The 288,358-nt window shown below is 45.3% G+C and overlaps 1 protein-coding gene across 1 annotated transcript; it reads left to right on the forward strand.

Moving 5' to 3' along the window:
* The first annotated feature begins 29,841 nt into the window (after positions 1-29,841).
* On the forward strand, positions 29,842-231,265 carry PJVK (pejvakin). The gene is made up of 6 exons (XM_086958701.1): positions 29,842-30,052; positions 150,207-150,402; positions 206,871-207,012; positions 210,365-210,482; positions 215,578-215,688; positions 230,964-231,265. Exons 1-6 carry the CDS (start codon positions 29,842-29,844, stop codon positions 231,263-231,265), a joined length of 1,080 nt encoding a protein of 359 aa, XP_086814827.1.
* Positions 231,266-288,358: the final 57,093 nt, after the last annotated feature.

The following is a 288,358-nucleotide window of genomic DNA, read 5'->3' on the forward strand; positions in this document are numbered from 1 at the left end:
CACCCTTCTAGAGGGAGAACACATGTTATTCCTAGTAAACCCGGTTAAAGTTAACCAGAGCCTCAGCACCACAAAAAGGATGCTGCTGCCACAGACACAAGTCTTACCTCCTGCTGCTGGGAGTCCTTCCAGCTAGGGAGGCTTGGACAATAGGTTTCCTGTCTTGGGAGGTGCTAGCACCACCCCAGACAGGCCATAGTGTATTGGGGCAGGGAGGGCTGAATGAAATGAGACACTGCCTGGGGCACACAAGGTGTCCCATGCATAGTCCGGTTGAAACCAGTTGCAGGGGCACTCCAGCCCCTGCTCTGGCACAAAACTGGACATTGGGTAAGGGGTGTAACCACCCCTTCTCCGGTCCCACCCATAGGAGGGACCCAGCAGGTAATCCAGCCCCTTAGATTAGTATATAGGTAGGAGCTGAGTCAAGAGACTTTAGATTTATCCTGACTGAAACTTGAAATGAAACTGTGGACCTTCGACGTTCGACTAGAAGATAGAAGACTGAAGAATCTCCCTTGTGGTCCAGGAGTGACCACCCTGTGCAAGCAGGCACCATCAAGCGATCAACAGTTTGCTTTGTTGATGCTCCCGCCGGAGCCTGAGCACAGAGCCTGACAAGACCCGGACTTCCAGACTTCCTTCAGCCTGATCCACAGCCACAGCAAAGCTGAGACCCGTGGAGGTGACGAGAGACGTGGGACTGGCCATCTTGGAAAGCATGCAAATTGCATCCTGTGCAATTTCTGAGTCCCCCTCGAAGTTGTGCATTGGGGTTTGAGAAGCCCTAGCCCCGAGCATCATCTGCACCGAAGATCAGGCCTCCATACTCCACGAGTGCCGCTGGGGCCCTTCTGCATTTTCCTGCTTGACTCGTCTGTCCGGTCACTTGCCCGTTGGCTAGTGGCCTCTGTGACGACGAACCTACAAATTTCCACTGCTATCCTGGTTACTCCAGGCTGACCCTTGCTTCCCTGAAAAGGAGAAGCCCATCAGACCTGGCTGGTCTGATCCAGAAGCCATCTTTGATTCCTGCGTGGGTTGCCTTTGCCAAGGCTTGTAGACTCCAATCCGGAAGCCAACACCGCCGACAGAGAGACTTTGTGGGACAGTCCGTGCCCAACTCCTGGTTGTCGTCAACACCTCCTGGTCCACGTGGCTGCAGAGACAAGCTTCACAACATCACCTGATTGCTTTGCGACATCGCCTGGTTCCTTCCTGGTTCCTTCCTGGTCACTGGCTAGTGACCCAGACTCCCCTCTGCTTTCAGGTACTCTTCCTCCTCGATTCGCTCTTGGATCCAACCGGACACGTCCCGCCTGGTCGCCTGCAGCATCTTTCTTCAAGGCTCCATAGGATTCAGCGACGAGACCCGACACACTTTGACACCTATGCACCCGCTTCCTGTGGGTGAGGTAACGCGAGTACTCCGGTGCTCCTGTGGTATTAACTATCCTAGTGTCCTAGTTTTCAGTGGCTGTCTCCTAGTCCATCCGGAAGGGACCTAAAATAACTAGTTTCTATTTCTTTAATTCAAATTATAACTCTATGGTGACTCGGCGTGTGTGTAAAGACACTGCACACGCCTCCCGTGGGCCTCCTACTTCCTATCCTTTGGTATTACAGTGTAGCCCCAGTGATTCCCTAGGCCGTAGGCCTCTCCTTTGTTCGTGACGTGGTTCTTATACCACTATTTTAGAATATGGTGTGAAGTACCCCTAGGGCTCTACTGTATATTGTGCAACTTATTGTATGACAATTGAGTGTCTTGTTATGTGCTTGTGCCTTTGACCTCATAAAGAGTTCAGAGGGGTTGTGTTAGAAATAAATACATATATATTTTATATATAACCTGTGTGGTGTCCTTTCATTTGATATTAAAGGGGTTACATATGGCAAAACAGCTGGCTTCACATGCCCTCTTGAGTTTAGCCTAAGACTGCTTTGTCCATGCTACCACTAGGATAGCTGGTCTATAAGGTTGACTTTACAACCATCACCATAAGGGTTGTTTGGACTGATACAGGGTGCCCACTAGAATAGTGGACATCACATATCAGGCCAACTTCTCACACTGGCTGCGGGTCCAGGAGTGGCTGGGGCGTGCATGAGCGGGGGGGGGCTGCTCGGGGGGAGGGGGGAAGGGAAGGAGTCTATCAGGTATCAGTGTTATCGATTATGCTACTATTGTTTTCTTCTGCTTTTCTTTTATTGTTTGTTTACAGTTGCTATATAAAAGTCATATTTGTGCGCAAACCTGGTGTAGGGAAGATCCACCCTCAACTATGCTAATGTGCACCAGCTTCGCGTGTGGACAGTCATGGACCTACCTTGGGGCGGCTGCCCCGACAGCCTATGTTTTGCTAGTATTGGGCGGATATACTTTCTTTTCAATTTACTCATGGTCTAAAGCCCCCTACTCATATGATGTAATGTCTCTCAACGCATACTGTGCAAATACTGTTGAAATGTCTAATGCACTGTGATATCTTTTTTCAAAAAATGCCAATAAACAGATTTGACAAAAAAAAAGGATTCTATATGATTCCATGTAGCGCACTTTTCTACCATATTACTCTTTTCGGCAAATGTGTCATGAAGTGGTGATAATCATGGTTATGCAAAATGCATACATAACAGTTAAATATCTGTGTGATTGCTTAGGTAAGAAATGTTTAACAAGTAGCTTCAGGAACACTCTGATGCACTATATTTATTGTTTGGGAGTTATTCTGGGAATGTTGTTAAAACACTATGACTGTTCCCTTTCAGATTCTACTGTTTCCATTGGTGGTCTCTCCAGACCAGGGGTCTCTAACCTTTTCAATAATGAGAGCTACTGCTGATCAATTAAACCAATGCTGAGTTACTATCTAGTAATTATGTAAAGGTACATAAAGGCCTAATAACTTAAACGCTGCTCCTTGCATTCCCTGTCCTGTAGCAGTGAGCACAAATATTAAAGGTATACCTTTGCTGTCTGACTCCTTTAGGGTCCTCCATGAGCTCTTTAATACTTTTAATTTGTTGTATGAATCACATCTGAGAAGCCAGTATCATTTTTTGTCATGAAATAGATGTGGTGATACTATGCTCATTATGCGAGCTAATACCTGAAAGTGTTCTATTATGAAGCTTATTGCCCTAAAGCCTCTTGATTGCTGTCCAGAGATCCAGAAACTGGCACTGCCTTAAAGATTCAAGATAAAGAATGGAATGTTACAAATATTATTGCAAGCTGGACTTTGAGGTTTTCCCTGCTCTAGGTCAATATGCTCTGAGGCATGCACAGATACAAACTAAATCAGTACTTTTTTTTTAACATGTATACATTTCACCCTTACTATGACCATTAGCAATATGTACATGCAGACTTCATAGGGCTCTACCAGTACACATATTTCTGCTGCCATACCCATATTCATGGGTACACATTTGAGACAAAAGCAAAACACAAATTGATGAAAAATGAGATTGTTTGAAGACTTCAAGCACTCCTAAAGAAAGGAATGAGAGTAAGAAAGAACAGAGATAAAGAAAGAAAGAATAACGAGAACGGTGGGAGAAAGAAAGAAATGGTGGAAAAAAAGAAAATGAGAATATGAGAAAGGAAAAGGAAAAGGAAAGAAGGAACAAAGGAGAGAAAGGCAGAAAGGTTCCCCTCCCCGAACCTATTGTGGCAGTTGGGACCCCATCCTCCAGGGACACTGTTAAAATTAAAGGTGAGACTTGTAAAGCCCTGAGAACACCATCCCCTATGTGCGATCCCTTCTCCCCAAGCTGTTCTAGGCCCAGGGGAACCCATGTCATAGGGCCACTAATTAAAACTAAGTGGAAGGATGAATGCGGGCCCCATCCCGGGTCACTTTTGGCCTCAGGGAGGTGCACATAGCCCTCCGGCCCAGGCCACTTTAGGCCACAGGGACCCCATCCACCAGGGCCTGGTGCATTCTTTTAGGAGAGGAGAGCACATAGCCCGCCTCACTGGGCCAATTTTCCCACCGTCGACCCCTTTCCCTGGGGCCTAACATTATATTTATGTGGGAGGGGGACATGCACCACACTTCCCAGGGCACATTCAACCCAGAGGACCCATCCCCCAGGTCCCGGTGCGTTTAGTAGGGGGTGGATGGCACGTGGCCCTACTCCCTGGGCTGAGTTTGGTCCCAGGGCCCTCATCCTCAGGAGCCCAGAAGTATATTTATGGGGGAGGGAGGTAAGCGGCCCCCCTTCCTGGACTAATTTCTGCCCTATGCCCAGGGCCTGTCCAACAAAGGGTGGGTGCCCCAGCCGTTTCCTCACATCCAGCAGAAGCCGGCATGGCCTCAACCCACAAGGAGCAGCTAAAACATGCTGCTCACTGCAGGTGGGAGCCATATTTAGATCTTTTTCCACTCTGGGCTCTGAAGTCTGCTCCCAGCGGGCGGGAGCATTTCTCATGCTCCTGCCCCCTGGGAGCTGACTTCGTGTTTGCTCACGCTTGACGGGTGATTTAAATTGCTCCCACTCAGAGAAAGCAGACACAGGTTTCCCAGACCGTGACAGTGTGGGCAGGGATATAGCTATTCCCTAAGAGTGGGCACCTAGCATATGAGCTGGTTGTATGAGATGGGGTCCCCAGGGCCATTTATGGCTCTGGAGGGCAGCCACCCTCTCCATTGTATATATACAGCCAGGCCCCGTGGGATGGAATCCTGGCCCACCGGGGGGGCATTCTCTTTACGGCTGGGGCCCAGGGGATGGGGTCCTCTTGGCTGAAATTGACACTGGGAGGGTGTTATATTCTATACTCCAAGTTATTATATGTATTTCTGAGTTACAATGCAGCTTACATGGATGCTTGCCCACAGCTGTGATTGGGTTTGTGATGTCCCTGCATCTGGTCAACTGTGGAATGTTATGTTTCAATGCTGGGAATTAACTGACCTGGAGATGGATGTGACCAGCAGATGATATGCTGTGTAGTTCTTTCAACAAATAAACTTCATCTAAAAACTTCATCCTGTTTCTTGAGCTTACTACAAAATTTGGCGACGAGGCTCCTACACAGCTGAACCCACGCATCAAGCATCAACATCTTCTTCTACAAGATTTGTCTCCTGCTTTGTCATCTGCTCCAAGCGTCACATTCTCAACTATCGATTTCATCTAAAATCTATTAGTCGTCTGGATTACTGAAGATTGCTGCATCTTGGATGTGATTCACAACATCATCATCACCTTATGAAGATCTTAAGTCACTTCATTCTATTTTTTTTCTACTATTACTAAGTACTCTTCAATTAATTTTGCTGCCTCGTTAATGAAGCCTCTCTTTCTTTAAAAAAAAATGGCATCAGTGAAGAGTATTTATTTTGTGGACTGAGAAGTCTATCAAGTATCTTCCATTTCAGTGCTAAGCAATCTGTGTCTCAAATATCCTCTATCACAGCGCTTTCATGTCATTGCGGCTGTAGAGGTTTATTCAGCACAGCACTAAGCAATCTGATGATCAAATATACTCTATCACAGTGCTTTCATATCATCACGGCTGTAGAGGGTTATTGAATTCCACGCTAAAGAAATTATGGCTGATTTTTGTTCTTTTGACTTTTGTATACCGAACATTTATTAGCCCACAGCACGTGCACTATTCAAAAATAATCATACCTGACTGTTGTTTTCTTCACACGCGCTCTGTCTTCGCCTGCGCACCAATATTCTAAGTGCAACCTGCAGCGAGGTATACTCGTGCACCGATTTTCTTCGTGCGAGCTGATGCGAGACTTGGACACAACGAGCTGCTGCGAGGTTTGGACACAGCGGTTTTCGCGCATGCTCTCTGTCCTGCCAACAATTCCTACGTTGCCAACCATGTACTCTGTCTAGCGTCATACCCCACTGCCAACCATTCAGAACAAAGAGGGAAGTTCTTTTCTTGCCAACCACTACGTTTTCCTTGATTTTGACGCCACAATACTTCTCTGGCAGGGAAAGCTTTTGCTCTTTACGTTCTTTCTTTTCAACAAAGACTCTATTAGCTCACAGACCATTATTCAAGGGAAAATAACTTTATTGTCTTATTCTATTATTTTATTCAATGTTTCTAGTGTCTTTCTTCAAAGAGCAATTATTCTACGAATAGTTTTCAAAGAATTAGCACGTATTACTGTGATCCGCACACTTATCTTTCTTCAATAACACGGATTGCAGTGATTCACATGTTACAGAGTTCAACACCTGCTTTTGCTCCAGAATACTGACTACTGTGATTCGCACACTTACCTTTCTTCAACAACGCGGATTTCAGTGATTCGCACACTACAGAGTTCAAGACCTGTTTTTGCTCAAAAACATTGTCTATCTACTGTGATTTGCACACTTATATTCAAACATTTGCGAATCATGAGTTATTGACCAATCTACAACTTTTACATATTCCAAGTATTTAAAGTTGTCTAGTCAGGAGTGTTGTTTTTTTGCGTTCACTGAATTTCAAGCTATTCAATCTTGGGTTCACTAAGTAATATACATTTTGTATAATGTCTTCTATCCAATCCATTAGTGCTCCTCCTTCATTTCTGGAGACTCCAGGAGATCCTCCAGTGAAGTGGGACATTTGGTTTGATGCCTTTGAGACATATCTAGGTGCCATGGGAGCTTTGAGGTATCGCCCAGAAAGGAAGAAATGTCTTTTGTTACACTCTTTGGGATTCGAAGGAAGATCGATTGTCAAACACTTATCTGATCTGCCTGACAACGGTGAACCATTAGATGAATATCAAAGTACTGTTGCCAAACTTAAAAAGCGTTTTGACAAAAAACCCAATTTAATAGTTCTCAGACATAAGTTTTTCAAAAGAAAGCAGTCTGAGAATGAGGATGTAGATGCCTATATATCTGTTCTCAGAAAGTTAGCTTCTGTCTGTTCGAGAACTTTACTGAACAGTTGATTCATGATCAATTTGTTGGTCACTGTAAAGATAAGGAGATCAGACAGAAACTACTTTCTATGGACAATCCTTTGCTTGATAAAACCATTAAAGTAGCAAAAAGCATCGAGACTTCTCATATTTCTTTAAAAGAATTCGAGGACAAACCAGTTGAAAATGTCAACTTTGTAGGTCCCTCAAAGAAGTAAAAAAACAAAAGTGTGATGAAAAGTAGCAATTATTCCTCTAAAATCAAAAATTATAATTCTATACCCAGTAATGTGTGCTTACGATGTGGGAGTTCTACTCAAGGTAAGGGGTCGAAATGTCCGGCTTTAAATTCTATATGTAATTATTGCAAAAAAATTGGACACTTTGCTACAATCTGTTTAAAAAATGTTTTCAAAAGAAAGCAGTAGCTTGCGTTTTGGAGTCAGATGATGATGATTTGGAGGGAGAAATTGTCTCTGTGGTGCATGATCACACTTTTTCTAACAAATCCTCCATACCTCTTACTGGAGATCCGTCATCTTGTGTTGACCCCATTGTTGAGATACTTGTTGGTGATAAGAAACTTAATTTGTTAGTAGATTTAGGTGCAAGAATCACCATGATAACACAGAATCTTTTCTATGATACATGGGGAGAGAGAGTGTTATTTCCTCCTGATCGATCACCGGTTTCTTATGAAGGACGGAAAATTGAACTACTTGGGTTCTTTGAAGATTTTCTAGTATTCAAGGGAAGAAGAATTTGAGGAAAGGTTTACGCAGCAGTTAAAGGCCTAAATATACTTGGGTGGTTTCATCAAGGCGTATTTGGGATGCAGTTAAAACCTGGAACCAAAGAACAAGTCATGCTTGTCTCTTGCGAGGAGGAAAGTACAAAATGGATTAGTCAATTTCCATCTGTCTTTAGTAATGATATGGGAAAAATTTCTGGGTTCAAGCATAAAATTATTGTGAAGGACGGTGCAACTCCCATCAAGCATAAACTCAGAAGCGTTCCTTTCAGCATAAGGGAGGATCTAAATAAAGAACTTTCTTCCTTATGTGAGAAGGGAATTATAGAATCCACTGATTCTTCTCTCTGGTTGTCACCCCTTTTTGTTGCCCGCAAACGAGATGGCAAGCTGAGGGTGTGTGTGGACCTCAGATCTCTAAATAAAGAGATCTGGGTTGACTCCTGCCCCTTACCAAAGATAACAGATTTATTTACCAGTATCAAAGATGCTAGAGTTTTTTCCAAGTTAGATCTGGCTAGCGCCTACCATCAAATAGAACTTCATCCTGATTCACGGTCTTTGATGGCCTTTGTATCTCCGCTTGGAACCTTTCGCTACAGGAGGATGCTGTTCGGTTTAGCCTCTGCGGCGTCAGTGTTCCAGAGGGTTATGCAAAATATGTTGAGAAATGGAGAGGGGGGCCTTGTGTTTCAGGATGATGTCCTTATGAATGCCAAAGATGATAAGACACATGACAACATTATCAGAAATGTTTTGGGAATTTTTTTAAAAAAATGAAGTTGTACTGAAAACTGAGAAATGTAAATTTTCATGCAGTGAAATAGAATACCTTGGTCATCTTTTATCTCAAGAAGGGATCAGGCCCAGGCAAGGTCTTATAGATGCCATCATGAATGCTCCTGTACCCAAAGACAAAACTCGTGTCAAAACATTATTGGCGTTGTTGGAATACTATTCAAGGTTTGTCTCCAACTATGCATCTATGGTTAGACCCATCAGTAACCTTCTAAAGACATCCTCTAAATGTGTATGGTCCTCAGACTGTGATCGTGCTTTTGTTGAAGTCAAAGATGCACTAAACAAAAGTGATGCCTTGACTCCTTTTGACCCTGATTTACCATGCTTCATAACAGTGGATGCCAGTAAAGTTGGTTTAGGAGCAATTCTTACGCAAAAGTATGATTGTCAAGAAAACACAGTTGTGTTTGCGTCTAGGGTCCTTAGGAATGCTGAGATTTAATACTCTGTTATAGAGAAAGAATTGTTGGCGGGCTTGTGGGCTATTGATAAATATTGTCCTTATGTTTGGGGAAGATGTTTTAATCTTGCCACAGATCACAAACCACTGGTTTCGATACTGTCTTCGGGTCCCAGCAAGTGTTGTAAACCAAGAATTACCAGAATGGTCAGCAAGCTACTCCAATATCAATTTGAGATCACACATATTGCTGGTGGTAAGAATACAAGGGCTGGTTTTTTGTCACGTTTTCCTCAGAGTGGTGATCTTAGTGAAGGGACTAGTTTTCAAGATTTGAATGATGAGGATGATGAAGACTGTTTGGTGGCGTATGTAGACATTCCTATCTTAGCTGTTGGTTCGGAGGAAGATTGGAGGGTGGCTTTTTCAGAGGACAGAATTTTGCAAGAAGTTTGCACGTTTGTCAAAAATGGGTGGCCGAAGGAGAAATCTTTGTCTTTTGAACTTCAACCATACTAGAAAATCGAATCTGAGATATCGATAGAGGATGGTTTACTAATGAGATGCAATCAGTTAATTCCACCACATTATCTTAGATCTACTATTATTAAAGAATTTCATTAAGGACATTTGGGGATTTCTCTTACCATACGGAGAGTCCATCAAGATTTTTGATGGCTCAGTATAGATAATGAGGTCAAGACCACAATAGAAAATTGTCCGGTATGTTGTTCATCGGTAAAAGACAGGTAAAGTTGTAACCCTGCCCTTATCTCCCATTGAGTGTCCATCTGGACCATGGGTCAAAGTAGGTGTTGACGTCATGGGTCCATATGAGGTTTTACCTTCGGGGATGAGGTTTATTTTGGTTTTGATGGATTACACATCAAAGTGGCCGGAAGTTAAGGTCGTCAGAGATGCCAGTTCCTCTAGTGTTATCAAATTTCCCAAGGAGGTGTTTTTGAGGGAAGGGTTTCCCCAGTTTCTTGTATCGGACAATGGGACCCAATTTTTAAGTGATGAATTTCAAGTTTTTCTTAAAACCAGTGGTATTAAGCACCTTAAAAGCTCTTTATATTATCCACAGACCAATGGTCTTGTGGAGAGAATGAACAGAGGTGTAGGTGAGTGTATCAAGTGGGCTGTTAACGGACGGCATGATGTTTTAGCATCACTTGAGAGTATGTTATGGTTCTACAGAACAACACCTCACTCTTCCACTAAAGTTTTTCCTTTCGAAGTTTTAAGGGCAAGAAAGGCTAATACTAGTTTTCGACCTGGATGGATGTGCAAATGGTTTGAGTCTCTGGTTGATGTTGAATCACTTATGGAAACAGTTAAGAGTAATTTTGATATTGCGCAAGAGAAAGAAAAAAAATGGTTTGACAGGAAAAGAGGTGTCAAATTTGTTTCTTTGTTTGTTGGTGATTTTGTTCATATCAGGAGTTCTGTACATACAAAGAAAGGAAGGTGTAAATTTGGTGAACCTATCAAAGTTATCAGAATTGGGAATAATGCCATGGAAGTAGAGGGTGGCTGTTGGTGGAATCTATCTAAAGTAGTTAAAACTAGATCTGGTTCTTCCTCTGATAGTCATAGTTCAAATGGTCATGATAGCCATAAGTTTTCCTCTCTTGGACAGAGGAGGAAGAGTTCTAGAGTTTCTATTACTCCTCGCAGGTTTCATGATTAATTTTACTTTGTGAATTTTCAGGTGTATTCATTCTACTCTGTTTTTGATATTGGAAAAGATATGTTTTGTATAGTGTTATAATATTGATATGAAAAATTGGTTTTGAAAAAATGTTTATTTACTTGTCTATGAGTTCGATTTTTATTTTTTTATTTTTAGAAAGGGAGGTATGTTATATTCTATACTCCATGTTATGATATGTATTTCTAAGTTACAATGCAGCTTACATGGATGCTTACCCACAGCTGTGATTGGGTTTGTGATGTCACTGCATCTGGTCAACTGTGGAATGTTATGTTTCAATGCTGGGAATTAACTGACCTGTAGATGGATGTGACCAGCAGATGATATGCTGTGTAGTTCTTTCAACAAATAAACTTCATCTACAACTTCATCCTGTTTCCTGAGCTTACTACAGAGGGGTACCACGTGCCCACTTCCCCTATACAATTTGACCAGACCAGGGGGATGTGGTCCCTGGGGCTGAAAACAGCCCAGGGAAGGGGACCATGCATGCTCCTTCCCCAAAATATATACATTTGTTCCCCCCAGAACCTGGCCCACCGGTAGGCTTAAAATAAAACAAGTACAGGAGATCGCACTTGTTTTTTTCTATTTTCTTTTTGCCAGGGATTTACTGATCCTCCACGAATTTTTAGCAACAGTTTTAAAAAAAAAGATGTTGGGCCCTGGCAAGGTCTCTCTGCAACCCCACCACCGGGCCTAGGGACTCAGGGTACTCTTTTAAATAAAACATTTTTACAACTTGGAACTGAGTCCTAAGGTGGCTGCCACCACTTTCCGGTTGAGGTTGTGGCAGCCAATCAGATCTCAGATCTGAAGGGATCCGCAGAGCCTCCGTGTCCCTAGATAGACGATGTACAATTTCTTTTCATTAATTGCTCAAGAACTACTGAACAAACTTACACCAAAATGCACTTTTGCTGGACCTAGGCCTAGCTTTCTGCCAAGTTTGGTGCAAATTGTAACTGTGTTCCCTTTTGACTTGTGATTCCACTTTAGCTCAAAGAACCTCTGCCAAATGTTGCGCTGCAAGTACTAGGCTATAGGCCATAAACCATCGACCACGCTGGCCTAGAACTTTGTTAGGCTCTGGCTACTCTAGTGGCCCAAGTACCAGAACAACTGCATCTATCATGTTCTCCGCCTGATCCAGCTTTCCCAGCACCAGAAGTAAACAGCACTTCCGATGAGCCACTAAAAGAACTACTGGGAAAAAGGACAGGGCATGTGGACCTTCTGTATTGGTCTCTGGCATGATCCCGTACAATTAACATAGTAGGGGATTGAAACTGTGCCTTCCATATACTCCTCTTGTCCCTCACAAAGCCATACAATCTGGGACTCCTACTGCTCACTCAAAGTACCAAGACACAGGAGAGTCACTTCGGTTTAATTTGGCATTTATATTATTTCTTCGAAAAGACCTAGATTACTAAATGCAATAAAGCACTTAACTATGACCACCAATGTCTATATTGCTCCCTAAGAGACTGATAGTGGTTGTCTCCTTCTCCTCTTTTCACCTGTGATTAATGCTATTCTTACAGTTTGCTCTCCCTTCACCGACTTTACATTCTCATCACTTCATCATGCCAGTCCTTGTATCATGATGTATGTTCCCACACTGCAGGCAGGCATACTGCTACCTCCTTAGATGAAAATATAAATCAAACTCCTCTTCCTCAAAGTCTAAAACTGCCACCTAGAAACCTCCTATCATCTTTGGGATGCAATCACACTGTATTTCCTGTTCTTTAATGGGAGTATCTTCTTAGTTGAAGGCCTGTTTTGGGCTTTTATTGCCTACTGTTTGTTTCTGCCATGGATGGAGTTTGTGCTAGAATTACTTTCTGGCTTCCTGCTTGACTGGTGGCCTGGTTTGCACTGGCAATCTGTGAGCCCATGCCTTCCTGTTGGGCTTGTTTGGGGCTGTGTAGTGCTGGTTCCAGTGCTTGACCTGCCCCTCCCTAGAGGGCATACAACTGGGGTTCCTAGGAGTGGACTCGGCGGTTGTGAGCATCCATTAATGAATGCAGATTTCCCTAACCCCAAACCTCCGCAGGACTGGGTGTGGGCCTCCCCCTGTGCACTCCCTGCTTGATTGGAACTGGGTGAACATATTAACTGGAGAACAGATTAGTATTCACTCCTTACTTACTGGGGTGTGGGGTAAGTTTGGCTCTCCACTGCACTCCTCGCTGGGTTTGAGGCTTGGAGGATGTTTCCTGGCTCATTGGCTCTAGTTGACAGTTGTGCGCCTTTGCGTCTGTGCTCTGCTTGTTGTGGTGTTCTTATGATGTTTAGCCTTCTCTTCACTGGTTCTTTGCAGACTTGGAGTCACTGTTTTGTTTGCTGTGCCTGAAAATGCAGTGGACCTCTCCAAATGAGATGGACTCCCAGGGTTGGGGAGTTAGGTATTCGTTTTCCCTTCAGAGTAACTAACTGCAAGTGAGGGACCATTTTATCCTCCTCAGCAGCCCGGATCAATGCAGGGGGCTATACGAATTATCACCCGACAACCTCATGAAACCCTTGATGGATCTTGTCTGAACCTCCCTAATCCTGCCGTAGACAACATGTAACATCCTGGGCCAACCTGCAGTGCTAGTTTAGCATGTCCAACACATTTTAAGGGATGGCCATGCCACAGGCTGGCACCATCACTCAAAGTTTAAGATTGAGCAAGAGGGTTAGACCAGATGGTCTGTCGATAGTTTGCAGATAGTTCATTGTTCTTTCTCTTTCTGCCTTAGTTATGAAGGCTGATGTGTATAGCTCAACCACCTTGTTTTAGTTGCTGTGTTAGTTCAATTGAATTTTTATTATCCTAGATTCTCATGGATCAGATTTAGGCACATTAGGAAATCCATTCTTTGCCACAGTGCAATATTTTATCAATCCTGAATAACAGGGTGGCTGCACATCTATAACACTGCTTTATTTTAGAGAGCTGCCACAGGGTCTGAACTCAATGCATTTAAGGAACGTTTGATAGGGACAAGGATGAAAGTTCTCCTAATCACATGCTTTATTTCGATATAGAACATAACAATAAAAATACAATTCATGTTATTAGTTAAAATACTTAATAAATAATAAAAAACGAGATAAAACAGCATTAAACCATTTACAGCTTTGAGTTCATTAAGAAAAAAAAGGGGGATTGCCTAAGAAAAATTCATCACATGGCTTTAAATCTGATCACCCATGCCCAGCTAAGAAATTTGGCTACCCCACATGCCAGTACTGTATTAGGGTTAGATTGTAAAATTCTTAACGCTGGCGCATAGCCTCTGGTCTCAAGTAGGCGACAGACAGGTTTTAGCCATTTGGATCCGGGCTTATTGTAGGCACTGCAAACGAAAAAGACATGTGGGATGGTTTCCAGTTCAGTGCTGCAGTGCGGGCAGGTGGCAAGCGACTGGTAGGGGGGTTTCCATTTAGAGGTGCGTTCACGGACTGGTAGGGTTCCCATTCTAAACTGAACATATAAGGCCCTATCTTTAGGTTTTCTAATGAAGTCTATATATAGGGTTCAAGCAAGGGTATGGTCTTGTACAGTCGAACCTCGTCAGTGAGTCTACCCAAGTTATCCGCTCTAGATTCTTGGGCATCGACCCACAGCCAGTAAGCCCGCTTAACCTCCAGTCTAGATATTGAAGCACCGGCCTCCCATACGACCCATAGGCCAATGGCAGTAAGAAGCTCCTTCATTTTAGAGAGCCAGACAATTTTATGAGACCCCTGCAAGTTCATAACTTCTCTAAGGCCGTCTGCGTAGCTCTCTAGCTCTGGTGTACGCCACAGGCGGGCCCAATAGAGAAGCGGACGCAAAATTATAAGATCTTTGATAGATCTGCGTCCAAGATCGTATTGAATGGGCTTGCTAGGGGTACTCCTGGGGATAGACAAAAGCTCCTTGTAAAATTTGTTCTCTGCCATTACGAGGGAGTCAACATTATTAAAACCCCAGAGCTCTGCTCCGTACAGTGCACTGCCTACTGCTTTAGCAGAATAGATCTCTAAATCAGGAGCTATGGGTCTTGATACTGAGGATCTATGCTCCCTGCTTATGACGCCCACAACCCGTTTATGGTTTAAAACCATTTTTTCAATGTGAGGGTTCCACTTGAGTTGGTCGGATATCCTAATCCCAAGATAGTCGAACATTTTAACCCGCTCTAATGGCTCTTCATTAAGAGTGAGCGTGCGATTGGCTTTCCTACTGGGATTAAAATAGAGGAGTGTTAATAACCAAGCCCCTTAAATTACGAAAAACACAAAACCGATCCAGCAATTTTTGGAGCCCCATGGGCGTTTTGGAGACTAGTAGCATATCATCTGCAAAGAGCATGGCGGGAACTTTCACACCAGCCAAACTAGGGGTGTCAGCATCAATATCAGATAAAAAGGAAACCACCCCATTAACAAATAAGGAAAACAGGGTCGATGCCAAGACACATCCTTGGCGGACACCTCTGTTCACCGGGATTTTTACAGTTATCTGCTCCTTCGTGCCCCACCGAATGCGTGCATAGGTTCCATCATGCATGCGGGCCAACAGGTGTAGAATGGGCAGAGGGAACCCCATCTCATGAAGAACCGCCCACAGGCGCCCTCGGGGGACCAGGTCGAACGCGGTCTTCAGATCGATAAAGGCCAAGTATAAACCACCCCTGCTAATCGAGACTGTCTTCCAATGAAGTAGTAACAGCCAGAAAGCCTGATCTACAGTGCTTGTACAGGCCCTGAAACTCGCCTGGAAGGGGGAGATAATATTATTCTCCTCTGCCCAAGAGAGGATAATTTCCAGAAGGACTCTGCCAACCACCTTCTGACCAGCATCAATCAAGCTGATCGGACGATAGTTGGCAGGGTCACCCCTTGGCCCCTTCTTGTAAATGGGAATCACTTCAGCCCCCCTCCATGAGTTTGGGACTGGAGACCCAAGGAGGAGGGCATTAGTCAAGAGGGAGAAGAATTTGGCCCATTGCTTAGGAGTGGCACTGAACAGATCGCCAGGGATGCCATCCTGGCCCGGTGCCTTGCCTTGGACAATTTTACTGATCGCAGACTCTACCTCGCTCTGCCCTATAGGATCGATAGATGGTGGTGTATCATATTGGGGTAATATACATTCTGCTGTCACTTCGATGTTCTCAGGAACCCCTACCCCTGCGTACAGTTTCCTAAAGTGATCGAACCATTGCCTGTCAGTGATATGGTTGGGTAATAGATCTGTACCACCATCATTGTTTTTTCTTACTAAAGCCCAGAATCGTTCCCCGTTCCTGTTCTGACTGGCCAGTTTTAACTCTTCCCAGTGGTAATCATCCCAAGCCCTCTTTGCCACTAATAGTGCACACCTGTACACAGCTCGGGCTAAACGAACCTCAGTTGGATCTCGATTTTTGATGGCACAAATCAATTTGGACTTAGCCCCTCTGCATTCGTGGCTATACCACCTGGCTGTGGGCTTCCTACGCTTCAATTGGCTTGCCCCACATCCATCAAGGAAGAGAGCGGCCATCCTGTCGATTGTCTCCACATAGACCATGTTAACCTGGACAGAACCGGGATCATCAGTACAGAGTGCAGAAAGCTTTTCGGTCTGATCTCTTATAATTTCCCCCAGGGCATTTGTCTTTTGCTCATTGATGGCATATTTATGCCATTTAATGAACCTTTTACAATTCGAGGGTACTATTTCTCTAGTTGCCATTGTTAATCTATTGCTGGGCAGGGGGTTCCCCACGGTTATCAGGTTGCACAGGCTAAGGGATAGAGGGTGATGGTCACTATGGATAGATGGAATAACTACCATATCTGACACATATCTCCACAATCTCTTATCAACCAGAATGTAATCAATTCTGCTGGGGCAACTAACCCTATTATAGGTACAAGCACCAGAGAAGTCAGACGGCGTGCGCCCATTCACTGCTACCAGAGCATGCTCCAACTCCAAGGCATTCATTTGGATAATAACAGGTGTCCAATTTTTAATCGGCACAGTCGTCAATTGAGGGATTCCCCATCTCGCATCTTCCTCCAATAAACCTACAGCGCCGTCGGCAGCCAGCGGTTCAAAGGTGCAAAGGAAGTCGCCAGCAATTAACGGCAAAGTATCTGGGGAGCAGTTACGAAGTGAGTCTGCAAGTAGGGCAATGGTTAGAGATTTACCACCCCCTGGTATACCTCTAGCATAGATGTTAAAAACTTCCAGGATCACTGGGGCTTGGGGAACCCGGATCGTTAACCTCATCATGTCGTGGGAGATATTAGGGGAGTAGGAGATCTTACAGTTTAAAGAAATTTTAACCCAGACGAGCAAGCCGCCAGACGGGCGACCCCGTCTAGAGGAAGTAGCTGGGACATGGAAGGTGGAATAGCCAGGCTTGTACACCGGTTCCAAACACCATGTTTCTTGGAAGATACATAGGTCATACCTTCCAATTAGTTCATTCCAATCGGGAAGAGCTGTTTTATTCCCAAGACCTGCGACATTCCAAGAAACAACGCTCAAATCTCTACTCTTGCTATTGGTATATAGTGTAACAGGTTCAATCCCATGGTCATCGGTGGAAGTCGGGATGCTGGGGTTAGCAGAAACTATAAGCTCCTCAAGCCCAGAATTACCAATATCCAGCGGGGCAAAATGGTCCACCTCGATTTGTCGTATTTGATATGGCCGCGTTAGCGATTAGCTGAAACTACACGTTTTCCTGTTTAACTTGGCTATATATGAAAACGCCATTTTGAATGTTACGGCGGCCATCTTAGATCATAAGCGGCCTCGTGGCTAGCGTGCCCTTTAGTCCGTTGTCCGTACCACTGACCACTTCAGTTTGCCCAGCAACAGGCTATTTTTAGTACTGGTCAAGCTCGTACATGCGCAGTCCCCACTGACCAGTCACCCCTTAGGAATGTGCCGCCAAACTGACCAGCGGAGTTGTAAACCCTCCAATGAGCTGGCTGTGTTCCAAAACATGACCATATATGTACATAATGTCTTGTAACTTTGTGCCGCCTATCTTTATTACCTGAAAACTGTATAAAAGACGGGGTCACACCGATGTTCGGTGTGATACCTCTTGCATTACCGAAGGGTGCTGTATGAGTGTACCACCACCCCATGGGGTCTTAATAAACTTGTTCTTTGACTTTTACAGTTTCCGTGCCAACAGTTCTTGAGTGTAAGTGGGTTATCTACGGAGCATGTAGGCCTTGGGAACCCTGATTACTTCAAATTGGCGACCACGAAGGGACTCATCGGCGACTCGGATGCCCGAAGGAGAGGTCGTGACGAAGGCTTGGAAACTCGCCATGGACGCGCGCTGCCACTGAGTGACCCGAGTCTTGGCACCCACGGTGTTTCTTCCTTTCCTTCTGATCTGACCTTCCAGGTGGCGCCGGTCTCCGACTGAGTTTTCGATCGTCTGCGTTGCTAGGAAAGTGCCGTTTGGCTGATTTGATCACAAGACCTTGGCAGTTGGAATCTGGACATTTGAGATTTTGGGTAAGATTTGTGTTCGGTAAGGTAGTCTTCGGACGCTTACTGAAGTTCTATGATTTGTGTTCGGTAAGGTAGTCTTCGGACGCTTACTGAAGTTCTATGATTTGTGATCGGTAAGGTAGTCTTCGGACGCTTGCCGGAGTCCTATGACCTATGATTTTGATTTGAGTTAGCTAACGTTTGTGAATTTGTGAACTTTGAATCTATATGTGTAGTGCACTTCACATAGGCAGGCATGTAGAGATGTTTCTCTAACTTTGTTTTTTTCCCTTTGAGCGGCACATTTGTGTGAAGTACTGTAAGTGCCATTTTATACGGTGTCACGCTTTCGTGATACTTTTTGAACATGCCTGTTTTAAGCACACTCCGAGGGATGTGCTGTCTTAGAAATGGTACCACAATTAGGTTAGCAGAAGCACAGCCGGCTCCCCCAGAAGGAACACCAAACAGGGATATGTATATCAAATTTGGCCTTCCCCCTATAATGTACAGCAAATTATGGCATAAGTACACCAAATCTGATCCTGAATTGCAATGGCCTCTACATGGGTCGTTCGATTTACGTAAAGTACAGTTTGTGGAACAATGTTTGTTTCAACGCAGGTCTAGACAAAATATGTTTGATTGTGTGCGAATGTGGGAGAAAGCGGTGCGTGAACGAATGAAGCGTGAAGTTGCCTTGGCGGACAAAGAGCAGCGCAAGGCTGCTCGAGATAAGGCTTTACAGCTTGAGGAAAAAGAGGCTCAGGAGAAAAGAGAGAGGGAGGAACGGGAACGTAAATTGCAAACGACTGGTCAATTTCCTATTCGCCGACCGCTTTATCCTGTCCTTAATAATGAAATTGATGATTTTTCATTGCTAGATCGGTCACCGCCTCCGTACGTTTCGCCTACGGCTCCAGATGCAGATTCGGAAGATGATGGACAGGATAAGCCGGAAAAGAAGGGTGTATCCGCTCTCAGGTTTACTGCGGAGAGGTCCGCACATTTACGTAGTTGGGCTCGTAAAGTGAATAAGAACTGTGTTTCTCAGTCTGAGGTGATTACGGAAAGGGGTAGTTGGACGGATCAGGAATTACTGTATTTTCTGTCTACTTTGGCGGACGAAGTTGTTACCGCGTATCGTCAACTTTCAGATACGTTAGAATCTAAAGCTGTGTCAGTTCATCGTGAGAATCTGGATAAAGGTTTATTTGCTCTTACAGATGTTGATGACTTTTTCAAGCAACTGGTCCAGCTGCGAGATGAGACCACCAGATTGCGGGAGGAGCGGAAAAAGAAACAAAAGGAGTCCGCGCCGGAGTCTGACGAGCGGTCTAAGGAGTGTTCTCTCCGGGGTTCAGATAAGAGTCCTGCACTGCGTGTTATGCCTATGCGTGAAGCCGCACCTTTGTATGTCCCTCCTAAAGGGCAAGGTACAGATGATGATAAATTGTCTAAGGATGCGAAGGGATATTTTATATATAACTGGGTGTATACTCCTTGGAATAGAGCAGATGTTATGGCATTGAAAAATTCTTTACCTGACCTTCGGAAAAATCCGGCGGCATTTTATGAAGGGGTGGAAGGGGCCATTTCGTCTTGTGTGATGACTCTTGTTGATATAGATCTGTTCTTCGGGTTAATTCTTCCACCTGATATGTGGAGACAAATTCGTAAAAATAATGATGAAACAATACTGGGGGGGACATGGAAAGAAATAAATCAAGCAGATTTAGATAGGGAACCTGCCATGTGACCTGATTCTAGACCTTCCGGCGGCTATCCTGACTAAACTAAAAACGCTTGTTCCTTCTAAAAAGATTGATTGGACCATGTTAGCTTCGTGCAAACAAAAGCCTGATGAAACGGTTTCAGATTTCTTTACACGCTTCGAGGAGGCGTTTCATGATTACAGTGGTCAATCTTTAACAGACGATACGGGTAGGCATCTGTTCGTAGATAAGTATGTGGCTAATCTCCTACCGGAGATTGCAAAGCGATTGAAATCGAGTGAAAGTTCCTGGGCCACGGCGACCCCTGCGTCTTTGTTAACTATGGCTCAGTATTATGAGCGGCAGGAGTTGGAGGCTAAAGAAAGTGTTGATAAGAAGGCGAAAGAATTGAAAACGAAGGTGATGTTGGCACAGGTTCGGGGAACACAGGGTAGAGGGTATGATAGAGGTAGACGTGGCGGAGGAAATGCGTCGTATGGTCGTACGGATATAGCGGAGGATCAATGTGCCTATTGTAAAGAGTTTGGGCATTGGGCTGACGATTGTCCGGTACTTCGTGAGCAGCGTAGCCAGCGTGGTCGAGGAGGCGGTAGGTCGAGAGGCAGCTATACGGGGGCGAGAGGTAGCGGAGGTGATCGTGGAAGGGGTGAGGAAAGGGGCCGTGGCCAGGACGAACGAAACACGTTTGATAGACGAAACCAATATCAGATATCGGAGGGTGAGAATGTGGAACACCAGGATTATGTGCATGCATAGGACTGCGTAGGATGGGGTACGGAATCAATTGAAGTGCCGGTAGATCAGAAGGGTCCATATGTAACAGCGGGTATTCTGGGTTCTACTGATCAATTTCTAGTCGACACAGGGGCTACTCGTAGCGCTTTGTCAAAAAACTTGGTTCCGAGGGCTCCCCTGTCTGGCGAAATGATAACATGTGTAGGGTTCGATGGCACACCCTCCCCTAGCCCATTGTCAAAACCCCTTGCACTTTGTCTTGACAAATTTTTCAGTTTTGGTCAATTTTTGTTATCGCCCCATACACCAGATAATATCCTGGGCATTGACTTGCTTAAATATTTTCGGGCAACGATACGGTGCGCTCCTGAGGGAGTGCGGGTTATCTTGAATGACAATTATCCTGACTCAGATAGGTTTTGCACTATATTAGACATTCCAGCCTTGGCCTCTCTACCGCACACGTTATGGGCGACCTCAGATACGGATGTGGGAGAGATGCGTATTCCACCTATTCACATTACTGTTAAGGAGGGGGCCTCTCTACCACGAGTACCACAGTATAAGATTTCGAGAGAAGGTGAAATTGCCTTGACACACATTGTTCAGGATTTGATCACTGCAGGAGTGGTGGAAGAGGTTCCTTATAATGTTTGTAACAGCCCTATTCTTCCGATCCTTAAGAGAGATACTGACGACAAAGTCTATCGGTTTATTATTGACTTGAGAGAGATTAACAAAATTGTCATTCCCCAGTACCCGGTGGTATCCGATATTACGACCTTGCTTACATTGGTGCCACCAACGGCCACGACCTTTAGTGTAATTGATTTGAAAAACGCGTTCTTTTCCATCCCTGTCCATCCTGATAGCAGATATTTGTTTGGCTTCACGTTAAATAATAAATCGTATAGATTTTGTCGTGTTCCCCAAGGTTACACTGAGAGCCCGAGTATCTACAGCCAGGCTTTGAAAAGACAGCTTGATTCCTTTGAGTTACAGACTGGCGTTGTCCTCATCCAGTACGTGGATGACCTTCTGCTAGCTGCAGACTCTTATGCACAATGTGAAGAAAGTACAATTGCGTTGCTTTCTTTTCTGGCACAGAACAATCATAAGGTTTCGAAGAAAAAGCTCCAATACTGTAGACCCAAGGTGACCTACCTCGGTCATCTTTTGTCTAAGGAGGGGCGTGCATTAACATCTGATCGAATTCAAGCAATTTTAGACACACCAGTCCCCCGCACACAGAGAGATGTACGTGCCTTCATAGGATTAACGTCCTTTTGTAGACAGTGGATCATGGGGTTTTCACACATTATAAAACCTTTGCTAGCGTTACTGTCCAAAGCTACACCAATGCCCCTTGAATGGACAGATGAATGTCAGAATGCTTTTGAACAATTGAGACAGGCTCTTTGTTCTGCACCCGTGTTAGGTACACCAGACTATACAAAACTTTTTACATTATACGTGCACGAGAACGATGGGTGCGCGTTGTCAGTGTTAGTGCAAGCACACGGGGATAAGCAGAGACCATGTGCGTATTTCTCTGCCATTCTTGATCCTGTAGCACGAGGGTTACCTGGGTGTTTTCGAGCAGTGGCAGCAACAGCAGTAGCCATACGGCAGAGTGAGGGAATCGTGTTATCACACAAACTGTTGGTGCTAGTTCCCCATGCAGTAGATGCTCTGTTAAATCAAACAAAGACCCAATATCTTACGAGTGCACGGCTAACAGGATATGAGCTTACACTTTTGGCGCCACATATCACACTGAAAAGATGCGCTACCCTGAATCCTGCCACTTTATTGCCCTATCCGGTCGAGGAGGGTCAGGAAGAAAAACATCATGACTGTGTTTTCCTGACCGAGGAACAGACAAAGGGTCGTGTTGACTTACAGGATATGCCACTTCCAGATGTGGATGGGGAACTGTGGGTTGATGGATCGTGTTTGAGGCTGCCAGATGGTACGACTTCCGCAGCCTATGCGATCACGACACTTAAGACAGTGGTAGAAACAGCACGAATACCACAGAAATCGGCTCAGGCAGCAGAGCTGATAGCTTTAACAAGAGTCTGCGAATTGAGTGCTGGCCTATGTGTGAACATATACACAGACAGCCGGTACGCCTTCGGAGTAGCACATGACTTCGGGCTACTCTGGAGAGAGCGTGGGTTTTTGACTTCTCACGGAGTACATATCATGCATGGAGAACTGGTGCGTGATCTCTTAAACGCGTTGCTTTGCCCAAAGAAAGTAGCGATAATCAAAAGTAGCGCCCATAAAAAGATTACCGATAAAGTGGGCCAAGGAAATGCCTTCGCAGACAGTATAGCGAGACAAACGGCTATGTCTCGGACTGACTCCCCCATGTATGTGACACAATCACAGGCTGAGCGATGGAGCGATGCTAGAGCAGAAATCTTGGATATTCAGAAGTCAGCTACTGAATCAGAACTTGCGGCATGGGCAGCAGATGGGGTACTAGATGATGAAGGTTGTTGGAGAAGCAAGGACATGGAAAAATGGAAATTGCCTGCAGCTTACTTGCAGGCGATGGTCCAGATGACACATGGATTGGCGCATGTCGGAGCCCTTGCAATCACTCGACTGTTAACACGAGTCTGGGAACATCCCGAGATTGCTAATACTGCTAAGAGAGTAGTGCAGACCTGCCTGGTATGTTTACAACACAATCCTGGAAAGGGGACCCATACTCCGAAAGGAGGGTTCGTTCCACCCTCTGCACCATTTGAGGTACTCCAAATGGATTATATCCAACTCGAGCGCTGCAACAACCTGAAGTACGGCCTAGTGGTGGTATGTGCCTTTAGCAAATGGGTTGAGGCCTTCCCCACGAAAGACAATACAGCCCTAACAACGGCTAAGGTGTTGCTTAAGGAATTCTTTCCTCGCTTTGGAGTTTGCAAATTTTTGTGGAGCGATAATGGGCCTCATTTTGTTGGGAAGATTGTGGAGTATGTACTGAAGGGGTTAGGGATTCAGCAGAAGTTCCACGCTGTGTTCCACCCTCAGTCGGCAGGTCTGGTTGAGCGGTACAATGCTACGTTAAAACTCAAATTGGCCAAGATTGTGGCATCCACGTCGTTGAAGTGGCCTGATGCTTTGCCGCTAGCACTGCTCTCTCTTAGATCAGTACCCCATTCACGAACTGGCCTCACACCACATGAGGTGGTGTTTGGTCGCCCTATGAATATCTGGGGGGTGCCCAAGCCGCGATTGATACATGATGTGCCTTGTATAATGATGAACGATTATTTGGCATGATTAACAAATGATTTGCTTTCTATTCATCAACAGGTTCGAGAAGCGCTCCCTGACAACTCTACTGGAGAGGGCCATGATCTTCGCCCCGGCGACCATGTTATGATTCGGTCGTTTGAGAGGGCGAGCAGTTTGGAGCCGAGGTGGAAGGGCCCCGAGCAGGTCCTCCTGGCGACCCGGACCGCTGTACGAGTGACCAACAGGAAGCGGTGGGTGCACTCGACACACTGCCGTCGTGTCTCTCCTAATCTGGTGAATCCTGCTGTGTTGACTGACTACAAAGAGATTCTGGAGAAAGAAAAGAGCCCAGCTGTGACGTCGGCCGAAGTTGAGGGAGCCTTCCCGGACCACGCTGTTGCTGGACGAGAGCGCTACAATTTGCGGCCACAATAAGAAGATTTTTGGTTTTTTCATGACTAGTTGGTTACCGCTCTGGGGTTTGTGAAACGGAGACCGGGAATTCCAAGGGGGGGGGGGATCAGTTCTGCCTAGTGTAGCGACACCCGTCTTGGCCCGGAGAAGAAAACAACGGCTACCTCGGAGCTCAGCACCGTATTTTTCTTTTTTAGGTATACACACATGTGTATTTGAGACTTTGTGAACAATTTGAACTATTTGAGACTTTGTAAGAACTTTTCTGTACTATGGCGTCATCTGCATCACGAGACAAACGAATATTAGGTGCCATTCTCTTTGTCTTGACTATTGTGGTGATAGCTGTAATAGCCTGGGTAGTTGAACTTATGGTACCTGCACGTGAACATTTGCTGCCGACTACCCCGGCTCCATCTGAACATTTTCACTTTACCTTACCCTACCATGAAGAACGGCATCGGCAAACGTATCTGAACAATAGTTTTATCCAGATTCTCCATCACACGCATAATATGACTAATACTTCCAATTGCTGGGTGTGTGGGATGTTGCCGGGGCACCAGAAGAAAGGGGGCACCCCACTCATTCCACTCCCGTTCTCACATAATGGATCTTGCAATGCCTGGTACACCCTCCTCTTTACTCTGAGATGGCCAATGAAAGGGGGGGTGCTTTTTCGTTTGAATAAAATATGTTTCCATGACAAGGATGGGTTTCCACGGGCTGAGGGTACTCGATTTGAATGGGAGGAGTACCGGCCCGATAACATATCTGCCCCGCGTGTGTACAGCAATCAACGAAATATCAATTTATCCAGTTCACATGTCATTAATGTTATTGCTACTAAAGTCGATTTGTGTATAAGAAATAAAGGTTCGATTCCGGTAGGGAAAAGTGAATGCAATACCACACTTACTTTTGATAGTCCGAATGGCATCTCGTTTGTAGCATCTCGAAATACGTATTTCATTTGTGGAACGAAAGGTTATCATCAGCTTCCATTGGGATGGTTAGGCACGTGTTATGTATCGTTTGTACTACCCCCTGTATTCATTGCCCCGCCGATGTATCATAATGACTATGTCCTGTATCACGACTTTGTCCTGAATAGAGTCAAGCGGACTGTTGTTCTGGATGACATCGACCAGACTGATACTGCCTTGCAGCAGTATGTGGACTTCAATTTGGGACTGTTTTCCTTTGTGGGGGCCGCATTGAACAGTCGGAAAATAAGACGATTGACACGTGTTGTTGAGGCTGTAGCAAATGATACTGCCACTGCACTTGGGAATATTACTGAGGAACTTCAGATTTCTAGGATCGTTACGCTCCAAAATAGGATGGTGTTGGATGTAGTTCTAGCTGACCGTGGGGGGGCATGTAGAATTATCGGAAGTAGCTGCTGTGTGTACATACCTGACAATTCACCATCTGTTTATGATGCCATATCAAAGCTGCATAAAATAGCAGCTGAAATACACCCGGACAATGGAACTTGGACACTTTCAGGATGGTTCTGGTCAATACTTACTGCTTGGGGCTGGAAACTGTTAACGATTCTATGTATCATTGTAGGGGTACTGTTCTTTGTGTGCTTATGTATCCAATGTGGCCCAGCTTTATGTTCTATGTGTTTATCAGCTTGTGTACCACCAAGGCGAGCTCTTGCTCATGACAAAATGATGCTTCATAAAGAAGTGACGCAAATAATGTCAATAGACATTGAGGACGAACATCCTGATTATGTTCACTATGAGGTAGCTTCAGCTAAACGCTAAAAGGGTCGTCTGTCGTATTTGATATGGCCGCGTTAGCGATTAGCTGAAACTACACGTTTTCCTGTTTAACTTGGCTATATATGAAAACGCCATTTTGAATGTTACGGCGGCCATCTTAGATCATAAGCGGCCTCGTGGCTAGCGTGCCCTTTAGTCCGTTGTCCGTACCACTGACCACTTCAGTTTGCCCAGCAACAGGCTATTTTTAGTACTGGTCAAGCTCGTACATGCGCAGTCCCCACTGACCAGTCACCCCTTAGGAATGTGCCGCCAAACTGACCAGCGGAGTTGTAAACCCTCCAATGAGCTGGCTGTGTTCCAAAACATGACCATATATGTACATAATGTCTTGTAACTTTGTGCCGCCTATCTTTATTACCTGAAAACTGTATAAAAGACGGGGTCACACCGATGTTCAGTGTGATACCTCTTGCATTACCGAAGGGTGCTGTATGAGTGTACCACCACCCCATGGGGTCTTAATAAACTTGTTCTTTGACTTTTACAGTTTCCGTGCCAACAGTTCTTGAGTGTAAGTGGGTTATCTACGGAGCATGTAGGCCTTGGGAACCCTGATTACTTCAGATTCTTCTCTCACATGAGGTATGGTCGGTACCCTGGGCCTTGTGATTATCATCCCCGCTTGCCACAAAAGAGGGCACTGGGAGTGGGTTACCACAGTCTACATTTAACCTCTGTGGACTACTGGTTTTGTTTTCTGTAGTCTTGGTTGAAACTATAGAAGGCCTGGAGAATCCTGGAGATTCCATGAGTCAATCGACAGCCTCCAGTGCGCTGTACCGATTGTAACAAGGGATGGGGGGTTGAATAAACTGGGGGCCCTACCATTCATCGCTACACTGATTACCGCTGTGGTTAAGCCACCCTCCTCTACGCTGTATCAAATTCCATCCCTCTACTCCCCCCCCACCTGGGGTGAGGCAGTTCAAGTCCCTACGCACCTCATGCCTCCTCCCTCCCCAGGTATGGTTGGTGTCCCTCCACCAACTCCAACCATTATCCAGCTGCTCCCCGGGCATGTAAAAATAGGACAATGGTCTGGCCACAATCGCAGTACCGTAGGTTCCAGGTTTCCCCATGCAAATATGCTCCACAGTTCGAGGATCCTCAAAAGTCACTACAACACAATCCCCCTGCAATACTTTCCTATTGGGGCCCACCCAGGGAGCTCTCTCAACCATCAAGATGTTACTACGGGTGTTGGGTGGTAATGGGTGAATGTTAGCTAGCCAGTGGCATACCTTGTTTTTAAGCGCCCGGAAAGGTTCTAAAGATGACGGGGTCAATTCCGGTACACCTGTCAAAACGATCACATAGCGACAGGCGTCTAGAGGTAAATTGATATTTCGACGCTTTTGGCTCTTAGCAGGATGGGTTGAATTCGATTTTGGAGTGGGGGCAGCGTGTCTATTAATCTTAGTTTGGTTAGTGGGCTCAGCTAGTGCGTGGGGCTGGACACTCCCTTTTTTGGACTCAGGATTGGGGCAGGTCGGCAGTGGGTCTTAGGTGTGTTATTCTTTGATACTGCTGGTTGTTTGTTAACTTGTTGGGGGTTACTAGCCGGCGCAATTGCATGGGTTGCCCTATTAGCACGGTGTGTTGCCTGAGGTCTTAAGTCCTTGTGTAATTCCTGAAGCAGTTTTTCTATTCCATGAAGCCTAGCTTCTAAGGGAGCAAGTAGGGTTTTAATAATATTAGTCAGGGCGTGGGCTAAGGGCTCATCCCCCCCAGCTGTGCCTCCTGATCTATCGACTCCCGACCTGTCAACTATAGGGCTATCTTCAAGGATAACAGCCATGGTGTTATCCAAAATGGTGTCATCAAGTATACTCAATGGTAATCGTAAGGCCTCAGGTCGGGTCTCTTCTATCCCAGTGTTACTCCCAGCGGATTCTCTATTAAGTTCCCTCACCTCTTCTATGCTGTCTCTCCCACTAGTGGAAATGCCAGTGCTTCCGTGTTTTACTACACTGGCATTCTTGGTGTTGGGGATAATGGTCTTGGGCTGCCTACATTTGGGGATAACCCCCTCCCGCTTCCCCCTCTTTCGAATAGTGGAGTTCTCGTTTTTGGGATCAGCCAAAGTGGCTGTTGGGCTAGAGTCAGATTGGGTTTAGGACAGGGACTGGGCGTCAGGAGGTGTAAGGTCTAATGCTGCTGACTGACTACAGGTGACATTATGGAGCTCAGCATGGATCAGTGCAGAATTAGTAATGCTTAAGGAGGTGTTGGGGGTACGCACAGAACCAATATGGCCCAAGGATGACCTTTCTGCTGCTACTAGTTCTTGGGAAACCCTTCTTTCCATCAATACGATTCCTTGGTCTATTAAAGAGTTAGTGCGGACGATAAAATCGTCAAGAGTTCCAGTCAGTTTTTTCCTAGCGCCCGCCGCAGCCATACTTCTAGTTTCCCGGCATTCCATAAGCTATACAAGATACAGAAAAGGGTAAATCTAAAGACCAGCAAAGAAAGATCCAACTTTGAATACCCTACAGCATTAGTAATAAACACCAATAGGGGCCCATGCAGAAGCCACCATAGGGGCATAGATGTAACCAATGGGGGCTTACAGTTCTGATGAATGACAGTCACTTGTCAGCCAAGGGCTATGGCCCAGTCCAGTCTCCTCAGACCTCTGAGGGCCACAGAGGGCCCGCCCTTTGCCCGGGCTTCGCCCGGCGTCCCGCGAGGCGGGGCTGACGCTGTTTTTAAGCGCCTCCTGGCGGGGTTTCCGCTGTTGCAGCCCGCATGGGCTGATGGATATTGTGGTTTCCTGTCCCGCTCTCCGCTCGGCGGCAACACTCAGCGAGTGGGCGGCGGGAGGCAGGCAGGGTTCTCCGGTAACTGATCGGCGCCCGAAAGGTGGGTCCCGAAGTCGATGCCCAGGTCAGTGGATGTGGCGGTAGAGCAGGTTTCTGTGCAACAAAAGTTCATCACAAGGCAGCTCTGTATCATTCTAGCACCTCGTGCTGCATCAGCAAGTCAAAGGGAGGCAACAAAACACGTTTCTTCAATATTTGAAGACACGAGGTCTGTGGATCAGTTACCGCGGCACTAGGGGTGCTGCAGTTCCATAGGACGAGAATGTAACAGTCTTTTTGGAGTATTTTCAATATTTCCCTGCTGCTGCCTTTGAGGGTCTTAAGGGTGAGCTTGTTTGTCACAATGATGCAGCAATCTTCCAAGCAAAGTGTAGATAATATTCCATTACTGTTTGCAACTTTTTACGAGTTAAATAAAAAATATATCTATCTGCATCAGCATAAACTACAACAATCTGCCATATGATAACGTTTATTATATCAGGGTGATATTTGAATCTCCATGTATTATTACTTTTGACGTGTGATTAAAACGTCCTTCCTGTGCTTTTGACCTGTTTTTCTTGCTCACTGTTTCAGATTTCCTGCAATGATTCTTTATTATTTTAGAGAAAATCAATTGTTTCTTTTAAAACATAAATACTTTGGAAATATACAGTGTTTTGTCACTTGAAAAGTTTTACTTACGTTAATTGCCTCGTCAAATGATGCATACATACATAACACAAGGAAACTCTTACAACTAACCGGTTCCTCCCAACAACCTATCACTTTACACCCACTATGTATAATTCATTGCTACGGATCACCCAACGAGCAGAAGGAACGCGGTCAGCATTGTCTAGTACCCTTCAGGACACTGCCAATTACTACTACAGAATTCTTTTTTTATACAGTTTATTGTGGATTTCACGCTGTCTGCCATTTACTGGAAACAGTGGAAGGATTTGGGGTTTTCCATCGTGCGAACTACGAAAGAAAATTGTACGGCTCTGTGAGGGTTCCCAAAGTGAAATGTTTGCTGCTGCCACGAAAAATTTTGTTAAACAGGTTGGCGATGGAGGAAAATTAATCCCCGTGCCGTGCCTCAGTGAAGCCGACAAATATCAACCTCTGAGCCTGGTGATCAAAAAAAAGAGGCGCTTTCTCTCCAAAAAATCGAAATTTATCTCCACGCCTTTTACGCTTAAGGATATCCTGCAAGGGGAAAAGGAAATTTCTGCTGGTAAGGTGGACTTTTTTATTCTATAAATAACGGGTTGAATACGTTTCGGATAAAAGCTGAATCGCGTTGTGTGATGATATTTACTCTGTTGTGATGTTGATTCAGATTGTATTTTCTGATTTTATTCTATTTATTTATTGGTGTGGTTTTGTCGAGCACAAACTAGGCTTCGACTAGCTTTTTAGCTCTGCATTGAGAGGTGGGATATGGACGGTCAAAAGGCACAATTAAAACGTGATAGGTTACACGCAAGGTTACTGGAATTATGCGATTCTCCAGTTGTGGCGCTTTTCCACATAATTATGGATTGTGCCGCATTTGCCACATGGTGCATCTGCTGCATAACCTGCAGGTTTTAATAACAACAATTTGACACCAGCTCAAACGGATCAAAGGTTTCTAAAATTGCGGGAACCTGTTTTACAGATCAGTGAAAGACCGTATGCAAACGTTCACTGATCACCTGTGAGTTTCTTATTACTGTATGTGGTTGTTGAACTGGTTCTAATAAGGTGATACCTTTCCCAAGACAGTATTAACATGTAACAAAAGGACAACATTTGATCCTCCCCTTCTACATAACTCCAGTGGCCCTGGCTCCATGCCTATAGATATGTACAATGCTCATTATTGTTTAATGATCTCAGTACTTTACCATGTTGACTCAGCATCTTCCTTAAGTAGCCTGGATTTTAACCATCTCTTGTCATCAGAAAAATTAAAACGATGTTAACCCTCTGTATTCATACTAAAGCTATTTTGTTTAAAGCTTCAAAATGTGCATGTGGTTACAAAAATGGTAGACTGGCAGGATGCCTTCGATGAATAATCCGGCTGTTCCTCCTCCTACTGAGACAATCAACATGATTACATTTCTACAAAGAAAAACAAGCATTGGCATAGCCAATTGGTCTCACCTGTGCAACCTTATAAGTATTTACAGCACATTCTCCTGGGTGCTACGGCATCTACTTCCCTTTAACATGCAAGCTTGGCACTAATAGGCACATTATAGCACTGCAATGAGAAGTATTTATTTAAAGTGTTATTTTTTCAACTGGTAGTCTGAAGTCACATATGTGGAAGTGGTTTCATAGTCGATAATGAAGAAAAAAAGAGTTTTAGTGAAATAAATAATTTGCCTCATAAACAATTTGAACGAAGAAGACACAATGCAGCCAGGTTTTCTGGTGTCACTGTGTTCAACTCAACCAATAAATGAGTATCAATTGTGTCTTTTCTTATGCTAAGGTTTGTTTTTATCTTAGTGCACTTTTCAAAACATTGCACAAACTCGACCGGAAGTCTATTGGAGCAAGCACTTTACATGAGCACCAGTTTTATTACACAAGGTCACATGAAATTGGTTGTAGGGACCAGGAGATTAAGTGATTTTCCCAGAATCACAGAATGTTGAGCCGATGCCGAGACTCAAACCCAGTTCGCCAGTTAGCAACTCTTACTGTAACACCACATTCTGAGTAGAAAAAAAGCTGGCAGAAGCCAAATGAAAGCTCGGCTCGTTATGGGTTTGAGGATCCAAAAGGACCTCGAGCTGAGCCAGAGCCAGGCTTCAGGCTCAAGCCTGGCTCGAGCTTTCAGAGGGTCACCCTCCTCTAAGGTTGTGGTGAACAAACAATGGCTATGCAGCGAGGGCACTGGCTGTTGTGCGAGCAGGGGCTGTAGGAGCTCCAACGATGGTGTGACCTCTGCTATGGGAGGACTGGCTCTGGTCTGTGCTGTTCCACAACAGTGCTGGCTGTGGTGGAGCAAGCTCTGTGCTGCACTAGTTGTGATGCCAGTGGCGCAGCTAGTGCACATTGAGCTCTATAGTGAGCAATGAAAATGGGACCCTTTGGCCTAGTTTTGAGTAAAAAATAACCCCGGAGTATGGTGTGGCGTGTCTCTCAAACGTGTGAGCGAAGTGCTGCTGCACCCGCTACACTTTGGTGCGTATAATGCTGCAAGGACATCGGCCGTGGGGTTGATGGTCTGACTGTCATGATCTGGAATGTGGTCGGGCACACTGCGAGGCTAGAGGAATGTGGATGTGCACTCACTGTAGACACCAGGATTTGTGTTAGCTTGGAGTCAAAGGCTGCAACATCAATGAGGGGCACGAGAGAACACCTGGAGGGAAGTACCGTCTGGTAGAAGGGCGGTGAAGCTGCTGGGGTGTTCCATGAGACAAACTACACCCCATGATGTATCTGCATGGCCCGCGCTGGACCCACAATTCCACCCACTTGCCGCCCAAACCGGGTGTGACTACATTGTGCAAGAGGTGGGGCCTCTGATGAGAAAATGTACTCACCGTTTTCATGTCTCCGAATTCTAAAGTTCCAGGGAGTAGTGGTCATATACCCAATTAATCGTTACTTTGGATCTGTACAACCTCCAGGGTTCCGCCAGGGCTCTTGTCGTCGCTGAGAACCTGCGCCAATAATTCGTTAATTTAACGAGCATTTGCTCTGTTCGGATGTCCCGGGGAGTCCCACGAGACCCGTGTCTTGGTTTCATTTTGTTTGCAGCACCTGTGCCTAGGGAATGCAAAAGAAGGGCTTCGTGACAGGGTCCCCACCCCCCACCCCCTAAGCCCAAGGGGATGTGCCGGCTCCAGAAGTTTACACAAAACAACGCCCACGTCCGGGACAAATTGTTAAAAATTATATTTTGGCATGACCCCTCGAGATTGAGGAAGAGAGCAGTGGAAATAGAGAGGTAAGGACCCAATGTGGACGAACCAGACAGCCCACACGGGGCAGTGCTTAATTTGTAAAAAATATAAGTTCCAGGACCCTCGTCAAGAGCCCACTGCAGCATGCACCACCCATTGCCCCTGCAAGCACTCCAAATGGTAATACCAACAAAACCACTAAGTAATACTCTGCTATAAGTGTGACAATCCGGACTATTCCAGGCCCCCAAAGCTATCAGAATAGTCACGCGTGAAAGATATTAGTAATTTTCAATGTATATTTAATTAGTAAACAACTGTTGTTGTGCTTATCTCTAAGTGACTAAGTCAGACTAATAGCGCCACTATATGACTGCCACCAATAAATCCAGGTGTTGACAATTAAATGTCGGTGCCCCGCACCGGAAACCACCTGTTCAAATTAAGCACTGAAACGGGGACAGAATAAGAACTGGGAGTCGGTCAGGCAGGCTCAGGAGCCCTGGTGTCATATGTAGATCACAAATTAGAATTTGGACAGGACAGCCCATCACTTCTCTTATTAGCGTACCCCAAAAGGAGCACAATTGGCTTGAATAACAGGAACATACTGGTTATTGAAGCGCCGAGAGGCAATTTATTTTCTTGACCGCGCTACGTAAATGCCCAGGTTGTTAAATACTGATGGCAGGGTAGTATATCATATCAAAACAAACAGCAATCAGGTGCGTCAATTGTATTCTGATATCCATTTCCATCTGTATGCATTTTACAGTTGCACAAGGTGTTTAAACAGCGCCTGAAAGCAGGAATTCGGTGCTACTTAAACACCTAAATAAAGTGCGTATTGCCCTGCTCAGCTTAGCCAAAATCAATACAGGAACTTTAAGCAATGCCTCCAATTCAGGAATTGCAGACTTTTATGCAATGCCCATGGAGCTGCAAGGCTAGCACTACCTCCCAGAAGCAGCCACGTCCTCACATCACTCTTCAATGGGCGATGCCTGCCGGCTCTGCAGTGCCGCTAATCCAGAAATGCCCATCTGCCAATAGTGACACCAAAGTTGGCACTGGGAGCATTGCTATATGGGCTACAACCCCTCTGTAGCACTTGGAGTGAAACCTGAAGGAAATCAAGTGAGCCGGGCCAGAATGTCGGTGGTATTCTACCACACCTCCCAACTGCAGTCTCTCTTCACCTGTGAGTGTTACGTTCAGCAATGTATTCCTACTTAGCGTCCCCATGACGATGCCTACCTATGAGGCTGCTGTGAGGTGCCACCTCTGCCACCTGCATTATAATGCTAATGCATCACCAGTGCTGCGCCCTGGGCAAAGCCTACCTGACCATGCTGCCACCTGCATCCAGCTCCCGAGCAGCAACAACAATCAGCAAAGTTCTGCTGCCAGACAAAATGTTCTTCGTGAAGTGCATGTGGTCAAGCCCGGCACAGAGACGCCTCTGCCACCTTCAGTGAATACAATCACAAAGGTACCTCGCAGGTAGCGCTGCTGTGCCACATCCGGCTGCTGGGAGTGTCCCTACCCCCTCCCCCCAACCCCCATCATCTGGCTTGCATATACTGACGGGCTTGCATGGGTCCCTCTTCGTGGTCTTGGGCTCACAGGACTCAATTGGTGGGCAGAGACCTGTCGGGATGTGGCATTCACAGGCAGCTGACAGTCTACCTACGCCAGACACCTCCCTGCTGGGGAGTTATGAGTATTCAAAACAGACTCTGTCCCCCACGCGGAGCAGAAAACAGCCAAGTAGGGGCCAGCTTCTGCAGTGTTCACAACAGTACCTCGGCCGTGTGACGTCAGGCGTGGCTGTAGTCGTCAGCAAGTGACTAAGCCGGGGGTGGGAATTTTGCAAATTGCAGCAGGCTATATTTGTGGCGCACACGGCCCCTGCCCCTGCCGCCGAACGTCACGTCGAATGAATTGTAGCAAGCGCTAACTAATGCGCTTTTGAGGTCGAAGGTCCCTTGATTCATCGGATTCCCAAACTCCTGTTTTTTTGCCGCCCTCCCCCTTTTGCCGCCCTAGGCGGTGGCCTAGTCCTGCCTAATGGTAGAAACGGCCCTGAATGTGGTGTAAAAGTGCTGTCAGTGAAGCACATGCCCTAGGTGTGGTGCCGGAGTGCTGTGCCACTGGAGCCCTGTATCAGCTGTAGAAGTACTGGCTGTGGTAAATGACTGGGTTGCAGCTTTCTGGATCAGTGTCTGAGCTGTTTGCCATGAACACCACAACGAGGTAAGTGAGTTCAGATGTTCGAAGGTTCAGGGACCAAGGAAACGAACATACAATCACAAAAGAGGGGCTAGGGTCAAATAAGTTTAAACTCTGCCACCCCGAACCCCCGGAGACCTATAGTTATACACACAAAAGGGGTGGGTAGAGTAAATAATAAAACCATATATACTAATACGGTGAGGAATAGAGCAAGCCCCAATAGGGCAAATCACTCTATTTGAAAAAACTTACCTCACTCACATACCGAGGTATGTGACATGCTTCATCATTGGGCAGAAGGAAACGAAGACACCGCGAAGCACTCACAGAGCAGCAGAGCACCCCGGTCGCAGCAGCTCAGACCCAGGCTCAGACCCAGGCCCGGACTGGCCATAGCGGGCCCCGGGCAATCCCCCGGTGCGCCGCATGGGTGGGGGCCGTTTTTTTACGGGGCCGTTTCAGCCCTGTACCAAAATTGGCTGAAACCAGCCCCGGCAAATAGCTCGGTGGCACCTCCACCCCCCCCACCCTCCCTCCTCCCAATGGGGAGGGGGGCCGGCCGAGCACTTTGCCAGGGCTGGTTGTGGTTCCCAGTCCGGCCCTGCTCAGACCCAATCTTAACAGCTGGTCTTTTCCAGCCACGTTGAGGAGGACATTAAAGGCTGCAGAGGTAAAGGCGAAGCGCAGCACGAGGATTGTTAAAGGAGGGGGAGTGAGGATTGCTAAAGGGGCAGTCACAAGCCATTTGGAGGAGTAGACCGGGAGCAAACTGCTGAGATTCAATCCCATTTAAGATCATGCCATGGGCGCACATTTTAAAGATAATTGTTGCTTTGATTGTAATACATCACACTTCACAGCCTTCAATTATAAACTAATGCTCCTAAAAGAAAAAAAATAATAAGCAACATGTATGATTATTTCATATAGTGACTATCTAAATACGATCCTCTGCGATTCGCACTTTGGTAATCGCTATTTGGATGTATGAAACTCCATGAGTGGAGTTTCATTTAACGTTTCCTAATTAGTCGCAAATTGGCCTACCTCATTAATATTAATGAGGCAGATCTCAATTTGTGACCCATTAGGAATCGCTAAAATCACATGGATGGTGGCCGGCTGGGGTCAGCAGACCACCATATCTGTGATTGCTTATAAATAAATCAATATATTTTTTTTAAAATGCAGTTTGTTTTCCTTAAGGTAAAACAGGTTGCATTTTCAAGAGCGGGCAGTGGTCCGGGGATCACTGTCTGCTCTTAAAAAGCATTTTATGAACATTCACAATGGGGAAAGGGTCCCTTGAGGACTCCTTTCCGTTTGTGAATAGGTTACCAGCTACTTGAAGTAGGTGGTGAAATGCAAATGGTTTGCGCCCGCATTTCGGTCGCAAAACATTCCTATATATTGCTGCGATTCCGTATTAGGAATGGACACCCTAAACACGCCCCTTCCTAATACCGAATCGGTATGTATTCGCAATTCCAACTTGCAATTCGGTAACATGTTATGCTCTGATACTGGCAAGTCCTTAGAATATACAACCACTGTCTACTGACCCGACTGCTCATGGATGCATGGTGAGGACAATCGAGTAGGAGAGGCAGAGTAGAGAGCCTGGTCACCTCACTTGTGACCCTAGACTGACCTTCAGAACATAAGTCAAACCATGAGTATGTACCTAGCTGCTCATCACTGCCTTTGTGACCCCTGGGAGAGCCAGGATTACAGGCTCATTGGATGAAAGGCCAATTTCTTAGTTATGTAAATGTTTATAAAGCACAATATATTATCTGCAGTGCTCAGTGCTGTAAATAGAAATGCAGAAGTGCAGGTATTCACTATTCAAAGTACCTGTTTGCTCCTGAAAACTGCTGGTACTCTCCTATTAAATATATTGCAGCAGTGGTAAGAAGTGCAAGTACTCTCCCTTTCAAATTCATTTAAGAAGTTCAGGTACTCAGAACCGGAAGTACCTGCCTACTTAAAGTCCCGGCAGTGCTGTAAATTGAAGCCTCTGGGAGCCCTTTCGATATATAAACTGTTAAGTAAATGTTTCATAAATTATGATTGATTTTTTTTTATCGAATACTGCCGATTAAACATACCACATAGTGTGCACAGGTACCACAATCTGAATAACACACTTTTTCAATAAGAACTTTATTAGAAGAAAGAAAGAAAAGAATACAAATGAGATGGGGGTCACAAAAAGGACAAAGTTGAAAGGGGGGCTACATATGAGAGAGTATTAAAAGAAAAGGAGGGCAAAAAATAGAGCAGAAACAAGGGAAAGGAGTGAGAAAACATTAAGGAGGAGGAAAGGGGAAATATGCACAATAAAGGGGAATGTGATAAAGTGGAAGCAAGTAGTAAAGAAAATGTGCAGAGAGGTAAAACTTCATACAGAACAAACAGATTATTAGAGAAAGGTCAGCAACCTGGGAGAGAAAGGTCAACAACCTGGGAGGGAAAGCAAAAACCTCGGAGGGAAAGCAACAAACACTGTAAGGGAAAGAGAGTTAAAAAGAACATAGGAAAAAGACACGAGAAGACAAACATGGGTGGTGGGTGTAAGTAATAAAACAAAAGTGAGAATGGCACAGAAACCACAGAAGAGTAATGAAAGAGTTAAGAGGAAATCGAAGTGCAAATCAAAGGAGAAAAGAACGTGTTGAAAAACCGCAAGGAAAAAATAGAACTTGAGAGGACAAAAATTAAGAAAATAGAGGAAGAGTAGACTTGGCCTCAATTATCACATAGATGCTGAAAAAAAGGCCAACTCTGTATCTCCACAAAAGAGCCCTAACGCTACATTTCGTAAGTGAAGCATGCAATAGTTTAAGGAGTACTAGTTAGCTCCTGCTTTGACTATGGCCAGCCTCATTTGTGATCTTGCCACATACCAGGTCCGAAAACTGCAGAAGGCTCAAAATGTAGACAGCTGTCTCACTTATCTTTTTTTTTAACAGCCAACAAAATCAACAGATCTTTAAATTACATCAATAAATATGGAAACCAACATAATCACTGGGAGAGAGCAGAAATAAAAGAAAAACAAGAAATATATATGAAGATGAGTTACTGTAGATACTCTACTAACGCGCCCCAGATCTTGGTGCCCAGCCGGCGTTTCTGAGGGCCCTTAACAGAATAGAGACTATATTCCAAATTACATATAGCATACAGTTTGCCCCTCCACATTTCAAAAGATGGTGGCTCTTTATCCCTCCATAATGTTGAAATACACAATCTTGCAATCACCACAGATATAAATATAAAATATCTAAATGTATACATCCCATGTAAATCTATTTCTTCCTTTACTACTCCAAGCAGCATCACAGTTGGGGTGATTACTACCCGCGCCCCGTCACCTCTGTCAAAAAAATCTCAATCTTATTTATAAATTGTCTCAAATCTGGAAATTCATAAAACATGTGGAGGTTATCTGCTTGATCAATATTCACATTGAGTGCATTTACCATCATTTGAGCCCCCCGCTGGGCAATTTTAACTGGCGTGTAGTAGAGATCATATATAGTTTTGTAGTGTTGCGACTTAAGGCTAGAAGAGAGGAGGAGTTTTTCTGCTAATGCTAATGACTGCTGTAGGAGATTCCCTAGCTGATTTAACTTAGTATTCCATTTAGATTTCTGTTTTTCCAGACCATCCCCTTGTAATTCTAGAAGATTCTGATATAACATACCAATCCTCCCTTGTTTCCTACTTGTTTCCAGCAGCTTAGTTTTTATAGTCAATTTTTGTATATCTCCTCTCTTTTGTAGATAATCACGGATTTGCAGATATTTAAAAAAAATCAGTTTTGGGAAGATCATAATTAGTTGTTAATGTAGCATAGATCTTAACTCCATTATAGTCCACTAGATCCCCTAGAGTAATTAATCCTTTCCGCCTCCATCTAGGCACAACATTGTCAGAAAAAATACTAGAGGGTAAGGCCGAAGATAAAGTAGGTGTATAATAGTTAACTTTATCAAGCTGTAACAATTTCCGCACCTGTTTCCATACTTTATACGCAGCTTGCAGCACCTTAAAACAAGTTTTTTTTCATAGTAACTGGGCTCCAAATTTAAAAATAAATTCCTGTATGTTCTAGAGCCCAATAGTAACTGAAAAATGTTTGGAGCTGTTTCCATTTTTTCATCTCTCTCACCAACCAGCAAGATACCCATATGTTGCAACATGCACACCAGATAGTAAAACAAAAAGTTCAGGACTGCCCAGCCCCCTCTGGATCTGGGTAGAATCATATACCTCATTGCTCGCCGAGGCTTACCTTGTGCCCACAAAAACTTTGAACATATAGATTGTAATTTTTGCAATTGTTTCAATGTAAGTTCCAAGGGAACACATCTAAAATAATTCATTACTTTTGGCAGTATATCCATTTTTAAGATGTTGCATCTCCCAACTATCTACAGATGTACATTTTCGATTCTATCTAGATCTTTCTTGATTCTCTGCATTAGTGGCTCCTAGTTTGATAATACCATTTTATCCAGACAAGCATTGATTCGGATCCCCAAATATGTGGCCTCTTCTGTGACCCTAGAATCATAACTGCACACTTGCCCAGTACAGATTACTTGCGTCTTAGTAGTATTTAGCTTAAATCCTGATCCTACCTCAAATTGAGTAGCTAGCTGTTCGATCTCTTTAACAGTATTGATTGGATCAGGTGAAATGACCGCAATGTGATCTGCATATGCAAGTATAGTAACCTCCAGCCCAGGTCTCGCTATATCCTTATGTAGCCTATGTTCTAATACATTCAAAAAAGGATTAATGTACAAGACAAATAATAAAGGGGAACAGGGACACCTTTGTCGGGTGCCTCTTGATATTTTAACAAAATTAGACTCTAGTCCTGTTGCATTTATTTTTGCCTTAGGTGAGCGATACATGGCTTGTAAAGCTTGCATAATACTGGGTCCAAAGCCTTGCCTCTGCATCGTGGTCCATAGAAACTCCCAGGAGACACAGTCAAAAGCTTTTTTCCGCGTTGAGTAGAACCACACCGCACGGAGCTTTTAATACCGTAGCAATATCCAATGTGGTAACGACCCGACTGACATGATTGACTGTGCCTCTTCCTGGTATGAACCCATGCTGCAGAGCAGAAACTATAGAAGTTATAACACAAGACAGCTGAGTTGCTAATATTTTTGCGTATATCTTCTCATCGCAGTTTAATAATGAGATGGGTTGATAGGATCCCGGGAGTAGAGAAGGTTTATCTTTTTTTAGAAAAATAACTATACTTGCTTCATCCCATGATGCTGGAGCAGAGCCTCTCTGAGCCTCCCGATTCAGGGACTATATGATAATCTTAGGCAAGCAGAGTGTACTTTAACACACAATTTAAGAGAGAAAGCAGACAGCTCGCAAGCGCAAACTGAGATAGCGAAATGTAATGCTAAGATAAATGAGAAGTGGGCCATAGATAATGCTAGTAAATATTAAGCATATAGGGAAAGAGTGCTATGAGTATGGGGAGAAGACCGGCAAGTGTTTGGCTAAAAAATAAGAAACAAGAGGTGCTATTACAGCAATTAAAGGCACATCTTCAATTTTTTGTATAGATGAGTATAGGAAGGTATTAAGCGCAGACGATAGTGAATATTTGGAAAAGCCCATAACCCTGGAAGAACTGGAAGTGGCAGTTAGCTCACTAGCCTCTGGGAAAGCTGCTGGGCCTGATAAAATTCCATTGGAGCCTCACTTATCTTTTGGCTAAAAAAAAAACTCAACAATGTGACATCTCAACAAAAGGCCTGCACTGGCCCCAATAAAAAAAATGAACAGTGTTCAATGGAATTTGCTATATCTAAAAATGCCTGGACGAATCGGCCATCATACACCTTAAAATAATGAACACCAACCACTTTACCCCCTGCAGAAACAAGCATTAGCAATAGAGTAAGAGCTATTGGTGTTGTAAATAACAATGTCTATTACCCATGTGTTGTAGATTGGAGTGAAATTATATGGGTTGGATTGGTGTTGTTAGTTGTGGAATTGTGTGGTGTGGAGTGGATGTGTGGAGTGGAATTATGTGACATGGCGTGCAGGGGAATTATGTGGATAGTAATTATGTGGTTTTGAGTGTACTGGATTTATGTGAAATGGGATTGTATGCCTATTTTTATATATAAACAGCAAACTAGGCACAGCGTCCCTTGCCTTAAAGTTGTAGTGTACAAACACCTCTGTAAATTAAAAGATTATATATGTGCAATGCATTGGGCATGTTTCTATAAATCTACCGTATAGTTTTTTTTAAAACCATAAAACTCGTAATGGCTAGGAAGTTCGACATGGAACTATTACCAAGATAACAACCGCTGCTGGCAGCAATAACATTGCAGTGGTGGCTGCTCCGGGGCAGTAGTGGTGAGGTGGGTAGAAAGGGGAGGGTTAAAAAAAAAAAGAAAATACTAAAACGAAATAAAATATGACCTATCTGCCAACTAGCGCACACAGAGGAGTACAAAGTTCCCCGGGGATCGTGATACAGTGTGGAGAAGAGAGTGAATGCAAAGAGTCAAGGAACTAGGAAGGTTCCCTTGTCGGAACTAGAGAGCCTCACACACCCAGAGCGTTAGGTGTGAAACACACCCTGACTGAAGGATGTCCAGTATCATCATCGGCTCACTGCCCCTCGTCAGACCGGCACTGCAATGTCTGATGGAGTGCCCGAGGGCACTCTTTTGGTGGAGTTCTTTTGTTCCTTGCCGATGGTGAGTGTGAGTGAGGATGGAAAAGTGTGTAGTCAGTGCAAAGTGAGTGAATGTTAAAAAGGGTGATCAGTCCACAATAAGTTTTATTGACGTGGCTGATTCCCTAATTAAAAGGGGTGGGAGGGGAGCTAGTGGCTGTGGGCGTGTACAGACATCTAACTCAACCCCCTGGTGTGGTCAACATGTTTCCCGCCAACCGGCGATTCGTCAGGACCTAAAGCAAGGTACTACACAGGAAAAGAAACGATTAAATGCTCATGCACAAAGTAAAAAGCAAATACAACCTCTCAGGGTCGGGTGCAAAGAGGGCCACGAGGTCCTACTCTAATTAGGCGACCCTAAGGGAAAGCAACACAGGCCTCGCAGCATACTCCCGTGAGGCCAGCACTGTCTGGTGGGTAAACCTCAATCCAAGCGCTGGCAAGGCGGGACACCTACCCCTCACGCTCGCGGCACCTGGTCAGGGTGCGGAGCAGCTGGTCCGCACCCTGACCAGGTGCCGCGAGCGTGAGGGGTAGGTGTCCCGCTGGCCTCACGGGAGTATGCTGCGAGGCCTGTGTTACTTTCCCTTAGGGTCGCCTAATTAGAGTAGGACCTCGTGGCCCTCTTTGCACCCGACCCTGAGAGGTTGTATTTGCTTTTTACTTTGTGCATGAGCATTTAATAGTTTCTTTTCCTGTGTAGTACCTTGCTTTAGGTCCTGACGAATCGCCGGTTGGCGAGAAACATGTTGACCACACCAGGGGGTTGAGTTAGATGTCTGTACACGCCCACAGCCACTAGCTCCCCTCCCACCCCTTTTAATTAGGGAATCAGCCACGTCAATAAAACTTATTGTGGACTGATCACCCTTTTTAACATTCACTCACTTTACACTGACTACACACTTTTCCATCCTCACTCACACTCACCATCGGCAAGGAACAAAAGAACTCCGCCAAAAGAGTGCCCTCGGGCTCTCCGTCAGACATTGCAGTGCCGGTCTGACGAGGGGCAGTGAGCCGATGATGATACTGGACATCCTTCAGTCAGGGTGTGTTTCACACCTAACGCTCTGGGTGTGTGAGGCTCTCTAGTTCCGACAAGGGAACCTTCCTAGTTCCTTGACTCTTTGCATTCACTCTCTTCTCCACACTGTATCACGATCCCCGGGGAACTTTGTACTCTTCTGTGTGCTCTTAGACTAGGACATGTACATTGGACCCCATTAAATATCGTCCTCCCTTTGTTCCCCTCGTTGTTAAAAAACTATCTGCCAACTAGCCAGCCGTCCTCCACCTCTCCCCCTCCTCTTCTCTTTCTTTTAGCATGAAAGCGCACAGGCTCCCAGACTCCCATGCCCAATCATGACACGGCTGTCACCAGGATGACAGCAGCATCATGATTGTTCTGAACGGCTTGGTGCGGCGCCCGGACAGGGAGTCGAAGGCTGTGCATGTTCTCCATCCGGACTGTGCAATACAGCCATGTGGAGAACAGGCTAAGTGTGCATGACTGTTTGACCAGCCCAACACTGCCGGCCCAACCATCATGTGTACTAAAGTGCACCAACCACTCCCCTCCCCCTGCTGGTTGTGACATCAGCCAAGCCCCTCCCTGACCCAAAACTGCTTAGGTGTGGAAAATAAAATGACAATATGGTAGTCATTACGATGGTGGAAGACCCGCCGCCGCCAGCAGTGCAGTGGCGGGCCTTCCGCCATCGGAAAGCAATGCTCCCCCCGCCACATTATGATGGCGGGGGAAACACTTTCCGACCACAGTGGAAGCAAAGACCACTTGCCACGCTTCCGCCATGGACAATCGCACCGATTGCCTGGTGGAGCGGTCAGCGTGCCTAGCAGGCACCGTCTGTCATATTGCGATGCTGGCCGCTGTAGGAAAGTAGGATCTGCTTCTTATGGTTACCCCCACTTTTTGCTTGATTTCTCATTGTTTTTGACTAGTCTGGCTGGGATCCTGCTAATCAGGACCCCAGCCTATCTGCTTTCTCCCTTAAATTGACATACATGTACTTTGGAACACTCCATATTGGACACTGGTGTACCCTTATAAGTCCCTAGTATGTGGTACACCATGAACCCAGAGCATAGGTACCCTGGATGCCTCCCATGGGCTAAAGAATGTATTATGCCACCCATGAGAGGTCATGCAAAATAGAACTTTAGGTCTGCTACTGCAGTCTGTGTAAGATGGTGCTTGCACCACTAACTTTAGATACATGTTCACTATATCTAATGGTCACTACACTTAAAACTTATAAGTCACCTCTGTAGCAGGCCTTATCAATCCTGATGGCAGGGTGCTGAGTTGCATGTGAGTGGGCGCCCCTGCATGAGCAGAGCCCCTCTGCAGCCTTCGAAGACCATTCTCCCGGGTTGTCTGTGACTCAGCCGGACATATAGGTAGAGGTGCATCATAACCTTGCGGTAAATGCTTTCTCTAAAACGGCTGCATAGAAACATACCGTGTTTGGTATCAAACACCTTGTAATCATACCTCCCCACCAGTAACTGGTGCGGGAGGTATGATTCTACCCTTCTGAAGCGTGCTTTGTGGGGTCACCGTTCTACCCGGTTCCAACCTTCTCGACGCGGACAGCCCAAAATGGATGCTGCCAGCCAGAGACACATTTCTGCCCTCCTGCTGCTGAGACAGGCTCGAGCAGAGGAAGGCATCACAATAGGCATCCTGTCACAGGATGGTGTGACCACCTCCCAGACAGGGTTTGGTGTATTGGTGCTGGGTGGGTGCACTCTGAGAGTGCCTGAAAGTCTGCACTGGGGGCACATTTGGTGTCCCTGTGCATAGTCCAGGGCATAGAGCTATTGGCTCCTGCTCTGGTGCGAAACTGGACAAAGGACATGGGTGTCGCCACCCCACTGTCCTGACCCTCCCCTTGGAGGGTCCCCTGAATCTGTCCAACCCTATTTTGTGGGTATAAAATGAGTTACCTGGCTACAGGACATTAGATTTTACGTGGACAAGATTCTACAAAGAAGAAACCACTGACCTTTGACCGTCTGGACACCTTGAACTTCGCTGGACCTCGACTGGGCTGACTTCATCCCCCTTTCCATCCAAATCTGAGTTGGTGCGGTGATTCCATACAGACTCTGTGCAGGATCTGCGGAGCACTTAAGACAACAGAAGAATCTCCCTTGGAGTGAGGGAGTCACCTTAAGCGCAACTGACCAGTAACTGCTCCTGAGCTCCTGCGGACTTCGAAGATTTCAGCAACACAGGAGGTGAGTCCCTGAAGGTCTCTGAGGTTGATCTGCTCTGTCACTGAGTTTCAGGCCAATATCCCTCATGGGGGCTGCGTAACCCAAACCCCTATGCACTGCATCCCTTTGCAAGTGCATATGCTTGGTGGCAATTCTTGAGCTTGTGCATTAGACTCTGAATAGTCCTGACCCTGAGCAGTATTTTCACCAATAAACTCCGGCCTCCTCGCACCGATTGCTCCGTGGGCTGGTGCTTCGCAATCTTGCTTGATGTCCCCTTGTGACTCCTGGTCCTTTGGCCTGTGGGTCCCCCTGAAGGTCATATTGATTGTTCTTGGGCTTTTCAGGTTGCTCCCAACGTGCCCTTACTCCCCATTGCTTGGTGAGTACCCTGGACCTCGCAGGTCTACACCGTAACCTGTTTGTCATTCTTTCATGGGTTGCTGTTGCCAAGGCTTGTTGGTGCACCCGCCGGACACTGACACCTCAGCAGTTGACATGGTTCATGCGGCAGCTCACCTCTGGCTCCTGGTCATCCTCAACGCCTCCGGTACCTCATGGCTGCAGAGTCAAGCATCCCTCCTTGGCACCTGAAGCACCTGACATCGGTGGACGTTCGTCTATTGAGCCCCTGGTCACTCTGAAGTGCCCCAGACTCTGTCCCCTCTGCTTTCAGGTTCCTTCCATCTAGAATCCAGGTTTGGATTCCAACTGACCCTTTTCACCTTCGCGGCAGCAGTACTTTTTCACTTCCTTCCATAGAGAACGACAAGAGTTTCCAACTCCACTCCAGACCTATTCAGCTGGCTTCCCTGGGATAGGTAACAGCTTCTACATCCCCACCCGCCAGCTTCGCTCCGCTGACCTCACCCTCGCCACAGTCCCCCGCTTCTGAAGAGCGACCTCCGGTGGCAGATCGTTCTCTCACCTCGCCGCCAAGACCTGGAACAACCTCCCCATTCACCTACGGCAGTCCCAAGGACTTGCTGATCTTCGGAAAACTTCTCAAGACCTGGCTTTTCAAGCAGTAGCAGCATTCCTCACCCCCAGCGCCTTGAGACCATCATGGGTGAGTAGTGCACTTTACAAATAATATGAATGATCGATTGATACCACAGTATCCACGGGTGGGGTGGCTCTTTAAACTCTTAAGTTCCAGCGGGTTTGTTCGAAGTCCTCCTAGAAGGGTCCTTACACTTTAACTTTGCAACTGCGACTTTCCCATAGACTTGTACGGAGCACGCAGTTGTGTTTCCTCACTGCACCCATTCTCCCTGGGTCTCCAGTGTCATCATCTTGGGTGGTTCTTTGGGGTCCTAGCGATTCTACGTGCATTAAACACTATGTCTAGTCAAGTCGTGATTGTTAAGCCATTATTTTAGTACATGGTTCAGTCCCCCCCTGAAGCCCGCTGTGTATTGTGCTACTTACAACTGTTCTATTGATCCAGTATTGTGTGCTTCATGTTCCATCCTTGAGTAGAGAATAGTAGAGAGTGTTATATCAATAAATACATATTTTTATATAAGTACTTTGTGGTTCTCCTTTATTTGCTCATTCAGGAGGTGTTATTCTAGTAAAACAAGCTGCTTTACATTCCTTCAAGATTAAGCCTGAAGGCTGCTCTCCATAGCTACCACTAGTAATAACTTTCAATAAGGTTATCTTTGACCTCATACATCATAAGGGTCATGTGGATTGGTACAGGGTCCCATTTTCATTAGTGGAAAGCATATACCATGCCACCTTCTCACATTGGTGTGCAGCGGTTGGGATTCAAGCTTGCTATTGTTTTACCAAATAAATCTCATTGAGTGATTAACTGAAAACCACTAAAAGTATTAGGCACATACAATACTTCAAGATTTGAATAAGTAAGTTCTACTGAACTTGGAGTTGGATAAGTCAAGGGTCTAACACACCCTTTCTCCAACTCAAGAGAGTTTAGTCTCCACAAGGTTAGGTAGGTGCCTACACCACATAACACTAGTATGTCTTCTAGAGGAGAAGCCAGTGGCTCTCTGCCAACTGGGTAGAATGTCCTCTCATTCCAGGAACTGAAAGCCATGTGTATGTCTAGGAAGTTGAGGACAGGGAGAAATGCAAATACCCAATGTCTCATTGAGGCGTTACTCCTAGATGACCTTAGGAAGACCCCAGGGTCTGATGAGGTAGAAAGAGTGGGTTGTGCAGGGAATGAGGACAGGCCAGGAAGTGAAACCTTTTTTGAAGTGGACTCAAACCCTGACAAGGAGGATTAATATATTTCCAACCTGGACAACATAGATCTTCCATTAGGTGGAAGCGACAACCCCAGTGGCCCTCTCTTTACTCCAAGAGTACAGAGTTTACCTAGGAGATCCTAATCTCCCTCTGTAGAATCTCGAGACTCAGGAACTTCTGTAGGTACTTCCATATGCTATAAGAGAGCTAACTCTTATGATAGACAGTGCCAATTTCTAGAGCTTGAGAAAGTAAAGCTCAGGCTCAAGAACGAGCATTTGGCCCTAGACCAGGAATCCCTAGAACTCTAGAGGGCTACAAAGAGATTGGGACTAGAGTCCCATGGTGGCAGCAACCATTTCCCTAGGGTAAAAGATTATACTTACGACCATAGGAACCTAAGCAAGATAGTCCCTCCCTACCATCGTGGGGATGACATCCACAAATGGATAACTGCCTTGGAGAGGGCCTATAAGGTACAGATGGTCCCCCAAGATCAGCGGGCGGCTATCTTGTGGCTCTCCTTTGCTGACAAAGGTAGAGATAAGCTCCTTACTGTTAGAGAAGAGAATGCTGATAATTATTCAGTTCTGACGAGATCTCTCATTGATGGGTTTGGCTTAACCACTGAGGAATAGAGTATTACGTTCAGAGACAACCAGAAAGCACAGACTCAGGACTGGGTAGACTTTGTAGATTGTGCTAATAAGGCTCTGGAATGCTGGTTACTTGGCAGTAAAGTGAATGATTTCAATGGATTGTATAATTTAATTATGAGGGAAAAGACCGTTAAAATTTGCCAAAATCAGTTGTTGCATCAATACCTGATTGACTCTGATCAGACTTCTCCCCAAGAATTGGGAAATAAGGCAGATAGATGGGTCAGAACCAGGGTGAAGCAGAAAACTCGGAACCAAGGTGGTAACTAAAAGAAGTCTGATTCTAAACCAGCAGATAAAGGGGGGAGAAGGGTAAAGACCAGAAGTCTTCTTCAGGGCCCCAAAAACCTGCATCTGAGGGTGGGTCATATTCTAACCAGGGCAAAGGCAGAAAGAAGCCTTTGTGTTTACCTGTGTAAGAACAAGACACATTGGCCTAGGGATGCCAATTGTGCCAGAGCCAAGGATCCTCCTAACAACACCACTGCCCCTAAGGCAACTGTTCCCCCTTGTGCAGCTACACATGTTGGTACTGTAAACAAGGGTTTAGTAGGGTTGACCCTGGGAACGGATATGGGTTCTGTCTAGTCAGAACCCCAGCTCAGGCTGTTCTAGTCTGTGATGGGGGCAATGATATTCCCTCCTTATTCATCAGTCCCAGTAATCTGGGCAAATACAGGCAACATCCTTTAATTAATGGACAGGAGGCCATGGCATACAGGGACACAGGAGCCAGTGTCACAATGGTGACTAAGGATCTTGTGAGACCTGATTAGATCATACTTGGTAAGATGTACCAAGTGACCAATTCAAGCAATGTCAGGACAGACTATTCCTTGGCAGTTGTGAATTTCAGCTGGGAAGGGGTAACTGGCCCTAAAATGGTTGTGGTTAGCTCAGACCTCCCTGTGGAATGCTTGTTGGGCAATGATTTGGAAGCTTCAGATCTTCAGCTTGGGCTGAAGTGGAACTCAGGACACATGCAGCCATTTTGGGCATCTCTGCAGATGTGTTTTCTGTGACCAGGTCACAGGCAAACATCTATTCCACTGAACGGGCCCTGGATCCTGGAAAAATGGACCAGGTGCCTCCCAAGAGAAGGAGCAGTAGGGGAAAGGCAGTGTCTTCCCCCAGAATCAGAGTGAGGATCTGTCTCCTGAGGAAGATGATTATCCCAGTCCCTATGAATGAACTGTCTCAGAGGAACTTGAGCCTGATCAGGTTGAGTTCTTGGGGACAGGGGGTCCTGCCAGGGCCGATCTGAGCCTGGAGCCACACAGCTGCCCCTCTCTTGAACCCCTCAGACAGCACGCTGCTGCTGAGGCTGCTGAGAGTGCCAGTGGATCCCACAGGATATATTGGGATGATGGACTGCTTTACTCAGAGGGTAGAGACCCCAAGCCTGGTGCCACCGGGAGGTTGGTCCTATCTCTGAAGTTTAGGAGTTTCCTATTATCCCTGGCACATTATATCCCTTTAGATGTCACTTCCTGTGACATCATCAGGGTGGGTATTATAAAGACAAAGGCCTCCTGCTAATAGGGTACAGTTCCTCGAGGCTGGGTAAATAAATCTAGTCTAAATACTTAAGGCAACAAAAGATACCAACATAACATAATTTCAATAATGTATGCACACAATTGTAGACAAAAGGAGAACCATAATATCTGTTAATGTAAAAAATATTTTTATTGATAATCAATTAGATACTGAAAAATTCATTTAATGCTAAAACAATACCTCATTTATACTGATTAATTCATATCTTAATTCATACAGTATACAGACAACGCACAATTAAAAAATCACAATTTTTTCAACAAGGCCAATGATAATAATTAATAACTACTTTTCATAATCATAGTCATTGAGAGACAATGTGGCACAATGATAATAGACTGTTGTGTTTGTTCTACGTGCGTTTCGGCACCAGACACTGCCTTCATCAGGAAATGAACCCACAATGGATCAAAGTTGAATTCTGTGAAAAAAACATATATCAGATACAAGGTTCTCACTGTATGATACATTTCTATGCCGCCAGAAGGGCGTGCATTGCTTATTGTTTGCATTTAGAAAGGCACTTAGGTGGATCCGAATGGCAAACAGTTCGAACTAACACAAATGGATAGATAAACAAATATAATTATAAGTGAGGAGTGTCCCAGTCAATGGAAAGATAAAGCAAAATAAAGAAGGGAAGGAAATTGCCACCACGTAAGGTAGAAAGATTAGATTAAATAAGTTCACCCAGTGGTCAACATTAAAAAATAAATTTGTGAGAGGGTTTCTAGGAATTTCTAAAAATGTAACCTTATTTCTCTCAAAAGGATGATCCGATTTTGTCTTTAACCGCTGTGAGCTGTAAACCTCCAATTGAAAATGGTTATGTTCATGACATCACAGTCCCAGGGTTTTAAATTGCTGGCCCCCAACTCAATATGGATCGTCCTTTTATTTAACTGTAGACAAGAGTAATGAATGGATAGGTTACGTTTAAAATGGTCACTGGAGGGTTAATAAAAATTTAGATTGCTGCTTAATTATCTTTATTTGTATGGTTAGATCATATAGATGACACTATGCTTCAAAAGGAAGACGTAGGGGCCCATTATGATAACGGGAGGATCGCCACCGCCCATAGGGGGGTGGCGATCCCCCCGCGAAAAACCACCACCCGCCTCTAATGCATGGAAGTGCACAACATGCCTTCCTGGCATTGTGGCGGGCGATGCTGACTGCACCGCCCGCCACAATGTCATGAATGCTGAATGCACCCGCCACTGTGGCGGGCGCATCCTAATGACCCCCACTGGACCCCCACCCTTATGGGGACGGTCCCGTTTTGCGTCAGTCCGCCCGCCATCCTAATGTGCCCCCTAGTTTCTGACTGCCAGATTAACAGTGCATCGCAGGTCAGATACTTACATTCTGATATGTTTGACTGTTGACCAGATGATATAATTAGGGGAGGTAAAGAAAATCGAAGTGTATAGTTATAAGGATGAACTACACGAATTGGGTAGAATTTACCTTCTTTATTGTTATGAAGCTAGAAGCGCATTGGAAAAATCAAATAGGTCCTCTAAAAATTGGCCCAAGATGACCTGCATTGGATTTGGTCCCAGGAAAATGAGGGCAAACTGGCCTGTATTGGACAACTAACGGATACAAATATAGCGCTAACTGCCTCGGATCGACAGACGAAGCGTATGTGTAAATTGAATCTGTACAGCTAGTTACTGACTTAGCATGCTCTTGTGATGTACATGCCATGTTAGAAAGATTACACAGTTAATAACGTGGAATTTTGGCACCCCCTACTCGCTTACTGGAGCTACAACTGTAGATTAGAATATTACGGCGGGAACACGAGAACGCGCTCTACAGAGGTTTGCAGCTCGCTACACCAATGCTTAGCCGGCCGGCGGAACTGGAAGATAACAACATTCACAAGCGGTAACTTACTTGTGTGAGGATGTCAAGTTGCCAGATAGGAGATGCCTCCGAACGCCACGATAACCGCAAGGGGAGTAACCAGAAGTCCTTCAGCTTCCGCATGAAGTATCATTGGGCACGTCACATTATGATAAATGGCCTATCGCAAGAGCCTGAGATGAAAACATTTTTAGCTATAAAATAAAGACACTCTGTACAGTGCCTTGGATACCAAGAAAGTTACAGTGTTAATGTGGAAAGACAAACTTACCGATTTTATTCTTTTTTGTGTCACTAAAAGTGAAACTGAAAGACTTATCAATAAGGCAATCCAATAAAATTAAAGAAGGTCATGATACTAGGATCAAGCATAGACCGCCGACCCCCTGTCCGCAAGAGCACCCCTCTTTTAGGGATTTGGACATTCTCCACCGCAAAGACACTGAATTAACCTTGAGCATCCACAAGTCCTTCACGGACCTCAAAAACCTTCTGCACCTCTCCAAACTTAATCTCTCGAAGATCAGGCTCTCACAGAACTCTACCCCCCCCCCCACTTCCTACTCCATGCCCCTTCTCCACCCATTCCCTTTACCCCTGAGACACCTGCGCCCTCACAGGCAGCCCTGCTACCTTGCAGAGGAAGAAGTACAGGCCCTCCTCCTAACCTACAAACCTACCCCTGCTATGACTAGCACAATGGAAGTCTCGGAGGATGAAATTGCTGACCTCCTCGTTAGCTATGAACACTCATGCTCCTCTGACCTGTACGCATGGTTGCAATCAATCCCTATAGATCAGCCACTCTCCACAACAGAAGAATAGTCAACAGTAACCTAGCACAAGTCCCAACCTCCGACCCTAGTCCTGATTCGCATACCGTTCCCCCCTCTATCCGATCTCCTTATTAACTGCCGCTCTGCGGTAAAGCATGCCGCTGATGTCGCCAATCTCATCCTGAACCTAAGCACAGACGTAGCGATCCTGACGGAATCCTAGCTAAATAAATCCTCTTCGCCCTGCCTAGACCTTCTAGTCCCGCCCAACGATCTCATCGTAATGCTGGACATGCAATCACAAAAAAAGGGGGTGGCATTGCCTGCATCTACCGCTCCAAGCTCCTTATCACTGAACATCTGGCCGAGCCTACTGATTCCTGCAAATATCTTGCCCTATCTGTCAGCAACAACACCTCCCTTCAGTGCAGACTGCACATCTTTTACCACCCCCAGGCAAGAATGACACCTTCACAGACTACCTCATGGAAATCATCACAGCCAAGGCCTCCCAGAACTCCAATGACATTTTTCTTGGCGACTTCAACTTGCACTGGAATGACCCCAAGGACCCGCAGGTCAATGCCATCAGAGACTTCCTGGCTGACCAAGCCCTTACCCAAGCCTGCTCCCTCCCTTCTAACTCAAAAGGTGCCATTCTAGACTCTGCGGTCAAACTCATTTCCATAGATCCCTGCGACTGGTCTGACCACCACGCTATCACCTTCCGTCTTCCTGGCACTCACAAGACATTGACACCGCAACCAGTGATCTCCAAAAGACGGAGCACGAGAAATTGGCAACTGACCTCCCCCATCCCCATATCACCACGTTCAAACAACCTCACTGAACATTATTTCACAACAATAGCCAATATAATCGATGACCTTGCCCCGCTAAAACTGAAAAGAACACAGAACAAAGACAGGAACCCCTGGTTCAACGGATCCCTTAACAATGAGAGGAGGTCCCTCTGACAAACAGAACGGAACTGGAAAAAGCACCCTTCCGCAGACCATCTTAAACTTCTCCGTCATGCCAGAAACGCCTATAACAAAAAAATCATCAACTCTAAAAAAGAATTCTTCAGAGCTGAACTGGATAACGCTAAGAATAGACCTCGCAAATTATTCGAGTTGGTCAAATACCAATCAAACAAACTTGCTAAATCATCCAAAGAAACCCCTATTTCTACAATCCCATGCGAGCAATTCTCCTCCTTCTTCTGTGATAAAATCTCTGCCCTAGGAAAGGAACTCAGGTCTGCTACCTATTCCCAAACCCCTCCGGTTCTTCCTCACCACTCAGCGCTGCTCTCTCAGACCTCCCCCAAAAACCAAGCGTTATGGTCCAACTTCAAAGTCTATTATGAACACTCGGTCTCTAAAATTCTTTCCTCCTTAAGCCCCAACAATCACTTCAAAGACCCTCTCCCCTCAAACTGCCTTGCCTCTTCTTCTCAGGCTATCATCTCTTCTTGGAGGACTATAATCAACCCTTCTCTCCTACAGGGATCGATTCCTGACTCTCTCAAAGCCGGCCTGGTGGTCCCCATTCTAAAAAACCCACTTTAAATCCTGCTTCTCCTGACAATTACGAACCTATCTCTAACATCCCTCTCCTAGCTAAAGTGCTGGAAAAATGTGCACAGCAACAGCTGAGCCAACACATCTCCAACTTGCAATCTGGTTTCAGACCTGGGCACAGCACGGAAACCACACTCCTCCACATTGTGAATGATGCCCTTCAAGCCCATAACCAAGGCAAAACCTGTCTCTTGATCCTCCTTGACCTATCCTCGACTTTTGACACAGTTAACCACGAAATTCTCCTGAATTGCCTCAAACTTAGGATGGGCCTGGATGGCACCATTCTGGCTTTGTTCCGATCCTTCCTCCAGAACCGCTCTCAGAGAGTCCTGATCAACGGCAACCTATCCGCTCCCTCTCCGATCACAGTTGGAGTCCCTCAAGGATCAACCTTATCCCCTACCCTCTTCAATCTTTACCTCGAACTGCTCTCAGAGGTGCTGCGCACTGCCAATATCTCCTACCAGGGGCGGCCTTAGGCATGTGCAAGCTGTGCACCTGCACAGGGCCACCAAACCCCAGGGGCCACCACGCCAATATATATCCTTAATATAATTATCCTCTAAGATGGATACATATTTGCGTGGTGGCCCCTGGCAGAGATTTGGCGGACTCCGGCTCTGTTCCACTTCCAAAAACCCTGACCCCCCCTCTTCACTGGCCTCCGCGCACCGCCCCACCCGGACCCCCTCTTCCAGGGCCCCCTACCTACGCTCCCTGCCCAGGGCCGCCATGAGCCTAGAGCCGCCCCTGCTCCTACCACATGTATGCCCACGACACACAGCTCTACATCAATATCTCTTCTCCAGAGGATATCCGTTCCCTTAATGAAGCCTTGAAACTAACTGTTCACTGGCTCACATCTAACCAGCTTAAACTCAATGCCAAAAAAATAGAGTTCCTCTTAATCTCTCCACCCAACGCCAATACAGACATTCAAGTTTGGACCAAGGCTATCACAGTGCTAAACTGCTCCCCTACCATTGTGAACTCTGCTAAATCCCTGGAAATTACCTTAGACGGCAACCTGAACATGCGGTGCCATATCAACTACGGAGCTTGAAACCTTTCCTCGACCCCCCTGATCTAAAATCAGCAATTCAGGCCTTAGTCATCTCTAGGCTAGAATATGGTTGCTCCACTCTCGCAGGCCTACCCAAGATCTCTTTGGCACCCTTGAAAGCCTGCCTCAACGCAGCCGCCAGACTTCTAACTGGCTCTAGGAAGTTCAACCACATCTCGCCCCACCATAAAGCTCTGAACTGGCTTTCTCTTGAGGCCTGAATCCAATTCAAAGTGGCTTGCATCACCCACAAGGCTCTCTATTCCAAGTCCCCTGCTTTTCTCGCACAGAAACTTGTGTTATCCGGAGGAACCAGAAACTCCCGGTCCGCCAGAGCCCTTTTGCTCCAACCTGCATGCTTCAAAAAAAAAAAGAACATACAATTGGGCTTTCTCTGGGGCCGCCCCAAGAATATGGAACTCACTTCCACCCGCCATTAGAAGAATACTGTCTCTTGCTCACTTCAAAAAGGAGAGCAAAACTTTCCTTATGGGCAAATTCCTTTCCTAAAGTTCACGCTACAATCACCCCCTCAACCTGACTTTGCCTATCGTCACTGCACTATTCCTTGGCTGCCTCCCATTATGTTACCCACCCTGAACTTCCGAACAATCCTTCAGGGTGATGAGACTGCTTTTCTAATTTATTGCATCGTTTTTGCTCCTATCCTTTAAAGTAGTCAAATATTATGATTGTTTGTTTTGCCATATACTGTATTTGTTTCCCTATCCCTTGGCTCTCCTCCCCCCTTTGTTCTGTATTCCACCTGATACTACTGTAAAGTGCTCTGATACCCTCAGGGGTCTGGTTCGCGCTCTATAAAATACTAAAGAAATAAATAAATAAGGCTAGCAAGTGTTATATCGTATTGCTTGCTCCCATGGAGTTTCTTGATTTAGGCCTTGTGTTAATGTGTCCAAGGAAAAAAACCCGAATACCTCTCTTCTTTTCCTTATATCTTGTGAATCAGTGCCCTCTTTTCAATAATTGTTTCCAAAATTAACCACTCGATTTGTTCATGGCTATGTCCTGCTTCGAGGTAGTGCTTTACTAAGGGAGCATTGATCATATTGGTGGGGATCGCTGAACGATGTTCAGTCAGCTGAGTCGCCAAAGTTCTGGATGTTTCCCCTACATATCCCTTTTTGCAGGGGCACAATAATAGATAGACAATGTTTTTGGTCTTACAATTGGTAAATAATTGTAGGGTAATGTTATAGGAGTTGTAGGTAAACTTCTTAGTAATTATCGCGGTGTCACAGGCTTTACATTGTGTACATTTGTTATTGCCTAGTAATGGATTTGAATCATCTAAAGTCAATTGAATAGGCAATTCTTTTGTCATACGAGAATGTACAGTTTGATCTTTAAGATTTTTGTTGCATCTATGGGCAAACATGGGACGCGGTAGTATAGCATCTCCCTCTGAGTTGGTTTTCAAAATATGCCAATGGGCACATACTGCTTCTCTGACTTTTTAATTTGCTGTTGAGTGTCTAGTGACACACACTAGCGTAGGTGCTTGTTTAGGTGAATGATTACCAAGTAAGTGATCTCTAGCGTAAAAACTGGCACGTTTGTACGCTTTTCGTATCAATCTTTTTAGATAGCCACGTGTTATGAATTTAGCTTTCATCATCTCTGATCTGATGTAATAATCTGAAATGTTTGTACAGTTTCTCCGCAAGCGGGGAAACTGGCCTAAGGGAGTACTCTCTTTTTGTTTAGTCAGATGAAAACTTGTAAAATGTATTAACGTGTTTTTAGGTCGAGGCTACCGTCCCACTGCGAAGCAGTGGGGGGGCGGAGCCGAGATTTTATGTTAGCACAGTATTGGGGACTTGAGCCCGCCCCTTCTTCCATTGGCTAGCTCCATAAATGGAGGCTAGCCATTGGAAGAGATGGTTGTCAAACACTCTTTCCCCCTCAGGACGCGATCCGTGGGCGTTTCTGTCTCTTTTTTTAAGTCCCGCCCCCACACCCTCCCTCTCGCCGAGGTCCTAGTCTATTCTCGCAGAGCGAGCGCTGCCGCCAAGTATATAAGCACATTAACTTAAGAAATGAATAAAATGCGTAATATTAAAATCCCGAGTAGCTGAGATAGTTAGTGGAAGTGTAGCGATAGGGAAGCTTCAGAACCTACGCGCACGCGCCTTCCCAGCTTTCTGTCCTGTGCATGCCCAGTGCCCTTCCCACACTCGCACGCTCTAACTTCCTGGCCACTGCACGGTAAACAGTGAGGGCACGTGATGCGGCCTTGCTGCGGGCTTTGAGCTGCTGATGGCTATGGAGAGTGAGCCGAACTGTACCGGCTGGCGCGCGCCACTTCCGGGCACCCGACCTCCCTCCATCTGCTGGACCGCTGCTGTCTGCCGGGGCCTCGGCCCGGTCTGTGAAACCACCGGTCAGCCGCCTACGTACTCCTTGGAGGCAGAGTCCTGTACGGGCCACCCGCTGACACCTACACCTCCAGCTCGCCCCAGCCTTCGGAGCTGTGAGTGCGGCCTCGGCTGGGGAGGGGCAGGGATTGATTCCAAGGTACCGGAGCTCATCATCCGCAGGAGCGGTGCGCAGCTCCCCTGCCTCTAGGCGCTGGACCCATACCTTTCCGTCCCAAAGCCTTGTGTTCCCGCTCGCTGCGGGCTCTCGTGACGTCACACTGCGCTGCTGCCAGCAGGGATGTGTGTGTGTGGCACACCTCACCTCCAGAGAGCAGCAGGAACAGTCACCCTCTAGCAGCGTTCTGCCCCACGACAGGGCTGCCTGAGTACGGCATTGCCGTTTATCCCCCTTCCCCTCCGGGTACGCTTGCAGCTTTCCTATACGAGATTAGTGGAGTGCATTACATATTTTATTTTTCTTAATTTTAGTGTGTACTATTGAATGTATATACATACGATACGGTGAGAACGTGTAGATGTGTTTTATAATCAGAGATGGTAAATTATGGCATACGGCTTGTGCGTGCCACACCAGTCATTCACCTTTTCACAAGTGCGTGTTGGCACCTAATTTGTCAGTGTATATGTGGAGTCTTGAAAGCTGCTGCATTGTAAGATTAAGCGAACTAAACTGCTGTCCTAGATTCTAGGAAGCTAAAAATGTAAACACTTGTTTCTGGTCACGTGACTCGGTTGTATTTCCTTGTAACTTGCTGTTGTGTGGACAAAGGGAGTGTGACCTCGGACTCTGATGCTTCCTCATGTTTACTTTCTCAGCCAAATGGGCCCCCAGGGGCACTTGGCAAAGCCAATGTCCACCCTGGGGGATTTCGCGCGAGGGACGACCTCACGCGACCTGATTGGGTGGTGGGAGGGGTTTAGGGTCAAGTGAAGGGTGGGGAGGGAGGGCGACGTCACTCTGAGCGAGTGAGGTGAACGGTGGAGTCGCTTTTTGAGGCGCCCTGTTTACTTTCCTGTCAGAGCTGTCAGTCGCTGTTGCGAGTGATTTTTCGACAGAATTTTCTGTCAGTTTCTGAAGCATGTCGTCGGAAGAGATTGCCCTTGAGGCAGTGCGAGCTTTGGTGGCGGTAGGGAGGAGCGACTTGCTGAGGCCCGGCGCTTTTGACGACACAGCTGTGGTGAAGCGTCCACGTCGCTTGGCAGCAGAAGGTGTGTCTCGAGCGGTGGCGGCTTGCCAGTCAGCTCGCAGCGACCGTCAGGAGGAGGACAGCGTCGTGAGGACGTCAGCGGCGAGGGTCAGGAGAGCGCGCTCGACGAGCCGAGGAGGTCGGGGTAAGAAGCAGCCGCCCCCGCGCTCGTCGTCAGCCCCAAGTGAGTTCAGGGGGGGCCGCAGTGTCAGTGTGGCGCCCCTTCGACGTAGAGCTGGCAGGCGAGGAGGCAGCGCTGGTGGTAGTTTTGACACGCGCGTGTCTCAGGTCCAGCTGTTTGAAGGAGAGGCTGACAGGGAGTTTGAAGCGCAGAGAGCGTCGACATCCCAGGAGCCTTGCGAGGCTGCGCCACGTCCCAGCATGAGGGCTACATCAGGTCTACCTGTGAGGGCAGCAGGGCAGCAGGCGAGTGGAAAGAAAATTGAAATTGCGCCAGATTTAGAGGCTGCCAGGCGGAGTCCAATGTTAGTGGACTATTCCAGCGATAGCGAGGCTGAGGAGTATGAGCTTTCTGGAGTTGAGGAAGGCGAGGAGGTCGAGGGAGGTGCATCTGACGCCGATGAGCAACACCAGCTGGTTGAGTTCGAGGACTGCCAGAACATTCTTGTTCCCCGGCCTAGGGGCCCCCCGAGACAATTGGTGGAGGAGGATTTTAATGTTGATTTAACGCATGATTTTCAGTTTGTGCAGGAGGAACAGGGGTTGGGTGGTGTGCGATGGAAACCACCAGCAAGGCAGTTCAAAGGTGGGAGGTGGGGGGGCAGGGGTGACAAGGGGGAGGGCAGGCAGGTGCAAGAAGCCACTTCAATGTTTCCAAATGCCAGGCCCCCGCCTGGGTGTCCTGAGGTGATTCATGGCATGGGGTCTGCGATTTCACAAGGCCAATGGGTGTGGGTGTACCATACAGAGCTGCCTGGGTCAGACAGGGCGGGTACTTCAGCTTCTCAGGTGGCAGGTAAGTATGGTGTGGGTCCTCGCTCGAGCGGCGAGTACCTTTCTGGAGCTGCTGGTCTGGTACCAGATGAGCAGTTCTGCTATTCACAGGCGGCGCCGCAGAGCGCGGTGTTTCGGGGGGGGGGGGGGGGGGCGAGTTTGAGAGGCGGATCTGGTGCGGATTTAACATCAGCGACTGGGCGCTTTGCACGGAGGCCCGAGTCTGAGTTTCAAGGTGCTTTTACTAACTTGGCGTCTGGCAATAGGCCAGGTAGGAGTTTGGTAAGGTCGGAAGGTGAACAACACCTCGAAAATGAGGTTGGTGATTATGATAAAGAGAATGTTTATGGGACAAGAGGTGGTCTGTCTCATGGTGGTAGAGCTGGGGCTGGGAGGGGGGAGATGAGATTAACTTCTGCCAGTGTGTTACAGAGTTCTGGAGCGGATCTCTCACCGGCACACGGGATGCAAGGCGGACGTCATTGGCGTGACGGTCTGGAGGACTTTCGACAACGGGCTGCGCAGTTACCAGCAGGTAAGACGGACTGGTGGGCTGCTTGGACACGGCCGTTGGCGGGTGTCTCAGGTGGGGCGCCTGCAGAGGGTGGTCCAGTGAGGGTGGAGGTTGGGGACGGCTCGGGTTCACAGCAAAGTAAAAATGTAAAGGCAGTGCCAGGGGATGGGGGGAGGCCGGGATATGAAAGCCCAGGTTCATCGTTTACTAGTTCGGAACAGAGTGAATTGCCGAAAGTGAGTGGTACGAGATTGCCTTACATGGGAGTATCAATGCCATTAGGCATACATTTGTCAACCAGAACTAGGCAGCGTATTTGGGATCATGAATATGTAGATGTGTTTCGGCTCCTTCATAGGGAATTGCAAGCAAAGGAAGGTTCTAAAGAGGAGGAGGCTGAATTGTCCCGCCGTCCCAAAGTTCCTAAAACAATTGAAAACTGGACAGCGGCCTTTTTGATTTATGCCAGCGTATACAGTGAACGGTACCCTGAGAGGGCGGTTTCGCTTTTCAAATATTTAGATGTCATACGAAAAGCACATTTGCAGGCAGGGGGTTACGCTTGGCTGAACTACGATGAGGAGTTTCGGGCGCGAATGAGTTTCTTCCACGATAAGCCATGGGGGGAGGTTGATCAGGAGTTGTGGTTGCAGTGGATGACAGGTCATTCTTCTGCCAACACGATCCACACAGCTAGTGGTTTGCCGATTCCTTACCGGCCCTTTTCTCAGCGTCCCGCCACACAAGGGGCAATTGGCGTCGGACGTGGACAGTTGCCCACAACTGGAGCATGTTGGAGCTTCAACAGAGGTTCCTGCGTGCGCCAGTATTGTAAATTTAAACATGAATGCTCCCAGTGTGGGGGCAGACATGCTGTCTTTCAATGCTTCCCCAACCAACACCCGGGAGATCACAGTAGGGGCCAGAGGGGGGGGAGAGGATCTGTGCCGCCTCTTATGCCAAAAGGCGCCTACTCCAATTAGGTTACAGGCCATGTTGAGCGCATTGGAAGCGTACCCGGATGTGGAAGGAGCGGCCAAGTTGTTTTGGGGGTTTAGGCTCGGCTTTAGGATTGGTTATCAAGGCCCCAGAGTTTCACGTTGGGCTGATAACTTGAAGTCAGCTAAGGAGATGGCGTCGGTGGTGGAGGTGAAGTTACTGAAAGAAGTGGAATTAGGCAGAGTAGTTGGCCCTTTCAAATTTTGTCCCTTGCCAAACCTAATTGTGTCACCACTTGGTGTTATCCCGAAGAAGGCAAAGGGTGAGTTCCGCCTGATACATCATCTGTCTTGGCCGGAGGGGCTTTCAGTTAACGACTTCATTTCCACTTCCGATTCGGCAGTGGCATATGCGTCAGTGGATGACGCTTTGGAATTGGTGCGCAAGGCAGGGGTAGGAGCTGACCTCGCAAAATGTGACATACAGGCCGCTTTTCGCCTTTTGCCTATTCATCCAGCTGATTTTAGTTTGCTGGGTATGTACTTTGCAGGAGAATATTACGTGGACCGGGTGTTACCCATGGGCTGTGCTATCTCTTGCTCACTGTTTGAAACATTTAGTACATTTTTGGAATGGTGTGTAGTCCAGCGCTCAGATCACGAAGCTGTATGCCATTATCTGGATGATTTTTTGTTTGTGGGCAAGGCGGAGACGGAGCAATGTACTAAAGTCTTGGCTTGTTTCCAGGACTTGGCTAAAGAGTTTGGTGTGCCTTTGGCGGAGGACAAAACGGAAGGCCCAACGCCAAGGTTGACCTTCCTGGGCATAGAAATAGACACAATAGAGATGGTGGCCCGTTTGCCCAGAACAAAAGTACAAGAGATCAGATCTTTTTTGCAAGAAATCCTGGGAGCTAAAAAAGTGCAGCTGAGGCAAGTCCAGAGGCTTCTGGGCTATTTGAATTTTGCTTGTCGAGTTGTCAGGGCAGGCAGGACATTTTGCAGGCGGCTGGGCTTTGCGATGGCTGGGGCGTACTTGCCGCATCACCACATACGTTTGACAGCAAAAATCAAGGAGGATTTGAGCATTTGGCTACGATTTTTGGACGATTTCAATGGCGTGTCCATCAATTTTGTGTCTGAGGACACGGTCTGGCCAGTGCAGATATTCTCGGACGCGGCTGGGGCCTTAGGTTTCGGCGTGTTCTGGGACGGAAGGTGGTGTGCAGAGCAGTGGCCGGCACAGTGGTTGCAGCAGGGCCGCAGCATTGCTTTTTTAGAATTCTTTCCCTTGTTGGTGGCGCTGCAGATTTGGGGCGAAGAGTTCAGAGACCGCTGTGTGTTGTTTCACATCGACAACATGGCGGTGGTTTTTCTGGTGAACGGGCAGCGGGCAAAGGATTTAAAGGTGTTGCAATTGTTACGGGCCTTCATGTTGCGTGTTCTGCAGCTGAATATTGTGTTTAAAGCCCAACACATCCCTGGTGTCAACAATTCAATTGCCGACGCTTTGTCTCGTTGCCAGTGGCAGAGGTTTCGGGAGTTGGCGCCTGGAGCGGACCATTGCAGAACACCGATTCCGCCGAACATGTGGGACCTGGGGAATTGAGGATGGCAGAGTTTGCGGAGCAGTCCTTATCAGAATCCACGCGACGCAGCTATCAGCTTGCATGGTCTGTTTTTTTGAGTTGCACTGCACAGCACGGCAGGGATGGCACGGCGGTGCGGGATGAAAAGTTTATGTGGTGTTTTGTTCTGAGTTTAATAGACAAAGGTTTGTCGCCTTCCACCATTTCGGGCAAGTTGGCGGGCATTTCATTTTATAGTCAGCTAGAATTGGGGTGTGAGGTGCAGAAAGGTTTTCGTTTACAGAAAATGCTGAAGGGTTTTGGGAGGTCCTTTGGGCAGGCAAAGAAGTTGAGGGACCCCATTACGTTCAACTTGTTACAAAAATTGTTGGGGGTGTTGCCCTCCTGTTGTTATGATGAGTGGGAATGGTTTCGTTTCAAGTTATGCATGATATGGTTGTTTTTCGGTGCATTTCGGATATCAGAATTATTGGGGTTACGTAATCAGGAAGGGATCCGGTCATCTGATATTGCTCTTTTGGGCAGTGGTGTGTTGCAAATCACATTGAGAAGGTCAAAGACAGACCAGGCAGGAAAAGGGATGTTGGTGCGCCTGGGCAGGAGTGGGGTGAAGGGTTGCTGCCCTGTTGGGGAGTGGGAGGCATTTGTGGTTTCAGGGGTGTTTCGAGAGGGTGGGATATTTTGCCATAAAAACAAAACACAGTTAACTTGTTTTCAATTTCTAGCGGTTTTACGGAAGGCATTGACTTTCGTGGGTGAAAATTCGCACTGTTTTGGGACGCATTCGTTCAGAATAGGTGCGGCTACAGAAGCGGCAAGGTTGGGTTGGGGGGCAGAAGAGTTGCAGCGAATTGGTAGATGGAAATCGAATTGTTGTTTTAAATATGTTCGGTTATAAAAAAAAAAAAAAAAGTTACTCATTGTAGAAGTCAGGTAGTTAATGTTACTTTTTCCATCACAGGTCGAGTGGCGGATTTTCCTCGAAAAAAGAGGACATGGATTGTCGGCCATTCTATAGTAAAGTGGGCTGCGAACTTTGCCGAACAGCAGCTGTGTGGGAGAGGGCTGGGACTATATGGCAATGACCATGAGGTGATTTGGAAGGGCTTAGGGGGGATGAAATGGGGAGAGTTGTTTTCGGTACTGAACAAAATGGCTGAAGTGTGGGGCATTCCAGATCTGTTGATCCTACATTTGGGGGAAAATGACTTGGTGGAGTGTTCAGGTCTTGCTTTAATCAAACAGATGAAGCTGGATTTGGCTGTGATTAAGGACAGATGGCAAGGGGCCAGGCTTGTGTGGACAGAATTTCTGTACAGGAGCCAGTGGAGGGGTGCCAGGGTTCATGCCGCGGTTGAGAGGGCCCGCAAGAAAGTTAACAAAGCATTGAAGACATACTGCGTGGCAATGGGAATTACGGTCATTGCCCATGAGCATTTTAATGGTGAAATGCTGCACTTGTTAAGGGAAGACGGGGTTCATCTATCACAAATGGGGCAGTCATACTACTTGATGGAACTCAGAGATACTTTGGCCAACCTCTGGTGTGTCGATTTGTGGTGCTCCAAACCAAAGAAATGAAGGGAAGAAGTTGGGGAAATAAAGTTTTTCCTTCTCTGACATTAGTTATTGTCTTGAGCGGACTATTTCTGCATTAGGGGAGGGTTTTATGAGGGTGGGGCAGGAAAACTCAAGGGTTTTCCTGGGTGGCGTGTGTGATGGGGATTGGATAATCTAGAGCGGATTCATCCTTTCTCTAAGGGGGAGGGCTTGGGAGGGTAGGTGGGGAAGAGATGGAAAAAGAAGAAGGAAAACTCAAGGATGGTATCAAAACAAGTTATGTTATCGGAAAAGAAAGAATTGGAAAAAGGAAATGGTTATATGAAAGGTTTGGAGAAATAAATAAAGATAAAGTTTGTTGGAAAAGTTATGTTGCGGGTCTGTCTTTGGCTGTCCTGGTAATAAAGGTGACCTTTTATACTATATTCAGAGTTGTGTGAGAGTCCTTATTTGCGCGATGGGCCCCCAGGGGCACTTGGCAAAGCCAATGTCCCCCTGGGGGATTTCGCGCGAGGGACGACCTCACGCGACCTGATTGGGTGGTGGGAGGGGTTTAGGGTCAAGTGAAGGGTGGGGAGGGAGGGCGACGTCACTCTGAGCGAGTGAGGTGAACGGTGGAGTCGCTTTTTGACCCACCCACCCGCCCTGATTTCAACAAATCAAGGGTTGGTGTTTTTGTTGTGTCTGTGGTGTTTTTACGTTGTCAAAAAAAAAAAAATAAATAAATAAAATTAGGCTGCAAAGAAAGGTTTTCGCAGCTTGATCATAAAGTCGTGCATGCATGCCTACCTCTTGAGTCAGGTCAAAGTGTCAGGATGTCACCTCAGGACAACTCAGGCAGACTCTTTTGTTGTCTCGTCGGCGTGTGTGATGGGGATTGGATAATATAGAGCGGATTCATCCTTTCTCTAAGGGGGAGGGCTTGGGAGGGTAGGTGGGGAAGAGATGGAAAAAGAAGAAGGAAAACTCAAGGATGGTATCAAAACAAGTTATGTTATCGGAAAAGAAAGAATTGGAAAAAGGAAATGGTTATATGAAAGGTTTGGAGAAATAAATAAAGATAAAGTTTGTTGGAAAAGTTATGTTGCGGGTCTGTCTTTGGCTGTCCTGGTAATAAAGGTGACCTTTTATACTATATTCAGAGTTGTGTGAGAGTCCTTATTTGCGCGATAAATGCTCTTGCTGCCCGCAACGCACGATTCTTTCCTTTAGTGCCACGCATCACCCCATGACGAGGCTTGAGGAAAGTCTCATAGCCTAGGAAGTTGGCTTTGTGAGTTCTCTGAGGTCACACATGGCAGAGCCCCTCCCCGTGTGCGGCTTGTTATTGGAAGCACAGGCCTGAGGTCTGAATACATACATGGCACACAGCAGGCCCCTGCCTTGCCAGTTGCAAGAAATCTAGGTTCCATACATCACCAGAATACCGACTTCTATTTTAGTAGGTTTTAATTTAAGCCTCAGTTCCTCGCATGTGGAATTAAAAGGATTTTTGCTGTCACTGGATGAGCTGATAGTTGAAGGGTTGATTTATTTCTGTTATCTCGCATTCCTTGAGGGCTGTCACTGTTTCACTACTCAGCTGTAGAAGTCGGATCTTCTGTCGGTCATGTCGCGATGGCCTGCTGATGTGTCTCCGTCCGTCTGTTCCACCTGCTGCCAGTATAGAGGGGGTGGTGAGTTTTTGTGTTACTCGGGCCTTTGGTTGGATTTAAAGTGGTAGCAGCCAGGGATTCCGTGTGGTTGACTAGTCCCTTTGTGTTACTTTGAACTAATTCCCTCTAGCATCTGCCGGCTGCCAAGAGCCGAAGTTGGAAATGTGCGAAAACATGAACGCTGTGTTTTTGTGTGTTTTTTCCCCCCCACTGTAAACTCAAGTTAGAGAACACTAACCATTTGTAAAACCAAATTTCGCGAAGAGGCACAGCTTAGTTACCCTTTGGTTTTTCTTTGTATTCAGGGGTCACCCACTTAAGTTGTATGAGTAAACGTCTTGTACAGCCAGCGGTGTACCCTGAGCTGGCCAGCCCCAGAGTGCAGTAATGCGAGCTGATGTGCTAGAGAGAAGCTCATGGCATGTTTGTATTTTTGTGCCCTGAATTGTAAATCAAACAGTTTCAGCCGACTCACGGGCCATTTCTTTTGTTTTCACTGCTGACTACTCAAGTCAAAGTCAAATTACTTTATTCGTATTTCATTTTTGAAAAACATAAAAGCACAGATAAAATTAAGTTTCCTGGGGAATAAATAAGGCAGTACAGTTTAATTACAAGGGAAAAAAGCTACACTGTTACTTGATTTACATCCTAATTGTCTTTCTTAATCTGATCACACATTTTAAGTAACTTGCTACAAGTCCCACTATCAATTCTGACTACTTAAGTCACTTGAACTCCCCTGGCTGGCGTCACACACCTGGACTCTGGTAGCAAGCTGTTTACCTTAGCGCAAGCAAAGGAACGGGTTCCAAAGCGTCTGCGCGCTGTTCACGCTCTCCTTCGTGGCACACCCAGCTAGTAGACGTGCCTGCCATTGGTTGCCATAACCCCTAATCGATAGTTGATGTGAGGTGACAGCGCTGGCATAAATAGATATCTGATTTGTGGCAGAAAATGTCTCGGTGCTGTTGCTGCTTTTGTTTGTTGCTGTTACCTCATGCCCTGCCACTGTGAGTACCGTCTAATTGGCACGCGGTTAAAACCAGTGTATTTTGTGTTTGGTTTTTGCATTGTTTCTGTCATGTTTCCATGGAGTTTGCATTTACACGGACTCATCTTCTTCCGCATTGCTTCGTTCGCTTCATGCTGGTGATCCTCAGTTTAGAGTTGGAATTTCCTCGGGCTAAGTCTTGCCGAACAGATAGCATGAAGTCTTGCTTTGCTTTCCACGTGCGGTCCGACAACTTTAAATGGGCTTAGACTTGGAGCCAGCCCATTGCTTACCTCTAGTTGGCTTTATTGGCACTCTTGTTTACTTGCTACTGTTTGCGTGTGGGTGGCTCTGTCTGTGTGCGCGTGGGTGGCTCTGTCTGTCTGTGTGCGCATGGGTGGCTCTGTCTGTCTGTGTGCGCATTGGTGGCTCTGTCTGTCTGTGTGCGCGTGGGTGGCTCTGTCTGTCTGTGTGCGCGTGGGTGGCTCTGTCTGTCTGTGTGTGCGTGGGTGGCTCTGTGTGTGTAGGTGGCTCTGTGTGTGTAGGTGGCTCTGTGTGTGTGTGGGTGGCTCTGTGTGAATGACGCTGTGTGAATGACTCTGTGTGGGTGGCTCTGTATGTGTGTGTGTGGGTGGCTCTGTGTGGGTGGCTCTGTGTGGGTGCAAATGCAATAGGTCTCACATTTGTGAGTGATTAAGCTATTGGCATTGTAAATGACAATGTCATTTATTTATGTTTTCAAAACAAAAACATTAATAAAAATGTCATTAGCAATGCCAATGGCTCTAACTTTAACAATGCCGAGACCATTGCATTGTAAATGCTTGTTTGCAGTTGGTTTCACATATAGATCTACTTTGAGAACATGATTACGTTAGTTGATTTCAATGTCCAGGAATTCAATGTGACTATGGCTTGTATGAGCAGTGAATTTTAAATTGTGGTCACACATTAATTCATAGTAAAAATTCAGAGAGTTGGCTTGAGTCATCAATCCAGATGAAAAATATGTCATCCACAAAACTAGACCAATTGTGAAGCTAATTCATTGTATATATGTATGCTTTCAAAGTGGGCCACAAATATATTTGCTACAGTGGGAGCGCATGACTCTCCCACTGTAGCAAATATATTTGTGGCCCACTTTATTTGGTAATAAAACTTGCCATTAAAGTCAAAGGTGTTTTCTTCTAAAACTATTGCAAATATTGCATTGATGAATTCTGGATTACAATCTATGGGGAATCGATCTATAAACCAAGTCACTGCTGTAAGAGCTTCTTCCTGTGGTATGTTACTATACAAGGACTCCACGTCCAAAGTTACCAAAGTTCCTCTTGATCCATCAAATGGTAATCCTTCCACTGTTTGTATCATGGACTTAGTATCTTTGATAAATTATGGTATTTTAGATACATGGGGGCATAGAATGCGATCTATATATTTTGAAATAGGCTCGGTGACTGAGCGTATAGTTGTCACAATTGGACGGTAAGGGTGGTCAAGACTGTTTTTGTGAATCTTTGGCACACCATAAAAGGCTGCCATTTTGGGATGTTTAATATTCAAGAAATCAAATTCTTTTTTGGCAGATGGTACCAGATTCCAATGTTCTTTTTGTTAGATTGAAACATTTTCTTTGGACTCTAGAGGTAGGGTCTATTTTGACAGGTAGATAGACATTTGTATCACTAAGGAGGTCTTGCATAGTCTGAATATATGTCCTGTTGCCCTGCCTTCTATTTGCCTACAGAGAGGTTCCTTAGAAGGGGGTTGTGTACAGCACTTTTAAACTTCTGTATAGACATCCAGTGAGGGATCCATTGTGTCTAGTGAAGGAGGGATGGGAGTTACCTCTCAAACCACTTAACCAGAAAATAGTGGACTATGTACTTGGTCTCTGCTCCAGGATGGCTGAGTACATGAAGAAGGCATCCAAAAACCTTGAGGCTGGCCAAGAATTACAGAAAGCTTGGCATGACCAAAAGGCTGTTTTGACTGTGTACCAGCCAGGACAGAAGATATGGGTGCTGGATTCTGTGGTCCCAGCAGCCCTCCAAGATAATTGGAGTGGACATCATACCATACTTGAGCAGAAGGGAGAGGTTACCTACTTGGTGGACCTTGGATTTCCCAGGAGCCCCCACAGGGTGCTTCATGTGAACATGCTCAAGCCACATGTTGAAGGGGCAGGCATGGGCTTGCTTATGGCTATTGATGAGGAGCAGGAGGAAGAGAGTGAACTACTCCCTCACCTCCTCTCACAGAACCCTGATGATGGTTCAATAGATGGTGTAGCCTTGGCAGGCAGCCTCTCTGAACAGCAACAGACTGATTGCAGGAAAGCCCTCAATCAGCATAGACACATGTTCTCACTGACTCCCAATCAGACCACCTGGTGTAACCATGAAGTGGACACAGGGGAGAGCTTACCTGTAAAGAATAACATTTACAGACAACCTAACCATGTCAGGGACTGCATCAGGTCAGGGGTCCAAAAGATGGTGGAATTGGGAGTGATTCAACCCTCAAATAGCCCTTGGGATAGTCCAGTGGTCCTGGTATCCAAACCTCACACCAAGGGTGGTAAGAGAGAGATAAGGTTTTGTGTAGTCTACAGGGGCCTCAATTCAGTCACTAGGACTGATGCTCATCCTATTCCAAGGGCAGATGAACTGATTGATACTTTGGCCTCAGCCAAGTTTCTAAGTACATTTGACCTCACAGCTGGCTAAGGGCAAATCAGACTAGCTGAGGATGCTAAGCCCAAACCAGCATTCTCAACCCCTAAAGGGCATTTTCAATTTATTGTAATGCCCTTTGGTTTGCAGAATGCACCTGCCACTTTTCAAAGGTTGGTGAATAAAGTTCTCATAGGCCTGGAAGATTATAGTGCAGCTTATCTTGATTATACTGCTGTCTTTAGTTCCACCTGGGAGGATCACCATGTCCACCTGAGAAATGTTTTGGAGGCCCTGCAAAAGGCAGACCTCACTATCAAGGCTACCAGGTGCTAGATAGGGCACTGTAAGGGTGTATACCTGAGCCACCTTGTGGTTGGAGATCAGGACCATAATGGAATGGGTTGCTCCAACTACCCAGACTCAGGTCAGAGCTTTCTTGGGCTTGACTGGGTACTACAGGAGGTGTGTCAAAGGATGTGGATCCATAGTGACCCCTTTGAATGATCCGACCTCTAAAAGAGTGCCTAAGAGAGTTCAGTGGACAGTTAGCTGTCAAAAGGCATTTGATGACCTGAAGCAGGCCATGTGCACTGCTCATATTTTGTAAAGTCCTGCTATTCCAAACAATTCATTGTTCAAACTGATGTATCTGAGTTGGGGGTAGGGTCTGTGTTATCACAACTGAATGAAGAGGGTCAGGATCAGCCAGTAGCTTTTATAAGCTAAAGACTGACCCCCAGAGAGAAACGTTGGTCAGCTATTGAGAGGGAAGTGTTTGCTGTGGTTTGGGCTCTGAAGAAGCTGAGGCCATGCTTGTTTGGCACTCTCTTCATTGTTCGGACAGACCATAAGCCCCTCCTATGGCTTAAACAGATGAAGGGTGAAACCCCCAAACTTTTTTAGGTGGTCCATTTCCCTACAGGGGATCGACTATACATTAGAACATAGACCTGGGAGTAACCATGCCAATGCAGATGGATTCTCCAGATACTTCCACTTAGAACATGAAGACTCAACTGGTCAAGGTTAGTTTAATGTCCTTTAGTTTGGGGGGTTGTGTAGGAAAATAGGATCTGCTTCTTATGGTTACCCACACTTTTTGCTTGATGCCTCACTGTTTTGAACCAGTTTGGCTGGGATCCTGCTAATCAAGACGCCAGCCTATCTGCTTTCTCCCTTAAATTGTCATACATGTACTTTGGTACACTCCAGATTGGACACTGGGGTACCCTTTTAAGTCACTAGTATATGGTTCACCATGTACCTAGGGCATAGGCACACCAGACGCCTCCCATGGGTAGAAGCATGTATTATGCCAACCATGAGGGGTCATGCAAAATGTAATTCTAGGTCTGCTACTGCAGCCTGTGTACGATGGTGCTTGCACCACTTCAGCCTCGGCGCATTTCCTTGCAGCGCTTTGTCATTGTGTAGCTCCTGCTCATTTTAATACTCCCGTTTTGTCGTTTAGGTTATTTTTGGTTAGCACTATTTTTCCCCTGTTTTTAACATTGCCGGCCATGCTTACCTGCATGCTGTCATTCTTACTTGCACGGTAATTCGGAAAAAGCACCGCATTTCACGGGTCCCTCGCCATTGTCTCGTTGGCGGCCATATTAGGTGAGGGGTGAGCCACATCGCGGTCTAGTCCTCATTTAGGAGGCTCGACCAGCATAAATAGCAGGCAAATCTTAGAAGAGCTCTCATTCAGCCTCGGCGCATTTCCTTGCAGCGCTTTGTCATTGTGTAGCTCCTGCTCATTTTAATACTCCCATTTTGTCGTTTAGGTTATTTTTGGTTAGCACTATTTTTCCCCTGTTTTTAACATTGCCGGCCACGCTTACCTGCATGCTGTCATTCTTACTTGCACGGTAATTTTGAAAAAGCACCGCATTTCGCGGGTCCCTCGCCATTGTCTCGTTGGCGGCCATATTAGGTGAGGGGTGAGCCACATCGCGGTCTAGTCCTCATTTAGGAGGCTCGACCAGCATAAATAGCAGGCAAATCTTAGGCGAGCTCTCATTCAGCCTCGGCGCATTTCCTTGCAGCACTTTGTCATTGTGTAGCTCCTCCTCATTTTAATACTCCCGTTTTGTCGTTTAGGTTATTTTTGGTTAGCACTATTTTTCCCCTGTTTTTAACATTGCCGGCCACGCTTACCTGCATGCTGTCATTCTTACTTGCACGGTAATTCGGAAAAAGCACCGCATTTCGCGGGTCCCTCGCCATTGTCTGGTTGGCGGCCATATTAGGTGAGGGGTGAGCCACATCGCGGTCTAGTCCTCATTTAGGAGGCTCGACCAACATAAATAGCAGCCATGCCTACGCGCAGCGGGATCGCCGGACTTCCGCCGGAGTTACACCTGAGTTCAGCCCGTCTGCACCCGTCCGCGCTGAGGACGTGCTGCAGGGCGGGCTGGACTCGGCTGGCACCCCCCCCTCCATTCTATGAGGTGCCTAGGCAATACTCTATGTCAGAACTCATGGCTTTTAGACCATCAGAGCAGCGATGCTCTCACCGCTTTTCACCTGAAGGAATCTTACATTCCCAGCGATGCATGACATGTAAGGTTTCCTTTTGCTGCCCCGCTTCCAGTACTATTAGATCCCATTCGCGCTCGGGATGCCTTTCTGTTTCGCTGCCTAAAACCGGCTTCCTAATCAATGCGCGATCGCTGATCAAGCACAATGTTGCCTTCCACGAATTTGTGGAGGAAAGACAGCCGGACTGGGTCTTTATCACGGAGACCTGGGCTTCGGGTTTCTCCGGTCACGATCTACTCTTGGCCATTCCTGATGGCTATTCTCTCCATAGGCAGGATAGACCACTGCGTAGAGGTGGAGGAATTGCCGTTCTTTTTAAATCTTCTTTTTCTTGCATTGTTAAATCTCTATCAATGCCTGGAGATCCCTTTGAGGCACTTTATTTTTGCATTTTGTGTGCTCCATCTGTCTCTTTCACTGGGTTACTCATATACAGGCCACCCGGCCCTAGGGCTAGTTTTTCTTCAGATCTCCTCAGAATCCTAGAACCTTATTTTGGAAAATCCCATCTTTCCATCTTGGGTGATTTCAATTTCCATCTTGATGAAATCAACTCAAAGGATACCCTGACATTAATTGAGTCACTCGGAGCTTGTGACCTCGTTCAGTTGGTGAGCAGCCCAACACACAAGGCTGGCCATATTCTTGATGGGGTATTTTCTAGTGACTCTAGATTATCTACTGGCCCACCTCTGCCGTTGGTCTGGACAGATCATTTTGCAGTACCGCTTGAACTTGCTCTTCCTGCCCTGCCCTTAGCTAATCATGTTGCTACTTCATTTACTCTTAGGAGAAACTTTAGAAACATTGCCGATGACACTATTACTTCTTATATTCGGATCTCGGAATCTTTCTCCTTGAAGGATGCGGATGAGGCAGCTCAAGAACTTATGGACTCTATTACCAATGCTGTGGAAAAGCTTGCCCCCGCCTCCCTTCGATATGTAGCTCGGCGGAAACCCACTGCACCTGGTTCTCTGAACATCTGAGACTCCTAAGGCAGGGATGTAGGAGCAGCGAGAGAAGCTGGAGGAAATCCTGGGATCCGAAAGATCGAGAGGTTCATAAGTCTGCTTTACGGGACTACAAACAGAGAGTTGTAGTGGAAAAGCAGGAGTACTTTTCCAATCTTACAGGTTCCCTAACCTCATCCAGGGAACTTTTTAAAATTGCTGATTCACTATGCTCTCCCCAACTCCCTGATCCTGTATTTAGCTCTCAGGATCTTTGCAATAACATCTCCGACTTCTTTCACAGCAAAATATTTGACATTCACATCGCTTTAGAAGCCCAATGCCACTCCTTGGATAAGGATATTCCTTCTGCCATAGCCAGTCTGGACACTTTGGGTGAAGGCCCTTCCAAACTATTCATGCAATTTCCCTTATTGTCTTTGGAAGGACTGAACCTCCTACTCGATAGGACTAAATCTTCCTCCCCAATTGATCCTTTACCGCTAAAAATACTGAAGGAGTGCAGAAACAGCATTCTTCCGCCTATGTTGGAAGTCATGAATAGGGCTATTGTCCAGGGTTCCTTTCCACCAGTGTGGAAGAAGGCTATTGTAAAGCCTCTCCTTAAGAAACCGTCTTTGGATCCTGGCCTTCTTAAAAACTTCAGGCCAATCTCTCTGCTCCCAGCCCCTGCAAAAATATTGGAGGCACACCTCAACTCCCACCTCTCCACTTTTCTTGAGACCAGAGAGTATCTTGATAACACACAGCACGGATTCAGAAAGTACCACAGTACCGAATCCGCACTCACTGTTGTAGTAGACAACATCCGACGTAAAGTGGATAGTGGCCAAACTACAGTACTGGTCCTATTAGATCTCACAGCCGCGTTCAATACCCTGTCTCCCGCCATTTTAACATCTCGGCTTAGGGAGGCAGGGGTTACTGGGCCGGCCTTGATTCTTCTTAACTCCTTTCTCCTTGGTAGAGAACAGAGAGTAAAGCTTGGAAATGTCCTCTCCCCTGCCAAGTCATTGCAATGTGGGGTGCCACAGGGGTTGGCCCTTAGTCCGACCCTGTTTAACATCTATGTGGCCCCCCTTGCTAAACTAGTAAGATCGCAGGGGATGGAGGTGGTGTCCTACGCCGACGACACCCAGATCATGGTGTCACTGGCTCATTCCTCTGTCCATATATCCGCCATTAGCTTTAGGTCATGCATGCAGCATGTGGCAGATTGGATGATCATCAATTCCCTAAAGCTAAACGGCGACAAGACAGAGGTCTTGGTCTTTGGGAAAGACCAAGATGTTTGGTCGAGCGAGTGGTGGCCTTCATCTCTTGGCACCTGCCCCACTACCTCCCAATCAGCCAGAAATCTCGGCGTGGTCTTTGGCACCTCACTCTCTATGACGCTCCAAGTAAATAGGACCGTGGCCACATGCTGGGGTGTTTATCAGGATTCTAAATAGGATCCGTAACTATCTTTCTCTCCAGGCTCGTAAGCAGATTGCAGTCGCTCTTGTTGGCTCCAGGCTCGATTATTGCAACTCCCTGTATGTGGAGTCCAACAAGGGCCTTATCCATCGACTGCAAATCGTGCAGAATGCTGCAGCACGTTTTTTTCTGGCCCTTCCCTTGGCATCTTCAGCCATGACTGCTAGGAGAGATCTTCATTGGCTACCTGTTCAGCATAGAGTCTTTTTTAAGATTCTATGTCTTACATACAGAGCTCTTGCGGCTGGCACGGACGATGCACTTGGGTCTCTGCTTACCCGCTATATCCCAACCAGATCTTTTCGATCTGCTGGGTTATTTCAACTGGTAGTGCCCCGCACAAGGCTAGCCAGATGGGGAGCGAGAGCTTTCTCTGTCGCCGCTCCTAAGCTCTGGAACTCTCTTCCAATTGAGGTCAAAACCCTTCCCTCAATTGATCTGTTCAAAAAGGCCCTCAAGACGTGGTACTTTACCAAAGCCTACCAATGAGAGAATGCTGGTTTGATTTGCGATCTGTATTATTTGAATTAGGCGCCTTGACGCCCATTGGGCAAAGTTTGCGCATGACAAAACTCATTTCATTCATTCATTCATTCACTTACTTTAGATATAAGTTCACTATATCTATTGGTCACTACACTTAAAACTTATAAGTCACCCCTGTAGCAGGCCTTATCAATCCTGAAGACAGGGTGCTGAGTTTTATGTGAAAGGGTGCCCCTGCATGAGCAAGCCCCTCTGCAGCCTTCGTAGACCTTTCTCCTGGGTTTTCTGTGACGCAGCCTGACATATAGATAGAGGTGCATTATATCCTTGCGGTAAATGCTATCTCAAAAACGGCTGCATAAAAATATCGTGTTTGATATCAAACACCTTGGAATCATACCTCCACACCAGTAACTGGTGTGAAGGTATGACTGGTGTGGAGGTATGATTCCACCCTTCTGAAGCGAGCTTCGTGGGGTCACCGGTCTACCAGTCTTCTCGACCCGGACAGCACAAAATGGATGCTGCCAGCCAGAGACACATTTCTGGCCTCCTGCTGCTGAACCACGCTCGAGCAGAGGAAGGCAGCACAATACGCATCCTGTCATGGGGATGTGTGACCACCTCCCAGACAGGGTTTAGTGCATTGGGCCCGGGTGGGTGCACTCTGAGAGTGCCTGAAAGTCTGCACTGGGGGCACATTTGGTGTCCCTGTGCATAGTCCACCTCAAACCAGTTCTGGGAGCCATTGGCTCCTGCTCTGGGGTGAAACTGGACAAAGGACATGGGTGTAGCCACCCCTCTGTCCTGCCCCTCCCTTAGGAGGGTCCCCTGAATCTGTCCAACCCTCTCCTGTTGGTAGGAAATGGGTTACCTGGCTACAGGACATCAGATTTTACACGTACACGATTCTACAAAGAAGAAACTACTGACCTTCGACTGTCTGGACATCTTGCACTTCTCTGGAATTCGACTGGGCTGACTAACTGGTTAGACGATTAAAGAAGCCAATCCTGAAATGTGTTAAAAGATATCTATCATATCCCCCAGTACAACATAAAAGGTACGGTTGGGTTTCATAAATAATCAAGGTCATTTGATGTTGGACTACCATACGTTTATTCATCTCGGCGACCATTCTAAGCGACTCAAGATGGGACATGCAAATTGCTTTAAGATCCTTCCTTGGTAAAGAATTCATTGACTCTGGGGATGTGTAATATTCTTGGTGCCCCAAATCAAACATGAAATTCTTAACATAGTTCAACCAAGTAATCTTACTTGCATGATCCAAATTCATTGAGTCCTTCATAATTTTCCTGTTTAGGCCCGTAAAACTGGAGGTCCAAACACGGTGCCACAGAAGCACCGGTTCTACTTTAGTCACATCTGTAATATAGGAAATACCCAACTCGCTATGGCAGGTAAAAACTGGGGAACTGACAGGTACTGTTAAAATATACCTTAAAAAGTGTTTTCCATGCATTGTATAGAAGATACGTCATGAAAATCCCAAACTCCTGCCCCAAATGTCACAATGTTCACACATTTTCCTTGGTAAATCTTTAGGAGGATACCCGAGGTCTTTTTGACATTTTCCTCGAGAAATTTACCACGGCCGCAGTTGACTTCATAAAAAGAAGGCTCCTCGCCTTGACTGCTGGCCCCCATGAACCTGACTGCTCAAACACGACACCAAGGTATGTGAAGATATTGGTGGAGGCAACCCTGCTATTCCCCAATGAGAGACTGCTGCATTTTTTCCTTCCCCGCCCACAGGTCATGATGAAAGTTTTTTTGGCATTTAGGGGGCCGATTATGATCGCGGACGGACTTGCGTCCGTCCGCGATCACTGAGGAGGAGGGGACGTCCGCATGGGCTGCGGAGTCCCCTCCTGTGCGATTAGGATGTGACCGCCACCCTGGCGGTCACATCCTCTATTTTTAACATTGCGGCGGGTGCGGCTTCAAGCTGCACCCGCAGCAATGTTAAAAATGCAGTCATTGCATTTGCATGCAGAAAGAGGCAGGCACCTCGCGATGCCTGCCGCTTTCTGCATACAAATGCAGGGGGGTACCATAGGTACCCCCCATGTGCACCCCCCACCACCCCTTCACCTAGGGGGCCCGCAACAGGCCCCCGCAGTGAAGTTACACATGCTTTTCCATGGCGGAAAAGCCGCCGCGGAAAAGCATGTTTTACATCCCATCCTAATCTGCATGACGGTGTCTGAGAGACACCGTCACCAGATTAGAGCTTTTGCGCCGCAGTTGTAAGCCAACCGCGGCGGAAAAGCTGCGGACGGAAACCAGGACCCACCAGCCATCCTAATGTGGCGGTGGGTCTTTGGTCAGTCCGCTGCGGTTTTTCCGCATCCTCTGGGCCGGCGGTGGCTTCCGCCGGCCCGGAGGATGCGGAAAACCCGCAATCCTAATGAGCCCCTTAATTTGAGCCCAAGGTCATCCATAAAACTGGTATACAAAGCAACGGCCTTTTGCAGACCGAGCTGCATGTGGGCCATGAGTACTGCGTCGTCTGCGTAGAGATGGGGGACAATCGGACATTTGTTCAAGTATGGCGGGTCTCTGGCCTTTCCTGTCAGTTTCTGTTCCAAGGAGTTTGTATATAAAGTGAACAGGAACGGCGCCAAGACGTAGCCTTGTCTCACAACACGCTCCACTTTAAACAACGCAGTACACTCCCCTTTGATTCCATACGGCACCTTAGCGTTGGCACTTGAGTATAGTTGTCTTCAGAACCGGTCCAAAAACTGATTGACCTTTAAGTCCACCAGAATATCCCAAAGTTGCTGTGTATAACACAGTCAAAGGCGGCTGTGAGGTCTACATAGGCCACTAACAACTTTCCTGCCTTTGCTTGGGTATATTTACCTATTAAGATACTTAGATTTAAAACCTGTTCATTTGTTCCGAGGCCCTCTTTAAAACCATATTGGACGTCACTTAAAATAATATTCTCCTCTGCCCAGGTCTGCAATCGCTTTAGTGACTTAATAATTGTGTGGATTACCAGTAATATGAAAATAATAAATAAAAAAGTCAGCTTGTTGTCAGTTAGAGTACTTGCCCCAGGGATCACGTTGTTCCAGGCTAAACAATATCACACTCAAGAGGGGTGGCCCAGCCCAGCCTCATTCGGCCTCTGACGAGTTCGGATGGGCCCGGGAACGCCAGTGAGTGTCCCATGCTGTGGGGGTCCCAGAATGTGCCTCCTGACACTTCCTCGCGTGTTTGGCTGCGTGCGTGCCTCAGGGGCTACTGGGTATGGTAGTTCCTGGTATCCTCTCACTAGGCCAGGGAGACCAGCAGAGCACCCCAGATGACTCCAATGGCTGTGGCGGCAAGGTAGCAAGTGCAGGCAAGGTAATTCGGGCTCCCGCGCTGCGGGGGTCCCAGAGTCCCTTTATGCGCCTTCTGGCGCTTCCTCGCATGTTTGGTGGCGTGCGCGCCGCAGGGGCTGCTGGGGATGGTAGTTCCTGGTGTCCTCTCATTAGACCAGGGAGACCAGCAGAGCACACCAGATGACTCCAATGGAGGTGGCGGCAAGACAGCAAGTGCAGGCAAGGTAATTTGGACTCCCCTGCTTCGCAAGCACCTTAATTGAAACTGACCTGTAGCTGCTCCTGAGCTCCTGCAGACTCCGAAGATTTCAGCAACACAGGAGGTGGGTTCCTGAAAGTCCCTGAGGTTGATCTGCCCTCTCACTGAGTTTGAGGCCAGTATCCCTCGTGGACGCTGCGTAACCTGAACCCCTGTGCACCATGTCCATTTGCAAGTGCATATGCTGGCTGGTCATTCCTGAGCTTGCGCATTGGACTCCACGTAGTCCTGACCTGGAGCAGTATGTGCACCAAAGAACTCTCGCCTATTCTCACCTAGTGCCCTGTGGGCTGGCGCTTTGCTATCTTGCTTTAGGTCCCCTCGCGACTCCAGGTCCTTCGGCCTGTGGATCTCCCTGAGGGTCATATTGATTGTTCTGGGTCTTTCCGGGTTGCTCTTGATGTGTCCTGACTCCCCATTGCTTGGTGAGTCCTGAAGACTTTGCTGGTCCACACCGTAACCTGTTTGTCCTTCCTGCGTGGGTGGCTGTTGCCAAGGCTTGTTGGTGCTCCCGCCGGACACTAACCCCTCAGCATTCGACATCCTTTGAGGGACAGCTAACCTCTGGCTACTGGTTGTCCTCAACGCCTCCGGGACCTTGTGGCTGCAGAGTCAAGCATCCCTTCTTTGCACCTGAAGCACCCGACATCAGTGGGCATTCGTCTACCGAACCCCTGGTCACTCTGAAGTGATCCAGACTCTGTCCCCTCTGCTTTCAGGTTCCTTCGATCTAGAATCCAGGCTTGGATTCCAACTGACCCTTTTCACCTTTACAGCAGCAGTACTTGTTCACTTTCTTCCATTGAGAACAACATAAGTTCCTGGTGCCACTTCAGACCTGCGCACCCGGCTTCCCTGGGATAGGTAACTCTAATACCACAGTATCTACGGGTGGGCTGGATCTTTAAACTCTTAAGATCCAGAGGGTTTGTTCGAAGTCCTGCTAGAAGGGTCCTTAAACTTTAATTTTGCAACTGCGACTTTCCCATAGAGTTGTACGGAGCACGCAATCGTGTTTCCTCACTGCACCCGTCCTCCGTGGGTCTCCTGTGTCTTCATCTTGGGTGGTTCCTTGGGGTCCTAGCGGTTCTACCTGCACTAGGCACTGTGTCTAGTCAAGTCATGATTGTTATACCACTATTTTAGTACATGGTTTGGTCTCCCCCTGGAGCCTGCTGTGCATTGTGCTACTTACAACTGTTCTATTGATCCTGTATTGTGTGCTTTGTGTTCTATCCTGGGGTAGAGGATAGTAGAGAGTGTTTATTAATAAATACATATTTTTATATAACTACTTTGTGGTTCTCTTTCATTTGGTCATTCAGGAGGTGATATTCTTGTAAAACAAGCTGCTTTACATTCCTTCAAGATTAAGCCTGAAGGCTGCTCTCCATAGCTACCACTAGAATAGCTTTCAATAAGGATATCTTTGACCTCATACATCATAAGGGTCATGTGGATTGATACAGGGTGCCCGCATTAAATAGTGGACAGCATATACCAAGCTACCTTCTCACAGTGGCAGCCAGCCTTTCCGTGGCAGGTAAACTACCATAAAAAGATTGACAGAGATTGCATTCAGGGGCCTTCTGCGTGCCCCCTTGTGTTGGGGGGAGATGGAGATGGACTGGTGAGGTACCCATGAAACCCCCTACGATTCCATGCACTAACTGGCAGGTACTGCGTGGTGCTTGCCATGTAGTGCAGGGAAACGCACTACATACATTTTTAACATTGCGGCGGGTACAGCAGCCAGCAGCTCCCGCTGCAATGGTAAAGATGCAAAATGTGACCGCCACGGTGGCGGTCGCATCGTGATTCTATGTGCGGGACCGCCGCCATACAGGCGGGCAGTTCCAAGCACCACCACAAAGACAGGCGGACTCAGGTCTGCCCGCCATCGTAATGACCCCCATTGTGTTGTTATTATTTTCTTTTTCCTTTTTTTACACTGCTGAAAAGCAGTGGGATGACGCTCCTCCACTTTAATGGAGGAGGCGCCGCTCAGTGTGAAGTGTGCTGGTAGGTTTTAAAGTAAATTCAAGCAGCATCCAAAAAATACAGGAGCGCAAGCAGGGAGCTGTAAGCAGCAATATATTTATGCATGAATTCTTTTAAATAACCTTCCGTGGACCTCTATTCGCGGTCAGAATGGCATAAAATGACATGAATGAACCTTGCTTATTGTAAACTTCACAATAGAAGGATGTTTAAAGCACATCAGAGACACTTGCTTATGGAATTGGAGGGTGAACCTGTGGGTGCAGATTTGCAAATGATCTTACGGGTGAACAGACGGAATATCAATGAAGAAATTTAGAGTGTCATGAATATTGAGTCAAGAATATCGAGGATGCAAAATATTGAGGTAAGTTTTATTGTTGTTAAAAATATAAATTTTTGTGTAAGTCAGAAATATCGATTTTGAAAATATCGATGCTAAAATTATAGTTGTAAATATTATCGACTATTTTGTGTTTTCTTTTGCTTAATGTTTAAGTTATTCTATTCTTTTTTATTTTAGTAGTAGTTATTTTTTATGTATAAATAAATGTTTTTTCTCTTATTTCAAGGAGCGGGATGTTGGGTTCATAGGGATAAGGGTGGGAATAATTTTAAATAATTTAAAATATAAGTAATAATATTTTAAGTATTATATTTTTTAAAATTTGTACTTAGTTTAATTAGGAGCGGGGTGTTGGGTTTATAGGGGATACGGGGATAAGGGTGGGGAGTAATTAAAAAATATATTTGTTTAAAGTACTATATTTATTTTAATTTTAATTTATTAATTTTAGGAGTGGAACGTTGGGTTTTTAAAGGATAAGGGTAGTGAGTAACTTATAATATGTTTTGTTTAAAATAATATTTAAATTTGTTTTTGGGGAATTAATTATTGAGATTTTAAAGTAAATTTGCAAAGTATTGAATATTCCTTTCAAAAAGAATTTTTGGTAGGATTTCATATTTTATTTTTATTTGGGGTGTAGATTTTTTATGTAAAAACGTAATAAAATTACACTTTAAAACACATTTTAAATGAATTTTCTTTACATTTTTTCTTTTACTATTATTTTTTTACGTACATTAATTCTTGTTGTATTAGTTAAAAAAAATTATCAAAATAAAAATTTCTTTAAAAAAGTAAATATATATTGGTAATACATTTTTTAAATGGTGAAATTTAAAAAAAACTTTGATTTTTATTTACATTAATACATTCTTAAGTATTTTTAAAAAGTAAAACATTTGAAATAATTGTATTTATAATATATGGATTTTTAGCAAATGTATTGATATTTTATGATTATTATAATAATATATTGTACATTTTTTCTGCTAAGTTTCAACGTTTTGAAAAATAATTGTATATTTTTGCAAAATTAAACTTCTACTGGGTTTAGTTAGTTTGGAGTTGGAATAGCAAATTTAAATGGTTTATTATCTAGCACTTTCCCTGATTTTAGTTAGATTGGAGTTGGAATGGTATATTTCATTGGTTTATTATCCAACACTTTCTCAGATTTTAGTTGGTTTAGAGTTGGAATACTAATTTTTCATGGTTTATTATCCAGCACTTTCCCTAAGTTTAGTTAGTTTGGAGTTGGAATATAATTTTTTTGTGGTTTATTATCCAGCACAGAGTTTAGGTAGTTTGGAGTTGGAGTAGTAATTTGTTTTGTTTTTTTATCCGGCACTTTTCCTTGATTTTAGTTAGTTTAAAGTTGGAATAGTAAATGTAATTTTTTTATTATCCAGCACTTTCCCTGAATTATTTGGTTTGGAGTTGCAATAGTAATTTTTTATGGTTTAATATCTAGTACCTTCCCTGAGTTTAGTTGTTTTGGAGTTGGAATAGTAATTTGTCATGGTTTATTTTCCAGCCCTTTCCCTGAGTTTAGTTAGTTTGGATTTGGAATAATAATTTTATTTGTTTATTATCCCGCACTTTCCCTTAGTTTTATTTTTAATCAGTATACATCATAAAGCATAAAACATTTTAACATATATTTTGAATGTACATTTACAACATTACAAATATATTGTTGAATACATTTATCGTTTTTTAACAATTTAGTAACATTTAACATTTTTATCCAAACACAATTATGCTATACTAAAATAAGTATATTTTTGATATTTTCATCGTAGACTTTTTAAGTTTTGTGATTTTTCATTTATTTTAAAGAAAAACAAACAATTTAGTACATTCATTTTAATATATCTTAATACATTTTATGTAATTTTATTTTTGTAATACATTTATCAGACCCCCCAGGATATAGCGGCATGGATTAGCAAATTTAGCGGCACAAAAATGGAAATTTAGCGGCACAAATATGGAAATTTAGCGGCAATTTTGCGGCATTTTATGTGGCCATTTTTCCTACAACAAACACAGATATCTTAGTTTTTTTAGTTATTTAACAACATGAAGCTATGTATATTTGGTTTCTTTACAATGTAGACACTTTGGGGCAGATTTACAAGCCCCACCGGATGCCCGTTCGACAGACCTAACCACTAGAGAAAGAGCAGTCAAGTTTTGTTGCAAAATGTCAGCCTGCAAATCGTCTCCGATTTAAAAGCGGGGACTGGTTGAAGTTGACACCCATGACATGGGGCCACTTGACGCCCGTGTTAAATTTCTCGCCTCTAGGATTTTTCCCATGGCTCACTCCCAGGGGGAAATGGTCTGCAATAGGTGAGCTCAACCCTCTGACTTCATCCCTTGTCCAGCGCGCCTCTGCAGATACCCCGTCCCGTGTGCGCCTCAGCTCTCTCGGCTGAGTGGTTCTGTCTGTTTATCTTGAGGGACAGACATCTCTGCACGGCGCTCCGTCTCCAAGCCAGCGAATAGGGTGACCAACTGGCATTGGTGCAAATTCAGGACGGTGAGTGTAAAAATTCAGGACAAAGGGTCAAAATTCAGAACACAAATTCAGGACAGGAGCTCAAAATTCAGGACAATAGGTACGTTTTACAGACACATCAGAGGTCGTGCAATAGTATATAAGTAAGCCCAGCCGTTTCCAAACATATTCAACCGTTTGCAAACCTATCCATCATGTATCCTTCCATCTATCATTTCACTCATCCATCCCTTCATCCATCCCCTCATCCATCCTTTCACTCATCTCCATTATCCATCCATCCTTTCACCCTATCGATCTGTACACTTATCCATCCACTCTTCATCCCATCCATCCATTCACTCATCCATTCAGCCATTTACCCTTTCACCAATCCAGCCATCCTTTCACTTACTAATCCTTTCACCCATCCACTATTTTAGTCATCCATCCATCCTCCCTTTCTCTCTCCATCGACCCTTTCACTTAGCCATCCTTCCTTCCATCCATCCTTTCACCCACCCATCATCCATCCATCCATCCATCCATCTGTCCTTCCCCTCATCATCCATCCTTCCCCTCATCACCCATCCATCCTTTTCCCTCATCATCCATCCATCCATCCTTTTCCCTCATCATCCATCCATCTACCCACCCACTCTTCATCCATCCATCCTTCCCCTCATCATCCATCCATCCTTCCCCTCATCAACCATCCATCCATCCATCCATCCCCCCATCATCCATTCATCCTTTCACCCACCCATCCATCCATCCTTCCCCTCATCATCCATCCATCCTTTCACCCGCCCCCTCATCATCCATCCATTCCCTCATCATCCATCCATCCACCCTTCCCCTCATCATCCATCCTTTCACCCACCCCCTCATCAACCATCCATCCATCCCCTCATCATCCATCCTTTCACCCACCCATCCATCCATCCTTCCCCTCTATCCATCCCCTCATCCATCCATCCTTCCTCTCATCCATCCTTCCCCTCATCCATCCTTCCCCTCATCCATCCTTCCCCTCATCCATCCTTCCTTTCATCCATCATCCATCCTTCCCCTCACCCATCCATCCTTCTCCTCATCCATCCATCCTTCCCCTCCATCCATCCATCCTTCCCCTCATCCATCCATCCTTCCCCTCCATCCATCCATCTCCTCATCCATCATCCTTCCCCTCATCCATCTTTCCCCTCATCCATCATCCAGCTACCCTTCCACCCATACATCCAGCTATTTACATTTTCTCTCCATCCTTCCCCTCTCATCAATCCATCCATCCTCTCTCATTATCCATTTATTCAATCTTTCATTCATCCATTCACCCTTTCACTAATTCATCCAGCCATTCACCCATCCCTTCACTTACTTACTCGCCGACCTTTCCATATTAATTTTGAGTTGAGCCCTTTTGAGAAGAGGCCCATCAAGAAATTCACCCTCGCTGCAGGGGCCGTTCCAGGACTGGGACAGAAGCCACCCAGGGTGGAGAAAGGATCCACCACAGGGGGGGACAAGAGCCATCACAGGTGTAGGTGGATTGGAGCCACAACATAAGGGGACAAGAGCCATCACAGGCGGGGGGTGGACTGGAGCCACCACATTGGGGGACAGGAGCCATCACTGAGGGGAGGGCAGGAGCCATCACAGGAGAGGGAACAGGATCCACCAGGGTGGGCACAGGGGTGGGTATGCAGTATTCTAGTATCATCTTGGGCTCCTCGCCCTCTCCTGCACAAGACAACGAGAAGACAGGCTCTCTGTCCAAAATGCCATCCCCCACTGTGGTGTACAGTACTTACAGGAGATACTCTAAGAGAACTGATTGAACTGATTGTCCTCCATACTCTGTTAATCAGTGTGGGTGTGATTGTGCCATTTCTGTATTTTCTTAAATTATAGACTGCATGTTTGAAGAACCGAGGTTTGCTTACAATTTAGTGACAGTAATTACGCTCTGTGAAGAGAACCACGTGCTGCCTCGGTGTAATCAGGGGTGTAATCTGGCCGAGTCTCGGATGTTTGGGGCCCTGGGTAGAAATGGAATGTGTGAGCCCCCCTCTAAATAGCAGAGACATGACACATTCAGGGCTGTTTGCATGTGAATAGATGTCGCAGCTCCTGAACCTGCAGCCCCTCCCTCTCAGTCACCTTCGAAGCACCTCTTAACAGGTCATCAAGGACTGGAGGTGTGAGGTTTGCGATCCCGCTGTGACGCTTCAATGCTGCTGAGTATCTGAGGAGCTTTGGTGCAGCATCGGAGACAGAGGCACAGGCGATAGCCACATAAAGCAGACCCCTCAGCATATAGCGAAAAATGCAGCGATTTCTACAAAAATGCCGATTTCGCGGGCATTTTTGTAAAAATCGCGGCATTTTTTAAAAAGTGCCGATTTAGCGGCAAATCGCGAAATCGCAAAATCGCGATATCCTGGCGGGTCTGATTTATATAATATGTATTTTACAATGTTATAGTTTGTACATTTTTTGGTTATTATTTAGTGTATTAAATATTATTATTTTGTATAAATAATATTTAATAAATTAAATAACTTACAAATATTTTCAAAAATATATCTTTGTATCATATCTTTTTGGGGGGTTAAACATTGTTTTATTGTTTGTACATTCACAATAGACATTTGGTAATTTAATATGTTGAAAATGAAAGACATCATACAACTATACATTCTTAATATATATGAAATATGGTATTTTATGTATTGTGATAATATACTAGGCAATATATATTGTAGATAGTTTGTACATTTTTTTTTATAATTTTCTATTATTTTTTCATAATATAAAAATGTACATTTAATTTTTGGGATTTTTTCTTAGAATTCTCAATTCTTGTCTACGGGGAGGTAGTCTTTTTTTAGTTTTGATTATGCGGCCATTTTTTCTATTTGCTCACTATTTATTTCATTTTTAGGTCATTTTGGAAGATGGAACCTCATGGTTGGGAGCTGTATTTCGTTGGTTAAAATAAGTTTGTTTTAATTTACTTTTAAGGTATTTTGAGGGCAGGGGGAAGCTTGTGGTAGTGTAGTTAGACTTGTTAGAGTGTTAAATATCCATTTTTGTGTGTAGTGTAGTATGGTGTTGTTTTGGTAGTTTGGTGTTTGATGTGTGACATAGTTTTCAAGAGTAGTAGAGTGTTGTATGGGGCTAGTTATGTGATATTTAAATATGTTATGTTGTATTAAATGTTGTAATTAATGTGTGTCGGGTTGCACGTGTTTATGTGGGAGGGTGTGTTTTTTATTTTTGCAGGTGTCCGGTTTCGATACACTATGGTGGTGAAGAAGCATTTTTTTTAAAAGGGAAAATGTATTTAATTTCTTTGAAAATAATTATTTTTTTATATTTATTTTTTGGGTTTGTGGGAGCGTTTCTTTAAAACTAATTTTCAGGATTTCAAGGGTTTCATTATTGAGAGGAATGCGCTGTTGGAGCCTTTTTTCTACAGTTGTATTTTTAAGTGTTTTTGGGGCTTTCCTTTTTTTATTGATTTGTATTTCGTTTGAAATACTATGGATATGGTTGTTTTTTAGGACCATCTACTGCTACAAAACTGTAAGTTAATTTGAATTATTATGAGTAGGAAATGTTTTTGGTTAACATCTTGTTTGCTTCTCTTTTATTTTAATAATTATATTATGTTATATATTTTTATATACGTCTCTATTTTCTTATTTTTATTTTTGAAATATTTTTATTAAAATGTTTTTGAAAAATGCTCACATTACAGTATTACATGTACATTCCAATAACCAGTGAGTGGGCAGTCGAGCAGTGAACATATCGCCTATATCCGGCAGTAGTACACAAAGCATGAGTCCACTTGTCCTTACTGTAGAGCGAGTGTGCAGGGGGGGAACGAGGAGGGATAAACCGGGACTGTAACTTGAGGAGGGGGGAGGGGGGGTGTGGGGCCGGGGGTGGATCCCGTGGAGGGTATGCAAAGCACGTCAGCATAGAACTGTCAGTCTGGTTCAGTCTTGCTGCTATAGAGATATACCTGTAGTGATATACATGTGTGGGCTAGCTGCTTGGGGGCGCAACAGGCCTGACTGGGGGTGATGGCGCAACTCAGCATATACACATTGCTCTGGATGACCTAGGGGGACTCAGGGGGAGCTGCCCTATGTCCGTCCTGTTGTGCGACTTGTGTTGTCTGGGACGTAGGAGCGCTGTGAGGGACGTCTGGGGTCGTACCTGGGTGCATTTGGTGAAACTGGTGGAGTAACATGGCCCATTCCATCGATATAGGATGCTTCCTCTGCCCTCTCGCCTCCTCCTCCCTCAGAGTTTCCTCCTCGGCTCTTGCCCACACCCGTACCGCTCCCTTCCATGCCTCCCATAGGAGGCCCTGTCCCTGCCCGCCAATGCATGGCGATGTTCCTTTCGGCCAAGAGTAGGGAAAGGGCTGTGAAGCGGATCTGCACTTTGTGTGATTTTGGCCTACGAAAAATTCCAAGAGCCACCGCTTCCCAAGAGCGAAGCTCCGTGAGACCAGTAAGTGTTTGGGCCGTGTCGAGGATGGTGGTCCAGTAGTGTCGCAGGGTGTGGCAGCCCCAGAACATATGTTGGAAGTGCGCATCAGGGGAGTGACACCTGGGGCACAGGAATATAGTATCAGGGTAGAACCGCTGGAGGCGCGCTGGAGTTTGGTACGTCCTATGCAAAATGTGTCCAAGAGCCACCGCTTCCCAAGAGCGGAGCTCTGTGAGACCAGTAAGTGTTTGGACCCTGTCGAGGATGGTGGTCCAGTAATGTCGCAGGGTGTGGCAGCCCCAGAACATATGTTGGACGTGCGCATCAGGGGAGTGACACCTGGGGCACAGGAATATAGTATCAGGGTAGAACCGCTGGAGGCGCGCTGGAGTCTGGTACGTCCTATGCAAAATGTAGAATTGTATGTTTTTGAAACGCGCGTTCCAAGACACTTTCTTCGGGAATTCTAGCGCTCTGAGCCATTCCCTGTCATGGAACTGTCGCCTGCAATCGTCTTCCCATGTGGCCCGCAGGTCCTGTAGTGGTTTGTTTACGAGTTCCCTTATGGCTTTATAGATCCAGGTCACCAGGTGACGCCCCGCAGCCATGTGCAGAATAGTGTGGATAACCGGGTGTGTCACCGTTTCACCTACCGTGAGGTCGCGGTGTGGACGAAAGGCGTGTATGAGCCGTCGATGTGTCAAGAATTGTCCCGGGGGAAGGTCATAATCGTCCATCAGCAGGTTGTAGGGATGCAATTGCCCGTCCACGAATAGCCCCTCTGCCTCTGTCAGTCCGCAGTCAGTCCAGGCACGGAGCGTGGCCGGCGCAAAATAGGTCTCTCGCTTGGGCCAGCCGAGCAGGGGCAGCCGAGGAGAGTAGCATGGGGCCGTGGGTGCTATGCGATGGATTCTGTGCATGCAGCGGTGCGCCACCGTTACCTGTAGCGGGTATGTCTGTCGTGGTTTGGTGCCTGCGAGCAGCAAGCGGCAAAGTTCAGGGGTAGGAACCGGCCCCTGCGCAGTGTGAGTTTCTCCGACATGTCTGCTCGCCGTCCAACATGACAGTCATTGAAGCTGTGCCACCAGGAAGTATGACTCAAAGGACGGGGCCCCTAGACCGTCCTGCGTAGTGGGGAGCTGTAGTTTAGTGAGAGCAATTCTGTGACGACCCGTCCCCCATATGAGTGTTCTAAGGAGTGTGTCAAGTTCACGAAAGAACGACCTGGGTGGAATAACCGGCAAGTTCGTAAAGTAGTATAGCAGCCGAGGAACGATTATCATCTTGGCTAATGCTACCCGCCCGATCGGGGCCAGAGTGAGATTCTTCCAGAAGCCTACCGACGCCCTGATTCCTCCTAACACCTTGCGATGATTGCCTTCATACATGTCAGTAGGGGACTGGTAAAGGCGAACCCCGAGATATCGGGGAGCACCCGCATCCCAGGTCAAGGTTTGCGTGCCCATCTGGACCGTCTGTGGCGCAAGGGAGTGGTGCAGTGGATACACCACAGACTTTCCCCAATTCACCCGCAACCCGGATGCCCCTGCGAACTCTGTTAGGGTCCTCCATATGGGTGTTAAGTCCATAGTAATGTCACGGATGTACAGGAGGAGGTCGTCCGCGTAGAGGGACACGCAGTGAATAGTGTCTGCTATGGGTATGCCCCATGCAGTTCCCTCGCCCCGTAAACGGATCGCTAGGGGCTCCACTGCTAGGGCAAAGATTAGGGGGGACAGGGGGCAACCCTTTCTAGTGCCCCTCCCGATTCGGAATGGAGGCGAGTGTAGCGACCGAGTCTGACCCAATATGTGAGATTGGTGTACAGAAGACTCGTATAGCGGAGGAGGGTAGGACCGATCCTCGCACGTTGTATGACGGCAAAGAGGTAGGGCCACGTTAAGGTGTCAAAGGCTTTTTCCAGGTCGAGGATTACACAGGCCGCATGGGGGTACAAATCCTCGACCTGATCCTGGATATGAAATAGCCGTCTAATGTTTTAGGATGTGTTCCTGCCGGGGACAAACCCACATTGGTCCGGGTGGATCAAGGGGCGCAGAATTTGTTTGTAGCGGTTAGCGAGAATTTTCCCTAAGATTTTGCAATCCGTGGAAAGGAGCGTTATGGGGCGGTAAGATGACAGTTGTTGTGGGTCTTGGAGGGGCTTAAGAAACAACACTATGACTGATTCGCGTAGGGAACTTGGGAGTTCAATGCGCTCAAATGCGGCCGCGAACACTTCTGTCAGTCGAGGGGTTAATATGGTAGAGAACGTGCTGTAGTACTCGAGGGGGAAACCGTCCACTCCTGGCGCCTTATGTCGGGCTAACGCGCGGACCGCGCCCGATATGTCAGTTGCTGTTATTTTTGCATCTAACGTGGTCTTGTCTGCGTCGGAGATGCGCAGGATCTGCATTGGGTCTAGGAAGTGGTCTATCGATTCTTGTCGGACACGTGGTGGGGTGGCATAGACCGCAGTGTAGTGGTTTTGAAAAGCCGTTAGAATGTATATTTGGGAGCGCACTAGGTCCCGGGAGGGGGTGAGAATCTCAGTGATGGGTTTGGTGTCTGTGTCTTGCTTTGCCAACCACGCAAGGAGTGTACCCATCTTGTCCCGGTCTTTGTGCATGCGAGTGGCGTAGGCCCTGAAGTTATATTTGCGCAATTCTGCAAGTGCAGTAGAGTATTTTGTTTTGGCCTCCGCTATTTGGGCCGCGGCGGCAGTATCAGCGTCTTCCCGTTTTGTGAGTGCCGCTAGCTTGCGTTCAGTGTCAATGAGCATGCGTTCCAGTGTGCGGCGCACCCCCACTATTTGTTTAATACATTCCCCCCTGGCTACTATCTTAAACGCATCCCATTTGACTAACCTAGTGGTGGCGGACCCTGCATTGTGAGTGAAATATTCCTGGATGCTATTTGTATGGTCATGTCGGAATACCTGGTCTGTCAGACAGTCCCTGGGGAGGCGCCACGTAGGTACCGGGGGGTGGGGGGGTGTCCACTGTATGCGCATTATGTGTCCATCGTGATCAGAAAGGACACGCCCTAAGTAATCTGAGTGCTGAACCTTAGGGAGCAGTGATGAGGTGCAGAGGAATCTATCCAAGCGGACACGCAAGTTGTGAGGAATGGAATGAAATGAGTATAGCCGTGTTTGAGGATGGTGTGCTCTCCATACATCTTCTAGCGCCCAGTGAGTCACCCAGCGATGGAAGCGCTCTGTCTGCTTGATGGCCGGAGAGTGGACGGGGGGTGGGTACGATCTGTCTAGAGCGATGTCAAGCGCACAATTGTAATCACCCCCCAGGATCCACGGGATGGACGTAAATTGGGCCAGAACGTTGGTGAGGGAATCCCAGAACCTGTCCTGTTTGATATTTGGCGCGTATATACTACCCAGCAGGATGGGTTGGCCATCTAGCGTCCCCTCTAGCAAGGCGCACCTGCCCTCTCTATCCACTACTTTGCGCGTTTCCATAAATGGAGTGCCTGGGCGTGTCCAAATTAGTGCACCTCGTGCGAAAGCTGAGTAAGACGTGGCACATATGGTGCCTCGCCATCGAGTCCGCAGTTTGTCTATTTCGGGGGTTGTGAGATGTGTTTCCTGTAGGAGTGCAATGTGTGCTTGTTGGCGCTTAATGTATGAATAGGTGGCGTACCTCTTGCGTGGCGTGTGGAGACCCCTTGCGTTCAGGGTTAAGATGCTAATGTCCGCGCTTGGCATTGGGAAATCTGAGAGTCCTGGCCTGCGCCTCGTGGCCTGACGCTGTATGGGGTGGTCAGGTGTGTCCTGTACAGCCTAGCCCTTTGGTTCACGCAGATTACTGACATCTCCGCCCATCTAGTTGTGCTGGTATCGCTGCATATTGCGGCCCCCTTGTGACGTAAGGTGGAGGGAAATCGGAGAAACAAAACATTTAACTGGGTGGGGAAACCGTCCCAATACCTGGGACGTGTCAGCGGGTCCGATACGTCCAAACGAGCTCTGATGAAACTTGAGAGTAAACAGTCAATGTGTGGGGGTGGTGGTTCGCATCTGCGAGGATGGGTCCGCTGGGGCGTTGGTAGGATCATTGATCGTCTATTGAGATTGTGGTGGGCTGTTCATCTTGTGGCGTTGGATGGGAGCCACCAGTGATCTGGAGGGGCTGTTTCCATCTGTCCGTCCGGGCAGAGGTGTGCCAAAGCTGCAGAGTTAGGTCCCTCAGGAAATGGTGTCATCCGTTCCTGGGAGAGCCGGTGTCAAGGTGAAAGGGTCTGCCGAGGAGCGTTCTTCGTTGCTGTCATCTTCGCTTCCGGAAGCAAACAGGCGGGGGATTCCCACCGCGTCCTCTTTGAGTGGGGGGGTCCCCAATTCAGTCACTGCTTGGAGGGCCTTGCGACGTTCCTGAATGATTTGCTCCGAATCCGGGGAATCAAGCGTGTGGCATCCAGTGGGCTCCCACCAGCTCTGGGGGTTCTGCTTTTGTGGGGATTTCGTGGCGCGGTTTCTGTTAAGCCAACAATTCCCTCGACCCCTCACAGTCCGGCTTTCGAGCCAAACACAGCACCGAAACCGCACTCATCGCAGCAACAGATGACATCCGAACTCTACTGGACAATGGAGAAACAGCTGCCCTCATCCTACTTGACCTCTCCGCTGCCTTCGACACAGTCTGTCATAGCACCCTAATACAATGCCTCAGCAACATCGGAATACAAGGAAAAGCATTGGACTGGATCATCTCGTTCCTCGCCGGAAGAACCCAGAGAGTCCGCCTCCCCCCTTTCAGATCAGAAGCCACCGAAGTCATCTGCGGCGTACCACAAGGATCATCACTCAGTCCCACCCTCTTCAACGTATACATGAGTCCCCTCGCATCCATCGCACGCCAACACAACCTCAACATCATCTCCTACGCAGACGACACCCAGCTGATCCTCTCCCTCACCAAAGACCCAAATACCGCCAAAACCAACTTACACGAAGGAATGAAAGAAGTAGCCAAGTGGATGAAAACAGCCGTCTAAAACTGAACTCGGACAAAACGGAAGTCCTCATCTTAGGATCATCCCCCACCGCCTGGGACGACTCATGGTGGCTACCAGCCCTGGGAACCGCACCCATACCTACGGACCACGCACGTAACCTGGGCTTCATCCTGGACTCCTCCCTCTCGATGACCAAACAAGCCAACGGCGTCTCATCCTCATGCTTCAACATCCTACGCATGCTCAAAAAAATCTTCCGCTGGATCCCCACCAAAACAAGAAAGACAGTCACGCATGCACTGGTCACAAGCCGACTGGATTACGGAAACACCCTTTACGCCGGAACCACAGCCAAACTACAGAAAAAACTCCAACGCATCCAAAACGCCTCAGCTAGACTCATTCTGGACATCCCCCGTCAAGCTCACATTTCCGGTCATCTGAAAGACCTCCACTGGCTCCCCGTCAACAAAAGAATAACGTTCCGTCTCCTCACCCACGCGTACAAAGCCCTCTATGACCTAGGACCTGAATGCCTCAACACGGGACTGTCCTTCTACACCCCCACCCGCCAACTGCGATCATCCAATCAAGCCCTCGCCGCTATTCCACGCATCCATAGATCCACCATGGGGGGAAGAACCTTCTCCTACTTAGCGGCCAAAACCTGGAATCCTCTCCCCACCCACCTCCACCTTGTACAGAACCACCTCTCCTTCGGAAAGCAACTTAAAACTTGGATATTCGATAAGTAAAACCCCCCTCCCTCCCCCAAGCGCCTTGAGACTCTCTGGGTGAGTAGTGCGCTATACACATTTTCTAACTTAACTTGAACTTGAACACGCTGGCCGTTGGGTGCGCCCATGCAGTGCTTCTGTTGTAGGGTCGAGAGTGCAGTGGTGGTCCGCCCAATCGCAGGCCTCCGTGGCGTCTGTGAAGAAGTGCATGGTACCCGCGTGTAGCACCTTGAGGCGGGCAGGAAACAGCAGGGAATACTGAATGTTATTTGCTCGCAATTGGCGCTTCACCTCCAGGAAGGATGATCTTAACTTCTGCACCGCCCTCGCGTAATCCGGGAAGATCATCACATGTTTATTTTCGACTTGGAGCAGACCCGTGCATCTGGCTGCCCGTAGTACTGCATCACGATCCTGGAAATGGAGAAATTTAGCTAGTAGTGGGCGCGGTGCGTTGTCAGGTGGAGGTTTGCCGGTCGGTACCCGGTGAGCCCGCTCTAAGGAGAAGAAAGTGATCGGTCCTTGGGCGGAGTGAAGGATTTGACCCACGCCTCCATGTACTCGGTTGGGTGCATCCCCTCAATGCCCTCCGGCAGGCCTAGGACACGGATGTTACAGCGCCTGGATCGTCCCTCCAAATCGTCAATGCGCTCCCCCACTGTGGTCAGGCGCTCCAGCACTGTGCGAATCGTGTGTTTTTGCTCAGTAAGTGTGGGTTGAAGGTCAGCGATGGATTTTTCCCCGTCCCTCACCCTGTCTGCTAGCTTCCGGTGGTCATCGCGGATAAGGCTGATGTCCGTGGTCAGGGTACCGAGGCGTTCCTCCATGGAGACACGAGACAGTTCAATGGCCACCAGGACCTGGTCTAATTGTTGGGTCAGGCTGGGACGTGGGCGCTTTGGTCAGTGAACTGGTGCGAGGTTGATTTTCCGGCACCGTTTCTGGGACCGATGTCTGCTGCAGGGGTCTGGGTTTCCCCATGCTAGCAGGTAGGTTGATCTGTCTCTCGTCCTGTGAAGGAAGTAGTTGCGAATGAGTCAGGGTAGAGCGCCCCCGGGAGTTTGTCGCCCTGTTCGTGGAGCTCTTGGAGTAGGGGGCGTAATGCGCTCGTAGATCACCCACGCCCCAGCGGGGCCTGTTCTGTCACTCCGCCAGCCGTGTGAGTAGTCGGGTCCTCGTGAGGCATTTGCCCCTTGTGGGTGGCGGTGTCCAGGTATCACTAGGGAAGGGGGGCACACCACGATTGCTGTATCTACAATCCAGGTATCTGGGGGGGCGGTGCTCTGATGCCCCCCTATCAGCGTTGTCTGGGGTAGAAGTAACCAGAGTGCGCCCTCTCAGGTCTGGGGGTGCTGTGATAGTTCAGTGGAGGCCGAGTAGTAGTGTCTGGGCCGTCCCGACTGGAGCCATGTTAGGGTCAGGCGCTGGCTGTCTCCGTACCTGGGTGGTTGTGGCGACCAAGGGAAAAGGAGGTTGCGAGGGACAAGTGCTGGCAGTCATCAACTCGCTCACCTCCTGGAGTAGCGTGCATCTGAGGTCCTGGGGGGGATCCGGCTGGCAGCCACGGAGATTGTCACATTGCCGGCGCCATCTTGGAATCAGGCAGTGAGTGGCGCGAAAGGCAGCTCCGGGGGTGGATGTCGCAGGGGGGGTATCCCCGGTGTTCGCGGCCTCAGAATCCGCCCCCCGGTACTCCCGGTACTCCGCCAGTCAGTCTCCAGTCGGCGGTGTCAGGGCACATCACACCTGAATATCGCCCTGCTGCAAACGTGCCGGTGTCGCCCAGTCCTCTCAATGGTCCCGGTGAGCAGCTCCTGTGTCAGACTGCATTAGGATCGGGTGGCCGCCATGTTAGGTCCGGATCCAGACAAAACGCTGCTATCTTCGGTGGCGTTGTAGTGCGGATGGCTGCAGAAGCCTCTTCAGGTGCAGCCCCGGGTCCGATGCTGGTTTCTGTGATTACCGCCAAGGTTGACGATATTGAGCTGACGTTAGGGCGGCCCGGTAGCGAAGCCGCAGAAAAGCGCGACCACCATCGTGGCTTGCGTAGCCACTCCCCCATACGTCTCTAATTGTAATTATGAATTTAAAAAAGAGTAGAAATATATTGTTTTTCGTTTTGTAATTTTTAAATGCTGAATGGAGTTTGCTATTCTCATATTTTCAAAGTATAGATTTGGCTATTATATCTAGATATTCCAGTCCTTTCGGTATTTGGGTAGAGTCTAGTTTTGTACTGTAGATATTAATACATTGTTTTTGTTTGTTTACTAAGTTTAGGAACTACTTTAGTTAGAGATTGTTCTAGCCTTAATTCTTGGTAATGTTGTTCCTTTTTTTATGGCTTCTATTAGTTTGTGAAAAGTTGGTAGTATTTTTCCTATTGTGGCTTTAAATGCATTATGCCATCCTTCCACTGCATTATTTGTTTTAGCTTTTTGTGCTAGGGTACTTTCATAGACATTCCACCAGGGGATGTGGAATTTGGGTTGTCTTCGGTGCCCTGATCGATGTAGTCTTCCTACCTAGGTGTCTTCAAAGTAGTCAAGAAAGGACGTTAGTTTAGCTTCGTTGGCTTGGTAGAAAGGACTTTTGATAACTATACTATAGTGGTGTGATACTTCTGTTGTTGATACATAGGCCATGGCTATTCGTTTTTTTATTTGGTAAGCAAAGTTGCTGTTTGTTGCATATTCTATGTTTAGGCTTATTTTTTTTAGATGTCTCCATATATTTTAGTTGAAATAATAATAGCAACCTTGTATTGCTGTATGATGATATATTTTAAAAATGTCTTGGATCATTGCTTGTTCGAAATCTATTATTATTTTTTGTGGGACGTAGGTATATGTTTGTTGTTTAATTATTGTAAGGAGTTCTATATAGGTAATATTTTGTTTGTTGGGGAGTAGGCCGTATATGAAAGGGATGTTAGTTTCTTCATATTCTCCATGGATGGCATAAAGTTGATAGAATGGTTTAGGACAAACTTTAAATGTCCCCTCCATCGTCCATGTTTCACATTGTTTTAACTTTTGAATGCTAGTGCTGCTGGCAAAGATGATCATTCTTTTTTCATGACTATTGTTGTCATAAAGAATTATTTTTTAATCTTTGTGTTTTATTGTGTATTCTTGTAGAATTTCTATTTCTGAGAGTTTTCGGGGGTGGTGGTGCTTGAGCAGTAGATCTTTTAGTTCTGGCTATGAGGCATTTTAGGGTTGGGATGGAAGGTAATTGTCCTGTTACATGTTCAGGAGCACGTGTTAGCACATTTTAAAATATTTCTGTGCTACTTTGTTGTGAGCTGGTGCTTGCTTCTCTGATGTTTACCAAAACATCTCTAACTTTAATTTTTTTGGCGTTGGGGTGGTGGTTGTGTTCTCTAACATTAAAAACTATTGTTTCTATTGTTGTTGCTCTTCCATGGCAAGAATTGGAGAATTGGAGTAGTATTTATTCATTTTCTCCTGTGTATAAGTATAGCCCATGTAGCATAGAAGTCGTTTTCCTTTTTGTCAGGAAATGAACTTAGCTCCTTCTACCATATTCTTTGTGTCTGTGAATGTGTAAATATATATATATATATATATATATATATATATATATATATATATATATATATATATATATATATATATATATATTCCAAGTTAAATGGTCCCTGCACCTCCAGCAGCCGGCTTGGCGAACAGAGACCACACAAATCCCAAGTTTCAGGCAAGGATGTTTATTGCAACAAAGTTGACAGAGCTCACGGTCTGACGCGTTTCGGGCAGTTGCCCTTGCTCACAGATAGTCTTGCTCTCTTATGCCATTTTTTATATATGCTAAGGTGAACACCATGTGATAGTAAACAAGAAAGAAATACTTCGTGTGAATCTGCGATTCGATACATAAAACAGAGGCAATCCAATCTTTGTGTCATTAATGAGCATCAGAAATCATGTACTATGAATGAATTCATATTAGGAAATTATATACAGGCATAAATGCTCACAACTATAGCTGCGTGTAAATGCAATATATATACACAGATCTAAATGCATAAATATTAAAACCAGCAATATATATATGTTGTGCTAACAGTCCTAAAACAATGTGGCTACGTATAGTTATTTCTCTAATAGACTTGATGTTGTGTACCGCATTGAGGAACCTCTTTGGTAAGAAATTAATTACCAAACGAGTACTTGTGCAAAAAAGCGCTAATCAATGTAAACATATAATATGTGCAAAATGCAATGTGCAAATTTCCGCAATTCAATGTAAACATATAATATGTGCAAATTCCGCAAACACTGGATAAAATTTATACTTTTCCAATATAAAAATATAAATCTCCTTAAAAGCGGTACAAAGTCACAGATTTAGATGTTTATCCAATTTGAATTATCTATAATCTCTAACAGAGAGACAACTTTAAGATAAAATAAAGCCATGTTGTAATAGAATGTTATTATATGTATGTATTGTATGTATATATATATACCAGGAAACTCTCCCCACACTTTGCTGCCTTTGCAAACGAAATAGCGCAGACCACATGGCTCAATTGCTGCAAGATTTATTGGTGTTCTTTTCGCGATGCAGCGGCAGCCATGACGCTATTGTCCCACGCAGGGGACTTGTTCACAGATATATATTATTAGTTTGTGAAATGTAAACATATAGATATACTTTTTACATTTTAAAATATTCTTTCCTATATCTTGTTGTTTTTTTCTTGTTGGATGATTTTTCAAAGTTTGTAGGTTCCTCACTGGTTTCGTTTTTTTGCTGGTTTGGTTTTATTGAAGGGTTACATTTAGTTTGTTAGTTTCGTTTAGTTAGTCCCTATTTATATTTTGTTATTCTTATGTTTAAAAAAATACATACTATTTTTAGTTGATGTAATTTATTTCTTTGATGTTGTTTTTGTATTATATCCTGTTTAAGGAAGCAAAACAAAAGTATTTGATAGTTATATTTTGCTTCTTCAATATTTCTTTTAGGCCTAATCAGTTAACTCTATATATTAGTTAACGTTTACACTTACTTTGTTTTATGTATATCGGTAATGTTGATTTTGTAGTTCTTATGGGAGAAAATCGTTGTTTCGAATTTTCGAGGTAGAGTTTTGGTCAAGTTTAGTTTATGAAATATAAAGAAATATAAATAATATTTTAGTTTAGTATGTGTATATGCTTAATTTATTTATTTAAAAAGTTTTCTTCTCACATTTAATGAAAGCTTTTCTGTTTAGTTGTATTTGTAGATCTTTTTCATTCTGTTGTTCGTCTTGCAAAGTTTTGTCCTTCTGCAGTGTTTGCCTATTTAATGGTAAATTTGGTGATAATTAATTGATTGCTTTTGTAGTGTTTATTTAATTAGTTAGCTATTTGTTTTTGTTGTTGTAGTTTAAATTCATTGGTTGAGATAGCTTTGTTTGAATATTTTGGCAGTTATAATTTAATTTGTCTACATTGAATTGTGTTTATTTAATGTGTGTTTTTATTTTGTTTTGTAATATAATTAAAATGTACTTGTTAATAAATGTTATATATTATTTTAAATATGTTATATATATGTATGTTTATTTTTGATAGTGGTAATTTTTTTACGTTGTAGTGTTTGTGTATTTATTTGATTTAGTTTATTATTTTATGATTTAGTTTTATTATTATTGTATTTTTTATAGTGCCTGTTTTAATGTTTGCAATATGTTTTTTATAGTATTGAAAATAATTCATTTTTATGTTTAAATGTTATTTATTTGTATAGTTTATATGTACTTTATCGATGTTTGTGCTGTCGATATTATGTATATCAATATTTTTGTTGCATTATATGTTATTTCACTTTTTTCAATATTTTTGTGTTCTATTTTTTGTAATCAATATTTTTGTAGTGGATTGTTTATATAGTTTTAGTTTTGTGCATTGGGATATTTTTATGTGCGATATTAGTGACTGGATAATTGTGTAGGACGATATTATAGGAGCCGATGTTATGTCAGGGATCTGTTCTTATGATCCGGGTAAAACTGCTTTCTGCAGAGTATTTTCTATGTAGAACCATTTTATTAGTATCAAATAAGAGTGTGTGTGTGTGACATATTCCTGCAAACGTTGCAATTTTAATCCGTGAAAAATGTTGCAACCACCATAAAGCTTTCCTTTGCAAAGTCTGCAAGAAAATAAATGCAACTTTGCACACTGCTGTGAAAGATTGATCTGTGTACCGGAAGCCAAGGTAGTGGAATGCTTCCTTGCCCCAACCCTTTTTTCCTTATTTGTGAACGGGTTAATTGACGTCCTTAACCAAGGACTAAATATTGACGCCCCCATGTTGGGAGGGCGTAGAGTACCTGCCCTGATGTTTGCGGACGACACGCTATTGCTCGCGAAGTCCCCCATGGGAAATCAGACGACACTAGACAATATCAGTGCCTTCTGCAAGCATCGGGGCCTGGAGATTAATCTCCAAAAGACTAAATACATGTATTCAATGGAGGTAAAAGCTCACGTCAAAACCCTATTCTGAGGGGCGAACCATTGGAAAGAGATGTTGTTTTCGATTATCTTGGTATTACCTTGACTGAGAAAATGGACTGGGGAGCCCAGACCAGTAAGGCTAACTTGAAACTAGCCCAGATCTCGGGAGGCATACACATTTTTTTTAGTAACGCTTCACGAAAAAACACACTCTACCGCCCATGGAAGTATACAGGGCACAGGCAAGAAGTGCTTCACTTTACGGTGCTGAAATTTGGGGCCAATACGCACTATTAACCCTGGAACACACAGAGAATAAGTTCATTAGACAGCTCTTTAGCCTCCCAATAAGCACACCCCTAATCCCATTGAGATTGGACTTGGGTGTCAGGTCCATCTGCGAGGAAGCAGCATTAAGACCCCTAACTTTCTGGCGACGCCTATGGAGTGCCCCCGAGCTAGCCCCGTATAGAGAGGAACTCACTGAGATACTGGGGCTGAACGGGGTGGGTAAGGTACCTTGGCTGAGACATTTGAAGAACTTATGTGCGGAGTTGGGACGGGAGAACCTTTGGAGGGAACCCTTAATTGCATCACAATGTATTTCTAGGAAAGTCTTGGTTGAGTCTTACAGGGAACATAGGCTGTCCACTTTATTGAGTAATGGCTTGTTGGGTCGTCTGACCAGCGACTTTTTAACATTTTAAAGTTTTTATCAGACCAAGACTATTCTGGATAGTATCCAACCAGTGTTAGCCAAAGAATTGTTTTTACAATTTATTTAGATATGGGGTTCTTCCCTAGCGCTCCTTTGTTAAAAAATGGGGGGGCTGTGATTTGATAGAATGTCCCGCCTGCGGCGAGGTGGAAGAAACTGAAGTGCACGTTCTTTTCAATTGCCACTCCTATAGGACACCCATGCGACACTGGTTAGTCCAAGTATGCAAGAACATGGGTACTAGATGTTTTAGTGAGGCGTTTAGGATACTCAAAACGGAGCTGCATCTCCAAATTGTTTATTCAGTCTCAAGTTTTTTATTTTCTCTGTGGTGTATACGTAGGAAGTTCTTAGAGCCTGATTCTCCCTAGAGTGGACCCAGTAATATCCCATTTGTCTATCTTTAGAAACAAAAGGAGTTTCCCCTATAATTAAATGATTCATGATTGTACACACACACAATTGTAGGGCTAGCAAAAATTGCAGCTTTTTTGTCATATTTTAACAATTTGTTTTAACTATATGTCCCCTGGGTTTTTGTTACAGTCGTCAAAACTATATTTGCATATTGCACTTTATGATCGTTGTTCATGCGGTAGGGCGATCTAACGTTTAAAAATTGTATCAATGTTTTTAACCAATTTTTAATGAGGGTTTTAAAGTATTGCAATTTATTTGTGCTTTTATGGTCGATGTACCGAAATAAAGCTTTTGAATGGAATGGGAATGTGTTTTAACAGTAAGAAAAGAGACAGGGCTCCCATCGGACAGGTAATTTAAGGGGCAGGAGTGATATTGCTGTATCACATGATGAAGGTAAAGCTACCCACATATTGTGTGACCCATAGAGAGTTCGGTATTTGCAAGTCATAGTTTCTGCTCGTTCCTTACTAAAACTTTATAACGCAGAGTTGGATAAAGTTAAATACAGACTAGCACTTGGAGCCTTGCTCTATCATTATTATTATTATTATTATTATTTTGAATTTGTATATCAGCGCACAGCTACCTAAAAGGGTTTCCCGGCGCTGCACAGGAACAACCAGTAGTAGAGCAGTTTTCAAGGATCTGCGGAATGAAAGAAGGTTTGGTTGCATACGGAGAGGCAGAGGAAGAGCATTCCACAGGGTAGGGCCCAAGTAAGAAAAGGAGAGGCCCCCCATGCGGGACAGCCTAATTTTAGGGACTCGAAATTTTTCAAGGGTGGAGGATCTAAGACAACGGGAGGGAACATAGGGACAGGCCAAAGGTAGCAAGTAGCTAAGTGACTGTGAATGCTTAATGTGAAACATGTAGGTCAGGGCTTTGAACTTAACCCATTTCTCTACAGGCAGCCAGTGGAGGTCCGCCAACAGTCCGGAAGTGGGTGAAAATTTGGGAGCGCGGCAAAGAAGTCTAGCAGCTGAGTTTTGAACATGCTGTAATTTTCATGTAGTCTCTTTGTTGACGCCTAAGTAAAGTACATTCCTGTAGTCCAGCCTAGAGGTGACCAAGGCTTGGACGACGGTGTGCTGGGCATGAGATGGGAGCATCCACACAATCTTTCCTAGCCACTTCAGAATAGTGAAACAGGTAGCTGCAACCTTGGTGGCTTGCTGTCGCATGGAGAGAGAGTCATCCACGATGATACAAAGGTTGCACACTTGGGTGGACGGCTGTGGGAGTGGACCCATCTCTGGCAGCCTGTGTTGGGGGCCCCAAAGGTCTCGATCTTTACCCAGGAGCAGGACCTCCGTCTTGTCGCAATTAAGCTTTAAAAAATTGGCGTTCATCCATGTCACGACTTTACAGAGGCCAGATCTAAGAGCCGAGGGCTGGGAGGTGTTACCTGCTGAAAGAGAGAAGAGGATCTGGGTATTGTCGGTATAGGGGAATAGCGACATACCAGACTCCTCTACCATAGCCGCCAGCGGTTTAACATAAATGTTAAACAGTAGAGGGCTGAGTATCGAACCCTGGGGGACTCCATGAGGAGAGAGATGATGCTTTGATTTTGATGTGGTGGAAAAGACCTGGAAGGTGCGACCAGTGAGGAAAGAGCTTAGCCAGTTTAGGACTGCCCCGGTGATACCTAATAATTGAAGGGCCCTAATGAGTACGGTATGAGAAATGTATCAAAGGCCGCACTAAGGTCAAGTAGTATCAAGGCCATGGTTTCACCTGTGTCAATCTTCTGGCGCAGCATTTCTGTCACTCCAAGGAGGGCGGACTTCGTAGAACAGCCGTCCCGAAAGCCGGACTGGGAGAAGTGCAGAAGCCCGTTGGGGTCAATAAACTTGGATAAGTGACCATTAATGTCTCTCCAAGATCTTTGAGAGAGAAGGCAGAAGTGAGGTGGGACGGATGTTAGAAGGAAGAGAGGGGTCCGCGTTGGCCTTTTTTAATAATGGGACAACCATAGCATGTCTCCAGTCGGGAGGAACAGTCGAGTTCGTAAGGGAAGAGTTAAGCAGCTGGAGAATATAGTCAAGAGAAGGCGATTCGATTTGTCGTAGGACTGTCTTAGGCAATAGGGCCCAGATGTAGGTAAATCTGATTTACCGACTCTAGAATACCAAATTGTACTGATTGGGTATTCTAGATTCGGTAAATCAGATGTAGGTAAAAATTTGGTAATTTTTACCGAATCTGTATGATTCGGTAATTACCGAATCAGTATTCACCGATTCGGTAATTGAGATTGATTCCTATGGGCCTGTAGGCCCATAGGAATCAATGTCAATTACCGAATCGATAAATACCGATTCGGTAAAATTACCGATTTTGCAAGGGTGACAGGGTGTCACTTTGACACCCTGTTGCACCCCTAATTTTGCCTTGTGTGCCATGTGACACACATACATGCCCTTAAGGCATGTCTGTGTGCCACATGGCACAGGTGTACATGCACAGATGTGCATGTACACTGGAATTAGTTACTTACCATGTAATAGTATTACATGGTAAATAACGACTCGGTAATGGCCTGTGGCACTGTTTTCAGTGCCACCTACATCTGTATTTACCGATTCGGTAAATTTACCGATTCAGTATTTTACAGACTCGCTAAATTTACTGAATCGGTAAATATACCGATTCTGTAAATTAAGCCTACCTACATGTCAGATCCCAAATACTGGTAATTGGCGACCAACATCGGGCCCTAGATCACAAGGGGATCCAGATTTAATTTTACTGAGATGGTGAGTAAAGGATTTCATATCCATAGGTGGCCAGGAGTCAAGATTAGTCATTGTCTGTGTTTGGATAGAGTGATTGTCGGGTGCTGAGGAAGAGCAGATAGAAGACTCAGCAAGTGGAAGAGTAGGGGGGATGACAGTGCTAGCCAGGGCGGAGTAAATGGATTCTACTTTTTAAAGAAAGAATAGAGCCAGATCTTTGCATTGTGTGCTGTTGAGAGTAGGAGGCGGTGGTAAGGCAGTTGCACCCGATAGGTCCTTAACCAGGTTGAATAAGGTTTTAGCACAGTTGTTCGCCTGTGTAATGGACAGGGAAGCATGGTTTGCTTGTGAAGCCCTACAATGGGAATGGTAGGGTCGCTTAATAGTAAGCTAGGCAATTTTGGCTTCGGGTGAGTACGTTTTTCGCCATTTGGTTTTCTCACCTTTTAATTCAGCATTGATCCAAGGGGCGGGAGAGCGGTGGTTATTTAGCTTCTTGGTTGAAGGAGGTAGGCAAACGTCAAATGAAGTTTGTATCCAACTGTAAAATGCTGACAGATCCAAGGTGACATTGTCAAGAAACTTAGGGACATTATTAGACAACAATGAATTAAACTTAGTGATGTCAAGGTTTTTTCAGTTCCTGAAGGGTGTAGCCGTGGATGGGATATTTGCAGCTGCGAGGTGGGGGGTGACTATGTTGAAGCCCACTAAGAAGTGATCAGTCCAGCTAAGTGGAATGGCCGCTGGGCAATGTAGTGAAAGCAGGTTGGAAAAAATAGGATCAAGAAGATGGTCAGCTTTATGCGTAGGCCCTTGGGTATGAAGTAAGATGTTCAAAGCTGCCAGGCCAGAAACCAAGGTACTTCCGATAGTGCAGTTGGGATCCTCAAGATGGAGGTTGAGACCACCAATGATTGTAAAATTGGCTGACTGTAACGGAAGCGGAGCGACAAAGTCAGGGAAATTTAAGACCCATGAACCAGCGGAACCTGGAGGGCGATACACCAGTAACCCGGACATGGTAAACTGTGATGTCAGACTAAATTTAAAAGTTGCTGCTTCACAATCAGGAATTAATAGTTCTTCAAATTTGCAACGCAGATTTAAAAAAAAAATAATAGCGATTCCTCCCCCCACCCTGTTTCCCCTGTCTTTTCTAGCAATCGCATAATTAGGGGGTACAGCTCTGGCCACATCAGGTCCCGAATGACTGTTAAGCCAAGACTCCGTTAAGAAGATGGCATGGGGTTGTAGATCTACCAAGAGATCAAAGATGTCTGCCTTATGTTTGGGGAGGGAGCGGCAGTCAATGTTGAAAAAACAGAAATTGTTAGGAAGGACTGGCTTGCATTTCTTGGCTAATTGAATAGTGGTGCGGCTAGGTTCAGTGAGGAAGGTTGTAAAAGAAAAATTGCAGCCTGAGCAGGCTGACATGCTAGTGTCAGCATCCCAGCAGACGCACAGTGAACGGGGTACATGCGAAGGTTGAGCAACTGGGTAGAGGAGAGCTTGATTTTGGTATTGTTCTGAGGAGCAGGGGTTTGGGCCTCGGGTCCCGGTCTGGCGCGGACGGGCGCAGACGGGCTTGCCTTTGGCACTCCTTTTGCGCCCAACCGGCGCGCCCGCTGGGCGCATCCGCTGCATGTAAGTTCCATGGGCTGTTTTAAAAGGACCCGCCTTGGTAGGGGACGCAAACACTAGAGCGTCCCTTGACTAAGATGGCAGCAGCAGATGGCACAGCCCGGAAGTGGGTAAAAAATTATCGAGCAAAGTTTCCTCCGCCCCCACGAACACCATCCGCACCAACCGCCTGCTCTACTGGACCAACATCAACGACGATGACACCATCAAAATCATGAACACCATCCACTCCGGATCTCTGTCAGATCCATGCCCGCACCACATCTTCAACAAAGCCAGCACATCCATCGCACCCCATCTCTGGAAAGTCATGAACACCTCCTTCGAGACAGCAACCTTCCCGGAGAGCTGGAAGCACGCCGATATCAACGCCTTACTCAAAAAACCTAAGGCAGACCCCAAGGACCTCAAGAACCTCCGGCCCATCTCCCTGCTCCCGTTCCCAGCAAAGGTCATCGAGAAGACCATAAACGAACAACTGACCCGCTACCTCGAGGAGAACAACATCCTGGACCCTTCCCAGTCCGGGTTCCGCAGCATCAACAGCACCGAGACTGCCCTCATCGCCGCCACCGATGACATCAAGTCCCTGCTGCACAACGGAGAAATGGCAGCCCTCATCCTGCTGGACCTGCCAGCCGCCTTCGACACGGTCTGTCACCACACACTACGGACACGCCTCCACAACGCTGGGATCCAAGAGAAAACCCTGGACTGGACCACTTCCTTCCTCTCCGGCAGAACACAGAGCGTCCGCCTTCCCCCCTTCCGCTCCAAAGCCACCAAGATCATCTGCGGCATACCCCAGCGCTCTTCCCTCAGCCCAACTCTGTTTAACATCTACATGGCACCGCTCGCCCACGTCGCCTATCGGCATGACCTCAACATCCTCTCCTACGCCAATGACACCCAGCTGATACTCTCCCTCACCAAGGACCCCCACACCGCCAAAACCAACCTTCATGAAGGAATGAAGGCTGTTGCTGAATGAATGAGGAACAGCCGACTGAAGCTGTACTCGGACAAGACGGAGGTCCTCATCCTCGGATCCAACCCTTCGGCCTGGGACGACTCCTGGTGGCCGACCGCATTTGGAACCACTCCAACACCCACCGACCACGCACGCAACCTAGGGGTCATCCTCGACTCCACCCTCTCCATGACTAAACAGGTCAACGCCGTCTCCTCCTCCTGCTTCAACACCCTCCGCATGCTCCGTAGGATCTACAAGTGGATCCCCACTGAAACGAGAAGAACAGTCACCCAGGCCCTTCTCAGCAGTAGGTTGGACTATGGAAACGCCCTCTACGCAGGAGCCTCAGCCAAACTCATGAGACGGCTCCAACGCATCCAGAACGCCTCTGCACGCCTGATCCTCGACATCCATCGCCGCAGCCACATCACACCCTACCTGAGAGACCCCACAGGCTCTCGGTCAACAAGAGGATAACCTTCAAGCTTCTAACCCACACACACAAGGCACTCCACAACACCGAACCAACGTACCTCAACAGACGACTCAGCTTCTACACCCCCACCCGACAGCTCTGCTCCGCCGACCTCTCCCTCGCTACAGTCACCCGCTTCCGAAGAGCGATCTCAGGCGGCAGATCATTCTCCCACCTGGCCGCAAAGACCTGGAACACCCTCCCCATCCACCTATGGCAGACCCAAGACCTGCTGACCTTCAGAAAACTCCTCAAGACCTGGCTTTTCGAGCAGTAGCAGCATTCTCCACCCCAGCGCCTTGACAACCCTCACGGGTGAGTAGTGCGCTTTACGAATGATGTGATTGATTGATTGATTGACTTGGCCTCCATCCACTCAAACAGTCCGCATATGACTGCGGTGGACCGGGGGGGGCAGAGGAAAAGTGCACGATCCCACACCAGCGCGGAAGATGTAAATGAAGGTCCTACAGGCAAATACAGGTGAAGTGTTTGAAGACAATTTCCACACAATTTTATATATAAAGATCACGGCTCTATACCACCGTGGTACATTCTTATGTATCCTTCGAGTAACATTCCATCGGAAATTACAGTGACAAATGGGTAGTACTTTATCCAGCAGCTACATATGGGTTCTTGCATCCATAGAACTACGTAGGACAAGCAGAAAAAACTGAAAAGAATTATGGAACCAGTAAACACGATTAGGCGATATAATGTGCTCTAAGAGACACCTCACAATTTATATGTCCATACCCTTTTATGCTAATATATCAGTCCAGCAGATGCCATGTGAAGCAGTTGAGATACTCTCAAAAGCCCCAAAGCTGCATTCAATAAGATGTTCATAACAGCCACTGGCTGTATACTGGAGGTCTCTAAACTGTAAATGTAACCTACCTGTTCAACATAGAGATATCAAGTGCATTCAGCCCTCGTGGATCTATTTTCTACAATACTGTTTAGGCCATCCTTTGCTGTTTGTACAGCATATGTATGCACGCTGTGCTGTAGTTTGTGACTTGTCTGCTGAATTAATCAAAGCATTGTACAATATTGTGGTACAATTGCCTATGCCCTTTATCACACAATTACTGTGTGCTTTGGGATATATATCATTTGTCATTCATTTAAAGTGTGCACTCTTTGCAGTAATTACACCCTGAGGTATCCAAAAGTTGAATTTATTTGGTGAGAAGTAATTTATATATTAAAACCAAAACTCTCAAGTTTCCCAGGTCAATATGTGAATAGTTGATCTAGTCCATGTTTTGGCTGTGCATTCTGGTTCTCGGAGATAAGTGCAGTGCATTATAAAAACGTGACCTGTAGTCTCAGAATGCAAAGCAAAAACCACACCTGGGCAGCTAATCACACATGCCCTTGGCTGGTCTAAGAAGAATAAAACACTAATGAATGCCCTCCAATACACGGTGAAACCGAAACAAAAAATGTTCCAATGGGTTTAATAAGAGCACATTTCATATATATAGTATGTAAGTCGCGAGCGCCTTTGTTGGGACTCCAGAATGTTACAGGCACCTACTGTGACACAGGAGCTTTGAAGCCGCACAGCTCCTGTTTTGTATGATAAAGAGGCTCTTAATTAAGCTCCGCTCCTTCAGTGCCATGAGAGTATTATGCGTTCTAGTGACGCGGCTCAACAGATGCTACTTGGGTTTCGCTAAAGTGGACAGATCCTGACATCATTGACAGGATAATCCTATGGGAAGAAGAACCACCCTAAGCAATGAACAACTTCACATCAAGCTGGACCAAGTGACGAAAAGAAGAGCAGGGAACAGCTGAAACCGAGAAAGTAGCAGTGCACCAGGGGCAAAAAGATGGGCAGATTGCTATTTTCGTGAGGAGGGGGCAGTCAGCAGCCAGCCAGGACCACAAGCCCCCAGCAGCCTTTGCGGCTGTTGCCGCCTTCTTCCTGCACCCGGAGGTGCATAAAATCAGTGGCCGGGCCTGCCGCGCAGGAGCCCATTTTGTGAGGAGGGGGCAGCCAGCAGCCAGCCAGGACCACAAGCCCCAGCAATCTTCGCGGCCGTTGCCGCCTTCTTCCTAAGCCCGGAGGCCCATACAATCAGTGGTTGGCCCCGCTGCACAGGACGTGCATGGGTATCCGCGTGCCGTTCCAGGAAGAGACAGGGCAGGTCCACCCCCTTGGCTATGGGGCCCTGACCACCTTTAGCCTTACTTAAGACTCTCAAGCCTTTTAACAGCTCCATTTACAATAATAATACTAAATGAAAGACTATTGTACTCTTTTTTTCTACAAAGTATCAGGAGTATATTTGAATCCTGACATTTATTCTACAGAGGAGCGGTCCTGATAAAGACACAAAAACTTGTTATTAAGTTATCATGTTTGAGAGGTGAACTGTGTACCGTGGACTACTAGATTTCACCTTTCTCCTTTTCTTGGTGTCCTGTTGCTTATTGTTCCTCTCTCATTTAGAGGAGCTCCATATCAGCTTAGTACCAGCAACAAGGGAAGGGGGAAATTATAAGGCTACCTTGTGTGGCTGTACCTCTGAAAAAGGACACTCCCCCTAGCCCTAAAACACATAACTTTTGATGATAAAATGGGCAAACTAAAGGCCCTTGATGGCGTAGCTAAAGGTAAATCCTCAAAAATAAGAAAGCGTGCAGCTGGAAATTGCTCTATTGAAGAAATAGATAATCTGATTGAAGAGGTGGAATCAATGCTAAATGACAAATGTAAATCAATTAGTAAAAGCAAAGCAAAAATCACAGCCTTCTATACCAAATTTCACCAAGCTCTCAAGTAGAGAGCCTCACAACAAAGGGCTTGACAACAGTAACACTTGAGTCCCCGCGATGTAAACCAGATATCAAGTCAGTCAAGATATCTTTATTCGACTTTTTCCAAGTCATACAAAGAACCATAAACAATAAAACGTAGCATAAAATACATAAATGTTGTTGAATATTAAAAACGACATACTTCATACACATTAAAAAGGGTACTATGTACAATGGTTTAGGAAGGCGAAATTTGACCAGCAGCTTTCACCCTTGCTGCGGCCACTAAAAAATTTGCAATACAAAATGTTGTACGTGGATTTGACGCAAGCTGTAGATAAAGCAGCGCCGGGCGAACCTGAGTGAAACCTGCTTCTCTCAGGATGGGGAGCAAATATTTTTTCCTCGGCTCATGATATTGGCTACAGAACATAACGCAATGCATAGTGTCCTGTACCGAAAAGTCATCACAGCTGCAAGGTGGGGCTAGCTCAGGCTTCTGCCATTGTTTGAAAGAACCTAGGTAAAAATGTATCAGGTTAAACCTGAACTTTGTAAGTAGAAACCTGTGATAGGGATGTGTAACAAAGCTGAGATAAGGGGCAAGTAAGGGAGCGCTAACCAGGAGGTTGTGTGCCCTAACTGAGGGCTTCAGTAATTCAACATCCTCCCGGCGAGCTGCCTTCTTTTCCATAAATGCCTTTTTTATGTGGGCGATGTCTAATGCCTTGATTTTTTCTGGACTTAGAAAAAGTTCTGGTCGGCCTAGATCAGTAAATGATTTGTTTAAATAGGACAGCCATGGAATGCTCTTAACTTTATCTAGAGAGAGTACATCTTTCAAAATAGTGTGGTTCAGTGGGAGATCGTCATTCAACCATATCTTCAGCCATAGGATCAGCGGCGCTAGGCTTAATAGATCCGACAGGTAGGGTAAACCCACCTCCTGGTGTATTGAGTAAGTTGGGGCTGACTGGGGTAAGGAGAGGAGAGATCTAATAAATTTATTTTCCGCTCTCTGGATAGGCTCAAGATTTACATAGCCCCATAGCGGAGATCCGTAAAGTGCTATGGCCACGGATTTGCACCTATAGATCTTTAAAAGGGCTTCCATTGGCCTTGCCCCCAACTTACCCGCAAAGCCAAGGATCGCTAGTGAAGACCTAGAAACTGCCAATCTTTTTGCTGTTACCTGGGGCCCCCATGTTCCCCTATGATCGAACAAAATTCCCAAATAGGGGAACGTGGTGACCTTCGAAACAGGAACCCCACTACAGAAAAATGATTTGTGACGTTTTTTAGTGCACTCACGCCCCATGACCATCGTGTGAGATTTTGGCACATTCACCTTCAGGTCCAAATTGGCCATAAAGGAGCCGAAGGCGTCCAGTAGGTGCTGCAGTCCGACACCAGTACGAGCGATCAGCACCGCGTCGTCCGCATACAGGAGTGCCGGTATTTGAACATCTCCTGCACGCGGAACGTCCGCGTCCTGACCGCACAGGTGTTCCCCTAGGCCGTTAATATACAAAGTGAAAAGCGTAGGGGCCAAAATACACCCTTGCCGCACCCCCTTTAAAGATTTAAACCTGGGGGTACATCTGCCATTGTTTGATACACGAACTGCTGCAAAGAGTTCCCGATGCAGCGCAGCCATAAATGAGACCAGAGCTTTGTCAATACCCAACTCTAATAGGATCGCCCACAGTTTTGATCTGTTCACAAGATCAAACGCCGACGAAAGGTCCATGAAGGCGAGAAATACGGAACCCTCCTTAGCGACCGTGTACTTGGAGATGAGTAGGTGCAGGTTGCAACATTGTTCGATGGTCCCTTTCCTCTCCCTGAAGCCGTATTGCAGTTCGGACAGCCCCCCGCAGGCCTCAATGTTCTCCCTCAATCTTGATAGAAGTACTCTGCCCAAGATCTTTACAGTTGAATCCAGGAGGGATATTGGCCTATAAAATGCTGGGTCGTCCCGCCGACCTTTGTTTTTAAAAATAGGGACGATGATAGATTGAGCCCATGAAGCGGGGGCTGAATTTCCGTTAACTGCGTTGAATACGTTTGTCAGGACCTCGGCCCAGAGTTTGGGTGAAAACAAGAAAAAATCTGCGGGTACTCCGTCTGGTCCAGGTGCCTTGTTTTTAGTGGTTGCCAGCAGGGCTTTTTCCACTTCCTGGGGGTTAAAGGTGATGTGGTGGTCATCAATGTTCATCGATGGGCATTTCTTTGTTCCTTCATCATCTCCCCCATATACTTTTTCAAAGAAGGCCAACCAAGACTCGTCAGTAATCACGCAATCCATGGGATCGTTGCTGTCATCAAGGAATAAAGGCTGTTTAATAATTTCCCAAAATCTCCTGCTGTCCTTCAATACTGCTGCCGAAAGGAGATTATCCCATGTTTCCTGTTTGATATTATCTTTGCGGTTCTTTATGGCAGCTTTGTAGACTTTCCTTAAACTTACAATGTCCTCTTTGACCCTGGGCACAGATTTAAGGGCCCTCAATAGTTCTCTGTGAGCATTGGAGCATGCCTGGTCAAACCAACGCTTATGACCATCGGCACTCTGGATGGGTTTAGCAAGTAAATCCTTCGAGACCTGGTCGCAAATTGCCTCATAAGCTGCAATGATTTTATTCCTTTGGGTGCCTGGATCTCTGCACTGTTCCACCTGTGCTTTGATTTTTGGATAGCATTTTTCGTAGAAATTTTCCGGGATGACTTTGGCCCATTTAATACGTCTGGCTTGATCTGTAGTCCTCAGAGAATGGGCAGGTTTATGCTTTGCTGGTGATGGCCCCAAATGAGCTCCACATGCCACTTCAAGCAGGACTGGGTTGTGGTCACTGTGAATTGTAGGGACTGTGCTGTAGGCCATGATCCGCTGAAAGATGCCTGATGACACAAAAATGTAGTAAACCAGATATCGATTCCCCCAACACACTCTCCACATTCAAAGTGATCGTAATGCCCATCAGGAGATGAAGTGTGGTGCACCAGTAGTGCTAAATAGAGATGAGAGAGGCAGAGAGACCCTGCCACTGATTGTCTGTTCTAACAGGTATTCCCCCTAGCTTTGGAAACAGTGCCAGACATCGACATCACGGAATTACCCACACAGTTACCTAATATAAATATTTATGCACAACAACATGACAATACACAAGGAAAAGTTAGCAAAACATATGCTCTGCCAAAAATGCCAGCAATAGAGGTCAACAGTTTACAAACTAATGAAAGCATGCAATTGATAGTTGAGCTTGTCCAGAAATCAGACACACTGACAAAAGAGGTCGCAAACTTAAAGGTAATAATAGGTAACCTAACCAGTCACAAAGGGACAGTCAGGGAATCTGCTCTAGATGAACGCTGTGCATGCCACAAGAGGAGCCAGATTGAACCCCGAGCTCCTGTAATTAACAACCTAAGACTATAAGACCTAGTGAAAGGAGATAAAAAAAATTGGAGGAACCAAGAACTGATACACAACCCGAGGGCTCAAGACCTGACTCATTATGTAAAAACTTTGAGGAGTGGTACGGTTGGGAAAACAGAGCGAGCTATAGTCAGGGAAGAACAAGACCTGAGATTGGGAATGAGTGGACAATGGGAGCGCAAAGGATTAGCACCTACAAAAATATTCAACCTGATACAAACAAGGGGGTCACACCAACTAGCATAGAATGGGCAGGGAAAGCACAGTATGGGAGCAGGACCAGCATGCTACACAGCACATGAGACACCAATCCATTAGTCATACAGAGGACATGCAGATTTTCACCACTTATAGGAAAATTGGTACCCCCAAACAAATGGGCTGGAAAGGTTATGACACACATCCCCAAACTTAGGGGGCATTGCGATGGTGGGCGGACTTGTGTTCGCCCGCCATCATGGTGGTGCTTGGGACCACCCACCTGTATGGGGTGGTGATCGCATCTTGCATCTTTACCATTGCAATGGGTGCTGCTGGCTGCAGCACCCGGCGCAATGTTAAAAATGCATGTAGTGCATTTCTCTGCACTACGTGGCAGGCAACACGCAGTGCCTGCCACTTAGTGCCACTTAGTGCATGGGCATGGCATGCCACTTTGTGTATGGGTACCCCCCAGTGCACCATCACCTCCCCTTAAGACAAGGGGGCCCACAACGGCACCCCAAATGCATTCTCTGCCAGCCTTTCAATAGCGGTTTACCCACCACGGAAAAGCGGCAAGCATTGTAATCTGGCAGATGGTGCCTGCTAGGCACCACCACCATTTTAGGCATGCTGACCGCTCCACTAGGCAATCGGTACAATTGCCTGTGGGGGAAGCATGGCAGGCGGTCTTTAAGTCTGCCGCGGACGGAAAGTGATTCCCCCGCCATTGTAAGGTGGCAGGGGAAATTGCTGTTTGATGGCGGTGGGCCCGCCACCACACTGCTGGCGGTGGTGGGCCTTCTGCCATTGTAATCACCCCCTCAGTCTCTCTTCATATAGGGAGGCCAAAGAGTCGCTGAAAAATAAAGTAATACACTTGATCCGACACAAGCGCAACTGTCGATCTGTAATACGCTCTGCTCTATTGGAGGTGGGTCATTTAACTACTAAAAAATCAGTCTTTGATACCATACCCCTAACATTAAAAACAAAAAATATATCTGATGAATTAGCAGCTCTTGATTTGAGAACAGGACCACTTTCCAGCAGCCCGATGAGATTTAGAATACATAATACCCGTGGTATAACAGAAGGGAACCATCAAGAATCAGCCACCCGCAGAACACTACCTTATCCTGACCCTTTGAACAATAACTTGGAGGCAGTCGATTGACAGCCGATGTTGCCTTCCATACTCGACCGAAGCCTGGGGCCCCTTATCTCACTCAATGAAGAGCCATTTCCAATTGACCCCACTATTAAACATCATGCTATCCAAGTAGATAGGGGGAAACAGGGATAGATCAGCTCCCAGATAGCCCATGATTTCGGAGTGTACCAACTAAGAAACTAGAAATACATTTGACATCATGGAACATAGCAGGGCTGAAACTAAAACAAATAGATGCGAATGGCAGGAATATATTAACCATAGTGAAATCTGCCTGTTGCAAGAAATGTGGGCATTGGAAACACATTACAAGCTTGGGTATAAAACATTTAACGTTAGTGCCACCCACTTAGTAAGAGGTAGACCGTCGGGTGGTCTTGGTCTATGGGTAACAATCACCCTAAGTGTTGATATAACTCAGCTGGAATTTCCAACAGAAGACATACTGGGGATAAAGATATTAACACATGATAAAGCTGAAATTTCTATAGTAAACATTTACAATAGACCATGTCCAGTAAGGAATCTCCAGTCATAGAGTTGTTAGACAAGTACAATAGACTCTACGGCAATAGCAATTGTGGGGGGAGATTTTAACTGTAAATTTGAACCAGTAGTGGGATTGGAAAATATTTTTGAAGAGAAGGACATGGCAAATAATATCCCTTCTCTGGAAGCTGGCCCTGCAGTGCCCTGCACAGTTGCAGCCTCACAACTTATTCGACTAGTTTCAGCGCAGGGACTTAGGGGCTGTTAATGGTAGACTGCTGTCAGACAGACCGGGTGCCCCTACATTTACCAGGAGAACTACTAAGAGTAGCATTGATTATATAATGGTATCCACTAACTTCTGGCATAACATGCATAATCTAAAAGTTGAAATCAGAGATGAAAGTGATCATTAGTTACCCTTTGTGCTTAATGTACCTATATCATTTGACTGGAGCCTGAAGCACACCTTTCATTTATCCGGAAGTTTCTGTTAATTGTCTTTGTCAAGTTTGGCGTGCATACTCTCTTTAAGCGCTCCGTTCCTTTAACGCCATGTAAACTACCAACAAAATGTGACACGTTGCCTTGTGTGTCACGAAAGAGTTGCACAGCCTCATTCACATCTGTGAGCAAATTTAACCACGTACTCAATACTGTTATCAAAATTCATCCAGTTTATTCTTAATGTTTAATCCATGTATTTATCCGTCACGTCAAAGACATCAAGGTTCATATTTTCACGCATTTTCATTTGCACAGGAATTGCCCTCCGGGCCTATTCTCAGGCACGTGTAAACTTAATTTCTCCGTCTCATACAGTTCACCCAATGCATTTCGGTCGCTTTTAGACCTTCTTCAGGGGTATCTACAATAATTAAATGCATGCGTCAATCCAAAACAATTAACATGCCTACCAAAGCTCATTTATGTTACCTCTTATCCCATGCCGTGATACATATTCCTACCACCTGAAAACAATACATAGTGCAAACACAATACCTCATCTCCCATGTTCCCCACAACACAAACCCATAACTGTGTGAAGCACAATGTTAACAACCTCCCAATAACACAACAGATGAACACACTTGCGCCCCTTATGTCTCAAGCTTCCATAAAACAAACATTTGCCCCCTCCCCTCTGCTCACCATTAAACAAGTTTCCCCATTTCCCTCCAAACTTCGATATGGCAACGTTACCATTCACAATATTCACCTGTAAAAAGCTTGCTATTTCATCGACGATGTAATCTCCCCACTAGCTGACGCGTTGTGCTAAATGCGTTCTCCCACCATACCTAGTTCTATACCCGACGTTTTACAATCCCCGCTTCTATTCCGTACGTATCACATGGTTCACGTGCTCCTCCTTCAAAAGATTTGAAAAAAACGTGACTTGAAAAAAAGAAGAAAGAAAAAATGCTGTGCTGCCCTTGACTAAAAAGTAACTACAACATCCAGAATCCCGTTCTCCCCTAATTGCATCTTAACATCCAAAAAACAAACATCGAAAAAAAGCATCTGTAATTGATATGATTAGACCCATGGTTTTCATTAACATTGAATCGCAGAGTCTTTGGCGTGACCATGTTGCTTTTAGAGTTCATTTTGTTCGTTTCACGGGGTGCTACCAGGGTTGGAACAGCTGTAAATACTTCATTTGACTGGAGCCTGAAGCACACCCTTCATTTATCCGGAAGTTTCTGTTAATTGTCTTTGTCAAGTTTGGCGTGCATACTCTCTTTAAGCGCTCCGTTCCTTTAACGCCATGTAAACTACCAACAAAATGTGACAAGTTGCCTTGCGTGTCACGGAAGAGTTGCACAGCCTCATTCACATTTGTGACCAAATTTAACCACGTACTCAATATTGTTATCAAAATGAAAGTGATCATTACCCATTGTGCTTTGTGAATTGGAGAAATGATGACCCAACCCATAGTTAGTAACAACCGTAAAGCCCTGAAATGGCCATCAATAGTGGGCAAAGAAGAGGTTATGACAAGGATCTATAACACTTTTTCAGATGTCCTCTCTCTTTACATTGAACTACCTATTTCAGAAATTCTTATGTGCAGATCCATTTCAAAATGATAGGAAAGTTGAAAAAGAGCCTGAACCTGAGTAAGATCCCTAGAGAGAATGAGGTGGGGAATGCAGCTACATACTCCTCAGCGAATCAGTGGTATAACAGTGAGTGCAGCAAAGCAAAGAGTGAGCTTATAATCGCAGCGAAATCAAGTGATGCCAAGGCACTAAGAGACTAAAGGTCCAAGTACAAGATATTATTAATGCAAACAAAGAGAGATTGGGATGACAACGTCTGGACGGAACTGATTATCACAGCCAAAATTAAGGATCACGCGGGCTTCTGGAGATTGATAGCCATGGGTAACAAAAAGGGGAGAAGTAGTATGGATCTCTTTTTGGTCTCAGGTACTTGGGTCAACCATTTTTCAACACTAAACTCAGAGATTACCACTGAATCAATAAATAATCAGCAAAGACACACAAAAAATCATGTAGCAATCACCAATATGGAATCAAACTTACACCCCATATTTTAGTATAGAGGACACCGTGGCAGCTATTGATGCAGTTAAGGTCGGGAAAGCCCCAGGACCTGATAAAATACCAGGCCGTCCTGTTGAAGCATGATAAAGCTGTTAGGAGGCCGTATATCAATCTTCTCTGTAATGCTGTGTCAGCAGGCGCCTCATTACCGGAGTCTTGGAAAGGGGCAGAAATCATATAAAAAATTAAAAGGGAGTACGTCAAGACCCTGAAAATTCCCGACCTATAAGTTTAATTGATACCCTACAAAAGATTTATGCTAAGTCGATTTTATCAAAACTAAATGACTGGATAGAGGGAAACAATATCTTATCACAGTACCATGCTGGGTTTAGAGTCAGAACCAGTACAGTTGATCAGGTCTTCGGACTCCTGCTATTTTCATATACTATTTTTCTGTCCAACACATGACATGCCAAGGCTAAAATGGATTAAACCCATTTGTGGGAACTTGGGAATTAGGTCTTGCTCTGATGCAACAGGAATACTAAAAACCGATACTTCATTGAAAATTGTTTTTAGTGTTAGCAGATACCTGTTTACTGTCAATTTATTAAGGGAAAAAAGGCATGACATTTTAATGTTGCAAATCTCTGTATGCTGCTTTAAATATTCATATGCAGTTTTCTGCACTTGCACTTTATATTTATATTTGTTACGTGCTGCTTAATGTACCTATATGCCATTTTAAAATATTTGCACTTTTGTTTGTTGTCTAGAATCTATGAAGAAAGCTCTAAAATATTTACATTTCCCCCTATGTTTTAAATGTACAGAACAGTAAGCTTAGCATTGTTATTGTATTTTATCTGATTTATTGATTAGCTGATAATTTATTGTAAATGTAAAACTTTATTAATTGCAATTGTCCAAAGACATGATACAGAAACAATTGTTATTCAATTTGTGCTTATCAACATGTATGAGCTGTTTTTTATTTTGCATCTTTTCTGGTTTTTCAAACCGAATAAAGATGAATGAATGAATGAGTATTAACAAAATAGCTTCTTGTGCCATACTGTACCAGGAGGTGGAAGTGATTAATGTTTTGCAAATTCAATATTTGTGTCAAGAAGCCCCCTCCGCCCTCCTTAAAATACATTTGCAGATGATGCAGAAGCTCATATGCAGTTTTAACACACCAGAGAACCAGGGGTCTAAAAAGAGATGGATCTATTCATCCACTCAACAGGCGCTACTGTAATTGTATCAGTAGAGGATACAAAGATTCCTATGCAACCTAAATACAAAGCACGCGCTAAAAAGTCAAAGGTCGTAAGCCCAAATGATTGTAAACGAGACTCATATAAGAAAACGAGGATTCCCATCAAATGTCTTGTGATGATCTATATTCTCAATTGGTCATCCATAGCCGTGGGGCGGTGTGTCTCTAGATCATTGAGACCATTTCCACTCCCCCTTCTTTGCGAAAGTGAATGAGTCTTATTGCCAATCAATGTGCTGACCAAGAGATAGATAGAATAACTATGGGAATCTGTGCAGTAGAAAAGAAAATGTGGTGAGTTAAAATAGGGTGTCAAAACAGATAGAAGGAACATTTTATTCTATGAATTGTTTTTACCCTCTAGTTAAAACCAAGAACAGTGCAAAAAACGGTAATCTCAAACAAATATGACTACCATGAGGGGGCCAACAGCTCATATGCATACAAAGGGGCTGCAGCCCTGCCAAGTATTGCGCATCAGGGGTTAGACTAACGCATTTGAGTGCTGGTGTCTGTATCACCCCACTAAAATACATTGGGCACCCTTGTTACAGCACCTGAGGCATACATGTTCACTGAGGCCCTGTATTGCTATAAACAATCATAGCTCTTTGTGTTGCTTTGTGTTGCTAGTGGCATGCAGCAGCTGCAATGTTATCATGAGCAGGGGTGGGAGGGTGAGCATTTTTTGGACAATAGCCTGGCCTCTTTCGGGACACATGGATCCGATGTTGCTGTGAGTAGGTAAACCCAGCATTAAACAACAACGTGCCAGTTCGTTTTGGATTCCTATTGATTGGTCCAGACAGGTATGTGTTTTTATTAAGGTAGGGCAATACAACCCTATTCTTTGTGTGTAATCAGCAGGTGGTCGTGACATTCACAGGCTTGGCAGTGGGAGCAGGCTATTTTCTCTGATGTAGCTAGATGTGATCATTGACTTCCTCTCCGGCCAGCACCTTCCCCCAAGCATGGAAATGAGCACACACTTACAACTGTCAGCACAAGCCGGCCTGCCTTCAATTGCTATGAATTAACTCCTCCGAATGGCGCAAGTGTGACGGTGACAAAACAGCCACAGTGAATGCAAGTAGCATCCATGAAGTGAAAATCACACCCAAATCACACCCAAAGGCGGGTCAAGTAAAGCCAATGCCCCTTTGAAAAGCAAGGATTTCCAAATGGCAGAAAAAGAACCAATGAAAATGATAGGCGTGTTTGAAGCCAATAGATGAGATACAGCATGTCTCGGAAGAGACAGCACATGCGCTGCCTATGCAAGACCTATAAAAAACAACTTGTCCCGTCTAGATTCTAAAGAAAATGAGAGGAGACAGCTGATTTGCAGAGGTGCCCTTGCCACTGGAACAACTGGTGCTCAGTAATCCACAACGCTCCACCTCTTATGTTCTTGGTGTATGATGGCTATTCCTTTGTATCTGAGGATGCACAAGACCAACAAGTTTCTTAACACCACTGATTGTGTGTTTTTAAAGGAAGAACCAGCATTGTAAGTAAGGTAGCCCGAGGTTCAGGGAACCTACCAATGCAGCAACAGATTGTAATTAACAGCAAAACACTCCAAACAATAACATTGTATAAACCTTACATCGGGTAATGTTGCATAGGATACAGTAATTGCATGCTGTAGTAAGAGTTAACTTCATATTGTAATAAATGTAGGTGATGTTTTTAAAAAAAGGGGAAAAAAACGAGTATACACACATGAGCCCTGCTGTATTCCCAATTTAATGTTGGCAAATGAGTGTGGGAAAAACGAAAACAGCAACGTATTTGTAAGCGTAGGTTCACATGTCTTTTCAAATGTGATTGTTGTTAGAGTTTAGTTAATCTTGATTTTTTTATAACGTGCAATCCCTTAGCAGACTTTTGGTATAAATCAAGTGATCTTTTTTTTAGCCATAGAACATATCATACTTAAAAGCACAGACTCTCATCAGAAATCTAGTAATTTAGAAAGTTCAGGTTAACTCTGCGTTTTTTTGGGCACAGTACAATCAAATACATTTTTTGAAATAGCCATTTGGTCAGTGTTTGCTTTTAAGAATGAAAGAAATGCGTTATTTAAAAGAAATATTGCATACAAACATGAGGATAAAGTCACTTCTAAATGAAAATAAAAACTGTTAAGTGTTCATACCTGTTTGTTTTAAAAAATATAGCTGCTACAGGATGCAGACAGGTCTGCTGTGTTAAGCTAGAAGATTTAAAGCCTGTGTCTGGTTTGCATGCTGCTTTGTAAACAAACCAGTAATTAGGCTTGTATCCAATGTTAAGTTGTAAAGTTGCCAGCAAGTAAGATAAGCATCACTGCAGTAAACAAGTTGCGTTTGGGAAGTAAAACATTTGTCTTCCTTTGAAATGCCTGCGAACTACTAGGATGTATGTACACAACCCTGCACCAACAGTGTTTGTATTAAACCTGAGTGCACATGTTTATTTAAAAGAGATATCAGTTACATTACAGTTAATTTTAAATTTAAGATAACAGGATTGCATTCTGTTCAGCAAGAAGCCAGTTATTTGAGTGAAAAAAACCCACAAAAGTATACAAACATAAACACAAATGTTTTCCACAAAATGTTTTTTAAATGCTTTTGAAAAGATGAAAAGAAAGAAACAGTTACATAGTATTATGTGCACATGTGTTTTCCATGGAAATATTAGTTTCAGTTGCATTTCTATGCATTTTAGAAAATGTAAATCCCAGATTACTACTGTAATAAAGGAAGCAGTATGGTTGGGTGAATAGAAACATTTGCTGGTTTAGTGTATATTCTGTAGTTTTTGCAAATAATATTAAAAGAAGCTTACGGCGAGTGTTACCAGGAAGCTAGTGAAAAAAAACCAACACTAACAAAGTGTAAAAACACTTACGTTTGTGTGTGTTTACAAGAAAAAACGGCATTGTAACAAAAAGAGCAGAGGCTCAGGGAACAAATCAATACAGCAACGAAGTTTAAATAGAAATGAAACACAAAATGAAAACATTTTATAAAGCTCACATCTGGTGAGATCCCCTAGGATACAGTAATTACATACTGTTCCACAAGGAGACAGTAGTTTTGGAAAAAATAAATAGCATTGAAATATACGAACGGGAGTGCAGCAATATTTCCCAAAAAGTTTTTTTAAAAGAGAGTGGGAACAAAGCAAACAGCACAATAGTATTATGCGCATGTGTGTTTAAAAAAATATATTTGTTACAGTTTAGATCATTTTAAAGTTTGTAAAATAAAAACTCCCTCTCCCTGTGGAGATTACACACTGTGATGAAGTGCCACAAATGATTGAGTTGAATAAACTAATATCTGATTTCACGCTGAATCTGTAGTTTTATTTGCAAACATTATTCAAACAATTTCACACCGAGTATTACCAGGAGGCTGATGGAAACAGCCAACACCAACGTAGTGTAAAAACACAAATGTTTGTGTGGTTTTAAAACATGCTCCATTTTTAAATAAAGAAACAGTTTTAAATGGAAATCAATACATAAATTACAAAACCACACAGTGAAGTTGGACATTCATTGCCCACAAATTCACAAAATAAAAAACATTGCTTCAACCAAAAGATTTCATGTCAGACATCCACAAATATCTCTTCCTTTTCAGATCCAAGAAAGGAGGAGTTGCAAACAAAACATACACATACATTCAATATCGAGCAGGGAAAAAAGAAAATAGTTCCAAAACAAACACTTCAATACACCAGTGGAAACTTACCAGTAGTTAGGGGCTGTGCTCTGGGTGTTAACAAACAACAAAGGAGGAACTAAGAAGACAGATTAGCCAATAGAAAGGAAGACTTTTTACATGACAATCCAAGTTTCCAATAAAAAGCCAATAGGTGGACTGAAAGCCCACAAAGTGATTACAGCATGTCTTGGAGAGCCAGCGCTTGCCCTGCCTAGGCTCGACCTAAAAAGGTACTCATGACCTGGAAATGATTCATCACACTGTTCATAGATATTCTCTTCCTGTTATATTGTGATCTTCAATTGTGTCAGCATTTTTCAACGACCAATGGGATCACAGAAAATGATAACCCAAATGATAGCCCACTACACAGATATTTATTTGACACATGCTATGCTCATCCTCCATCATCTACCAGAGTTTCCAAGCCTTCATTGACCTTCATTGTATTTTGCAGGTTTCAAAGCTAGGCCTTTGTTCTCTGGCTGATCAGACCACAGATCACCAGGGTGATAAGAAGATACTGTGAAGGGCTGATCTCCTACTGCTGACTTCCACAGGATCTCCTAGAGTCTTAAGCCCTCATGTAGTGAACCCTTTCTATTTAGTTAACACTGCCTGCCCAAGGCCCAGGCCTATCCTTCAGCCCAACCTCTACGGCACCTTCTCCCCTGTGACACACAATATTACCACCTCACAGATGAGTGGTCACCATTAGCCTGCATGCCACACCAATCCAAGAGCCTAACATCTGACATCTCTAGCACTACGTGTGTTCTCAACACTGGGAATTCATGCATAGTCCTGCAGGAACCTATTTTGACTGCCACCTAAAGTTGCCACATGTTCACAATCACCCAGTCAAAGCTGTTGTCCCATGAAGGACCAAGTCACTTTCCTTTCTTCACTACTGCCTTACCTTTACTGGTCTTTGGATCCTCATTGGGTTAGAATTGGAAATGACATATACTACCATAAGGGTCTTCATCTCTGCCTACTTTACCACTTAAATAAAAACAGGGCTGAACCAGATAGCATTTTCTCTTATCTGGTCCTATGTGTTGGTCATTTTGAAGTTGCACATTGCAGCCTGTCTATAGGCATACATTCATGAATTTGAGAGTTTTTGGGTGCACTGCTTAGCCCTCACTATAACTTTATATTCATTGTGGCTACTGTTTTGAAAATATATCTCTCATGAGAACTTAATTTTTACAACTATAGGCTATTGTGTTATTGACAGAGACTTCTGAAGGTCAAAGGTTAATCTACTTCATTAAAACCTATTTGAGGCAGCCTTCTGCAGTGGTAAACAGAGGTGTAGGAATGGTGCACAAACCCTATTTCAAGCATGTCCCCACTTAGGCAGTGCTATACAGCCACAGCTGAAGTGCTGAGGGCACATCAAGCCCAAGGCCTCAGTTGCTATTGCACCTCCTGCAGTATTGATGGCTACGCCCATGGTGGGAAAGAGAAGCTCCTAGTTAAATGCATACAGAAACGTGATAACTATATATATTGATGCTGAAGAAACTCAACTCATGCATAATATATCCACCTGAAGTCTTTGTCAGGATAGCAGACATTATGGTGACCGAAAGGCATCCTGAGCATTATGAATCACACTTACTACTTTAGGATAGGCTCAATTTGAATGCCCAAGACCCTAATTAAATTTTTAAAAAACGAGCACTACCTAATAACACTCTACGCCGAAATCAACTAGTCATTCATGAGGCAAGGAGGTGCAGGGGAGTGTGAAAGTGTTCAGTTCTACTCAGGTGGACATTTTATTATCAGTGTTTTCAATGTTAATTTACTCCTTATTCAGATGTTTTTGTCCAGTAAATGAACACATCATAAAATGAATACAAGCGAAAAGGACAAGCTATACAGATACTATGCATAATTTATAATTGACACTTTGAAAAGGTGGATTTGCCTACTCGTGAACATAGAACAACTTAGTCAGATGTGCCTAGTCTTGTGCATAGAAACACACTGGAACGTTGTTAGTTTGGAAGGCTTATCAATACAGACGTTTCATTTAAGTAGCTCTACGCCTCAAGGCAATAATAAATGCAAGAAAAATGTACTGAGAGAAAAATACTCAGTGCTTACTTTACATGGTGCCAGTTCAGGCTCTCGAACAATGTAATCAGCCACCATCGTCTTGACTTAGATTTGTGTGGTAAAATAATGGGAGAACATACCACTGTGTCTACCTCTCCTTGGTCACAGACACAGCACCCTGAGTGCCTACATTTTACACAGGAACACATGCAAGGTCCCTGTGTGGCATCTTGATGCTACACCTTTTCCATTAGAATGTTTCTACATCAGTGCCAGCAGCCTAATTAGAATGTTATGTTTAGAAAAGCTTGGGAGTTGGAGCTGACTGGCTGATTGGGATTTGTAACCAAATGGATGGGATCCTTTCTAAAGAATAAATCTATTTTAATCAACTTCACAAGGACTACTACTTCTTTACACTTGGCGACGAGGATGGGATGGAGTTGAAGAAAGGATCTCAACACCCTAAAATTTTACTAAAGAAGAAGATTTACTGAAAGATCTCAAGATTTCAAAGGTACTTCCTTAAAACTTCAATTTTTCATTTTTGATTTTCGTTTTTAATACAATTTTTGGGTTTCATCTTTAATTGGCATTTTATTCAAGCTCTTCTATATTTTCTTTTCAAATAGTAACCCTGTGCAATCATCTGTGCCTTCGTACTGGAACTGTCACTGTCATTGTGACTAAAGCCAGTAGCCACTCTAGCGCTTTTAAACTGTTGTGGTGATTAAAATCTGTATCCATACACTAGCGCTTTTCATTCTTGGAGTGACTTTTCTAGTTTGACTGGAACTGTTAAACTGGTTAAAATCGATTTTTTTTAAACAAAGGCACAGAGTTAGTCACAGCTTTGACATTGCGCTACAGCTTGTGATATTTTGCCGCTTTCATTGTTTTTTCACCCAAAAGCTACGAAATTGCTAATCCTTGTGAGCTGCATTCTTTGAAACCTACGAGCGTGCATCAACGGACTTCAACACAACACGCGTCTGCCTCGCATTGCATCACTCACCATTCGCGTGTCAGTCTGCACGCGTTGCTTTATTCACCGTTCTCCATTTCATTACGGGAGCTACCGAGGCCGGCAGGTGATGCAAGTATCTACGCGAGCGTCTACGTCACCACGCTCAACGTGGCAGCCATCTTGATAAAGGTTTGAAGCTCTCAGTGTGCCGTTTCAGTGACACACACACTATTTCGAAATTTCTTCACATCGTTTATTTTTAGCGTGTTATTCTGTGACACGCACACTACCTGAGAAATTCCACACCATTTATTTTTAGCGTGTTATTCTGTGACACGCACACTACCTGAGAAATTCAAGGAATTCCTACATTCTTCGTCTTTTAGACGTTAGTTGGAATCACAGGAGTTTTGGGATTTTGCGTGCATCAGTGACATCCCAGTGACACGCACACTGTCATCAGGTATTTGGTGTATTTATTCACTTTGACATTTAATTGGATTTTTCAATAGTGTATCACTACTCTTGTATTATTGCACAACTCAACATTAGAATGTGTTATTGTTTGGGGAACATGGTAAGAAGAAGGTATTGATATTATTTTCGTTTTCATACATGTTAAAATTGCTGTTGAGTACAAAAACTAATTTGTAGTGAATAGTTTAGGTCACGTTTATTGTTTATTTCCTTCGGTTTCAACATGAAAAACGTCACATCACCGCCATTTTTCCTATCTTCTCCTGGAGATCCTCCGATTAGATGGCAAAAATGGCGCAAAGTATTCGAACGATATGCGAGAGTTTGTGGTTCTAGCCTTAGTGCAGAAAGGAAGACAGCCTTATTATTACACTGTCTGGGTTCCGAAGGACAGGACGTTTTTGATCATCTTCCTGAACTTCAAGACAGCTCTCCCAATGTAAATGTAAATGTAAATGTAAATGTAAGGTGTTTTGTAGCGCGCTCAATTACTAACGGAGTATCCTGGCGCGAATGACCGCTGGGGAACCCGTCCTGGCTTTCCCTGTGAGATGTTCCCATGCTGGGTATCTCCAAGGTGAAGCCAGGCATCCCCGGCGTCTGTGGGGGGCCGTTGTAGCGATGAGGCAAGCTTAATGCCCAGAGTTACCGAGTGTGATCACTGCCCAAAGTGGGCACCGAGGCGAGAATTATCAGTCCGCTGACCCTGGTCCTCGACCCTGCCGCGTCGGGAATCGAACCCTGGTCCCGGGCCGTTCTCAGCCTCCGGGTCTGCCGCCTCTAACCTAGTATGAAATTTGCATGGCTAAGCTAGATAAACATTATTTGCCAAAAGTCAGTACTATCCTCGAAAGGTATCATTTTGGTCGCAGAGCTCAACAAGAGGAAGAGAGTATTGAGAATTATATTACAGCTCTTAGGAAACTTGCCTCGAGTTGCAAGTTTGGAGCATTGGTTGATGAGCGTATAAGAGATCAATTTATGTTAGGTTGTATCAGTGAAAAGATTAGGGATGAGCTGTGGCAAAAGGATGAGCCATGTTTAGATAATGTCATTACGATAGCGAAGAGAATTGAACATTCCATTAAATGTGTAGAAGTAATTAAGAAGAATGGCGAAGCAAAAAGTAAAGATGTAGTTCAGACTGTGAAATTAAATCACAAACTTAATACTTCTCAGAAAGTAAATAGAGAAGAAAATGCGTCCAACAGTATGCTTCCTAGAAAACCTCAGAGCAAATTCAACTTTTCTCAAATTAAATGTTTTAGATGTGGCAAAATAGGACACTTCGCCAACGACAGACAGTGTCCAGGTTGGAAAATGACCTGTGGTAAGTGTAAAAAAAAGGGACATGCATCTCATATGTGTAAAGGGAAGGATTATAAAAGTAAAGTGAATGAAATTTATTATGATTTTGATGAAGTAGCAGAAGATATTGATGAAATTGACTGTGGTCAGATTTTGGTACAAGTTATAAGCAGTCAAGATAGCATAAATAGTCCTTCTGATGACATTTTTGTTGATGGACATCAAACTAATGTTTTGTTTGATTCTGGAGCTAAAATAACTATAGTTGCAAAAGAATTCTATTTGAAGAATTTAAAAAACAAAAGATGTTTGTCTCGACCTGATATCAGACCTTTAGCATATGGCTATAAGCCCATCAAACTACTTGGCTATTTCATGGGACACATTAATTACAAAGGAAGGTTGACCACGACTAAAGTCTATGTGTCTCAAGAGGGTGACAGCCTTATAAGTTGGTTTGCACAAAGGGATCTTGGAGTTATGTTAGACCCGAATTCGTCACCTCCAATCATTTTGAAGGAACCTTTTAATCAAGACCTCAAAACTGTTACGGTTGATGATCTAGAATTTAGTCGTGGTCTGGAGAAGAAATTCCCTAGTGTCTTTTCACAAAAATTAGGATGTCTAAGAAACTATACACACCATATCAGGTTGAGGGATAATGCTGTTCCAGTGTGTTGTAAGGTGCGTAATGTACCCATTGCTGTCAGGGATCAGGTGAAGGCGGAATTAGAGAAACTGGTTAGAGAAGGCATCATAGAATCTGTTGAGGGGACTGAATGGGTCGCCCCCATTGTCGCAGCGAAGAAATCGGATGGTTCTTTACGCCTCTGTAGATTTGAGAGAATTAAATAAGTGTGTAGTTAGTGACCATTATCCTTTGCCCAAGATCTCTGATATGTTGATCCTTTTGGAAGGTGCTAAGGTTTTTAGCACTGTAGATTTAAGATCTGCCTACCACCAGATTAGTCTGAATGAGAAGTCAAAAGACTTAACAGCGTTTATCACACCCTTTGGTACGTTCCGTTTTGTGAGGCTGCCTTTTGGTTTAGTTTCTGCTGCCTCTGTTTTTCAGAGAGCATTGGAAAATGTACTTAAAGGCTTGAATGGTATCAAGATATATCAAGATGATATACTAATTTTTGGCTCAGACAATGAGGAACATGATCTGAGGCTTATGGGAGTTTTGAGAGCTTTATGTACTGCTGGACTTACTGTAAAGATTGAGAAGTGTAAATTTAGGAGAGACTCCATTGAGTATTTGGGTCACACTATCTCAGAGGGAGGTATTCTGCCGAAAGACAGTTTAGTATCCACCATTTCCAAAATGTCTTCACCAACCAGCAAGGAAGAGTTAATGAGTTTCTTAGGAATGGCAGAGTACTATAACAAGTTTATCAAGGGTTTTGCTTCTCTTTGTGTTAATATGAGACTTTTGCTCAAGAAAGGGTGTAATTTTGTGTGGAGTGACAAGTGTGAACAAGAGTTTCTGTTATTGAAAGAGAAATTGAGCTGTGCCCCAAAACTCAATAGTTTTGATCCTGCTCGGAAGTCTGTTTTGATCACTGACGCAAGTTTAAAAGGTCTGGGTGCTGTTCTAGTCCAAAAGAGTGAAAAAGGAGAAGTAGTCATTTTATTTTTGTCAAGGGGTCTAAGAGGTGCTGAATGTAGATACTCTGTTGTGGAGAGGGAGGCATTAGCTGTGTATTGGTCTGTCAAAAAATTTAAGAATTTCTTGTGGGGAACTTCTTTTGAGATAAGGACAGACCATAAACCCTTATGTGAAATTTTGAGGAAGAAAGGTATTGATGCTATATCTAGTAGAATCACTAAGTGGGTTGTGGGGTTACACGACTATGACTTTGAAGTTAAGTATCTTCCTAGAGTAGAAAATAAGGTGGCTGACGCTTTATCTCGCCTTGTTCCATCTGGACAGTCTAGCGAGAAAGATGACTTTGATGACGAAGATGAGTTGGTGTGTTCCATACAAGATAGTATTATTGACAGAGAAAGATGGAACAAAGCCTTAGAAGCTGACACAGTCCTTGTAGAAGTCTTGAAACATATTAATTCAGGCTGGAGGTGTAGAAACAAAGAAGATGAAATGTTGGAAAAATTCTGGCATGTCAAAGATCAGTTAGCCAAACAGGATGGGTTATTAATGAGGGGAACTAGGTTAGTTCCACCACAGTCCATTAGAAATGAACTCATTTCTCTAGCTCACATTGGTCACATGGGCCAAACACCAGCACTAGGGACGCCTTAAAAAACGCCACCCGCATACACCACCAATTAATCAGATCTGCCAAGAAAACCGCATTCAAAGACCGACTAGACAACAACGCCCACAACAGCAAGGAATTATTCAACATCGTCAAAGAATTTACCAACCCCTCAGCCAACTCCAATGACATCACCCCCTCTCAAGCCCTCTGCGACTCCCTAGCCTCATTCTTCCACAACAAAATCGCAGACATCCACAACAGCTTCGACAACCGACCCGGAGACCAACCCACCCAACATTCTACAGGACCCCCACCCCCCTTGAACATCCTCAATGACTGGAACCCAATCTCCACTGAGGACACCATCCACCTGATGAACTCTATCCACTCAGGATCCCCCACAGACCCATGCCCTCACCACATCTTCAACAAAGCAGACTCCATCATAGCACCACACCTCTGAGACGTCATCAACTGCTCCCTCAACTCCGCCTCCTTCCCGGACAGCTGGAAACACGCCGAACTCAGCGCCCTTCTGAAAAAACCCACAGCTGACCCCACCGAACTCAAAAACTACCGCCCCATCTCGCTCCTTCCATTCCCGGCCAAAGTCATCGAGAAAGCCGTCAACAGCCAGCTCGCCGCCTTCCTCGAAACCAACAAATCCCTCGACTCCTCACAGTCCGGCTTCCGAGCCAAACACAGCACCGAAACCGCCCTCATCGCTGTAACAGACGACATTCGAACTCTACTGGACAATGGAGACACAGTCGCCCTCATCCTCCTCGACCTCTCCGCGGCCTTCGACACAGTCTGCCATAGCACCCTTCTACAGCGCCTCAGTAACATCGGAATCCAAGGAAAAGCACTGGAATGGATCACCTCGTTCCTCACCGGAAGAACCCAGAGAGTCCGCCTCCCACCATTCAAGTCAGAGGCCACCGAAGTCATCTGCGGCGTACCCCAAGGATCCTCACTCAGTCCCACCCTCTTCAACGTATACATGAGCCCCCTCGCGGCCATCGCTCGCCAACACAACCTCAACATCATCTCCTACGCGGATGACACTCAACTGATCCTATCACTCACCAAAGACCCTAACACCGCCAAAACCAACCTACATGAAGGAATGAAAGAAGTAGCTGAGTGGATGAAGCACAGCCGTCTGAAACTGAACTCAGACAAAACAGAAGTCCTTATCTTAGGTACCTCCCCCTCCGCATGGGACGACTCTTGGTGGCCAGAGGCCCTTGGAAAAGCACCCATCCCGACGGACCACGCACGGAACCTGGGCGTCATCCTGGACTCCTCACTCTCTATGAACAGACAAGTCAACGCTGTTTCATCATCTTGCTTCAACATTCTTCGCATGCTCAAAAAAACATTTCGCTGGATCCCCACCGACACCAGAAAAACGGTCACTCATGCTCTGGTTACCAGCCGCCTGGACTATGGAAACACCCTATACGCCGGTATCACCGCAAAACTCCAGAAAAAACTCCAACGCATCCAGAACGCATCAGCTAGAATCATACTAGACATACCGCGTAAAGACCACATCTCTAACCACCTGAAAAACCTCCACTGGCTCCCCGTCAATAAGAGGATTACTTTCCGCCTCCTAACCCACGCACACAAAGCACTCTACGAACTTGGACCCGAATGCCTCAACACACGACTTTCCTTCTACACCCCCTCCCGCCAGCTACGATCCTCCAACCAAGCCTTTGCCACCGTACCTCGCATCAATAAAACCACCATGGGAGGTAGATCCTTCTCCTACCTCGCAGCTAAAACCTGGAACTCACTCCCCACTCACCTTCGTCTCACTAAGAACCACCTAGCATTCAGAAAGCAACTTAAAACTTGGATATTCGACAAGTAACTCCCCACCCTTCCTCAAGCGCCTTGAGACCCTCCGGGTAAGTAGCGCGCTATATAAATTCTTTGACTTGACTTGACTTGTTCAATGCGCTTTAAGTGACAGAGTAGCCAAGCCAAAAACACAACCCATGATCATTAGAGATCGTCCAGACTCACCTTGGAAGGAAGTAGGTTTAGATATTCTAGGGCCTATTTCATCATCAGGTTCTGATTGGTATGTTTTGGTCTTAGTTGATTTTTACTCAAGGTGGCCTGAGATAGCTATCACTTAAGGAATTGAAACAAAGCATGTCATCAACTTCCTTGAGAAATTATTTGACAGGGAAGGTATTCCTGACATTATACTTACAGACAATGGTTGTCAATTTGTTTCAAAAGAAATGGAGGCATTTCTTAACAAACTTGGCATAAAACACAAGAAGTCATCTTTATACCACCCAGAAACCAATGGCATAGTTGAGAGGTTCAACCGAGTACTTAAGGAGACTATTAGGATGGCTAAATCTTCAGGTACTGACTGGAGGTGTGATATCTTTAAAAAGGTTAAAGTGTATAGACTGTCTCCACATGCCACGACCAATAAGTCTCCCTTTGAGCTTTTTAGATCTAGAAGAGCCAACACATTGGTAACACCAGCGTGGGTTAATGATTTACGACCCAGGTTGAATTCTACCAATGATCATGTTCACTGGAAATTACGTGAAGCTCAGAGAATACAAAATAGGAAAAGACTTTTTGATGTGAGGAAGAGTGTTAAGAAAACCTGTGTTAAAGTGGGAAATTGGGTTCTTATAAAAAATCCGTCTAATAAGAATAAGATGTTGTCTGCTATGTTCATGAAACCTATTCAAGTCATCAAGGTTTTCCAAAATGCAATCAAGACGGCTGATCATCGTATTTGGAATCTCAACAGAGTGGTGGTCATCAGGAAGGATTTGATCTCTGGTGGTAACCTGTCTGATTTAAATCCTGATCCATCTTTAGATTCATCTCGTCTTGATGGTCCATCTCGGTGTCTTCGCAAGTCGTCAAGGATCACTCGTGAACCAGCACATCTGAAAGACTTTGTTAAGTAGTTGTACTCTGTATATAACTTTATTGTAGGAAGGGAGATGTGTGGCATCTTGATGCTACACCTTTTACATTAGAATGTTTCTACATCAGTGCCAGCAGCCTAATTAGAATGTTATGTTTAGAAAAGCTTGGGAGTTGGAGCTGACTGGCTGATTGGGATTTGTAACCAAATGGATGGGATCCTTTCTAAAGAATACATCTATTTTAATCAACTTCTCAAGGACTACTACTTCTTTACACCCTGGTGAGAAATGATATCCTAAATGTTAGGAAGAGTGTTCCCTCCCTTGCATTAATGCCCTGCCTTGAATATAGCCCAGTGGTGAGAAATACTTGCCTGATTACTCACATGGACAAGCGCTGCACTGTATACTGTCTCGCTCCCCTTCATCAAGAGATTCTTGAGGGTATCTCCTCATGTTCAAGGGAAACCTCATATCTTGGAACCCTACTTCCTGTTCCCTACAATAGACCCATTTATTCATGAGAGAGAACCTCTTAGTTTTCCTCCTTCACACCTAATCATATGTTCTGTATGCAAGGCCCACATTACCATAAAAACTTTTCAGTGAGCCCCCACTGGTTGTGTATTTATTAACTGTTTGGTACTTTTATAATGGGAAACTAGTTTGTTTCACATTTTTACAATTTTATAACATTTCAATAATATTTTCAGCATTCAGCATGCTGTGATTAAGTCCCTCATTTAGGTTCTGACTGATGCGGGAAAGGTCCATGAGGATTTGACTAAATTAGTATTTAAGACTAAAAACTCAAGCTTACATTATTTTGTCCTTTGGAAATTCTAACAGTTTTCCTTCAAATCAACAGAACTTTGCCACCATTTTCCAAAGGAGCAATAACTAAAATAGAACACACAAGTTTTGTATTATCAACTATAAATTACTTTATATTGAGTCAATGATGAGGGGATGTGAGTAATTTAATAGGGATTTATTCATTAGTCAAATATCAATTAGGTTACAGAATTGATAAGAGAAAAATATAATTACTGCAGATCATGTTATAATATACATACAGCGTGTTCCATTAAGGAAGGAATCTCTATTCTATGAAATGGGGCACAAATTATATCAGAACCCATAAAGAATTCAACAATAAAGACAAGAGTGAGATTAGCATCAAGCTAATACATCAATAAGAAATAATTGTAGAGTTTCCCAGAAAGATAAAATAATGCATAGAGCAAATAAACCTTGCTAGAGCCAATTAGTCAAAGCATAAAGCTTGGGATTTTAATAAATGTCAAAAAAACACAGCCTGTCTCTCAGCTGAACTGCCTCCCCCTCTCCTCCATACTAAATCATTCCTGTTATCTGCTCTTCTGCATGCAAATCTCTGTAGATCCTTCTGTTCTGACTGCTCTGAATCAATGTCTGCCCTCTCCTCCTATGCATCTGTTCTTTGCTGTTGCCTCTCTGCTTCCCACCGTCTAGGGCAGTTCTGATCTGCTCTCATCTAAGGCAGTCTTCTCCCCTCTAGTTCTGGTTCCTTATACTCCTAAACTAGGAACACGTTTATAAATGGTAAAATGTTACAAAACATGTGGTCTGTTCTTGTCTTCTCCAACTGAAATCCAGCATTCTCAAGAAGGCACATCTTCCTGTCCACAAGTAATTCATTAGACGCTGGCTATGGCTTGGTCCTCGCAGCACATTTGAAACCTATTTATTTCCTAACAATGTTATTCTGACTAAACACATTACATTAGCTGCAAGAGAAAATTATTATTTCTACAGGAAACATTAGAACATACTGTGGGAATGCATTTTGAAATGAGTGTGTATTATCTTATTATATATAAGTCAGTTTGTGAACAGAGCTCTTGTTTAAAATGACATTCTACCAGCAACTAACACGATACGTTTGAGGTCATTCTGAGCGTCTCTATTTCACAGCACATTTCTACTGGTATCTGCAAAGTCAATTTAAGTTTCGTTTGAGCAAGCTGAAAGCCATTAATTCTATTTAGCTGTCACTACTCTTGTGCAATTTTTTTAATGTAAGTTAATATAAACTATACACTACAACTGCACACATTTTTAATAATTATTATAAGCTAAGAAAATACATTCTATAAATAAAACAAAATCTAAACTAGTTAAATTAACTATGAATTTTACTTGCACATGTTTTAACATTTTTTAAAGAGGATGATTATTACAGGAGAAAGCCTCTGATTAAAGGCCTTCAAAGCATTGTGTTTTCATTGTGTGCACCAAATGTCTGCGTGTCACTTTTTAACAGTCCAAAGCAGATTGTCATTCTAATTCGTTTGGAAGTCGAAATCTTATTTTTGAAAGGCTTTCCTACACTGGCCAGCTGCTTAACAGTTGTGAGGATCTCCTCTGATGGCCTGGTGACCTGCCTGATCAACAAAAGACTACCGAGTGTCATCCATAAAGGTATCAGTCATTGTAATGTTTCTCACAAGTTCTTAGTAAATAAAATGACAAGTAGTGCCATGCTGATCGCCGTTGATCTTTATTTTTAAAAAAGTTTTAAAAAAGTGTAAGTGCTTATGTGTAATTTTGAGTGGAAAAAGTTAGTGATGGCAACGTCTCACAAGCCAATGTATCTCCAACTGCTGCCAGCTGTCACAAAGAAAATATGTAACATGATTATTGGGCTACCTAAGAACGACATGGTCTAATTGTTTGCAGGTGCATTTTTAAAAGCACGAATGGAATGCATTAATCGCTGAAACAACAGGGTGCATGCTGCGAAATGGAATCCTTCTATAACATCTTAGTGCCAAGATGATTATTCAGCATTGACAATATAGAAAGTGCAATCACATCAATAAGTTAACTAAGTATAATAAACCTAGGCTTAGATCATCCCCAAAGTTTAGTGGGAATCTTCACTGAAAGTGCTCCCACAAGAGCATTCTCACTGTAGCTGCGAATGCAAGCACCTGGTCAGCCTTTCTTTTTCAAGGAGTAAACCTCAAAAGGGGGGTGTTGTCTCAAAACATGAAAACGACTTGAAATTCTAAAATGAAGCTAATGCCTCAATCTTATCTCCTAACCCAGTTTACTCTCATAATCTTAACTCATACCCCTACTTTACACACACAATCAACATAAAATTATTTTTTGCAAATCAAAAAACACAATATCTAATATAAAATATATAATGTACAATAATTACACAGAAATGGAATCAAAATAGAAACTTGATGATACAGTACCCAATACACTGTTACCGGATGCAGTGTAAGGAATATGACGAACACCCCAATATACATTGTAAAAAAAACTCCAAACATATTATGAAACACAAAATACTTTATCACAAAATGTAAAATTTCTGTTAGTTACTTTATAATGATTAAATGACGTATGCATTGCAATCAAGTTAAAAAACACAAAACAACAAAAACTCAATAACTATCATACACTTAGGTATGCAGAATATGTTATAACCAACACTAAAACGTTATCACCCTAATAATGCAAAATGCATACCACAATCCACAATAATGTACATTTATCAAAGTACAAAAGGGCCACCAAATAGAAAGATTCTACAAGTCCCAAATATCTTCGGCCTCTCTCCAGAAATTTAATCACATAAAGAAACTTTTGCACACTCATATACATACTCACTTAGACTTCACCAGACCCTGTTCAGGGGCCACAGGGCAGCCAGAGCAAACTGGTCCACTACTATGGTGTTTGAGGTCGTTTACCTCTGGTGTCCTAGTATTTTGTCCAATTTAGGCCCCACAAACTGTGCCTAGACTTTCAGGCTAGTGAGGGCAAGCAGTCAAAGACTTCTCTTAAAAAAAGCACTTTATTAGCACAGCAAAATGAAGAACTACACACAGTAATGGGGATTCAACGACAGACGTCTACAACATCAAATGGGCTATAACTAATTCCTATAGTTCCCATACCAATAAAGTTTTTTAACGCAATTGCTTCAGTACCCTGCCTACTCCAGTGTTATAGCGCGCTGGCTGTAGTTCTAACACTACTATAATGACCTAGTAATAAGGGAAAATTAATGAGCGAGAGTGGAAACAGGTGTAAGTTCCATTACTGTTGTGTGCGAACAATTACGGTGACCCCTATGTCAAGCCTATATTTTGCAAAGATGTTCTACAGTCATTACTCCTTTTAACAGGCAGCTTTATCTCATTAGTGCAAGCATAGTCTTTGAACATGACTTTGTCTTCACCAGTCTATGAGAACCTGACTCAGTGCTGCAGTTGTTGTAGTGCACCCTTTACAGTCATAAGTGCAGCATCAAAGTGAGTGGTTGGTGGGTAAATGTGATGACTCGCCTCTTGGATCTTGTCTCTGAAGGTATAGCACAACAGTGCTTGGCGATGGTCGCTCGTCTTCAGCAGTTGTGGCCTCTAGCCCATTAGGCGACCCTCCAGGATGGCGGTGCTGACATCTTCATCCACTTCATGTTGGAGCAGTAGCAGAATAGGCCCTTAAATCATAGTCAGAATGCCATATGAAACACTGCCACTGTAACTCAGGGGGTTGTTTCTTCAGGCAAGTTGCCTCAGGGCCCTCGTAAGGAGGCCAGCTGGCCTCTTAGCTCGGGCTGGCACTGGCGACACTCCCAATCATAAGTTGGCACTTCTTGCTGCTCCACTCACTGGTAACATAGCTGGGCTTTTCTTCCAGAGCAGTCACTCCTTCCTTCTGGTTAGACACTGTATATCCCTCTCAGAGCAGGCAGGCACAATTCTAGGCACTAAGTGGGTCCTCAGCTCTCCAGCAAGTGCACATGTGATGTCTCCCTCACCTCTGGGAGACAGTCTGTCAGACTGATACCAGACATGAATCACAGCAGCTGTTTGAACCCTCTACAGAGCACCCCCTTACTTGGTCACTAAGCTTTGCAACTGAGAAGGAGGTGATCTGGATCTGACTTGTATACTGGTTTTCCAGATGGGGGTTGTTAATCAACTGTCTAAAGTCCAAGAACCATTTTGTGGTGGTTTCTTTTCAAATTAAATTTTCTAGCTACATTGCAAACACAGCCTTTGTGCAATTTGATGGCTATCACAGCAGGTAATGACAATGCTAGCTCCAAGTGGGAGAATCCACAACATGGGCACAATGAAGTGTCAAGATCTTGCACCTGGCTGACTTTAGCCTCTCTGAATTACTAATCAGGAAAAACAAGAAGGCAGGACCACTTTAGGAATCTCCTCTCCCCTAACAACAGGATCTGCTGACTAAACCCAATGTATCTACCATCCACCAAATGGAAGTGGTTAGGAAGGACTAATCAGCAATGGCATGATAGAAGGTCCTCATACAATTTCTAGGGGTAGCCCCGTCTCCTTCCTCTCACACTTCAGTATCTAAATGACCTTCCTCATACTCTAGGAATGCAGATAATCCACATACCTCCCTCCATCTTGAGGCTTTTCACACCAAGGGCAATTCTTAATGGATCTTGCTGGTTCCAGCAATCATACTGTCAGCATAACATGGATGTATTCCAACATCCATACCTCACACGCACTTTACAACAATAGTGTACAAAAATCATAATTAGTCTATTAAAGTGTTGCAAAGGATAATGTTGACTTTGTTTCAATAAATAATGTAACCCTCCATGCATTTCCCTTAGTGGTAAACTGAGATTGAAGCAAGTGTAACTTAAAAAACAGAATACCAAATCAGAATGAAATATACGTGTGATTAAATATGATTGCTTAGTACTGAAAACCTGATAAATTGTTTTAAAAAATCCAGCACTGAACCCGGTGTAAAATACTTTCCAAAATAATTGTTTTCCCTGTTAGGGTAGTATCCTTTTTCAGGGGCCCTGTGTTTTTCCAGAGTAAGTATCTCGCAGTCTGTCTGTGAGGGGTTGATTTATGTATCCTAGACTCTATATAGTTTTTTTTATGTATAAATCTGATGGTCATTGAGCTTGAACTTGGGTTTCTGCTGTGTTTCATATATCACTGTTTGTATTTAATTGTGTTTTATTTTTATGCACTTTTTTGTTTGGTGATGGGACAGGTAACTAATTAACTGTGGAAATTGTTGACCTAAAGGCCAGTTACATAGCTTTAATCTACAAATATGTCTAACTTACCTACCTTTGGATTTACTGATGAGCAATTTGCCAATATGGTAGGTAGTTCATCAAGTTTTTGCAATCAGGCATTGATTGCCGTAGATAAGAATGTGGACGCCATTACATTGTTGGCATTAAAGAAAAAGATGAAGCACATTAAACTACACGGCAAGTATATGCTTGACTATTTAAAGGCGGGTGTAATTCCCCAAGGCCTACGAGTCAGGAACATTCCTGGGTTATTTATCCAAATAAAGGAATTCTTGGAACGATGGGCCATGATACGGAACCGTTTTTTTCACGTGACTACATGAAGCTAATTGTAGAAATGGCTAAGGGGGTTTTAGAACAATTGGCATCAGAAATCTTAGATCTTGAAAACAAAATTAAAGCATCATGCATAGTCAAGGAATCTAAAAAGAAGTTAGAAGATATTGAAAAAGATCTTCACTCTTACACAGAATACCTCACAAAAAGAAAGATTGATAAATTAAATATGGATATAAGGTTCTTTTGCAAGGAGTCAACTTATCCTTATTTGGCTGACCAATACTATAGCCGTTTAGAAGGAGGTCAACAGGGACAATACGAACAATACCCAAATAGACAATACGGCTATGGCAAGAAACTAACAACATTTTCCGACACTTCGGACTCGGATGGGGAAGGTCAACTTGCCAACTATGGTTTTCAAGCTCAGAGGTTCAACAACAGTAGACAAAGAGGTCCCCAACCTTTTTTAGGGAGGCGTCAAAATCGATGGAGCGATTGGAGGCCCCAATATCAACTGAGGTTCCCTGTCAATCCACATCTGGATTACAATCAATTCCAAGTCAATCCACAGACGAGATTCGACCAATATCTAGAGACACGGAACAAGAAATATTGGAGAGAGTAGATACTATACCGATTTTTAACTTGAGTGGGTCTGTATTACATCCCACAACAGTGTCAGTGCTATCTAAGGGCCTCACAATTGTTCCCCATTCAGGTTTAAGTAAATTTGAATTATTCCGAGATCTACAATCCTTTTTTTGGAAAATTAGACTCCGTATATTCTTTTCGAATCAAAACAATCAAGGTGACAATTCGAACCTATCAGGGCTCTCGCCGAAATCTACTTTTACCCCTACAATTGACCAGCTACCAGAGGTGGCTATCTTTGAAAAAAGTTCTGTACAAAAAATGTGTTAACATAACTAGCCATGTCCAGAAACCTCCCTTTAACCCATGGGTACTCACAAACTTTCTCTCAGGGGCCAAATTTACAGTGTGGTTTGTGTCCGAGGGCCGCACCGGTGGGGGCGGGGTCAGTGAGGGCGGGGCGGGGCTAGAGCAACAAAAAAAACTGTGACCATGAGGTTGAACACACGTCCCTGCAGCAGATGCCTTCGTCCACTGAGCTACAAGACCCAGCATACACACCTCTCTCTCTCTCTCTCTCTCCCTCTCCATCCCTCTATCTCTCTCTCTCTCTGCCTCCCTCCCTCCATCCCTCTATCTCCCTCTCTCCCTCCCCGGTCTCCCTCTGTCTCACTCACTCTGACTGTATTACTCCCTCTCCCTCTCTCCTTTCTCTCCCTCCCTCTTCCTCCCTCCCTCTCCCTCCCTCTTATTCCCTCTCCATTCCCTCCCTCACCCTCACTCCCCTTACCCCTATTCCCTCTCCCTCCCTCACTCCCCTTCCCTCACCCTCACTCCCTCCCCTCACTCCCCTTCCCTCCCTCACTCCCCTTCCCTCCCACTCTCCCTCCCCTTCCCTCCCTTCCCTTCCCTCACTCACTCCCCTTCCCTCACTCACTCCCCTTCCCTCACTCCCCTTCCCTCACTCCCCTTCCCTTACTCCCTTCCCTCACTCCCTTCCCTCACTCCCTTCCCTCACTCCCCTTCCCTCACTCCCCTTCCCTCACTCCCTTCCCTCACTCCCCTTCCCTACCTTCCCTTCCCTTCCTCACTCCCTTTCCTCACCCCCTTCCCTCCCCTTCCCTCACTCCCCTTCCTTCACTCCCCTTCCCTCACTCCCTCCCCTCACTCCCTTCCCTCACTCCCTTCCCTCCTTCACTCCCCTTCCCTCACTCCCCTTCCCTCACTCCCTTCCCTCCCTCACTCCCCTTCCCTCACTCCTTCCCTCACTCCCTCACTCCTTCCCTCACTCCCTCCCTCACTCCCTCCCTCCCCTTCCCTCACTCCCTCCCCTTCCCTCACTCCCCTTCCCTCACTCCCCTTCCGTCACTCCCCTCACTCCCTTCCCTCACTCCCTTCCCTCACTCCCTCACTTCGTTCCCTCCCTCACTCCCCTTCCCTCACTTCTTCCCTCACTCCCTCCCCTTCCCTTACTCCCTTTCCTCACATGTTTTGAGATCTACTACTTATATGTAATCGGAAGCGGGTACAAAATCGCCTCTGTACATTTGAACTATAGTTCCCAGTGGCTGCTGGCATCTACCGGGCAGGGGAGGTGGGCAAATAAAATAATTTATACATGCAGCATGTTAGCAGCGCCATGATTGGAGGGAGTGCCTGACTCGGCGCTCCACAGCTGCCTAGAGGCGTGTACTTCCTCTCAGCCCAGCTGCCTTAATGCAGCTTGGTTGAGAGGTTTAAAGTGCGCATGTCTGGCTGGCTGTAGCAAGATGGCCAGTCTAAAAGACATGTGCACTTTGAACAGTGCATAGGCAGCTTTCTTCCCACCACTCCTCCCTGCTGTCACTCAGCAGGTCCTGTCCCGTTCTAACGCTTTGTTGAGCACTGGACAATGAAAAATAAAATGGTAATGAATTTCCATTTTATTTTTTATCAGGGGGATCTTGGCGGGCATTTAAGTGGGGTGACGCTCCTACACTCCAATGTAGGAGCACCCCCTGAAAGTTCCACGTTCTGAAAATCCAATACTATACCATCAGCTACTCACCGGTCATAAATGATGTCTTTAGTGGTTCAGAGCTAGAACGGAATGAAGAACCAGCAATCAGGGACATATTTTCCACACTTTATGAACCTCTCTCTGGTGTTACCAGGAGATGCGGTGGGAACACCTGAAGCCATCGTGGTATCATGGCACGCTGCCCAGTACTTTTGGGAGATATCGTGCAGCATTTTACGGTCAGGATGCGCCTCTCGAGGAGAGTGCCCTGATTGTTTTTCTCGGCTCCAAAACTCATCTGCCGAGTGGACAAGATTACCTGTGAAATCATGCCTCAAACATTTGTATTTTCTCATATTCAGCAAGAAAGCTGTGTGCTTGGACTCTTAATGATCAAGAGAATAGATTGGCTCTTTAAATCCCCTTCCAGGCCCGGAGCCGGTGGCAGGCAGTGCTGCAGCTATTCACTGAAAGCGCTATTCTGAACTGAGCTCTACGATAAATATTTGGAATTGGGTTGGAATGTAATGGGCTGCCACTCCTGCGCCACTCACCCTGCCTGTGTGCCCCCCCCCCACCCCCACTCCCGGGCTGTGACAGCTTCCAGGCGCGCGCTCACAGCCGCACCCAAGCATTTCACAGGTCTTCAAAAGACCATTAGCATGTTAATGAGGCTATTTTACCCTCTCAGCGCCCCTTCAGCCCTACTCGGACTATGGCGGAAAACGCCCGGCCCCCACAGGCAGCAGAGTCTCTGAGTCGAGCTCTGGTTGCAGACAGCCTTTAAAAATAAAAAAAAAACCTCTGGTACGATGTCTGAAAGGTCCGCGGGCCACCAGGGAAGGCTTGCCGGGCCGCCAGCGGCCCGCGGGCCGTACTATGAGTACCCCTGCTTTAACCTAAATAGAGAGGAATATAGAGCCTTAGAAGATTTTAAATCATGCACGGACAAGCCTGCAATAAAGGAGGCGGCATTGTCGTGTATGATACCTCAACGTATGTGTCGAAAATTGAAGAAATGTTGAGTGATACACGCTTTTATCTTCCAATAACTAGAGAAAGTTTGTACCCCTCTGTATAGACAAATGTGTGAAGTATATAAATCTGTATTTTTAAATCTTTGAATTTAGATAACCAACAAAGACAGTAGTGCAAGTAAAAATCTCTACTGAAAACTTCATAAGGATAATATAACATTGGGTGAGTTTCTGATAAAAATAGAAGTTGATGTTCTGGCCAATCATTTTATTAATTAACTGGTCAACCACATAGTTTTAATAAGATTGAAATAATTGTTTATGAGTTTGTTATGCATGGACACATATCACAATGTGGGTGCAATAGAGATTCTGTGTTGTTGTTATTTTTACACATTGGCTATATAGTGTTATATGTTGTGATTTGCAGTAGGGGTCGGATTCAGTGCTCAAAGACTATGCATCTAAAGGATCAGTTGTAAGGTGTGCATTTGTGCACACATGTTATTGTTGTAAGATGCACGTAAGCTCTAGACCACAATGAAATTTTAATATAAGCTGAAACTTTTATTTTTCCTTGTAGTAACCACTGGTTTGAAAACCCTGAAGAAGGCTTTGCCGAAACGTGTTGATAGCCAACAACTATAACCTATGTTTTCAGAATGGGCAAAAAATATTATTTCTCTCTCTCTTTTTTGTGTGTCTAGTTTAACAGAGAGTAGGTAATCCACTGTAGATTGTGACTACTCTATTTATAACAACTGAAGACATGGATCTTCATAGGTTATTCCACAATATATGACAATCGGTGGTTTTAATATGTATAATCCTGTCTCATGTAATAATCTGTGGTTTAAGGTTGAATAATCATGTTTGAAGTTTCAATTCTATGAAAAGAATGAATTATATGTAACAGGTATATGTATAAATAATTTTCTATCTTGAAATACGTTGAAAAAGAAAAAATAAGAAAGGAAAAATCAAAATCAAATATATTTTTCCATATTAGTTGTATTGTGTGTATATATTAGTTTGGTGGTCTAAAATGTATCTGCTTTAATAATATTATCTAGCACTGAACCCGGCGTAAAATACTTTCCAAAAGAATGGTTTCAGCAATCATACTGTCAGCGTAACATGGATTTATTCCAACATCCATACCTCGCATACACACTTTAAAACAATAAAGTACAAAAATCATAATTAGTCTATTAAAGTGTTGCAAAGGATAATGTTGACTTTGTTTCAATAAATAATGTAACCCTCTATGCATTTCCCTTAGGGGTAAACTGAGATTGAAGCAAATGTAACTTAAAAAACAGAATACCAAATCAGAATGGAATATACGTGTGACTAAATATGATTGCTTAGTACTGATAAATTGGTTTAAAAAATAGGTTTACTTAAACTGCCAATGTAGCTCAGTTATTATTCTAGATCAGAGATCTTCAATCTGGGGGTGCGACACCATCCTAGGGGGGGTGCGCACTCCACTCTAATTTTACCTTTATTCCCTGCGTCGCAAGACTTCTTAGAGAACTCCAGGATTGTTGAGGGGTGTGGAGGGGGGGAGAATCGATGCTTTTGTTATGTTAACCGTCCCAGGGGGGGGTTCATTCATAGAGCTGAAATGCTTCAGCTGCAGTGAGAGGTAGGAAGTCTCTTCTGCTAAAACCAAAGGTAAACAAACAGACAGGCCTGTTCCTACGCATTCAATATCATAGCAGCAGAGACTCCTAGCCTCTCACTGCAGCTGAAATGACTGTCTGTGCCTTTGCTTTCAGTTTCAGCAGTGGATACATCCTGGCTCCCACTGCAGCTGAAGCATTTCAGCTGTATGAATTAACCCCCTCCTGGAAGGGTTAGCTCTTCCCAGAAAGGAGACAAAGTTTCTTTTAAAATTACACAGGCAGGTGCGTAAATTGCCAGCCAGCCATGTGTTATTTAAACAGACTGAAAATTGCTTGACTTGACACTAAATATGGTTATAAATAAAGAAGTTCCCTTTTATTATCAGCCATAGATTATTCAGGCAGCCCTAGAACACAAGTAAAAGTTATTTCTATTTCTATTTGTTGTTCAAAGTATGCACAGGCAAGTACTGCCAATACAGCTATAGTGACTGCTTATTTTTGTACCGCCTGTGACTTCAAAATAATGAGCTTGCAACCCTAATCACAAGACTGGGAGTTTGTTGCAGGATCAGCACATTATTTCTTTCCTCCACCCTGATCCCTGGTTACTGCCATATTAGCAATAGATTAACACATTTGACACCCTATGTTGCAGTCAGTAACATTCTGAGTTACTTCAAGTATCTGGGAATGCACCTTGTATTCAGACAACTCGCTCCTTAATCTTGCCCTTCACTTTCAGGCTCACCACGCACTCACAGCGATCACAATGCACTCACACTGATCCCCATGCACTCACACTATTCACCCACTTACCCTGCACTCACAGTGCACTCACACTGCACTTGCGCTGTTCACCCTGCAGTCACACGAGCACACTACTCAACCAGCGCTCATGTGATACTTCACTCACCTGTCCCCCTCACTGCTCAATCTGCAATCTCACTCAAATAAGCCCACTACTAACCATACATTCATTTGTCTCACTCTGCACTTACATCTGCACCCAAATTCATATGGTCACCTCACTCACCCTGCAGTCACTCCTCTTACCCTACTCACAAACTGTCGCATGGCTCACCTTGCACTCACATGAGCACTCCTGCCACCCACACAGTGCAGAGAGTTAATGTGCCTGCTCCATAGAATGTGTACCATGCAGATCACGGAACTGAGTGTGAGTAAACTATGAGATGCGCTATAAAAAATGAAATGTTTGCCAGAAAGGTACTATGAGAGATGAGGTGAATCGTTGGTGAGTGGTAGTGAGGGAATTCATGGAGAAGGAGGAAATATGGGAGGGGCGCAAAAAAAGACTGTTGCACTGTGTGCAACAAGTGCTAATTCCAGCTCTGGCTGGGAGTGTTAGCCCCCACCCGAAGTTCGGGTCCAGTTGTGCCCCTGTACACGAGTATGGGCATGTTGTGCCCCATCAAGGTTTTCGTCCTAAATAACAAAAAGACACATTTACATGCACTGCAGTCCAGATTTCCAGGGGGGGCCCTTGATAGAGACAGCTCTGGTTTTGCCCTAATGGCCTAGAATAATTCCTAAACAGATTCTTGTAAATACCGTTTTGTTTAATTCATTTTTAATGTGATTGATGTAAGTAGTCTATTACTATTTGCAGAGAAATGTGTTTGTTTCATGCAACAACCATAAAAAAGTTTCTTTTAGATCCAAGCGGACCCTCACATATGAGAATTTGGAGGATATCACAGATATTATTCACTGTAAAGCTAGTGGGCTACTGCTTTGTTACAACAGTGAAAACACATCACTATTTCTGAACATTAGATGTAAACGCTTTTAGAATTTCAACCATAGTGCCTGTGCACCGTTAGTAGCCTGGCTAAATAGGGTATGGCAGAGCTGAAAGTAAATCATTTAGACCCAAAGCTGTACTGAACAGGGGCCCCCAAAGTAGCTTTGGCCCAGGGCACCCAAAATCCTTAACATGTCCCTGCCACCACAAACTCTGTCAGACAACATTGCTCTGAAGCAAAATAGACAACATCATTCATTTATTATTAGGTCTTTTTTTTTACACATAAGCCCAACATGTCCTTAACCCCAACTGCTTCAGGCAAGCAACCTATCGTTCCACAACGGAATTCTCAATTAGGTGTTCATTCAACGCCCTCTCTGTGGACTTTCAACTTTGTCTTCGCGTCCATAACAGGTTGGTAGGCTATTATCCCATTATAATGCTGCCTAAAACGTTTGTTAATGATTTCTAGAGAAGATTTGTTTCTCATGTACCAGCTCGGAGCTAGGGAGTGCTCGAAAAATCTGACAACACTTTCTCCCTTATAGTCGCTGTTTTGGCTGAAAATGTCTGCAGAATATTCAGCTTTGAGAGAAACTGCTAACAAAACTCTCTTGCCTTTCAGCTCATCCTATTTATGTGAGATTGGGTTCTCAGCACTTGCAGTATTAAAGACTAGGGGGCAGATTTACAAGCCCCCTGCACCACCAGTACGTCACTTTTTGTGACGTACTGGTGGCACAGGGGGCTCCTCTATATTTACAAGGACGGGACAAGCCACCCTGCCTGACTTTTCCTCTCCTTGTAAATACAGTCCCTTCACATGCAGCACTTTGCGTTAAAGGGATGTTCCATGGTTATTGCTGTGGGTGTTCCCACGCCCCACCCATGGAACAAGACACATCTCCAGATTTACGAGGAATTGTAAATCTGGAAATGCATCTGAATGCCTACTCCAGCGTATGGCTGCAGTTTGTGCGCCAGCGCAGGGGGAAGCATAAAGATGCGTCATATTCTTGTAAATATGTCGCATCCCTGTGCTTTGGAAGTGCCGCAGAGTGGCGCAACCAAAGGGCTTGCGGTGCCACGCTGCAGCACTTCCTTGTGGATCTGCCCCTGGATGTGGAGCACAACCTGAGGATGGCAGTAGCAAAAATACATATGAAGATTGACCGTCTGTGGCAAAAAACAGGCACACCCGTCACAGTTATGTTGGTGGTGTTATTATCAATCAATGTCATGTGTAAAACAATGCATCCTAGTAAAAAAACATTTTACGCACATTTTATGTAGGAAAATGGTGGTTTGAGCTGTGTAAACAGCCTATGTCATTTCACCACGCCCACTCACAAACCTGCACTTTACTAAACAATCTTATTGTGTTGAACATTATTTGCTGGATATGGCCCGGGATATGCGCGTGATGGTCAATTATGAATTGTACCAGATTCCAGAAATTTCTGTCAGGTGGTGGGGGTGGCCAACATCTAAAAACATTGAGCTGGGGGGCTCAACCTGCAAAAGTTTGAAGACCTCTGTTCTAGATATATGCTGTGTGATAGTCATTATTCAAATATTATTCTGCCATGGGAGAGAAGGCATTTAGGGTGTTAGTTTTCATTGTTGGAATTTACGCTTCAGGTTCCTGGTGCTTGCCTCATGGTTCCTGGGGCACAGGAGAGTAGGTAGTACTTCATCTTATTGTGTTGAACATTATTTGCTGGATATGGCCCGGGATATGCGCGTGATGGTCAATTATGAAGTGTACCAGATTCCAGAAATTTCTGTCAGGTGGTGGGGGTGGCCAACATCTAAAAACATTGAGCTGGGGGGCTCAACCTGCAAAAGTTTGAAGACCTCTGTTCTAGATATATGCTGTGTGATAGTCATTATTCAAATATTATTCTGCCATGGGAGAGAAGGCATTTAGGGTGTTAGTTTTCATTGTTGGAATTTACGCTTCAGGTTCCTGGTGCTTGCCTCATGGTTCCTGGGGCACAGGAGAGTAGGTAGTACTTCAGCTTTTTACATGAAGTGAAAGGCCAGGGCATCAGAAAAGGTTTGGGTTGGGACCGTTTCATTAATGCATGCTGGTGGGTTTTTAATTTCAGCAGTATTTCTGAAAACCTCCTGTACTAGTAGTGTCAGCTGGCATCATGAGTATATTTCTCAGATGTTTATTTTCTAAGGGACTGGGTGAGGGGAAAGGAAGACTTGCAAAGGTTTGAATTGAGGAGAGATTTGTAGAGGAAGTTACTGTTTTGGGTAAAAGCAGAGTGGAGTGGAGAATGGTTAGATGTGAGGTATTAGGTAAGTTTTATGATTCAATCGGGTTACGTTTGAGCCAAGATCTGCTGGTGTTTCTTGGGGCGTATGCAAGGAGGTCGAGGCATGTTGCCTAAGTTGTTTTGCACCAAAAAGAAAGTTTAAGTATGACGCCATGAAGACAGTTGTTCTGGAAGAAAGTTTGGTTAGGTGAAACATTAGTACGTAGTAGGAGAAAGTTTTGGTTGACAGTGTTCGGAGTAGAGTTAGGACTGAAATGGTTAGGAGAGTCAAAAAAGGGTAAGAGTCATGTGGATGCAAGTCTGCTAATTAGGGTGAGGTGACCTAATACCACTGACTTTGGTAGGGCATATTTAACCCCTTATCACTGCAGAGGCAATATGGCTCCTATCTTTCAGTGATTTGTTGTGTTTTAATGATATACTCCTTCCAAATGTAGTCAAATTTCAATGCGGACTGTCTGCCTGCCAACTCCCCACAGTTGCCCAACCACCACTGCACATTATGGCATTCCATGTAACAGAGGTGCAAACAGCTTTTCGCATTCAGATGGTCCCAGATGCCCCCACCCGCAGCTATTGTTCGTGCTAAGATAAACTGTGCCATGTGTGCCTATAATTAGCAATTCATTTCCAGTTTCTTTTAAATAGACATCTTTATGTGTATCCGGTAAAAAAAATCAACTTTTTTCAAAAGTATATAAGAATCACACGTTCTGCCCACGGTGTTTTCTTTTAGCAGAAACCTAGTAGCCAGCCTCTAGTCTACCAGTCTTATCTATGGTTTAAGAATATAATAGTTTTCAGTACATCAGTGTTTTTCTGCTTTATTAACAATGCTGTTTAGATAATGAAACATGCATGAACGGGAGAGGTGACTTCGTCATATTATCCAGGTATCACATTTCTTGACTCATCTACTGTAGGGAAATCATGTGTTCTGATTAGCCTGTATTCAAACAATTGGAGCCTCACCTACATATAACCGCATCCATATAAAAGATCAACAAGATAGGGACTACTTATCATTAATATTCCCAGGAATTTGTCCAATTAAATAAATCCTTAGGTCAAGATGCGTACTTGGTATAAAATCACACAGGACCACATCCAGTTCACCCAAAAAATGAGTGAAAAAATAGAGAGAGTACCTCACGGTAGAACAACCCGAGGGGGTTCCCGGTTAATAATTACCGGTATACCCACTTCTCATCATTGGCCACTCTCTCTATGTGAAAAGACAAACGTGCACTAGAAAAGAATAATAGTGCGGACGTGAGAATAGTGGTGAAAAACACAAATAGTGACAGACGTATCAACACTTACACACACTTGTAGTGTACAGAAACAGATAAATAGACCCCTAACCAAACACAAAAAATTATAATGTGTAGTAGGGTTTTGCTTGCGTTACCGTTTTATTCTGACGCAGCAAACCCCACTTGTTAAAAATGGTTACTTGTATACCATGGTGATTTATGTCCTCAAGCCGGCATGTTTCATCGCTCCACGTTTTAGCGATTTCATCAGGGCATAAGAGGGGTTAACTATTCTCAGTCTTTTCAGACAGATGTGGACCTTGAGGGAGCTACGTCAGCACGTACCAGCACCACTCATTAGGGCACCGTGTCAGGTATTCACGTGTCCCAAAATGTGACCGGAAGTAATCGCAGCCACTGTTGCCGAGTCCCTCCGGCGCTTCCGACGGTCCTCGCCCAAAAAAATCAACTTTTTTCAAAAGTATATAAGAATCACACGTTCTGCCCACGGTGTTTTCTTTTAGCAGAAATCTAGTAGCCAGCCTCTAGTCTACCAGTCCTATCTATGGTTTAAGAATACGATAGTTTTCAGTACATCAGTGTTTTTCTGCTTTATTAACAATGCTGTTTAGATAATGAAACATGCATGAACGGGAGAGGTGACTTCGTCATATTATCCAGGTATCACATTTCTTGACTCATCTACTGTAGGGAAATCATGTGTTCTGATTAGACTGTGACAAGTTAAATTACATGTTCATGTCATTACTCGCAATTATGTTTTTCTCGATTGGATTTTCTGAAAATTATGCATTTGGTACCACATTTTTTTAAAACAGTAGTCCTTGTTCTAGAATGTGCAAAATCATGGAGCTTTTCTTTAAATTAATGGTACTCCATTTTATTTTATGTGCATGCAGGTGTTTCCTCATACCAGTTGCTAAACTATGAAGATAAATCGGACGTTTCATTAAATGGTAGGCGTGGCAACCAAATTATGAATGATGTCGGAGTTAATATTTCTGGATCGGATTCGCTTGCAGTTAAAGCTTCATTTGGTATTGTGACTAAACACGAAGTTGAAGTTCCAACATTGCTAAAAGAAGTTATTTCTAGGTAAGAAGTACGTTTGAATAGGCTGTTCACAGTATTGAGTGTTATACATTTCTTCTTTTTATATTTATTTGTTTAGTATGTATAAGCGCCAGTGTAACATGCAGATTTTGTTTCTGTTTACTATAGAATGGAATTTGTGTGTCTTTTTTGCATGAGGTTAGATATATCTAATGTTAATGCTTGGTGAGGACTAAATGAAGGTCAGATATGTCCTAACATGTAAAACCATAGAATTAATATAGATATAAAACATTAGTGCTCGCCACAGTGCAGTTATGGTTCACATTCACTTTACATTGTAAAGGCAGTATTGATTTACCTATATTTTTGGGCTCCATAAATGAATTTGCACCAAATTTGGCATCTGCTTGGAATATTCAACTAAGGTCAGGCATGCCAATTTTCGTGCAGACCTGTGCAGTAGGTCTTGCCTTTGGGACCTTATAAGTGTTTAGCTGTGCAGCAAATTATCCTGGGAGCTGTGCCTTCAGGGATTGGAAAACTATGAAAGTACTACACACTGGATCATGCAGTATGATTCAGGAATACATGCTTTACTCAGGAAACATTTATGGACACATTCCAATGCTTTTTAAGGCACAGACACAAAGACAAGTGCCTCATTGCAAGTCAACAGAACTATAAAATTCTGTGTGCAACTGTATCGCTGGAGTATTGAACAGCCTATGAAAAAAAGCAGTGTAGTACTTTCCAATATCAGATACGTCACATCCCTCCTTCCCCAGGCCTCAATTCACCGGGCACCCTTGTCCAGAGTTTTCTATTGAAAACACTGCTCTTACCATCTTTGTAAGCCCACAGAGTAAATACAGCATGTCTCGAAAAGACAGCATATCAGCTGCCTAGGCTCAACTTAAAAAGTTAAGTGGGTAAAAATAATGTGTTTCCACATTTTAGCTCCCATAGAAAATTTGCAACTGCCTACAGCTCGTACGGCTGAACGGGTTTACAAATAAATTTGCCATAAATTTAGAACTTTAATCTACTTTGTTTTGCCATTTAAACATTGAGTGTTTTTTTAAGATAAAAGCATTTTAAAAAGTTGCTGAGTGGGCTTTAAAAGGTTAACATGATTGTATATCTCTGCTATTTAAAATCAATCTCCTTTTGGTTAGTATGCAGGCCAGGCCCAGTGGCCAACCCCTGCTTTACAGGGCCAAAGACCCAGTGCAGCAAGGGTTAGCCTCCTGTGTCAAGTAAGCACAAGGACTTGTCGCAGGTCAGTCTCTGAGGCCAAATCTTGGTACACGCACCTGAAGGCTGCGCACAGTGAGGGTTAAAAAAATAAGTACATCATGAAAAATGCCCTACACTGAGAGAAACTACACTTATAAACTGATTTATGATTCCAATGAAATTCATAAAGTATGATTTCCAACACACACAGCAGACACCTTAATTCGTGTTGCCAACCAAGCTCAAAACATTGATTTAAAATGATACATTGAGGAAGAACTGGGATTCATTGAGGAAGAATTGGGATTAAAACCCCTAACTTTCTAGCGGCGAATTTGGAGTACCCCAGAACTCATGAGCTACCGGAAGGAGTTGCAAGAGATTTTATCTCTACCAAACCCAACGAACATCCCCTTGCTGAAATATATAAAAAAGATATGTGAGAGTCTGGGAAGGCCGGAACTGTGGCTGGACCCAGCCAACACTTGCATCAGGGTATCCCATAAATCTTTATCAAAAGACTATTATGAATTCAAAACAACAGCATCATTACAGAATTCACGTATGGGGTCCTTAACACATTCTTTCATCAAATTCAAAGACTCCTATCAACGGGAACTTGTCCTTGATAAAATCAGCCCTGCTCTGACAAGAAAACTATTTTTACAGTGGAGGTATGGCACACTCCCCCTCAAAGCATTTAGTAGCACCTGGTCCCATTCCTCCTCCCCAGAGCTATGTCCAGCATGCTTGTATCAACAGGAAACTGATTTGCATGTCATCTTCTTCTGCAAGGCTTTCCAGAAACCAAGGAAGTATTGGTTTGTTCCCCTACTTAAAAACTTGGGGTTCAGGCACTACTTGCCCGCCTACAGATACTAAAAACGGATGTATCGCCCCCAATTGTGTTTGCGGTAGCCAAATTTTTAACTGAGATGTGGTACATTCGTATTCGTTTGATGCACTGATATAGGTTTGCCACAGTTTTAAAATCCCTTTTTAATATATTTGTATTTTTAACTGAATACAGTGCACAAAATCTCTGTCATTTAAAAAAACTAATGTGTGATGTATGTTGGTAAACTCCTGATTTGTCTGATTTGTTCACCAGGAAACTGTAAAGCTTTTTAAATTATTGTTGACAGATTTGTAATAACTTTTTGTACTGTTTAACTTTTTGAGTGTTACCTTTTATGATCTATTTGATCGAAATAAAGGAAAATGAATGAATGAAATGATACAGAAAAAAAGCGAAGAGTTACCAAGAGAATAGCATGGTGGAGATGTTAGTTAGATGTATAAAAAATGTTTTTATTCCAATTAATTTTAAAACTTAATAATATAACATTTTGGAAAATATGGATTGATGCAGGAGTTTGTTTTTTGCTTACTAAAACATTGATAATTAGTACTTTTAATAGTGTATTGTGCATTTTTTAAATATAATATTCTAGTTAAAAAGTTGTATTTAGAATTGGATAAAAAAACCTTGTGGCTTTTAGTTTTTTATAGCTTCATTAAGTTGGTTTAGATTGGAGTGGGTTTAGTAAGTATCACCCCTTTAGTGTCTCACACCTTCCCCAAGTTGGTTTAGATTGGAGTGGAAATAGTGAATGTCACCCCATTAGCGTCCAACATCTTCTTCAATATGTTTAGACTGGAGTTGGAATAATAAATGTTCATTGACAGACACACGCATGGCAAAATCAAGAGAGCCTCTACAACTCAGCCGGAACAGCGAATGCGTCTGACCAAGGCATTCCTTTACCAGGCATACCTTTATTATGCAATTTCGTGGTAAAGGGATGGGTTATAAAGGTCACACCCCAACCCGTCTGTCCTGAGCCCTAAAACCTTGGCCCCTGCCCTATAAACAACCCAACCCCACGAGCCTTAAAAACTACCCCCACCCTGTGGTTGCAGTTTTAAAATGCCATGTCATCCTCGCAAGTGCACCCACTTGCCACGTCCTAACCTTATTTTTATTATATATAAAGCACCCCTCAGGTTGGTCCAAGGTACCCCTGTGGGCAGGGTGCAGTGTATGTGAAAGGTAGGACTTGTACTGGTGTGTTCTAAATGTCCTAGCAGTGAAATACTGCCAATTTTGTTTTTCACCATTGCAAGGAATAGCTCTCTCATAGGCTATCATTGGAGCTGCCTTGAAACCTTTTACAAGTGTAACTTTCAATTGGGAACAGCTAGAAATTTGGGGTTTGGGCTCTCTGAACTCCAAATATGAAAAAAACATATTTTAGTGGAGGTGGTTTTTTAATTATGTGTTTAAAAATGCCACTTTTAGAAAATTCAGCCAAAGGGCACTTTCCTCGCGCACCCATCTTTCGCACTGCAAAATGGGGAAGACATTTCTCCCAATATGTCACTTATTCCTGATCCATCCTTGTTTGTCATTATTTTTCAATCAATATACCAATCCTTACGTATTTAATCTTCATGCTGATTAGATCACTGTGGGGACAGCATGATTGCATACTAGTTATTTATTTTGATTTTGGAAGAGGAAGTAAAGTTCACGAAGGAAGTTAGGCTGCCGGTTGTGGCGTTTAAAAGTGAACCCCTAACGACGAGCCAGCAGCCTTGAAATGCATTAGGTGTATTGAACAAAATGAGCCTACTTTGAAACATGATTGACCTCACCTGCCACTGTTAAAAACCTGGATTGGCAGCAGGAGGCATTTGAAAATAATGCTAAACAATGTACATATACTGACATAAAACAAGGCAGTAATTGAAAGTAGTCTTACTCTGCAAACCCTACTCAAAGCCAAGAATCCCGCCAAGGGACGATCCAATCTCATTACCTGGTGGGAGAGAATGAAGGTCCCTCACAAGAGGTCAGACGTGGTGAATTTTCAGCATGGAAGGACCTCTGTCAGTTGGAGTACCTCCTCTGCTAATCTATTGGGATGCTCATCTTTTATAATAAAAAGCAGCCTTCGGATGTGAGTATAGATTAGTGATGTTACGGATATGTAAATAGCCCTGTCGCCCAGTGTATGAAGATAGAGATTACATTTGTACATAGTGCGAAAAAAGACCTTGGCTTGTGCATGATGGTCATGGCATTGTGATAATGTTGTGCGAAGTTAGATGTGTAAACAAGTTTAGTTTCAGGGACACAAATTCAACGGTGTCACAAATTGCAAAAGGTTACTGATGAAAAATAGGACAATGTGAGAAATAAGCTGCTTCGCTACATGGGCCTAACTCAGGAATATAACACATTTTACAATTTTTTTAAGAATTCATACCTCCTTATCCTCGTAGTGGCTTTTAAACATTAAATCTTATTCCTTTTGCTTATGTTTTTTTGTACTTTCTTAACTTTAATATTGTTTTGTGAAGGAATGAATGAATGAAAAAACGTAGTGTAGCTCGGCACTGACATCAAAGGGGTAAGCCGGTGCTGATCGTGCTGTACACAGCCACAAATATCACAGTTAGGTGGAAAAAGAGGTAGGAAACCACCAAGTTTTGTGGCTCTGTGAAATGAAAAGTGCGAAAAAATCTTTATAAAGGGAGGAGAGAGAGAGTTTCAAAGCTTAGGGGTCAAGTAGATGAAAGAGCTGCCCCCACAGCAAGCACATGGGATGATCATGAGATTGGCCACCAAGGAACAGGGGGGGATATGTACAAGGAAGTGACGGAGCCTGTCGTTAGCCTCCTTGTCTTAACAAAATGCTCGGCCACTTCTAAAACTTAAGGCTGCACCATATTTACAAGAATGTGGTGCAGCCTTGCATTTCCCCCAGCGATGGTGCTAAGTAAAGCAATTTAGCACCAATGCAGGCACCCTAGAACCAGAGTGTAAGGGTGTCTGCATGCAGGGGAGGATTGTTTATGTGTAGGAAGGTGTCCCTTCCTACACATAAACAATCCTAAAATGCCATTCTGTCATTTGCATATGTGCTGCTTCATGCAGCACACATGAAAGTGACAAAATGGCATTTTTTGGAAAGGTTTGTTCAAGTACAGGAAGAGGCACCTTCCTGTACGTAAACAAACCATGGCATTTTGCTTTTTCCATGTGTGCTGCACAAGGCAGCAGACATGGAAAAAGCAAAAATGAGGCGAAATAATGCATTTCTCCTTGTTTAGACAAGTTAAAACCATGGCTAAAATCCTGGACCTTGCACTATAAACAACCTGACCCCACTGAGTACTAAAAGTGACCCCTATCCCTACAACCTAAGACTACCCTGACCTCCCCTGTCCTGAGTCCTAAACGCCAGCCCCCTGCCCTAAAAACTACCCCAACCCCTAAAACTACCCCCACCTCTCCAAACCTCGCCCCAGCCCCTGTCACCTGTCTACATCGAGCTTTCTGTCCTGACGCTTCCTGTTTCTGTTCTTGCCCATCTGGACATCTAGACCACGCACTGCCGTAACCTTGCATATGCATGGTTAAGGCATATGAGTGGTTAAGCCAAGTGTGGTTGCACATGCAGGGAAACTTCACACGTGGTACGCCTGGGTTGTAATGTCCATTCATCAAGTTGGTTTACATTGGAGTAGGAATAGTAAATGTCCCACCTTTTCTGTCCAACACCTTCTACGAGTTGGTTTAGAATGGAGTGGGAATAGCACATATCAACCCTTTAGTGTCCAACACCTTCACCAATATAGTTAAATTAGAGTGGGAATAGTAAATGCCACCCCTTTAGTGTCCAACACCTTCCCCAATATGATTAGATTGAAGTGGGAATAGTAAATGAGTAAATGCCTCCCCTTTAGTGTCCAACACCATCCCTAATTTGGTTAGACTAGAACGGTAATAGTAAATGTCATCCATTTAGTGCCCAACACCTTCACCAAGTTGGTTTGGATTAGAGTAGGAATAGTAAATGTCACCCTTTTGGTGTCCAACACCTTCTATGAGTTGGTTTAGATTGGAGTGGGGATAGTAAATGTCACCCATTTGGTGTCCAACACTTACCCATGTTGGTTTAGAGTGGAGTAAAAATAGTAAATGTCACCCCATTAGTGTCCAACACCTTCTATGAGTTGCATTGCAGTGCCATTGCAATGTCTGTGGTTGCAGTTTTAAAATGGTACAAAAGGGGGTAGTGATGGACGGAGGATCTGAACCAATCAAACACTCACACCCAGTCAACAGATCTGGGTTTAATCCATCACCGTTCTTTAGCCCACTCTGCCACCCCAGTTCAGACATGGCCATATGCAAATCAGTCTGACCTTGTGCCTCAAGGGAACAGTCCAGCCCGAACTGCCAAGCCATGCCTTCCCTGGACCGGAAACAAGCTTCCAAGGACCGGTTTCTGTCATTTCAGCGTCTTCAGCCCAGCTTGCTTGAATCCAATGGCAAAGTGAGCAAGGGACTCCCACGCGTTTGGAAGTAAAAGTAAGTGCTAGACGGGGGAAAGGTAAGAGTAAAAGGTATAATTCAGAGTAAGATGTGGGGGTCAAAATTTAAAAAGTGACCCTGTTGGTAAAAGGAAAACAAAGGGGAAGAAAGGATCCCCTCCCACAATAAAAATTACCCCTTCCCTCAAAACCTTTTGCAAAGTTATGTCTACCAGCACTGCATCAACGGCCCCTTCCCAATTAAAGCATGGAGATGTAGCTGAAGATAGTATATGCCAGGGGGCACCTATCGATGTTAATATGAACGCTGTGAAAATTATAATCCCAGTTAACGAAGAGGCGAGAGATCAGCAAGTAGCTGAAGCTCCAACAGCGATTCATTCAGCAGTAACCCTGTCTACCGAATATTCAATTTTGGCATGTGGTGACTCAGGGAGTTCCTCTTTGGAGCTTGCTGATGCTGGCAATTCTGACCAACAAGGGGGTATACGTGTTGAAGTTGTGGTAGAAGAAACTGGAAGCAGCATGACTAATGATACGACCTTTAAAGCAGCACCAGAGAGTACTAGAAAACCCGATGTAGCGTCCATCACTCTGGCAGATATCCTCTTGTCAATGAAGGAAGAAATATCCTGTAGATTTACAGTCTCAGAAAACAATCCAGCTGAGATGAACAACAGATTTCTAACCTCAGAGGTGAATCAGGCAGCATATTAACTAAAAGATTGGATGAGGTCACATTAAGAACTGAGTCCATGGAGAAAGAAATCCCGATGATGAAGGACTCTATGCGATTGACAGAAACGGAAGTAGCTAAATTGTCCGCCCAGAACAAAGAACTGAAAGAGGACATAGAACGCTTAGAAAATCACTCACGGCGGAATAACTTAAGGTTTCTGAATGACCCTGAAACGCTGGAGGGGTCTGATCTCAAGGGTTTCGTGATCACATTGCTAAAGGGCACGGTCCTGAAAGGGGTGCAAGACGTGGACTTAGCACATAAAATTCAAAGGGTGCACCGCGATCCTTTTAGAAGAAATCCTGCTAAGAAAAAACCAAGGAAGATTTTGGTTAACTTTTTGACTTATTCTATTAAGGAGCAGATTCTGTCCTCTGCGCTAAAGGCAGGGTCCATCCCTTTCAATAGTTCCAATCCTTTCTCCTTTCGAATTAGATCAGATATTTCACATGCAACTGCTACTAGATAGTGGGAGTTGGGAAGGAGGCTGGAAGAGTTAAACAAAATGAGGGCGAAGGCACAGTTGAAGTTTCCAGCATTGCTCCGAGTGATGTGGAATAATCGCATGTATCAGATAAAATCAGGAGAAGAGGCTGATGCTCTCATTGCAAAGATCAAGGAGGAACAAGGAGCCAAAAAGTAGGGGGGGGCGGCTAAAGAGATATGTAAAAAATTAGCAATGTTTTAGACATGCTTTGCCTTTTGGAAGGGAGGTTTCCTCATGGGCAGTAGGGGTACAGGCACACGGGGTGGTGGGAGTAGGGTAGGGGGGCACCTGGGTGGGGAGCAGTGGGTAAAAAACTAAAAAACTATCTCATCTCAAATTTATTTACGATACTCTATGTCAAGTCAAGGAGTTAGCCATAGGGGCTATTCAGGCAGAACGCAAAAATGGCAGGAAATCAAGGGTTGAGGGATAGAAGGACCATCTTTGTCTCCTGGAATGTAAATGGATTGAGGTGCCCTGGTCGACAAAGGTTAGCTCAAATATTTGGAACTGTCCACTGCCAATGTCTGTTTATTACAAGAGACACATTTGAGTGTTACAGAAAGCCGTTCAATTTTTTCTAAAGTTCTGTGGATAAAATGTTTTAGTGTGTCTCACTAGATGACTCATAGTAGAGGCGTAGCAATATTGGTGAAAGATGGCACTTCGTGTACCATTAAAAGAAATCAGAAAGACTCCTCTGGGAGATGGGTAGTGGCCCAAATTATATTAAATTAAATGGACATAGTGTGCGCCTCGGTTTATGGCCCTAATGTCAATGACTCGACGCATATACTTAAGTTGGAATCAATATTGATGTTGGAATCATCCCCCTACATTATAGGTGGAGATTTTAATGTCTTATTGGACCCCATAAAAGATAGGTCTAATTTAAGTCACTATAAAGGTGCCCCAAAGATACGTTGTGCATTAATAAATCTAATTCAGGATCTATATTTGACTGATGTATGGAGAGCTATGAAGGGTAATCAACAGGGGTTCACATTTTATAGCAAGAAATACGGTCACTCCTCTGGGATCGACTATGTTTTTATAGATAGACATTTTTTGAACGATGCAGAGGAGATCACCGTTATGCCAAGCCACCTTTCGGACCATGCACCCTTACATTTTGCTGTTCAGAGTAAAAGGTTGCAGGTTCAGCCAAGATGGACTTTAAAGAGGGCTATGCTCCTTAACTCTGAAGTAATAGAGACCATGAAGGTCTTCACTTTAGAATTTTTCCCGTTGAATATAGGTTCTTCAACAATTGATTTTATCTGGGACGCATATAAGGCATGTCTAAGGGGGAGACTACATGGTATAATTTGCTCTAAGAACAGGGCAGAGGTCGCGGTACTGGAAAATATCGAGGGAAGAATAAGCCAGTTAGAGAAGGACAGAAATCGCTTAAATAAAGGGGACTCAGAACATCGAGTCTTTCAGGACCTAGATGAGGCCCGACAGGAATACAGGGAGAAGCTGGATGCAAGATGTTGAGCGCAATGGGATACTAGAAATATGCAAAATTTTGTATGTGGAAAAAGCAGGAGCTTTACTGGCTTGGAAAGCTAGCTTGATCGTACTAGAAATGACATTAAAGAGCTGATCATTAATGGTAATGGGGAGACTTCAAGTAAAAATGAGGATATGCAATCTTTCCTCCTTTCGATGTTTTTAGACCTCTATAAAGAGGACCAGTTTCCATCCCCTTGTTCCATTAGCTCGTGGCTGAGTAACAAATTATTGCCTATATTGTCCGAGGAGGGCAGGAAAAGTTTAGATGCTCCTATCACGTTGGAGGAAATCAAAGAGCAGATAAGGAAATCAAAGAATAAAAAAGCCGCTGGCTCGGATTCTCTTCCTAGTGAAGTTTATAAGCATCTGGAAAAAGAGCTGTCTCCCATTTTGGGCACTTTTGTAATTCAGTATATAGCCCAGCTAGTAGAGTACCCAATTCTTGGAAGGAGACAATAATTTTAAAGCCCGGTAAGGACCCCTTGAGGGCTGATTTATATCGGCCAATCTCCCTGCTAAATGCCGATTATAAAATCTTTATGGGGGTTTTGGCAGGGAGATTGGCAAAACTGGTACCAAAGCTGATACATATGGATCAGAAGGGGTTCGTGGCCGGAAGACAAATCCAGGAGCAGACATATCTATTGATAGGCAATATAGACCTAGACGTTCAAAGATCTGATCCCTTTGCCGTTGTCGCATTAGACTCGGCCAAGGCGTTCAACAGAGTCTGCGCGGTATACCTATGGGAGGTTTTGGAGGTAATGGGATTTGGCCCCATTTTCACCAAACCCTACGGAATTGCTATCAGGCAGCCTCAGCGTGGATCCTTCTAAATGGCCTATTAATATCTAGTATCAATATCCACCGAGGAACTAGACAGGGGTGCCCCATCTCTCCCCTATTATTTAACATTTATATTGAACCCTTAGCGCAAGCTATAAGGCTGAACGAACTAATCCCCCCATATAGGTCTGGACTTTATAGCTCCAAATTAGCCCTTTATGCAGCCGACCTGATATTATATACAAGTGACCGAGAGAGGGCGATCCCTCGGGTAGAGGAGTTATTGGTAGAATTTGGGACCCTGTCAGGCTATGCAGCAAATAGTTCAAAAACAGAGGTTATGTGCTGGAATTTGGAGCAGTGGAGGGGACCAGTGAGTACAGAGTTCAGATATCTGGGGATCTACATCGTGATAGATCTGGAAAAAATCCCTCAGATTAATTTAAGCAGAGTGGCCAAAGAAATAGATCAGCTGTTAAGTAGATGGAGGAATCTTCCCGTAACCATTTATGGGAAAACCAATCTGGTAAAGATGGTCATTATTCCTAAACTTTCCTATTTCTTTTCTGCCAAACCTCTTACCTTCCTGAAAGAGAGTATCAGTAAGATACAGAGCAAGATTGGGAGCTTTGTTTGGGGAGACAAGGGGGTCAGATTGACATGGAAAAAATTAAGACGCAGATTAGTTAAAGGAGGGCTGGCTCTTCCTGACATGGGCCTCTATGCATTAGCATTCCAGTTTAAGAGCATTCGGATGTTACTGGTGAAACCCGATGAGTCATCTTGGGGTATACTACTGGGAGAGATGGTGAAAGCTAAAGGAGGAGGAGGAGGAGGAGAGGCCTTTTTGTATAAGTTTGGGTCGCCCAGATTCTTCAAATGGGTATGTTTAAAAGTCCTGAGGGCCGCTCTGGAGCTGTGGCACAGGGCGAGACGCAGCTGGGGGATAGGTTACTATTCGGACCTGTCTCCAGTCTGGGAATCGCCTGGAACTCTGGATTGCCTGAAAGACAGTCTAGCGTTACCAATAAAGAGGGCAGGAATCAACACCTAGGAAGAGCTGGTGGACACAGAGGGGATACATCCTTGGGAATACCTGAGAGTTAAGATTGGTACAGGACTATCGAGATTTAAATATCTACAACTAGTCTCTTGGTATGAAGCGGAAAGGGAGGAGGTAAGGGGTAATGGAGAGATTGAGAGGCTGTGTCAATCCGCTCTACCAATTAAAAAGGAAATCTCAATATGGTATAATCATTTACTAGAAGGTGAAGATCAAGTAATTTCTTCTCCTGAGGCTTTATGGAGTCGAACCCCAATGGAATCCTCAGCAGATTCCCTTTTCAGGCTGTCATTAAAGACGCTATATAAGTTCATAAAACCTGCCTGTCTGAAGAAGCATAATTTTTTTGTTCTTAATAGGCTCTATTACTCCCCAGCTAAGATAGCAAAGTTTGCCCCAGCATCTACACCCAAATGCCCAAGATGTCAAACACCTTAAGCTAATGACCTTCATGTCTTTTTTGAGTGTTTAGAACTGAAACCCCTTTGAAATGAAGTGGGCGACTCACTTCGGGACATCTTTGAAACCAGGGTAGATGTGAACCTTTCCTTAGTCCTATTTGGAGATGATGGTGCCTTTTGTCAAACAGCCTCACAGCGTGATAGAGGTCTCTTATTATATATGATTCTTTTGGCACGGAGAGAGATCTGCAAGAAATGGAAAGATCCCCTCCCACCAAAAAGAGAGGACTGGCTTAAAGCCTCGTTCGCCATGGCCCGGCTAGAATATATAGGTGTGGAGGATAAGTCGATAAACATCTGGCACCCTCTTATGTGTTGGGGACGAGGCATTAGACTAATTTAGCTGGTCCTATGATTACACCAAGTCCCGTACAAAAGGGGACGGGCTGGGAGACCCAAGCGTGTGCGTAAGCCAAGAGGTCCCCAGTTAGCATGAACGGCTTAATAAGATCCGCAGACGCTTAAATGGTGAGATGAGGACAAAAAAAAAAGAAGAGAGAAAGTGATTGAATGGATGGATGGAAAGAGGGAGAGAGTGGAGGAAGGAGATGGCAGTAAGTAAGAAAGGCTGTTTTGAACATTTTATCTAGTGCTGCTTTTGGTTCCCAGTCTAGCCGTGCTTACTTCTTTTCTAAAGTTAAGAAAAATCGTCTGATATGTCCAATGTTACATGCATATAACATTGCGTTAGCTCTTGATTAGTATTCTCTGCTCATGGACCCAACCTATTGATTTTATTTCACTGAAATATTCCCATTTAAAATTAGCTGTTTTCCTTTTTAAATTAAGAAGAGACCTTATAGTCGAAATTTGATGGCTAGGATGCCAGCTTGAAAGTTGTTTTTAAGAGAGGAAATATATGCCATACTGAACAATGGGAGCATATCTTGAATTCACAATCTTGTGAAAGCTGGTTATAGATAAAATGTCTTTGAGAGTTCTCATCTGACTGCTGGAGGTTAAACCAAGTCTGTAGTATTTGACTAAACAATGTTTACACTTTTCAGATTAGCTATAATGTCAGAATATGGCCTCTATGGAAAGGCCTTGTCTCAATGTGGCAACCTTTCCCACAACAAACCTAGCAAGATGTTAATTCTCTCAACAAATCCTGTGTATTCATTTTCCACACAATGAAGAAGAATGGGATAAAGTTTGCAAAGTACATTTTCTTCATAATTTCAGTTCTTGAAGCACCCTTATTGACTGACATCACTTTGACATACTGATTTTTAACAGGGGCTTTCCTTAATAATGTTGAATAAAATGTAGTAGCAGATAAAAATAAAATATTATGTTTTTTGGTACCAGTTGCACTATGATAAGATTTGCAAAAAGTAATTGCAATTTACCCACTCACTTTTTCGTGAATCCTTCTGAGTCCTATAGACCACTGCCTACTCCCAAAAATGTTTTTGACCATTCACAAAGGGGAAAGTTCCCTTGCGGACCCCTTCTCTTTTGTAAACTTTTTACCACAACCTTTTAGTAGTTGGTAAAATATTAATGTTTTGCAACCGTATTTTGGTCGTAAAACACTATCACATATAATAAGGAATCACTATTTGGAAGGGACAACCTAATATTATTATTGTTATCAGTAACTTATAGCGCCCACAGCTACCCCAAGAGGTTTCACTGGGTGAGGAAAGCTCAGATGGAATGTCCCAGGACAGTGATTTAGAATTCGCATGTATTCAGATTTTTGCGGAAGTTTCTGTGAGCGCCCGTTCCAATGAGAGATTCATAATGCTTTTTCTAAGCCCATTTAGTTATTTGGTAATAGCCTGTTATTGGATCGCAAAATTGGAATAGTACATTTTGAAAACATAGGGGCTGATTAGGAAGGTGGACGGATTGCCCCCGCCGGGCTGGCGGTAGCCACCGCCGGCCCGACGGGGGCAATCCGCCCGCCATCCTCACTGAAATGACCCCCGCCACATTAGGATGGCTGGGGGGTCTGCGACGGACGGGAAGACCGTCCGCAGCTTTTCTGCCGGTCGCCTTTGCGACCGGCGGAAAAAGTGCATACATATGGTGGCGGTGTCTGCGAGACACCGCCTACCATATTACGATGCCTGCGGTCCTATGCCTTTCAACGGCGGCAAGGCTGAAGGGGGGTGAGGGGTGCAGGTACCCCCTGCATTTCAAAGTACAACATGGCATGCACCGCGCGGTGCCTGTCATGTTGTGCTTTGAAACGCACAACATTCATTTTTAGCATTGCGGCGAGCGGTGCTTTCAGCACCGCCCGCCGCAATGTAAAAAATGTGAGATGCACCCGCCACTGTGGCGGGTGCATACTAATTCGATGCACGGGACCTCCGCCCTTATGGCGCACGGTCCCTTCCTAATCGGCCCCATCGTTTCTTGCCCCAAACAGTGCGATTTACCAAATCACTGGGTTTGCATCGAGAAAATGAGTTAGTACATGTGATCTCTAGTGCCTAATTTTATATGATTTTTGGGATAAACGTCGTCCGTACATGAGCTCCATAGAATAAACACCACAAACTGCCATGGGGAACGTGAAGCCATTCATCAGTCACAACTTTTGTGACCTTTGGGAAGACCTGTTATTGCTGCATCCCCTAATTACGGTCAAGTCTAGAGAATGCTTGGTAATTTTTCTCACTTCAATTCATTTTTCTTAATCCCAGTCATTACTGAAATTGACTCGTATCCAAATCAATGGGCCGTCAGTGGATCCAAGTTCACCATATTATTGGTGCGGTCAGGCAAAGGTCGGAGGTGAACCTCTTCAAGATGAAATGCTCAGCATGACCCATGGGTATGCCCTGAATTCTCTGCACAATGGTCCGAGTAAAACACCCAGACACGACTGCCCAGTGTAGACTCAGGAACCAAGGGAACACATCCTAAAAAATAGGCAGAAACTAATTATTAGAGACAACAATGGTACTTCAGATTAGAGACAGCTTTCAGCACAGCATCCTGTTCCTAGCAGTCATAGCTGAGTTTGAACCTTTGCAGTGTACATTATACATGCATGTAGGTATATGATTTACAATGTATCCAGCGGCTGCTCCTCTGCTATGGTGGAGGAGCCTCACCCCCCCCCCCCCCCCATCAGCCTCAAAACGTTTCAAATAAAACTATAATAAAAGTGTTTATTATCGTTTTATTTTTCTTACAATAGCCGAGGCTTGGAGGCGGGGCCGTCATGGAGGGGGAGTGTTGGGCAGGGCACTTTTGACAGTGTGCATAATGGTTTGGCCGGCCGTCTCAGGCCTGCCAAACCGTCATGCCACTGAAGCTGTCTCCAACCTGGGCTGCGTTGCCGGGTTGGAGAGAGCAAACAAAGGCTCCCAGTCTCACTGGGAGCGCAAATCATCGGCGCTCAGGCCAATTCTGATGCTGCTTTCAGCAGCATGAAAGTAGCATCATGGTTGGCCTCTGAGGATTCTGGGAGCCTGTGCTGGTGAGGACGGAGCAGAAGAGCAGAGAAGTGGCATGTAAGTTATTTATTTTGTGTGTTAATCTTATTCTTTGTTTGTCGTCATTCCCCCCACCCACACCCTGGAACTCTGCCGGGACACGAGCCACTACTGAATGTATCATTTTCATATACAAACCACACGTTAATCTTCATTCACCTATCACTGGAATGCAATAAATTAGTTAATTCATGAACCCCTCTTAATGACTACTGCATGCAGGGGCCGTTGGTGCATGTGGGCAAAAGGGGCAGTGCCCTGCCACACAGAAGAGGAGGAGAGAAAGAGGAGAAGGATAAAACTCAGAAGCAGCCCAGTGAAAGGACTGGCTGCTCCATCAGGCACAAGATGTGTGTTTTTTTGTTACTGGGAATGCAACTGTGCCTGTGCTAATCGAGATTTCCACTCGCCCGTAAGGCACAAGTGAGAGTGATGGTGTCATTGAAGAGGTGTGGCCTCTTGTTAGTGCCAGTGGTTTGATCAGCACTTGGGTGATATGTTTGTGGCCCTGGGCTTGGCCAACTCGGTGCCATTGGTTTCAATGGTTGGGGGCAGGACAGACCAACATATTCAAGGCAATAGTGGGTGAAGCATGCTTGGAGGAAAGTCATGAGCTCCACCCTCTTTTTTTTTTGCTCACTGTTGGTTGGACTTTGTGAGGGGCTGGGAAGGAGTACCGTAAGGAGACCGAATCACCGGCTCCTCCCAGTCCTCTCTAACATCCAATCAGCAGTAAGTAGAAGCTCGCAAGAAGAAAGAATCAAAAATTTGCTAGCATTCGCGACAAGAATTTTCAATTCTATTAAGGACACGGAGGCGAGGATTATGCTTCTCAAACTTTACTGCATCAACACAGCAGCCAATGAAAATATATTATTTTCTCAAGTAAACAATAAAATTACTACATTTCCCATGAACACCATGGTTATAGGCACGCCCCCACAGTCCATAAGAACCCCTTGCGTGCACATCACTTCCTCTTTCTTTGAGGCGATAAGTCCATAACGTGAACCAAACAAAACAGTCCATAACATGAACCAAACAAATCCTCCAACGTGGAAGAAGAACTTCAGGTTGTCATCTCGACGTCAGTCGTCTGTCAGTCCGACTTTTTCTCAGCTCCTGAAATAAAGGAAATAACACCACCGTAATCACTGAAATATTTGGGTGGGTAAGCGTTTGATATACAATACATTACGCCGGGTGGGATAATCCTCGCCTCCGTGTCCTTAATAGAATTGAAAATTCTTGTCGCGAATGCTAGCAAATTTTTGATTCTATTACAGGACCGGAGGCTTCAGATTATGCTTGGTTTAACGCTGAGTAAACACAACAGAAGTAATGTCACCCACCGGCTTATAATAAAAGGTTTTAAATGTCGATTCAGACGACCAATCTGCTCAATGCATGATATCCTGAATACTGGAACCTAAACCATATGATTTGGACGCCATAGCGCCTCTCACAGAATGAGCACCAAAAAGTTGCGTATCTACACCAGCTTCTTTCATGACATCTCGAAGCCATCTTGCTATAGTGGCTGCTACCACTGGTTTAAAGGTTTTTTTAACACCAATCAATAACTGATTACAACCCTGCGGCCGCAAGGCCTTAGTACATTCCTCGTAACATTTCAAGCATTGAACCACACACAATTTTTCATTTGCAGGAAAAGCATTGTACGAAATATGTCTCGATAAAGTTTTTGTGCGACCTGTAATATGAAAAGAAACCCCTTCCGGGGAAAACACTCTACCTGTAACGTCGAGCGCTCTCACATCAGAAGTTCGCCTGCAAGATGATAAGCACAGCAACATAGCTAGCTTTGCCGACAATTGTTTCCTAGAAAGAAGATTATTGACCGGCCATTTGTTGAATAAATCCAGAACCAAGGACACATCCCATAACCCAGAATACTTGGGTTTGGGAGGGTTGGCTACCCTGACTCCCTTTAGGAGTTTGCATACCAGCGGATGCATACCCACCGGCTTGCCATCAATCTGTCTATGACCCGCTGAAATCGCTGAACGGAAGTTGTTCACCGACCTGTACGCCAGGCCGACTCCCGCCTTTTCGGTTAGAAAATTCAAAACTTGGGACAACTCTGCCCCCACGGGATCCAGGTGTCGTCCCATGCACCAATCCACCCAGCCTTTCCAGGCCGAGGAATAACGCTTCCTTGTGGAAGGCGCCCATGCCTGCTTGATAAGCTCGGCAGCCTGTCCCGAAATGCCTGGCAAGTGCCACTGTTGCCGGAAAGCCTCCATGCCATCAGCGACATTCTGCCCTCTACCAGTAACGGGTGTCGTTCCTGTTGAGGGCCCTGCAATAACCAACTCGAGTCCGGGAGCATCCTCGGACTGTCGCAGCTCCACTGAAGGAGCTTGGGAAACCACGCTTGTGACGACCACCACGGCGTCACCATGACAATTTCCGCCCTCTGTCTGATCACTTGCGTCATCACCCTGGGGATCAATAAGAACGGGGGAAAGGCATATTGGGTCCACCGAGACCAGTCTTGAAGAAAGGCATCCGTCGCCGCTGCCAATGGGTCCGGTCTCCAGCTGAAGAACCGGGGAATCTGAAAGGTCAGTCTGGAGGCAAACAGGTCCGTGTGAAACGGTCCCCATATCTCCTGCATCCAATGGAAGGCACGAGGGAACAGCTTCCAATCGCTGTAATCCCGCAAGTGCCTGGAATTCCAGTCCGCTACCTGGTTCGCCTGGTCCGGAATATACTCCGCTATCACCGATATCTGGTTCTGCAGACAATAGTGCCAAAAATCCTTGGCTATCTGAACAAGCATGGATGACCTCGTGCCGCCCAACTTGTTGATATACCTCACCGCCGACACATTGTCCAGGCGGAGGAGGATGCAACAGGATGTCTGCTTCGGGGATAACGTGCGGATCGCGAACGACCCCGCAAGTAGTTCTAAACAGTTGATGTGCATCTCGAGCTCTTGAGCCGACCATCTGCCGCCTGTAGAAACCTCTCCACAGCGCGCGCCCCAGCCCCACCGGCTGGCGTCGGACTCGATCACTACCTCCGGTTGGGATCCAAAGATCGCCCTGCCGTTCCATGCGTCTACGTGACTGAGCCACCACTGTAGTTCTGTCCGAACCTCCTCCGACAGGGGAACCGAATCGGTATATGAAAGGCCTCTTTGTAGATGTTGGATCTTGAGGCGTTGCAGCGCCCTGTAGTGCAACGGCCCCGGAAATATGGCCTGGATGGACGATGCCAGTATACCCACAACTCTGGCCAGCGTCCTGAGGGTCACCACTTGTCTGTCTAGCAACTTCCTTATTTCCTGTTTCAAGTCCCGCAGCTTGGCCTGGGGCAGGCTTAGTTGCGAGGTCTGGGAATCGATCATGAATCCCAAGAAGTCTATCATTTGTGTCGGAGACATCACAGATTTCTCCAGATTGATCACAAACCCTAAACTTTGCAGCAAGGCTGTAGTCATGTTCAGATGTCGGGAGAGGCTGACCTGATCCTGTGCCATGATCAAGATGTCGTCGAGATATATAATTAGTCTTATGCCTCGTTGCCTGAGGTACGCTACCACCGGCTTCATCACCTTTGTAAAGCACCATGGAGCCGAGGAAAGACCGAAGGGAAGAGCCGAGTACTCGTAACACTGGTCCTCCCACATGAATTGTAGAAACCTGCGATGAGGTGGAAAAATCGGTATAGATAGATATGCATCCTTGAGGTCTAGGCGTACGAACCAATCTCCTTCTTGGAGCAAGTCTGCCAGGAGGTGAATACCCTCCATCTTGAAATGGTTGTACGTCAAGTATTGGTTGAACTCCCTCAGATTTAGCACCAACCTGTTGCCGCCCCCTTTTTTCTGGACATGGAAGACGTTGCTGAGGAAAGTACGGGGACCCTGTCTGCAACGAGAGATCGCCCCTTTCTTCAGTAATTCTTCCACCTGCTCGCCTATAAAATTGCGCTCTTGTAGGGAAAAATGGAGAGGTGGAGGGGGAAACGCCTGCGCTGGGCTGGAGTAGAACTCTAGGCGAAACCCTTGAACCGTCTGTAGCACCCACGCATCCTGCGTCAAAGTCCGCCACTGCGCTATGCAATGCTGCGTGCGCCCCCCCAATGGAAGAAGGGAAACATCTGAGGCACTCACCGGTATTCTGGTGTGATTTGAAGTTGGCTCTATTGTTTCCCGACTGGAAACGTCCGCGGTTGAACTTCCTCTTGGACGGATAGAAGGTGCCGCCACGGGTGGAGTCCCACTCTCCACGTCCGCGGCCAAAGTCACCGCGTTGGGATCCTTGCTGGTATCCACGGCCTGACGAGCGACCCCCGCCTCGTCCGGCCCTGGTGAAAACCCCCTGTGTAAGGGCTCTCTTTATCCCACTTTGGGCCTTGTCCAGGGCGGTAAAAGTACCGACGTACTTTGTGACGTCTTTGACAAACCTGTCACCAAAAAGGAAACCTCCGGCTAGAGGTCCCGGCTCCGCATCTGCCAGTTCCGTCAAATTGCTGTCCATCCGGAGCAAGAGTGATTTGCGCCGCTCCGAGGAGATCGCGCAGTTGGCGTTGCCAATCAGACAAATGGCGCGCTGAGCCCAGCCCGCCAGGATATCCGGGTTCACAGTCCCTTGACCCTCCTTGGCCTTCAAGGCCATCTCCAAGATTTTTGCCAGGGGCCCCACGACGTCCAACATCTTGTCTTGGCAACCCCGCCAAGCCCTGTCTAGTCCCCTTTTGGGGTCTTTGGAGAATTTCCGCAAGAAAGTAAGCATACTTGCGTCGATCTCGGGAGTGTCTGCCACACCGTCCGGAAGCTCAGGGCGTGGGCATTCCGACCGCAAGCGGGTCCGGACTTCTCTACTAAAGCCCTTTCGGAGATTTTCGTGCAAGTACTCACAGACCGCCGGTGGCGGGATCCAATCCGAAGATCGGGGATGGACTATCTCCGTAGGGTCAAAATTGAAGGTCCTGATCCTGTCCTCATCCGGCTTAGGATCCACTTTGGCTTTCTTCGGGGGAGGAGGGAGTTCCTCCGATGTATCAGTATCGGTCCCCGTGTCCGTGTTAGTAGTGGTAGTGTCAGTGTCCACAGGGATAGGACGTTTAGCCTTGGCCTTGCCACCCATATACTGGGAACTATACGACTCCTTCGGCGGCAGAGAGGCCAATGATTGAGCGTGCGGCCATTGAATAGTGTCTGCTGAGACCGCCGCTGAAGAAGTGGCTGCTTGCTTCTTCCTCTTCTTCTTATCCCCATAACCGTGACGTTTCGCAAAACCTTCCAGTTGTTTTCTAATGGGACGCAGCGCCTCGGCTAGTGCCTGCTGCACAGTCTGTGGGACTTTCGTCTCCATTGCTTTATTTACAGAAGCCTGGACCGAAGCATCCAATGCTTCGACAATATTGTCCTCAAGGACAGCCTCTTGCTGCCCATCCACAATTTCCTCCCCATCATTGTATTCCTCATCAGGATACTTCACCCAACCTTCCATGGTGAAGGCACACAACCTGCAGGGCAGTCCAAGAAACACTGAAACACTGGGTGTAGAGGGGGTAATGGGGGGGGTCAGCCCAAGCACACAGAGTATTAAATCAGGCAACGTTTCCCAAACCCCCTCAGCAATGCTGTATGCAAGCGGATCAAAGATCCTGGCCCTACAATCCCTAGAGCGTGTGCGCACTCTGGGCCCAGTATTTTACAACCAACCGCTAAATTCAGGCTGGCGATCACACAGGGGTTCACACCGGACTGTGGAGAGCGCGAAAATGCGCTCTCAGACTGCCGAGGAACCGGAACGAGGCGCGCCGCCCAAACGCTACCAAAAACCTACTAGAAAATAGCCCAATTTGGCAGCGTTTGAGGCGTGCGCGTCGACCGAGAGCCACCCGGCCTGAGCGTCAGGGCCGACTAGGGAAGCCTCTGCGCGCCTTCTAGGCTGCCGGTACCGGGCTCCGTGAGTAACGCGGTGGACCCCTGCCGGTCAAGGACCGTAAGAAGCGGCGCACCGTAGGCGCGATGTCAAGCGGGCTGAGCCCGATCGGCGGCAAACAAATAGTGGTTATTCTAAAAACAAAGAGCGAGCTAAGTGCTGAAGCGTCAAAATGTAAACATTTAAAGAACAGCAATAAAACAGCTTAAAACACAGCAAATGAAGCGTTCCGCTCCACGTACACAAAGCGCCCAAAACGGGACAATCAGCAATAATTTAACCCCACAGGGAAGAACCCAAACACAAGCAGAGTGAGGGGACCCAAGGGGAGGTGCACTTAACTCTGGCTTGAGCAGCAAAGAAAGAGGAAGTGATGTGCACGCAAGGGGTTCTTATGGACTGTGGGGGCGTGCCTATAACCATGGTGTTCATGGGAAATGTAGTAATTTTATTGTTTACTTGAGAAAATAATATATTTTCATTGGCTGCTGTGTTGATGCAGTAAAGTTTGAGAAGCATAATCTGAAGCCTCCGGTCCTGTAATAGAATGAGTACTCGCTTCTTCCGTAAGTGTCTTACTGCACCATGTGAAGTTCACCTAGAGAGTCCCTCTCTCATGTAGTGAGTGCTCCGTTCTTGGCTGCAAGGCCTACCGCTGTATGCTAGCTCTTTGCACAAAGCTAGGAATGACAGCAGTATGTAACGAGAGCGAAAGCAATTTTAATGAGCCTGCCTTCAGTTCTGACGTAGGACCTGGACTCTGTTTCACTTTCACATTTCATTCGAGCCACAGTAAAAAGAGCACAGTTTGAAGACCCGGATGAGATGGAAAGCCCAGTAATGACAGAAGGTACAGTTTTCTTACTTCCCTTTTTTGTTTTACGACATTGCAGCCGGCTAAAAGGGGCACCAAAATTTCTTACTTCATAAGTTGATAAGATTAGTACTTCTGGGTCCCTTAATGGAGCGGCATCTCAGCAGTTTACTAAACCCAGAATGGAAGTTAAGGTGCAACATTGTGCTGTTATACTCATTCAATTACCAAAGTCCCTTCCTTATTCTTTCTGTACACTTTTTATTTGTTTTGTGTACCACTGACACTTTGAAGGGTAGGGTACGAATCGGGGTTGATATGGGTACACAAAGTTCCGCCACTAATTTTAGAAAGGGGACTCAGTCCCTCGAGGATGGACGCTGAAGGAGCCTGAGAGGTGTCCATTTTATTGTGAGTTTGCATAATGGAAGTTAGAATGGTGCCAGTATATTAGATTTCTTTTCTTGCGTCTCTTAAGGCATCATGTTCGTGCTTTAACACATCCTATTGCCAAAAGGGAGGTGCTGTGTCCATTGAACCAAACCTCAAGTAGGCTCTCATTGTTCTCGACAATAAAGGTGTATTTAACCCCTTGCCCACTGCCGGAATTCCGATCCTGTGCTGGACATTCCGATCGCGGGCGGGGTCATGACGGCTCCCGGCCGTCATCATTACACAAGCACTGTGACGCATGACGGATGGGAGCCGTAATCAGCACGCAAGGGGTTAACACGTGAATCTGTTTTCAGAGCAGTGTCAACATATTATAAGTATCTGGACCTCAGCTCCACCCTCCTCTTTCCTGATAAACCATGTCATATTGCCAGAAATGTTACAGCAATTGTATGTTCTCTTTGAGGGTGGTAATGAATTGGTTCTGGTCCTTCATATCACGACATTTTTTTAAAACTTTTATTTATCACCTAATAATGTAAGAAAAAAGGTAGAAAAATTACAAACCATTTTATTTATACCACTGACACGTGGATCAGATTCACTTTAAATTGTATCAGTAAGACGAAGATGGCGGCCGCGTAGCTGTGGCCGTTAGCAGCGGGTCGCAATGAGGATTCGGTTTTAGCCCTAGAGTGGAGCGGAGCAGGGATTACGACAACCTGTGACTAAGTTTTTCCGAGAAGTACTGGAAATGAAAGTATGATTATCCTACTTGTATGCCGTGGCTCCGGGAGATCTTCGCTCCGGGTTCTGACGCTGGTTGCTGCAGCTCTCACTCCCCGCCGCTGGCGTTCTACGAGCATTGGTGGGAGGGGCTTGCGAGTGAGGCAGCGGAGCAGAGCGGAGTTCCGTGCGGAGACGAAGCACGGGAGCGGAGTCAGGAGCCGCGGTCGGGAGTTGAGTGTCGGCAATTCGTGGTGCCTGACGAGCCTGACAAGGAGTCGGATAGGGAGAGGAGTCCGCCCGCTGTGCCCGCTGTGCCCAGGAGCTATGGCCCCCAAAGTAAATAATTCTAAAGCGGCAACATCCAAGAAAAAAAAGGAGGGCCGAGGGGGGAATGGCGGCGCTGGTGGTGCTAGAGGAAGGAGATCCCCGGCTGAAACAGCAATCACCCACTGCAAGGAAACATCAGCAGCTGACAGTTAAGACACGCCAGGCAACTGCCTCAATTGTGGAGATGTTTTCAAAGAGCAGTAAGGAGAAAGGGGCAAAGGAGATCCCAAAGGAGATCCTACGCCAGGCGGTGGATGGGGCAACACAGGACGCTGGGGGCCAAGGTGCGACCCAAACCAGTCTAGCTGGTATAGAAGAAAGCCCAGAAAGGATAACCACCCAGCAAGTATCCAAAGGAGTTCCTCAGAATGGTAGCGTGTAAGTGATTATATCTACCCCGGCAGCCAACATAAGTGGGGACCCCGTGATAGAGCGCGCAGGTCACCCGACCCTTAGATTTACCAGATTTCACGCACTTGGGCCCATGACGTGTTTATGACAACAATTTCGTGAATCGGGCGAGTTTACACGTCACTAACAGTACTGTGTGTGTGTTTACTCTAACACAACTACTTATGTACCTGACTTACCACAGGCACATATTTCCCTGATGAATTCAGGAGCTAGCAGAGGACAAGAGATAAGATAATTCAAAACACTTTATTCATCCTATAATACTTTGAATGACCACAGACTCCTGAAGGGTTTTAAGGATTTTATATAGTATTTGAATTCAAAGTGACAAGAGTATAAGGCAGATACAAATCAGAACCTCAATAATCAGAATTACTACAATAATATAGCTATGGATGAGGGCAAGCACCATTGAGTACAAGTAGAAATCTACTGAATAAGGGTAATAGGGAACATGCTATTCAGTTTCAGGCTTATGCTAAAGTAGGGGAGTCAGAACAACATTAGTCAGTGAAGAGCTTAAAGTCCTACAAGTGATTCAATCCCTAATCTTAGACTATCTATCTGTTAAACTAAACTTAGATCCTAGACATCAATAAAATTTATCACTCTATATAAGCAATACAGTTCAATATGTCCTACAGGGAAGGGGAAAAATGGAACATACTAATAACAGTTTGCATATACGACTTTGGAAAGAACAGAGAGAATATCATGGGCATAGAGGCTTTATTTGAAGAGTAGGAGGAAGGAGGATAGAAAGACGAACACCCACAAAGTATATTTACCTAGGACAGGAATGAGGACTAACCCTGGCCACGGGTCAGCTTTGGCAAAGACGAGGATAAGGACCCTCAAGGATTTAGGACGTCAGTAGGTGAGCAGGTACAGCTCACGGACATTCAAGACAGGATACCCCTCAGGATTTGGGTCAGGACTGGGCTCACCAAAGGGCACGACCAACACCTGCAGCTTCGGATGCAACGCCTGCGCTACCCCCTCTCTACATGGAATCCGCCAGTAACCCCGATTTGGTTCTCGAATCTCCCAGAAAAGTGCTTCGCCAGCACTTAAGACTATTACCACCCCTTGGAGCTTGTAGAAATTTCGGACAGAAAGCTCCGCAGCTCTCTGTATCAAATCACCTTTAGAGTCGTAGGGTCGATGACAGGTCTGCTACTCGGACAAGTCGTACAATTTCTCTGACTAAAACTAGGCTAGTTATACCCTTTTCGGGTCCCTAGACCACCCACAAATGTTGCAAGTGACAGGGTCCCCAACTTATGATTGATCAGGAGAGGTGGTTAGGTCATTGTCACCACCTAAAATTCTGGGTTCCCATGTTTAATATGCAATTTTCAGTACCCACCCCTTACATTCCTGTTCCCAGGCATACGTGTAGAAGAGAACAATAGAGCACACAGTGGAAAGAAACAAATGTAACGTTTTCAGGTGAGATTCAGCTTCTTCTCCCTGGTTTAAGGGGCAGGTTCCTAGGAGCATCTCAGCTTCGGTAGCCAGCTGGCTGAGTTCCACTGATGCAGGGCTCGGTTCTCATATCACGTGATCGGGTCCGCTTAGACTTCTAAGATGGAGAGGCTCCCCTACTCCCAGGCCCCCAGATACGTGGTACATGAAAAGTAAGCAAAAACAAATTAGAAACATAGAAGAAGTGAATACACTGTACACCATGATAATCTACACTGCACCCCTTACTTTATAATATCTATAGCGGTTAGACGTTATGCAGAAATAGATAGAAATGCAAAGCGGCTTGGGCAAGCAGAGAGCGTGTGTTAGGGACAAGCGGCCATTTTAGCTACAATGCGCATGAGCGAAATATCCCTCCAAAACTGCACGTGCGTCACATCACATGGGTATGACCGACGCATGCGCAGACTGGATTTCTGCGAAGCAGCCATTCTGTAGTATGCAAGCGTTGTTAGGCTTAATAGACACATAGGCAAGCGTCTCTGGGACACCCGCGTGTACTGTAAAAGTGCGATATTAATGTCAAACGGGATTGGTTAATACTATTACGAGCTAACGAGGTTCATGAATGTGAGCAAGTCGCTTTACGTGCGAATCCTTGCTCCATCAATCCCCTCTTTGATGATATTTACTATCATCACTATTAATGGAAACAGATGCCAACTTCGTTTTCTCACATGTCACTCATCTCTATTTCTATAAATTTGTTGTTGACCTTCTTCTCAGCATCCTTATTAGGATGGAAATTCTTGACCTTTTTGTAGATTTGGTTTCTCAACTCTTCTAATTCAAGTTCGTCAATATTTCTCTTGACTCCTCTCTTGTTTACCATATATTTCTTTCTGCACTTTTGACATTTGCACCAAATAATCATAATAAACACTATCAAACTTATTCCAGCTATTGGCATCAATATTTTCCCAACAAGACTGCGGCCTATGTTAGAAAACCAGCTACCTACAGAGGAGAGACCATCAGTCAGTCTCTTCCAGGCACTATCAACCTCCAGTGGTTTGAGTTCCTTTTCCAAATTAGTTATGTTTCGCACATATTTCTTAATTTCTACGCTCTTATCAGGAATGTAAGTGCAACAATGTTGCGCCTTCATCATCCTGCAGACTCCGCCCTCTTTTGCCAATAAGGTATCAAGAGCAAGGCGATTCTGTAAAACCATTGATCTGATCGCAACCATTTCAGTATTGACCAGCAGAAATCCAGCAGCAGTGTCAGTAGATAATCGATCCACTACTGTAGATAATTTGCAAATACAGTGAGTATTGAGAACCACTCCCACTCCAGGTATCAGTGCACTAAATATATCACCTATAATTTCTCCTACACTTTCACGTCTACTACGTACTAAACCATTAGTATTTTCATTGCTTCCAGCGGCATTGTTCACATGGTATATTTTCGGGAAGACAATGCCAAAATAGCAGCTTCCATACCAGTGATCCGGCAATTTGAAATAAGCCTTGTTTCCACATATATAATAAATTCCGGAAACACAGGTTCTGACCCATTTTTGAAACCCCAACTTCCAATTACCTTGTAATTATGTTCGCATTCACTGGAACCGATGAATACATTGTTATAATAACTAGTCTTTTCTCTATGAAGACAGAGTTTCCCTTTCCGTTCAAAGTCCAGCAACAGTGCAGGATTAGCTTCGCCATTTGAGGTGCTTTCCATGTTTTCAGCCCATTTAGGAGTTTTCTGTCTCTTATCATTGGCCTTTCTTTGGAAACTCTCCCTTCTCTTTTCTGCCATTTTTAAGAACATTTTCTCTTGCTCATGTAATGAACAAGTCAAATTATCTCTGCGAGCTTCATTTAAATCTATGTCACCTATAGTCAGGAAGTATTCTCCCATGTAACGGGTCACTTCGCTTCTAACATGTACAATGTTCAGGTTTCCCCGAATAGGGAGTTCAGAAAAAATCACGTCAGTGTTTGAATAGTAGTACTGTAAAGTGCTTCTATAAAACAAGCTTGCTAATATACTACAGGAAATTCCATAGGTCAGGGGTAAATGGTGATAGGTCACACCTTCAGCTACTGAAGTAGGTAGCTTCATGCAGACATAACAATCTTCTATTTCCATAGCTTCTACGTAATGCACTAAAAGATTTGCAAAGACATTTAAATGTGATCTGTTTCTCATTTTGTGAAAATGTAGTCCTTCCTCATCTGGTGCTTCTAAGTCAGGTCGTGTTTGTTTCAGGCTAACTGAATTGTCACGTCTTTCTACACTTCGTGGTGTTTCTTCGGTATGTACAACTTCTGTGTCTGGCGTCATGGATTTAGTAGGGTACAGGTTAGTATCTTTACTTATCATAAAAGGTATAAAGACTGTTAGTCCTATCCATATTACTATTACTATTGCTACACTACATAAGCATATTTTACAGCAAGTTTTACAACAATTCCCTCTAGGTCTTCCATTCACATTTGAATCAGACATTTTTGCTTACAGGTGGCTTTCCAACCCCTCTTTGTTTCTCAACACAAGAGGCTTACGCAGTTTCACTTTCAGGTTGGGTCTTCTTCCTCAGGACTCAGATCCTCAATCGAATCTTGATCGCTTCTGTCACTTCAGGATCATCAATTTCTTCCAATACCAAGTAGGTCCATTCAGGACTCCGATAGTTTTTGTTTAGTCTTTTTATTCTGGTACTGCGTCTGTTTTGCTGAGTTCCAGCTCTCTGTCTTTCACTAGCAGCTCTTTTCCGGTCTTCTATTTTCTCTTCCACTGTTTTTAGTCTTAATTTCAGTCTTTTTATGTATCTGGGTTCACTTTTCTTCTTGAGCCTTTTAGCTATTACTGTAGTTTGGCCCTCTTCACGAGCCCTTTAATCTCGTTCTGTTGTGGCACTATTGTTTTGGCAGTGTCTTTTTCCCTGCCTGTCTGACTAGTTCCAGGTCTTTCTTCAGTTTCTTCTGCCTGGTTTCTAAGCTGGCCTTGTTCAGGTATGTATTGGATTTGTCTTTGGTTTTCAACTGTTTCTGGGTCTGTCTCCTGAACACGTTCGTCTATGTCTATCTGTTCCTGTTCATGCACTTCGAACCCTTGATTTTCTTCCGCATGAACTTCAGCCTTAATTACTATCTGTCCCTTTTCAGTTTCTGGAGTCTTTGGAGGGGTGTCGATGACTTGGTCTGTCCCTGCTTGACCTATTTCCTGATCAGGTCTGACGTGAATCTCGATAACCTGACCTTCTTCTTCTAGTCCTGTCTCATCCTCACTATCCCACTCTCTATCTAGGTAGGAATATTTTCTGGTTCTTATTGGATCAAGAATCAGATCGTCTGCTGGGAACCATTCGTCTTGACTGGTGCTCGGTAGTATTACATCAGCTAGATCCGGAACCTCGTCTGGAGTCTCCTCAGCTGCACCACCTTCAGCCTCAGCCGCCTCTTCTTCGGTTACCTTCTTGGTATGGCTGGCATGAATCCACTTTGGCACGCCAGCGCACTTTACAGCAGTGGTAGTGACAAGGATCACCTGCCTCGGTTTTCCCCACTTTGGTCCAAGGCAACTCTTCCGGGTGTGCTTCTTCAACACAACCCAATCTCCAGGTTTCAGTTTATGGGCTGGAGTGGTTGGCCATTCGACAGCAGCCTCCCCAATCTGGTGAGAGATAGAACGCACTTGGTCACCCAGCTGCCTGCAGTATTCTAGCACCAAATCATCAGAAATACTCAGCATTTTTGTGTCCAGGTACCCATGCCTGTCGCATCACTCTTCCCATTAGTACCTCATGGGGGCTCAAGCCTGTCTTTCGGTTTGGAATGCTTCTTAATCCCATCAGGACAAGAGGTAATGCTTCTATCCAGTTCAATTTTGTAGAATTACACATCTTTGCCAATCTGGATTTTATAGTGCCATTTACTTGTTCGACTATTCCAGAAGCCTCTGGATGATATGCACAGTGCAGCTTAGGCTCAATCTTGAATGCTGTATAGAGCTCTTTTAAAACTTCGTTGGCAAAATGCCCACCTCTGTCTGTTTCAATTGTTTCTGGAAATCCATACCTAGGTATTAGCTCCCTGAGTAACAATTTGGCTACTGTAATGGCAACATTTTTCTTTGCTGGGTAGGCTTCCACCCACCTTGAGAATAGGCAAACTATTACCAGGACATATCTATATCCTTTACACATGGGTAACTGAATAAAGTCTGCCTGTAGTCTGACAAAGGGACCTTCTGCCTTCCCAATTGTACTTTGATCCACCACAGTCCTCTTCCCTGCATTGAACTGCTGGCACACTAAACACCTCTGGCAAAGCATCTCCGCAATGTTTCTGAACTTTGAGTTATAGAACACTTCATTGAACATACGACACATTGCATCCCTCCCAATATGTGTGTCTCCATGTATCATCCGGGCCATTGGGGCAGCTATGCTATCTGGTAACACAGGCACACCCTTCTTATCAGCCATAACACCATCCCTCGTCCCTGGGCTGACATTCCTCAGTCTCCCATCTTTGTTTTTCTTCCTTCTCTGCTGCTTGCTGCAACTCTTTCAGTTCCCTCCAAGTACATTCTCAAACACCATAAGTTGGCAGCTGTTTCCACCTCCCCATAATTTAATTTTTAGGGACATTTTGTATCGGGCACAATATTGGGCAATTTGGTCAGCATATCTATTTCCGGCTGTCACATCATCATTACCAGATTTGTGAGCAGCACATTTGACCACCGCCAATTCTTTGGGTAACTGGATTGCTTCCAGTAGGTTTTGTACTACTTTTCCATTTATGATTGGGGTACCTGAGGAAGTCATGAATTCTCTTTGCAACCATACCTGGCCGAAGTCATGAACAACCCCGTAACCATATTGACTGTCAGTGTATACGGTTACTCTCTTATTTTTCCCTTGTTTGCAAGCTCTTGCCAGTGCAATTAATTCGGCTACTTGAGCAGATTTTATTTCACTTAAATAGGATGCTTCTAGGGTCGTTTCAAGTGTGACTACGGCATAGGCAGCACTCAACCCGCCATCCTCATGTCTCAAACAGGAGCCATCCACAAACATCACAAGGTCCTCTATGGGAAGGGCCGTTTCTTTTATATCAGGTTGTGGTTTGGTGCTAAACTCAGTTAAGTCAATACAGTTATGTTCAATTTCACCTTCCACTTCGGCATTTTGGGTGAGGGGCAATAAAGTTGCAGGGTTTAAAATATTGCATCGGGAAATTATCACATTCTCTGCACCAATAAGAATTCTCTCATACTTAGTCATCCGACTAGGTGTGAGATACTGGGTTTTGGTTCGGGTCAACAGAATCACAACTGAATGTGGAACATAAACCGTTACGGGATGTCCCATGACAATGTTTTCACTCTGTTCCAGACTCGTGCAAGTAGCAGCCACTGCTTTCAGACACCCGGGTAACCCAGCAGCCACTGGGTCCAGAGTGGCTGAAAAGTAGGCCACTGGGCGTCTAGTCAGACCATGTTCTTGTGTTAGGACTGAGAGTGCACACTTGTCTCGTGTATCACAGAACAATTCAAAGTTCTTGGAATAATCAGGCATTCCCAATGCAGTAGCTGAGCACAGACTATTTCGTAATTTTATCCAGGCTGTCATGCTTTCGTCATCCCAGCTAACTGGATCATCTACTCCTTTCTTGGTCATTTTTATCAAAGGTTTGGCTAAAACAGCAAATCCCACAATCCACTGTCTGCAGTAACACACAACTCCTAGGAACATTCTGACTTCTTTCTGGGTTCTAGGTAACTCCATGTCTCGAATTATTCTAATTCTTTCTGAAGTAACCCTTCTGATACCTTTTTCTATCTGGTGCCCCAGATATTTCACTGAATTTTTACAGAACTGCAATTTGTCAGGTGATACTTTATGTCCTCCCTTGCCTAAATGATTCAGTAAGGCAATGGTATCAGTAACACAGTCGCTTTGACTTTTAGACGCCACTAGAAGGTCATCTATGTACTGAACCAAGATGGATCTCTTTGGCAGGACTAAGGATTCAAGGCATCTTTTTAAGATCTGATTAAAAATCTAAGGACTTTCTGTGTACCCCTGGGGGACACGATTCCAGACGTAGACATGACTGTCGAACTCAAACGAGAAAAGAAATTTGCTGTCTGGATGTAATGGGATGGAAAAGAATGCGTGGCATAGATCAATGGCAGTGAACCATTCAGCATTCCATGGAATCTGGTACAGGATCACTGCAGGATTTGGCACAATGGGACAGCAAGGTACAACAATCTGGTTTACCTTTCGCAGGTCCTGCACTACCCGGTATTTTCTGCTAGGCTTTTTAATTCCAATTATGGGTGAATTACAAGGACTGCTCATTACTTCCTGTATGATATTTGCCTCCAGTAATCTGTTTATTTCCAATGCGACTCCAGCTTTTCCTTTTGCACTCATTTTATACTGTCTAGTTTTCGGGTAGGTAGCATTGGGTTTGATGGCTATTTTAACTGGGTCCACATTTGCCATCAATCCTACATCTCTCCCGGTGAAATCCCACACCTCTGGTATCACCTTTTGTTGGAGTTCTTCAGGTAAGTCGTGAATGGTCAGAGTTTTAACTGCTGCATCGGGCCTTAGCAACATTAATTTGTACAGGCCATCTTCATCTGGGGTCTGAATTGCGATGCCTTTTGGTGTGCAAAAGATGGTACAGTTCATTTTGCACAACAAATCACGTCCCAGTAGATTCACTGGACTAGAATCACAGACAACAAATCTGTGCATCTCCTTGAAATTCCCTATAGAAATCTCCATTGGTTCAGTTACAGGTGTACTAATTATCTGATTTGATACGCCCACTACTTGGATAGCTTCTCCCGAGAGGGGTAGGTTTGGAACGTCCGCTGTTCTCACAGTCGAACGAGTAACACCAGTGTCCAACAGAAAGGTGACATCATTTCCTTCAACCTTTCCTTCAATGTATGGCCCTGTCTGGTCTACCGGTAAGGAGGCGCCAAGCACGCACTCCTCTTCCTCCCCCCTCAGGCCCCGTCAGTATGGTGCTTCACAGAGGAATGTATCATTTAACGGGAATTGTGAAGTTGCTGCATTTCTCTCATTCCCTCCTTCCCATACCTCAACCCCCTCATTCTGTTGAGCCTGATTCTTGTAATTAGGTCTAGGAGCTCGAGGCAATGGATGCTGATTTACCTGTTGCTGATTCTTTCATGGCCCCTCTTTCTGCACCTGTGGATTTAAACCATTTATGGGGGCATTACCAACCTGCAAATGTGGACACTCGTCTCTCCAGTGCCCTATCTGACCGCACCCGTGACAGGGGAACTTTTTCTTGGCCTCTTCTTTACTCATCTTTACTCGGGGCTTCCCTCCTCCCCCAGAGTTAGTGTTTTGAGTATTATTATTCAGTTTACTTAACTGTTTCTCTTGTTGCTCAGCCAATTTTACTTGTGCCCACATAACCTTCTCCTTAAGGGCCTTCCTTTTGTTCTCCATCTCATCCTCACAGTACTTAGCGTACTTGAGAACCTCATCTATGGGCTGCCCCTGCCAACAGATTTTATTATCTCTAATCCACTGGGATATTTCCGGTCTCAAACCCAACACGAATCGATAAATGAAATGGGTCATATCCTTCATTTCAATATTATCGATGCCACTATAGGTTTTGAATACCTGTAATAGTCTTTCATAATAGGAATGCACAGTTTCATTAAGGTCCTGGGTAGTTCTATCTATTCGGGTCCAATCAGTTTCTTTTGCTGGCACCTTTCCTTTTAGGTATTGTATGACTTGGTCATACTTTCTCATTACATCTGGGGAAGGAGCTCCGGTTCGGGAGTCTCTCGCATATTCATCACTGGGCCAATCAATTGCTACCTTGCACTCAGTCCATAAGTCTGCAGGAACTACGATGTCAAAGAACCCATCCAGGTCCTTCAGGAGACACCTTTGGACTTTCACAAATCGCTCCACCTGCCTATACCACTCCACTGGCTTCTCTCTTAACTTTGGGAAGTCATTGGTAAAAGACACAATGTCTTATCGGGACCAGGGGACATGTACATATTTCCCACCTGGTACTTCTCTCATGGGATACAGTTTTTCTGATTGACCTACTTCTTTTAACACGTATTCAGAAGTCTTTGGTTTGACCTTACTATCTTCCTTTTTCTTTGCCCATCTGGCTTTCCATTTATCTAGATCTCTCCATTTTTGCAGTTTGTTCAGCAATTGCTTTATCTGTATTTTCTTCTCTGACACATTCATATTCTCCAAATCCTTGTCGGAGAATTCTGCTCTATAAGGTTTCTGCAAGACTTTAGATCGACTTACATCAATTCCCATATCAGCAGCAGTGTCCATTAATTTTTCGTGGAGCACTCTGGTATTCCGAGTAAGGCTTTTGCTGATAAACAGCAATTCTTCTTCACTAAGAGTATTCAATCTGTCTAATCCCACATTTCTGGCCATTAACTCTTCTATTTCTATCCTTAGTCGGTAGATATCTAAGGGCTTGGGCTGGGCAGTTTCCCTGTCTATCTCTTTAGTCCATCTATCCAGTTCTTCTGGAGTCACCACTGTGGCACTCCTGATCCCAGAAGTTGTTTCAATTAGGACTTCCTTCACCTTAGCCTGATTCCCTGCCCGTGGTTCACTGGTTCCTGGCTCCCTTATGGGCAAATCCATTAGGGATATCACGGATTCACATTCACTTGCCTGATCATCTACTATGAGCGGCTCTTTCCTTGGGGGTGCTGAGATTGGAGTAATAACTGGGGTTCTGGGACTAGCCTGCCTATCCCCGTAAAGAGGTATGGCAGGACCAATAGTAACTGGGATTGTCAGGGCATCAGGACTGGGATGTATCTGAGCTATAGTCTGAATTAGGTCATTTCACTGCTTAATCAGGGCATCTCTTTCTCGTTCGTGCAGAACCCTTTCCGTTGAATTGTCATGCATTATTTGGGGCACCAAAGGAGGGTATATACTCGGGGCAGTGGGGATGGCTAACACTGGTCTGTCTTCCCCAAAAGGTCGGTAAATTGGGACTGCTGTACTAGGTCTGCAAAACTCATCACTATTACTGGGTTTGGTACCAGTACCAGTTACATTCGTCTCACTGGCCCTTCTACTTCTTGAATGTCGGAAAAAAGGATTTTTCGAACTTAGGGTCCCAGACGCTTCAGCGTAAGGAGGTGGATTTTTCATTAACAAATCCTCCAGGTATTCATCCTCTGAATCCCCCATGGACATTAGATGTCAGGTTTTCTCTGTCTTTTTTCCTTCCCCCTGTTCGTTTACCCCAAACATTGGAAATAGTCCCTCAACCATCATATTCTGTCTCCACTGCTTCATCTTTTGCTCCTTTGTCTCTCGCTGTAATTTTGAACACCATTTGCTCACTCCCTTATCCATTCGGGGTCTGTCTCGCTCTAGAGCCTCAATCTCCCATTCCTCTAAAGCTTCATACTGCGTTAATCGGGGTCGGGGGTGTAATTCATTCATTCGGGTCCTCAAGTTAAACAGGATTCTACCATTAAAAGTACCATCGAGGGGAAATGCTAGGACTCCGTCATCTTCAGTGTACTTTACCCAATTTTCTAACCACACACAAGTATGATACCCTTTATCAAACATCATAAAGGATGCGGGAGTATTAGGAGGTGGAATGATCACACCCTCCCTAGTTCTAATGGGCTTGTCTTTCTTGAAATAATTCTTGATCTTTTCGGCAAGGGTCAATTTTCTCTTTCCTCCGTACATATTGTAAGGTCTACCTCTTAGCATCTGCTCCTTATGAAAACCTAGGTTCTGCGGATTAGGTAAGAATTCAGGATACCACATACACCTCTCCAAACTATCCTCAAGCTCGGATTGATTAATTTTGTTTACTTATGTGCTTCCAATGCCAGTGCGTTTTTCAATTCACGGCAACCAATCAGCACTGAGGTTGCAAAATCTGTTGACCAATGGGTGCGCGGCCCCTTCGTGAGACGCGGTCTCACTCTTCGGCGCTCACCCCTCCCTCACAATTCTGACTCCGCTACACTCTCGCTGGCTCAACCAATACCAGCGCGACACGGAGTGACGTCAGTGCAGCCTTGCGACCGACTCCCTCCTTTACAAGGTAACGGAAACTTTCAATTTTTCTTAAAGTGCAAGTGCGGATTTTTATTAACAACGTATAACGTTCGCCACTGTGCGTGAGGGTTCTAAAAAGAAAGAGGGTTTTCCTTTTACTGCAAGTAAACCACTTTAGTCTACTTTTCATTCAATACGGATAGATCTCTTCTACCTATCCTCTCACACAAGCAATAGAGAACCTGCTACTCCTCTGACTAATCCACTTCTTTCCTGGATATATACTAAGTCAGATTTTCATCAGCGATCTCCCTTTGCTGTCACTCAAGCTCCCAAGAACCTATTACTCCTGCCGCACGTGACCCTTACTAGGTGATATCACAACGGGAGTTTCATCAGGGAACTCGTAGCTAACATTTATACATCAATAAATTCGGAAAAGATCCTAATTAGCGCTTCCAGTTCTGCCTAACCATGCACTAATCTTCCTCCTAGCCAGTGACCTCACAGCCAAGTGGATTCTACTCACCACCTGCTATTTTATTTCTCCGGGGATTCTAAACAACATAGAACACTTACTCACAATTTTACATGTAATATTCTAGCAGCATTTCATGAGATACAATAAAACGTATTTATAACATTTAAATGCAACAAACCTTAATTTTAGCAGCAAAAATATTTAGCAGCACATTTTAATTTTTTCACTGTTCAACAGAAACTATCTTACCTACCTATCTTAACTAGTCCTAACCATCTATCTGCTACCAGAAAATACTGATAGAGCGCGCAGGTCACCCGACCCTTAGATTTACCAGATTTCACGCACTTGGGCCCATGACGTGTTTATGACAACAATTTCGTGAATCGGGCGAATTTACACGTCACTATCAGTACTTTGTGTGTGTTTACTCTAACACAACTACTTATGTACCTGACTTACCACAGGCACATATTTCCCTGATGAATTCAGGAGCTAGCAGAGGACAAGAGATAAGATAATTCAAAACACTTTATTCATCTTATAATACTTTGAATGACCACAGACTCCTGAAGGGTTTTAAGGATTTTATATAGTATTTGAATTCAAAGTGACAAGAGTATAAGGCAGATACAAATCAGAACCTCAATAATCAGAATTACTACAATAATATAGCTATGGATGAGGGCAAGCACCATTGAGTACAAGTAGAAATCTACTGAATAAGGGTAATAGGGAACATGCTATTCAGTTTCAGGCTTATGCTAAAGTAGGGGAGTCAGAACAACATTAGTCAGTGAAGAGCTTAAAGTCCTACAAGTGATTCAATCCCTAATCTTAGACTATCTGTTAAACTAAACTTAGATCCTAGACATCGATAACATTTATCACTCTATATAAGCAATACAGTTCAATATGTCCTACAGGGAAGGGGAAAAATGGAACATACTAATAAACAGTTTGCATATACGACTTTGGAAAGAACAGAGAGAATATCATGGGCATAGAGGCTTTATTTGAAGAGTAGGAGGAAGGAGGATAGAAAGACGAACACCCACAAAGTATATTTACCTAGGACAGGAATGAGGACTAACCCTGGCCACGGGTCAGCTTTGGCAAAGACGAGGATAAGGACCCTCAAGGATTTAGGACGTCAGTAGGTGAGCAGGTACAGCTCACCGACATTCAAGACAGGATACCCCTCAGGATTTGGGTCAGGACTGGTCTCACCAAAGGGCACGACCAACACCTGCAGCTTCGGATGCAACGCCTGCGCTACCCCCTCTCTGCACGGAATCCGCCAGTAACCCCGATTGGGTTCTTGAATCTCCCAGCAAAGTGCTTCGCAAGCACTTAAGACTATTTCCACCCCTTGGAGCTTGTGGAAATTTCGGACAGAAAGCTCCGCAGCTCTTTGTATCAAATCACCTATAGAGTCGTAGGGTCGATGACAAGTCCGCTACTCGGAGAAGTCGGACAATTTCTCTGACTGAAACTAGGCTAGTTATACCCTTTTTGGGTCCCTAGACCACCCACAAATGTTGCAAGTGACAGGGTCCACAACTTATGATTGGTCAGGAGAGGTGGTTAGGTCATTGTCACCACCTAAAATTCTGGGTTCCCATGTTTATTATGCAATTTTCAGTACCCACCCCTTACATTCCTGTTCCCAAGCATACGTGTAGAAGAGAACAATAGAGCACACAGTGGAAAGAAACAAATGTAACGTTTTCAGGTGAGATTCAGCTTCTTCTCCCTGGGCTAAGGGGCAGGTTCCTAGGAGCATCTCAGCTTCGGTAGCCAGCTGGCTGAGTTCCACTGATGCAGGGCTCGGTTCTCATATCACGTGATCGGGTCCGCTTAGACTTCTAAGATGGAGAGGCTCCCCTACTCCCAGGCCCCCAGATACGTGGTACATGAAAAGTAAGCAAAAACAAATTAGAAACATAGAAGAAGTGAATACACTGTACACCATGATAATCTACACTGCACCCCTTACTTTATAATATCTATAGCGGTTAGACGTTATGCAGAAATAGATAGAAATGCAAAGAGGCTTGGGCAAGCAGAGAGCGTGTGTTAGGGACAAGCGGCCATTTTAGCTACAATGCGCATGAGTGAAATATCCCTCCAAAACTGCGTGTGCGTCACATCACATGGGTATGACCGACACATGCGCAGACTGAATTTCTGCGAAGCAGCCATTCTGTAGTATGCAAGGGTTGTTAGGATTAATAGACACATAGGCAAGCATCTCTGGGACACCCGCGTGTACTGTAAAAGTGCGATATTAATGACAAACGGGATTGGTTAATACTATTACGAGTTAACGAGGTTCATGAATGTGAGCAAGTTGCTTTACGTGAGAATCCTTGCTCCATCACCAGTAAGAAGAACATCAAAGAGCCAAGAGATTCTGGACAATAAGGACAACAAGGCAGCCACCTCTCCCAAGGTAGGCCAATATACCAGCAGTGGTCTTCCCCAGGGGGAGGTGGGGGAGCAGTGTGAGGCGGGTGTAGCCCCGGGCTTTTGTAATCTTTTTTTTTTTTTTTTTTAAACCTTTTATTTGGAGACAAGCAGGGTCAAGGGAAGTGCATACACAATACATACAGACATTTATGGCCATTACAATGGTACGTCAGAACCAAAAAAATGATATACAAGCCAGTACAGGACAGCAGACCAGTCAATACAAGGAGCAACGTCGGAATGCACAGTGCAAATTAGAGAGCAATGATCCAGTATGTTCAGGCAAGCTAATGAGACAATACAATACGGACACAGTCGATTAGCGCACAATAAATAAAAACAAAGGAAACACAGATGTAAGGGACACATAAAATAAGGGTACCCGACAGGGATACAACCTCAGTTCCCAGCCATATACTTGTCGTAAGGGGAACTACAGCCCCCAATAGCTCGCATGGAAAGGAGACAGCGTAGCCTTACCCCCAACGCTGGGAGATCAGCAGGTTTAATGTAAAATCCCAGCCCATCAAGATGCCATCAACCAATCCCTTCACGGTCCCCTGATTCAGAATCAGAGTCCTGCACAGCTCCGGTTAGGAGGTACACCTGGAGCGGGCTCCAAAAGTCCTTCGGCCTGCATCGGACAGGCATAAGGTCAGAATAGACGTTGTATTGATCCTGACAGTATATGAGGTCCGTCACCCAATCCTGAAAGCGCGGCACTCTGCCACGACCCCAGCAACAAGCAACCCTACGCCTAGCCAGCAGCAGGGCCACGTCAACAAATCTACGGTGAGAGGCAGGCACGTCCTTAGAGTAGCCCAGCAACATCACTAAGGGGTCAAATGCTACCCCATCCTCCGCCATAATCTGCAGGGCCTCATGAACCTGAGTCCAATATTCTAATACACCCGCACAACTCCAAGCCAAGTGCAGGAAGTCAGCGCCTTCCGCACGACATCTAGCACACCTGTCATCTTCCGCTAAATGAAACCGTAGTTTCCTCGCCGGGGTATAATAGTACCTCTGAACAAACTTGTAGTGGATAATTGTAAGGCGACAACTAGAAGAAACATTGGCCGTAAGCCCACAACAGTACTTCCACTGCTCGTCGGTAATAGGAGCACCCAGCTCGGCAACCCACTTCTCGGGCACCCGATTGGCCGGGACCGAAAGCTGTCTGCGAATAGCCCCGTATAATTTCGACACCAGGTGTCGTCCATCTGAAACCAACAGCACGTGGAGGGGGAGGGTAACCCCAGGCTCCGAAGGGAAATCTGAAAGCAGAGCACGCATGCCCTGCCGTAAGCGGATGAAATAGAACAGCTCTAGAGGGGAGCAAGCAGCCGCTCCAAAGAAATGAGCCTGCGTACGGAAGGCACCCTCATGAAACAAGTCGCCCCACGTGAGGATGCCCAGACGCTTACACATTCGTTGAAACCCCGTTTCCAGCAACAGCGACAGATCAGGATGATAAGACAGAGGCAGAGCCGGCGAATAAAGAAAGGAGACGCCCAGCAATTGAGCCACTCGCTTCCAAGCATCCACCGTGCACGTCACAGTCATGCGAGGTGTTTCCACGTCGGACACCTTGCCCAAAACCATCCCCTCCAGTGGGAGCGGGTGGGCAACCCAATGTTCAGCAGCAATCTGGGGCATGAACGGTGTGGGGCGCATCCAGTGATAGGCGTAATGCGCCTGAGCGCTGAGATAATAAAGCTCGAAGTCAGGAACGTCGAATCCGCCATCAGCATAGGGCAACGTAAGGGTAGTCCAAGCCACCCGTGGCTGCCTGCCCCCCCAGAACAACCGCAAGAGCTCGGAACGGAGCCTGCGAAAGAAATAAGCACCAGGATGATACGGAAGGTTTTGAAAGAGGTAAAGAAAGCGGGGTAAAACTACCATCTTGATAAGGGACGCCCTACCGGCCATGGAAAGAGGCAAGGACATCCACCTGGTGACATCATCTGCAAGTTTGGTAATAGCCACCCCATAATTAAGCCGAACCGATTCCTCTCTGTCCAAGGACACGACAATGCCAAGATAACGCAACTCCGAATCACACCATTCCAGAGGGTAGTCAAGGGGAAACCTAGCAACAGCAGCAGTGAGGGGGAAAAATTGAGACTTCCGCCAGTTAATATGGACACCGGAGACCCCCCCAAAAGCGACCAGCTCTCGTAAGAGCGAATTAAGGTTGTTCTCAGGGTCCTTGACATAGAGTGTAACATCATCGGCGTATAAAGAAATACCGACCTGCCGCTGAAGACAATTAAAGGCGCTCTGCTGGTGAAACTGACGAATCCTGCAGGCCAGTGGCTCAATGGCTATAGCAAACAAGAGGGGCGAGAGGGGGCATCCCTGTCGGGTCCCTCTCGTAAGAGGGAACGAGGGGGATAGCACCCCATTCACCACCACCCTCGCCATCGGATCAGTGTATAAGAGCTTAACCCATGAAATGAAGATCCTGGGGAAACCCATTCGACAAAGAACATCAATAAGATAGCCCCACTCAACAGAGTCAAACGCCTTAGTGGCATCGAGAAAGATGGCGGCGACCGGGACAGTAGGATCAATGGTTGACACAAGCGAAAACAAGGTGCGAAGATTGTGGGAGGTAGCACGGCCAGGCACAAATCCCGACTGGTCAGGCAGCACAATAACGGGCATGAGTTCGGCTAGTCTTACTGCCAATACCTTCGCGAGAATTTTGACATCGCAGTTGAGCAATGAGAGGGGCCTATAAGAGCCCACACCCAACGGATCCTTACCCGGCTTAAGCAGCAACGTAATGGCGACCTCGCGCATGGAGCCCGGCAGACGCCCCTCCTCCAGGGACTCCTCAAAAACCTCACGGAGCACAGGGGCCATTGTGTCCACATAACACTTATAAAATTCAGCAGGAAGGCCATCCAGACCGGCGGCCTTCCCATTAGACAGAGACATGATGGCATTCCTGACCTCCTCCACCTCCAGGGGCCTACCTAAGAACTCCTGATGACCATCCGATAACCAACAAAGTGCCAGCTCATCAAGAAATCCGCCGTATCGAGTCTCACCCGTCTGCTGTGTCGTGTAAAGGTGTGTATAATGGTCAATAAAAGTACGCTGGATCTCCGAAGTGTCTCGGCAGCGAGTGCCATCCGGCGACACCAATTCCAGCACGTCAGACCCATGCCGTGGATGCCTAGTAAGGGCAGCAAGGACCTTACCGGGCCGCTCCCCTTCACAGTATTGCCTCGCCATCCAGTATTTCCCCCTATGCTTAGCCTCTCTAGCAGCCTCCTCCTCATATTCGGAGAGCTTAGTACGGAACTGCGCCAGAAGATCGGGATCAGAGTCAACCTGCATCCTGCGTTCTAAGTCTCGCAAGTCAGCCTCCAAGCCCTCAAGGGTCCGAACAATCAGCCGAAGTACTCCACAGCTTTTAGAAATAGTGACACCCCGGATAGTAACCTTGAACGCCTCCCAGATGACCTCGACGCTGTCCACAGAGCCTTTGTTCCTAGGGAAGAACGCCTCTACCTCCACACCAAGCTCCTCCTTGAACACCGGGTCAAGCAAAGCAGTCGGCAACAGACGCCAAGGTGGGCGCGGCCTATGCAACCCGGGGACGGATATAACAACCTTCACCGGACAGTGATCAGAGTACGTCCGAGCCAGATGTGTAGCCTCCCGTAGGCCAGCTCCCAGCCCCCTAGAGAGAAACACATAATCCAGTCTTGCCCATGAACGAGCATGTGTGGTGTAATGAGTGCCCTCCTTGGTGGCAGGGTGGGTGTACCTCCAGCTATCGACCAACCCGGCCTCTTCCACAATCCCCCGCAACACTTCCCTGGCCTGTACATTATACTGAGGGCTCCCCTCCAATCTGTCCGACTGGGCATGAAATGCAAGATTAAAATCACCTCCCCACACAATGTAAGTGGCATCCACAGCAAGAACATGACCCCACAAAGTGACAAAAAAAATTGGCGTATCGACATTAGGAGCATAGCAATTAACAAACAATACAGTGTTCTGCCCAAGCCGCCCCCACAATAGCACATAGCGCCCCTCAGGGTCCCCAACAAATCCCAGTTCCTGAAATGCGAGCGATCTTTTAACAAGGATAACAACCCCCCGAGCATAAGAAGAATAGGAAGCAAACCTCCTGGCCGCAGCCCACCTCCCGCCAAAGTTGGGGGAAGGAGCGGGACGCAGATGCGTCTCCTGGAGGAGAGCAACATGAATAGCATGCCTGTCCAGGTACTGGATCACACTACGACATTTCCTGGCATCATTAAGTCCCCGTACATTCCAGGACAGAATCGATATCTGATCTATAACAGCAGTCGACATTACCCAGTTTCAGGGCCCCACAGGACCCAATAAGCAAATACAGGGCATCCAACTACCAGCAACAGCCAAAAACAGGTCCACACCCTAGGGCGCAGATACCCCCCCACAAACACTCCGCACATTCCCCAGCCATCTCCGAACCAATCAACCAAAACCACAACGACCCCCCCCCAACCAAACCATCCATGCAACAAGCACTCAGAACATACTGCACGCCGCACGCCACCAATCCATCTCACACGACCCACAACTCGCACACGTGTTTCTCTTGCATAGCGCACCCCATCACGTGGCAGCCTAAGATGGCGGCCAGTGCACTCGGGCCTAAGATGGACGGCAGTACGGACCACATGATCAGTGCCGCCAGATAGAGAAAGGAACCAGCCTAGATAGCGGGCACAGCACCACACCCGTGCACCCAGACAGCAGCAGCACCTATCATACCGACCCAGAGATCCTGGGCAACCAAACATGGACAGCTTCACTCCCGCCCCATCCACCCACCTGAGACCCCCCCAACAATCAGGCCATACGCGTCCCCACCCCCCCCCCCATTCCCCAACACACATCCAGTCAAACAACAAAGGACTAGAATCCAAACCAAAGGTACACATGGGGCACACCCTCCGGGGAACCTTCCAGAGGTGCACGACACCACTCCGTCACGCCACGCCAGTGTCCACGCCAACAAGTGTCAGACGGCCCCAGGCGCCGCGCGGGGGGGTGGGTGCCCGGAGCGCGACATCAGATAGCACCATCCCGCGGTGCCACACCGACCCCAGGAAACAACACGCACTCACGCAGCTCATGAAAGACATGACCCCCGCACCAACAAAAGTAAAAGCGGGCAATAGGAAGGCCGCAAATGCGGAGAAGGAAGGCAGTAGAACTCAATATGAAAGATACACGTCCAGAACACTCCAAAAACAGGAAAAGAGAGACAAAGTCCAAAGTCACCACAATCAGGCGACCTCCTCCTCAGCCACCGAATGTTCGTCCTCAGGGTCTCGATCGCCTCCCCGATCCGCAGCTGCTCGCTCGCGCTGGAGGCGCTTCGCAAAATCCTCAGCATGCTGTGGGTTGGTGAAGAAATGTTGCTTAGCCTGGTGCGTCACTCTAAGTTTAGCAGGGTACAGCAAGGCGTAGTCCACTTGTAGTTCCCGAAGCTTCTTTTTCACCCCCAGGAACTTACGACGCTGATCCTGCACCATCGGCGTGAAGTCGGGGTACATGGTGAAAGACACCCCTTCGAAAGAGAGGGCCCTGTTAGTGCGGGCGGCCTGGAGGGCGGCGTCCCGGTCACAATAGTTCAAAAGGCGCGCAATGATGGGGCGCGGTGCAGCCCCAGAGGCCGGCCGAGGTCCCAGTGTCCGATGCGCTCTCTCAACGATGAACTGGGATGAAAACACTTCCGCCCCAACGGCGCCCACAAGTAGCCTCTCCACATAAGTCTCCATTTTGCCCACATTCGTGGATTCCGGCACACCTACAATGCGCACGTTGTTGCGCCTGCTCCTCGCCTCCAACTCCTCATTCTTAGCGGCAATGACACGCAAGATATTGTCCATTCTCGCCAGTTGGGTGGTATGGGTGGTCGCCGTGTCATCATGGTCCGAAATGCGCTGTTCCGCCGCCGTCAAGCGCTCCTCGTGCACGTCCAACTTCTGGACAACCGCATCCATGCGCGACGATATCTTGTCCACTTTGTCCACTATCGTGGCAAACCCCTGCCTCATCTCCTGCATCATTTGGGCAAAGTCCGGTGGCGGCGGCTGCGGGACACTATCAGCGACATTCGGGGGGGGGGACCGCGAAGTTCCGGCGTCCTGGAGCAAATGCGTCGCCCGCCTAGCCCCTCCAGAGTCAAAGGACAATTTGGATTGTTTAGTGTCCGGCTTCCCCATAATGGTGCGCTAGTGATGTAATGGGGGACAAAAAGCAAATAGGATCGAAAGCGGACCAAGGGTACTGCCAAAAACAAAAGGCTCGAATCGTGGGGGCACGAGCAGGCCAGCGCGCCCGCCACTCCCAACGACGAGAGAATGGCCGTCTCCGCTCCCAGTCCAAAGGGGCGAGCCCCCAGAAGCCAAGAAGAAGATCCGTTGCGCCTCCGTGAGCAATGGTATCCGGGCAGGCAGATGCAGGAGCCAAGAGATAAGTCCGACAGCAAGGAAGAACCAAACGGCTTGCCCGGCCAGCGAGCGGGCCCCGATGAAGAGAAGCAGAGCAAGGCTTACACCCCACGTGCAGAGCCTCGGACTGGCATGAGCAACGACGCCGGGCCAGGGGGCATCAGACTTCCAGAGCGCAAGTCGGGGAAACTTGGGGTCCCCGTAACTTCGGCCAGCAACCTCCAAATGGCCCAGGAGTTGGACCGTGGGTAGTCAGTCGATATCCCAGTAGATCCGTGGGGTCAGATCAGGGCGCAGCAATGGTCAACAGGATCCCTAGGCGGATAATAGCTCCGGGCAGCGGGAGCCTCACGACAGTGCGGCCATTCCGCAGTGCGCCCTCTAGCGCCCCCCGCAGGCTTTTGTAATCTTGACCCAGCTTCAATTGAGGTTATCCCAGGTGGAGCGTCGGGAGGTCCGGTGTAAAAGGTCCCAAGTGAATGTTTTTTTTCAGTGTCCGAAAATGCAGAATGGTCAGACGAGGATGAACATAGTTCCTTCCTGGAAGGTAGTATACAAGACTCTGAAAGTGATCTGGAGCAAGAACCCCCTACTACAGCGGTCAGACCTGGGGCTTTATCGAAGGGGCAAGAACACTATGAGCTAAGTTGGGATCATTCATCGACCATGCCATTACAGGGGAGTCCAAACACGGAGGCATCTCAGATGTCGCTCCTGGAATTGATACACCAGGAAATTATCGCCCATCGAGAAGAGACTCGCCAGGACAGTAAGAAATCACAAGCCGCTATGAGGGAGATGCAGGGGGTGGTGAGGAAGTTGTCCAAGGCTTGCACGAATCTGGGGGACAGAGTTTCAAGCCTGGAGGAGAGAGTTGTTTCAACTGAGGCCGAGGCAGCAGCTGCTGTAACTAAAGTGGATGCCCACTGTGCACAAGTGTTAGATATTCAAAGGAAACTCGAGGACATGGAAAATAGAATCAGACGTAATAATCTTAGGGTCCTTGGGATTCCAGAGGGGGTCGAAGGTTCAGACATCAGAGCGTATACCATCAAGCTATTCGACCAAGCATTCCCGGAGCTCTCCAGCTGGGACTGGCCCTCCGAAATTCAGAGGGTACACCACACTCCTTTTAAAGTTCAAAAAAATGCAAGGGAAGGAGATAAGCCAAGGGCCATTTTAATCTTTCTCGGCAATTTTGTATTGAGGCAATTAATTGCAGAGAAGGCAAGACCGGATGCAAGCAGGACCAGCGATGGGATCTCATTCTTCGTTCGGCCGGATTTCTGCCATGTAACGGTAGAAAGGAGATGGTGATTACGGCAGCTTATCAAACTGTTCCAAGACAAAAAACTACAGGCCTTTTTGATAAATCCTGCTCAGTTAAAGGTTATTAATGAAGGGAGGACCCATTACTTTGCATCTGAGATAAAGGCGAAGGAATACCTTGACTCTTTGGGCAAATAGGCTCTAGGGGAAAGTGTATTAGCTGGATTTCATGTTTGTCAAGAGTATCTCCCAGGATACTGTATTTCTTTCTTTTTGGTTTTTCAGGTTTTCAGGTTGTGTACTGGGTCTCACGGTGCTTATGTGTGACTATTCCTGGAGCGGGATGTTAGGTTGAAGTTGTTTGGTATCTCTTTGCGACCGCTGCTTTACATCATTCGCACAGAGGAGGTCTGAGCGCCTAGACTGAGGGAGTTCAGGGGGGGGAGGGGGTTGCGGGGGCAGAGGGGGGGTTGGGGAGTAGGGGGGCTGTGGACGGAGTGGGGAGGGGAAAGTGGGTGAGGGGTAAAATGGAAAAAATGAGATAATCTGGTATTGTAATGAGACTGGCATTTATGGCATTTATGAGTCCGGTTGGTTAAATGTTACAATTGTGTTGGTTGAGATAATGCTACTGAATAGTCCGAAAATAGGGCAGACAGTAGTAAGGATGGTCAGTAAACTATTTAATGCTGAATATTAGAATATGTACAGTCAATGTTAGCGGGCAGAATGACTGGAAGAAACGCCGAAAGCTGGAATATTTCGATAAATACAACGGGATTGATGTACTTTGTCTGCAAGAGACTCATCTGCCGTGGGCCAAACGGAATTTATTATTTATTAAGGGTTTTGACCTGATAGCCTGTACATCACAGACTTCAATAACCAGGGGGGGTTGCAATTTTAGGTAGATCATCTTTAGGAGGGGCGAAGCGGGTCAAAAGCGATAGTTTGGGAAGGTGGGTCATTCCAGAGCTGTGTGTAGGGTATACAATTTGTTCAATCTACGGGTCAAACTGCGATGATCCTGATGTTTTTGGTTTTCTGGAAGAAGAGCTAGTGGGTTGGCCAACCCCAATGATAGTTTGTGGTGATCTAAATATATCTACGGATTGGCATAATGTTCATGAGAACTCAGGGCGGAAACCCAGGGTGTTTCAGGCTATATCCTCTTTAATGAGCTCACATGGGCTAAAGGATGTTTGGGGGGAAAAGGAACCACAGAACCCCGGGTTTACTTATTTTTTGCACCCGTTTTAAAAGTACTCTAAATTAGATTACTTTTTTATCTCATCTGCAGAACTGAACAGAGTTAGCATCAAGAAAATCCCCAGAATAATCTCATAATTCGCTAATTTTATCCTGTAGAGTAATTAAAGCAGAGAAACGGCATACCAGCTGGACCTTTGAAAGGAGGTTATTATCGGATCAAAGATTTTTAGAACATATTAAAAAATGGACAGGGGAGTTCTTTGATGCAAACCGCTACAGCACATCTAGGAACGGCATCTGGGAAGCTTTTAAGGCGACTCTTAGGGGGGAAACCATCAGCTGCTCACCGAGACTTAGGAAAGCGGATAGGGAAGAGTTAGATAGATTTATGGGTGATCTAGCGAAGGCGGAGGAGCTGCATATCAGTGACATTGGTAGGGGTGTAGACAGGTCGGATAGCCAAAGAGGCTTGGTGATTATTAAAATTGGTCACACAGAAGGCAGTAGGGGATTATCAGGCTTCAAGGGCTAAGCGGTATGAGACAGGGGAACAGGCAGGTAGGGTTCTGGTGCTTCGTATTAGACAGGATAGAACTAGGAACATCATAACGAGCATACAAGAGGATGGTAAGAACTACTCGGAGTCAAAGGAAATTGTAAAGGTCTTTAAAAATTTCTATCAAAAACTGTACGATGAAGAGAGCCGTCAAGAACAACAAATGGCGGAGAGTGGGGACAGGGGCCCAATGCTAGATGAACTATCTAGAGAAGAGTTGGAAAGGCACATGACTAGTAGCAAGATTCAGGATGCTCTACGGGATCTTGCTGCCGGTAAGGCAGCAGGTCCTGATGGAATCCCCCTGGAAGTTTATAAAAGCATTGAATCTGAGATAGTCCCAATTCTGCTGGATCTCTTCAATGGTATACTGTGTACAGGGGAAATTCCCGATTCTTGGAAAGAGACCAATATAATTATCTTTGACAAGAAGGGCAAACCCAAGGAGAACTCGGGCTCTTACCGTCCTATTTCGCTCATTAATGCGGACACTAAATTATACTCGAAAATCTGGGCCAAGAGGCTGGGGAGGATCATCAGCGGTCTGGTCTCTCCCTGGCAGCATGGGTTTGTGCCTGGGCGAGGCACGACAGACCACACCCGCCGAGCTATCACGCTGTTTGATGCCCATGCCGCCGGAGGGGAGAGATGGCCATGATCCTCCTCGATGCGGAGAAAGCATTCGACTGCGGGGTCTGGGTGTACCTGTGGGGAATCCTTGTAGGTAGGGGCTTTGGCCCCAAGGCCATCAGAGCTCTTAGAGCTATGTATAAAGATCCGGTGGCCAGGGTGTAAGTAATGGGAGAGAGTTCGGAGAAAATTGTGATCAAGAGAGGAACTTATCAGGGTTGCCCCTGCTCTCCGATCCTCTTTTCATTATATATAGACCCCTAATCCAAAAAATATTGGGTTGCCCCCAGATTAATCCTGTGACGCTGAACGGGTTTACAAATAAACTGCTAGCATACGCTGACGATCTGGCGGTTATCACTACTGATCCGCAGCAGGCCATGCCTGTACTCGCTGAACTGGCAAAGTATTTTGGAAGTAAGTCTGGGTATCTGCTAAATGAGGGGAAGACCCAGATTATTTGTACTAAGAACATTTTTAAGTCAGACAGCAGATATGTAGACTCAGCAGCTTATTTAGGGGTAAGAATTAACGCCTCAGTGGACAAGATCATCGCAGAAAACTACTGCCCCCTTATGGGATCGATTGAAGCAGAATTAAAAAGGCTGCATGTATTACACCTCTCTCTGGTAGGGAGGGTTAACGTCCTTAAAATGTCATTCTTTCCTAAGGTCTTATACCTGTTTCGAGACATCCCATTATTGCTGGAGGAAAAACTAATAGAAAATCTGGAATCAATCTTTAATAAGTTTATCTGGCAATATGGGAAGATTAGGTGCTCCATGAAGCTTATGTCGCTCCCGTTTGAAAGGGGGGGCATGGCCTTACCAAACCTCCGTTTATATCATCTGTCTTGCCTTTTGGCTCAAATGTCTATACTGTTTCAATCGGCCCCTAGCCCACAAGTGGCCCGGGGAGTTAGACAGGATCCCCATCCATCTTTGAGCTTTTACTAGGGAAGAAGGCCGTTGGGCTACTTTTGAGCGAGGTAGATTGGAGATATTATAAGAAGGCCAGGTATAAGACTGGTGTTTGGGGGACATGGAAACTACTCAAAAGATGCTGGATATCCCTAAGATTAATGTGCATCTCCTCTGGAACTCTAACTTGTTCCCCTATTTGGGTATGGACAGGAATTGCCTGCTCTGGAAAGAACACGGAATAAGGACCATAGGGGACATTATGGCGGTGGGGGGCGGGGGTACTTAGGGTACTTAGGTTTGAAGTGATTCAGCACAAGTTTGGGCACAAGTTTGGTATTCCATCTAACCATTGGTTTCTCTACAGACAACTGATTCAAACAGTAATGGCATTTAGACCGAGTATTTCCGTAATGAGACGCTTCCCCCTAATTGATTATTTATGGAATGGGGGTAATAAAATTAACTTAGTCTATAACAATCTAATGGTGGGCATCCAGGACGATTTGGAAAAAACAGAATCCACAATTGCAGTGAAGTTAGGCGATCCAGATGTTGATTTAGATCTAGCACTTGTATTACATAAGAGATTATTTCGATCCTCTAATTTACGGGCTCAGCACTACAAAACGCTTTTTAATTTGTATCATACTCCGGCGAAGCTGCATGCCTGGGGCCTGGTGGAGAACGATAAGTGCCCTAGATGTGATAAGGGCCCTGCTGATCTAATTCACATGTTCCATCAGTGTGATCAGCTTTCTCCGATATTAAGGGAAATTTCACATTTTTTGGAGAGGTTGCTAGATTCTAGGATTATTCTATCCCCCTCCCTGATGCTACTAGGCGTAGATAGGAAATTGAAGCTGGGAAGCGCTGCCGAACTTTTGGTTTTTATATCTACTGCGGTACTTCGTAACCTTATTTCAGCAGGCTGGAAAGATCCCTCACCTCCCACCTTTCAAATGTGGATCGCAAGGCTGCTTGGCTTGCACAATATTGAATCTTGCCTCTATGAGCTAAAAGGTAAAAAATCTAGGGAATTGGGAAGAAACATCTGGGCACCACTAGCCATTTGGAGAAGTTCGAGTGGCTAAGTAAGATTTTATATGTATCCTGATCATATATGGTTTATTGAACTACTGCCCTATTATTTTAATAGCTTTGTTTTTGGATTACATGTATAAATTATTGAACTGTTATTAACTTGTAACATGAGCTTCTTGTTACGGTCTAAATGGAATAATTATATAATGAATTTGTATATACCTTTTTGTATGACAACAGTAAATCTCAATAAATAAAAAATAAAAATAAAAATTGTATCAGTAAGTCATAACATGTTAGTCAACAGGTTAATAAGCTCTGGGGCTAATGGTTATGCTTTCAACCCAACCCAGTATATTTGGTCGACACTATCACAACATGCAGACTGATGTTAAATAAAAAGCTGGGACAGACTGAAGGCCCACAGGCGACATGGCGCCAGCCACTTGGCAAATAACTTTATTTGGATCAGCCCAGGGAGACAGGAGGGGTCGTTTATTTATGCTTTAATGTTAGCAACTATCCCCGCTCCCGAAAAGCAGGTTTAGAACATTAAGTGCACACATTCAAAATCAATTAGGTAATTACGCCCTACCACTTTAAAATTTCACCAACGACCACTGACTGCATGGATCTATATATTTTCATTCATACCTGGCAGACATTAAAATAAAAACTACAGAATGCAAATGCATCTCTATAAATCAATGCGCTGCTATCATCCTTTATATTTGCAATTAACCAGTATCAGTGATGACCTGTATGCCAAATGCGCATCGTTGTAATGCAGAGGTCTTCAAACTTTTTGATGCCGCGACCCCCTTGTAAAACCTTTTTAGGGGTAAGGACCCCCTTTCGACAAAAGTTTCTAGAAACTGGTACTCCTCATCATCATCTTTTGACAACCATACATGCTCCTGTTACACCTCATCACATCCATCCATCATTCATCCACCCACACTTTCACACATCGATCCATCCTTCCATCCTTCCATCCATCCTTCATCCATCCACCCTTTCATCTTTCCATCCATACATCCATTCTTTACCCATCCACCCTTCCATCCATCCACCCATCATTCATTCACCCACCTTTTCACACATCCATCCATCATTCATCCATGTAACCTTTTATCCATCCATACATCATCCTCCCATCCATCCTTCATCCATCCACCCTTTCATCCATACATCCATCCACCCACCCTTTCATCCATCCATCCACCCATCATTCATCCCCCCACCTTTTCACACATCCACCCATGCATCATTCATCCATGCAACCTTTTATCCATCCATACATCCATCCATCCTTCATCCGTCCACCCTTTCATCCTTCCATCCATCCACCCTTTCATCCACCCATCCATCCTTCATCCGTCCACCCTTTCATCCTTACATCCATACATCTATCCTTCATCCATCTATCCTTCACCCATCCACCCTTTCATCCTTACATCCATACATCCATCCTTCATCCATCCACCCTTTCATCCTTCCATCCATCCATCCATCCATTACCCATCCACCCTTCCATCAATCCACCCATCATTCATCCACTCACCTTTTCACACATCCATCCATCATTCATCCATGCAACCTTTTATCCATCCATACATCCATCCTTCATCCATCCACCCTTTCATCCATCCATCCACACATCATTCATCCCCCCCACCTTTTCACACATCCATCCATGCATCATTCATCCATGCAACCTTTTATCCATCCATACATCCATCCTTCATCCAGCCACCCTTCCATCCATCCATCCTTTATCCGTCCACCCTTGTATCCATCCATCCACCCATCATTCATCCCCCCACCTTTTCACACATCCATCCTTCATCCATTGAACCTTTTATCCATCCATACATCCATCCACCCTTCCATCCATCCATCCATCCATCCATCCTTCATCATTCCACCCTTTCATTCTTCCATCCATCCACCCTTTCATCCATTCATCCACCCTTTCATCCATCCATTAATATTTCATAGTTCAAGTTCAGTAATTTGTATAGCGCACTACTCACCCAGAGGGTCTCAAGGCGCTTGAGGGAGGGGGGGGGGGGGGGTGTTACTTATCGAATAACCATTTTGAATTGCTTTCTGAAGGAGAGGTGGTTCTGTGTAAGTCGGAGGTGAGTGGGGATTGAATTCCAGGTTTTGGCCGCTAAGTAGGAGAAGGATCTTCCTCCCATAGTGGATCTGTGGATGCAGGGAATTGTGGCGAGGGCTTGATTGGATGATCGCAGTTGGCGGGTGGGTGTGTAGAAGGACAGTCTTGTGTTGAGGCATTCGGGTCCTAGGTCGTAGATGGCCTTGTGTGCGTGGGTGCGGAGGCGGAACGTTATTCTCTTGTTGACGGGGAGCCAGTGGAGATCCTTCACGTGGGCGGAAATGTGAGCATGACGGGGAATGTCCAGTATGAATCTGGCTGAGGCGTTTTGGATGCGTTGTAGTTTTTTCTGTAGTTTGGCTGTGGTCCCGGCGTACAGGGTATTTCCATAGTCCAGTCGGCTAATGACCAGTGCGTGGGTGACTGTCTTTCTTGTTTCGGTCGGGATCCAGCGGAAGATTTTTTTTGAGCATGCGTAGGATGTTGAAGCATGATGATGTAACGGCGTTGACTTGTCTGGTCATTGAGAGGGAGGAGTCTAGGATGAAGCCCAGGTTACTTGTGATCGGTAGGTATGGGTGCTGTACATCCATCCTTCATCCATCCACCCTTTCATCCATCCATTCACCCATCATTCATCCACCCATCTTTTCACACATCCATCCATCCATCCATCATTCATCCATGCAACCTTTTATCCATCCATACATCCTTCATCCATCTACCCTTTCATCCTTCCATCCATCCACCCTTTCATCCATCCATTCATCATTAATCCACCCACCTTTTCACACATCCATCCATCCTTCATCCTTACATCCATCCATCCACCCATCATTCATCCACCCACCTTTTCTGTGCCTCTCTCATGGGGGGGGGAGGGTCAGTATCTCGCTGCGTATTCTTCCTTCTTTCCCGATCATGGGAGGGCATCTCAGTGCCTCCCTGCTGGGGGCGGGGGACGTGTCACGGGACCCACAGCTCCAGGCGCGCAATATCCATTGATCTCAAAGGGCTACACTACAGCCTGCTCCCCCAGCCCCTACCCACTCCCCACTTCCCCTCCTCCCCCAGCTCGAAACGGCTTCAGGGACACACAGACACAGCCACACCAGAGTACTTGACAGGTCTTTAAAAGACCTTTTACTTGTTAATGAGGCTTTGATGTTTTTCACACCTCGGGATCAGCCCAAGCCAGGAACTGCCCTCTGCCAGAATCTGCGACCCCCTTCCAAGGACTCCACGACCCCCTGGGGGTCGCGCCCCACAGATTGAAGACCTCTGTTGTAATGCCTCCTGGAAAGTGAGCCATGGGGAGTCAGTGTAGTTGTCGATGCAGTTGCATGAACGCATCTTAGAGATTTATGGTTTTATTAATGCTCCAGCCTCGTGGCTGTGTTGGCATTATAGAAAAACAACAGTAAAGTAGATGTTATCACAAATGGAAAGAATAATATCTATTCGCTCCAAATGCATCTTTTCCCCCTATTAACGGAAGGCTGACCTAAAAACTGACCATAATAACAACATTTTAAAACAAAATGGAGGACACTTGGTTTGTATATTTAACAAGGGTCGTTTCCAAAGAGTAAAACGATGTTTTATTTTAATCCTGTCACGCTGATCAGTGAAAAATGAATGACGGTAGCCTTTGGTGGGTCTTCATCTCTCCGAGCTGCCTTTGCCAATATTATTCACGCTCTTTGACATCGTTAGATGTTCTTTCAGAACCAAGTACCTGCCAATACATGGAGCTGCAGATGAAAGGCTTCTCCCGTGCCTTCTTCCGCCGCCCTCCTCTGTGGCTCACAGTAAAATAAGACATCTCTGCCCCTTCCATGAACTTTCCATGTCCGGCCAGGATAAACCATGTAAAAGGTCCTGACCTGATCTTTGGGTTCATTACTTAAGTTACTGGTGGGGACCAGGCCCCATACTTGGTGCCTGTGGAAACATGTACTGTGCCGAAAGCCAAGAAGAACATGTTTCACCTAGTGGCTTCTCCCTTGGGAGTGGCCATAAAGCCACTCAGCTCCCGCAGGCAGTCCAGGGCAACTACCAAAGCTCGCCAAGATGGAGGTCCCGTCAACCACTGAGAAAGAGCAAATTATAAGGGATCCGGTGCAAAATGGGAAGAATCAGAGATTTTGCCTAAAGCACAACAAACAAGCACTCAAAAAGCCCATAGGTTTTGCCTACGTGAAAAATATTGGGTTTGTCAATGTTTTTTTAAATTTTGCACAGCAGCACAAGTCTCAACATGGCTTAAAAAAGCACTATGACACAGCCAGCATTGACTGTGTCATAGCACATTCCTTTACTTTAAACTATGTTGCACAGCAACCCTTGCGGCTGTACAACATCTAAAAAAACTGTGTTTGTGGGGTGGGGGTTAACAGAGTCACATAACACGAGGAAGTACAAAAAAAGAGTACCTGCTTGCCAGTGGAAGGACCCTTGCCACAGGAAGCCGTACTTGGTCTATGCTCCGCGAGATGGACAAGACTCTAAAGTCCAGGAGGAAGACGGAGTCCATGAGGAGCTGCTGAACAATAAGAAGCAAGGAAATGAGAATGACATGGGAGCCAATCAATATTAAGTAAAGGTAAGTAATTGGCGGGGTCTAAGTGCCTTTTAATATTTTGTTTTGTTGCTTTATAAGTAGGGTTCACTGTTTTCCGTTTTTACAGATTTTTACACATAAACACAGACAGAAAAACATTCATTTTTGTATTTATTTTTAAATGTGGATAAAAACTAAAATTAGGTTTCTTTTTGAGTGGTTCTAAATACATCTGCCATGGCTGCCAGGCCAATAGCTGTGTGGACTGATGGGCAAGGGGGTTAATAAAGAAAATTATTTTAGCAAAGAGGCTTAAACAGCAGTAGATATGCACAAGGTTGTTATTGAAATTTGCATATTTTATTTACATAAGAGCATTCATTTATCTTCTGAGGGTGTTCATAGCATTGAAACCTGGCAGTCATTCAAGCATGAGTGCATATTTCTCAGTTAAATAAATGTGGAAATATACTAATTTCAGCTTCATCTTTTCACAAAACCCCAAATAAATATTTCTAAATACGGATAAAAGTAGCAAAAAGTAAATATGGCTATATACAGACAGAAATGTAAAAAAAAATAAGTACCATAAAACCGGGAGCCCTATTTATAAGAGATTTCACAAGCACAGCGCGAGCACTGTGCAGGCGAAACCTAAAAACACGCATGGATATAATTTCAATGACGCCTGTTTTCCTATAAACCACTGTCAATGGGTTACAAAGCTAGGCAAAAGATACACCAGGCTATCACATACGCTCCATGGTCCACAAAACTTGCCAGCAGTCACATTCATGTATATTCCTCTTTTATCTGGCCTTTGCACCCCAAATAATTCTGCATAGACATCTGATGAGTAGCGGCACTAAAATCAACAGTTTGTCAATCCAGGCCCAAAGATGGTTGGGCTCTGGACATAGGAGCTTAAGAACATACCATCAGGTTTGCTGCACAGCGAAGCACAAGTAAGAAAATATAAATTTGCCCGCACCACTGAATAGCACCTAAAGGCGACCTTTGGTGGATATGCCCTTAGGCAGCTACTAACAATTGCTGCGAAAAGTGCCAGTGTATGTAATGATGTTGCCATGCGCATGCTCAATGCTGTTCAAAAATGGTTGTCTTTTAGAAAAATATTGCTAAGTAATATTACTTTTTAGGCGAATGCACCACTTCTTAGTTTTAGAAAGTGCAAGGTTTTAGCACAGGTTAAATTATAGTTATTACTGTGAAATGAATAAACTTTACAAATGATTATGGCAAATATCTTCTCATCCATTTATACATCAGTGATCTATTTTTGGCTCTAGTATTTATCACCTTAATATAAATTGTGGTTCTACATTAGTTTTTTGAAGGAGCAGGCTCAAGTTTATGATAAAGAATAATATTTGCAGTTATTGCTAATACCTTTCTATTTTCATGAGTCCTAAATGAATTATACATTTGAACGTACTTTTTTATTGACTGTGCTTTTATCTATTCCTGCACGTGCACATATGTTGATATTGGTCTTTCATTCTAGAAAAGTTGACCTGGATCATTGTTTAATTCGTCAATCAAGAGAAAGTGAAAAGGAAGTTTTATGTGTGGTTATGGAAAGTATAAGGACGACAAGACAATGCTCATTAACCGTGCATGCTGGGATGCGTGGAGAAACAATGAGGGTAAGTGATAAATCAGGAAGACGCTTTATCTGGAAAAGGAATGTGGACTTCTGTGCTTGTGTCATTGTCCAGAAAGCTGTGTAGTCTTCAGTGTATGACGCAGTAAGCTATGTTATAGTATGCGGTCTTTATACAACAATACGTTCACCAATTCCTTACCTCATTATTCAGATTGCCCTCTGCAGATAGGCCCAGATCTCTGTACTGGGGTGAATGTATGACATTGATCTGCATTTTGTCCATCAGCTGTTGTTTTTGCATTTGTCACCCCGAGTGGGACGGGTATGCTCAGAAGTGAGTCCCATGCTCTCCATGCCACTGGAAGCAAGCTATCCTGGCTGATGAAGGCTGAAAGCCCGAAACCGGTCCTAGGATGCTTGTTTCCTGTCCAGTGAGGACCTGGCTTGGGAGTTCGGGCTGGACTGTTCCCATGGGGCACAGGGTCAAGACTAATTTGCATATGACTAGATTCGATCTGGAATGGCATGGTAAGCAAAGAAATTATGGATTTAGGCCCAGATCTGTGTACTGGGGTGAATGTATGACATTGATCTGCATTCTGTCCATCAACTGTTGTTTTTGCATTTGCCACCCCGAGTGGGATGGGTATGCTCAGACGTAAGTCCTGTCCTCTCCATGGCACTGGAATCAAGCTATCCTGACTGATGAGGGCTGAAAGCCCGACACCGGTCCTAGGATGCTTGTTTCCAGTCCAGTGAGGACCTGGCTTGGCAGTTCGGGCTGGACTGTTCCCATGGGGCACAGGGTCAAGACTGATTTGCATATGGCTAGGTTCAAACTGGAATGGCATGGTGAGCAAAAATATGATGGATTTAGGCCCAGATCTCTGTACTGGGGTGAATGTATGGCATTGATCTGTATTCTGTCCATCAACTGTTGTTTTTGCATTTGATGTACGGTGTAACACATGCATATTTGGTTACACTGTATTTTGTTATTGCGACAACAAAATATATATTTTGATGCCTTTTTTAAGAATTATGGAAAACATAATTGTAGACAGGTTGGTTCATTTTTACTTGACATGAATTACCTTTCTGTAATATGTACTATGTGAGGGTTCTTATCAGCCGTAAACAACTTTTTAAGTAGATTTGATCAGTCTTTTATTCGGTGTGTTAACTTAATTTTATTGGTATTTAAATACCATTTTTTGTTTAAATAGTCTGTTGTTTGTAGCACTACGGTCCAAATAAACATACGTTTTGACTGTTTGGCTGACTTGGTGTTCTGTGAAAGTTGGAGTTCAAAGCCATCAAGGTTTGTGTCACTGAGCGACACAAACTTTGTACTAATTTGCAGTTATTGTTCTCGACAAATAACATGGATTCTGTGTCTGGGTTGAGCTTCAGGTAGATGCTTGGCAATAAGGTGTGAATGAGACGCAGGCAATGTTGTGGGCATTGGATGTTTAGAGCCATTGATCGTTGGCATACTGGAGAATTTTGATGCAGCATTCTATGAGCAGAGCCCCAAGAGGCTTCATGTAGAGGTTGAAGATGACAGGGGACTGGACAGAACTCTGTTGGATTCCACAGGTGAAACGGATATTTCGGGACCCAGGTGAGTGAACGGGAGTTTGTTGGAAGGTAAGAGGGGAACGAGTGAAGGACATTACCAGCAAATTCCATTCAAAATTCCAGGATGTAGCTAAGGGTGGGGTGAACTGAAGGCAGCAATGTCATCCAACAGAATTAAAAGCCAGGGATAATCTTCATTTGTAGTCAAAAGGGCATTGTCAATGATTTGGAATCTAATCGTCTCTGTGCAGCAGCCTGCGGTGAACTTAGACTGGTAATCTGGCTGGAGAGGGCTAGCATTCAAGTGATACATCGGAGTTGAGCGGTCAGTTTTTTTGATGATCTTGCTGATAAATGGCGTGTGAGTGATTGGCAAGCTGTTGTGATGTCATCAGGGTCTAATGTAGGCTTTCTTCTGAGTGTGAGGGTCTAACCTGTCTTTAGAGCTTCCGGGAAGGTGCTGTGGGTGCTTTGAGGGAGGGAGGTATTGACAATGGCGAATCGGGGGTCAGAGAGCTTTGATGAAGATACCATATTGAAAGAAAGCAGCATTAAAGGAGTTGAGCATTTTAGGGAGATCTGCAGGAGAAAGAGCGTAAAAGGATGACTATTGCAGGATTCTACTAGAAGGAGTGGGAGTAAGAGAAGAGTCTGGCTTTGTGTTGTCGAAATGTAGTTGGATCTACTGTATTTTCGTACTGAGGAAGTTGATGGCATTGCACTTGTCTGTTGAGTGTGGGATACTGGGTCAGGCAGTTATTTGATGATGCAGCGTACTGATTCTGTTCATGGCTTTACTGATGGCATTGCTACCGTATTTTGCTTTGGCTGATGTGTTGAACTGTCAGTATGTAGCGCAGAGGGACTTTAGAATCATAGGGCCATCTGGAATTCCGTTTATCTGCCATGTTTGTACCATTTTTTTTCTGTTTTTTCAGCAAAGTCTTTACAGTAATAGGGTTCTCAAGGTTTTGGCTTGCACCTGTGTGTTTTAGTTAAGGCATAGAGGTTCACATAGCTATCCAAAAACGAGTTGAAGTCGTTTAGAAGGGAGTTTGGATCAGACATGGAGTTGGCAGGAAAGAGAGGTAAGTTCAAGTATTAGGCTGTAGATGAAGAATGAGTCCTGTTCCACACATACAACTGCTTAGGTCTGAGGCCCTATTTAAAACAATGCATACTTCACTATGTGTGGGTGGTTACATTTCACCATTGCAGGTATTAATAAGTCAACATAATGGCTCAGTGAGATAAATCATGGACACTGACATCTACTTTGATTTGTAGGTCATGATATGAATCCCGGCCATCTCAGCATTGCCTCCTGCTCTGGTTTGTAAATTGAGCACCATGCAATTGAGTAATATTAATATCTCTAATATGCAGTTGTAATTGGGAATGTCAATTGTTCTGTTTGGAGCGCTATTATTTTAAACTATAACTATTATCATCACATATTATTTTCAAAAAGAGATGCACACACATATGCAGCTCCTTATGTATTACCAAAGTGCCTAGAAGCTTCAAAAATGGTGCTAATGCCTGTTACCCTCTGGAGACACTTAGGTGACATCTTCCAATCTTGAGAATATAAGATTCACGCACCAGCTATTACCACACAATTATATACGTTTTTCATACGTAGTTTCATGTTGCTCTATTTCTGTAATCAAATTATACCTATGACCTATCCAGGAAAGAAAAGGATGTACAATTTGAGAAAGTGTTAAATTTCCTTATCTTTGTATGTACTACTGCAGAGGTATCTAACATTGATTCCTAACCCATTTTCTTCTTTGTTTAAATCTCAGTTTCACATTATTGATAACAAAAACCATAAGGGACGAGACAAAGCTATTGTTTTTCCTGCCCACACAACAATAGCATTTAGCATATTTGCACTGTTTATTCATCTGGATGGTCACTTTGGTAAGTACCTTGTGTATTTAGCTGTAGTTTCTGATGTAAGCATACTTGTTTGTATAGCACAGTTATAATGGTTATTCAACGTATGCAGTATAATATGCTACTTATTCTCAATGATGTGTGGGAAACCATGAGAAGAGAAACCATGAATGACTAATGATGCCTGACTGCTTTCAGCAGAACTGCTTATGTGGTCTATGTCATGCTGTATTCACATGTTATGAAGTCATAAACAACAGTATCGAATCAGAAAGTGAGCCGAGGGGTTTCACTTCATGAAGCAAGATAAAAAAACGACCTTAAATAGTCTTTGTGATCCTGGGCCCATATGTCATCCTTTCTAAAATGACAGAAGCTGGAGGGTGTGGCCTGAGGATGGATGAGTCTGGCATTGGCCTGATGAGCTCCCCAAAGGAGCTCATAGAAGCATTGGCAACCAATATTTATACACCAATGAGGAGTGCCTGACACCCTAGAGGAGCAGTGAGCCATGTGAGAGGGTGGCTGGGGATTGAGAAGGCAGTGGAATCGGCGGTGACCGGGAGTTCACTGGAGCTGAAAGGGCGCGTAGGCCACCATCTTGGGTTGCATGCTCCTCCGAAACATGAAAGCGAGGCTGCCCTTCAAATGGCGTTCTCCCCGCGTAGAGAGAGGGGCTGTTAGTGGGGAGCAGAGGAAAGGAGTAGGGGGCTTGGACTGGCAGCTTGCCTGCAAATACCCCCTCCCTGAAGCAGACAGAGGTTTTTACAACACTCAGAGAAATATATGGGAGTACTAGAGAGAAGATATTGCTTTGTTCGTGGACTGGGACACTGGAAGATATAGCTGTGCACTCTTTGACCCACTTGGAGTCTAGTCCTGCACATCACTACCTGCATATGAATAGAGGTGGCCCTCTTAGTTTACAAGCTTGTTGATGTGCGCACTGGACTCCCCCAACACCTAAGTGTTTTACAGTGGCGTCATCTCTAAGCTGTATCCCGAGATCGTATACGACTGAAGCTGAAACATCAAAAGTGACTTGGTGAGTGTTGGGCGACAACAGGATCAATGACCCCAGGGTGGTCACCATCCCTGATCCCCATTGCGTCCTTGTCCAAAACTAATGAGGGTGTAGCTAGGGCCTCATAGAGAGAAGAAGGGGGACCCCAATTACAGAGGAAGACCTATTGGTATACTTCAGTGGTCTGCACACAAAAATCTCAAATATGGTGTTTACCCAGCTCTAGGCCCTGAAATGTGACCTAGTGGCAGGCCTCTCCGACAGAACAAAAGAACTTTAAGCACTGGGGGAAAGTTTGCCACTAACGAAGATAACATAATTACTATGAGTCAGGAGATGGAGAAGCTACAGGACTCTGGCACTAAATTGAAGGACGAGGTTTGACAGCTGTGGGAGAAATGCACCGATCTAGAATATAGGTCACGTTATAGTAACATATGCATCTGTATGGTCGAGAAATTGATGAGAAGGAGGACATGGTCCAGTTTTGCAGAATCCGTTTCAGATATGTCCTCAAAGAAAGCTTAGTGTTTGACTTACTGATTGTCCATGCACACAGAGTTGGAGCCCCTAGACCAGTGCCAGGCACGATACCAATAGATATTACTGCAAAATTGGTCTTCTCTCAGGTGAAAGACAGAATAATGCGAGAAGCCAGGAAACTAGATCAACTTACCTATCAGGATCAAAACATAGCCTTGTACCAGGATCTCTCCGCACCAGTGTGACTAAGGACACTAAAGAGGGTCGTGACATTTACTTTGCAGTGAAGCATCAGGGACTCCCCTTCATTATTCTTAATATCTACGCCCCAAATCGAGGACATGAGCAATTCTGGTACCTTCTGTTGCCCCTCTTAGGAGACTGGGATCCCTCCAGCTTGCTTGGTGGGAAATTTCAACCTAGCCCCTGATACCCTACTAGATGGGCATCCACAAGATCAATACTTGCAAAATACATCAAACTCTATTGTGGGAGATAAAGTAGTTAGACTTAATAGCCTGAGGCGTAGCAAGTACTCTGATGACAAAGAATTCTAATTTTTCTCTCACGTTCCCAGGTCATACTCCTGTATTGACCTGATGTTGGGTACCTCTGATATCTTAAAGGACACCCACTTTATCACCCACAATGCAATAGCAATACATAATGATTGGACCTGACATCCTTGGTGTGGTTTTCCACCAACGTTTTGCCTTCAATTCTCTGTTTTGCTGACTTTAGGACTATGTACAGGTTACCATTGCTAACCAGTGCTAAAGTGGTAGTGATCTCTCGTTTAAGCATGGTATAATTGGCTTACATCCAATTGGCCCTTTAAATTTACTGATTAGTCCATAGTAAAGTAGTACTGCCTATACTCAGGGCCTGTAAATTAAATGCTACTAGTGGTCCTGCAGCACTGGTTGTGCCACCCACTCAAGCAGCTTTTGACACATGTCTCAGGCATGCCATTACTGCCTGTGTGTACAGTTTAAACTGCCATTTCGATCTGGCAAAACAAACCTTTTCCTAGGCCTAAACATTCCTGTTTATACACACAATCCACCCCTAGGGTGGGCCTTAACATCCCAGTGGGCAGGGTGCAGTGTATCTATAAAGTTGGACATGTCTATTGCAGGGCCTACTTCTCCCGTAGGATAACATTGAATTACCTTATTTAATATCATAAGTTCAGTTGGGAGCAAGTAGGAATGCCGAGTTTGGTGTCTAGAGAATTGTACTTTAAAAACCGCTTTAATGGTAAATTTGGATTTTAAGTCATAATTCTCAAAATACCACTTTTAGAAAGTTAGCATTTTGTGTCCTAACCATTAGATGCCTGCAGTCTGTGTCCTGGGTCACATGACTAGGTGTCGCTCACAGGTGGTTTTTGTGTTTTGTTCCCAGATAGTGAGACATAGGTGTTGGCAGGTTGGTACCTCTCTGACTTGATGAGGGGGAGGAACTGACCCTTATAACACTTTCACATCACAAAGGCTTTGCCTAAGCACACCCACAACGGGTTTGGCACTAGTCTTTTGTGACCCCAGACAAGCTGGGGCAGGGCAGGGCAGAGAGGAAGGGACTTCCAAGAACCTGTGTGGGTGGAAGCCTCTAGAAACTTTTCCTACTTTAAAGTGGGAACAAGGTATAGATAATGGACCCTTAGACCCATCTCTTCAGTACCCCTTTGAATCTCAGCAAGAATCAGATGAACGGAACCTGGTCTGCAAGACGGACTGCTACTCTGTTGCGCTGCTGCCTGTGTGAGAAGGACTGGACCTACATGGTGAATGCAGGACTACCAGAGTGACTCCAACTGCTAGTTGGCTGGCCTCCTGATTGGAGCCTCAGGGACAGAAAAGACTCCAACTACCTTGAACCCAACACCTGGGCTCAGTTGGCTGTGAGTCCTAACCCACCAAGTGGTGCCCCTCCAGTCCTGGACCCTTGGTGGTGATTTGGATAAAAGTTACTCTGAGAACTGAAGGAAGACCAGGACCAACCTGCTTGTCTATCCACCCAAGGAGCATCACCAGTTAGCCTCACTTCGCAGTAGCTCCCAATGCGTTCTTCTCCCCAGCAGCAAATCCTGTTCAGCAGTTCTTCGGCAAAGGGGTATCAGGCCTCGTAGAACTCCCCTCAGCTACAGCCTCCAGCCTTGTCACGCTGGAGATTTTTCAACTTCTAAAAACAGACTAAGTTCTAACAAAGATATCTGAACCATGTCCAGCGGTTGCCCCTCCTTCTTGATCACCGCCTTCAGCCTAGCCCCGTTGAACGTCTACCTTTTTAGAAATTATTTTTTACCAATATTTTAAGTTTCTTTATTAGTTCACTAACTTAACCCTATTAGCATATATAATATATATGTGTGTGTATATTTCTAAGTATGTTTACAAAATGTCATTCATTTTGTTTTAATATTTATTTATGTATAGTTAATATATACACACAAACACACAAAATAACATAGCTATTATTATGAGGACTGGCCATTGACTTTAACAAAGTGTGTATTTACTATTCTAACTCCATGTGCACTTTGATAGTAGGGTCGGTTATAAAGTGGAACGAGGCAAATATAACCATGCTCTAAAGGGCTCATTTACAAGGCCATTGCGCCACAGGGGCATCACTTTTATTGGTGCACCGGCAGCCCAACGGGCTTCCCCGTATTTACAAGGCCATGTAAAGTCACCCTGTGTGTCTTTTCTTGGTCTTGTAAATTTGTTTCTCTGTTAACTCTGTGTGAAGGGGCTAGCCATCGGTGTTGCTGTGGGTGTTGCAACATCCCTGGAACTTGACACATTTTCACATTTACAACATTTTGTAAACCTGGGAATGCGTCAGAATCCTATGCCTCCATGGGAGACGTAAGGATGCGCAACGAGGAAAAATATTTTTATTTCTCCTTGTTATTTCCTCTTTCTATGTGTGCTGCATTCTGCCCTTCCTGCAAAAAAACAGTCATCCCCTCAGCACAGGCACCCTTGCAAAATGATGCAAGGATGTCTGCGCTGGTGCACGGCTGCTGATTGTGCGCTGGCGCAGGTGACAAGGGCAGGAATGCACCTTATATTGTAGATATAGTGCATTACTTCCCATTTATTTTGACACATGGCAGCGCAGCAGGAAGCCTTGCTGTTCTGCCATGTGTCAAAATATTGCAAATGAGGCCCTAAGTTTTTTGATGCACTTGCTTGAAAGAATCTAATTGATCTGCTTCCCACAGCTTGACACACACACACGCTCTCGCTATCTCTCTCTCTCTCTCCCCCCACACACAGTGGCACTTGCCATAGGGTAGTTTTAGTTAGATTAGCTGTTCCATGGCAAATATGTTTTTGTGTTGTTAAAACATTTGGCACCATCTGATGAATTTCAAAGAAGCATTCCAAAAAAGTGCTCTTTTTTCCCTAGTTTGTGCATGCAGTTTCCTTCGACTTCTTGAGGTAGGGATACAGCAAAAACTGCTGAACAGAATTACACCAAATTTCGCAGAAAGCTAGTTCTTGGTAAACAAATTGTGCATTTGGTTTTGGTGCATCTTGAAATAGTTCTGAATGAGATGTGAAATGAATTCATATTTATGTTTGCACCTTTTGGCAGAGCTTTGCGTTTCAACAGCATCAAAAGGAGGATTTGAAAAGGAACCAACATCATCATTTTCATTCAGCACACTCCGGCATCACCTTTTCCACTCACGGATATTATTCCATGGTAAGAATTGGTGGAAATTTGGTTGGTTTGAAATAAAAATTGTCTTTTATTAGCAGTCTTCTAGATTAAATGTAAAGTCAAATTTAGAAAATGATGTTCATTATGACACTTCTATTAAACATTGGAGCAACAAATTAACATGTTGCAATAAATTAAAAGTAATTCATCAAAATGAAAAAAGAATAATAAAATCCTTGAACGTAAAATATATCAATTTATATAAAAATAATGTAAACAATAATTGAACTTCAAGAAGGCCCCCAAAATATAATTTGTAAGAACTTAACAGTTTGGCCACTGTAACTTCCTTTCACTTAAAACATGGGCCAGAGTAGGCAGTGGTCCATGGGATCAGTGCGAACCCTTCAATAAATGTATTTAAAAAACGCCACTCTTTTTTTGGGCAACCAGTTTTGTTTACGGAAAATAAGTATCATTCAAAAAAGGTTTACTTGATTAAAAGCGAAGAAGAGTGAGTTGTGATTTGTAACCTACCTCATTAATATTCATAAGGTAGGCTGAATTACAACCCACTACGAATTGGAATTTTATTAACTGACCTATTAATACACAAATCACTTCATAAAATTCTTTACTGGTTGTAAAAATACTGCTCCCAAATTGAGACCAGTTTTTTATGACCAGTATTTCTTACATCTGGACGTTAGCCTTTCTTGGTATTTTTGCCAAAAATTGGTATTTCTATCATTTCAGTTAAAACAGTCAAGATATTATTCATGCAATATTTGCTCAGAGTTTGATTATCTTAAGAATCAAACCTTGGTTTGAGCCATAATTACAAGACTGTTTGACCATTAAAGACACAAATAAAACCTACTTCCACTTTTAGTTTAAAATGACGTAGTTTACGCAAGGGTAAAGGGTAGGTGTGAGTTCTGGAGAGAGAAATGTCCAAAATAGAGACCTTTGTGGTTGGCAGGGTGGCCTTGTAGTGGCATCGAAAAGAGAGAACACTAAGTTGTAGCACGCTAAAACAAAAGAGGGAAGAAGATCAGGCAGGTTTTGAGGAGCGGGAATAATCTCTAAAGCAGGGAAACATCAGAAAACAGAGAAAGCCATGTACTATTGATGAGGAGAAGTAGTCTTGTAGGAAATACAGCTTCATGAAATCTGACGATGAACATTGTTAAAAATGATGGCCAAATCACATAGCCTGTCTCCAGATATGCCATTGTCTTGTCAAAAAGTAGGTCAACAACATATGATCCAAATAGCATGAGGGAGTAGAACATACCGCTAACACCATCAAGTAATAATAACAATACATTTGATTAGACCTTGGCCAAATTATCACTGTGCAATCACTCTAATGTTTACAGAATACTGCAAATGCATATTTTGTAGCACTAGATGTATCTGTCTGCTAAATAAAATGTAACCTACAAATCTACCAAACAGCAGTACAGAGGACCTGCCAGTTCCAAATACCTCAGGGCAACACTCCAGTGGTCGATAGTCTAATGGCCACCATGCACAATTGGGAAAGAGTTTTTAATGATAGATAATTAGCATCAATAATGACAAACATTGCTATTACTTGCTTTGGTCTGGATACCAAGGTTTGTACCAGGGCTTACCTCTGGACAAAGTGTGTCACAAATCAGAAGTGGATCCCTGCTACCCCTTTACCGAAGGGTGAATTTAGTGTGTTTTACCTCTTACTGCATTCTAAAGAAGCACAGAGCATAATGTTATAGAGACCAGTGAGCATCTTTGGATCAGAATAATTATGTTTTGTGGCTGGAAAGTACTGTTACAAAGTTGATTTTTAGAAAAAGTGTTTTGTGTGCCTAAAACATGGTAGGCCATAAACAACTGTTGCCTTGCTTCCACCCCCCACAGTAGTTGTAATTAGATTTCAGGTTTCACAGCTCTGCCCAGCAAAAGATGTGAATGACTACCTTTCATTCCCCTGCCTACTGGACAGTAAGCCGCTGGACCAGATTCTATACCGCAAGAAAACTGAGGAATAATTGCATGACATCAAACTCTCAGGAAACTTCAGGCTATATTTATCAGAGGAATGTGTGTGTGGAGGGCTGGAGGGGTGTATAGAGCAACTGTCCCACAAAATAAACAGGAAATAAATTCTAGAAGATTTATTCTTTGATGGCCTTCTGAAGAAGGCTTATTATCTGGTGGCTATTGCTCCAGAAACATATCTCTTATATGCATGTTGGATATCCCTGTCTATCTTTGATATAGGGTGGTCATTCTTGATATAACTTGGTTATTTTCAGCATAATTGTGGTGAAAATTAGTGCCCTGTAATGGACATCGGTGATGTTTGATTGTGATCTTTACATTTTGAAGGGGTTGACAGAAGTTAGTTTTAAATAAGCCTCTCCACAAAGATGCAATGTTGCTCAGCTTTTCTGTAGGCTTGGAATCCTTCCCTTCTTTCTGCAACATGAAGTGTCATGAGTGCCTAAGATCATTTTTACCTCAGTGGCCTTCTGAGGCCTACTGCCTATTGCATTCTCTTAAGCCTGGAAATTGCATGCATATAGACTGAGCCTAACTGCTAGTTTAATCTGTGCTGCATCCTCATCATACTACATCCTGCGGTTCTGTAAAAATATTTCAATACATTTTTATTGAGCTTTATCAAATTTCTAACATCATACCACACAGCATGTAAAAATGTGACCTACCCTCTCCCTGAACCATGAGAAGTGTTGCCTAAGGGTGTAGGCCAAGAACCCCTGAACCTGAAAGGTGACAACATCAGGCATACCCTTTGTTGCTTCAAGAACAGCTTCAGTCCTGTAGGATCTGCAACTGATGTGCCCTCCGGCAGATCACTTTCCAACAGTCTCCTGGCATATATTCCAGGAGAGGATGCCATATGAAGGAGAAAAACAATGCTGGTCCTGAATGCACAAGTGTTTTCTTCATTTCCAGAATGGATCAGATTCTAGTATGCCAATCCTAAATGTTTGGTCTCCCAATTGGCTTGGAGAACCTGTTTAGGCAGCTAGTAACAGAAGATTAAGTAGTTAATTTATCTCTTTTCCATTTCCCCCAGGTAAAGTTAGGTATCAAAACTAGTAAAATATTTCCAGTTCCGGGAAATCCAAGGCCCGAGATCTTTTCCATAGTTCTTAGTATATACTGCCAGAATCTTTATGCTTGAGTACGTTACCTCTTGTCCACATAATGCAAAGCAGTTGCCATCTGTTGTGAGTTTACTCTGCCGAATACGAAGCAAACAAAACAATACCATGCTTGCTTATTCAGGATCTAGGGCAGAGATCTTCAAACTTTTTTAGGCTGAGCCTCCCCATATAAACTTTTTTCAGATGTCGACTCCCCTCCCACCCCCCACTACCACTTGACAAAAAATTCTGGAAGCTGGTACTCTGCATCATCGCTAGCCATTCCCACCTGCAGAGTCCAGGTCGTATATGGCAAATTACATTAAAGTAGGAGTGTTTAGTAAGCTAAAGTTTTTTTGTTCAAATCTGTTTTTATTGTGAACACAGTGATAAGCCTACAACCTCGTGCTGAGGCCGGCCGCGCACAGAAGAACTCATAGGGGTATACCAACTGGGGCGGGGGAGAAGCGTTAACACAGCGCCCTGCCTACAACCCCGCCAAGGGGGCCGGCCGTGTGGCTTAGGGGCAATAATTGAAAAGGTTGGCTACGCGCAGGTGACATGCTGCTACGCGAGGGAGGCACACATAGAATAGCTAACTGTAGTGTCACAGATTTTAAAGGCCCAACGGGGCCCAGCTGCCCCAGAGAGAGGCGAAGGCCTGAGTGGCAAGTAGGAAAGGAGAGAAAATCAGAGGGGAGCTAGGTAGAGATGACAGTGGGGGTCGGGGAGAGACAGCGGCAGCATCGCAATTGCGGTCAGGGGGGCAGAACGCGAGCGGGCATGCGGGGTGCAACAGCGCCTGCATTGGGGAGGTCAGTTAAGGGCGTAATCTGCTTGGGTCAGCTGGGATAAGGGCGTCTCAAATAGGTGTAAAGCACGAAGCCTAGAAAGGCATGTGGCGCGCGTAACTGATGGAGCATAGGTGGCGCACAAGGGGTTCCCACACTGCTTTGAAACGTGCGTCCCTCGCTTGTAACCGCGCCGTAAGCATTTCCATAGCAAGGACCTGCCAAAGGCGCACGAACCAGGAGGCTATCGGCGGCGCTTCAGCCCGCTTCCAGTACAAAGCGATGAGTTGCTTAGCTGCGCCTAGCATTTGGAGTGTGAGGATCCAGTCGCTGCGCGTGAGGGCCCTAAGCGCAGGGGGTCGGATGCCTAGCAATAGCGTGCACACCTCCTCAGGCAGGGGGAAGCTCAGCACCCTTTTGATGTGACTGAGTGCCTCCTTCCAGAAGACAGCTAGAGTAGGGCACGTCCACCAGATATGCAAAAAGTCACCAGTCGCAGAACCACACCTCCAGCACAGCGGCGAGGTGGTAGGGAACATTTTGCTAAGTCTCAAGGGGGTATAGTACCATTGCGTGAGCATCTTGTAGGCATTTTCCCTCTGGGGGATGCTGCGGTAGATTTTGGGGATATCGTTCCACAGCCTGGCCCATTGGGAGGGCTCTATGTCGGCGCCCGCTGCCGACTGCCATTGCCTCTGGTAGGGGTGAGTGGGTGGTGCGGTGGGATGCTGTAGTATGCTATATATTTGGGAGATAAGCCTCTTCAGCCTCCCTAGGGAACGTGCCAATTTCTCAAAGGGCGTGTAGGCCCTGGTGGCCACTCGGTACATGTCGTCTCCCATAGTCCAATGGCGCAGCTGGGCGTATTGCAGGCCAGCAGTCGAGGGTAGTCCGAATTCTTCCTTGCAGTCCTTCCATGATTTGGGCGAGCCTCCAATGAAGAGGTCTCTTATGACCCTGCAGTCTCCGTGCGTCCAACTCTCAAATGCACGAGTCCGGGCTGCGGGAGGGAAGTGCGGGTTTCCAGCTATGGGGGTGTGCGGGGACGGGAACGTGGTGAGACCTTTGGACACCGCTATCCTGTCCCAGATATCCAGGACCGTTTTCATCGGGACCGCCATGTATGCACTCCTGGAACGCGCCACTCGCGGCAACCAGGGTAGATCCCATATAGTGCGCCCCGTGACTGCCCGGTCCATGTGGAACCAGTGTTTGTCGCTTTCACGTACACCCCATTCTATTACGACCCGGAGGTGCGCTGCCCAGTAGTAGTGTAGGAGGTTCGGACAGGCGAGGCCTCCCCTATCCCTCGGTTCCATAACGACCTTCTGGGAAAACCGGGGGCGTTTTCCACCCCAAATGAACGACGTGAAGTCGCGCTGGAGACTCCTAATGCAGTGGAGCGGGATCGGAGTGGGCAAACACTGAAAGACATAAAGAATTCTGGGGAGAATCGACATTTTAACCGCGTTGAGTCGCCCCAGCCACGAGACCATCAAGGGTTTCCATTTCCGTAGATCTGCTAGGACTTCTTTGCGGCATGCCGTCCAGTTCCACGCAGACCAAGAGTCTAGATGGGGCGTCAGATCGAGGCCCAAGTACTTGATGTGGCTCTCCGCCCATTGGTAAGGCACGGCCCCTTTCAAGAATTGGACCTCTTCCTCAGGGATGGTGAGGTTGAGCGCCCAGGATTTGGTGTGGTTTATTTTAAGGCCGGACGCCCGCTCATAGAGGCAAAGCACCTCATGTACCGCTGGGAGGGAGTCGCGAGGGCGTGTAAGAGTAAGGATCAGGTCGTCCGCAAATAGCGCCACCTTGTTGTCACGTCCCCCGTGGGGTATTCCATGGATGTTAGGGGTACGCCTTATCAGCGCCGCTAGCGGTTCCACTGCGAGGGCGAACAAGAGTGGCGAGAGCGGGCACCCCTGTCTCGTGCCCCTGTGAATCGAGAGCGGCGGTGTCAGTTGGCCGTTGACCCTGATCCTGGCCTGTGGTCCGAGATAAGGGGCCATGATTCTAGCAATCATTTTGGGACCGATACCGAATTTCTGGAGGACCCCCCTCAAGAAGACCCAGTCGACCCGATCAAAGGCCTTCTCCGCGTCAAGCGAGAGAAGACAAGCCGGGATGTCCCAGTGCCGCACCTTCCCCACCAGATGTGCCAACCTGCGTACGTTGTCAGCCCCCTGTCGATCTCGAATGAACCCCACCTGGTCCGGGTTTATCAGTCCCGGCATATACGGGTCCAGTCGTTTGGCCAGAATGTTGGTGTATATCTTCAGATCGGTATTCAGGAGGGCAATAGGGCAATTGGAAGCGCACAGGTCGGGGTCCTTCCCAGGCTTAGGGATCAAGGCGATTTCCGCCAGGCCCATATCTGGGGACGGGCCAGAGGTGTCGGAGAAGGAGCGATATAGCCGCAGTAGGTACGGGCGAAGCTGGGTCAGGAATACGCGGTAAAAGGTCAGCGGCAGGCCATCCTGTCCCGGAGTTTTCCCGGTGGGGAGGTCCTTTACAGCCGCAGAGATCTCCTCCTCCTGTAGGGGCTCCTCCAATTCAGCCGCACAAGCCGGAGGCAGCGGAGACCCCTTGTAGTCCGCAAGGACGGCTTCCCGCGCCTCCGCCGTTGTAGCTTCCTCTGCATACAGGGAGGAATAGTAAGCAACGAAGGCCTCCTGCTTGGCCTTCTCAGTGGTGGCGCAAGTGCCGTCCTGCCGCCTTATATTGGCTATATGAGCTCTAGCTGCACGTGCCCGCAGTCTACCCGCTAGAAGACGTCCTACCTTGTCTCCACCCTCGTAGTATCGTTGTTTGAGCGCCAGCAGGGAGCGCTCCGCCTTGTTGGTGCGCAGCGTTCGGAGTTGCCCCCTGAGATTGGCGAGCGTTCTCTTAGACGCCTGCGAGGGACAGTCCCTGTCCCGGGTTTCCGCCTGTTTGACCTCGCTGGCTAGGTCGGTTTTCAGTTTAAACGCCTCCCGTCTTCGTGCCACCGCCAGGGAGGTGATGTGGCCTCTAATGGTGGCCTTAAAAGCATCCCAGACTGTCGGGAAGGGCGTGTCTAAGTTATCATTAATGGCAAAATACGAGTCTATGGCGTCACGGATGCTGGTAACATCCTCCGGGTCTCGAAGGATGGCCGGGGGGAGGGTCCATCTCCGCTCCCGAGTGGCACAAGCCAGCGGGTCTTGTAGCAGAAATTCCACGTGCGCATGGTCCGACAACGAGATATCAGAGATGGTGGCCGTCAGTGAATCTCGAGTCAACTCAAGGGAAGTGAAGAGACAGTCTATACGGGAGTACGTCCTGTGGGAGTGCGAATAAAAGGAGTAATCCCGGGCTCCCGGGTTGTGGTAGCGCCACACATCAACGAGTCCCAATTCCGTGATCTGCGCCCTTAGGGCAGAAGACATTGCGCCCGCGCCATTAAACGAAGCCCCCGCATGATCCAGCTCCGAATCCCATACAAGGTTGAAGTCCCCACCCAGGATCGTGTGGGAGTCACTGGAATTAAACTGATCCCGCAGAAGCGCTTGAAGGTATTTATCCTGCGACTGGTTGGGTGCATATACGCAACCCAGGGTGAACTGTGTGCTCCCCAGCTGTACCGTGGCTCGGAGGAAACGCCCATCAGCGCTCTTGTAGGGTTTCGTGGGTCCCCGTCTAAAGCCAGCCCTGCAGAAGATTGCCACCCCCGCCGTTTTAGTGTCAGCGGATGCCCAGAATTGCGTGGGGCATCTAGGGTGCGCCATGCGCCTGGTGTCCCCCCTCAGAAGATGCATCTCCTGGAGGAGGATGATGTCAGGGGAGTGGTGTAGGAGATAGCGCCATACCTGATTTCGCTTATTGGGGGAATTGAGCCCTTTGACATTGAGTGACAGGACCTTCAGAGGTGCGGGGAAATTCGCCATTATCGCACTAAGGGGGTCGAGGCCGCTCAATCACCCATGGTTCACCCCCCCCCCGCAGACGGGGCAGTGGTCACCGCCCCCATCGCGCCAGCACCTGCGTCTTCCACCAGGCCACCACACGACAGGATTGGGGAATAAGCCAGAGGAAAGGGCAGCGCAGGTAAAAAGTAGGAGAAAGAAAGAGAGCAGGAGAATAGAGAGTATGGAGAGAGAACAGAACCACAACAGGCCAACAGGGCCGCAATACAGTGTCCCAGGTACCGGGCATCCTCTTCCCAAGGGTTCGGATGAACACAGGAATGTCACTTCCTACGGGACAAAGTGAGGGGGTGGATGTCCGAGAGGAAGAGTTCTGAACGTCCCGCTGCCCATCTGCCCCGCTGTCTCAAGTAAGTTCGGGGGCAGCAAGAGCCGAGACTCCGCAAAGGTACAGAAGCCTGAACCAGATGGCAATAGGACAACAAGGCTCAATAGTGGGAGCCAGGTTCAGAAGAGGAAGGATGTCACAGGCCGCTCCCTCCGACCCACCGTGGGGGGAGGGGGGGGCGGAGGCGGCCCGCGAGGGACGGATGGGGTCCCCATCACCATCGATGGTAGGACAAGGCCACTATTAAGCGACAGTGTGGTCCCGGACTCCTGAAGGTCAAGTCTAATCTCCGAAGCAGCACCAGGCACGTCCCTGCCCTTCAATGATCATCTGGAGTCAGGGGTCGATCCTCTCCTTCAGTTCCAGAGGCGAGGAGCTGGGAGGCCTGCTCTTCGCGGTCGCCCTCAAGGGAGCGAATGTGCGCTATAATGTCTTGCTTGGCTTGAGAAGTGGAGCTGCTATCCACCGGGGGGGTTCGGCGATGGCGGCGTACCGTGGACCAGTCCGGGCGGGGGGGGGGCCCTCTCTTGGCGGTGAGAGCGGGATGGGCTGTGGTTCGGGGATTCCGGCATGCCAAGTAGTTGGGCCGCCTCGCGGTAGGACCGGAGGGCCCTGCGTTTATCCTCCCATCGAAAGATGAGGGCAAAGGGATGTCCCCACTGGTAGGAGATGTTGAGGGCCCGTAGTCTCTCCATGATCGGGCGGAAGACCTTCCTCCTGTGGAGTGTGTTAGGGGCCAGGTCTTGGAAGATCTGGATCTTGTGACCTCCGTAGCGCAGGTCCGGGTTGTCCCTTGCCGCCTTCAATATGGCCTCCTTCTCCGTGAAATAGTGCAGTCTGGTAACGATATCAGGCAGGAGGCCCGCCTTGCTTCCCGCCCCAAAGACTCGATGGGCGCGATCCAGGCGCGGTGGGGAAGCGTCGTCGTTGCCCCCCACCTCGTGCAGGAGTTGGGCCACATAGGCCATGGCGTCGGTCCCCTCTTCTCCGAGCGGCACTCCCCGTATTCGGAGGTTATTTCGTCGTCCCCTATTTTCAAGGTCCTCTTGCTTGATCTGGAGCTGAATGTGCTGCTCCTCCAGGTTCGCCACTCTCTGCCATAGCTGTTCCAGATCTTCAGTGTGGGAGTCAACTGTTTTTTCAAGGCCATCAACCCTTACGCAGCTCCTTGACACATGAGTGGACCTCCGATCTTAGGGACCCAATTTCGGATTTCAAGTCAGTCATGAAGGAGGACATAAAAGCCTGGGTCACCGGGGGGGAGTCGGCGGGCGGCCGGGGCTGTCCCCCTGATGAAGACGGTCCCCCGGAGGAAGGTGGTGAGCCCGCTTTGCCCCACATGGTAGCCACCGATGTGCCCTTGGTCGTCGCCACCGGCGGGTCCGTCTTGCCCCCCCTGCCACGGGTCATTGTCCTCTCCAGGTGCACAGTAACTTGAGGATGGGTGGTCTGTTACCAGCGCCCCCCGGTCCGCGCCAATAGGCAGTCCAGAGAATGCCCTCTCAGTCCAGTGCGTGGGGCGTAGGCCGCTTCCCCCGGGGCTGTGGGGGCGCTTCAGCGCGAGGCCGTCGGCGGCGAAGGGCGTTCCCCCCAGACAGGGGCGCTATAGTGGCCCCCTCAGCTCAGGTTGAGTGCTCCCCCGTGGGTGCGCCAGGGGCGATGTCGACCACCGCCTGGCGAGGGTCAGCACAGGGCCGCAGGTGCGGGCGTCGGGTATGTGGCGCAGGCGAGGGCAAGGCTAGCACGAGATCCCTCAAGTCGTGGTGTCCATCTGTGGTGGCCCGTCCAGGTGCAGCGCCGCGGTGCAGCGTCGCGTCGCTCGGCGGCCACTACTCTCTAAAGTCCCAGCATCCAGGCAGTTCAGGGCCCAGGGCCGATGGCCCCAAACACCAGGGCAGAAAATGGCGGAAAGTGTCAGGAGTCTCTACAGGCAGAGGGGAGGGTGCCCCAGCCAGCCCTGTCGCTGCTCGACTGTCCACGTAATGGCAGCAGGGGACCTCGTGGGCAGAGGACCGTGTGAGTAGGCGAGGAGTTGGACCGTATGAGTAGGCGAGGAGTCCCCCCACCTCGCCCGGGTACGTCCCCACGGGCAGCCGACAAGGGGTCAAGGTGGCGGTCGGCACCGCTGTGAGGCCCCCCGGGAGTGGGACACCGCCGGCGACAAGCGGGGGAGGGTGATACAAGGAGGGCTGCTCACCGGAGTGATCCCGCGGCGGTCCAAGGATCAGGAGTCGGGTCCCGCAGGGTGGGGTCCGCCGGCGACCTCTCCAGTCTCGGCCTCCAGTCTCCGCCGAAGCCGGGGTCTCTCCCGGCGGCAGCACCCGGGTAGCTTCAGCGCCTTCCGGCAGGGATGGCCCGGCGCCGACAGCCTCAATGTCACCGCCCAGCCAGCAATCCGTCCCCGGGGGGGGGGTCCGCCGCAGGTGGGGCACAGGCAATCTCCGGCGCTGCACCAACGTCAAGGATCGGCCCCGCTCGGAAGGAGCTGGGCCAGGCGTCTCGGCGGCGGACCCGCCAGCAAGATGGCAGCCAGGGGTCGGTCGCGGAGGTCTCGGAGCTCCAGGCGCCTCTAGCGGGATCCCCAACAGCCAGGACTCACTCCCGGGGCACAGTGCAGACAGGACATGCAGCACATAGGGGGGTCCCGAGAAAAAAACCCCGAACTACGCAGAAGCAGGCTTATTGTACAGCGGGGCAACGGAGCTCGCACAGGACACGTCCGCTCACATCGCTGTCTCGGCCACGCCCCCCAAGCTAAATTTTTTATACTGCCTGTGGTTAGGTGACAGATGCTTGTTAGAAAGTTTTATTGAGAAGTCCCTAAGAAAAATGTTGCCAAAACTATTAAAATTGTGCTTTCATTTTTACATGAAACACAAATGTTTGCATGGATTAATAAAAATGTCACAGGTGTGCCTGCTTTTCTCCAAAGACATAGACGGTCAATGTGTGAATGGATTCTTGCTATTGCAATCCTGAGGTTGTGCTCCACTTCCAGTTTTGAGTGGTACTTAGAAACCAGAGTGCTCACAAACTTTTGTAATATATTTATTACAATTTTATATTGCACTAATATGACCCAACAGTATTGGCGTGCTTTACAGGAGCATCTTTCACATTACACAAGGACATATTTATTTTTGGTAAGCACAGGTAGATGAAGTGATTTGCCCAGAATCACAGGACGTTGAGCAGATGACGAAAACTGAACCTGATTCCTCAGCTCCAAAGTCAGCAGCTCTGGCTGTTGCGCCATATCAGGGCCCCTAGATAGGATATCGGGGAAAGGGGTCCTGCAAAACATGCTTTCTGACACAATTGAAAAATCAGTGATTATGTGGAGTATGGCCATGGCCAGGTGTTGCCAGTGGGAGGCCATCCACAGTTTTTCAAGAAGGCCTAGGAGACATCTACTTCAGACACACATATGAGTGATTCAGGGGGATATATACCTTTCTTCTCTAGCAGCATCAAGAGCCATTCAGTTGTTAACATAATTGGCTTATAAAGAAGACAGCCTTCCAAAGATTCAGAAACAGCTGCACAAGAAAGCATTTATATTTGCCCTATGGAAGAAGTGAGAACAGGTGGTATATTTCATAATAGTTGCTATATCAGGGTCAGCTCTAAAGTATTGGAACACTTAAAATGAGCACCAGTGACTTTATTCAAGGTCAAATGTATTTTCTATATGTCAAGTGAATTGGTGAGTATCACATGATGTAGAGTTAATGGCAAGAGTCAAACCTGGGTCCCCAAAATCTAAGTCAGCCGCTCTGGTATTAAAGTCGCATTTTCTTCTCTTTGAAACATCCAACGTTCCCACTACTAGGAAGAAAGGCAAAGGAGGGAGACTTTAAAAGAAAACTCTTCACACTTACCTGCTAGTGAATGGAATTCTCCGACAGAAAACACCACTTGTCAAATCCTTGAAGCAAAAGGCAGTAGCTACGAGGTTACAAACCATGATAACCTCGAGGGGGAAGGCTCCAACAGCGAGGCAAAGCTCAGCAACCGAATATGAAATCCTGCAACCAGGAGTCACAAGGCAGCAGTGAAGAAGCGCTGCTTTATCAGCAAAGTAGAAGTGTTTTGCAGCTTTATGTATGCAGAATTTGCGGCACTTCCTGGAATTTGTACTGCTGTCCCTTTCTATGGAGTAACGTCAGTGCCGACGACAGTGTTGCAGGAGCTACATGCTGATTGGCTGTTCTGAATGCTCCAATCAAAGGTAGCCCTTCCTCGAGATGGGGGTCTGCAACACAGGCATCAAATGTACTTCCAATGTGGGAAGCAACAATGGGAGGTGAAATGGTGGAGTGGAATGTGCTCCCCCCTGAGTTGATGCCGCCCCACACTTTAGAAACCTATGATCTAGGGCCTGATGAATATCTCTATGGCATTGCGAAGCACTGTGTACTCCTGAGTCTCCAATATGAACAATCCTGATTCTTCTTCTCGACTGCATCTTCCACACATGGAAGCTGTCTCCCTGAAGGAGTAGCTTCCATATTGTGGATGGTAAATAATTTTCATGCGAAGCTAACTACGCTGTGTCTGTAACTGGGTCAAAGGTGAAGTTTCTGTTACTCAAGTGGATGGTTCATAATCAAACGTATTACTTGTGCATACCTCAATATTTTAGATTCCCCCAACTCATGATATTTTTTCAGTTGTTCAAAAAGGTTTCAGCGATTCATTGACAAATGGGTCCCTTAATTTACATATGCTATATGCAGTCTTGCAAACTCTTGAAGGCCTCCAGATCCAACCCTGGCCTAAACTTGTAATTGTCCAGCAGCAATGTGTACAAGGAGGGGAATCTCATCAGCCCAAACCTCACCCCTACCCTATGCAAAACCCTCAAGGATGCCATAGTGACCAGAAACTTCATCATAAAAGAAATACTGTCCCTTGCTAGAACCCAGAGGATCTCCCACAGGGGCCTTCCTGACAACAAGTGCTCTATGAGGCACCAATGGGTCTATCTCTGCCTTCAACTATGTTAAGAAGTATCGGAGATATGCCCCTTGCTAGTATAACATCATATTCAGTAAGCCCAGCATTCCCTTCTTAACAGACCTGCATATCAACTGTGGACTTCAGATTTGAGTTCAGGCAAACATCAAACAGAGATACTGAAGTTTCTCGAGAAGGGGCTGTAGTGGGTGAGTTGGATCTGACATGGATGCCAGCAAGTTGTTCTGTGTAAATGGCTAGTTTAACCCCTTTAATATTCCCATTATTCCTCACCTGCAACAGCTTCTCTCAGGAAAGTGCAAACATTAAGAGGAGAAGTGCCCCTTTTCTGGCTACACTTCCCGGCACAACCATTGAGGAGTAAATTGATACTTGTATAGCGCACTACTCACCCACAAGGGTCTCAAGGCGCTTGTACGTATACCGCTGTGGAACCCATCCTGGCTTTCCCTGTGAGACGTCCACTCCTGGGCACCCCCAAGGTGGAGGTCAGGCATCCTTTAGCGTTGTGGGGGCCGTTGTGGAGATTAAGCAAGCTATTGCCCAGAGTTGCAGAGTGGGACCCCATGATTGGAATAGGCACCGAGGCGATTATCAGGTCCGTGGAATTTTGAGCCCAAGACCCGCCGAGGCAGGGAATTGAACCCTGGTCCCAGGCCAGACCTCTGCATCAGGGTCTGCCGCTCTAACCATTGAGCCACACTTCTCCACTAGTCTCTATCATTGAGACTAATCTTCACATACGATGATGCATAGCCTGCCAGGACCATATTCAAGAATCAGGGTCCAAAGTCTCTGGATCTCAGGACCTCTGTTTTTTTCCAGCATTCAGTGAAAGGAACAATACATGCTTTTATTGTTTAATAACAATATCCCTTAGGGTTATCACTGTCATATCAAATTGTTAATGTGAAGGGTCAATATTTGATGATCTACGCGTCTACATTCAACTGAAATTGGGCGGGACTGTCTGCAGTCCTCAGGGTCTTTGTTTGCCCAATTTCAGTACTACTGACACCCTTGCTTCTACTATTGAAGTTGTCACCCTATCATTTAACGCAAAACTTGTTGTGTAGTTTAGACCTAATGCCTAACACATCTGTCTAGAGTGTTTGTTTTGTTATGCGTGGGGAGAAAGCAACCAGATCTAAAGTTTTGTTGGGTTGTACATGTGTAATTGCATTGATAATTTCCTCTGAGGTTATTAGACTATTTTTTTCCTCCCTTTACTCTACTATTGAAGGGACTAGCCTTGACGCTGGCATATTCCTTCATTGAGCAGCTGTCCACTGGGTTACTAGTATACAGCCACAAGTAATATTTATGGAAAGCATCTAGTTTATCTTGTTCTTCTGCATGCCTAGAGTTGTTGGTCCAAAATGCCAAATATCCCAGGCCACAAGAAGGGTCTCTTGGATGAATCATATGCCTTCTTTTAAGAGAAGGGCTATTTGCTCCACTGGGGCATTCCATTCTCGAACACTGATGGCAAAGTAAATCAGCTTTCTATCCAATAGCCTCCATCTTCCCCCCAGTCAAACGTATGTGGTGTTTCCCCGTCTGACCCTGAGGCTGTAGCGGGCCCACGAGATACCATAACAATTAGAATAGTCACCATGTCACATTAAGGACTCTGCTCTCACTGTCACCCCCTTCGAAAACTGTTCCCAGGCAACAATTGCAGCTCTCCTCATCACCTGCCTTGTCATTCCCCAAAACACACCTCAACTGACACTCACCACCCCTTCACCACTTGCCACAACCTGCATCAGAGACTGTTGAAGGGTGGGTTCTAGGGAAAAGCTAACAATCCCATATTCACAGTCCTTGGACAGTCACTATTGTCCTCAGAGAAACCCAGGTCACCTGTAACCCTACCTCTGTGGACCGGGTTCCAAACTTATAAGTTGGTTGAGTACAGGTTTAGATTCACCTGTTGTGATTTCGCGTTTTTCAGAATGTGGCTCATGTACTCTTTTCCTCAAGTATACAATAAATGTAACTGTGGGAAGACATTATATTTATACATTAAGTGCTTTAATGTATCTATCGCACTGAAAAGTATCTCTAGGTAGGTATATACATGATGTTTGCCTGTGCTTTGTTTCAGGTAAAAGAACAATGGATGCCGCCTCAAACTCAGATCTATACATGGACGACCTCTTCACAGATTATTATGAGAAAGCTGCGAGCATGACTGACATTTCCACAAACTATCTCCAAGACGGGTCTCATACACGAGTGAACTTACTTAATAACAATATTCCAAAGGGCCCCTGTGCCCTGTGTGGAATGGGCCATTCGAAGAGGGAAACGGTTTACGGATGCTTTGAGTGCTCATTCAATGGACACAAGTACGTCAGATTGCATGCAGTGCCTTGCTTTGATCTCTGGCACAAAAGACTGAAATGAAAAGTACATAAATAAGAACGCTTCGAGGTGAACTTCAGTTATGATCGTGCCACTACAATTCCCAAAGCTTGCAGGATGGGCCATTGCAGCTCCCAGAAGTCACCAATTAATGGAACACATACATTTCTATTTTCTGTTCAAATATTTTATTGATTTTTGATAAATAATAGAAAGGAGCATACAAAAAGAGCATTGGAAAAAGGTACAAGAAATTCATAACTTGATAACAAACAAATTATCTAACAGTTAGATAACAGCTTAATACTAGGTAAGAAACTTCTAAGTACCAATAAATACGATTGGATAATACAGTAAAAGAAAATATAGATAAAGAACCATTTAAAAGAAAGAAATAGAACACATTATCAGAACCATAATAAATCTGAGATAGAGCTACATATCTATAAGTAAAATAGCTTTATAAGCACTAAATAAACAACAGACTAAGATTAGTTATAACTTTAAAGCTATATAATCATCAATTGGTTTCCAAAATAAATGATAATCAGAAGCGGATAGATTGAATCCTCTTCTGGAAAAAATTATCCCTGCCCACCACATATGTACTGACCATAATGAAGCATTTTTCCTAGTGGCAGTAATGGATTTCAGTGCAGCTGAAATTAGGAAATCTAAAGGTTTGCCATTAAAATCAGTAAAATATTTTGTAAGAGAGACTGATTTACAAATCAATAAAGCATAGGATAAATTATCTGTGATATGCAATATTTTTTATACTATATTCCAAACAACCTTCCAAAACTTACCAACAATAGGACAGTTATAAAACATGTGTCTCAACAGTCCATCATGCTGAGTACAATTCCAACATTCACATTAATTCAGTAATTTTGCCTTCTATAACTTAAAAGGAGTCCACAGGCAATTGAATAGAATACATGTGTTAGTTTGATGTAGTGAAACGGGTAACCATCCTGAGACATTATTCAGTCAGATTCAAATATCCAGGGAAAATGAAATATCTAACTCTTTATTCCAAAATGAGGTTAGAAAGTTAATAATATCACTTGCACATCCATTCCATTTTTGTTTTATAAAAGAGTGACACAGCATGAGAGGAGGAGGCCATAGTTCGGGTGTACACAGCCAAGTCAGTGGTCTCATTCAGACGAAAAGTATGAGGAAATGAGTCAAGTATTGAATTACACAAAAGTTCATATTTATAGCTATCTGAAGAATTTAACTTAAACCATTGTTGCAATTCATCAAAGGTTAAAAAAGCATTGCTATGATAGATATATTTCAAATACAAAATACCAGCTTCAATCCATGAATTCCAAACTATTTGGGTGCAATTTAATTTAAGACTAGGATTATACCATAATGATGAATGTAGTGTAAATGCCATAGTGGATTGAAAATTGTTATCAAAATCATGCAATATTAATTTTGTAGATTTCACCATTACTGATTTCTGAAGTAAACTCGTTGATTTAGACATAGTGACTAATGCAGGCAGCGGAAATGGTACAACCAAATTTTGTTCAAAATGGAGCCAAGCAGGAATATTGTTAGGTGTCGTAGATTGAAACCATAATGTACTTTGTTTCTAAATAAAAGCTTTATGATCATTTAAAAAAATCAGGTAAACGTAATCCACCATTGTTCTTAACCAACTTTAATTTCTCATAGTTTATACGAGGAGATTTGTTATTCCAAATAAATTTGGCAATGATTTTATCCATATTTTTATAGAATTTAAGAGGGAGCTGTGTAGGCATCATAGAGAGAAGACAGAAATGTTTGGAGCAATAATCATTTTAACAGCATCTTTCTTCCCCACCACGTTAAATGTAGTACAGACCACTTTTGATATTGTCTTTGATATAATCTAAAGTGCAGTCACAATCTAAGGATATCAATTGCTTTATGTTATATGAAAATATTATACCAAGGTATTTGATTTGGTCTTCAGCCCAAATAATGTCTTTGTTTGGAACCATAACAGGTAGACAGTGAACATTTATCTGTATTTAGCAAATATCCTGAAAATTGAGAATAAGTGTTAATGAAACTTAATAATGGAGGAATGGACGAAGCCGGATCACCAATATAGAGGAGAATGTCATCAGCGTAGGTTTTAATAGGAACATTATTAATAATAAGACATTTGAAAATAAGTGCAGCCTAATTAGCAAGATAAATGTTGTTGATAACGGACAGCTGTCGTGGAGCTCATGCAACTCCTCCATATTTTTCAACATCATGAATTCAGTTGCACAGGTTGGGTGTGTAGTTGGGTCTTTTTCTGATCTTGTGCAAATGTCTTACACTTGAATTTGGGATTTGGTCTATTACTTCTGTGTACGGAGAAGGGATATCTGGAAGCACCCACTCACCTGTCTTGACCAAATGTATTAGCAAACTCGTTTTTGTATGAAATTCTGGTGTATTCCTATTACTGTCTATTTATTTATCTCTGCACCTATTAAAGTAGTGTTTTCCTCTTCTGACCAAGATTTGTAGCAGGATCAAACATGCCCTAGTATTCATTAATCTACCCTCAGGGCTGGGGGAGGAATTTAGTTTGTACTAAAATTGAATTTTAAATTCCATTTCCTTTGGAAATGTCCTGGTGTGAAGCCTGGGCCACCCAATCCCAGTTATATTGATACCAATGAGTATGTAAATCCATGATTGATACACTTTACAATGACACATGAGGCACAGACTCATGCTTCCTGAAAATCTTGCAAGTGGCCATGTACTTTAAAACAGAACAATAATTACACTACCTAACTTCCTACGGTCAGTAGGGAAAGTGAATGTTTTGGTCCTGGTCCTATTCTGCTGGATATGTCTGTGGTGGACATTATCAGGCCCACTTCCAAAACATTGTTCTGGGTAGCCTGTACAGGGCTACCACAGGTCGCCTTATTTGGAAAGCGTATTTTCGTCAAGTTTCTCCTTAAAGTTTCTCCTTTCTGTCGCTGTTTTTTCCACCTTGCAGGTCAACCTGCCACAGGCTTTATCACTAGTGTCTAGAAACTTTTAGATAGCCCCCCGTTGGTGATATTTCTGTGTATTTTGGCCCCTCCAGCTTAAAGCACTGCAGCAGCTGGTATTTACAGTGACATAAATAGCAATTCTGTGCTTGAAAGCAACGTATAAAGTAAGTTGTTAATTACTAATTAATATTAAAAGTTTATTTAATAATGTAAAACTGGTGTCTCTTTTGTTAAAGTTTGCATTTGAGGACAGATAAGGTGACTCATCACTCAATAAACAGATTAAAGATAACTTTTGTTTACTGGCTGTAGATTGCAAGTTCAGAACTTCTAGGAGTTATGTGACTTGCAAAGAATGATTTTTGCCAGTTAGGAGAGCTCAGTTGTCCTACTCAAGTCAAGTCAAGTCAAGTCAACATTGCTTTATTCGATCGCTATCTGATACAATCATAAAAGCATTTAAAAAACATACAAATTATTACAAAAAGTGATAGTTAAAAACACATTGTTAGCCAGCTGTTTGTTCATACACTCATAAAATGTGTATTAAAAATCATACATATAGTTTCGCAATATGATATGCAAAACTAAGCGTTTATAATTGATACTGTTGTTTTACAACTACTTAGTCTGTTAAACTTATGTATCAATTCTTTTCCTAAAATAAACCACTTTCTTTAAAAACATTGATATTCTCCACAATGAGTGTACATTATCCAGGAATTATAGGGTGATAAACGTCGGGAGGCACTTCCTGATCTCCATGGATTTTAAAATCGGAACAGCCAAGATCTTCTCAATTCGCTATAAAATGTACAGAATAAAAATACATTAATAGTAGTAGTTTGATGCGATCAATTGTCACATGGACACAATTGCAGTATTCAGGCCCAATCATACATTTTCGGGAAAACTTACAATTTTATGGAATATCCCGAACCTAAATCTTGTCAGGAGGAACCTATCATAAACACCGGGTACGATTGTTAAATACGGTTTAATGCTAAAAGTTGTTAAAATGATCTGGTTTTGCTGGACACTAGGCTTTAAAACCTCACCTGAGAATCTTAGGGTGTCCAGCAGTAAAAGGCCCTCTTTTTTCAGATCTTTTCTCTGTACCGATTGCATAGTATTAGGTTCCGTAAAATATTCCAAGTGTCCCAAGTCTTGCATGAAGCCGCAGACATATCTTAGCCACAGTATTTTTAAAGCCCCATCCAACTTTAGGCTATCTGTTAGGATTTCCCTGTTTAAATGAGGCTCCATTTTTGTTCAAATTCAGTGCCATAAGAGGACGGTCTCCATCTTTATGAGATCAGAAAGGTGCGTCAAACCCAATTCAGCGTGGCAGGTGTATGTCGATGTACTACTTGAAACAGACAATAATCCTACTTAAATTTCAATGGAATTTGTCATTCAAACCTCACAGCTCCTATTTCTTCTGAAATCTTGTGAAACATTCTGATTTCTTGGAAACGCAACCAGCCATTATAGGATTATGAGGTGGTACAGAGGGAGTATTATGTAGGCATTGGCGGAATTTGATTCCTCAGAAATCGGTGAGATTCAACAAAATTCCACAACGGTGCAGAATGGGTATTTGTCGCTATTTTAGTGCAGAAGCACCCTTTCATCCAAAAATAGATGCAAAGATTCATTTTGAGCTACAAAAATAGTGCAGCCAAGTACCCCTCAAAGCCCTAACATACTCTGCAGTTATTAGTGCAGAATATGCAAGAGCGCCTTAACTTTAGAAACCGCTCCATATCAGTCTGCAGTGCATATCCTGAGGCACCCTTACAAACTTTGAAAAAATCACTGCAGAGTATGTAAGGTCATTGAAAGGTATGCACTGCTGTTCTTTGCAGTAATTTTTAAGCAGCGCCGGAAGTGGGAGCAGTCTCTCTCTTAAAGTTGCATGTCTTCTTAGCTTATGTTTCCAAAGGTTATAGCCCAATTGTATTCTCGTTTACTTAGAAAATATCAATTCGCTGTTTGCATAGAGATTTAGATAGGAATACGTTCAGAACCTCCCTCCCGAATGGATAGCCACCATCTAAACGCAAATCCCTGCTCGTCATCTCTCCCAGACATTGTAGCTCTAAGACTTACCTCCTCACTGCTGTTTGACCCCTAACTGCTCACCCCCACCCCTAAGTGGTTCAACCAACACCAAGACAACGTGCACTCATGAGGATATCTCAGAATTCACGGACTACCTCAATGCTGCTCAGCACATTTGGACTTCAAAACTATATGTAGAACACTTCTTTATAGTATCAACCCCAAGACAACGTGCACTCTATGAGGTTATCTCAGGACTCACGTATTACCTTAATGCTGCTCAGCACACTTGGACTTTCGAACCTATATGTAGAATACTGCTTTATTGTATGAATCTTGTTCAAAAACTGTTGTGAAGTGCTCCGATACCCTTGTGTCAGGCTAGCGCTATATAAAACTCCTTACTAAATAAATACAAAAATAAAACAGTACATCCTGATGGGGTCAGAAATTTAAATAACGTTTTGCATGGTGGGTTTAAGACAATGCGTGTTTGGATGTTGGTTATGAGGGAAGATGCACGTTCTGAAATGGCAGGGTCTGAAATATTGTTCCACCTAATTTATATGTCTCTTAGAAAGGTTGTATTGAAGCTGAGAAGGGGGTTTGAGGATATTAGTTCAATAACATCAGTGGCAAATACTGTGTTATTGCTTATGGTGTGCTAGATAATTGCAAGTCTGATTATGGTCATAGTGGGGAAGATTACCTTGGACTGGAGACATTCAAATTATGAAAAGGGTACAGAAGGAATGATGGAGAATAAAGGGCTGTTTTTGTGGATGATGGTAATCTCCCTCCTGACTTACAAAGTGGGTCCTGTCCAATGACTGAGTAGATAGGCGCACCGAGAATGTTGATGAGTAAGTGAAGTATATGATTTAAGTAAGTCATGGATAAGAAGGGAATACCTAGATACCTCTCTAGGATTGTAGCCTAGACGTTGACACCAATAGAGACTACCGAGGAGCAGTATGGATGCGCACATCTTAAAGTGGTAAAGGTATTTAGGTATGGGGAGCGGGAGGGGACTGAGGGAAAGTCTACCTCAACAAGATTGGAATGGCATTGTCATCATTTTGGAGCGGTGCTATTTTCATGAATAAATAGAGATGGCCTGAATGGCAGGAATGATAGGAATTTAGGATTACGGAATGGTGAAGGTAGGAATGGAGTTCAAAGAGGTGAACAAAGGGCTGTTGAGTGTGACATTTAGGTCAAAGAGTGCAGGTGATGAGCTGTGCCCTATTAAATACATATGGACATGAGCATAGATGGTAGATGGATGGAAATTACTCCAGTGTTTAGCGACCTGGCCTTTTTCACCAAGTGGTTTGACATAGGCTCATCGAGTTTTGCTGTATCTAGAAATATGCAGCTGTTCATTTTCAATACATTTCATTATATGTACCACAGAGTCTATAAATATCCAGTAAAGACCCATGTTAACTTGAGGTTGCATACTTCATGTAGCACCAAAAACCAATTGCAGCTCTTCCACTTGAAGGTGGATGAGTGTGTCATGGCATGTAATGGTTTGGATATATTGAGCTTGAAAATAAAAAGGACCAGCAAGTCCACTGAAACCCAGGTTTAGACAGTTAATTTGTGTGTATCTTTTTTTAATATTCTAAAAGGTAATTTTCATCTGATTAAGCTAAGCAATATACTTCACTTATAGACATAGATATAACTGACGTAAAATTAGTTTTGACATCACTAACATGTCACAGAGGGACGCATGCTACTGCCGGACATAGTAGGCAACAAAAAGAGTCCATGAAGCACCCCATGTGTTATTACAGTCACTTTTGTCACGTCTTCTCCCTAATTTACTCAGATCAAGCACATATGTGCATTGTCACCTTGACAATGGATCTTTGTTAATCTAATAGGCTCTATATAGTCTGGCCAGCATTGCCTCCTCGCTTAACCACTCCAAGATGTTAAAGGACACTTTCAGCAGAGTTTTTATACCATGAAGAAGTGGATGCCAACTAGAATAAATAAAAAATATTATTCAAGTGTAAGAATATTCAGAGCTTATTTCATGGCTTTGGCCAGGTCTGAAGGGCTGAATGAGGGGCAGGAGATTAATCGTTCTTTTGCATACAGACAGGATTTCTTTAACATAGACCTTATTCTGGCACATTTTATTAGTTCTGGAGTGTGCCGTTCTTTAGGGAAGGTATTAATTTGCTTAATGGAAAGTAAGGCCTCTACCTTACTCCATGACTGATTTTATGCTGTGGTAAGCTAAATCCAGAGAAAAGCAATTCCCTTGAACAGGACTAAACAGTGTTCAGAAAATACAGTTAAAACCTAAATCACAAAAAATCATATATATCATGACACACTCGATAAAAATGGAACTAACAATTTATTATGTATCCATACAATAAAGATTCTACTAAATTACAATCAAGTCTTAACCTAAACACACATAAAGAATTTTTTTAAATAAAAACAAATTAATACGACATGTAAATAACATAACATTCAATTATGGCCCGCATAATTGGTAAAAGAAAGACAGAAACAGCCAGATATAAAAGTTGTACAATGCTCGTAGTATGTTCGGACTCCTAGTATCCCACATCCATGTCGTATGTACAGAACATCAATTTATCAACAAGAATGGAGGAGTCTTGAATTATACAATAAAAAAGCGTCGACGCGTTTCGGTGGATTTTCTTGCTTTGTGCCACCTTTCTCAAGACTAAAATGATATCTGTCGCAACCAGGGAGTCATATGATTTCCCCAAAATCTTTAGAGAGGTGCAGAATTATTCTCAGGTGCGTGTTTAAATTTCTCGCAGGGAAGGACGATACCCTCAGACAAACCCACTGGCCTGTAGTACAACTTATAGTGTAAGCGCGGTGTGTTCAAATGTTCCCTTTATTATGGCTGAAAAGGCTGCACCTTAGTCGCTTTGAAAAATCTTGACATACTTTTCTTGTCTTATTGGTCAAAAGAACCTGTATTTAATTTGCAGGCGTGAAGGCGGGGTGAGGGAGCATGCTAAAATTAGCTCCTTGCCCCAATAAGCGTAAACACAGCCCTGCCGAGTCTATCAGTCTCAGGTACGAGTGTAATTAGCTGCTATGAAGACTCTAGGCGCCGGAACATCTATCTCCGTGGCGTTTCCCCACAATGACATACATGCCACAACAATGAGTTAAAATGGAGCTTTCTGTAGCATATAAGGGGGAACAGCGTTTACAACGCAACTTTTACCACGCAGTACCTTTACCACGCAACTTTTACAACGCAAGTAGCTACAACCACTTGTGCTGGGGGGCGCTGTTGGATAGGGAATAGTTTAATTTACTATCCAAAACCTTCCCTACTATCCACGGTGACTGGAGTTAGAATAGTAAATTAAACTATTCAGTATCCAGCACCCCCCAACGCAAGTCGTTGTAACGACTTGGGTTGTAAAACCTGCATGGTAAAGGCATGCGTTGTAAAAGCTCGCGTATTAACGATATACATCCCATTTAAGATAAATTGTAAAATGTAAATGTATTTGAGCTCATATAGCGCACAGCTACCCACAAAGGGTTTCCCGGCGCTTGCTTAGGGAACCCGTCCTGGTATTCCCCTGTGAGATAACCCGGCAGGGTATCCACAAGGTGAAAGCCAGGCATCCCGCCGCGAGGGGCCGTTGTGGAGATTAAGCAAGCTATTGCCCAGAGTCGCAGAGTGTGAACCCGTGAGTTGAGAAGGCACCGGAGCGAGAATTATCGAGTCCGTGGAATTTTTGAGCCCAAGACCCGCCGAGGCGAGGAATTGAACCCTGGTCCAGGGCCGATCTCAGCTTCCGGGTCTGCCGCCTCTAACCCCTGAGCCACACTTCTACACTTTGGTGTCTAAAGTTGGAAAGCTGGGTCTACCAGATGGCACCTGGGAGGAACACTAGAGTAAAGTGTGGAAAGAAAATAAACATATGTTGCTTGTATCTTTTTGGTTTAGATGCACAAGGTGCATGATTGGGTAGGCTTGAATTCATGAAATGGGGAGTAGATATACCGTTGTTAGTCCTTGAAAACAGTGAAGTTGAGGGTAATATTGTGATGACCACCTGGAATATAGTGAGGTCATTGCCAAGCTATCTGACACATATTATTGTGAATAGCTAGATCACGTGGTAATATGTACACATCAGAAACTTGGTTTGGGTTTTAACATTAACTAAAAAAGGCATACTTAATGATACTGTAGAATAGAGTTTCATGCTATCTGTATTTGTATGTGTAAATATCCCTTGTGCATATTTTTTAAGCATATGTAAAGATGTATGGTAAAATAAAATGTTGTAAACGTATCAGTTTGTTAGTGTATCATAATTCCTCCTCATGTTTATGTAGATTGAAGCTTGTAAGCATTAATATTAATCTCACCTCAATTCTAACCCTCTCCGATTCTTAACACTCTATGAAACGTGTGATGATAACAATTAATAAACAAACAGAAGGCAACCCTGTATATGCTATGTAACGTGTGATCCTGAATACATAATAATAAATTGACTGCAACCCTGTATCTCTAAGGGAGCAAAGGCTTTAAACTATATAAGAGCAGATAGAGTAGCATTTAAAAAAATATGCCCACAAATTAATTATGTTAAGTATTCCATGTGGACCCACTGAAATCATTACGCGAAAGTGACATTAACAAAACATGTGGTGTATGTAAACTAATTTATTAACATCTTAGAACAGACATGAAAGCTGTAACTAGGAACTAGGCTAAAATGTGCAAGAGGAAGGTCATAGAAAGAAAACCCCAGAATACATCAAAAGAGTAAAATATATGTTAGTATGATATAAACCACTACGCAAAGAATCATTGCATTGAAGCTACACTCTATTAATCACATTAAACTAAACAATAAACAGTAAACACTCCGAAAACTATTCTTTGACCAGCCTTTTAGCGAAAAGGAAACAAGTAATATTATATTAAAAATGTTAACACATCTGATTTTAAGGAAGTATTACACAAGTCACAAACAATCCTAATTTTGTTCATCATCCAAAGCAAATAAATGGGGATGGTTACAGGGAAATATAGGAAGACAAAAAATGTTACTTGGAAATACATTACTTAATTAAAACTCATAAAGCATATGAAAAGCTTTACTACTTAAGTCCATTTATTGGTATTTGCACTAAAGAGATCAAAGCAAATGCGACAAGCAATTTTGCTAAGGCTGGGAAAGAGAGGGCGGGCAAAAAAGAAAGCGGTAAGGCAGAAAAACTCAGAAGGTGGAGCGACAAGAGGAAAAGAAAGAAATGTTAATTATGTACCCAAAAAATTGCTTTTACATAGGGTGTGGAAAATAAACTGTGATATGAAGATGAGATGAGAGCCTTCTTTTTTTAATTAAATGTTTTTATTTAGGGAGGAAAACATTATACATAACCTTGACAAGCCAATCAATGAGTAATATGTTATAAAACAAAGACGTCAAATAATACAACATGTTCAAACAGCATGTCCCCGGTAGCTTGTTTCCTTCCCAGTGAAAGAATTGGCTTGGTAGTTTGGTTTGTCCTGTTCCCATGATGCACTGGGCCAGGGACAGACTAATCTGCATATAGCCAGGTTCTGAGCCGGGATGGTGCAGTGAGCTAAAAAACGGTGTTGGATTAAGCCCTGATCTCTTGACTGGGTGAGAGTATTCTGCTTAATTCAGAAACTCTGTCCATCACCACCCCCTGTTGTTTAATTATTTTGTCCACCATAAGCGTGGAAAGGTATACTCAGACGTGAGTCCTTTGCTCATTGCACCATCAGGATTCCAGCAAGCCGGGCCGAAGATGGCTGAAATGCCAGAAACCGGTCCCCGGTACCTTGTTTCCTTCCCAGTGAAAGAATTGGCTTGGTAGTTTGGTTTGTCCTGTTCCCATGATGCACTAGGCCAGGGACAGACTAATTTGCATATAGCCAGGTTCTGAGCTGGGATGGTGCAGTGAGCTAAAAAACGGTGTTGGATTAAGCCCTGATCTCTTGACTGGGTGAGAGTATTCTGCTTAATTCAGAAACTCTGTCCATCACCACCCCCTGTTGTTTAATTATTTTGTCCACCATAAGCGTGGAAGGGTATACTCAGACGTGAGTCCCTTGCTCATTGCACCATCAGGATTTAAGCAAGCCGGGCCGAAGATGGCTGAAATGCCAGAAACTGGTCCCCGGTAGCTTGTTTCCTTCCCAGTGAAAGAATTGGCTTGGTAGTTTGGTTTGTCTTGTTCCCATGATGCACTGGGCCAGGGACAGACTAATTTGCATATAGCCAGGTTCTGAGCTGGGATGGTGCAGTGAGCTAAAAAACGGTGTTGGATTAAGCCCTGATCTCTTGACTGGGTGAGAGTATTCTGCTTAATTCAGAAACTCTGTCCATCACCACCCCCTGTTGTTTAATTATTTTGTCCACCATAAGCGTGGAAGGGTATACTCAGACGTGAGTCCCTTGCTCATTGCACCATCAGGATTCAAGCAAGCCGGGCCGAAGATGGCTGAAATGCCAGAAACCGGTCCCCGGTAGCTTGTTTCCTTCCCAGTGAAAGAATTGGCTTGGTAGTTTGGTTTGTCCCGTTCCCATGATGCACTGGGCCAGGGACAGACTAATTTGCATATAGCCAGGTTCTGAGCTGGGATGGTGCAGTGAGCTAAAAAACGGTGTTGGATTAAGCCCTGATCTCTTGACTGGGTGAGAGTATTCTGCTTAATTCAGAAACTCTGTCCATCACCACCCCCTGTTGTTTAATTATTTTGTCCACCATAAGCGTGGAAGGGTATACTCAGACGTGAGTCCCTTGCTCATTGCACCATCAAGATTCAAGCAAGCCGGGCCGAAGATGGCTGAAATGCCAGAAACCGGTCCCCGGTAGCTTGTTTCCTTCCCAGTGAAAGAATTGGCTTGGTAGTTTGGTTTGTCCTGTTCCCATGATGCACTGGGCCAGGGACAGACTAATTTGCATATAGCCAGGTTCTGAGCTGGGATGGTGCAGTGAGCTAAAAAATGGTGTTGGATTAAGCCCTGATCTCTTGACTGGGTGAGAGTATTCTGCTTAATTCAGAAACTTTGTCCATCACCACCCCCTGTTGTTTAATTATTTTGTCCACCATAAGCGTGGAAGGGCATACTCAGACGTGAGTCCCTTGCTCATTGCACCATCAGGATTCAAGCAAGCCGGGCCGAAGATGGCTGAAATGCCAGAAACTGGTCCCCGGTAGCTTGTTTCCTTCCCAGTGAAAGAATTGGCTTGGTAGTTTGGTTTGTCCTGTTCCCATGATGCACTGGGCCAGGGACAGACTAATTTGCATATAGCCAGGTTCTGAGCTGGGATGGTGCAGTGAGCTAAAAAACGGTGTTGGATTAAGCCCTGATCTCTTGACTGGGTGAGAGTATTCTGCTTAATTCAGAAACTCTGTCCATCACCACCCCCTGTTGTTTAATTATTTTGTCCACCATAAGCGTGGAAGGGTATACTCAGACGTGAGTCCCTTGCTCATTGCCCAATCAGGATTCAAGCAAGCCGGGCCGAAGATGGCTGAAATGCCAGAAACCGGTCCCCGGTAGCTTGTTTCCTTCCCAGTGAAAGAATTGGCTTGGTAGTTTGGTTTGTCCTCTTCCCATGATACACTGGGCCAGGGACAGACTAATTTGGATATAGCCATGTTCTGAGCTGGGATGGTGCAGTGAGCTAAAAAAACGTTGTTGGATTAAGCCCTGATCTCTTGACTGGGTGAGTATTCTGCTTAATTCAGAAACTCTGTCCATCACCACCCCCTGTTGTTTAGTTATTTTGTCCACCATAAGCGTGGAAGGGTATACTCAGACGTGAGTCCCTTGCTCATTGCACCATCAGGATTCAAGCAAGCCGGGCCGAAGACGGCTGAAATGCCAGAAACCGGTCCCCGGTAGCTTGTTTCCTTCCCAGTGAAAGAATTGGCTTGGTAGTTTGGTTTGCCCTGTTCCCATGATACACTGGGCCAGGGACAGACTAATTTGCATATAGCCAGGTTCTGAGCTGGGATGGTGCAGTGAGCTAAAAAACGGTGTTGGATTAAGCCCTTATCTCTTGACTGGGTGAGAGTATTCTACTTAATTCAGAAACTCTGTCCATCACCACACCCTGTTGTTTAATTATTTTGTCCACCATAAGCGTGGAAGGGTATACTCAGACGTGAGTCCCTTGCTCATTGCACCATCAGGATTCAAGCAAGCCGGGCCGAAGACGGCTGAAATGCCAGAAACCGATCCCCGGTAGCTTGTTTCCTTCCCAGTGAAAGAATTGGCTTGGTAGTTTGGTTTGCCCTGTTCCCATGATACACTGGACCAGGGACAGACAAATTTGCATATAGCCAGGTTCTGAGCCGGGATGGTGCAGTGAGCTAAAAAACGATGTTGGATTAAGCCCTGATCTCTTGACTGCGTGAGAGTATTCTGCTTAATTCAGAAACTCTGTCCATCACCACCCCCTGTTGTTTAATTATTTTGTCCACCATAAACGTGGAAGGGTATACTCAGACGTGAGTCCCTTGCTCATTGCACCATCAGGATTCAAGCAAGCCGGGCCGAAGACAGCTGAAATGCCAGAAACCGGTCCCCGGTAGCTTGTTTCCTTCCCAGTGAAAGAATTGGCTTGCTAGTTTGGTTTGCCTTGTTCCCATGATACACTGGGCCAGGGACAGACTAATTTGCATATAGCCAGGTTCTGAGCCGGGATGGTGCAGTGAGCTAAAAAACGGCGTTGGATTAAGCCCTGATCTCTTGACTGGGTGAGAGTATTCTGCTTAATTCAGAAACTCTGTCCATCACCACCCCCTGTTGTTTAATTATTTTGTCCACCATAAACGTGGAAGGGTATACTCAGACGTGAGTCCCTTGCTCATTGAACCATCAGGATTCAAGCAAGCCGGGCCGAAGACGGCTGAAATGCCAGAAACCGGTCCCCGTTAGCTTGTTTCCTTCCCAGTGAAAGAATTGGCTTGGTAGTTTGGTTTGCCCTGTTCCCATGATACACTGGGCCAGGGACAGACTAATTTGCATATAGCCAGGTTCTGAGCTGGGATGGTGCAGTGAGCTAAAAAACGGTGTTGGATTAAGCCCTGATCTCTTGACTGGGTGAGAGTATTCTGCTTAATTCAGAAACTCTGTCCATCACCACCCCCTGTTGTTTAATTATTTCTCCACCATAAGCGTGGAAGGGTATACTCAGACGTGAGTCCCTTGCTCATTGCACCATCAGGATTCAAGCAAGCCGGGCCGAAGACGGCTGAAATGCCAGAAACCGGTCCCCGGTAGCTTGTTTCCTTCCCAGTGAAAGAATTGGCTTGGTAGTTTGGTTTGTCCTCTTCCCATGATACACTGGGCCAGGGACAGACTAATTTGGATATAGCCATGTTCTGAGCTGGGATGGTGCAGTGAGCTAAAAAACGTTGTTGGATTAAGCCCTGATCTCTTAACTGGGTGAGTATTCTGCTTAATTCAGAAACTCTGTCCATCACCACCCCCTGTTGTTTAGTTATTTTGTCCACCATAAGCGTGGAACGGTATACTCAGACGTGAGTCCCTTGCTCATTGCACCATCAGGATTCAAGCAAGCCGGGCCGAAGACGGCTGAAATGCCAGAAACCGGTCCCCGGTAGCTTGTTTCCTTCCCAGTGAAAGAATTGGCTTGGTAGTTTGGTTTGCCCTGTTCCCATGATACACTGGGCCAGGGACAGACTAATTTGCATATAGCCAGGTTCTGAGCTGGGATGGTGCAGTGAGCTAAAAAACGGTGTTGGATTAAGCCCTTATCTCTTGACTGGGTGAGAGTATTCTACTTAATTCAGAAACTCTGTCCATCACCACACCCTGTTGTTTAATTATTTTGTCCACCATAAGCGTGGAAGGGTATACTCAGACGTGAGTCCCTTGCTCATTGCACCATCAGGATTCAAGCAAGCCGGGCCGAAGACGGCTGAAATGCCAGAAACCGATCCCCGGTAGCTTGTTTCCTTCCCAGTGAAAGAATTGGCTTGGTAGTTTGGTTTGCCCTGTTCCCATGATACACTGGACCAGGGACAGACAAATTTGCATATAGCCAGGTTCTGAGCCGGGATGGTGCAGTGAGCTAAAAAACGATGTTGGATTAAGCCCTGATCTCTTGACTGTGTGAGAGTATTCTGCTTAATTCAGAAACTCTGTCCATCACCACCCCCTGTTGTTTAATTATTTTGTCCACCATAAACGTGGAAGGGTATACTCAGACGTGAGTCCCTTGCTCATTGCACCATCAGGATTCAAGCAAGCCGGGCCGAAGACAGCTGAAATGCCAGAAACCGGTCCCCGGTAGCTTGTTTCCTTCCCAGTGAAAGAATTGGCTTGCTAGTTTGGTTTGCCTTGTTCCCATGATACACTGGGCCAGGGACAGACTAATTTGCATATAGCCAGGTTCTGAGCTGGGATGGTGCAGTGAGCTAAAAAACGGCGTTGGATTAAGCCCTGATCTCTTGACTGGGTGAGAGTATTCTGCTTAATTCAGAAACTCTGTCCATCACCACCCCCTGTTGTTTAATTATTTTGTCCACCATAAACGTGGAAGGGTATACTCAGACGTGAGTCCCTTGCTCATTGAACCATCAGGATTCAAGCAAGCCGGGCCGAAGACGGCTGAAATGCCAGAAACCGGTCCCCGTTAGCTTGTTTCCTTCCCAGTGAAAGAATTGGCTTGGTAGTTTGGTTTGCCCTGTTCCCATGATACACTGGGCCAGGGACAGACTAATTTGCATATAGCCAGGTTCTGAGCTGGGATGGTGCAGTGAGCTAAAAAACGGTGTTGGATTAAGCCCTGATCTCTTGACTGGGTGAGAGTATTCTGCTTAATTCAGAAACTCTGTCCATCACCACCCCCTGTTGTTTAATTATTTCTCCACCATAAGCGTGGAAGGGTATACTCAGACGTGAGTCCCTTGCTCATTGCACCATCAGGATTCAAGCAAGCCGGGCCGAAGACGGCTGAAATGCCAGAAACCGGTCCCCGGTAGCTTGTTTCCTTCCCAGTGAAAGAATTGGCTTGGTAGTTTGGTTTGTCCTCTTCCCATGATACACTGGGCCAGGGACAGACTAATTTGGATATAGCCATGTTCTGAGCTGGGATGGTGCAGTGAGCTAAAAAACGTTGTTGGATTAAGCCCTGATCTCTTAACTGGGTGAGTATTCTGCTTAATTCAGAAACTCTGTCCATCACCACCCCCTGTTGTTTAGTTATTTTGTCCACCATAAGCGTGGAACGGTATACTCAGACGTGAGTCCCTTGCTCATTGCACCATCAGGATTCAAGCAAGCCGGGCCGAAGACGGCTGAAATGCCAGAAACCGGTCCCCGGTAGCTTGTTTCCTTCCCAGTGAAAGAATTGGCTTGGTAGTTTGGTTTGCCCTGTTCCCATGATACACTGGGCCAGGGACAGACTAATTTGCATATAGCCAGGTTCTGAGCTGGGATGGTGCAGTGAGCTAAAAAACGGTGTTGGATTAAGCCCTTATCTCTTGACTGGGTGAGAGTATTCTACTTAATTCAGAAACTCTGTCCATCACCACACCCTGTTGTTTAATTATTTTGTCCACCATAAGCGTGGAAGGGTATACTCAGACGTGAGTCCCTTGCTCATTGCACCATCAGGATTCAAGCAAGCCGGGCCGAAGACGGCTGAAATGCCAGAAACCGATCCCCGGTAGCTTGTTTCCTTCCCAGTGAAAGAATTGGCTTGGTAGTTTGGTTTGCCCTGTTCCCATGATACACTGGACCAGGGACAGACAAATTTGCATATAGCCAGGTTCTGAGCCGGGATGGTGCAGTGAGCTAAAAAACGATGTTGGATTAAGCCCTGATCTCTTGACTGTGTGAGAGTATTCTGCTTAATTCAGAAACTCTGTCCATCACCACCCCCTGTTGTTTAATTATTTTGTCCACCATAAACGTGGAAGGGTATACTCAGACGTGAGTCCCTTGCTCATTGCACCATCAGGATTCAAGCAAGCCGGGCCGAAGACAGCTGAAATGCCAGAAACCGGTCCCCGGTAGCTTGTTTCCTTCCCAGTGAAAGAATTGGCTTGCTAGTTTGGTTTGCCTTGTTCCCATGATACACTGGGCCAGGGACAGACTAATTTGCATATAGCCAGGTTCTGAGCTGGGATGGTGCAGTGAGCTAAAAAACGGCGTTGGATTAAGCCCTGATCTCTTGACTGGGTGAGAGTATTCTGCTTAATTCAGAAACTCTGTCCATCACCACCCCCTGTTGTTTAATTATTTTGTCCACCATAAACGTGGAAGGGTATACTCAGACGTGAGTCCCTTGCTCATTGAACCATCAGGATTCAAGCAAGCCGGGCCGAAGACGGCTGAAATGCCAGAAACCGGTCCCCGTTAGCTTGTTTCCTTCCCAGTGAAAGAATTGGCTTGGTAGTTTGGTTTGCCCTGTTCCCATGATACACTGGGCCAGGGACAGACTAATTTGCATATAGCCAGGTTCTGAGCTGGGATGGTGCAGTGAGCTAAAAAACGGTGTTGGATTAAGCCCTGATCTCTTGACTGGGTGAGAGTATTCTGCTTAATTCAGAAACTCTGTCCATCACCACCCCCTGTTGTTTAATTATTTTGTCCACCATAAACGTGGAAGGGTATACTCAGACGTGAGTCCCTTGCTCATTGAACCATCAGGATTCAAGCAAGCCGGGCCGAAGACGGCTGAAATGCCAGAAACCGGTCCCCGTTAGCTTGTTTCCTTCCCAGTGAAAGAATTGGCTTGGTAGTTTGGTTTGCCCTGTTCCCATGATACACTGGGCCAGGGACAGACTAATTTGCATATAGCCAGGTTCTGAGCTGGGATGGTGCAGTGAGCTAAAAAACGGTGTTGGATTAAGCCCTGATCTCTTGACTGGGTGAGAGTATTCTGCTTAATTCAGAAACTCTATCCATCACCACCCCCTGTTGTTTAATGCATTAGGAATTGCCAAACCACTCTATCAAAGGCTTTTTTAGCATCTAGAGCTATACCCACAATAGAATGCTTAAGCTGGGGGGCTTTACTTATAGAATATTCCGAAAAATATGTGAATTGTCTACTATATTTCTATTTTTAACAAAACCAAATTGTTCAATATCTATGAGATTGAGGAAGAGGTCATTAACACCTTGGCTGCTTTGACTTTTCCCCTCCTGTGCTGCAAACCAATATTTACCATTGTTCATGACGAGCTCAGCTCGTCATAAGCACAGCTCCACTGTGCCTCATGACGAGCGGAGCTCGTCCTGAGCATTGAAGGGGTTAAGACAAAGGGCTATGCTTGAGTAAACATTTTACAATCAGTATTTATCAGAGAGATGGGGCGATAATTTTTACATTGGGCTAAGTCACTGTCTTTTGTGGAATGAGGCAAATCATAGCTTCTGTAAAGGAACCCTGGGAGTTCTCCCTTGACAATAAATAATTGAATATTTTAAATAATTTAGGGAACAATAATTTGGAAAAGTGCTGATAGAATTCAACTGTTAATCCATCTGGACCTGGTGCTTTACCCTTAGGGATAATTAAAGTAAAGGATGAGTACAAGGGATTTTGTTTTCGAAGTCACTTCACTTAAATAGTTTTATACTTATCGGTTCTTCAACAAATTGAACCCAGTGTATCCATAGGATTACTTCAAAATTAATTTCAAATTTCAGCACAACAAGTAAGTAAATACAGTAAAGAGAAGAAACACACAGTAAAAAAAAGATACTATTCGAAGTAATTTATATAAAAATTAAATTAATCAAGTGAAGAATTTCATCGGGATGGACATGGAACACAACTCTTAACATAAAAGTTATGAAAGGCAGTATATCTGTGTCAACAGGTCAATTTATAACAGTGCACCAGCTCCAACAATAACAGAGGAGAACCAAAATCATAAATGTATCATGGTGTCCTTCAGTACAAATAATGTTGAGGAGTTGATGTATTAGGTCGACGTTTCGGTCTTGTATGTTTTCATCTGTCAGACCATCATCAGGACTAAGCTTTTCATAAGGTAAACACCCCCTATACAAAAACAATTATACACAATTAGATGATCTATTTACAAAAAATCAAAATAGCATCATCCACAAGTTATTTACATATAGTACAATCATGCTGTGAGTAAATAATATCCAACCAAAAAGAACTGTCTCTTGGGTTGGAAACTTCTCTTATCAGACTAATTTCTCCCAGGTTAATTAACGGAGGGCTCACATTATTTAGACAAATTCTAGTTAGAGTCGTTCAGGGATTCTTGACATTTAATAAAGAAAATAGTGCTCTGTTTTCAATAGGTAGAGCTATGTTTGGAGTTATGGCAGTTTCTAACTCAACTTTCATTGTATATGATATTGCTTGTTATACAGCGGTCTCAGAATATTTAAGTAGATCCACATAAATTATATACAAGTACAGATTTGTAAAAGACATAATTTGTATCCACTGTCTATGTTATACTCACTTTGGTACATCAAATGAAGTGAGCTAATTTTCAAGAGTGGACACTGGTACAGACCGAATGCACAAAGTTGATTGGATCTAAAAGAGTGCGAGGATTAATTTAGTATATGGGCTATTATTATTTTAAAGTGTAATTGACGGATCTCGAGACGAATCATAGGCGACATACCTTGTAGAGCTCTACGTGGTATTCTCAGAACTTGTTAGATGGTGATAAGCTGCTTTATATCCAGATATATCGGGAGTATTCGCAATATCTGCAGTGAAAAAATATATATATATAGTCCCTTTTTCCGATATACATATACCGTAATTTCCGACAAGTTACATTTATAGTCATTCTATCCGCATATTGCTGTCAGGAGGCAGTAATGTCTGGTATAACTGATGCAATAATGCGTTACCCTTTGCCACTAGGGTCAGCTTTATTTATGAAACGCAAATTACGTATATATTGCAATATTAGGGATCAGGACATTAGAGCTCAAGAGTTGGTGGCTCCAATGTTACAGCGGACATTTCTGTTATTAGCAAAACCGTCTCATAAATATATTTAGTGGGTGCAGATATTTAATCTAACTTTGTCCGTCGAAGAAACGCTATTCGCAAAGACAATTCAAACATAAGCTTGACATTTCCATCCCGAATATCAGTTGGTTTGTTAAAGCTAGTGGTTTACGATTGTCAAAAAATAATCCGTACTCACGTTTTTCTTTTGAAAACGACTATTTAAAGAAAACGGCATTCCGTTGCGAAAATGCACGGTAGGCATTTGTAAGTGGAAATAGCCTGTCGACTTACTTAATTCAAGCACACAGACGCTCCGCAGTCATCAGTAGCCGCTCGCGGGATAATCTCTCGGGCTCCAGTTGAGAAAATTGCACCAGAAAGGTTGGAAGCGGGAGGACTGTTTTTAAATGGACGCACCCAGAAGTAAATCCTTCTCTACTTAAAAGTTACATAAATAGTCTGTCTACAATGGGTCGGCCATCTTAGAGTGGTGGTAATTGACAAATTTTATACCAGTCAGATAAAGGAACCAATTTAATGAATCCCCAATGTTTACATAAATAATTCTAGATTGATATTATTGGACCTAATCAGAATTAATGGAGCATTTGAATCGTAAATAAATTAGTTAGTTTGTAACGAACCCTACATAGCTCACATAGGGCCGATTTATTATGTCTGTCCTGTGTATACTTAAATTTTTAAACATAATCAAATTCAAAAAGTCATATTGATCATCAAAGGGCATGTTAGACCTGACATCATTGGCTTGAGTCTCTCCTCCATTTTTTCTGTTTTGCCTCCGCTGTTTTACGATGTTTTGCTGGTATGTGCTTTGGGCGCCGTGCCACTGCTGATCAGTGCCATAGCGCAAGTGCTCCCTAGGTTAAATTGATGTATCTATTGTATCCATGTTTGGCTTATTTGGTTTACTGTCAGTCCCTAGTCTAGTGCACCAGGAGTGCCGGGGCTTGTAAATACAAATGCCGCTCGTGGGCTTGCAGCACGTGTTGTGCCACCCACAGGAGCGGCCTCGTAAAAGAATGTCTAAGGGTCGGTCATTGCGAGACCCACGTGCAGCCTAGTGCTGTCACGCAGGCTGCGCAAGTATACCTACTTGCCAGCCCCTCAAACCTTCCCTTGACTTCATGTTAGTCACCCCTATGGTCGGCCCGCGGGCAGGGTGCATTGTAAGTATAAGGTAGGACACGCCTGACCAAGTTGGCATGTCCTAATAGTGAATTACCGCCATCTTCGTTCTTCACTATTGCGAGGTAGCCTGCTCTCCGTTGGGTAGAATGGGCCGCCGGGATTATTAACGCTATGATCCTAGCTGGCTCGGGGAGCATGGTGCAATGTCGAGTTTGGTATCCCTGAACTCGGGGTTTAATTACGCATCCGTTGGTGTGGATGGTTTTTGGACTCTAGGTTCGAAAATAGCACTTTTAGAAAGTGTCTATTTTCTTGTCTAACCATATCTGGTTTCTGCTGGTCTTGCGTGTGTGTGACAGGAGCTGGGTGGCTCCACAGGTCTGGATGAGTCAGTGTGGGATGAGTGGGACATTTGCGTTGAGAGTAGGGGGAGAGTAGTTGCTGATAGCCTGCCCTGCCTGATACAATGCTGGCTCCACCTCCTGCCAAGCGGCTGATGGCTCTGTGCCTGCCATGGACGATCCTAGCCCCACCTCCTGCCAGGAGGCCGATAGCTCTGCTCCTGCCGGGGACAATGCTGGCTCCACCTCCTGCGGGGCGTCTGAGGACCCAGCCCTGCTCAGTGAATAGGCCAGGTGCTTCCGCCTGGCTCCACCCACAACAGACCCCGGATGTTGGGAAATTCCCCTGCATGGACAAAGGGATCAAAGCCGAAAAGGGGTATAAGAGAAGGACCCCTGAACCAATTATTTAGATCACTTCTGACAAGGAACACTGTAACCAAGGACAAGAGGCCTGCTGATCTGAGGACTTGCCTACCCCTTCTGCCAGTGTGCTGTTTGCTGGGGGGAATCCTGCAGTGCTTCTTTATTTTTGCCAAGGAACCAGGAGAGAGGAACTGTGTGTGTACTCTCACGCTTGCTAAGAAAATCTCCAAGGACTGGAAGAGTGCCAGTCTCCTGCTGACGTTACAGGGCTAAAGGACTTCATCTGCTAAAGTGCTATTTGCTGGAACCTGTGAATCCAGCACCTCTGAAAGAGCCGGCAACCTCGACGCCGACGGACGTCGCCGAAACCAGCTCGACATAGTGGGTAACGGCCCCAGTGTCCCGCTTCCTCGACGACCGGCCGCCGGGCCCGACCGACGCCAGCAGCAACGCCAGTGAGTGGGAGTACGGCTCCAGCTCCAAGGGACCTCGTGTCTGCACCGCTGCTGATCGCGTCGCCCTCGTGCCCTCTCGACGCCGTGAGCGCTGCTCACTCTGTGCAACCGCATCATCGACAACGACGCCTGCTGAGGCCTGATCGACACCGAAGACGCGACGCCGGATTGCTCGACGCCGCTGAACATCGTGTGCTTCCTTTTCCAAAGGTACTGTGTTGTTGGGGGTCCGTGGGACTCCGGGCTCGACGTAGCGCTCCTCGCGGTCGACGCCGAACCTTTGGATTAACTTTGCCTCGACGTTGTGTAGCCCCGTGTGGGTTACCCTGTTGCTAAGAACTGTATTGCCAAGAAGAAGATTTGCTTTGATACTAAAGACTTTTTGTGCTAAAGAAGAAACTACCTTTGAACTATCCTTTTTCCCTTCCCAGAGTATTTATTAAGATTGTGTACCTTTTTGTCGTTATTTGGTCTTGTGCTAAGCCTTATATAAAAATACTTATTTTTATAATACTACTGTGTCGTGTCCATTTGTAGTGTATTCACTTTATTACTGTATGTGGTCATAAATGCTTAACACACAGCCTCTGAGATAAGCCTGTCTGCTCTGCCAAGCTACCAAGGGGGTGAGCAGGGGTTATCGAAGGGTGTGATCCCCTTGCCCTGACTAGAAAAGGTGTGTCCCTATTTGCCAGAAGTGTATACCTCTGCCAACTAGAGACAGCCGGTTCTAACAGGGCACATATACAATTGAAACAATTGCGCTTATCAAAACAACAATGTAAACAAAAAATATATATACATTTGTGCAAGCATGGAATTTGAGGTGCTAAATATCGAACAACATGTTACAACATCAATTGCAATAGACTTATTGGCAACAGATAGAATTTTGGATAAACGCTCAGGTTAAAGACACATATAGAATGAAGCATAATTGAGCATGAATATTTCTGTTGTCTATGTATTACTACGTTACAAAGCTTGTTGGTTACAGATATATACAGTTGTGAACAGCTCTGTGTACAGGGTAAAGATTCCAAAAACAGTTGATGTGTAGTGTTAAAGACTACCATAACATTGTTATAGCAGTGAAAGATAGATTACATCAGAGGTTGTTAGAAAGTCTATATCTCTCGACTATGGGCTGATCAATATTTTTCATGTAAGGCCTCGCAGATTCAGTTAAGAATGGCCTGAATTCTAGCTCTGAGTGGCAAACCTTAGCTTGCCTTACATGAAAGTCACAATGGCAGGTCTATACATCGTGGCAAGGCGGCTGAGGCTCCAGGCTGCAGCCCAGAAAAGACGCAGGATCCATGAACGCATCTACCGGCTGCGGATTACACTACTGAGACAGACTGAAGATGAGATCTACTCCAAATACAGGCTCAATGGGGCAATGATCCTGCAGCTCATCACAGACCTTGAACCCCTGATGCAGCACCCAACACGGACGACCAATGCCGTGCCCGCCCACGTCCAGGTCCTGTGCTGCCTGCACCTCCAAGTCTCCGGCAACTTCCAGGGGATAGTCGCAGTTGCAGGAGGTGTATCCCAGAGTACACTTTCACGCTGCCTACAGAGTTTCCTGGATGCCATGCTGAGCCGGATTCATCACAACATCACCTTCCCAACAATCCAACAGGACTTAATGCAAACTAAACAGTACTTCTATCAAACTGCCCATTTCCCCCATGTAATTGGCTGCATCAACTGCACCCACATACACATCTGTCCACCCGCAGAGACCGAATACATGTACCGGAACCGCAAGTCATATCAGTCCCTCAACATTCAGGTGGTCTGCAATGCGAAGACCATCATTACAGACATTGTGACACAATACCCAGGGAGCACGCATGATTCATTTATCTTCCGGCACAGTGGCATACACACCCGCTTGGTCAGGGGTGAATTTGGTGAGGGACATCTCCTAGGTAAGTACACATGCCCACATACAGTATGTTAAGACCATGTTGTCGCGCATAACAGGCACTGACCCTCTGCTCCTCCTTTCAGGGGACAGCACCTACGCCCTCCGTGAATACCTCCTCACCCCATACCTCAACCCAGCAACACCACAGGAACGGAGGTACAATGGTGCGCATATACACACCAGAAATGTGATTGAGCGAACATTTGGCATGTTAAATAGTACATTCCGCATCCTCCACAAGACTGGCGGGCCCTCAAATACCGTCCCGAGATCTGCTGCCACATCGTGGCCGTGTGCGCCATGCTGCACAACATTGCCACCAAGCGGAGGATACCTGTTGAGGTGTCTGGTAGTGAGTCGGAGGGCGACCACCTGCCACCTGCACAAGTGCATCATGTACACGGGGAGAATCCTGCTGAAGGTCACAGGCGCCGCCCGCACATCACACAGAACTATTTCTAGTGCATCCATACCCCTCACACAACACTGCACTCATGCAAACCATAATCAATGATTGACGTGAGGATGATTTGTCGTCAAAATAACTCTTTTGTTTATTTCACAAAGTCTCAATGTGCTTCCATCAGCAACAAATAGGGGTACGGCTTTAAGACATCCAAGGTCATGTAACCTGAGCTGGTGTGCATGGTTGCCTCACCACGGCATAGCCTGAAATGTCATGAAACTAGCACCTCCTGCCGCGCGCACCCAGTCGCCTCTCACCCTCCACGTTAGGCTGGTTCTGTCGGGATGCACTGTTGGGCCAGGCACTGCGCCTCCTGTCTGTTTGCACTGGCACAGACAGGCTGCTGAGGCTAGACGCCTCTTCGCTGGCATCATCCTCCCCCCACCTTGCATTGCTATGGTCTGCCGCCTGTTGGTGCTCCACAGCATTGGTGAGCTGCTCGAGGGCCCTTGCTACGTCAGCACAGCATTGGACCATCTGGATTTGCATGGCCAATGATCCTCGCGAGAGCTGGGATGTGGCGTTCCCGATCAGGTGATTGGAACGGGTGTAGGCTGACAGCCATGTGAGCAGCTGCCTGTGGCGTCTTCAGGTGACGTCCTGCTGCGCTACCATCAGCTGGTTGTTCTCCTTCACCGCCATGGTCAGTTTCTGCACACTCTCTGTGAGGAGACTGATGTTGCATGCTGTTTTGTATAGCTGCAGCTGCATTGCTGCCATATGCTGCGCCTGTTTGCGGTGCACACGCAGCATCTGAGTCTCAATGCCCAGGCCCACGTTGTGTGCGTGTTGCTCCATGGCTGCTGTGGTGGGCACGGAGTGCTACCTTGACCGGCTGCGGGCGTGGGCCCGCACACTTGCTGTCATTCGGGTCTGCCTCCTGGGTGGGGGTGGGTCTGCTCCAATTCCATATGTGCCGAGACGTGATGTTGTGCTCCACATGTAGCTGCAGGGGTGGCCCTGGGTGTCGGTGCAGGTGCAGGTGTAGGCTGCCTCACCCCCTCTGTCTCTTCAGGTGTCTCCGCGATGTGGAGGATGTCACTGTCGGACGTGTCAGTATCCGCTGCACCTGTGATGTGGAAGAGTGCATAATTACTGGTATGATTCAGGCACCTGGGATGTTGCAACATGCACGCAGGCTCGCTATTGGTTAATGTCTGCATTCCCTGGCTAGCTTTAGGGGTCTGTGTATCTTGACTATTCTGACTGTGTGTGGCTATCAAGGCACATTTACACACTACAGATTCCACAATGCATTTGGGCGTTTGGGAGGAGCAGGGACTGGAATACTGTGGTCACTAATATGGATTGCAGTGGGGGCACGGGCATTGTTAGGGTATGGTATTTGCGAAATCGGTAATTGCGGATTCGCAATTAGGGGGTTGGAAACAGCCGACTCTGCGATTTTGTAGGAATTTTTGCAGAGTCGCATTTGGCGACTGTGGGCGGGTGCGATTCGCAGATATTTAGCGATTTGGATGATGCATCCCATTCTGCGATTTCTAAATAGCGATTCTTTATTTTTCGCTATTTGGGATTCGCAGAATGGATGCTTGATGCATCTATGCCTTAGTTTATTCATTGTTTTACAGTAAATATACATTTATATATTACATTTTATATATGTATGTTTACATTTTTTTATTAAATGTATTCATTATATTTGTTAAAATGTACATCTAAATAATTTTTTTAGTTGATTTTATTAATTAATTTATTTAACATAATTTTTTGTTGTGAACTTTGTAAAAACCAATAAAAAGATTTTGGCAAAAAAAAAAACGAGAGCGTCAGACGTGAAGACTGGAGGATGAGGCTGAACCACACATGAGACCTCCAGCATCATGAGCAAATGCGACTGGGCTGTGAGAAGGCCCTACCACGGGAACAGACAGTGCCCGGAACACCAGGTGAAGAGAAAGAGAAAGCCTGAAACACGAATGGGACAGACAGATGAGGGTAGTGTGAATTAGTTGGTGTGGGGGATAGCAACACAGGTGGGGGGGGAGTGTGCGGAAGCAACATGGAGGTCCCAAGTAACATGAAGAGTGTGGCTAGGGAGTAAGCAACACAGAGGTGTTCAGGGTGTAAACAGGAGAGAGAAAGCAGTGTGGAGCAGGGAGGCTAGGTAAGAAACAGCAAAAGAGTGAGAGAAAGAACATTTTGAGTTGTAAGGAGGTTGAATCAAATGGATAAGAAAAAAACGCGGACATGGAGCACACCAGGGCAGGTGCATTTCAAGAAAAGGGACGCAAGAGAGAGCAGCTCGGAGAGGGGAAGAGATCCACACTTGGAAGACAGTTGGAAAACATATGCCCTCTTATACAATGCTTAAACAAAAAGAAAAATGTAGCGCCTGAAAAAGCGAGCAGTATAAGGACAAGTAATGTCTATTCTCAGGGTGGGTGACAAACAGAAGAAGAAAGAAAGTCGACACACACAAATAGGAAGGAAGTAAATGAGAGAGACAATGAAACCAACCAATGGTAGGCACCAAGCTCCCCTGTAAGCTAACAATATGTCTTGCAATGGACAGTGCATGCGCTGTCTAGTAGGCACGACCTAGAAATGATTGCTTTCTGTATACAATGCATTTACGAAATAATGGACTTAACGTGTGAAGATTCACACTACATTTGGAATGATAAAATAGTCTGCCATGGAATGCAAACCTTCAAAAGAGGTAAAATGATACACGAAACAGCCAATAGCATGAGTTGGAAGAGATTTCTACTCTTCCGGGATGGAGACAAAGCTTACACTGTGTAGGTTTAAAAAATAAGGGGCCATTAGGATGGCGGACGGACTTGATTCCGTTCGCCATCTTACTGTAAACCGGGACCGTCTGCCATGCCTGCGGCGGTCCCGCAACACAAATTAGGATGCGACTGCCACCATTCTGGTCGCATTCTTCATTTTAATTATGCGGCGGGTACTGCTGACAGCAGCACCCGTCGCGATGTTAAAATCGGATGTGTTGCATTTCACTGCACTACATGGCAGGCACCACACAGGCCTGCCATTTGGTGCAGTGAAATGTAGGGGGGTACCTATGGTGCACCCCACATCCCCCCCAACACCCGCTACATTCCCCTGAATCCATTTCTGTCTGTCTTTTCGTGATGTGATGACCGCCGCGAAAAGATAGGCAGAAAGAGATATCCCAATGCTACCCTATGCTTTGGTTCCGCAAGGCGGCGGGAAAAGGACTGCCTTGCGGAACCGTGGTGGATGGTCTTTGAGTCTGCCACACTTCGCAGAGGATTCCCCCGCCATCATAATCTGGCAGGGGGAAAACTGCTGTCAGATGGTAGAAGGCCCGCCACCGCATGACTGGTGGTGGCAGTCCCTCTGCCATTGTAATGAGCCTCTTAGTTACAATAGGTCAGGCAGACCCCTACACTGTCAAGTCATCAAGCCGTAATTAAAAACTGCTATTTTGCAAAGGGCATTCTGAACTGCAGCAATTTTCCTACCAATGGCCGAGCTCACATTCACAAAGTGGTAGTAGCAATCCCTCATGGACATCTTCCATTTTGTGAATATTACATCACCCCACCCTCCGTTTGTGGAGGCGGTATGTCATCAATGGTTTGAGACCAAAAATGCGGTTATAAAGCATTAATATGCAAAAGAAACAATTAATGGACGGAATGCTGGGCAATGCAAACATTCACCCCCAGTCGCAAGGATCTGGGTTTAATCCATCATTCTTTTGCTGACCACACCACCACCGTTTGGACCCAGCCATATGCAAATCAGGCTTGATCCTGTACCTTGTGGGAACAGTCCAGCCCGAACTGCCAAGCCAGGTCCTCCCTGGACCGGAACCAAGCCTCCTGGGTCCGGTTTCAGGGCATCACCCTTCATCAGCCAGGCTAGCTTGAATCCAGTGGTATAGTGACCATGGGACCCACGTCTGGTACATACCCCTCCCACAGTGAAGAAAAGCAGCAGTACTGACATAACATTTATAAGCTTGTCCCAAGAATAAATACTCGACACAAACTGTCACATAAACAACGCTCAGTAAGTGTGTGGAATATAACAGCAGACATAAGAGAAATCATTATTCACGCTCTGTGTATGTGGAACTTTAAACTCTGGGTGCACCTAAACTTGATACTTCAATTTAACATTAATAAGTGTAATACATTATTAACACCTAAGTATTTTTTTCACCACGAGTTGCTGCGATAGTGTAAACAGCGTCAGCCGGGTGAGCGGTCTTTATTTAACATTTTGTCCTCACTAATTGAAACATAAAATAAATATGCTTATTTTATAAATGTTTAGGAAACAGTACATCCAGGAAAAGAAGGGGCAACTCTTGGAAGAGTAGAGCATCAATTTAATGTGCAGGCACAGAAACATGGTAAAAGATAAAACTATAAAATGTTGGGTTTATTTCGAAACAAAGGGTGTGCTTCACAAGGTCCTGTTAAGAGGTTGTGTCTTATTTTGCCACAGGTGTGAATTGAACATGAACTTCGGGTCCGATTTTAAATAAATGTGTTTTCCATAATTAAGCATTTCTTACTCCTCCAAGAGTAAGTCACACCCAAGTCAGGATTAAGACACAGCTACTCACAGAACGGTTTTGACAAGCAGGAATGAGATGTAAGAGGTAATTTGCACATATGGCAGAAGTATAAAGTATCTATTCGCAAAAAAAGCTTTGAGAATCATGACCTGGAATATCATTCACAATAGTCTTTTAATCATGTTCATGAAAATCAATTGCTCACCGTTTTTTCATGATGTTATTAATCCTGCACAATTTACCTTAACTTTATATTTAAAAGTCTGAGCTGAGTGCCTACAGTCTTGCAAAACAGTTGCCAGTGGGACACTACTCCCTCCACTAATGCTGCTTCTTACACCAGGGTCTTTGTTTCGCCGCTTGTAGGCCTACTTGTTAGAACACCACTAAAGTTGGGATAGAGCTACAAGTATGGGCGCTATCATATTCTACACCCAACCACAGATCAGGAACACAGATTCAAGCTTGTTCTGCAAATTGACCGCATCTCTTCATGCTATTTATTCTCTCTCCTGTGTTCAATTCCTTCATCCTTGGTCTCCCTCTTCCATTGTCTTCCAGTAAACCCATATCAGGTTCGGGCACCCAGAATCCAGTATCATACCTCCCCAACTTCAAAATGCATCATGCTTGTTGGACTCCTTCCATCAAAGTGGAGCTTGCCTGTCCTGGATACGATGGAGTAACACCGACCAAGGAGCACAGAGGGTGCATGATGAACTAGATGCGTTTGGAAAGTGAAATTATGTACATAAAAGGTCCTCAAGCTGGGCGTCCACTGCCATTTCCTTTTAGTGGTGGTTGATAAAATTACCAAGGAAGAACATGTATTGCTACTCTTTCCAATTTCTCAAATGTGTGGCATGATAGTTTATGTCTGTCTCATTTTCAGTTGCATCGTTTACCTATGCAGGAATGCGCTGTGCCCCTTGTACTGCCATTAAAGCTCTTGAAAATGTAGGTAGAGTCCACTCTTTCAAGGAATAGATGTCGGTGGCATTGAGATTAAAACCACTGCATACGTGGATGATACATCAGTACTGATGAGCAACCCTGTTTTGGCCCTACAGCCTGAGAGGGACACAGCAAACTGATATGTAACTGTGTCAGGTATGAAGAGAGCAATACATATGAGGTTGATCCACTTTGAGTGGGCAGACTTGAGGCTGACTTGACCTGTCTAGGGTCAAGATGAAAAGGCCTATATATAACATATTTTGCAACACCTGAGATAATCTTAAAGCCTCCTTCTTTGTCCTTCAGTTAAATCAAGTATAAAGCGCACCTTCTGGAATTATTTTCCACATGGTGTCAGGCCGATTTGTCCTCCTGATTTCAAGTTTTGCAATGAACAATAGGAAATAATCTGGGAATATCGTGTGGCAACTTTTTGCAATTTTTTTCCACACTGTATCCTGCATGCTTTTCTGTATTGTGCATGAATTTCCTCTTTTTAATATATGGGGGAAATTGCAGGAGCAAACATTCAGGACTGAGAGCAATTTACTTGAAACCTGTGATTGTGCTTGGTGGGAAACTGGATTAAAAAATCCTATGTTCCCAATCGTACATTTCCCACATCACTGGGAACGAGGTCATTGATGTCTGGGTATAACTCAATCTACCTTTATCCAGAACCATTAGATAGCATTCAAGTGAGTTCAAACAGTTGTTTAATTTCTTAAAGCCACTATTCCCTGCATGTTTTTTCAAGAAAGTGTTTACCAGTATTTTTATTGGCTGTGGAAAAACACAGAGAATTATTTTATAAAATATATGGAAATAAATGCTTTGGATGCATCAATACTAAAATATACAATAAGTATCACAAGTATGTATCCTGAATCTGACACAACATTGATTTGACACAAAAGGAAAGAAAAAAACTTGATGGACTTTTCCTTTAATTATTTTACCATCTATGTACATTTTCCGGTTTAAAATGAAGGAAACTATTAAGCTTGGCCTGTGCACATACTGATAATATAGATGTATGGCCCAGTGCATCGGAGAATAACTGCAGACAATCAATCTGGTTGAAAAAAAACTCTCATGTTTAAGAAAGAGCTCCTGAACCGATCCCCTTGGTCAAACCTTGAGACAATTGTTGAAGTGATTCTAGTCAACGAAATCCTAAAATTATATTATCATATAAATCAATGCATTTGGGCAATTAGATAATGTAATGTAATTTATTCTTATAGAGCGCAACTTTCACTCCAAAAAGCATCTTGGTGCTGAAAACCCGTCACCTAGAGTGGAATAGGCCGGAAGACTAGTCAAGCATCAGTCTGCTATTGCCTATAACATTATACTTATATCAGAGCTATACATGCTTTGTCTGAAAGATTAAAAACCCAGGTCTTCAGGGACTTTCTGAAATGGGTCTCCAGAGGGATTTGGCGCAATTGGAGCGGAAGCTTATTCCAGGCCCTAGAGCCCAGTACTCCAAGAGATTTTCCTCCCTTGGTGGATAGCCTGAATTTAGGAATCAACAGCAAGTTCAGGTTTGATGACCTAAGGTTCCGAGACGGCACATATCTCTGAAACCGATTTAGAAAGTATTTGGGTCCTTGCTGGTGGTATGCCCTAAAGGTGATGACTAGGATTTTAAACAGAACCCGTTTGTGGATAGGTGGCCAGTGCAAAGTCCTGAGTGCTGCTGAGGCAGATGACTTCCTTGGCCATCTCAGGACAAGACAGGCGGTGGCATTCTGGATCATCTGCAGCCGATGCAGGACTCATCTATTTGATCCTGCATATAGGCTATTGCAGTAGTACAGACGAGATGTAATAAGTGCCACCGCTACCGTCTTCCTGGCTGCCAATGGAAGGTCAAAAAATCTTCTTAGCCCCTTGATTATACTAAAACAGGATCCTGCCACAGCCCCTGCTTGTTGCTTAAATGATAGTGCCTCGTCAAACCTAATCCCTAGGTTACGGGCTGTAACAATGGTGTTCGGGGGAGCCTCTGCATCTAGTGGCCACCATAGTCTTGGGGAGAAGAAGTTTTGCTGTCCGAACGGTAGAATTTCGGTTTTGCCCAAATTGCACTTAAGATGATTGTTTCTCATCCAGTCAAAGGTGGCGGCGAGGCAGTCTCTAAGATTTTCCTCAGCCTTCACCGTTTTGCCATCTAGTACCAGGATGAGCTGAGTATCATCAGCATAAGATATTGTGCTGATGTGGAAGGATGTAATAACCTCAATCAGGGGGGTCATGTACAGATTGAACAGTACGGGGCTTAAGCTTGAGCCTTGCGGCACCCCTGTTGTCAGCGCTTTCTCTTCCGAATGGTACTCCCCGAGCACCGTAACTTGCCTTCTGTGGCTGAGGAAATTCTTTAGCCTTTTGAGCACAGCCCCTGCTATTCTTGATGCCACTAGGTGGTCAATCAATACGGAGTGTGACATCGTATCGAAGGCCACCGACAGATCAAGTAGGACCAGTACAGCCTTCTTCCCCTGATCCATGGCAGTCCTCAAGCTCTCCACGGTGTATAATAGAGTGGACTCCGTGGAGTGCTTGGCCCTAAACCCAGATTGATTCGGGTGCAGAATATCATTTTCCTCTAGGAACCTCGTCAGTTGTTTATTCACTGCTTCTACCGTAAGTTTAAAAAGTACCGGGAGCAGCGAGATGGGACGAAGATTTGAGAGCGTGGTAGAGTCTGCTAGAGGGTTTTTTTGCAGCGGTTTTACTGCGGCCATTTTCCAATCCAATGGGATCACTGCAGAGGACAGAGAGGAGTTAATGATAGTATTAATGATTGGATTCACTGTGTCCACTAGAGCGTGCAGCATCATAGGGGGGCAGGGGTCGAAAGGAGAGCCGGATTTGCTGGATAGTATCACCTGGCGGGACTCTTCCAGGCTAACGGGAGCGAACTTGCTGAGATGAACCATATCAGTACCAGCTTCACTCACCTCTACCAGAGGGGAGTTCAATGGTTGTGGAAAATCTTTAGTGAGGTCTGATATTTTCTGCTCAAAGTAGTTGGCAATCGAATTACAGAGAGTAAGAGAGGGAGGGATTTCTTGTAGGAGAATTCTGGGATTCATGAAGCTGTTAACTATTCTGAAGATCTCCTTGTGTTGATTGTGAGAAGAGCTAATAGCCTCTAGGAAGTACTCTTTTTTTGCATTTTTAATCAATGCGTGATACTGCCTCCTAGCTTCTTTATAGCTAGTGAGTTCCTCAGCTTCATAAAAACGACGCCATTTCCTTTCTAATATTCTGACCTCCATTTGTTTCTCCTTTAGGGAGAGAGAGAGAACCAAGGTGCAGACATTTTATTCCGCTTTTTGCCCGATTTGCTGGTCTCTGCTGGCCCGCATATTCCAGCAATCCAGTTACAGAAGCTTTTATTATCTGTCTCCGTGTCGCCGGTCAGTAATGGTTTACTTTCCAGGGCAATCCGCTGGAGATTGGGATTGTCCCTTATTTTTTTCCAGTCATATTTTGTACGGCGGCCTGCTTTAATGTGGCCCGTCCTAATCACCTTTCCTTCAACTAAAAGATCAAAAGGCACAAACATATGATCGGACCAGGTCTGCATAAAGGGTGGTTTTACTTTCAGAGATTTAAAATTCGTGCAAATACAATCTAGGATATTTCCAGCTTTATGGGTTTGATTCAATGTCAATAGGGTAAGCCCTAGGACATTCATGAGATCTTTAAAACATGTCGCACTTGAATCTGCGACAGAATTTAGGTGGAGGTTTAAATCGCCTAACAGCGTGAAATTGGCAAATTTGAGGGTGAGATTGCTAAGTACTTCCCAAGGACTCTCAAGGAAGTCCTTTTGTTAAAAGGGCCCTGCACACGCTGGCAGACATAACGCCAGTTTCCCAATCTGCCAATAAATTCAAACAAAAGCCTTCATGATTGTTGGGCGCTATGGATCACACAAATACTCAATAGTGTAATTTATAGTTGAAATCTTTTATTCTAAACATGATTGAAACTATATACGGTTCCCCCATATGTGATCACAAATAACACTAATTAATAAAGGCAAATAAAAAAGCACAAATAGCTTGAATAGTCAATATTGACATTGTAAATACATGGAATACATGTGTAAAGAATTCATTCATAATGAACTTGAGCCAACGCGTGTTTGTAGGGGATTTAAGCCACTTCTTCAGGGCTGAAACAAAATAGATTTAATTTACAAAGTACTTACACATTCATTGACAAGTTTCCTGTTTGCTCAAAGAAAAGAAACAAATATATCAAAAGAAATTCAAGACACCTTACATCATTAGCTTATAAGAAGTGAAGAGAATATATCCTCTTTTAGTCAAATATTGGTTCAGATTCGCTCCTAAATCACAGCTAAGCTCTCAGTTAAATAGACATATTGTTTCTTAATCCATCACCAAATATAACTGATAGTATGTGAGTTTTTTGGCAGATAACTACGTTGTCCTGGCTTACCATGCAATGCATTTTCTATTATCTTTCTTATTCTCTCTCTTCTCATGAGTTAAATGATGGGTCAACCAAAATGTATCCGTTTCTTTTTATTATTAACACCAAGGTTTGTAGGCTTGTTACAAAATTCACGATCCACAGGCTCTGTATCTATAGTAATACATAAAAAGTATATATCATGCATAAAAAACTAGAACCCCTATCCCCACCGTGCTTGTGCACACATCAGCTGAACCATTCAGCTATTCTTCTTATTACAAAGAATTATGAACACATTAGGGCTATGACTCCAATCATGCCTTCATGTATAAGACAGAGGTTACTATTTGAGGACTCCAAAGCAAGTACTTTCACATCTACATAACAATCATTGGCATTGTAATAGGTCTTGCATTTGTGAGAGTTTGAGTTATAGGCGTTGTAAATGACAATGTCTTTTACCCATGTGTTTTGGTGTGGAGTGGAATTATGTGGAGTGGAGTGGTTTTATGTGGGTTGGATTGGAATTTTTAGATGTGGAATTGTGGTGGAAGTGTTCGGTGTGAGTTGATTTGTGTAGTGGAATTATGTGGTATAGTGGATAGATAGGGGTGAGAACTGCAGAGAATAGATATCCCATATCAGGATGTGTAGGCACCAATCCATGCCGATGTCAAGATATGCTGTCTTCATGATACCCCACAAATAAGGTGTGCCGGTGTCGAGATGAGCTGACATCAAAATATGCTGATGTTAAGATACACCATCGTCAAGATATGTCGACTTCAGCATACAGCAACATGAGACTGCTCATGTCAGAGCCTGAAAAGGCTGTAGTGCTGGATCCAGAATACACTAAACACAACTGGATATCTGCTTGTGTGCATGCCTGCTTGTTTATGAGTATTTTCAGTTACATTATTAACACGTGTATTTAAATATATATTATATGGCAAATATAGTGCATGTGTGTCATCTATCTTTAATACCCATTAGGTATTTAGCTATATTTGCATATTATATACCTCATGGAAAATAGATAGACGGAAGGAGGTGGGAGTTCGCAAAACGGTGGGTGAGGAAATGGATGGATGTTTGGAGGTCAGTGGGAGGGTGGATGGATAGACGGACAAAGGTGTTTGTTGGAAAGTCAATGAATGGGAATACGGAAGGGCGGAGGTTGGTGTTGGAAGGACAGTTGGTGGGTGGGTGGATGGATGAGCGGGTTAATAGATGGAAAACAAAGGCTGCTAATTTCAACATAAAGTGTGTGTGTGTGTTTGTGTGTCTATAAATACATCACTGGGAACATGAGAGCGAATTTGGCACTCTTTTGTTGCTAACTCCGACACCTTCCTCATAAAATAAGTTTTCCTCACATACCATATGCAAATGTGTTGTCATGTCAATATATTTACCGCTTCTTTGAGCAGGCGATGCTGGCCTTTTCTTCTGCGTGCCTATCCTACGAGTTCTGCTGACTGCCATCCATTATCCCCTTTAGTTCAAGTAATACCATACGACTCTTGCCATAAGTCAATCAAATGGGCTTCATAAAATTCTGAATAGGACAAACTATTATGGCAACATTCAAAGTCATCCTGGGAGTCTACAGCGCACTCGTCTTGCTTACCGGATAGGCCTATGCCAGGCAATACTGAGGAAGTGGGCTTGACAAGCTTCTCACTAAAATAAAACCCGCCTGCAGCTGGTTTAAGCTTCTGCCATGCCTTAGACAGGCTAACAGGCATCAATAACCCATCTACAAATGGATTATGCTCGCATAGCAAGAGCAGGTACTTGCATTTGTCTTCAACCCCTGTCTGAATCTCCTGGGCCGGAGGATTTGACTATCAATTGGAGGTGGGGAGAGAGCGAATCCGTACATCGCCCTGCATGTGCAAGTAGTCAGGAATACACATCATTCTTTTAATTTCTACACTCCAAGGGCACTCTATATAAAAGGGATATTCAAAGATAGTAAACGTACAGCAAATGCAACTCTGTCTCTTACTCTGCTAAAATCCGGGACATATTCTCAAACCCTCATCGCCAACACAACGTCACTTTCAGTGACATTGTTGTGGCAATAGGGGCTTAGCCCCAGTGGTCGAAGTGCAGAAAAAAAAGTATGGGAACTGTGATGCTGTATGTAAGGGGCGGGGCAAGGGGTGGGGTGAGTAAGTGTGGGCGTGGCTAAAAACCCCAAAATATTCTCCACGTCTTTTCAGTTTTTCACCTTCTGGTAACTACATAGAAAATAACACACAGCTTACATGACAATTAATATGTTAATCAGGGGGTAATACACTATCTTACAATATGAAACCTATTTGTTAATGCACTGCACCACATCCTGGTTAATGCAATGGAAAATAGCGACTTGTGTATGGTTAGTGCTACTGGTTCCCAATCTGTCACAGAAAGCACTGCGAACAGGAAAGACATTATTTCAAACTTGCTTTACACACAGTATAAGATAGGCTGCTACAGACTGCGCAAAAAGGCTTAAGATAAAAAGTGTTTTCAAAATATACATTTTTTGCAGGGTGTACATAGTGCATTTTTGTTCTTTTTTAAAACTGTCAATTAAAAGCACACAATTTGCAGCTTAGAATGTTCTTATACCCCTCAAAAACAATAAATGTGTGTCACCAGGAAGCAATTTTTTATGGTTACTTTCTTTTAAGAAAACACACTTTGCATCTTAGCAGGGAGCTCCCTTACAGTACCGCTCAAAATGAATAAATGTGTATCACCAGGAAGTTTCAAGGGATTCCGTAAGCTAAAGCCAATACCGGCTTCCAGGCGCCCTTTACATTTGCAGATTCTGCATTTGGCTCATTTACACTTCTTTCAGGCAATCAGGCACCCTGCCAAGAAGACACGTTTTTAGGGCTCGCCTGCTGATGCGCTTAAACAGGTGCATCGGTGGAGCTGTGTGGTGGGTTTATCGGTGGAGCTGTGTGGTGGGGGCATCTGTGGAGCTGTGTGGTGGGGGCATCTGTGGAGCTGTGTGGTGGGTGCATCTGTGGAGATGTGTGGTGGGTGCATCGGTGGAGCTGTGTGGTGGGTGCATCAGTGGAGCTGTGTGGTGGGTGCATCGGTGGAGCTGTATGGTGGGTGCCTCGGTGGAGCTGTGTGGTGGGTGCATCGGTGGAGCTGTGTGGTGGGTGTCTCGGTGAAGCTGTGTGGGGGGTGCATTGGTGGAGCTGTGTCGGTGGAGCTGTGTGGTGGCTGCATCGCTGGAGCTGTGTGGTGGGTGCATCGGTGGAGCTGTGTGGCCGGTGGCTCGGTGGAGCTGTGTGGTGGGTGCATCGGTGGAGCTGCAAGGTGGGTGCATCCGTGGAGCTGTGTGGTGGGTGCTTCGGTGGAGCTGTGTGGTCAGTGCATCTGTGGAGCTGTGTGGTGGGTGCCTCTGTGGAGCTGTGTGGTGGGTGCATCTGTTGAGCTGTGTGGTGGGTGCCTCGGAGGAGCTGTGTGGTGGGTGCATCGGTGGAGCTGTGTGGTAGGTGCCTCGGTGGAGCGGTGTGGTGGGTGCCTCGGTGGAGCTGTGTCTTGGGTGCATCAGTGGAGCTGTGTGGTGGGGTTATCTGTGGAGATCTGTGGTGGGTGCATCAGTGGAGCTGTGTCGGTGGAGCTGTGTGGTGGTTGCATCAGTGGAGCTGTGTGGTGGGTGCGTCGGTGGAGCTGTGTCGGTGGAGCTGTGTGGTGGTTGCATCAGTGGAGCTGTGTCGGTGGAGCTGTGTGGTGGGTGCATCGGTGTAGCTGGGTGGTAGGTGCATCAGTGGAGCTGTGTGGTGGGTGCATCGGTGGAGCTGGGTGGTGGGTGCATCTGTGGAGCTGTGTGGTGGGTGCATCTGTGGAGCTGTGTGGTGGGTGCATCGGTGGAGCTGGGTGGTGGGTCCATCTGTGGAGCTGTGTGGTGGGTGCATCTGTGGAGCTGTGTGGTGGGTGCATCTGTGGAGCTGTGTGGTGGGTGCCTGGGTGGAGCTGTGTGGTGGGTGCATCGGTGGAACTGTGTGGTGGGTGCATTGGTGCAGCTGTGTGTTGGGTGCATCGGTGGAGCTGTGTAGGTGGAGCTGTGTGGTGGGTGGCACTTTTTATAATTCATTAGTAAAAGAGATCAATGAAATTCAACTAAAACCCATATATAGCAGAAGAGGAGAAAGCTCTAGTAAAAGGATTCAGGATGAATGTATTCCTCTGAAGCAAATCGCCAGCATGTGAAAGGTGTAAAATAGCAATCAGCATAAAACGAAAATGCGAGCAAAAGACTTTATAAAATTCTGTGTGGCCCTGATAAAATAATTAGAGCGTTTAATTATATCATGACCAACAACGGTTATTGTTTCAAGAGCAGCGTGTGAGATGGTTAGGCTGCAATATAAACAAGCCCTTGCATTGCTGTGGTGGGAAGGGGGGGCGGGGAGAGGCAAGAAGGGAAGAATAGGGGCCGGGAGCAGCAGCCTTTGATGTGCTGGCCGGCCGTGCAGTGAATAATTAGGGGAGGAGAAATGCCGGCTGGGGGAAGCTTGAGATGCCTGAGGAGGCTGGTGGCTTTGATGTGCACGCGCTCTAAGGCACTGCAACAAATCGCCTAGATGGTTAAGCTCGGTTTAAGCTGCAATATAGCTCGCCAGCTATGCGCAAGTGCATCAGCAGGCGAGCCCTAAAAACGTGTCTTCTTGGCAGGGTGCCTGATTGCCTGAAAGAAGTGTAAATGAGCCAAATGCAGAATCTGCAAATGTAAAGGGCGCCTGGAAGCCGGTATTGGCTTTAGCTTACGGAATCCCTTGAAACTTCCTGGTGACGCACATTTATTCTTTTTGAGGGGTATAATAAGAGAGTTACATTCTAAGCTGCAAATTGTGTGCTTTTAATTGACAGTTTTAAAAAAGAACGAAAATGCACTATGTACACCCCGCAAAAAATCTATATTTTGGAAACACTTTTTATCTTAAGCCTTTTTGCGCAGTCTGTAGTAGCCTATCTAATACTGTGTGTAAAGCAAGTTTGAAATAATGTCTTGCCTGTTCGCAGTGCTTTCTGTGACAGATTGGGAACCAGTAGCACTAACCATACACAAGTCGCTATTTTCCATTGCATTAACCAGGATCTGGTGCAGTGCATTAACAAATAGGTTTCATATTGTAAGATAGTGTATTGCCCATTGATTAACATATTAATTGTCATGTAAGCTGTGTGTTATTTTATATGTAGTTACCAGAAGGTGAAAGACTGAAAAGACGTGGAGAATATTTTGGGGTTTTAGCCACGCCCACACTTACTCACCCCACCCCTTGCCCCGACCCTTACATACAGCATCACAGTTCCCATACTTTTTTTTCTGCACTTCGACCACTGGGGCTAAGCCCCTATTGCCACAACAATGTCACTGAAAGTGACGTTGTGTTGGCGATGAGGGTTTGAGAATATGTCCCGGATTTTAGCAGAGTAAGAGACAGAGTTGCATTTGCTGTACGTTTACTATCTTTGAATATCCCTTTTATATAGAGTGCCCTTGGAGTGTAGAAATTAAAAGAATGATGTGTATTCCTGACTACTTGCACATGCAGGGCGATGTACGGATTCGCTCTCTCCCCACCTCCAATTGATAGTCAAATCCTCCGGCCCAGGAGATTCAGACAGGGGTTGAAGACAAATGCAAGTACCTGCTCTTGCTATACGAGCATAATCCATTTGTAGATGGGTTATTGATGCCTGTTAGCCTATCTAAGGCATGGCAGAAGCTTAAACCAGCTGCAGGCGGGTTTTATTTTAGTGAGAAGCTTGTCAAGCTCACTTCCTCAGTATTGCCTGGCATAGGCCTATCCGGTAAGCAAGACGAGTGCTCTGTAGACTCCCAGGATGACTTTGAATGTTGCCATAATAGTTTGTCCTATTCAGAATTTTATGAAGCCCATTTGATTGACTTATGGCAAGAGTCGTATGGTATTACTTGAACTAAAGGGGATAATGGATGGCAGTCAGCAGAACTCGTAGGATAGGCACGCAGAAGAAAAGGCCAGCATCGCCTGCTCAAAGAAGCGGTAAATATATTGACATGACAACACATTTGCATATGGTATGTGAGGAAAACTTATTTTATGAGGAAGGTGTCGGAGTTAGCAACAAAAGAGTGCCAAATTCGCTCTCATGTTCCCAATGATGTATATATAGACACACAAACACACACACATACACTTTATGTTAAAATTTGCAGCCTTTGTTTTCCATCTATTAACCCGCACATCCATCCACCCACCCACCAACTGTCCTTCCAACAGCAACCTCCGCCCATCCGTATTCCCATTCATTGACTTTCCAACAAACACCTTTGTCCGTCTACCCATCCACCCTCCCACTGACCTCCCAACATTCATCCATTTCCTCACCCACTGTCTTGCGAACTCCCACCTCCTTCCGTCCATCTATTTTCCATGAAGTATATAATATGCAAATATAGCTAAATACCTAATGGGTATTAAAGATAGGTGACACACATGCACTATATTTGCCATATAATATATATTTAAATACACGTGTTAATAATGTAACTGAAAATACTCATAAACAAGCAGGCATGCACACAAGCAGATATCCAGTTGTGTTTAGTGTATTCTGGATCCAGCACTACAACCTTTTCAGGCTCTGACATGAGCATAGTCTCATGTTGCAGTATGCTGAAGTTGACATATCTTGACGATGGTGTATCTTAACATCAGCATATTTTGATGTCAGCTCATCTCGACACAGGTGGAACTGCGCGGTGGGTGCATTGGCGGAGCTGTGTGGTGGGTGCATCGGTTGAGCTGTGTAGGTGGAGCTGTGTGGTGGGTGCATCGGTGGAGCTGTGTGGTGGGTGCATCGGTGGAGCTGTGTGGTGGGTGCATTGGTGGAGCTGTGTGGTGGGTGCATCGGTGGAGCTGTGTGGTGGGTGCCTCAGTGGAGCTCTGTGGTGGGTGCATCGGTGAAGCTGTGTGGTGGGTGCATCGGTGGAGCTTAGTGGGTGCATTGGTGGAGCTGTGTGGTGGGTGCATTGGTGGAGCTTAGTTGGAGCATCGGTGGAGCTGTGTGGTGGGTGCATCGGTGGAGCTGGGTGATGGGTGCATCGGTGGAGCTAGGAGGTGGGTGCATCTGTGGAGCTGGGTAGTGGGTGCATCTGCGGAGCTGTGTGGTGGGTGCATCTGAGGAGCTGGGTGGTTGGTGCCTCGGTGGAGCTGTGTGGTGGGTGCATCGGTGGAGCTGTGTTGGTGGAGCTGTGTGGTGGCTGCGTCGCTGGAGCTGTGTGGTGGGTGCATCGGTGGAGCTGTGTGGTGGGTGCATCGGTGGAGCTGTGTGGTGGGTGCCTCGTGGAGCTGTGTGGTGGGTGCATCTATGGATGGGTGTGGTGGGTGCATCGGTGGAGCTGTGTGGTGGGTGCTTCGGTGGAGCTGTGTGGTGGGTGCATCTGTGGATCTGTGTGGTGGGTGCCTCTGTAGAGCTGTGTGGTGGGTGCATCTGTTGAGCTGTGTGGTGGGTGCCTCGGTGGAGCTGTGTGGTGGGTGCATAGGTGGACCTGTGTGGTGGGTGCATCAGTGGAGCTGTGTGGTAGGTGCATCTGTTGAGCTGTGTGGTGGGTGCCTCGGTGGAGCTGTGTGGTGGGTGCATAGGTGGAGCTGTGTGGTGGTTGCATCAGTGGAGCTGTGTGGTGGGTGCATCGGTGAAGCTGTGTCGGTGGAGCTGTGTGGTGGTTTCATCAGTGGAGATGTGTGGTGGGTGCATCGGTGGAGCTGTGTCGGTGGAGCTGTGTGGTGGGTGCATCGGTGGAGCTGGGTGGTTGGTGCCTTGGTGGAGCTGTGTGGTGGGTGCCTCAGCGGAGCTGTGTGGTGGGTGCATCGGTGGAGCTGTGTGGTGGGTGCATCGGTGGAGCTGTGTGGTGGGGGCATCTGTGGACCTGTGTGGTGGGTGCATCTGTGGAGCTGTGCGGTGGGTGCATCGGTGGAGCTGTGTAGTGGGTGCATCGGTGGAGCTGTATGGTGGGTGCCTCGGAGGAGCTGTGTCGGTGGAGCTTTGTGGTGGGTGCATCGGTGGAGCTCGGTGGTGGGTGCATCGGTGGAGCTGTGTCGGTGGAGCTGTGTGGTGGCTGCATAGGTGGAGCTGTGTGGTGGGTGCATCGGTGGAGCTGTGTGGTGGGTGCCTCGGTGGAGCTGTGTGGTGGGTGCATCAGTGGAGCTGTGTGGTGGGTGCATCGGTGGAGCTGTGTAGGTGGAGCTGTGTGGTGGGTGCATCGGTGGAGCTGTGTGGTGGTTGCATCGGTGGAGCTGCTCCTGGAATTAACCGTCCCAGGACAGCTAACTTTTGACAAGAAGTAAGGGAACTGTTCTCCTAAAATGTAAAAAGTAAGGGCCCCTCAGATCCCCCCCCCACTTCGACCACTACTTAGCCCTATTCACAAGGCAGCGTTAAGCCACACATGTACCATATAAACTGGCATTTAAGGTTTGTTTATATGCAGGATGGGACACCTTCCTGTACATAAACAAACCTCCCTGCTTGCAGACACACTTGCACTCTGGTGCAAGGGTGTCTGCTTTGGTGCTAAGTTGTGAAACTTAGCGCCATCACAGGGGTAAATGCGAGGCTGCACCCGAACCTTGAAAATAGGATGCAGCCTTACTTTTCCGAAGTGGCGGAGAGAGACGTTAAGCCAAGAAGGCTAACGCCTCTCTCTGCCACTTCCTTGAGAATATGGCCCCCATGTGTAATCACAACTGCGCTTTCAAAGGATGGACAGTAGTCAATGCACCAGAGGGAATTCTACCCTGTCTAGCATATCTGGCGAGCTGGCAGGGCAGGGGAAAACATTTGCTTGTGTGCGATTGTTACACCGCTTAAGATAAATACCGAAAAAGAAAAGTCAAGCACAATGCTTTTTTCATAATTTAGAAAAATACATTTTAAATGTGCTCACACGCTACATTATCACCTGAAAACAAAGCATTTTGAGAACGCTTCGGAAAGCATGTGTCCGCATTTTGGAAACGTATTTGTTTAATTTTGAAAAGCACACACACCCTTCCCAAAACGTTTAAAATAACATTTGTTTTCTAGTGATAATTTATAGTGTTTGCACATTTAGAATATCTTTGTTTCTTTTTTTTCTTTTTTTCACAAAGTTTTATATAGCGCGAACTTGACCCGAATCAGGTTTAATTATTGAAAAATGCATTGCGCTTAACTTTTCTGTATTTATCTTCAGCACAGTAGCAAGCGTGTGTTTACAAAGCCTTTTATACAAGTTGTAGACAGCTCTCATTTAACTAATACTGTACGCGACAACACATAAGGCTGTTGCTTATTAAATTGCACCTCGCTGAGGTCTCCAAGGCAGCGCCCTGATTGGAGGTAACGGCGGGCATTCATTTTATGTGAGAGGGAGTCAGGACAGCTGCTTGCCTGCCCAAGAGGCTAAGTCAGAGGTCTTCAAACTTTTTGATGCCGAGACCCCCTTGTAAAACCTTTTTAGGCGTAAGGACCCCCTTCCGACAAACGTTTCTAGAAACTGGTACTCTTCATCACCAACTTTTGACAACCATAAATGCGCCTGTTAGACCTCATCACATCCATCCATCATTCATCCACCCACACTTTCACACATCCATCCATCCATCCACCATTTCATCCTTCCATCCATACATCCATCCATCCTTCATCCATCCACCCTTTCATCCTTCCATACATACATCCATCCTTAACCCATACACCCTCCATCCATCCACCCATCATTCATCCACCCACCTTTTCACACATCCATCCATCATTCATCCATCCACCCTTTCATCCTTCCATCCATACATCTATCCTTCACCAACCTATCCTTCATCCATCCACCCTTTCATCCTTCCATCCATACATCCATCCTTCATCCATCCACCCTTTCATCCTTCCATCCATACATCCATCCTTTACCCATCCACCCTTCCATCCATCCACCCATCATTCATTCACCCAACTTTCACACATCCATCCATCATTCATCCATCCACCCTTTCATCCTCCCATTCATACATCCATCATCCATCCATCCTTTCATCCTCCCATCCATACATCCATCATCCATCCACCCTTTCATCCATCCACCCACCCACCCACCCTTTCATCCATCCATCCACCCACCTTTTTACACATCCATCCATCCATCATTCATCCATCCACCCTTTCATCCTCCCATTCATACATCCATCCTTCATCCATCCACCCTTTTATCCTCCCATCCATACATCCATCCTTCATCCATCCACCCTTTCATCCATACACCCATCCACCCACCCTTTCATCCATCCATCCACCCATCATTCATCCCCCCACCTTTTCACACATCCATCCATCCATGCATCATTCATTCATGCAACCTTTTATCCATCCATCCATCCACCCTTTCACCCATCCATCCTTCATCCATCCACCCTTTTATCCTTCCATCCATACATCCATCATTCATCCATCCACCCTTTCATCCATCCATTCACCCATCATTCATCTACCCATCTTTTTACACATCCATCCATCCATCATTCATCCAAGCAACCTTTTATCCATCCATACATCCTTCATCCATCTACCCTTTCATCCTTCCATCCATCCACCCTTTCCTCCATCCATCCACCCTTTCATCCTTTCATCCATCCATCCACCCTTTCATCCATCCACCTTTTCACACATCCATCCATACTTCAGCCTTACATCCATCCACCCATCATTCATCCACCCACCTTTTCTGTGCCTCTCTCATGTGGGGGGGGGGGGGGGGGGGGGGGGGGGGAATCAGTGTCTCTCTGCGTCTTCTTCCTTCTTCTTTCCCGCTCATGGGTGGGCAACTCTGTGCCTCCCTGCTGGGGGCGGGGGACGTGTGTCAAGGGACCCACAGCTCCGGGCGAGCAGCATCCATTGAACTTAAAGGGCTACACTACAGCCTGCTCCCCCAGACCCCCCACCCCCAGCTCGTGTATGTGAGCCTGTGTATGTGAGCGCGGCTGAAACAGCTTCAGGGACACACACAGCCACACAGAGTACTTGACAGGTCTTAAAAGACCTTTTACTTCTTAATGAGGCGTTGCTGTTTTTCACACCTCAGTGTGAATTAGGCCTCCGCTGTAAGCACCCTCGATCAGCCCAATGCCAGGAACTGCACTCTGCAGAATCTGCGACCCCCTTCCCAGGACTCCACGACCCCCCTGGGGGTCGCGCCCCACAGATTGAAGACCTCTGGGCTAAGTAGAGAAGCGTTCAATTGAATTCAGGGAAAAGAGGGAGAACTTGGTGAGGGAGAGAGAGAGAAAGGTGACTCGTAGGGAAGCCAGGGAGCAGTCGGATAGTTATGGACAAATGTAGGTAGAGAAGGTGAGAGTGTAGCAAGTGGAAGAGGGGGCTCGGAATAGGAGTATGAAATCTTTGGGAGGCTTGCGAGATAAATAAAAAAACGGGAAGGCAGCAGTTAAAGCCAGGCATAAAGCTAATAAAAAAATAAGCATTTACAATCCAATGGTTTCGCCTTTGGAAAAGTTAGAGCTATTGGCATTGTAAATGACAAATGTTGTATTTATGTGTTGGTTTTTAAAACAGATAAATAAATGACATTGTCATTTACATTGCCATTAGCTTAATCTCTCGCAAATTTGAGACCTATTGCACCCTACGGACGAGCTCAGCAGACAGCAATTACTACCACACACACACACCCAGAGCCACACACACACACACACACACACAGAGCCACACACACACACACACCCACACCCAGAGCCACACACACCCAGAGCCACACACACACAGCGCCACACACACACACACACAGACACACACACACAGCCACACACACACACACACACAGAGCCACACACACACCTAGAGCCACACACACACTCAGAGCCACACACACCCAGAGCCACACACACACACACACTCCCAGAGCCACACACACACCCACCCAGAGCCCCACACACACACACCCAGAGCCCCATACACACACACCCAGAGCCACACACACACACACCCAGAGCCACACACACCCACCCAGAGCCACACACACCCACCCAGAGCCACACACACCCACTTTGCTCTTCTGAAATGTTGGCATGTATGATAGTGAGCTGTGTGTGGTGAGTGTGTCTCGTGAGCAGTGTGTGGTGAGCTGTGTGTGATGAGCTGTGTCTCGTGATCCATCAGTGTGTTGTGTGCTGTGCGGGGTGAGCTGTATGTGGTGTGTGGTGATCAGTGTCTGTCCCCCGTGCTGCACTGGTTTTGCCCCCCGGTCGGATCCTGCGCTGTGCGCATGCGCAGTGCCGGCTGCCGCTGCCCCTCGGAGGCTCTTTCATTGTCTCGCATCTCTCCATACATACATCTTAAAAGTACACAATCCGTTGCCACGTTTCACGACTCTACCAGGACAGGTCCCACCAACAGTGTCTATACCTCAAAAGCTTTACTGTCATCTTTCTGATATCGACAAAATGGGTGCCAAACAGAAGGTGGTGGCATTAATCTATGTAAGCATTTGGAGACAAGTCAGCCTGCACTATAAGTCATTGTACGCTCGTAGCTAGCTGCATGCTTACCACCAACACCCAGCACTGCCAGTGCCCTCCCGTGGCTTTGATTATAGCAGAGGGCACACAGTTCTACAGACTCCGGTTTCACCAGCGGGCCGGCGAATGTCTGTAAAGCAGCCCCGGACCACACAAACATGTGCAGACGCACACGACGTACCTGCAGCAAGGTGATGCGGAATACACAGCAGCCTGTCCTGCGTTGCGGCCCAGGAGCAAGCCATGGGCTGAGCCATGCTGAGGGCAGTCCGCTGGGCGACTGGCGGGAGGGGGTCGCCTTAGAAGCCATGAGCACCGGCACTTTAACGAGTGGAGAGTGAAAGCAGTGCGGCAGGCCACCCCATCCACCTGAGTGCCAGGGCACCAATGGAACCTGGGCTGAGTCGGGGAGAGGCTGCACAAGACGGCAGCCGAGCTGCGCCAGCCTGCAACAATGAGGCGTGGGCATGAAGGGCTGCGGTGAGAGCGAGGAAGGAGGGAGAGAGAAGGCGCGACAGGCGCTCCAGAGCAAGTGTGGAAGGCAGACCTGAGCGAGGGACAGGCAGTAGAGCAGCGTGTGCGCCGACAGGCAGGGTGACCGGGCAATGCTTCTGTGTGGCACTCAAAGGAGATCAATTTGAAGTAAGTTCCATAACCAAGACTACTACTTTATTTATAAACATTACACCATTTTTACTTCATTTCTGATTTATGGTACCATTGCTTCTTTGTTTTTGTGAGGCAGGAACCCAAAATCGCATGCTCCATCTCTAGACAAATTGTTCCTCTTAATGTCACATTGCAATCTCCCCTCTCAGAAATAAAAAGGCTATGGTTTTCTTGGTATGAGTCTCGTTATTATGGTCTTCAGCTCTCAGAGACCAAAACAACAAGCATTAAGCACGGGCACACGGACAGTGGGAGGGGGGCGCGGGAATGGGCAAACGGACAGCGGGAGGGGGGGGAACGGTCAAACAGACTGCGGGAGGGGGGGCTGGAACGGGCAAACAGACAGCGGGAGGGGGGGCAGGAACGGGCACAAGAAGGCTCGAAAAATATAACAGCACTCACCTGGACATCTGTCGGCGGCAAATGATCAAAACATGGCGTCCAAAAAAAAAAAAAAAAACATCCGCCCACCGCCGCATGACGTGGGCAAAAGCCTAAAATTCTCGGGAACGCCCACGAATCTGCTCCGGCATTGACGGACAGATCTCTGTTCCAATGGCTAGCCTCCATTTATGGAGCTAGCCAATTGAAGAGAGGGGCAGGACAACACACACATACTGTCCACATAAGATTTCGACCTTCGCCTGCGCTGAAAAGCTGCGCGGTGCGCAGCTTTCGACAGGTGAAACCTAAAGAGCCCCACCTTCTTCCGCTTCGCAGAAGTCATCTGCTCACTAATGGCATGCAGTGGTTTCAGAGGACGGCTGCAGCACAAGGCCTCCGGACTGCATTAAGGAAGCTACATCTGGCTATAATACATATTCAGGCTTTTGTCGGGCCCGATATGAGAGATAGAGAACATGTTCTAAACCCCGAAGCGCTGAGTTTCAAAGATCCCGGAGCATAAGAGAATACCTACCCCCAAACTCATTTTACTGCCTACTCATAGCGGGCTCACCTATAAAAGAAGCCATGCGATCATTCGGTCTGCATTCCTTAGTATGGGTAAAATAAACTGAGTGTGTTTGCTGCCTCTGAGGTTGGGCAACAGCGATGCATGGCAATTCAAATATAACTAGCCCAGGATGAAAGAACAAGGGGGAGTGGAAGGGGCTTAAATGCCTCATCCGCTCCACGCAGAACAGCACTGTCTTCAAAATTTAGGGAGAAAGGCATCCAAAATGGATACTGTCATCAAAACAAGTTTGTTTTTCAAGTTAGAAGTCTGACAGGATGTGGCATAACACACAGGGCTGCCATCTTTGGGACTGGGGACCCGTAATCAAGTCTCAGCATCGGCTCTCCTGATGTACAAATGGCACAGGACCAATTCAAAGAACAAGGCAAACTAACGAAAGAGTCGAGAGGAAGCAACATAAATGGACACAGGAGAAGGAAAAAGTGAAAGGGCCAGTCACCATCGGCGGAAACAAAATTAACAAAGGTGGGACATTTGGGACAGTTTCACCACCCAAAAGACCAAAATTCACAAAAGGAAGAACTCTACCTATATCAATTTAAAGTATGCTATTCGTCATATATTTGATTGAACACTCAGGCTAGACCATCAGCGTAAATATTCAAGGTATTCAAAATAGTGTATTCATTGCTTAATTTATTATTTTTTGTCTTTTCAATACAAAAAATTTAGTGCATTCATAAATAGATAATCTAACTAAAAAATTTTTGGGAAAAATCAGATCCCATTGCACAACTTTCACTCAAAAAACACGCAGTCACCTTTGTACTCAAACATACACATGCGAAAACACAAATACATACATCACATATATGCCAAAAGTTTAATATGTACCAAGCCCCCTCACAATGTATGTCAATGCCCAAAAGCCGATTTTCCCTACTAAAAAGTACAATAGCCCACACATTTATTTTAACAATTAATATGGTATCATTTCAACTGAACCTTCAGAATAAATATGATCAAACAAGAATGTTTTCACATCAAAGGAATGCTTATCAGCATAATTTATCAATTTTCAAAACAAATAAATCGGTTTGTATTCATGAAGGGAACTAATTCATAGCGCCGACGTGCGTTTCGGTGGAACACCCTTTCGTTTGGGTATCACCTTCTTCAGGGCGCATGTGGTGTATATTCAACAGACGAGGCAATGGGACCTATCCACCAGGACAAAGGATGCTGATAAAAATACAACTCTCCTAGGACCAGAGAACAGGGACCGCTAGTTGTTTTCAACGAGTATGGTCGGAAAGGTGAGGGGTTGCAGTTCATCGGATTGAAGAAGAACACGCTGGGACGCTAGCTGAAATTAAGGTGTAAGTCGTTTACCGTCGAGCTGCAGTGTGCGGAGGCTAGTCTTCAGGGTTATTTATACAAAAGCGTGTCCCCCGAGATTCTCCTTTCTGTCGCGCAGTGGATAAAAATAGTTGCAATAACCAGTCGAAAAGGGTTCTTAGAACTCGTAAGGACAAAAACACCAATGAAAAGCGAAGGACGCGTTGAAACCCAACAGAGAAGATACAGCATGTCTCGAACAAGACAGCCTAGGCGAAACCTAATGAAACTATAGAAATGATTCATCATGTTCCTATATGCTTCTCTAGGATTATAGGATGAGCTGTCACATGGAATATTATTTACAAGTGGAAATGAACTACAATAATGACTATGTGTTATTGGTTATGCCATAATGTAAATAATAATTAGGCATGTCAAAATTTTGAATAAATGTAAATTAAATCTATTTCGTTTTAGCCCTGAAGAAGCGGTTTAAATCGCTGCAAAACACATGTTGGCAGAAGTTCATTTTGGATAAAGTCTTTAGATGTATTCCATGTATTCACAATGTTAATATTGACAGTTTAACATATTTGTGCTTTTTTTAATTTGCGTTTGTTAAATTGTGTTTTTGAAATAACATATGTGGGAATCACATTGTGAAGGGTCGACCCTTACCTCGAGGGGGCAGCGGACCGATGTGGACTCTCATACCTTCGGAACTACTCCTCTCTCTGTCTCCCCACAGGCACCACCGGTAACACTGGTACATGGCGGACCGGAAGCAACCTTTCGTGACCCCGGAAGTGTGGAGGGTAATGAAGGACCGGAAGTGACCACACCTGACCCCGGAAGTCGTTCTACTGGATTCCGGCTGGAGGGTAGAAAAGCTGGCGACTCGGAGGACTCGGGGTTCCCAGCAACGGACTCGTGGCAGGAGTTAGCAGAACGCGGAGAACCAGCAGCGGAAAGCAGAGAAGAAACGAAGAACCGAAAAGAAGAAGACGAAGAAGACGTTTGGTGTGAGGACTGGTGGCGTCCTCAGGAGGTGGCTGGAGAGCGGCCGTAACTCGGAGGAGAGTTATGGCGGGGCACGTGAGTACCTTGTTACCTTTCTCCGTGTTTCCCCCTTGTAGCAGTGTACATAGCGTAAATAGTCTCCCGAACCACCCTCACTGTATAAACGTGCACCGACACTGTATAGAATTGCACACTGTTTTCCCCTCCCGGTCACACTCTCTTCCCGTTACCCGGTTTTCCCTCCCCTCTGTCTACCATACCACCCTCCCTCACGACCGCTTCAACACCTCTCAGTTCCCGGTGCTGGTGACAGTATTACGACATTTGTTGTCCTCTGGACTAATCGCCCTGTTTCGTTCTTTTTACCTCCGAGGGGCTCACCGTTTCATACTCCACGGAAAGACGACCTCAGCCCAGCGGCGGACATCCCAACGACATCTTCCCAGAACCTCGTCCCTACACCCACACCTGGACTTCCACCCGGACAACCATACCTCCTGAACTCAGTTTTTTCTGTATAACCAATAAAGTTCTCGCTAATCATAGCGCACTTGATACGGCCTCCACGCCTGTTATTCCGGCCCGCCCTAACCCCCGCTCCACACACATATAGTCCCAATTAGGTTGGGACTAAAAGAGATTTCAACTATAAATTTTACTATTGAGTATTTGTGTTATCCATAGCGCCCAGCAATCATGGATGCTTTAGTTCGATATTATCATATGTTTGAATATTATTTGCATTGGTGCTCCCCATCAACCTGCTCACCAATGGTCTGTGACCAAAGAGTCTGTTTCTTATGTTTTACATATTACGGTAGTGTACTAAAGTTAAAAAAATTCATATAATGTACAAACTTTAGCTTTGGTCTAGTGTGTTTCTAAATGGATATTCATTTAAAAAAAAATATCTTTTTAATGAAGTTTCCAGACAAACAATAAGCGAACAGTGTGAAATCCAGTATGTTTCCAACATTTTCAGTACAATATGTCTAACAAATAACATCTGCATTTACTGTACTGTTGCTTACATTGCTAAGGGGTGGGGGGGGGAATAAAAGAGTATAGAGGGGAGAGCCACTCAGCAAGGGAGACAGTGCCAAGACTCTGCAAAGGGATCTTCAAAGTGTGCACTCTGATGCATGATGGCAGACGCATCGCACTGCAGTCGAACTGAAACACCTAATGAGCTTAAATCACAGTAGTAGGAGGGTCCCATGGGTCAGTCACCCCAAGAACAGCTATAGGTTCTTACACACCAGTCCAGGCGCAGAGGTACAATTCGAAGGGTGACCATATATATTTGGGACGAGATTTTGCTGGCATCAACTTCCAGTAGGCAGTCAATTGTTCCTGGCACTGAGCCGCATCCCTAAACCATCAAGCTCTCTGCGGCATTGGGCGCCGGCCGGATGTATCGCCACTTGGCGCTTTGCTAATATAAAAAGGAGAGCTGTCAATTTACACATGTTTGGGGGGGGGACGTCTTTTAGATAACCTAAGAGCGCTATGCACGGTGAGCACTCAGGTGAGTACCCAGTAATTTCCTAAAGAGCTTAAAATATATATATGCAGAAGTGCTGCACTCCTGGGCAGTCCCACTCAAGATGTAGGAAGTCAGCGCAAGCCACAGCACAGCACGCATAATGAATCAAACCCATTCTGTGCATCTTTTCTGGGGTGCGGTATAATCTATGTAGATATTTGAAATGCACTAATCGCAGCCTGCAATTGGGGAAGAGCGTGCAGGACTGAGCGCAACAGTACCTCCACTGGTTGTCACAGAAGGGGGTCGCCAGACCTGGGTCCCACGTCTGCCGGCTGGCAGGAGCACGCACCAGCGCAGTCTCCTGCATCACAGCATAAAGTCTTGTGACCAGCCTGTGGGGCGAAGGGTTTGTAAGAGTCACCTCCAGGACCTGAAATGTAGGTGGAGCCAGTGGGCAAGAAGATTCGAATAGTTTGGGCTGCAGCTTGCAGTTGGTAATATGTGAACATGTCTAAAAGGGCCCCATTGGATCCCTGCAGAGCCTGTTGTGTTGCGATGAGGGTGCCACCGCACCCATGGAAGTCAGTTGCAGATTGTGCAGCCTGTTGCGGGTTCTAGCATGAACGTTAATCGGAAAGGAGGGGTGTCAAATAAGTGGCACTCGAGGGGCAAATAGGCATTCCAGTTGTGCCTGCCATCGGAGCTCGTTCCATGCCCACACCGTACAAGCCATTGTGTGGGGTAAAGAAAATAGACTACAAACTGTGCATGGGTGCTATAGTAATACTAATCTATATCTCGAGCCCCAAGCCTGCCCTGCTTGAAAGGGAGCGTCATTATCGCCCTTGCGATTTGATTATGTCCATTAGCCAACGTAGGGATACCAGGCATGAGCGCAGTTGTTGGTAGAAATACAATGGCAGGGTAAGTGGCAGGTTAATGAACAAATAAAGAAATGTAGGGAGGATCACCATCTTAGCAATGGCTAGCTACCCAGTTCTCCACAAGCTTGTCTAGCCATGCCGTTAAGCCTCCATAATAAGCTTTCCCCAGATCATCTAGGTCCCAACTGAGCCAAATCCCTAATTAACTCATTGTCTCTCTCACCCACTGCAGCCGGAAGTCCGAGGTGAACTCAGCTGTCACAACTGTCAATGGGAATAAGATCAATTTGCCCCGGTTAATAGTGATACTCGATATGCCACCAAACCCACTGAATTCTCTAATCAGTGGGTCTAAATTATTTTGCGGGTGTCTCATGTACAGGGTGACATTTTCTGCATAAATGGATACAAGAATTCTGCAAGGTGTGAACGCCAGGCCTGATGTGAATAGTGCTGATGCAATCGAACCCAAGCGGGTCCATGGCTATGGCGAATAGAATTGGTGACAAGGGGCACCCCTGTCAGGTACCCCTTGACACTGGGAAGGGGGGAGTAATTTTTCTATTAACCCGTAAGCGGGCAACACACTAGACAATAAGGAGAACAACTAATCTTATGAACTTGGGGCTCACTCGAAGGAGTGATAATATGGCAAAGAGAAAAGGCCATTCGAGTGAATCAAGCACCTTAGTCGCGTCCAAATAAATCACAGCTGCACTGAGGTTAGGATTGTTAGTATGGAGTAGTACAAGGAAGGTGTGCAGTTTGTGAGTCATTGACCTACCGGGAACAAAGCCTGACTGATCCGGGTGCACAATAATCATGAAAATTGGGAGTAGCCGCGAGGCTATCAGATTTGCAAGGATTTTAATGTCTATGTTAATCATGGATAAGGGTCAGTACGATTCATAGCGCTGAGGGTTCTTGTCTAGTTTGAGTATCACCATGATCAACGCCCCCCACAGGGAGGGGGGGGAGAACACCAGCAGTAAGGGGCTCATTATACTTGGCAAGAAGATGCGGGCCAGGGTGTCGGTACACTCTTTATAGAAGGCAGAAGTGAGGCATCTAGGTCAGGAGCCTGTCTCCAGGCATTGCATTGATAACCTGGACAACCTCTTCCACTGAAAACAGGCCTCTTCAAAGAATCGCCTATGGCCTCTTCAAGCCACAGCAACAGCACTGAATCGAAATTCGAGGCAAGGTCCGGAGGAAATTGGAGACTGCTCGTTCGTGTAAAGGGTGAAGAAAAATATGGTCATCTCTCTCTATAAGGCCTCAGTGCCAACATGCTCGTTAAGTTCGTCATCCTGCAGTTCAACTATGAAATCGCTTGTTGGTTTGCGCAACAAGTTGGCTAATGTCTTACCTACCCAGTCACCCTCACCATATCGCCAAGTGTGGGCCTCTTTTCCCAAATGAGTTTCCGTATGCGCTGCCTCTTTGTACTCCGCAAGTTTGCCATGGATAGATGCCAATGTGGAAGCACTGCAATCTACAAAGTACTGAAAGTCCAACACTCGGTTCGCCTCTAAATGCATAAGCTCACAGCACAGCTCATTCAGCACCCCAGCCTGTTTTGCTATCCATACTCTCCTTATCACAGCTTTGAAGGCCTCCGATAGGGAAGACCGCGACTCTACCAAATGCTCATTGTGCTCATAGTATTCAAAGATAGCCGATCTAACCTCCTCCCTCAATCCCTGGTAATGCAATGCCACAGCCAGTAGATGCCATATAAATGCATTTGCACCACATTCCAGAGGGACCATCTCCAACAACACTGTCAGATAACATCCGCGGCAGGTGTGTGTCACAAGAGGTCAATGTATCAATATTGCATGGTGCCAACTAGTAGTCAATGGGTTACCATGTGATGTGTGTAGCTGCTATGCATTTAGTTTTAGCGCTATCCGAACGCCGGGAGCGCCAAAGATCAGAGAAGTCATTGTCATCCATTAGTAAACGTAACTGTGCGGCTGCCTTCGGGTGCAGGCATCAGCAGTCGTTAAATCTATCAGCTTCAAACTCTAAGACCACATTAAAGTCCCCCTCCAAAAGTGCCTCAGGCCCCAGCTCACCGCCAGTCTCCTGACCTCTGAGGAATCGTGTCTCATCGGGTGGCTCTGCAGCATACCAAAGATCAGGACATATTGACCTTGTTGATCACATGTTGATCATGAGAGCTTACATCAGTATGCTGAGTGGCAATAAATGGGAAAAACATGCTAACATCAACAATAGCTCAACATTCTACCCACCACCCAGTTTGGCCCCTCCAATTGGGCCAAATACCACCAACACACTCACCATTTGACACCAAACAAGCAACCAGAGTAAATAGCCAGGAACTCCTCCTAAGGGGGCAAACCAGAGATCCTGCATTTTCTCAGCCAGCACATAGCTGGGTGGTCAGAGGAGTACAAAGTCAGGGGAGCCAAGGGCCATCCAGGTGGGCCAGCAGGGGCAGCCTCGTATCCAGTACTGCCGCCAACCCTCTGCGTTAGCACAATGTCGTTGCCCAGAGCCCCAAGATGGTCAGCAAAGAACATCGCCGTCTTTTGAGTGTCAACCTCCCACCAGTCACCAACTCTGAATGAGTTGTACTGACACTAGAAGCCAAGTTGCTTCTAGTGTCAGTACAACTCATTCATACATCATGGTGCACTAAGGAATCCACAATGGGCCCGCCACCAACCACCAGGTCACACAGTCACAAGCGGCACTCACAAGAGCTACATTGTCATTTTCACTCAAATGTCTGAAGTCAGCATCCTGTGCCCCAAAGGTGACCCCTCCGTAGTCACTGGGATATTCTTGACGAATCTGGCAGCCGACTTTCGATCCATAAAGTAGTGAGTCTTTCCCAAATGGTGTATGCACAGTTTGGCTGAGTAAATCAGAGAGTATTTGGCATCCGTTTGTTGGAACGAGTGCTTGACTGGCAGAAATATCCTTTTAGCGACCTGCACAGCAATCGTAAAATTGGGGACAAGGGAGATATCATTACCTTTTAATGGACTGGCTGCTGATCTCTTGCCAGTCAATAAGCTGTATCCCTGTCTCTATAGTTCAACAGCTATTATTGAATGGGCCGGTGCACCTGGAGGAGGCAGATATCCAAGTGATCTACTGGCCGGTTCCACAATCAGCATGGCAGAAAGTACGTCATCGAAGAGGGCTCAGAGCATCGCCTCAACATAGTCTTCCATGTGACCCATCGCCATCAATTCTGGTGCTCCCAGAATATGTAAATTATTCCTCCTCAAGCGGGCCTCCAGGTCCTCATTCTTGTTACGGATGACAGCTAGCATCTTTTCCATCTGGAGTAGCTTCTCCCCAGCCACAGAGTGCCCATCTTCCGCGCCTGATGTACGACGCTCGAGTTGATCTATGCATTCGTCGTGATTATCAACTTTTCCTTTGAGGCGGTCAAATCTGTCTGACAAGAGATCTATTTTA

Source organism: Lissotriton vulgaris, chromosome 2_1 (assembly GCF_964263255.1).
Source record: "Lissotriton vulgaris chromosome 2_1, aLisVul1.2, whole genome shotgun sequence".
NCBI lineage: Eukaryota > Metazoa > Chordata > Amphibia > Caudata > Salamandridae > Lissotriton > Lissotriton vulgaris.

What these genes read in the sequence shown, in the direction of transcription:
- PJVK (XM_086958701.1), top strand. Translation starts at nt 29,842, where the DNA reads ATGTTTGCTGCTGCCACGAAAAATTTTGTTAAACAGGTTGGCGATGGA. An exon ending in GGAAAAGGAAATTTCTGCTG is followed by an intron (nt 30,053 to 150,206) that starts GTAAGGTGGACT and finishes ATGTGCATGCAG; the next exon opens with GTGTTTCCTCATACCAGTTG. An exon ending in TCATCTGGATGGTCACTTTG is followed by an intron (nt 210,483 to 215,577) that starts GTAAGTACCTTG and finishes ACCTTTTGGCAG; the next exon opens with AGCTTTGCGTTTCAACAGCA.